This window comes from Dunckerocampus dactyliophorus, chromosome 17, assembly GCF_027744805.1.
Source record: "Dunckerocampus dactyliophorus isolate RoL2022-P2 chromosome 17, RoL_Ddac_1.1, whole genome shotgun sequence".
Taxonomy (NCBI): domain Eukaryota; kingdom Metazoa; phylum Chordata; class Actinopteri; order Syngnathiformes; family Syngnathidae; genus Dunckerocampus; species Dunckerocampus dactyliophorus.
Window position 1 is genome coordinate 19598682 of NC_072835.1, and position 266442 is coordinate 19865123.

At 41.0% G+C, this 266442-nt stretch overlaps 7 protein-coding genes and 1 long non-coding RNA gene across 11 annotated transcripts; 5 read left to right on the forward strand and 3 right to left on the reverse strand.

The window, feature by feature from the left end:
• The first annotated feature begins 7269 nt into the window (after positions 1–7269).
• Positions 7270–137336, forward strand: mmp17a (matrix metallopeptidase 17a). Of its 3 annotated transcripts, XM_054756879.1 has the most exons (14): positions 7270–7348; positions 14304–14392; positions 34787–34881; positions 38251–38344; positions 45020–45244; positions 96772–96904; positions 98100–98235; positions 111081–111367; positions 123830–124006; positions 125063–125165; positions 127861–127943; positions 129520–129672; positions 129772–130029; positions 131679–137335. In XM_054756879.1, the coding sequence occupies exons 5-14, from the start codon at positions 45140–45142 to the stop codon at positions 132002–132004; spliced, it is 1761 nt and encodes a 586-aa protein (XP_054612854.1). In that variant the 5' UTR covers positions 7270–7348; positions 14304–14392; positions 34787–34881; positions 38251–38344; positions 45020–45139; the 3' UTR covers positions 132005–137335. The 3 variants fall into 3 exon arrangements, with proteins under 3 accessions (XP_054612854.1, XP_054612853.1, XP_054612852.1); XM_054756878.1 differs by lacking the exon at positions 34787–34881; XM_054756877.1 differs by lacking the exons at positions 7270–7348; positions 14304–14392; positions 34787–34881; positions 38251–38344; positions 45020–45244 and adding an exon at positions 90872–91188 and having other exon boundaries at positions 131679–137336.
• LOC129169913 (uncharacterized) lies at positions 131625–142931 on the reverse strand. The gene is made up of 3 exons (XR_008566501.1): positions 142728–142931; positions 141937–142061; positions 131625–131998 (listed from the first exon to the last, which is right to left on the reverse strand). It is a non-coding gene; the product is annotated as an uncharacterized LOC129169913 (long non-coding RNA).
• A 70-nt stretch (positions 142932–143001) lies between these two features.
• Positions 143002–164868, forward strand: ulk1b (unc-51 like autophagy activating kinase 1). The gene is made up of 27 exons (XM_054757308.1): positions 143002–143670; positions 146241–146333; positions 146591–146632; positions 149429–149461; positions 150518–150554; positions 150623–150796; positions 151728–151801; positions 152063–152164; positions 152622–152680; positions 153289–153371; positions 155010–155063; positions 155224–155315; positions 155496–155661; positions 155776–155830; positions 155916–156002; positions 156422–156565; positions 156650–156792; positions 157818–158080; positions 158240–158445; positions 159634–159755; positions 159838–159954; positions 160152–160336; positions 160637–160821; positions 161570–161688; positions 161770–161927; positions 162531–162666; positions 162752–164868. Exons 1-27 carry the CDS (start codon positions 143581–143583, stop codon positions 162805–162807), a joined length of 3075 nt encoding a protein of 1024 aa, XP_054613283.1. The 5' UTR covers positions 143002–143580; the 3' UTR covers positions 162808–164868.
• Positions 164869–167020: 2152 nt separating this feature from the next.
• si:ch211-222n4.2 (uncharacterized protein LOC101885505 homolog) lies at positions 167021–173652 on the forward strand. Of its 2 annotated transcripts, none has more exons than XM_054757320.1 (7): positions 167021–167556; positions 167970–168017; positions 168450–168522; positions 169379–169547; positions 169627–169727; positions 169798–169851; positions 171187–173652. In XM_054757320.1, the coding sequence occupies exons 1-7, from the start codon at positions 167262–167264 to the stop codon at positions 171296–171298; spliced, it is 852 nt and encodes a 283-aa protein (XP_054613295.1). In that variant the 5' UTR covers positions 167021–167261; the 3' UTR covers positions 171299–173652. The 2 variants fall into 2 exon arrangements, with proteins under 2 accessions (XP_054613295.1, XP_054613296.1); XM_054757321.1 differs by having other exon boundaries at positions 169627–169720.
• A 199-nt stretch (positions 173653–173851) lies between these two features.
• Positions 173852–182176, forward strand: crkl (v-crk avian sarcoma virus CT10 oncogene homolog-like). Its single transcript, XM_054757319.1, has 3 exons — positions 173852–174953; positions 176872–177346; positions 180527–182176. Exons 1-3 carry the CDS (start codon positions 174643–174645, stop codon positions 180659–180661), a joined length of 921 nt encoding a protein of 306 aa, XP_054613294.1. The 5' UTR covers positions 173852–174642; the 3' UTR covers positions 180662–182176.
• Positions 182177–188692: 6516 nt separating this feature from the next.
• Positions 188693–195698, reverse strand: LOC129170109 (T-box-containing protein TBX6L-like). The gene is made up of 9 exons (XM_054757318.1): positions 193705–195698; positions 193489–193636; positions 193321–193423; positions 191345–191509; positions 191129–191275; positions 190986–191062; positions 190810–190871; positions 190480–190699; positions 188693–189263 (listed from the first exon to the last, which is right to left on the reverse strand). Exons 1-9 carry the CDS (start codon positions 193796–193798, stop codon positions 189098–189100), a joined length of 1182 nt encoding a protein of 393 aa, XP_054613293.1. The 5' UTR covers positions 193799–195698; the 3' UTR covers positions 188693–189097.
• Positions 195699–196893: 1195 nt separating this feature from the next.
• On the reverse strand, positions 196894–254681 carry LOC129170268 (matrix metalloproteinase-17-like). The gene is made up of 10 exons (XM_054757630.1): positions 254243–254681; positions 227457–227589; positions 225901–226036; positions 219397–219683; positions 209878–210054; positions 208236–208338; positions 206367–206449; positions 205743–205895; positions 204335–204592; positions 196894–202081 (listed from the first exon to the last, which is right to left on the reverse strand). The coding sequence occupies exons 1-10, from the start codon at positions 254396–254398 to the stop codon at positions 201756–201758; spliced, it is 1812 nt and encodes a 603-aa protein (XP_054613605.1). The 5' UTR covers positions 254399–254681; the 3' UTR covers positions 196894–201755.
• Positions 254682–256293: 1612 nt separating this feature from the next.
• LOC129170337 (centriole and centriolar satellite protein ofd1-like) lies at positions 256294–259190 on the forward strand. The gene is made up of 3 exons (XM_054757768.1): positions 256294–258138; positions 258848–258906; positions 259067–259190. The coding sequence occupies exons 1-3, from the start codon at positions 256294–256296 to the stop codon at positions 259188–259190; spliced, it is 2028 nt and encodes a 675-aa protein (XP_054613743.1).
• Positions 259191–266442: the final 7252 nt, after the last annotated feature.

Consider the following 266442-nt stretch of genomic DNA (forward strand, 5'->3'; position numbering starts at 1 on the left):
CAGTCGCACATCCTCTGGGTGTTTGCGCCTGAAACCTGTGACCCAGTGGGCAGTTAAACCGGGGTGCGGAAATCATTCCCAGACTTCTCCCCGACGACCGCAGGCAGAGTGCAAAGCTCATAAAAGATTAAATGTTCAGAAAGATAACCTGTTTAAGGCCCCCCAGAGCCATACTATGATCAGCAATAAATATTGTTATAGACAAGCTATAAAGAGACCCTAAAACAGATGTGCTGTTGTCTGTCCACCAGCACTGTTCCAAATACCATGGTTAGTTTACTGTTTTTACAACTCCCTAAACTGAGACATTTTATTAAATGAAATAATGAATACCGTATTATGCTGAGCACTCAGTTATAGCACAAGTGTTGAAACATTTAGGAAATTTACAGCTTTGTTCCACTGAGGAGAGCCACTGACTGTAATCCAGGCAGGGCAGTCCAGGACCACCTTTCCCAACAGCCATGCGTTTTTTTAGGTTTGCAGAATGGGGTTTTTAATTAATCAGTGTGAGCCACAAAAAAAACACTGATAGAAAAGATGCCCTACCAATAAAAAAAATACAATGTATTAATTTTTGATAGTTTTCAGTTCAGGTGTACAGATTGTGGGTCATATTATTCTTTTAAGTTATCTTATTTCACTAGTCATTCTAAAAGGTCAGACAAAAAACTAAATGTATGAAAACCGAAGCAATTTGTCCCATAGGAAATCATGTAAATCCAATGAATCCATTCCAGACAAGCGTGAATAGCAACAAAAAATGCAGCATTGCGTAGGGTGCTTTGTTTGGGCACTCGTTTTTAAGGATTGGTACAGTGCAGGGCAAATGGACTAGTTTCTTATGTGCAGTATTGTACGATAACCGAGTCTGTTCATGAAAAGCGGGGCAACAATTTGGCGAAAATGTTCCTCCAACCGAATCATACGAAAACTGTCGCGTTCGAAAACCGTCAAAGGGCATCAAACGGCAGATGGCTATGTGGAGATGGTGCAGGGGGCATCCCTCGTGACTGAAGGCCCTCGTCTGTGTGGAGTTTTTCAAAAGGACAATGCTGCAGTTCACAATGCCTGCCTGACAAAAGAGGAATAACGTCACTCTTTTGGACCATCCTGCGTGTTCCCCTGATCTAAATCCATGTGAGAACATTTGGGAATGGATGGCAAGGGAAGTTTACGGAAATGGACATCAGTTCTAGATAGAGGATGCCCTCCCATGAAGCCATCTTCACCACCTGGAGCAACATTCCTACTGGCCTCCTGGAAACACTGGCATCAAACATACACAAACCAATTTTGGAGTTGATTAACAAAAATGGTGCAACTGAGTCCTTTTTTTGAAAATGTTATCTCTATTTTAGGAGGGGTTGGGTTATTTATTTTTTAGCTATGGTCTTAAACTTTTGATCAGCTCATGAACAGCCAATTTCAGTTTAATGGTTGAGACAATAAAAATATTTGTCTGACTCCCATCTCTTTCTACGTCTGGAAGCTCTACTTAAGACTACCTCCTTAAGATCCAACAGTGCAAAATGGCAATTCTTGCAATTTTTCAACCCTTCTTAAAGTTTTCATCAGGAGTGTATAAGACTTTATTTTTGTAGGTTTATGACTTTATTCTCATTTCATCCTCCGCTGTTGATTTTTAATTTTTTTCTGGTATAAATCACCCTCAAGGTTAAATGTTTTTTTCTTTTTTTTGGTATTTATTTATCTAACTCAATTTATTTCCTGCAAAATGATGATTCACTGCTCTATCCTTCCATATTTGAATGTCCCCATGGTCTCAACGCAATGTCAAGCATGGATATTTAAGGAAATAAGTGACACACTGCAGCACTTCAGTACAGTGTTGATCTGTGAAAGATATCAAGAGAAAACTACTATATAGAAGGTTCACTTCAGTCTTCTGGATGGGAAATCTCTTGAATTCATTCATACTGCAAATTGAAAAGTGGTACTCAAATGGCAATGAAAGGCTTCTTTGTGTTTTAAGCCTACATGTGGCTGTATTTTGCAAGACTACTCCATGTTTTACACAGTTTTGGCCCTTACTTTTAAGCTTGTATTGCAGTGCCATTACAGTAAGAATGAATGAATACATTGCTAATGGACAGGTTGAGCAGCTTTGCAAATGAACTGAAATGAATGAATCTTTTGCATCTCCAACAACTCCAAACCTCTACACTACAATATCATCTAGAGCAGTTCAGAATCAATATTTGTCTAATAACATGACAAGCCATACAAAATTTCAATTGGGCAAAAAAAATCGAACATACACGTACTGGAAGTAGTGCAGCTAAGCGAAACACTGCTAAATGAAGATAATAGACTGTTGGTAATAAATTCAAACGCTTTCATGGAACAAATACTACAGTTTAAGTTGTAAATGTAGGCCAGTGTTTCTGATCGTGTTTAAGCCAACAGAGAAGGCCTTGCTGGTCCTGAAGGCACGTATTTGATTATTTATTCTGGCCTTTATCCCTCGTTACAGCTGCAATACCTTTGATAAGGTGAGCTTTACAGCAAATTGTGTGCCACCACTGAGGAATCACTACACAAACCGAGGCTTGTGAGGAAGGTTTAGATGTGGGATGAGTTCATAACCCTTTCTTACACATGCAAGTTCTCCTTTTAAGCATGCCTGACGTTTATGTAAAATTCAGTTGTACATATTTTGAATGTCAGAGCCAAGGGTAAATCTCACCTTTGACTTGAGCAACATTTAACATCATTAATGAGAAAATACATAATGAATAAATGAGCTGAATGACCGACAATATGTTGTGAAGATTGAGGCAATTTAAAAACAAACCTGAATCTTGCTCATTTTTGCATTTTAGCTCAATTTGAGGAATTAACATGCTTACTGGCAGGTGAGGACTTAGTCTGCCTTTTTCATGCATTTGTGAACACTCCAAATGAACTCTGACCCGCTCTAAAAAGATTAAGTGCTTTGCTTAACCTGTGCATTGCAAACAAAAAGATTCACTTTGGGTGAATAACAATCCAGAAAAAGTCCTGAGAGGCATAATGATTGGTTTGGTTCTGCAGTTTGTCTAAAACAAAAAAAATCCATGGGTGTTGCTGCGTATGTTTTAGATATTAAAGTTTGGAATCATTCTATGAAAATTAAAATTGAATTTCTCAACCAACCTCAATGCACCCCATCAACTAGCGATCCTAAACAAGCAGGAAACCTACGACATCCAACTCTGACGCCCTTCCAACTGACCTCCTTCCCTGCCAATCTAGGTAACCAACTCAATACCACTTCAACTAACCTACCTACCTACCTCATTACATACCTAACTAACTAGTGAACCCACCACAAACATCCCCAAAAGATATCAACAAGTCTGACCACCCTACCGTATTACATACTTTTCTAACTAACCAACCCAACCAACCTATCCTCTTCCCAAACCTAACTCAACCAACTATCCTACCCCATTGCCTGCCTGACCAACCAACCAGCACCTCAACCAACCCCAACAGACCTCACCAAGTTTAACTAACCTACCCCATCACATACAGTACCTATCTAACCAATCAACCCAAACTTACCTTACCCTACCCAACCAGCTAACTTACTTCAATGTCAGTCTAACCAATAAATGAACCCACCACAAGCCCCACAGAAATACATTTAAACTAAAAAGAAATAAAACATCCCCAAAACATCCCAGTCCAGCAGCACCAAACAAGTCCTGGGAATAGTCAGTTGCATCTTCCCTGCCATACTCCCATTATGTATAAGACTATGGGCCATATATTAAATAACCATTTGATTTCTAATGAAATCAAGCTCACTGCATCTGCATTGAGTGACTCTGGACTCAATTGTGCTTGACATTTGCAATTTCATTAACTCATACTGGCGTAGAGGAAGACTGTGTGCGGGTGAGTGAGTCACTGGTTGCAGGCTGGAGGAGAGATGAACATTTTGTTTATAGTGAAGACTCATTGCACTCCAGTGATTGGCTTTTGTTTTTCTAAACAGAAGCTGCATATCCAACTGCCCAACCCCTGAACCAACCTCATTAGCTCCCTGACCCACTGTTCAACCAATCACAACCGACCCTTATCTACTTCAGTCAGTCCAAAAAAATTCATCTATTTCCAACCAACGTATTTTCTTACATACTAATCTTAAGCAACAGCAACCTTCCTTTAAAAATCTCAACAGACCACACTAACGTTGACTAAACTAGCCAATTAACCTACTATCTACCCAAGTGACCCACTACTACAACCCTAAACTACCTCAGGCAACCCCAAAACACCCTTTCAATTATATATATTGTATCTACGTCATCTTTACCTATTAAGCTGGCCAACCCACTCTAACACCAACTCAACTAAGCCAACATACCTAACAACACATGTAGCTAAACAACCTTAATGTCTCATAACCAACACCAACAGTCCTTAGCAACTCCAAACTACCTAACTGACCTAACTCATTGCCTGTCTAACCAACCCCTGTCTAACCCAAACATTCTCAAATAACCAACAAGCCTCACCGATGCAACTAACCCAACCAACTGCCTAAGCAAGTCTATTTGATTACTTGCCGAACCTACCAATTCTAAACAACCAACCTTGACAAAACTCAGCAAGTCAAGTAATCCAACTGTCCTTACTAGGATTGCAGTGGGATGCTGGAGCCGATCCCAGCTGACTTTGGGCGATAGGCGAGGTACATCCTGGACTGGTCGCCAGCCGATCGACCCAAATGGAGATATAAACCCAAATCTTTCAGATCTCCTGACACAGCGGCCAATATGCTAACCACTCGGCCACCGTGCGGCCTGGTAGTAATTACTATTAACTAGTAGTTATTACTATTAACTCTTAAAAAGCTTACATTGATCGAAATGTAAAGCACCGTTCAGTTAATATTACTACAAATGATAATACCAAATAAGTTTCCCCAGTCTACCTCATTACCTAACTGGTCAACCCACCAACCAACCTTCACCTACTTCACCCACCACAGACTCTGGCAACTACAACTATCCTAACCAACCTACCATCTCATCAACCTTTTTACTTATCTAACTAACCACCCAACACAACTAACCCTAACAGATCAACTAATTCAGGGACTTACCTCATGAACTACCAATATAGTGACCAACCAAACGGATAATTCCAACTAACAATTAACCTACCTTCCAACTAGTCCACTGACAAACAAACCCCTAAACGCACCTCAAAACAACTCCAACTCCAACTAACACAACTCAGCTATCTATCCAACTAACCTATTTCAAAATTCTATCAACCCACCCAAAACAAATCAGACTCTACCACCTGCAACTCTAGAAGTCCTAAAAGAACAACTAATCCAGTGAACCAACTCATATGTCATTGACTAACCTTAACAACGAACACAACAAACAACCTCTCGACGACACGACGACAACCTATCCCAACAACACTAACTTCACTTCACTCGACCGAACAACCCTAACCAACCCTACTAACCCAAACAGACTGTGATCCATCTTCCTTCATGCTTCAGGGCCCTTGTCAAACCAGGTAATGTTGATTATTGCTATCGTTAACATTGTTGGATTGAATCATCTGTTGTAAGTTTTAAAATTGTATAATGTAGTTCTGTTTCTTTTTTTTTTTGGCATCTTAATGTGATTGGAGGTAAGTCGGACATTTCAAACGGTCCTCAATTAGATCCCCTGCTATGTGTTTGTATTAGGTTGTCATGAAGAATGAAGTAGAAATTCCAGTCTTCAGGTTTGATGCCATTTATACATGTTAATCGCCTTTGTTAATCGCCTGTGGATGCAAGACTCTTAAAACTGACAGCAAAATGCAACATGTGTGCCAAGTCTCCATTCTTATCTTTGCATAGGGGATTTGGACGGCTTTCATCATGCTGGATTGGAAAGGGTTTATTATTATAAGTTGACTTGTGTCCCAAATCCTGTTATCTAATCTTGGCTCCGTTGGGGCCCCACAGTTAGCAGCTATTGTCAAATGTGACAGCTCTTTTCCAACTCACTTGTCTGACTCATTGGTCGTCCTCAGCTGGGAGCCACTATTAAGGTTTTTACTTCTACCTCATTTGGACGTTGTCAGTAGGTCGGCTGTGTTAATGTAGCTTTTCAGTGGTCAAAATTGAGAATCCGATGTACTGTTGTGATGATGCCATACCATTGCCTCAAAACACTTGTCCAATCAGATTGCTCAAATGCGTACTGCCTAAACCTTAGCATGGTATCTGGCCATTATTTGCTACACTATCCTGAGATGCATTAAGTACTACAGTAATCCCCCATTTATCGCGGTTAATTGGTTCCAGACCCGACCGTGATAAGTGAATTTCCGCAAAGTAGGATTCAATATTAATAAATGGAATATTTTCATAGTAAGCCTGGTTATGACCTAAATACGGTACCCTCTAGATATGAAATAACACCCCCGTAGTCACCTTTACACTCATATTACCCAATACAGTAGACATAATACGAGAATTAAACCATTTAAGACATAAATAAAACTTATATTTTTATGTGTTGCTATAAATGTGTTCCCGAGGGGAGCAGAGTGAGTGGCGGACAGGAAGTGATGTTGGGGGTTCAGAGTTGAGTTTCATCTTGCCGTGGGTTACGGCAGCAACAGTAGCGCGTGTTTTATTAGGGATTATTGTGCCTGTTGTGAGATCATTCAAACCTGCTACTTGTATAAAAGCCTGTTGTTCCAGCGATCAATTACTGACACCCGATGACCGATGCAGAATACGACATTCACAATTTGAATGGGCCTTCTTAATGGCTTATGTTTCTATTTGAGTTCATATCATAATTTTTCTACTTGAACATGCTTAATTTATCCAGAAGATATGTACAATTTGCTTAAATATGCTTTTTTTTTTTACTGATAGCAGGCAGTATTCAACCAAAACAGCATGATTTATTAATTAATATGTTTGGGAAACCGTTAGAGTGAAGCCGTGAAATTCGAACCGCGATGTGGCGACTGGAGTTGTCACTTCAGTTGTTTCTGATGTTTTATTTTGGTGACAGGATGTGTGTTCACATAGAATTTCTGAGGCAATTGCAATTTCTATTTACCTTCACCTTCAATGACAACTAATATATATTAAAACACTAACCGCAGCGTTTAACTCACGGATGATTACCGCTCAATCGTTGGACACTGGGAGACACCCCTGCCTTAAAATTGTTGGGTTCCAAAGTCCAAAATGAAGATTCGATCTGTTTCCAAAACAGTAGTTGTTGTCCAAGTCCTTTTTATTCCAAAGGAGATGTCTATTTAGAGCACAGAGCCCACAAGAAGAAATCTTTTGTCTTGTGTGGTATGTATATATTGCTATTGTTATATTGCTTCGTCTATTTTAGAAATTCATCTCTTATTTTTTATCCTTTGGCATCATACCTTTTCAGATCCAAGTCAAACAACAAACAAATCGTAATTGTGCTGCATTTTTTTAGCCGATTGTGTGCAAAATTGGTGGACATTTAGCGGGTCGATAGCCACTTTAGTGATTACAGGGGATCGATCCTTTCCTTCTGTGGAAGCTCCTGAGGTCAAAATGTACTGGTAACAAGGTCAAAAATCAATTTGAAACAGAACACATTGACTCATACCTCTTATTAAAGCGACTGAAGAGAGCTTTCCAGATCTGCAGTCACTTCAGTCAGTATGTCATGCAGGTGGTGCTCCGTTTACGCTGTTTGGTGGTTCCGAACGCTCGCCCATGACTTAATTAAAAGCTTCATTTTGGTACGTAAACACGGGACTCGCTTGAGAACTACTTACAGTGTGCAGCCACGCTACTCTGTAGAATTAAATAAAACTCATTAAAAGAGAGAACAAAAATCCACTACACTGCCTAATTATTACTGTCGCTGTCATAGGAGCAGATCCTTTAACATGCAACTAACAACTTTGCTGATGTTGTTTTGGCGTGCTTGCAGCCGGCAGTAGCCTGTTGTTGCAATTAAGACATTGCTGATCGACAACCTTCTCTTCAGCCTCACAGCGTCCGGTTAGACATTACGATACGATCTTTATCCATCATGATTTTCACGACAGTTTAATGTTTTTATTACTGTATTTTCTGTGTTCTCTGTACAGTGTGAGTGACTTAAGTTTTAATTTAGGTGAGAGCTCCAGCTTGTACTAAAATTTGATGTACGATGCGCTAGGGGTGGCACGAGTACACCCAACTCTGGAGTCGAGACGATGCACGAGATTGGGTCTACGAGAATACGAGATTTGAACATTAACTAAGAAAAGTACAATGAAAAAGTATGACTGGACAAAAACGTTGATTTCACTGTGTCACACAACAATGCAGGTGCGTTTTAGAATATTTATTTTCCCACAAATTCACGCTAAACAATATTATTGTCAACATTTTTGGACCACTCATGTTCTAATAATGTATCACAAATGTGATAATGATGCAATATTTCCTTGAATATGTCATCTTTCACTGTTGTGAAGTTGTGGAATTGCCATTTGTGACATGTATTTTCTCAGACGCAATTTGTACTGTCTAACATTTGCAGCATTTTTTGAAACGCTGGCTTTTCAACAGTATTAAACAGCAGCATTTCTTATGCCGTGACTTTCTGTGAATGCACACAATTTTGGGCTGTTCCTTTTGTCGACCGAACGTCTCAGTGGGAGTTGACTGTTGGGCAAGTTCGTTTTCATTTATTAAATGATGATTAATATATGATACATTTGTTTATTTTGATTATCATGCCAGTTCGAGACAGTCAAGACAGTTTTTTCCTGAATGAGAAATCTTGTCACGTTTTCATCTCGCGAGAACTGGTGACACAAGATCATTTGACATCCCTACAATGCGAAATGTAGGGAAGGAACTAGTCCATAACCCAAGGACCACCTGTATATGACAGCCACTGTTAATGTCAAACAATTGTGTGTATAAGCGTAGAGCACTCGGAGCAAGAAGGGATCTTGCGAAAGAGCAATATTCTGGGGGGAGGTATGGGTAAATAACAGTGAGTGTTATTGGCTCTCTCCTCTGACCAAAGAGACCTATGACTCAAATCAAACATTCTCATATTTCACTGTTGGCCTCGTCCATAATAATGACACTCATGGTCCTGAGATGATGTGCTTGTCCTCGGGTCCCTCTGCTGAACTGTTCAATATCCTGGATGGTATTAGGCTTATATATATATATATATAAAAAAAAACTGCTTGCACCCCAGGCATTGTGCGAGTGTAATAGAGAACACAGAATAAGTCTTTTTAGAGAGGCGAATTGGAAAGGACTGAGTCGGGTAACAGCTTTTATTTTGGCCAAATATCCATTTAAATGGCTTTGACAGATGCCTCTTAGTAAACCACCCCCAAGGCATTCAAGGTTGTTATTGGAAGCTCACAGTAAAGAAAGTTTAAGCCACTTTCTTATTTCTTGGAATCATTGGCTGTTACTGCTGCACAGATGTTTAAAATACAAATATACATATCACATATTTTCCCTCTTTGAAAGCCACCATAAGGGCCGTCAGTGTGATTAGGATTCAGCACGCTCACCTTCCTTTTGAAGTGTGCACAGAATTGAGCAAGTCCTGTTTTGGATTGAATTTATTTCTAATGTGTGTTTAACTTTTTAAGGAAGCATTTCATTTGTATGGTATCTAAATTCTTTGATATTGAGGCGAAAAAAAACATCACCATATTGGCCAGCAGGTGTCAGGAAGGTTAAATTGATGAGAAATGCTAACATATGTGTCTATGGAATGTCTTATTTGTGTCTGAGACGTCTTATTTTCTATTATGTCAACTATATTGGGTAATACAAGTGTAACAGTGACTGTAGGCGTGTTATTTCTAATGATGCTAAAAACCAAAGAATGTCTTAAACAGGTTTTCTATGCTCTAACTACAAAAATATTCCATTTATAAATAAGGAATCCTACTTTGCGGAAATTCACGTCACTAATAATAGCCCGTATTCACCCACAAAACAGTCATCATTTATTAATTTATTATTTTTTGAAAAACTACGCTACAGTGTGGGCGGGATGTTCGAACCGTGATGTACCGAGGGACGACTTTATATTACTTACATTATGCTCCTGTCTCAATTAAAAACAAATAAAACAAACAAAACCGCATTTTCCTGGTATGCATCCCATGTCTTTTTTCCCCCCCTCATCTAAAAAAATGAAATCTAAAAAATAAAGTACATAAAATACAAAAACACCATTAAACCAGAGTCAGCTCCCCACAGGCTACATCTAAAAAGACATAAAGACAGAGTGAGCTCAAGATCCAATATGAGAGTATTTTATGTTATTCATATCGGGGAGGCTGAGGTTGGGCCAAAATTCCGGCAGCAAAACAGTATAAGATTTTGGTGTAGCTTCAGTGTGTCTTAGTAGCTACAGGCAAACATTATGAAATCAGCAGACAACTGCGGGGGAAGTTATCCCGTATATCTCCCAAAACAAAGTGCCGGTGATCTTTGCAAAATGCATCATGTAGAGATCGCACACCTGAAGAAATATGCCCGTGTGATCCCAGCGGGAAGGAAGATTCCTGCTTTGGTGCACACTAAAGGCATCAACAGTGCAGTGGATTGCCTCATGCCCGGCAAGGTGAGCAAAGCTGCTCTCCTAAGTTTGGGGGAATTGAAAAGCTCTGTGGGAGGGATGGATGGCAATCATCCACCCACACCCCATGAGGTCCTTTTTTTTTTGAACAGTCGTGAACTCCTCACCGCTGAGTGGCAATAATGCCGCCTTGCAGGAGACGCTTTGCAGGCTGGTTTGTGGACGGCGCCTGCAGGTTGGATTACATGGCTTTCACCCACGTTTGCTTGGAAAGAGCCGGCAACTTGAGCAACCTGCACATGTTGATGCTGGATAGGCGGAGGACAGAAACATTGCAACACGGGTCGGATGTTAACTAATAAATATATGGCCTATATTAGTAAAAAATATATGAATATTTAAGCTAATGTTACATATTTTTGACCTAGATTAAGCATTTTCAAGAATAAAAATGACCAAATGAACCAATACAAATATAAGGCATTCAAAAGATGCATTCAAAGATGTTGATGTAGTATTCTACACTGGTCACTAGGTGTCAGTACGGTTACTGTAATGTTTGGTGAGACACACAAGCACCTGACTACACCAGACGCCGGAACAACTGGCACAAAAATCCTGAATAAAAATGCTGTTGCGGCCGTAACCCACGGCAAGATGAAACCCAACTCTAAACCCCCGGCGTCAACTTCCTGTCCACCACTCACTCTGCTTCCCTATGGAACACATTTCTAGCAACACACACGAGCACCAGTCTTATTTATGTCTTAATTGGTTTATTTTCTTTTATTACATCTTCTATATTGGGTAATACAAGTACGCGTGTAAAGGTGACTATGGGAGAGTTGTTTCATGTCTCATGTTATGAACCGTATTTAGATGGTTGGAAACCGGTTTTCTGTGCTTTAACTACATAAATATTCCATTTATAGATAAGGAATCCTGCTTCGGGGCAATTCACAAATCACGGTCGGGTCTGCAACCAATTAACCGCGATAAATGAGGGATTACCGTATAATCGAATATCTGTAAGAATGCAAATATTGTGCATCTCCAGTTTGCACCAAAGGATGCCAGTGTGGAAGCACCAGTAGGTCCCATATTGCTGCAGAGTTCCCCAATTTTTTGTGTTGTAAGCAGTGTTTTATTCTGTTTAGTTACAAAGTAAAAGCCACTTTTCTTCGCCGTAAAACAAAAAAGGTTTTAGTCTTCCATTCAGCCATCGTAGAGCTTGTTATGAATGAATCTTTGTGTCTTATCATGCGCCATAGCTCCCCTGACTTTTGTCTCCTTTTTCTATTTGTTTCCCCCCCCCCTTCCTTTCAGATTGTTTGTTTCTGTGTGGAACTTTGACTTTCCTGTATCGTCGCATCATTCACTGCCGTAGTCTCACTCCCTTTGTATTCCAACACTAGACACGTTCCAGTCCCATCCGGCTGTGATTTATGGCTGCGGTGCTTCCTTTATCTTAAAGTTTCTTGTTACAGCCCCGGCCAGATACCAAGTTGCTGTGTATTCCATTTCTTCTTGTTGTTCTTCGTATCGCTTCTTCTTTCCCCAGACGAGATGGACAGTCAGACTGTGGGAGAGAACACAGCAGGAATGCTTTTTTTCCGAGGTGAGAAAGCAGGAGCAGCGGTGTTGTGGTTCTCCTGCTGTTGTCCGATTCTTTCTCTTGGCTTCTTCTCACACGCAGCTTCTCCACTCTCGGACGGACATCCATTGTTCCTCCTGCAGCGTAAACTCCTTCATATCCGTCCTCATTGGCTCTAAACTGTGGAACAGCGCACTCTAAACAAAAGCGCCTGAATAACCATGACACTGGAAAAGCCTCTAATGAGAGAGACTGAATAGCTGACCATGGGTCCGCATGCCTCACGCTTGGGAATCGCGATTGTCTTTCTCCTCCGGGGCCTTTGGATGAGAGCAGAGTGGCATAGTGTGCTAACGTGAGAATATTCTTTTGGGAGAGTGGGTATTCCCGCAGTGCCCATCCAATCCTTTGGTCTTTCCTGGTTTGTCTTCACACTAAATGCTGCGCTCACAGACAAATGACCTTTGTTGGAATACACACACTGCAAAAAACGAAATCTGAGATTCGTTTTTTGTCATTAATCCGTTCTGTAAGGTCAGACGACAACCGAAATGAGATGGAAGAGCCACGTGGACCCATTTTAACTCTTGTTCGTTACAAACGTAGCCCTTTAGACGGCAAAGTTGCAGAATTGTTGCATGCTTTCTCACTTGAAGTTTACTGTAAACTTCAGCAACACTCACTATCACTCTGTGTTACATGTCGCCATTAAACAGACTTACCACAGGTTATGAATAACTCAAAGACAAATGGATGGATCTGTTTTTCTAAGGCGCTTGCTAGGGCAGCTTTTTGTGAGCGCCCACATTGGGTGACGCATCCCAGAAAACATTTGGGAAGATTGACAGGTTGAATGGCCAGCCCTCTGCTCTTATCCTCCAAGCCTTTGTATGAGCTACATTACTTAGCTGTAATCTCCTGGAAATTATATGACGGCGTAATTGCATGAATATTCAGAATAATGAAAACAAACGATTCATTCCATCATTTCTTTCCATAATACTAGGGCTGCAACTAACGGTTCTTTTCTTACTCGATTAATCTGAAGCTTGTTGTTTCAATTAATCGAGTTATCAGGGCATTGAATCGATCCAACTGGACTGTTCAGGTTGTCTTAGAAGACGTTTCGCCTCTCATCCAAGCAGGCTTCATGCTCAAAGACTAGGTGGGACACTCTAGTTAGACTAGATAGGACAGCTCTAGTCTGAGAACTTGGTGCACGATCCAGTGTATTTGCACTGGACATCATAGACCAGATTGTTTTTCTGGCTCTGGGGTGTCCTGTCTTTGGGGTGTACCAAGCTCTGCCTTAAAGTGCTACCAGGTTTGAAGTGTACTGGTGTGTTGTGTTTGTTAAAAGTCCTTCCGAGTTTCTCAGACATACAGGATGACGGTGTTATTGTGTCTGCTACTCTTTTCTTCCTCATCCACCTGACTTTTGGGGCATTTTCCCCAAATGTGTTCCCATGTCCGCCTCTCTTTGTCAAAGAAACCATCCTTTTTACATTTTACCTACCTCTTTTTACAGGACAGTCCCAGTGATGAATGATAAGATGTTAAAATGTGACTCAAAAATGTCGCCTGTATTTTTAATGAAGTTTTAATAGCGGCAGCCATTTGCCTTTAAAACTGATTCATTACATTTTCAGAGTCTAAATCTTTTCAAACTGGAAGCCAAGCGCTATGTTTGACCTTAGAGATTTCCGTGGTTTGTCATGTCCACGTGTTTTATTGTACTTCCCGCGTCAAACGTGGTATGCTATCAATACAGTCGATTTTTACCATGCTAGCTTTTCCCTGTCAACCTGTCATTGGTGGATGCTAGACTAACTACTGTCCATTGATTGCTTGTACGAGGGAACAGGAAGGAGAAAATATATAATAGAGGAAGCACGGACGGCATTCCAGACCCTGCCGGCCACTTTTCCAGGGACATATTGAAGGTCGCGTGCTGCATGTATTCCATTCCAACAGTGTGGCCATTGCCTTCCTGCTGTGTTCCATTGAAAGACTCACATCGTTTCATGTTTGGTGGCCAAGCAGCAGCTTTGCCCGCCACCTACGAAGCAACAAGAGATCTTTGACACTGACCCCCACTGTGTGTGTTCGATGCACAGAAAGAAGATGTTCATTTTTTTCTTGGAAATCGGATGACAGCTGCAGAAGCGTCCCCCTGCTGGTTGCCCTGGGAGGCCACACAATCACGGTATGTGTACCCTTCAATTCAATTCAAGTGTGAGGCATGCTGTAAAAGCAGTGATTCCCAACCTTTTCTGTGCCCTGTGCCCCCATCATATGCCCTCACAGCCCTAACAGAAGGCAAATAGAGCTTACTCAAGCAAGACCTGATCCAAGCAGATACCAAGTCTACCACTAAAGTAGCTCTGCTATCAGTCAGTCAAGAAAGCGTTTATTCCCCTTTTGTCACTTTTACCTCCACGTTCTGCCTTTTCCAGACATGACTTTCTTCATGCATCCCATTGGCTGAAATGGCCGCACGGTTCAAGGAGTAACGCCACCAGCATGTTTGCTTTTCCTTTAGTTTTTGTCTTGTGTGGTGCCATCACACAAAGGCTTATCGCTAACGTTCTAAAATATAGACCAGCAGTCACCAGCGTTTTTTCTTGCGAGAGCTACTTTTAGAAAATGAAAATGGCCACGAGCTACTAATTTTTGTAGAAATGATTTTCATACCTTATTTCAACCCAAACAGATCAAATATGCTTGTTTTACCAGAACATTCACAAAATGCACATTTTATGTTTCACAATACTTTTCTTTCTCGTGTTCTCACATTATTAACGGAAAACCTGAATGAAAAGCAGGCCTGCGGGCGCCTCATGTGGTCGTGCGGGGCTACCTGGTGCCCGCGGGCACCGTGTTGGTGACCCCTGGTATACACAGTACGTATATTCCAAGCACAAACTGCATCTCAGCTCTGTGATACAGGTGAAAAACGATATTATTAGTATGAACTTCAATTTTTGCTCTCTTTTTTTATATTTTAAGTGTCTTCTTAAATGGTCTTAGTAAATTTTCTTTTCATAATATTATGACTTTATTCTATTATATTCTATTTATTCTATTCTAACGATATATTATAACTTTTTCCCCAACCTAATTTTCCGAAAATAAAAACTTTTTTTTTGTTTCTTATAACATTACAACTTAAAAAAAACAATATTTCAACTGTGTGCTACTATAAGGACGTTACTTTTCCTCATAAAGTTACGAGTCAATTCCCGTAAAATTGCAGCTTTTTTCCTGTAATATTTTGACTTTATTCTTGTAAAATCACAGCTGTTTTTTTTCATTTTTGCTCTTGTTTTTTTCCAACTATTTCAGCTTTCTTCTTGTACATTTTCTTCTCTTAATATTACGATTTTATACCCGTAATATTTTAACTTTATTCGAGTAATATAACTTTTCCCCAACCTAATTTTCCCCAAATTACTATTTTGTTTAGTCTTGTTTGCTTGTCATAATATTACAGCATAATTCACCTAAAATAACAACTTTTTCTTGTTAGGTTACAGTTTTTTTCCTTAATATTTTGACTTTATTGTTGTTGATTTTTTTTCAAAAGTCTTTTTGTTAAATTATATTTTTAGAATGTGCTGCGGACAAGAAAAACAAAAACAACCGTAGCCGCAAATGTGCCCTGGGCCGCACTTGGACACCCCTGCTTTATACTTATTTGTCATGTCTGCTCAGTAATAAATAATTAATACAGTAGTACAAAATAGAATATGCAGTTATATTGACATGAAAATCCAATCTATAAAAAATATATATATTATTAGATTCATTTTTTAATAATAAAAAGTGCTATAATAAATCCATCATATTGTGACAACAATAAAAGTTGTAATATTTTGCCATTTTTAAAATGAAAAATGGTAATATTAAGGCAGCGCTTCTCGAATAGTAGGGCGGGCCCCCCCTGCGGGGGGTACGGTGAGGTGTCAGGAGGTCAGGTCAACTTCAAGGTTGGCAGGTCTGTTAGTGTCTTTATTCATGCTTCCACTATCCTGGTGCCAGCAACTCATACAGTGGTTTGTACAGATAAATAAATAATACAGGTTCTCCCTAGTATTTGAAATTGGGGCGGGGGCTGAAACATTTCTGTCCCCAGTGGGGGGTATGACAACATAACTAACCACTGCTTTAAGACAATCCTGTTGGAATTTCAAGGTGAGAATTCCCCCACTAAAGTCTTGACAGCAGCCGCCCGTCTCTGTCTTACTTCTGCATCGCGTGATATCATCCAATATTTCTTAAAAACACTTATTTCACCAATGATTAGAAGTTTGCGACATTATTCTTGGCAAATTGGATTAGTCCCCTGAATTTAAGACTTTTTCCCCCGATCGTCTTCCACCTTTTCTTCCCAGCGTGTCTCTAATACATTGTTGTGTAAAATGATCCTCTTGAGAAATCCTCATATTGAGATGAGGAATTATCAGCCCCGCACAGCAGGGGAAGCGTTTTATACAACCCGAGACTGCCGAGACCTGAACGTGCGCCACGGCGGGCGCTTAATTAGAGCACCAGACAAAAAGAAAGCTCTCATGTTCCTTGTTAAACACGCTGAAGGCCACAGGTACACCACAGCGTAGTCTGGGGGTCGGCGGGTGGGTTCCTGACTGGAATGGTGAAGCTTCACTGACGAGGTACGCATTATTAGTCCGTTATGTCGTGTCTGCACTATGAGAAGACAAAACCATCAAAAGTCGCACCTAAAACACAATTTTTTCATGGACTGTTGCAGACGGGGCATATTTCAACATAATAACAAACATTTCCGTCAGGCACTTTTTATCCACAATGAGCCGTGTTAAGTTAAAGTGCCATTTTTGCCATAGGAAATTATGGAAATAGAAATAAAGTGTTCCATCATAACACCTTTATTAAACTGTACAGCTGACCGCTGTTTACTTACAGCAGGGGTGTCCAAAGTGCGGCTCGGGGGGGCCATTTGCGGCCTGCGGCAGTTTTTTTGTTGGCATGCAGCGCATTCTGAAATACAGTTTAACAAGAAAGCTAAACAACAACAACAACAAAAATGGAAAAATCAGCAGTAATTTTACAAGATGAATGCTAACATGTTAAGAGGAAAAAAAAGTTGTAATTAACAAGAAAAAGGCACAAGTCATTTCGTAGCATAGGGTTGGAACATTAAAGACAAACATATTTTTTTTAATTTAAAGTTGTAATATTATGAGAAATAAAGAAAACATTGAATAAAGTTTTAAAAAATTCAAGTTGAGGAAAAGTTCTAATGTTAAGACAATAAAGTCCAAATATTCTGGGAATAAAGCCATAGTAAGGAAAAGACAGTTTAATTAGTTAGAACATTTTAAAAAATGAAAAAAACAGCTGTAATTTTACGAGAGTAAAGTCAAAATATTAAGACAATATAATAATATACAGTATAATGTGAAATATTATGTAAGTTTAGTAGCGTTAAGATGAAATATTAAAGATAAAAAAATGTTGTTTTTTTTAAAGTTGCAATATTATGAGAAACGAACTCGGACAGTGCAGACACTCTTTTGAACGCAAATTGTTTTGAGAAGCCAAACTCTTGACTTAAACGTTCCTCATAACGGATCTCCGACCAGAACTGGGCTCCCGGGACCAATCGAGGGGGGGTAAGTCGCCGTTGATGCACTACACTGCTGATGGGGATGTCGTACAACTTCATGTCAAAAAATCCAAACTATCTCTTTCAAAGAATCCTTGAAAAAATTCCTGGATCCAGACGGTGATCCGGATCACCCCCAAAATTCTGATCTTCCATATCCCATTTCCGACAATTCCTGAAAATGTCGTCCAAATCCATTCAGAACTTTTCAAGTTATTTTGAACACAAACAAACCAACAGATAAAAAACCAAAAAGCCAAAACATAACCGTCGTGCTGCGCTTGCGCTTTTCGCTGTGCTTGGCGGAGGTAACAAATTCAAGTTATACTTTTGGGAAAATCCGGCTGGGGGAAAAAGTCCAAATCTTATGGGAATAAAGTCATGAAATCGCAAGAGGAAAATTCACTAGAAGAAAGTTGAAATATTTGGAAAATGCAAACAAACAAAAAAGAGCAGAGACAGAATTCCATGCTAATAATACGCTTTTTCACCAGCATCACAAAGATGAGATGCAGCCTATTTCTTGAAATAGATCAACCTTTTTAGCATATCTACTTGCGTCTTTTCATTTTTCGGTATGTTGCCCTTAGTGGAAAACGTTTGGACAAGCCTGACTTACGGCATCCCTGCCTAATCATTCAAGTGGAAGTGTATTTTAGCAATAATATATACTGTACATATATTTTGCAATAAAAACCAAGAATTATTCATCATCTAAGTCTTAAATCTTAACTGTGTCTGACTAACACCAATAGATTTGACTTTAACACGTTCTTTTGCAGCTGGGTATTTTTGTACGGGTCAAATATCAAAGCGGTGCTTCTCAAATGGTGGGGCGTGGGCCTGAGAGGCGGGGGGGGACGTTCAATATTATTGCAGACCTGCCAACATGTATGAATTTGTTGTACTCGGCATGCAGTTTGACTCTTAAATAAGCTTGTGTGCTTCGCTGCTCTCTGTTTTGTTGCATTTCTCTGGTTTCACTTTCGAGTTCAGTCTGTACAGCTGAGATAAATAAATAGATATGATCCGTTTCTCAATAGTATTCCAAATCGAGGGCCGCGCGATAACATTTCTGTCCCCCAGTGGGTGCGCGACAGAAAATAATTGAGAACCACAGCGAGTGTGCTTTTACGATTAGAGAGAAAAGGTTACGTCTCTATTGAGGAAGTGCGGGGCTCTGACTGATCACTTCATCACAGGCAGAGCAGAGCCAAGCGGCCAATCATAAATCGGTACGTGAGAGACTCCTATAGGCGGGATGATTGTGAATGCATGTCAGCAGCGCCGCTCTCAACTCCACACAAGAGGCCGGTGTGGAAGGTGCGTAGCAGGAGTGTCAGGAGTTGAAGTAAAACATTGGAGAGGATGTTCTCAAATTGCCTCAAGAGGCGGGGGAGGATTTGGGGGTGGCATCCCTCCCATGTCAGAATTTCATTTAATTGAGGGTATGGGGTGTCAAATTGGCAGGAACGGCTCTGGTTCAAAAAGAAAGGGGGGTAAGATGTAACACCATCTTGACAAAAAATAAAAATAAAATTGTAACTGTGTAAATTTCAGCTAATTTATGAGACAAGTGAAAAAGGGCACATATACTGTCGCCTTCAGTATATCACCATCCTGTCCGTTGGCACTACGTGGTACTTTCACCTCCTAATTTCGCTCATTTTGAGTAATATGCACGAAAATATGAGATTCCTTAAAATAATCTGCCGACAAAACAAGAACGTTTGACGAGATTTTAGCGTCATTTTACTTTTAGTTTTGGCAAGGCAAAATGTTCTCAGTTCCATTGACAGATGATTTCGATTATTTTAAGTAATGTATCTCAGATTGTAGTCCATAAATTTAAAATAAGCAGCTTGGGCTAACATGTGGAAGAAAAACTACCTTAATTACCTTAATTACCTTAATTTTACATGTTTGGAATCTTGCTCGATTCCAGTTTTTGCGGTCGGCACTGCAGCATGCGGGCCTGCAAATGCAGTACATGTACAGTCGTGGAAAAAATGATTAGACCGCCCTTGTTTCTCCAGTTTCTTGTTCAAGTCGCTTATCACAGTCAAGTCTGGAACCAATCAACCACAATAAACGAGGGATTAGTGTACACAGCAGGGGTGTGACGAGACACGCAGTTCATGAGACGAGACGATACGCACGTTTTTAAGAAAAGTACGATGAAAAAAAATCTATAAAAAAATACGTGACAATATATTGCAATCTACTAATTTCATTTCTACTATGTTACACTCTGTGTGTATGCTACCGGCCCCGCCTCCGCCCACTGAAACAAAGCAACAAAAAGGGCTCACTTGGTTCATGCCGTTGTTCTACGAAAGAAACGCGGCAAGGCAAAAGAGGAAAACGTGCACATGGCCGTGTACTGACTTCATTTTCATTTGTTGTGTGGTTGATTCATTCATTATCATCCAAGGCTCGGTGCCTTTTCTGAACGAGAAATCTTGTCCCATTTTAATCTTGTGCGATCTTGTGACACCCCTGGTATATACTGTAGTATAAAAAGTAGTATTATAAACGCATCTCGTACGTTACCTAAAATTCCTACAGCGGTGGTTGTTTTGTTTGTCTGCATCGCCGTGCACCCCCCACCACACACGACAAGGAGCTTACCAGATCGTCACGGGGCCGAACAATTCCAAAGACGGCCCCACCGCAGGGACCCGTGATTTGTTGAAGCATTGCAGCTGCCGTGTAGTCTTGAAGTCTGGACGGTCATCTCAGCGGAATAGCAAGCGCGGCGTCTGTGAGGAGGTTTCAGTCCTTTCCTTATCCTCGGAAGCCATCACCTTTGTTGAATACAAACACTTCCTGGTGGGGGTGTCAGAAGCTCTACAGTACAAAGGCATTGATGTAATGATGATGGAAAGTCTGAAATAATGATATTTAATCACGAAGGAAGTATTTAATTTGCCGTGTCAACTAACTGACCTTCGGCAGACTGGCGTTCGACAGATCGTCTTCACCTCTAAATCACAATACAAACGCTCAAGGTGAATCTGTGCCCGTGTTGAAACGGATTTATAAGCGTGCTTATGAAAAGAGGAAGCTCTGGGAACCGAGTGTTTATCGAAGCTGCTGCTTTCCTAAAGAGATATTTATTTGAGGATATTCCGTGTAAAGCCCAGGGCAGATGAGATGACTACATTGGTTTGAAAGCAGCTCTTTTCCAATCTGCCGTCCTTAGTGCGTCCTTGCAAATGAGAGCAGTTAATAGCCCGTATGACAATGGCTCTTATCTGCTCTGTGTCGCCGTGCTCGAGTCGGCTGCGACCAGAACCTCCCCGATGAACACGGCGAATAGAGAAGTGGAGGAGTGGCCCGATCCTTTATGCTCCCGATCCCATCAATGTCTGAGCTTTACTCTAATTGAGGATGTGCTCAATTGTCCCGATTGTCCCCTCCCCTCTTCTATTGCTCACTTAAGCAGCTCTCACTGAGCTGGAAATGATGCCTCTTACTCCCCGGTGTCTCACAGCCATCTTTTAAAGGATCACTTTAGGCCCAGTAACCCTCACTGGCTTCTTATGGATCCGTATAGAGTGGACTCACGGGAAAGGAAAGGACGGATCGATGCGGTTTAGAAAATGAAATAGGTTCGTGTTCTAATGTTTACTCCTGAGGTCAAAGGAAATACACATTTGATAATGTTGTTTTTATAACCATCTGAGTCATACGCAGTAATGCTTTGTTCATGGCGGTTAATTGCTTCCGGTCTCGACCAGGATAAGCGAATTTCCGCAAAGTAGGATTTGTTATTTCCAAAAGGAATATTTGTGTAGTTCGAGCATAGAAAACATGTTTACTGACCTCTAAAAATGTTTCTTTTTACCATTCTTAGAGCCCTCTAGACATGAAATAACACCCCTATAGTCACCTTTGTCACCTTTACACTCCTTGTCCCCAATATAGTAGACGTATTTACTCATTCAACACCAAAGTCATACGTTTTCATAAACCCGAACGCTCGATCCCAACAACGTGTTTGTACGTCTGTCACGTTTTTTTGCGCGAGGGGCAAAAAGAGGTGATGATGCAACTCCACGCTCATGGATTTCACTTCAGAACAATTTTAAGCCATAAAAATGGCCACAAGGTGGCAGCACTGCATTAGATAAGAGCTCGGCAGAGTGAAACTACATATCATTCACAACGTCTCTGAATGCATCTTTTGTATTCCTTATATTTGTATTTTAGTTCATCTAGCCGTTTTTATGCTTTAAAGTGCTTCATTTAGGCAAAAACGACATAAAATGTGCTTAAATATGCATGTTGTTTTTACTAATAGGCCGTATTCAGCCAAAAAGTGTTTTTGAAAAAGCGTGATAGAGTGGAGCCGCGATATTTGAAGCACGAAGTGGCGAGGGTCGACTGTATTGTCGACATAATAAGAACAAATAAGAAATATGAGATATAGATAAGACATAATAAAGACTTACACATTAGCATTGCCAGAGTTCCTTGTTTTTTTACGTCCTGTTCAGGGCCGTATTTCCCGCGGTGGCATAAATGCAACATTACTGACACCTAGTGACCAATGTGGAATACATGTACAATCATGCATCTTCTGAATGCCTTGTATTTATATTTTAGCTCATTTAGCCATTTTTTCTGCATAAAAATGCTGAATTTAGGCCAAAAATACATAAAATGTCCTTAAAGATGCATATTCTTTACCTAACAATAGGCCGTATTCCACCACAAAACAGCGATGATTCATTCATTCGTGAAATTTGAAGCGCAGAGCGGTGAGGGGTCACCGTTGAAGCAGTCACATGCTGCTCCTGAGCAGACGAGAACATCCAGTGTTGGGTCTACAGTTGGGTTGTCAGCAGGAATGCAGGTATTGTTGTAGAACTTCACCTCCAGCTGTGAGTTGTCAAGTGTTGCCTCCTTAAGGTCAGTTTAGCCTTGGAGCGCGGATGTGTGCAGGGGACTGACTGTGTTGTTGTGTTGCATGGTTGTCATGGTTTGGGCGATTCAATATGCTTTGAAAAATGAACTTCGGGGGCACAACTGCGACTAGTTTACATTAGTCATCCTTCAGGAATGCACCAGGTTTCCCTCTGGAGGAGAAACTGCCGTTGTTGCTGCTGTGCTGAGCAGAATGTCCTTCAAGCATTGGCCAGTCATTGGAATACTGCGTACAGGTAGGGATGGTGTATTAGTTATGTGTTGCATGCTAAATAAACACACACTTGCTAGCACACATATGCATTCGATAAAATGAATATATGGTTTATCAAAATCTATTCATGAATACATCATCTTGTTTTGTGGTTAAATACGCCCTATTATTAGTCCACATTTACCACTAAACTCTCCGGAACACACAAGAGCATATGAGTCATATTTATGTCTTAAATTGATTATTTTCTGTCTTTTATGTCTACTATGTTGGGTAATACAAGTGTAAGGGTAACTATAGGGGTGTTATTTCATGTCTAGAGGGCTCTAATAATGTTAAAAACCGTATTTAGAAGGTTGTAAACACGTTTCCTATGCTCTAACTATGAAAATATTCCATTTATAAATAAGGACTCCTACTTCACAGAAATTCATTTATCATGATCAGGTCTGGAACCAAGTAACAGCCATAAACGAGGGATTACTATATTGCTTATGCTCAGAAAATGTCCTGGTTGTCATTGTTTTTCATTCGGCCATTCAGTTGGGCGGCCTGAGGCCACTGTGCTGCATGTGACGTGATCCCTGAGAGGCGGCTGTGTGTTGCTTATTTTCAATCAGTGTTGCCACAAAGAAAAAGAAAAAGCAAAAGTCAAATGGCAGACGCCATGCACAACAGTGGTTCAAATTCCCAAGTTTGTGAGGGAACGTTTTTCCCGTAAATATCGTTGACATTTGTTTGCCAAGCCGAGTGTCCTGGTTTTTCTTCATCAAGATGCGGTCACCTCACTTTATGTGTTCTAGCAAGGTCACACACGTATGATTCATATGCTGCCACTCAACCAGGCCCACAATAAGGCAATGCAATCTGCATAGCTTCTCCTCTACTTGTTGTAAAACAAGCAAATCATTTTGACAAGAAGCAACAGTTAGGACGCTCTGCATGAATGCAACATGAAACATGCAGCTTCCCCCACGAGACACCAATTAGGGGTATTTATCTGTTTGGTGCATAAAGGCGCTACTAAGTGAATTGCACTGCACTGCTCGCAGCTGGAAGTCAAATTACTGTACTTCATCATCAATAGACCAATAGAGTAGTGCCGGGGTGTTCAAAGTGCGGCCCGGGGGCCATTTGCGGCCCGTGGCACAAAAAAACCCAAAACAACAACAGCAAAAATGGAAACATTTGCAGTAATTTTACAAGAATAAAGTCAAAATATTAAGAGAAAAAGGTTGTAATCTAAAGAGAAAAAGTCAGCATTTTATGAGAATATGAGGAAAAATAACATCATTTTAGTAGCATAAAGATGAAATACGAGAGAGGCTTTCTTTGAAAGTCGTAATATAATGAAAAACAAGCAAAACAATGAAAATGAAAGTTGCGGAAAATGTTAGAATATTACGAGAATAAAGTCAAAATATCATGGGAATATAATAAAATCATTCTGAGATGAAAATTTACAAGAAGAATGCTGAAATAGAAAAAAAAACCAAGAGCATAAATGGAAAAACAGCTGTAATTTTATGAGAATAAAGTAAAAATGTTAAGAGAAAAAAAAGTCTTATTCTGAAGAGGAAAAAAGTTGCCATTTTACTTGACTTGTAATATTATGAGGAAAAATAATGTCATTTTATTAGCAAGGAGTTGAAATGTTAAACAAAAAATGATTTACGTTGAAATATTTTGAAAATTAAAAATGTTATTTTATTTTTTTAAACTGGAAAAAAAGAGCAAAGACCGAAGTTCATACTAAAAATATGCTTTTTCACCGATATGACAAACCTGAGATGTAGTTTTTTTCTTGCAACATACAGTATATATATATATATATATATATATATATATATATATATAATATTATATATAATTTCACTTCTTAGCATATCTACTTTGCTTTACATCCTTTCATTTTTCACTACGAGGCCCTCGGCGGGAAAAGTTCGGGCACCCGTGGATTAGTGGAACACGGCGACTCCCACCGTTGCCAACACGGTGCGAAGTGGACGCCGTATTCTACACGGAGCTTCTGCGAGCAACCCATCCTTTCCAAGTGAGATGCAATCACGATCTGGCTTATTTGCGGGGCCGCGGTCAAAGTCGTGTGCTTTCCGAGCGCTCCAACACACCATTGACACATGCCGCAAATCAAGCAACTCGTCCAGGCTCGCAGGCTGCAACTCATCTCCGGATTAAAGGCTTAAGGGCTCAAAGGTTGTGTGTTTGCGCTTGATAGCATGTTTTTGGCGATGCGTTTTGGCATCGCTGCACGCTGCGAGCCCGCACTCCTCAGATCTGACTGTCACCTCCATATTTTATTGTCAAAGAACAGATAAGCGGAGGCGGTTGGAGTGTTCTTCTGCTTTAGCTGTTGTATGTCTGAGCCACTGCACCCTCAGCCAGTGAGGATACACTGGTGCTTAAACCCATATATTATTCACAAAACACGTACTGGCGCCTCTTTCCAAGCTTGTTATTCAGCATCACTCTGAGACGAATTAGCACTATTTTATCGTGATCCTTTCTTTGTGTCGGAAACAAAACACATGCATTGCTCCTCATTTTTATGAAAAGTCCATTTAACATTTTAACATCGCTGGAACACTGGGAGATTGCACTAAACAAGTTCACTGAACATTCAGTCCCCGCAATGAATGAGTTAATTTAGTCATCAAGATGTTTAACTGTGTGATTATAGGATGGCGCGCGTCAAGCTCAAATGCTAACACAGGGCGTGTACACGATTTGTTGAAATGTCGCCGTTTTTTTATTTGTTTTTGTGATTTAACCTAGTCGTTATGCGTCCTCATTTACCAGCCGTAGCTCAGAGATACTTTTAAAGCATTCTTTAAAAAAAAAATCATTTATTGGTTAGTATATGGAAAATACTTGGCCACTTACATGGGCTCTTCCAGTGTAGGAGATAACAAATTTGGGTGTATTTCACTATAAAATGAATTACATTCATAGCTTTTTATTAGGGTTGGGCCATATGGATCTTAGCATGTACCACGATATTTTTGGGAGGTATCACAATATAATTCAATTCAGCGGCGTCTTGGATGAAAAGCTGCAAACCTTAACTCCTATAGTTACAGTAAATACACTTGTCTCAAATTGTAAAGCACATTTATTGGTTTATAAACTGGATCAGTGCAAAGTATTCAGAGTTCAAGTATGCAGTTTAGTAGCAACTGCAAATTGCAAAACAGTAACACAGCTAAATATTGAGTATAAAGACATCATGTTTTTGGCTAAATAACATGACACCGCATCAGTCGCTTCATGCCATCGTTTACTGTGAAGGCCGTGAGCAAAAGCGTTTTGTTTTTTTGACCGGGTAAGTGTAGACATGCTTGCTTGCTGTCTCACGCTTCTCTTCGTACTCAACTCTGTGCTTGCGCTTGAGGTGGTAGGAGACATCTGTCATGTTCCTGCCTTTTTGCCGTCACCGCTGCTTTGCAAACTTTGCATGTTATGGTCTCTTGCTCCACATCTGCTCTATCGAAACCAAGCCATTTCCATATTACAGAGGTACCTCCCCGTTTAGCAATGCGTACGGACGCCAATGCGTCAATACAGTTTTCCATTTTAAATTCATATTTATAGACGTATAAGTCATTTTCTTATCACTGGAAGAATTTCTACCAGGATATAAAAATGATCGCCCAAGCCTATTTATACATACTCGCCAAATCGAAATTTTCAGGCCAGTTGAAAAATTGCAAGAATTTACATTTTGCACTGGTGGGTTTTTAAGGAGGTCTGGAACTGTTTGTAAACTTCCTTTGCCATCCATCCTCAAACGTTCTCAATTGGATTTAGATCAGGGTAACACACAGGTTGGTCCAAAAGAGTAAGCTTATTCCTCTGGAAGAAGTCTTTTGTCAGGCGGGCGTTGCGAACTGCAGCGTCATCCTGTTGAAAAAGCCAGTCATGACCACACAGACGAGGGCCTTCAGTCATGAGGGATTCCCTCTGTGACATCTCCACATAGCCAGTTGTCGTTTGACGCCCCTGCACAACCTGAAGCTCCGTTGTTCCACTGAAGGACAAAGCACCACAGATGGCGCCTCTTCCAAACATCTCAGGTGGGATCTCCTTGTCATGCCAATCACGTTGGAAGCCCTCAGGACCTGTTTGACCTGTACAACATTCGACTTTGACTTCAAGCAATCTTCCAATTCAAGACAACCCCTCCATGCCTTTGCAAAGCCACCCCTTTGGGGTATTTAACCTCATTTCCCATTCAGGGGCTATCATGTCATTGAGTGACTTTCCTTATCTACCGTCAGGTAGGGGAAGCTTGGATTACCTTTTGTGATTATCCAGTCACACGCTCACCAGTCCTACCGGGACTCCAGTTTGACCCCAATTACCTTAAAAATGTCAGCAGGGGGCAAGTGCATCGGTGCATACAAACGTGACAAAGAGTGACATCAAGAAGGTTAAAAAGACTAGCTCTTGTTAAAAGAAATATATATTTTTTTGTTTGCACTTGCTCTTTGACCCTTAGCACATGTAGCCAGAGGTCCTGTTTGGGAGTGCAATTAAGGAAAAAGCCCCACCGCCCCCTCCCCTTTGCTAGAGTCCCTTCTGGTAGTGGACTCCGCCTCCTCCACTTACTGGTAGCTACCTAAAGCATTACATAATCTAATCACTGCGCACATAAATCAAACACTTCCTCCTCCTTTGGGACGCTTCAGCCACGATAAATCATGTTCAGTGAGAGCATGTGACTGCTTACATTTGTTTACATATTTTCCTCCAAGCTACTGTTAGCGTGTGTGTGTGTGTGTGTGTGTAGCATGCATGTTTCCAGCTTGGTGCATGTTCATCTTTGGCACGCCTGCAGAGTCTAGGCCCATTAACCAGATTAATTCCGGAAATCGGACCAATGTGAAAGGATGGAGGGACACGGGAAGGAAGCGATACACAGTAGAACAGAGAAGCAACTTAACTAGAGAAGCGTCACGGTACGTGATATGATATATAATCACACAGATGGCCACTTCAGAATGAGTCCATGTGGTTTCTTCACTTTGGAGATGACATTTTCAAGAAAATAACTTTTGGTCTTTGTGTCAACATATGGAGACACGTTGACTAAATAAATTAGGGATGTCCCGATCTGATATTGATATCCGATATCAGGAAATAAAACGAGTATCGGCCTAACAGTGCAACCTCAGTTAGCGTCCACCTCGGTTAGCATGTTTTTCGGTTAACGTATAAAATTTACACCACAATATTGCCGCGGTTTGAATGCATTCTCCGGTTAGCGTACAATAAAGCGTGCGTCTTGTCGTGTTGTTAACGTGTGAGTGTGTTCTTAATGTATTCACAAAACATCATTCCTTGTTAGCATCCCATTAGCTAGCTTACAAATTGTCAACCAGATCCGTAATTGAGCGCACAGTGCTTAACTCATTCAATAGCAAAGACGTATTTGCACGTTTTTATAATCACAAACACCCGATCCCGACAACGTATTTATACGTCTTTTACGTTTTTTTGCGCGACAGGGAAAAAGAGGTGATGACGCAACTCTCAGCTCGTGGATTTCACATTAGCGCATACATCCAGCCATCCATTTTCTATACTGCTTATCCTCACCAGGGTCGCGGGTATGCTGGAGCCCATCCTAGCTGACGTCACGCGAGAGGCGGGGTACACCCTGGACTGGTCGCCAGCCAATCGCAGGGCACATATAGACAAACAACCATTCGCAAACCTGCAAATGGCCCCAATAAACGCTGACGGTCATTCTGCCTTTCGGTCTTTGTGCGACCACAGCAGGAGCCTGGTTCGCATCGCCAGTAGTATTTCCAGCCTGTTCCCGATGAACGTTGGCCTCCACCGAGGCTGCAATAACTTTCCCGAAAACGGAATCCTATGAAAACCGAGTGTGAGTGAACAGACAGCGTTATATGCTTTTTTTTTTGTTGTCTTTGGCAAGAAAAATGTCTCAGGTGAAGAAGGGAGTAGAAGCAGGTAGGTGGCTAAGGGAGATTAAAAAGTGGGTTGAGATATGGATATGGACCTTCTTATGCAGGAAGGCCATTGCCTCTATTGCTCACTGAAGGGTGCGTAGAGGATGTAAGTGTGAGTGTCTGTGGGCAAACGTGCTGCAGAGTGCAGGCTAAATAAGACGGTGATAATCCAGTTAAATTGAAAAATGGTAACGTCTGTGGAGCTCGCGTTCATCCTGTAATTAATCCTTTCTTACATTTGTTGCGGCCGCATAGTTTATGCGATTAGGATTGAGCGGGAGCAATACTTATTGGGAATGCTCCTTGATGGCCCGGGATGTATGTTCACATGTATTTCAAGCTCTGCTGTTTGTGTTGCAGGGCCTTTAAGTGCACTTCACCGCGAATTAATCACATTTGTGGGACGTGTGGTCTTAATGGAACACTCAGATAGGGAGTGGAAAGAGCGCACCTAAACTGGGATTAAAATAAGACGAGTGCGGCTAAAAAGCAAACTAACATGAAATACATCAGTGGGGGGGGAAAAAAGGTTCCTGTCTAATATTTTTCAATTGCTTCTTAGGCTGGCGTCCGTGAGTGAGTGGACCACATAATAGACGTTGTTCATGGTTCAGCATTTGGGAAAATGTGCTTATAGGAGCACTTGCTGCCTGGGAGACGTATAGATCAATATCACTCAAGCTAAAGGAACATTAGATGAGCTTGCCTTCAAAACTGGAAGTCGGCAGAAAGAAGTAGGATTTTTTTTGAAGACGAACATGACCTTTAACGCTGTAATTACATGGTGGGGTTAAATCACTGACACAGTCCGCTACATCCGCGTGTTCCCAGTCGCCCGTTACAGTTCTGAAGATTGTCATTTTTGTTGGTTCATCAATAGTCAATCATTTCTTCATAGAATTATTTTTCATTTGCATCTGTGTACGAATCAACAGTAGGAAATACAGATGGAATAAAATACAGTGGAACCTTGGTTAGCGTACACCCAGGTTATTGTGTTTCTTCGGTTAACTCTGAAAATGGACAGCAAATTTTTGCTCGGTTTGCCTGATTGAAAGCTATCGCAAACGCTTGATTGCAGTTGTTGCTGACAGGACAGTGATAGTAATCTGCCAGTGAAACCGTTCTTCTGTCGGGAGATGATGCCGTGCATTGAACGATGGACAACCAGCGTCATCCACTGAACAGCATCGTCTCCCGACAGAAGAGCGGTTTCACTGGCAGATTACTATCACTATCACTGCTCCACTGAAAGACTGATATATCTACAGTATCTGAAACATTGAAGTGTGACCAACATGCAAAAAAATAAGAAATCAGGAAGGGAGCAAACACTTTTTCACACCAGTGTATGCGCTGCTTTGAACTCGAAAAGTTTTGTGCGACTTCAGAAGCATATTTTTTCCCAAACGCTGGTAATAGCACAACCTTAAGGGTGCTCAACCTAAGCAGCTCCACTATGCACGTTTTTTTGTATCCCGAGGGCTGTTAGTTTACGTTTGAAATCTCCAAAATCTTTAGTCATGAGGCTTTCAGACGTGTCACTACGAATACACAGAAGGTGATGTCGACAGAAAGCGCTGCTGGAGGGGATGTAGTCTTTCTTAGCTTCATTTGCCCCAAAGAGAAGGGAGCATTTTGCCGATTTACGAGGAACAACAGAAGCTTCGAACAGAAGCTGCTTGGAGATTGCAGGTGGATTATGTTACACTAAATCCAAGAAGTGGCATTTTGAAGGTCCAGCCTTTCTGAGTGCAGCGTTTATCTTTTCAATGGCGTGTGTGTGTGGGGGGGGGGAAGATTTCTATTGTGCTCCGTGTCTCCTGTCAGTGTTTGGAGCTTCTGGAAATGGCAGCCAAAAGGCTACCCAGTACATAATGTAATATTATATGTAAAAAGAATGAAAAGGTATGTCTGAAATATCAGCTATATGAATAAATGTTACACATGTAAATAGAAATTCTGAATAAAATATGCAAAGAAAAAAGCCATCAATCCATTTAGACACTGTAATATCATTCATGTGTGATAAAACACGTTAATGTGGATTAATCTGCAACGTGGAAAAAATAAAGCAGCATTGCAGACAAAAGACACATTCAAGTGTTTAATGAAATATGAATATTCAAATCCCACAAAATAATCAGCTTAATTCCTGTGAGTACAGACAGTCACAGTTGGCGGAACACATCACCTCGAAAGCCTGAGACTGCATGGAGATGACGGCAAAGACATTGCATACATCACATTTTTGGGGGGGGGACAGCTCGTTATTTTAGAGAATGAAGTCTTTCATCTTTTTTTTACGTGTGCATGTATGTAATAATGCAACGTTTTTCTAATAATCTATTCAAATTCTGATTTCATGATAGTTTTATTGAAAATTACAGTTTTTTGGAGAATTACAACTACATTTTTGTAATATTACGAATTGAAATACTTACATTACATTTGCATAAAATACAGTAATCTAGTAAAATTACAACTTTTTTCCAATGTTAGCATTTTTTCTCGTAATATTTTAGTCTCATATTTCAACATTTTTTAAATACAACTTCATTCTCTTAAAATTCCCTAACTCATTCAATCCCAGCCATTTTTCGAAAGACAACCCCTTCAGTAGCGGCCTTTTTAGACCATTTTGACTGATCTTTCAAGGCACACAGAATATTGTGTTGTACGGCGATATAAACATGGAACCTACCAAAAGAACGATTAGACTCTCGTCTTTCAGCAGAAAAAAAAAGTTTGTTTCTACCTTTTCCCGTTCTTTAGTAATCAGCAGTAGAACATAGGTAAGTTTCAAGAAAATATCAGTTCCCAACTAAAAAAAGAGAGCCAAAACAGGCTTTTTGTGAAAAGATACATTTCAAGCATATGTTTCTCTTTGACACAAATGTTTGCTTTTGTGACAGCTCAAATATTTAGACAACTATACCAACATTAACAACACAAAATAACAATAACAATAAAAAAAATTTTTTGCAAAACTTAAAACTTTTTTCTTATGTTAAGAATTTTTTCTTGCAACAATACAACATTAATTTCCAATGTATTTTTTTTTATTATTTTTCTTGTAAAAGTGACATTTGTTGATGTACCATTACTATTTCATGCTCACAAAATAGCATCTTTGTGAAAAGTGTGACTTCTGAATTTTTTTAAATACTTTTTTTGATAATAATGCCACTTTACTCATTTTTCTTACATTAGAATTTTTTCACATTGTACAATTTTTTTTTCTCATTACAACTTCCTTCTCATAAAATTGAGGTTTGTATCATAAAATGTGACTTTTTTGCAGTATTAAAACCAGTAAAAATAAAAACTTTTAATGTATTTTTCTCGCAACAATGCAACTTTATTTTCGTAAAATTGCAGCGTTTTAGTTAGAGTTCCGATTTGTTCCCGCAACCTTACGACTTCATTCTCGCAAAATATTTATTTTCACGTTACAACTGTGTTCTTATGATATTGAGAACGGTGTTTTTTTTTCTTTTTCATTTCAATCATTTATCATACATTTTAACAAGGATACAAAAACGCTACAGTACAGCGGAACAGCAAAAGGCAAGGTCACAGGAGTGAAATGTGCGTGAGTGACTGAATCATTTGTGAGGGGTTTTTCAGCCTTTAATCATACAGAATAGAATAATTGTAAAAAAAAAACCAATTGAATTTGGCTACTTCGCGGATTTCACTTATTGCGGGCTATTTGGGAACCCATCCCCGCGATAAACGAGGGAACGGCGTACAGCGGAACATTTTCCAAGTGGGCAAATGCGTTGAACACACAAGACTGAGTCAGGGTTAGACGGGAAAGCTGGCATGAGACGAAGATGAGATGAGATGAATGAAACACGCCTCCACAAAGATACAGTAGATGCCGTCCGCGTTATTGAAGGCATAAAGCAAGCCTTCGGAGGATTTGTGCTGTGCAACAATTAACTGGGAGCGCCACATATATTATATTTCTGTGTGTTCCCCCAAGCGGCGCCCGAGCAGTCACATCCACTGAGCACAAACACATAAACAAGCAGAATTTATAAGATTGGACCAAACAGGAAGATTTATTTATCAGGCCAGATGGATTCAAGACACAACGGCTGCTCTCGGCTTCGACACGAGTCGGTGCACAGGAAGCAACAGGAAGGATACGTCCAGTAGCTACTGTCATCGTGTTTAGTGGCGTACAGGAGAACAGTCCCCATAAGACTTACAAGTGAATCACATTGATTTCATATAAATCAATCATGTTCTTGCTTTGATGTACAGTATAGGACCGTATAGGACACAGTAGAGGAGAGAATGGCACCGTGGCCGCATGAGACGTTGTGTGGAATATTGAATGAACGTGAATAAAATGCAAGCCCAGGCTGGCAGGCATTCGACAACAACGCACGAGCGTTGCAAGGTGGGCACAGAGTGAAAAATGAAAGGATGCAAAAGCCACTTTGATATTTTGATATCATAATGATACGCTAAGAAGTCCTATAGGATATTTCAAGAAAAGAAACTGCATCTCAGCTTCGTGATATTTTTGAAAATGCATTTTATTAGTAGCAACTTTGCTTTTTTTTTTTTTTTTTTTTCCAATTTTTGCTTTTATTTTCCAAATTTCAACTTTATTTTCAAATAATGGTCTTAAATTTCCTTTTGGTATTATGACTTTATTCCACAATATTATAACTTTTTTCTACCTTATTTCCCCAAAATTACAACTTTAGTTTGTTGTGTTTGTTTCTCATAATATTGCGGCTTAAATAAAAATAAAATTTGAATTTATTTTCTTTAAGATTTCGGCTCTATGCTACTAAAATGACATTATTTCTCCTCATGATATTATGAGTTTATTCTGGTATTGCTGTCTAAAAATGACATTTTTTTCTTCCAACGTCATAACTGAAATACAGTCACGCATGTGTGGCCGCTTGTTGCTAGGCAGGATTCATTGGGCACAATCATAACTGCCCCAGAGGCCATAGGGAAAACTGGGATATACTGGCAAATTAAAACTTGAGGTTGGGGTTAGGGTTTGGGTTAGGGTTAGGCTTTGGGGTTAGGTTTAGGGGTTAGGGTTAGGGTTTGGGGTTAGGTTTAGGGGTTTGGGTTTGGGGTAAGGCTTAGGGGTTAGGTTTTGGGTTAAGGGTTAGGTTTTGGGTTAGTGTTAGGGTTTGGGGTTTGGGGTTAGGCTTAGGGGTTAGGGGTTAGGGTTAGGGTTTGGGGTTAGGTTTAGGGGTTTGGGTTTGGGTTAGGGTTTGGGTTAGTGTTAGGGTTTGGGGTTGGGGTTAGGCTTAGGGGTTAGGGGTTAGGGTTAGGGTTTGGGGTTAGGTTTAGGGGTTTGGGTTAGGGTTAAGGGTTAGGGTTTGGGTTAGTGTTAGGGTTTGGGGTTGGGGTTAGGCTTAGGGGTTAGGGTTTGGATTTGGATTAGTGTTAGGGTTTGGGTTTGGGGTTAGGGGTTAGGGGTTTGCGGTTAGGCTTAGGGGTTAGGGTTAGGGTTTTGGTTAACCCTAACCATTGCTTCTAATAGGGTTTAGGCCTGCAGAGAAGGCTTTGCTGGCCCTGGCGGCACACCACTGGTGTGGTTCAGTGTTTGAAATAAAATGTGGAATGAGGGTTTAATACACTTGATGTTTAATACAGTCTGCGCTACAAAGAGACAATTCCAGCTTCTTTTTAGACAATCTGTCATCTTTAAGTACAGTACGCTGCTGTGGTGCTTCAGAGATGCCAGTCGTCCACATTTGGACACGCTGTAGCAGTTTTCAGACAATGTAATGCAGTCTCAACTTCTTTCTTTTTTCCCCCCATCAGCACTTGTGAGGTTGCCAAAAGACACATGAAGCATTTAACGGCAGCTTGCAAAAGTGTCAGAGTTGAAACATTTGGCATTGTAACCTCATCTCCAAGTAAGTAATTGGCAAGGCCGTAAGGTCACGCTCGAAAATGTTTTCCTCTCACGCTCCTTTCTCCCGCTTTTCTGGTCTTGTCGCATTGACGCCATCTTTTTCATTTTGTGGGCCTATATATATATATATATATATATATAAAGAGAAATATGTAAAAAAAACAAAATTAAAAATAAATAGAATAAAATAATATAAAAATATTAATTTAAAAAATGTAATTTTAAAATAAAATTGAATATAAAAATTACAAGATATTACATTTTATTATCTATATTCATATATTTACATATGGAATGATTATTATTATTATAATATGCTTCTATTTTATAAGACAAAAAGCTGCATTGTTACATCAATGAAGTTGTTATATTTGTGCATAAAAAATTTGAATAATGTGCTTCTGTTATGATCCTCGGTCGTAAAAAAAAAAAAAAGATGTATAACGAGGAAAAGCATTACAGCAGAAAAGCTGCACAGTTCTGAAAATAATGTAATATTGCGAGTAAATATAAAGTTAAAGATTCAAAAACAAGAACAAATTGGGTATGTGGCAAGAATACAGTCATAATCTTGAATCGTAGTTTCGGGAGGAGAAAGGATGGTAATGATTGACAATCAAGTCATATCTTTGCAGAAAAAAAGATAAGAATAGGAGAAGAATGATGTCATGTTCCAAAGATGCCTTCCTTCATAAGGTGTAGCTAGCTAGCTAGCTAGCAGTCGGAATAAGAGTGTCCTTGTAATATTAAATGAATAAAGTCGTAATGTTACAAGAAAAAGCTGCAATGTTCCAACAATAACATCTGAATAAACTGTTAAAAAAATCTTGCGTGTGGAAAAAATACATTTTGACTTTAATCTCATGAATACCACCTTTATTCTCGTCATTCTATTACTTTTTCATTTTTTCCCTCCACTACAGTGTTTAAGTGCTTGCTTCTTGGGGTGTTTCTGTGGCCCAGTTGTGTCTGCTTCACGTAGGGAGTTTTTCATGCAGCTTTGACATGTTGTCCATCGTTATCCAGCATTTGAACGACGCTTAGTTTACCTTTAGCAGTTAGCCTTAACTCCATTCAAAAGGAAGTGTATTTTTACTAAATGATTGTGTCTTTATGCTCTCATAGGCATGAAAGCATGTCACACAAACAATGGATGAGGAGCCTATGTGGAGAAAAGATGAACAGCAAATGTGTTAGCCTTTGCAACTTAGCTTAAATAATGTTAACAATGCTAACATGCTAATGTTAGTATGCTAACACCTACCATAATAGCGCTGTCTTTGTAGTGCCCCACCTCCGAAAATGCTAAAAATGTTAGTATAATTATGTCAGCATGCTAACATGCTAACATCAGCATGCTAACACCTAGCATGATAGCGCTAAGCATCTGCTTAAGTTCATATTCATGAAAATGGCCAAAAAATGCTAGTATGCTAATGCTAGCAATGCTAACATACCTACGTTAGCATGCTAACACCTAACATAATAGTGTCTACCTATGAAAATGCCTAAAGATGCTACTATGCTAATGTGTGCATGCTAGCAATGTTAACATGTTAATGTTAGCATGCTAACATTTAGCATGATAGTGCTAAATGTACATATAAGTTCTATTGTGTAATAGAAGTAAGCATGTAAGACACATTGCCTTACATTGCAGTTGAAGCCAACATTGATGCTCCATCTCTCAAGGAGCCAATGCTCAGATCCCCTCTGATGCAAACTATGAAAATAAGCCCAAACAGAAGGAGGTTAGCTGTCATTACCATTCTGCACAGTCCAACAAATGTCTAACTAATCCCCGCTATCGAAACACCAAATCCGTTTAATCGGGGCTTGTTAATTGAACTTCTCTCGGCGCCGTAACTCACAAAGAAGCTGAAAAAGATGGCATTCACCGCTGGAGAGGAGGCGCAGAGCAGTCACCTGTGCTGCCACTGTGGGAAATCGGAGGTGAATCGCAAATGTTGATGAATGATGGCGACTGCACACCTGCGGATTCCGCTAAAGCCGAACGGCGTTGATGTAAATCATTGATGGCTCTCACCGGTGACCTAAATTAAGGTCGCTGCGATGCCACCGGCGGAGCACGATTCCTATTAGCGGAGTGTCAACATGTCTTTTCACCTCTCACTGACAGTAGCAGACGCCATGTTTACACGGGACAGATGGAAGCACGCTACAAGGATGCTGATGTTGTCATCTCCAGCATCTCTCCGGCGATGATACATTCCAGGAAAACCTTGAAAGTCAAATACTTCAGTCCTACAATTTGCAATCCAATCCAAACTTGAGGGAACAAATAAGTCATAAGCAATAAGCAATAAGCATAAGCAATATCTGACAAACCTCAGCCTTCTAAAGTAAAACCGTTCGAAATTTGACCCATGCAGTTGTAAATAACGCGCTTCGAAAACCACGTTAGAGTAATCCCTCTCCACTTCATTAATAAACCTTGCTGTTTCGTGGTTGAATACGGCTTATTTTTAGTCAAAAAGTACGCAAATTTAAGCAATATTAAATACTTTTTTGCCTAAATTCATCATTTTCAAGCATGAAAATGGTTAAATGAACTGAAATACCTGCGACTGGCTGGTGTCCAGTTAAGGGTGTACCCCACCTCTTGCCCTAAGTCAGCTGGGATAGGCTCCAGCGGGTATGCTGGACCCTAGTCAGGACAAACGGCATAGAAAATGAATGAATAAATGAACTAAAATGCAAATATAAGGCATTCAGAAGACGCATTTAAAGATGCTGTGATGATACGTAGTATTCCACGCTGGTCACTAGGTGTCAGTAATGTTCCTGTAATGTTAGATGAGATGCACGAGCACCAGACTTGATCGCCAATCTATCAACACGGGCGACGGTCATCCCTCGTTTATCATGGTTAATAAGGGATAACTGAATTTCCGCAAATCTTTATTTATAAATCAAATATTTTTGCAGTAGAAAACTTGTTCATGACCCTCTAAATACGGTTTTTAACCTTATTTGAGCCCTCTAGACATGAAATAACACCCCTATAGTCACCCTTACGCTCTTATTACAAAATATAGCAGACATAATAAGAGAAAATAAGACATAATATGGACCCACACATGTTGGCATTGAGAGAGTTCCGTGTTGTTGTTTCTTTGTTTTACTTCTGGGACTTTTTGTGGTGGCTAACATTAGTGGCACCTACTACATTTCAACGTGTCTTTCTATGCATTTTCTGAATGTCTTATATTTGTATTTTAGTTCATTTAGTCATTTTTGTACTTAAAAATGCATACAATTGGCTTAAACGTGCATAACAACACATATTGTGAGTTTTATTTACCAAAAATACGGTTGCAAATTGAATCACCACTCTGTTTTACCACAGCGCCATCTTCTGTAGCTGATGGGGCAGTGCCCCGCATGGAAAATCTGCTTGGACGACTGCCGGGCTGCTGTGTGACAGTCAGGAAGCATCAACAGTAAGTTTGCATCACGTACAGTCCGTTCCATTTCCCCACACGTGATCTCCATTTCTCACTCCTGCGTTTATCTTTTGACTGAAAACAGCGAGCGTATTACCAGCGATGACCCTTTTGCTTAAGTGCACCTCAGAGAAAAAGCAACGCATAGAATAACGCAACTGACAAGAGCGACGCTGTTCTCCATAAAACACTAATCTGATTCTCTGTTGCGCATCAGTCCGAAGACAGGCTTTTGTTTTTCTGCTGGTTTGCATCGAAGCGAGCTGTGCCGAATGGAGGATTCGAGTCAAGTCGGCCACAGCATCAATATCAATAATCCCGCAGCCTGCTTTTTCTATTTATTAATTCACAGCGAAAACAACAGGGGATGCGAGGCGGAGGGGAAAAACACACCAAAGATTCATCTTTTATATTTATTTCATCGCATGGACTTCGGTGAATGTAAAGTTGGATCCTTTAGCAGACATTCAAGCTCAAGTTGTGTTCTTCTTCGGCTCATTTTAAAGCTCTCAATAAAACAACAAAGCGTGCGTCTCGTTCTTTCGGTATTTACATGCAATTTTCAACTGCAATTTATTGTGCATTATTGCTATTATTTGGGGAATGGAAAATCAACAATCGCTGCAATTTCGACTCTTATTCATCCTTTTTACTACTTCCAGACCCGACTAGAAAGAGAAAAGAAGAATCCCATCATTGATTCCTTTTAAACTTTTATGTGGACGTTGCTTTGTTCACGCAAGTCTGTGGCTCCTTTGGACCTATTTTGGCAGTTTTTCATCCCTTGAATGCCCATTTCATATGCAAAGAATATTTGTTAAAAGACAAAGAAACCATTATCATTCTATATAAAAGCAAACAATAATATAAAAACAACAAAAATGATTAATTAACCATATATTAATATTAGGACCGTCGATCAGTTCAAATTTTTAAATCCCGATTAATCACATTTTGTCCATAGTTAACTCATAGTTAATCACAATTAATCACAGATAGAAGTTTTGATCTATAATAAATAGGGATGTAAATCGCTTTGTGAACAAGATACGACTCAAAAACGATATATTTTACAAATAAGTGGACAAACGATACGATTCGATTTGATACGACTCAAGGATTCCATTTGCTGATGTGGACGTTCATCGAATAAAGAAGCCAGTTGGATAAAAGTGGCGCGCTCACAGTATTTTCAAAGCCCACCGGGCCGTGGGAAACGTTCAGGCGGAATGATTTCAAAAAACACACCCAAAATTTAAAAAAATGAAATCATTTGCAGATAACCACATCACATTTTATGTAAAGGAGTGTCCCAACGTGACAGGGGGTGTCTTTTGAGAAATGGCTGGGATTGAATTAGTGAAATAATCATGAAATAATGACATAATTGTTTTATTATTTTACAAATATTATAGATACATACAAAAATCTAAACAATTTAAGACAGCCTTTATGCTTTGTTTCCTTTTTTAATTCTAGGGTTCCCGTATGAGGTGAACGACGCTTTCAAACAGGCTGGCTTTCCACTGATTATTAAAAAGGTTTATTGACCTCGCAAAAATGACTTCGCTGAAGGCTGTAGGAGCCTGCTTGTTGCTAGGCACAGTATGGACCGCCAGAGCCCAATAAAAATGGTCTACAGGGGACAAGAAATGAGATGTTGGATGTTCCTGTGTCCACCTGTGGTGGGACACTGGGGCACGAGAGCAGCCTTTCAAATGGGTGCTAATGGAATGAGAAGTACGGCGGCCAACAAGGGCACGCCGCACTCCAACGGGGAGCGTGCATAATTCCATCTTCTTTATTTAAGACAAAACAAGAACAACTGAAGCACAAAGCAGTTTGCTCAGGCAGCCCGTCCATGCATGCACATGTATCCTTACATGTGTCATACATAATTGTCTCAGATAAAAACACTATTTGTTTATCGCACCGCAGCATTTCCAAGCTCAAAGGGGTTGGATTTGCATTTTTTTAACTGTATTAGGCTGTGTAATTTCTCCTGGGATGGACATATTTAATTATTTCCTGCTGCCCTGTGCTCCCGTCTGTGGAAGACACGCGGAAAACTGGATTTTGAAAACCCACAGCAGAGTGTTTTGTAAATGAAAAGCCTTTGTTTGGACTGGCACCGCACTGCACCACGGTGAAAATGAACAAAACCTTTTCACACCAGAGGAGAACTGTTGTGTTTTAATGAACGCGTCTCCCATCGCCTCTGCTCGGAATCTTGGATGGATCTTTTTTTTTTTTTTTGCTAGTTATTACTAATGCTGTTAGCCGTTAACATGTGCCAAAGCTGCGCTGTGCCAACCTGTTGCAGAAGCCTTTAATCTTTGCGACAGTTTGCGTTTCTTTGAGCCAAAATGTAACAAGCAACATTTAAATCTCCTAAAATCTTCCCTCTGGGTGCGTGATGCTTACGTGTGGGGAAACGTGGCGCAGTCGTCCCCTCGCCACATCGCGGTTGGAACTTCGCGGCTTCGCTCCGTCACAGTTTTTCAAACTGCAGCTCCTTGCTGCCAGAGTTTTTGGGCATTTTTGCTGAACTTTCAAGACGGCAGAATATTGACTACATAAACATTGAAACTATCTAAAGAAACTTTCGACTCGCTTCTTTCATCAGAAAAAAAAAGGTTGTTTCGAGCCTTTCTGGGTCTTTAGGTATTGGCGGGAGAACATTGGGTAGTTTCAGCAAAAACACCTGATTTTCACCAAAAAACAGAGAAAACGAGCTTTTTCTGCAGAGAAGCAAATGACGGTGGGGTCTGCTGGATGTGGGGATGAATCCCTGCTGCTGAGCGATCCAGAGATCAGCACCTGACATGACCACCAGAGCAAGATGGGTTTTTTTGAAGGTGTAAATGATCTCACAACAGTCCCAATAATACTGTAGTAGCATTTGTGTTTACCGACTAGCACCGGGAAGACGTTTACTGCGACACACATGAGCTCAAGTTTGATTTATTAAATGGCTTATTTTCCCTGATTATGTCTTCTATGTTGGGGAATCCGAATGTCAAGGTGACTCTACAGGGCTCTAATAATGTTAAAAACCGTATTTAGAAGATTGAAGACCGGGTTTCTATGCCGCAACTACGAAAATATTCCATTTAGAAATAAAGAATCCTACTTCTCAGAAATTCACTCATCACAGTCGGGTCCGGAACCAATTAACCGTGATGAACGAGGGATTGCCGTGCTTGGTGTGAGCATCAAACGCTTTTTATGTTATACACGCCACGTTTGCGCATCTACAGAACTGGACTTTTATCAAGAATGTTGTTTTAAATTCACATTTTCACCTTTTTTTAAAGCAGTGTTGACATAAAAGCACCACATGTGCGACACAATAATAGCTGCACAAATTGTGTAGGAGGTGACAAAGCAGTTTGTATTGGGTGATTAATTTTAATGTGTCTTAACAACAACAAAAAAGTTCATATTACAGTGTCAAACTTTCTGGAAGTCGTGGCAAGCCTTCCCACGCTTGCTTTGCTATGCAGATACTGAGGGGGCGGGGCGTTTGGCGCTACCTGCTATCTAATGTCATTTAATTGGTGCAAAAATGATTTTTTATTCACCACACATAATGTATCTATGTTTTGCTTTTTGGTGCGGTGCATTGTGACAGGAAGGACAATGAAGTGCCTTCCACAGGATAGCAGAAAGTACAGAATTATCTCGTGTATCCACCTGCTGACATTCAGGTGGATACAGCCCAGCCCAGAGAACCCCTCCGGACAATGAAGTAAGTTGTCTGGGCGGGTTCTCTGGGATGGGGGCGGGGGTCACGCACTGCGGCCTTACTGGTCTCCCATCAGGGCAGGAGTTGCGGAGGTGGTGCTCTGCCTCATCCGCTGGGGGAGGCCTGTGGAGGGGCCTCGGCCACCGGGGCACCAGGTGGTTTGCCCACGGGGGCTTTAGGGGTGTCGCTGGTTGTGGGGTCCCCCGCTCTGAGGGCCTGTTGGGTATGGCATTTGGTGGCTTCGGATGGGGAGCGACTTGGTTTCCGGTTGTCTCTGCCCCTGCCCTCCCTCTTCCTGGGGACTGCACCGCGGAGGGGGGTGTGGGGTTTCCGTGGGTCTCCAGTGCCCTTCGGGGCGTGGGGGTGGCACTGCACCCCCGGGGGGGGACCAGCACTGGATCCAAGCTACAAATTGTATCACACTTAATCACACACACTAGCATGCATGATCTGTTTTCAGCATCTTTCATTTGATACTTAATATGATAAATATTATTGTTATCACCTTGCTATTATATGATTATTATAGTAATGACAGCAATCATAGGGATAATAACAACCATACGGAATGATACTTTTATGATAGTTGTGTCTATCCATGTCCAGGTGATGAAGTGGATGCTCTCATCTGTGGCTGCATCTTCTTACCTTCTCTTGCCCTATCTTTCCCCAGGACCCCCTACTCAGACTCCAGTCACAGTCGGTGATGTGAGCTAACGCTGTCTTTTCTCTCTGCCTTCTTCATCTGTCATCGCTCTAACCGTGTCCCGTTTGCTAGTTTTAATGATGAATTTGCAATGCAACCGGAACAGGAGGCGTACACGAGGCTCACCCGTTTTGTTCTGGCGAAACCACACAGTTCACTCATACCGCATAACTAAGCTGCTGAGCAGGACAATTTCAAAGGTTAAGAGACTGTGCATGACATGCTGCTTGATTCAAGAGGAAGGCTGCTGTTGGCCTGATAGTAACAACCCGGAAAATCAACTTTATCATTTCATTGATCGTTTTATTGATGCTTTGAAGGGCGTTGGATCTCCTTTCGTTGTCGAATTTGTAGTTTGGAAATCCAGCTCCTAACAGAAGGGTACTAAAGAGTAGAAATATGCCAGCACTTGTCTTGGGGCTCCAGTACAACAAATGAGAAGACATAAAAGCTGAGGCGCTCCCCTGCGTGGCAGCCTTCAAGCTGTGTTCCTGCATCTCTGTGAAGATTCTCCATGACGCAAACAAGCAAATACAATTCTTCCAAAAATACCAAAAATGAGGACTTTTCCTTTTAGAATTCCTGCCACAAAGTGTTGTGTTTGTGCACGCCCTTCGCAGGGGGAGTGCGGTACCAGCAGTGCACGCTCGTCTTCAGGTCAGCACCACTGAAACTAATAAGGATTTTGAGTTTTGTGAGAGGATATTCTCGGGAAGGTGGCTAATTACCACGTTGGGGGCTTCAACTTCATTCTTCCGCTTGAGCGAGCTTGTTTGTCATTACGCTTCCACAATGGCTTTGCTTTCAAATAAGGAAATGAAATGCAAGTACTTCTAACAATAGATGTTTTTAATAGACGGTAAACTTTGTTTGTTGCAGAGGCACAAGTGCATGCTTGTTTGGGAGCCGCACCCACCGAAAAACTCCATTCTGCTCTACCAAGTTTCATGAAAACGAGTCCAGTAGTTCCTGTTTCCTTTTGCAAACAAATATAATTTGAATCTTAAATACCTTTTTTTAATTCCTAATGGATTTGGGGGGTAATTAAGCAGCAGTTAAATCCATTATGGACAACATCCTAACATCCTAAAATGCATTACATTAAATTGCATCACATTATCTTTGAGGAAATTTAAACTCATCTATTTTTTGTAACTCATAAAACCAAAAACGCTTTACTGAAGAGGAGGATGCCCTCAATTTTCAACTCTCTCGCAGCTGTTTAAATAAAGTAACAAACGTTCCGTCGGCGCCAACAGGAAATGGAACAAACTCACGTCAGAGTAAAAGCACAAGCTGTTTCTAGTTTCTATTTAACACGGGGCACTGATGAAAGACATACTGTACTGTTGCCGCAACTGATTTATTTTATTCTAATATTTGTTTTCATGTGACATCTTTTGGCATTTCTACTTACTACTGTTTAATTGTAATGCTGATTATACACATTTTTATATGTAAAAAAAAAAATCACAATTCACAGTTCATAAATTGCAAAATACAAAATGTCAAAAATGAAATAAAATATACAAACAAAAAAGAAAAAAATACATGTAAAAATAAACAAATATTTTAAAAAATATGCAAACATTAAGCATCATATTATTCTTGTTATTATTCTAGTAAAGTCGACATCAGCACCTTGGAGTGGTTGTGATATCTTATATGACTTTTAAATATACTTACATAAATATATATCTTTATATGAAATAAATAAAATTGGATTTAACCTAAAAAGTTTATATATTTCTTTACTAAGATAACCAACTGATTAAGAGTATTAACACTAATTTAAAATGCATAATACATGCAAAAGAATAACAAAAAAATCCGGTTCTTTTTAGATGAGGACGTTTACTTTTATATAAATAATCATTAAAAATGTTTACATGCATTGGCCAAAAAAAAGAGGCGGTAAGAGGGCGTGGCTTTATTTTGGCAGTCCATCCCGGAAGTAGGCTATGTTGACGCTCATAGTCGCTCTGTTCTGAGCCGCTCGTACGGCAGCTGACTTACTTTGAGCAGAGCTGGAGCCACTCCAGTCATGAGTGGAGCTCATTTGCGCTTCTTGTCGGATTTTGAAACAGCACACTTCCTTTTTTAAATTAAAAAAAAAATACCACCACTTACTTCGAAGCGCCTCGTCGACATAAACCGGTGTGATGCTTCCAACTAGCCGCGGCACCTGTTTTCATGTGTTTTATGTTGCGTTCAACAGTCAGCTGGACTATTGGGAATTTTGGATGCTACTGAAAGGGTCGTTGTTCCAGCCCTGCGGGTCCAGCCTGGTTTAAGGACGTGAAAATTGTTCCCGTTCTTTTTTCCACCCGCCAAGTGGATGAGGATTATATCTGCGGAGATGCTGGTCCTGGTGCCCATTCTGTGGCTGCTACCTCTGAGCGGAGCTGCTCCCTCTCCAACCGCGCAAGAGGACACTGGGGTGGTAAGTTTACTATCATGGAGATGAACTTTCTCTCCTATTTTTTTTTAAATTAGAACCTCTCAAAATCTCCATACTTGATCTGAATATTAACAGCCCACTGCAGTCCAACGGTCAGGGGCAGCCATGCAAAACGCAACCTCCAGCCCCTCTTACTCAAATAAATACACAAAGAGAAACAGTTGCATCTGATTAATATAAAATATATGCGAGGGGCATGTGTGTTGCCATGACTTGGAGCTTTTCCTACAGCATCCTGTGCTCACAACAGGAGGAGCTCACTGTCACAGCCTGGAACCCACCAGGCATGAGAGATTATTACATCAAGGCGTTTCTCACGCATGCAAATTGCAAGGGAACTTCCCATTGGACTGCTTGGGAAGCCAAATGTCAAGTTTGACTTATCCACTGGAAAAGCATTTTCATTGCCATCAAAACGCACATCATGCACGTGAGAAGGATTTCAAAAGCAGAAATCCTTGTCCTCGCTGTGGCAGCGTTTTCAGAAAAGATAACACTTGTCAAGGCCATCTTCAGCACGCTCAAACGCAGCATGACATGGTGTGGTATGGTATGGAGTAAGTTATTTCTTTCAGACGCGCTTAAAAAGGCATAATTCAACATGTCCAAAAAGGAGTAGGAAGAAGCGGCATGTATTTAATCCTATACCCCTTCGCCGTGTCTATTACTAATATTTCATTCGCATCATCACACCAATGACACAGAAAAAAAAAAACGTTCCTTTAGCTGCATCCATCATGCCTTGTATCTTTGCCTTATTCATATTCACTACCAGTGTGAAATACTGGCGGGTAAGGTGGAGGCAGGTGTCAACATTTTGGATATCAGGACATGGTCTGTTGCACCGTATCCCTGAACTTTTATACCTCTACCACGGAAAGCGCGGCAGAAACTCCAAAGCAGGGGTGTCTTTAGACGATACACGAGGTTGGGTCCACGAGAACCAGACGGAACGAGATTTTAACATTAATTTTAAGAAAAGTGCAATGAAAAAATATGGCAAACTTTTTTTGATTTAACCATGTCGCAAAACAAGTGCGTTTTGAAATGTTTATTGTCCCACAAATTGACGCCAAATGATATTTTCTGAGACCAAATAAACCGCTGTTATCAAATATCCTAATAATGCAGCATTTCCTTTAATATGTCATCTTTCACTCTGTAAAGTTGTGGAATTGGCATTTGTGACATGTATTTCCTCACAGGCAATTCAGTACTGGCTGTCAAATGTTTGCAGCATTCCCGGAAATGCTGGCTTTTCAACTGTATTGAAGAGCAGCATTTCTTTTGCGATTACGTTCTGTGATTGCACACCATCTTGCGCTGTTCCGTTTGTGTTTAGTCTGCCGACCAAGCGTCTCAGTGAGTGCTGCTTGATGGAACGAAGTCTCTGCATCTTGATGTGTACTTTTTGTTTTTTCCCCCATGTGGGAAAACTGGGTGGGGTGGATATGTTTGAGGTGTGCAAGTTTGTTTTGTTGCCTTCTATGTTGCTGCCACTGTCAAATAAATTCGGTACACAGGCTCGTCTGTGTTGATGGCCTCACTTTCCTGGTTAATATTCCCACATGTGGACTGTGGCATGTATTTTTTTCCCTCCTAATTTATACTACATTGCTTTGCATTGTTCCTCATGAGGCTCCACTCTGTTGCAGTGTGTGTATGCTAGCCTCCCCCACAGAGACAAAGTGACTGTATTGCCAACAAGGGGTCTCACTCTGTTCGCCGTTCTTCTATGAAGTGTCTAGATGCTGAACTAATGCACAGAGAGAACCCTCTTCCTGCCTGTTTGGAGGCGAGGGACGAGGAAAACAGACACGCATGCACATGGCAATATATGGAGGGCGGCAAAATTATTCAGTTCAGTTTCATTTATCGTGTGATGGATTGATTGATTGATTATCGCTTTGAGTTCACAAACTTGGAGTTTGACCTTGTCAGGTCAATAAGCATCAAAGGATTAACTTGTTTGTTTTGCTCTTTTTTTGCCAACGTTCATTCCAAACAAGTTTCCAGCATCGCCCTACGCATCCGCACTTGTTTTATTGTTGTTTTCGTAATCAGCCAGAGTGGCGATTGTGTCTGTGTGCGATCGGGTAAAAGCTTTTTGGTTTGGGTCGTAAGAAATGCACAACATGAACTCATGTTTTCAAACCTTATTGAACAACAAAACATGAAGTTATTGGCTGAACTAAAATACAAATGGAAGACATTCAGAAAACGCATCGAAAGACACGTTGATCTGTGCTAACATGTGTGTCTACATTACTTTTATTTTACTTTTATTACTATATTACTTATATTATTTTTAAGGATGCTCCGATCAGGGTTTTATGCTGCCGATTCCGATACCGATCAGTCATGAGTGAAATCGGTCGATACCGATCACAAAGATTAAGTGTACATTTTTCAATTTACTTATGATGAGTACTGTTGGCCAGGGGTGCCGTATCACGGGGAAAAGTTAGGGCAATTCCAAGGTCCCCTGACTGCCAGAGAGCCCAAAAAATTGGTAATTATTTAAAAAAAACACAATTATTTTTTCACTGGGCCTTGAATTCCCGGCTGCGCCCCTACTACTGGACATGAAAAATGGAACCAACTGAATTGTAACGACAAGTCACACGTACCATCATAATGTGTTCGCCAGCGAGGGAGAATAGGTAGCGGAAAATATATCTGTGGCAGTCTAAATGTATTCATGGGGGGCCGCTACACGTATGGACGTACGGGAAAATAACTGTTACCGTATTGAGCTAAATATAACATAGTATTACTTACTTACTTAGTTTTGTTTTTGTTCGGTTCTCCAGAAGGTCTATACATGAACTGAAACACGACGACATTTGGTCCTATTTTCCAATCCCAGCATAAAGCAAATTCAATTCAGGAGCTTTTGCCACTGCTTTCATGCCATTCCCATACCTAATCTTTCTTCTCAGTATCAAACTGAACTGAATTGCACCCTGTTGGCAACTTCTTCACAACAGAGTAGCGTTGAGGGTTTTGTTTTGTTTTGTTTTGTTTTCAAACAGTTGAAACAACACAAAAAAATGCCGTTCAACTTTTTAAACCGACTTCCCTCGTGTATGACATCATGCTGCTGATGTTTTGTTGCTGACAGCTACCCGCAGAAGATGTTACACTCTGGGGAGTCACCCTGAAAGTCTAACTGTTGAGACTACAAATTCAAAGACATGAAAGTGTCGCTCTCTATGCTCGTCCACTTCTTGTGGCTAGTTTTGTTGAAAGTCTCTGCAGGCTGTGCGGGGAAGGTCTCATATTTGTCTGTCAAACTGCAATAAATAAAGTAGAATTATAAGAGAGGGTGAAAGTTTCTGGATAAAGTTACTATGTGCAATGAGGTGGAAAAACATTTCTATGCATGGTTATCAGTTGTGAATGAAGGTGTACGTGAACCCTGAGAGACGACTGGTCAAACTTAAACTACTTTGTAAGTTTCATGAGTGGTATGTATTCTCTCGAAAAAGTAAGTCAAATACGTTATTCATGATTTCTATGGTCCAGTAGCAGGGCTGCAGCCAGGAATTCTGAGTCCCATGGGGAAAAAAATCACATTGGGCCCCCCTTTCTATTTTTTTTAACAATTACCTTTTTTTGGGGGGGGTCCTTGGCAGTCAGGGGACCTTGGAATTGTCCGAACTTTTCTCCACTACACGGCATCTCTGGCCCAAACGCACTCATCATAAATAAAATGAAAAATTTACGGTTACTTAATTCATGTGATTGGTATCGGTATTGGCCAATCTCATGCATGGATGATTGGTATCAGAATCGGCATCATAGAACCCTGATTGGGCCATCCTTATAAATAAGCTATTTAGAATATAAATAAGACTCATGCTCATTAGCTTGGCGTGGGTTACTGCAGTAACCGTTGTTTGTGTTTTAATTAACAGTAAACAGTCTGGAGTGAGCAGAAAATTTCGCAAGATGCTCCAGAAATTCTGTTTTTTGTGGTGTCGGAGAGCCCCCAACAGTTATGTGGCCCCCTGCCACACTTTGAGTAACACTGATTTAAAGCATGTGTAAGTATAAGTCGCATCAGTCAAAAAATCTTTTATGAAGAGGGGAAAAAAACAAAATTCGAGAATAAGAATTTGGAAAGGCACGTTCTTCAACTACACAACAGCACACAGAACAAGAGGTTGACAAGGTGTCCAGTACGTTCATGTAAGCAAGTTCACCAAGCTCCCGATCTCTGAATCCACTGAACGCTTCATTGCAAGGGTACAGGAGCAGCATATAAAGTAGTCGTCACAAGCCTACAATGCCCCTCGTGGCTGTTGACGGTAATGTAGGGATTTTTTTAGGGATTATTGTGTCTGTTGTGAGATCATTTAAACCTGCAATACAAGCCTGTTGTTCTGGCAATCAACTCCAGTGGTTGTGTGTTTGTTACAGTAACATTAGTGACACCGAGTGACCAGTGTAGAATACTTCATGTCATTCACAAGGTCTTTGAATGCATCTTCTGAATGCCTTATCTATGTATTTTAGCTCATTTAGCCATTTTTTTAGCTTGAAAATACTTTAGTAAAGGCTGTATTCAACCACAAACCAGCATGATTTATTAATTTATATATTTTTTAAAATACGCAATAGTGAAACTACGAAATTCGAAGCGACGAGAGACGACTTCATTCCAACTTTTCTACTCGTAACATCACGCGTGACGGCGATTAAAATTCCAAGGTTTACACCCACTTTAAAGGCTTGTTTTTTGATAAAGTTTTGGTAAAAATCCTATTTGTATGACCCAAAGGGCTTTTGCGGCTCTGCAGGTATCAGCCAGCGTTTCAGCCCTCCAGTTCATTTCTTTCCCTGGCATGTTTACTTGGCAACTGCATCTCTCAGCATTCGCCTGCAACTGCAATTTCAAGTTCATTAGTGATAGGGAACATAATTTAACAGAGACGGAAACAATCAGTGCGAGCAGCTCGGCTGATGATTAGTCGCTCACATGTTGTCATTGCGGTGCACGTGGGGGCCTTGAGGACAATGTCATGTTTCCCCCACAGGCTGATATGATCAGATCACAGTTGAGGGCGTCACGATTATACGTAACACCTAAGAATATGAAAACCACTTCATCACAAAAATAATGACATGCCCATTGGTATCGTTGCTTCTGATGTTTTCTTATGTTAGCACTCCCACGTTGTGATGCTGGGTACGCTGCGTGTCTCCACAACAACCTCCCGTTGGGCACTCCGGCACACGTCAGCTCTGTCGCTATCCGCTGTGATGTACTGCGTCGCTGTGCCGTGCCGATGTGCGGTTTCAGCACTTGAGTCATACCATCTAAAACACAATACGCTTTTTCTCTGTGCTCGTCGTGTTTTTTCAGAGTTTTTTTTTTTTTGGATACAGTAACTGACAAGCTTCCCCTAAGATCTGCAGACATCATTCACCTGATGGACATTATATCCAGTCACCATTGTTCATACACAACAGGAACGTGTGTGCCCAGACTTTTTTTGTGCAAATGACTTCTCGTCCATCTCTCGTCCAGAGCCTCATCTAAAAGCTCACCTCTTTGTTCAATTATTCCCTGTCATGTTTCAAGCTGTGTGTGTGTGTGTGTGTGGGGTGGGGGTGGGTGGGGGGTGTGACCCTATTTTCTGGCGCTAGTAGTCAGTCCTAAGCTCTGTCAGCCAACAACTTCCATTTCCTGTGGCAACTTCATAATGAAAGACAGTTGGCATTTCACTCGCGGAATGAATGTCAGGCTGCAGCAGAAGCAACATTTACTTTTGGACGGTGTAGTTCAAGTAAACAAAGTCTGATTTCCGAGGAAGTTAACTTGAAAGTTGATCAGTAAATAAATATGACTTAGCAGGATCATTCAAATAGTTACAAAGACTGCAATTGTGTGACTTGCAATAACAGTGGAACCTTGGTTTTCGTCTGTAATCCGTTCCAAAAGGTCAGATGAAAACCGAAGTCTCGAGTGAGCAGAAAATTTTACAAAATGTGCTCCAGAAATTCAGTTTTTTGAGGTGTATGGGAGCCCCCAACGGTTATACCCCCTGACACACTTTGAGTAACCCTGATTGAAATCATTTGTCCAATCTAGGATAACTTGAGTATCTTTAATTGGATGTCTTTTTAAATCTAGTTTTCATACTTCGCTAAGAAAAATAGTACCGTATCTTCCGGACTATAAATTGCGCCGGAGTATAATTTGCATCCGTCAAAAAATCTGTTGAATTTAAGACTAAGAACAGACATTTAATCTGGAAAGGCAAGTTCTTCTACTACACAACAGCACACAGAACAAGAGGTTGAATAGGTGAATAGGTTAATGTAAGCAAGTTCACCAAGCTCCCGATCTCTTTCCACATCACGGAATACACTGAATGCTTTATTTCAGGGGCACAGGAGCAGCATATACAGTAGTCGTCACAAGCCTACAGTGCCCCTTGTGGCTGTTGACGGCAATGTGCATTCCTTGGTTGATAACAGTCAGGGTGAATTAACATTTAAAAACATGTTGAATTATGTTGAACTATGTTTTGATATATATATACAGTATGTCGCACCTGACTATAATTTGCAGGACCAGCCAAACTATGAAAAAAAAGTGTGACATAGTCCAGAAAATACGTAGTTTTTCCGAAGATTGGTTGAAAGCTGTAACTGGTAGAGTACTGACAACAGGCTGTCTGTGTGTATTTTATAAGTTTAATTTGCTGATCTTAGAAAGTCTTACATTGGACTTCCTTAAACCTGTAGATACCCAGGAAAAGGAAAAAATATCCAACCCTTTGCGTGTGTTACCTCGGCCATGTAGTGTCTGATATCATTCAAAAGGAAAGGGTTTCTCACTTGGACTCTTTTGATGCCAGCAACCTCAACTTGGCATTCCATTTGGGTTATTTGGCAGCTGATTGTGTTTGTGGTGGAAAATTGGATGGAAATAAAATATCCCGCTCACTAATACCTCAGATATGTAATGCAGTCAAGTGAATTATTTAAACTCAAAACTGATTTCATAACCAATTACAAGCTGTGATTAATACTCTCCAAGTCATTTTTTTTTCAAGTAGCATTAGCCTTCCATCACCCAGCCAGCAATGGTTCAACTTTATGTATGGAGCTGGTGTGCAAGATGGAAGATGTTCTTTTTAATAATTCAGTTTTTGTACAGAAGGGAACAATAGGGTTTTTTTTTTTCATATTCCAGCCAGGCTCTCTACCACTGGTTTCATTGCCCTCACAGTGTTTGCCAGGAATTTTTTGAATATCACCAGTTTTATATGCAGTTTTTACACTCTCATTGTCTCTTCCTACATTTACCTCCTTCTCCCCACGTAGGAGGCTCTCTTACACCAGCCCATCATGGTCTGCCTGATTACACCCAAAGGCCAGAGGATAGGGGAGGTGGCTCAGTGAGAAAATTGGATGCAGTGAAAGTCCAGCAGACGTACGAATGAGGGATTGCTGTGCTGAAATAACGGAGGGTCAAGTAAAGATGGCATACTGTATGTAAAATGAAGAGGGAGAAAAAGAACCAACCAAGAAGCGCCAGGCAAGAAATAGAAAATATTCCCTTCTTTGGTTTAACAGACTTTGTGTGTTTTATCCGTCGGAGGGTTCGTATACAGAACTAATAACTCACATCAGATAAGCTTTCCTGGTTCTGTGCAAATCTGTTATTACATCCTCAGCCTGGATCATTAGGATACTTTTAGCTCTGCTGTCCCACTTCCAGCGAACGCTCTGACCTTGGGTCTGTTCTGCAGAAATGCACCAGGGGACGCATATTAAGGGCGAGGAGATAATTTGAGGAGTAAGACAACTTGAATGTTGGCAATTTCTCAGTAACGATCATCATATAGAGCAAAGTCACGTTTTCATCTTCTCAGAGAAATGGAAATCAGCTTTTTCTGATCGTTTTCTTTTCCTCGCTAGTTTGGCTAGATTTCTTCAAGTGTGATGTCCTCCAGAGACTTGTAAGGATCACTTAAGGGTGGTGATGATGCTATTAAATTCACTCAATAAGGGAAACTAGCATATGTTAGGTACTCGCAACACTGGACTTCATAGCACGATTTTAGAATGCCATCTATTCATGATACAATCATGATCACTAATCATGATACAACACGGTCAAGGGCTGAATCACTCTTCGCTTTCCACTTGATACTTCATAATCACATCAAAAGTGAGTCAGCTGATGTGGGCTTAGGCCCTGTCCGCCTATTTTTGCGGGCCGGGAAAAAAAATCGGATGTGTCTGATCAGCGTCGGATCAGTAAATAGTCACGGCCACAAGGGAACGGCTCACTGTGCGAAAACGACGTACAGTCATTCCTCGCTACTTTGCGGTTCAAATTCCGCGGCTTCACTCTATCATGGCTTTTCAAAATAAATTAATTATTGCTGTGTCGTGGTTGACTACAGCCTATTCTTCGTCAAAAACGTGCGTATTTAAGCACATTTTACCTACACCGGTTCTACACTGGTCACTAGTTGTCAGTAACGTTACACTGATGAGACAATGCCCACTGCAGGAAGTAGGCTATGCTGTCCAGAACAAAAAGGAACTACCCCAGTGCTACCGTGTAAGTCTATGTTATGTCTTATTTATGTCCAATATGTCTTATTTTCTCTGATTATATCTACTGTATTGGGTAATACCAATGTACTTCACGGAAAGTCATTTACCATGGTCAGGTCTGGAACAAATTGGCCGCGATAAACAAGGGATTACTGTAACATACAATACGATGTAAACAGACAGACAGAACCATGTGCCACAGCAAAACTATAGAAGAAGAAAGAACGCGTGTGCATAAGGTATGTAGTCTTCCGCTGGTCCGGCTTGTGGGGACTGGCTACGAAGTGGAATTACATCTGCGAGTCACACACAAAAATATCAGGAGCATGTCGACAAGGGGTCATGCCAGTCCAAATATTCCGATGTTGAACACTTCGGCCACATGTCGGAGACGGGGCGCCGACGTCAACATACTTGACCGTTTTGGCCTGAAAACCTTCCCGTGTGGACAGGCACTTAATTTGTACAGGCTGTGTCCATCTCTCAGGGAGTCCATCAGGACTTGTCGGGCGTTTATTGAATCCACAAAGGGTATTTTGAAAGCGGTGGCATCAAATGAAGAAAGCTTGTGTTTGTTGAGGACGATGCCGTCTCAGTATTAGAACAGAATGATGTTGTGCTTCAATAAAAGGCGAGTTAAAGTGAGTTCACAGGGAAATAATGGACAAAACAGGATAGAGCAGGAAGAACACCCCCACTTTTAGCTGTGTCTGATTTCCCTTTTTTCCCCATTCACCCTTTTCATGACTTATGGTAACTGTGGGTTGGAAACAAGCCGGCTCACTCGCCGCGTCCCTACGTAATAACCCCCAAATCAACTCCATGTGGCCTTCCTATTTTTAAGTGAGGCCCACCTCCTTCCAGTAATATGCAAGATGAAGAATGCCAATGCCATTCAAAGAACCTGAACTTGTAATTTCAGTCCTTCGTTGAGGTTTGCTCTGCTCTGCGCATTCATGTTCAAGTCAAACAGTCCAGCGGAAAGACTCCTCTGAAGTTTGCCTTTAGAGACGCACTGAATTGTAATAAATTCAAAGCGTGTTTGTTTGCTCGTTAGGATAAAGAAAAGCGTTGCCTGGAGCCTGGAGGAGCGTGCATAGCTGATTTCATCTCTGACATTGTTGTAGGAGTGATGGGCACCCAAGGCTTCCGGCTCGATTCTTAATTCAAATCAAAGGACAGACACCCTGCTTCCTCCAAGCCAAAGAAATGGAAAGAAAACGAAAACACATTTCGAGACTCTGTCTGAGAATTAACTTTCAACCATGGAATACACTCAGAACAAGGACATGTTTTTATTTCTCAGACTCAAAAGATGAAAGAGAAATATTTGACATTTGGGAGGCCTTTGGTGTTTTCCTCCATATTTGTGTTGTCCATGTCCACAACACGATTTGATATGTTTAAAGTAATTAGGGGTGGGCGATGGAATCTCATTTTACAAAATATCATGAGAACGATACTTCCTAAACTTCTACAGGGATTGCAGCTTGCGGGCAGAAGCAGTTTGGATTTATTTATTCGTTAACATTAAAACGTGTCTGAGTACACGTTCCGTAATAGTACAACGTCACACATCACGTAGTAAATAAGCACACATTTGATCATAGACGGAGCAATGCAAGCCGGGATTATGTAATGAGGAGCACAGTGGAACCTCATCAAAGCAGGATTCAGTTTTCGACACAAAATATTGCTAAAATATCTCAGTTTTTGTACGCTGTCTCTGTTATCGTACAGCCAAACAGTGCTCCTGACAAACTAGTCCGCACAATTGAGAGCCCAAACAAAGCATCCATGCGTTGGTGTCTCTGTGAAGAATGGATACTGGTCATTTTAGAGTTAGGACAGATTCCGGCCAGGGAGCCCTGTAATCATCCCAATTATGTACGTGTGGGTGGTTTATATGTTAATAGAAAGCACACAGAACAATGAACAGCTAGTATCTGTCTCCTTACGTCCCATTAATAAGCACCGTGTGTCCTGCGCTGATGAGGCGTTCAAGTGCGCTTCGTTTTTACAAAATAGCCCACGGTTGGGCCAAAGAAAGTTGCAGGTGCCAGCACTTTGATAAAGAAGGTGAGAAACGCCATTGAATTCAAGAAAGAAGAACTCGTTGCAAAGTAGGTTTATGTTGCAGATGCATTGTAATGTAAAGGTTCCTAGTTAACATTGGTTGCAGAGGGAGCCGTGTAAGGGAGACACACTAGGGAACGCGAGCCGGGCCAGTGTGTGTAACGGTGATTGTACCTGCTGCTGAAGTTGACAGTAAAGTTGAAGTGAGGAAGTATACAGCTCTAACTGTCCACTCTGTAACTCCCTCCACTCACTTCTGTCATCGCCACTCTTCAGTAAAGGGAAAAAGTATGTTAGATGCTCATTTATCAATTTAATGAGTCATTTATATGTATTTTGCTTTGTTTTCTGCGTGTAAAACTATAACTATTCTCTGTAAAATGTGTTTTGTGTCAATATTTGTGGGTGTGTGAAACAGATTAATTAGATTTACGTTCCTATGGACAAAATTGCTTCGTTTTGTTGTTTTGTTTGTTCAGTTTTTTATCTGACCTTTTTGGAATGGATTCATAACGAAAACCGTGGTAACACCGTATTGTCAATGCCGCAATATGCTATTTTTGTATCGTGTCAAAATGTATCGGATGCTGTGATATAGAACGGAGGTAATAAGAATTCCCATAAAAGCAAAATCAAGCAGAATCTTTTTGTAGCAGAACACAAATGACTGACTTTTATGCGCCTGTTCTTACTTATTGGCTAATTAGGTGATATTTTTCTTTCCTCCCCATTGGGAACAGTCAAAAAGAGTTATTTCACAGAATTACCTCTCTTCTACAAGACGATTTTAATGATCACACATCAACAGTGAATGGAAGAGCCCTTGAACAACCCAGAATTTAATGTCTCCTTTCATCCTGTCAGAGTTTCCTCTATGTTAGGAGGACATTCTTGCTGGAGGGGAACAGCCATGACTGACTTGTTGCTTGCCGTTTCTCTCGAGACCTTCACTTTGGCTTGAACCCGGCTAGCGTTACCTAAGCCGACCTCACGCCTTCAGTCGATCGGTATGGGCCGGAGCCCAACACTTCATGTCACCTGAAAATACTTGGATTACCCCACCAAACCCTAATGTGGGGACTTTGCAGATGACATCAAAATATCTTGCTTAACGTAACTTACATTTTGCTGTGGGTTGATTTGGACTTGCATTCTGAAGAACGTTGAGATTTTCCACCATGTTCTGTCATTTTAGCGGCCAATGGAAACCTGTTTCAGAGAGCACTTCACCATTCGTTTGGTTTGCATAAGGTGTCCCAAGTTTTTCCACCGAGGCCCGCATACAGAAAAGTTGAAGGATGTTTGGGGAAATGGAGATACATTTTGTACATCAATGGAACTAAAACAAAGGGCAACATATGCTAAAATATCTGAACAAAACATCAAGGTATTAGCTTTGTAGATGACAAAGCAAATACGTGCAATATCTAATGATATAGCTCACTAATAATTGGGGCTGCAGCAAATCAAATATTTTCCTAATTGAGTATTCTACTTTTTTCGATTGAGTAATCGGAAAAAAACATTTTGCTTGGGTAAAAAGCAATTATAAATACACAAGAGAAAATAAAACATTTCACTAAATAATGAACGACCAATTGGTTTCCTTTTGTAGATAATCGTTTTCTTTCTGAAATTCACATTGTGCATAGGAACAAACTCTTATTTTCTTGGGTCTGATGGACAACATGATTGCGCTTTTGTAGATGACTTGATCCATCCCAGGCTGTAACTATTTACTGGAAAAGGAGAGCAATAATAATTACTTTACTCACTAAGACAAAAGTACCTATTACATTATGTTGATGGCTGTGCATTTGTAATGCTAAACTTAGACAGGCTGGCTAGAAATAAGACATATTCTTTATAAGATTTTTTTGCTGTTTTTGCTGTTTTTGCTGTTTGCTGTTCAAAGTAAAATGGGCACACCTTCTGTAGGGGACCACATTACGCTCAACTAAGTGAGTGAGACACACACCTCATTGTTCCATTACACAGTATTGTCAGCTAGAAATGAGCAGCAACTGTTTAGTTAGCTAAAATGTTTTTATTTCCCATTTTTTAACTCAGCGCAGTGTTTTTGCAGATGAACTAAACCCTGTATGAAGTCACGTTACCGTCGTAATAAACTGCCACACATTCGACAGTGGTCATCATTAAGAGAAAGCTAGCCCTCCACACGGCTAACGTTATGTTAGAACCTTAATCTCACTGGTTTGCGCTACGTTAATTGGAGCTTGTCATAGGATCTTCTGCTCCATTCGGGAGGAGATGATGCAACGTATAAGATATGCTGTTGTGGTACGTAAGTGCCGCGTTACAACGGATACACGTCACAGTTGTTGAACTTAGCTGTTTTGTCTTTTTTACATTTTGTTTTCCTTCTCTTTCAATGCCTTGTTGCTTTCTCTCACCTCTTTGACGTTTTCGCGCCTTCAAACACCCACTTCCTTCTTCGCCCTCTTCATGGATCATGTAAGCGCATTGGTGACGTAAGCAATTCCTCCAGGCAGAAAAAAAATCCTCGATTATTTTTTGGAATCGAGGTGAGAGGAATCGTTGCTCCCCTCCTAATAATGAATTAATTAAAAAAATGTGTATCCCAAGGGCCAATAAAAACTGATCTGCAGACTTAAAATTGCCCCTAGCCCCCACTTTGGACACCACTGGGGAAGAGTGAAGACAAATTTGACTATATCTTCTTAGCAACCATAGAGAAAATTAATAATCCAGGAATTCATTAAGTGTGTTTTTTAAAATGCAGTCGAACCTCGGCTTTCCTACACCGTCTCGGTTTTTTGTACAGTATTGCACTTAAACTAGTCCGTTTTCCCTGTACTGTATCGTTCCGCGAAATTGAGTACCCACGCCAGCATGTATCAGAAGTGCGCATCAACCATAAGGTTTGTCCATTCGACATTTATAATAATTTTCCATTCTTTTCTGCATGTAGAACTGTAATTATTCCCTATAAAATGTATTTTAGGTGATCTTGTTGGGTTTGTTGAGATGGATTCATTCGATTTACATGATTTCCTATGGGAAAAATTGCTTTGGTTTTCATACGTTTTGGTTTTCATCAGACCTTTCGGAATGAATTAATGACGAAAATCGAAGTCCCACTGTTCCACAAGTTCCACTGTAAATAAAACAGGGAAGGCAGAATCTCTCTAAATGTTCTGAACTCTTGTTTCCGTGCCAGTGTTGTGTTTATGGATGGAACTGAGCTTCTCACAGCTTTAGACTAGTTGAGACTGAATCAACAGCGCCTCTACTGGTTGCAGCCAACGAGTACACTCAATCGCCTCAATTGCTTAACGAACGATCAGTTCCACACAATCAACAGAATTTTTAGCAATCAATTAAACGTCATAACACCTGTCTTGTTTGCCAACTTGCCATCTGCTAGTTTGCATTCATAAGTGAGCAGACCCCGAATATTAAAAATAAGACGACCTGCCTTTTCCAGACTTTTTTCAAGCGAAAACTACCATCGTATGTTTGTGTGAATATGGTAGTATGTCCATTTGTACTGACCTGGGAGCTGGAATGTATTATATTGAGGGCTCATTCACGCAGGTCAAAATCGGGTGGACGGATTTCAATGTAAGCTATAAATGTGATGTTTTGATAACAGCATGCACGTTACCTCGCAGCGTATCGCTACAAACTGAACGGAACGTATCCGTCCAGTGAATATTTGAATACGTAATCCAACACATAACAGACATGCAGTGTGTTACATTAAAAACTGGCATTTCAGGTTACAATTCCTGCTCATCATCTCTTTATCTTCAGCTCACTTGGGCCTGTTGTTGACATACAGTAGCATGCAGGGAATATCATCTGACGACTGACAGTTTTCATTTCTGCTTGCCCGATTTAATTATTTTCTGGATTGGAGGCAGCAGACCAAGACATTGTCCAAATAGCAAACATTTGTCCAGACATTTGAGAATTGTTAAAATGGAATATAATCTGGACCTGGCTGGATTTAGATCCATCAGAGTTTTGGGACACAAGAAATTGAAGTTTTTTGTTGTTTTTTTTTAAAAAGAAAAATAATCATTTGTGTGTTCGAGGGGGAGAAAAAAAGATTTCAGAAAACTCCCAAAGCACCGGCTGCCAGCAAACCCCAGACTATTCATCTGTGTGCAGGTTTATCTTAACAATGAAATGATGTTTAGATGGGGAAGGGGGGATGCGGGACGCGGTCATTAACTGGTGATTAACTGCCATTCTACTTCTTGTGAAATGTGGATCCACCACCGGCGCTTTAATGCCTTATGACCAAGACATAAATGAGTTCAACGACTGTGATGTCAGCTTTCTGATTTGTTTTAGCACTCCATCATGAATTCCTGTGTTGTCGTTTTGGATATATTTTGACAAAGGCAGCTCAGTGGACCACCGGGTAGCTTTCCTTAGTGCTTATGTGCGGGTGTACGCAACGGCAGTGAGCGACAGCCATAAACGCCAATTATTTTACTCTGGCCGCACGGAAATTTATGACAGTTTTTATGCAGTTTATGCATAAACATAATCTGTCTTACGCATTTTAATCGATCCATCCGTTTTCTAGCGCAGTGCGGGTGGCCAGAGCCAATGCCAGCTGTCCTTCCCACATTTCCCGGGTCAGACACCAATACTTGATCGGACTGGGGTCTTCTTTCCTTTAATCAAATAGTCAGCTAGCTAATTCTGCAGAGCAAACCCTTTTCAACGAAGAAGATGGCAAAAAGACAGAAAGATACTTGAGTACGGTGCAAAACCAGGCAGCACCAAAGGTTGCATTCATGGTAACAAGTAATTTATTTATTATTGGATAGCTTCAGTTATTAAAAGATAATATATTCAGAGACTTATTATATTCTAAAATTGTTGGTCTTGCTTAAATACACACATGTGGTTATATTCTGTGTTAAAAAATATTATACGGCTGTCACGGAAATACATTTTAAAAACATGTGGCTTTCGTGGCGCTCTTAGCCAGAAGGGTTCCAGAAGCCTGGTCTAGTTATAATATGATGGGAAAAAAAGTAAAGTCATCATTACGAGAAAAACGTTGACGTTGACATTTTGTAAGAATGAAGTCACAATATTCCAAGAAAGAAGTCGTATTCTAACAAAAAAAGTTGCAATTTTACAAAAAGTTATAATATTATGGGAAGAAAGCCAAAATATTATGACAATAAAGTCATAATATCCCAGTCCAGGGTGAACCCCGCCTGTCGCCCGAAGTCAGCTGGGATAGGCTCCAGCATACCCCCGTGACCCTAATGAGGAGAAGCGGCATAGAAAATGGATGGATGGAAGTCATAATATTATGGAAAGAAAATTTTCGGAGATTATATAAGAAGAAAGTTGAAATATTTGGAAAATAAAAAAATTAAAATAAAATCAACAGCAAAAATGGGGGGAAAAAGAGCAAAGTTCATACTAAAAATACGCTTTTTCAGCTGAGATACTTTTTTTTTTTGAAATATATATAATTTCTTAGCATACGTACATGTGTTGCTTTAGAAAATGGGCAAGTGTCGTGGCCCCTGCTTCCTTTCATTTTTCACTATGTGGCTCTCACTACGTGGACACCCCTGTCCTAACGCTAACCCTTTCCCTCCCACTGTTGGTAACATATGCTAGGCAGTGGTGGTGTTTTTTTGGTTTCAAAAAATGTACTTTGGAGTGGGTTGCATACAGTCGCTTTAAAAAAAAAAGAAAAAGAAAAAAAGCTGGATAGGAACCGTAGACGAACCATAGAGAAGTAAACTAGGTCATGGAAAGATCAAATATTTCTGCAGCACAGCTACTATCCACTTTACATATCCACCTGGAGTTGGAGGAGTTTGTTGACGCCAGGCAGAAAACCCTCGAGCAATTACAAAATCAGCACAGTTTTCGGTTAGATTTGTCACATTGTTGCAATATGCCTTTTCACACTCCGTCACTGTCTGATGACAACACACACGGCACCTTTCGGTTTTCTTCTCAGGTGGACAAAAAGACACGGCAAACAACTGTACACTGAAAGCTTAATCAGCTATGATGAACGGATAGTTATGAACCGGAACCTGTTTGCCACAAACATAACATTACAGCAATCCTTCGCCATTTTGCACTTTGAATTTTGCCCCCTCGCTCTATCAGTTTTTCAAAAATATATTAATTAGTACATCGGGGCTGTTTCGTGGTTGAATACGGCCTATTATTAGTTAATAATATGCATAGTTAAACAAAGTTTTACAAATCTTTTGCCCAAATTAAGCATTTTCAAGCTTATAAATGGCTAAATGAACTAAAATGCAAATATAAGGCATTCAGAGGATGCATTCAATGAGGCGATGATGTGTAGTATTCTACACTGCTCTCTAGGTGGCAGTAATGTTACATTGATGAGACAATCGCTGTGGCAGGAAGTACTGTCCAGAAGAAGTCAAAAAAGAACAACAAGGAACTCTCCCGATACTAATGTGTGAGTCTTTATTATGTCTTATTTATGTTTAATATGTCTTATATGTCTTCTTTTCTCTTAATAATACCAGTAATACGAGTGTAAAGGTGACTATAGGGGTGTTACGTCATGTCTAGAGGGCTCTAATAATGCTAAAAAACGTATTTAGAAGGTCGTGAACAAGTATTCTCTGTGATTGGCTGGCCACCAGTCCAGGGTGTATCCTGCCTCTCCCCCAGAGACAGCTGGGATAGGCTCCAGCTTACCCGCAACCCATGTTGAAGACATGCCGTGCAGAAAATGAATGGATGGATAAGCAGGTTTTCTATGCACTAACTATGAAAATATTAGATTTATAAATAAGGAATCCTACTTTGAGGAAATGCACTTAACCCAGGCGGGTCTGGAACCAATTAACTGCAATAAACGAGGGATTGCTGTACATTGACATTTGTCATTGGTAATTTTGTTTTTGTTCAATGAAAATATGCCTTTATTTTCAACCATGTACTCATTATAAGGCTGATTGATTTTTGTCTTGATCACTTACGAGTCTTCCCGTCTTTCGGAACGGGTGAGGAAAAGTGGGGGTAGGTGTTCCAAGGACAGTTCTTCAAACCACCGGAGTCCGGTCAAGGGCCGCACGGGGACCGAGGCGACGTTCACACTGCAGGGTACGATGCCCAATTCGGATTTTTTGCTTAAATTAAAAAGTGGTCTGGAAAGTGACATCACATGCATTTCCGTGTGTTTACAGAAGTAAACATTGCTGCAGTGAGCGCTCTAGTGATGTGCGATACCATTCATTTTATTTCTGATCCGATACTGGGTAAAATTCAGGCTGGTATCGGCGATACCGATCCAATATATGTGCAAATTCACCTACGTAGAATCGACTTGAGTGCATGAAGAGCTGGTATTGGAAGTATTGATATTTTTTTATCGATCACGAACGCGTTTGTGGCAATTTCAAGGATTTTGTGCAACAGGAGTCAATATTTTCTCAACCAAATGATTCCATGTAGGAGATTAAGAAGAAAGAGGGCAAGTATTTTGGCTATGGCGGTTTGTAAACAACTTGCTGCCGCGTCTGTTCCAAGGTGCGTGTGGGTGGATGTCTGAGGCAGGAGTGGTGAGACACTGACGAGAGCTGCTTTGCTAACGCCTTTTAAAAATAATTTTCGGATGAGAAGAACAACTTTTGCCTACATCGGTGAGTACCGTTTATCCAAGTCTTGCACGATAAACCACACCTTCCGATGACTGCCTACATCGAGTAAGCACGGCAATACACGCCTTCCGATGACGTCTAGGTCGGATAAATGCGACCTGGCCGTTCATACCGCAGTCGCATCGCATGCATATCGGATTTATATCCGCATACGAATGAGGCCTGAGTCGCATTTGAAGAAGGTGCTGTGCGTTTGCATGTTCTCCCTGTGTGTGCTTCCTCCCACGTTCCAAAAATAAGAAATGCAAAACATGCATGTTACGTTAATTGGAGACTCTAAATTGTCCACAGGTATGACTGTTAGTGCGAATGGTTGTTTGCCCACATGTGCCCTCTGATTGGCTGGCGACCAGTCCAAAATAAACTGGATAGTCATATGCAAATGTATCACGATGCTACAAGTAGGCTTTGACAGTACTCGGTATCACACATTCATTGAACTAAAGGGCTTGTTCAAGCTTTTTGTCTCGCTTTCTCTTTTGTATTTTTATAAAAATTGTCTTAGAATTTGTGATATTTGAAGGCGTCACCAGCAGAAAGTTTGATTTTGAGCAGACTATACTGGGGATGTCCGATAATATCCACCAATATTGGCAGAAAAATTAGATATTGGTTCATTTTGGTACAGTTTTTTCGACCGATAGTAATATTGGAGAACAGAAATATTGTGATTGATTGTGATTTTTATTTAAAGGCAATTTTAGCAACTTTTTTAAGTGCATTTTTTGCTAAAAGAGACCACAAGTCTATTTTATTTTCATTCATTCGTTATTTTCTTTCATACTGCATTCATATCGGATTAATATCCACATACGAATGAGGCCTGACGAGAAAAAATCATATACTGGTCACACATGAGCAAAAAAATCGGAATTGTGAACATGGCCTTCGTGTTTAGCATGTTGGCTTCACAGTCAGGCGATCGTGGGCTCGTATCTCTGCGTGGAGTTTGCATGTTCTCCCTGTGTGTGCATGCCCGGGGTGCCTCCTCCCACATTCCAAAAATAACTAATGCAAAGTATGCATTTAATGTTAATTGGAGACTCTAAATTGCCCGTAGGTGTGAATGTGAGTGTGAATGGTTGCTCGCCCATATGTGACCTGCCATTGGCTGGCGACCAGTCCAAAATAAAGTGGACGGTATGTAAATTTATCAAGATGCTACAAGTAGGCTTTGACAGTGTTCGATATCATATCAGATGTTCTCAAAATATATGCCTTTACGGAGAACACTCGGTAATCAACATGTCAGCTACTTGTCAGTATTTCTTCTGCTTTTATGAGGCGAGAGATTCTCGCAGATGAATGCTGAAAACGGCGGGAGGCTAGGACTACGTACTGATCTTATTTTCAATGCTGCATTTTTTTTTGTTTGGTTTTTTTTTTGCAAAACAAATCCACGGCTCTGACAGCCCATGTGTTATTGACAGCCGCTTTGACACTTACATTCATTATTAGGGGAACAGCGCTGACGCCGTCTTGAGCAGTACAGCGGGCTGTGTGCCGGAATGTGCTGGATGTGTTTGGGGAAAGAGCGTCTACAGGAGACGGCATGAAAATGACAAGACCAGCAGCTGTTAACATAAGTAGGAACAATGTAACATGAGAATTCTCGCTCTGGTTTTGTATGTGCAGCGTGTATTCCCTAGCCCCGAGTCTTGTGGGGGGGGGGGGGGGGGGGGGGGGGTTTGGTTAGCTATCAGTCCGTGACCTCATGGTTACTTTATCTCAAGACAGACAAAGATCAAATTCAAAGATAGCTCTGTCAGCAAATGTTATCGTTAATTAAATCTCTCTGTCATCCGTTGTCAAAGATCATTTCTAGTTTATGTTCCGTACAAATAGTAGAGAATGGCCGTAATGTTTGCTCCAAGCCGAGTGTGTGTTGTTTAAAAAGTTGATTTAACTCCCCGTTATCTTATAATTGCTCAATTGATATGATGTAACCTGGACCTCTGTATGAGCGCTGCAATCCTATAATTACACCGCATTTCACAAGCAAACAGGCATATTTTCCGTTTCTTTGCCAAATGTCTCTATTGTTGAAAGCGCTGCTGAGGTAAACAAAAAGCCTTGGGCTCCACACACTCTGTTTCTCCGTGTTAGTATCTAGCGGTATCGTTCGATCTTGTCAGTGTAATAACCAGCATATTCATTGAATTAAAGGGCTTCAAGCTTTTTGTCTCGCTTACTCTTTGTATTTCATGAAAATATTCTCTGAATTTGTGATATTTGAAGGCGTCACCAGCAGGAAGTTTGATTTTGATACTGGGGATGTCCGATAATATCCACCAATATTGGCATAAAAATGAGATATTGGTTCATTTTGGTACTGTTTTTTTCTACCGATAGTGATGTTGGTGCAAATAAATATTGTGATTTTTTTTTTAAAGTGCACTTTTTGTTAAAATAGACAGAGAGTCAATTTTAATATTCGTTCATTCATTTGTTGAATTTATTGTTGTTTGTTTAATTTATTTTATTTAAAAGCTCCCGACATTCCAATTACAATGTTAAACACCCTTGAGAAATTAAAGTTTATTGCTTTTGATAAAGTGTACCCGCATTATTATGCCATATATTATCATTACATTCATGAAAAAAATGGTCTCAAAATAATGTTGAAGATAATATCGTTTATCGGCAATAATTTGTAGGGCAATTATAGACCAGACCTGACATTAGTTGGAGGGAGCTAATGCCAACATCGGTATTGATAACGAAGTGCTGGACAATGTCGGTATACTGGATATCGGTAAGAAGGCCAATATCGAGCATCTGTTCTACACTATACATATTGTTAAAGGCTTAGTTTGATGTGCGACCTTTGAGCTATAAAAAATAGGAAGTTCACCGTAAATACTGCAATATCTGTAACACAGACTGGTGCAAAGTTAATGGAGTGGCGTTCCCTTGGCTGGGGAACATCTACCCCTTTTCATCTCTTATACTTTTGGAGTGGGGGTTTGTGTCGCTAGCGTCCTTTCACATGCTGACATGCTCATATATCATAGAGAACCAGTCGGATGGAGTTGCTTGATTTTGTGCAAGAACTTAGCTCAGAGCCTCAGGCTTCTCTGTCTTCTGTTTGACTGTCAAGTTGTGCAGAGAATTGGTGAACTCTCTGGAAATTCCATACACTATAAAAACTATTAGATAATACACCGGTCTGTGCATACGCACTGATAAATCAGCACAGAGGCGTTTTTATGAACTCACATCACCCGTTTCCTTCCGAGTCACAAAGTACCCGCTAAAGACTGAACTTTGACCCCAATTCCCAAGCTGCTGCCGTGTCGGATGGCAAGACAAGCAAACTCCCTTCTGCAGCTCATTTCATCCAATCTAACTCTCCATTCTTTACCCTTGAAGTCTGACTTTCTAGGGCTGTGAGGCTCACCGCTGCAGGTAGGAGTTGAAGACTGCGAGCGAATCCGTTGATCCACAGTCAGGCTGTCGTTTTGTTGCAGCCCTTTTTATTGCTCTAGGTCCAGTGAAGCTTTTTCCGCCTTCCCTCGCTAATGAAATAGCATATATCTCGACAGTTCATGTCTTCCTGCAGGTACCCTGTGCTCAACACTCCCTCTCTCTCTCTCGCCTAAATACACACAAACCACCTATTCCCTGTTGGTACTCCTCTTTTCTCAGATAACCCATTTCTGATGTCACGATGGCTGCTCGTCACCTCCCGGTTTGTTGTTGTTCTTTTAACAGCCTGGAGCTGTGGGGGATTCTAAATAAAACTTCTGTGTTTGTCTTGATTTGATGGCCTTTTTTTAGAGCAGGTGACAAAAGTTTTGGGTGCGCTGGAGGGTCAAACTGTGTGGGGAAACAGCGTAAATTTTGAATGCCTTGCAGGGATGATAATTACTTCTGGAGATGATGGACATTAGATGTTAGGTGGCAATGTCTGCGTTGCTGTCAGGTTTGTGCTGAGATGCAGTATCATAGCTCGTCAGGGCATGATCGCTACCGTAATTAGGCACTGAAATTACAATCATCCCTCGCCACTTCGCGGTTCAAACTTCAGAAGAAGACTACTTTTGTTAGTACCGCCGTCTGTTGCCACTAAGCTGTTGAATGTGACTCTTGCTGAGCCATAGAAAGTGTTTGACTATCAGTATCCTATGCTTATTACGCACCAGCTGTAGAATGTTAGTTATCCATTTCATTGTCATATTTGGAAGTGTTTGACATCGCCATGTGAAATTGCCAATGCTAATTGCTAGCATTTCGTTTAAGTGATATGTCACAGAGATTTCTTTGCGTATCTTATGTAATTCACATGCTTTATTTGTGTATGTTCAGTTGTACGCTGCTTCAAAGTAAAGGCTCTGTAACGGAACTCAGCTGAGTGTTTATTGAGAACTCTTGCCCGACTGCTGAGCTAGCAAGTAGAGACCAAACGTCAGCGGGAGCCGAATAGAAAACCTTTACACTACGCTTGGTGTTAAAACAATTTTGAGTTTGTGGATAAAAACTTATTGTCCGTGAAATGTTCATTAAACGTGTTTTACGATGGCACACTGTGTTATTTGGACCACCTCATTAAACTGCATTACTGTCTTTTCATGAAACGTTGAAAGGGTTCTGCAGTTCTGCTCGCCCCTTGTTATTAAGTGATGAGGGAGTCAGAGCTTTTCTTCCAGTCGGTCACACACACCAGTATCTCAAAGGCAAGTTGGGCAAGTCACGGAGGTGTTATGATGCCAATTTTAAGATCACATCGATCACTCAAGTAGAGTCATCAAGCAACCGGGCAGCATTAATCTGTTAAATGCAACGCTGGAATAGAAACAGGAGTTGAGAACATTCCAAGATATCCCGTCCATCTTAAAACGATGGGAAATTAAGTCACACGGTCTTTCTACCCCACATGCACACCGGGATTGAGTGGCGCGGCTTAAGCTAGTGCTCAGGATCGATGAGATGACCGACCAGAGAGAAGAGACGAGTCAAAAAAAATATCAGGAGGCCAGGCATCACATTTTTTGAGGAGGGCTTTCATCATTTTGAGAAGAGTAATATTGATTGTTGAAGCTTTAGATTTGTAGCACACAAGATTTTATTACCCACTGGGGATTGATTGGTGTAGACTGAAACCTGCTGCCAGACAGCTCAACTTCACCAATCACCATATCTTTTTCCGCCATCGCCGACAGACTCTCTTGCGCCTTCTCCTGCCAAGTGACTGATGGTTTCCTGTTCGCCTGCTGTGCTGCTCAAACACTGGGGACGCGGCAACACGGCTCGACACATGCAGCTTCTCACCAAACATTCAGAACATGCAGAATTGCATGATGCCCCAAGTCACTCTCGAACCACTACATCTGTTTCCACAAAATTGAATTGAGCCACCCCACTAAGCTTCTGCTGCACTTGCAAACACGTCTTATGAATAAATATGGGTGGGAAACCAGCAATGCTTTGTTCTGCTCAGTTTAGGCTGCATGGGATCCAAACCCCCCTTGTAAGCACAGAGAAAGGGTTTGTACAGTAAAATCAGGAAACAGTCTAATAATACAGGAGCTTAGTCACAACAGCTGAGTGGCAGTAGACTCCAGTACTAGCAAACATCGCTGGTCTTCTTCTACACTACTGAGTGCTGTCGCCACCTGTAGGAGTATTAATTGACGACACACCGCTGGATTAAAAAAATCCCGTCCAGTTGAGAACACGAGTCTTTAGACATTCAGTCTTAAGCCTCTTTCAGCCTGAAAGTTGCCACATCAGAAAAAAATTAACAAAAACCCCAAAAAGCCAATTGGTCAGTTCCATTTTGTAGAGAATAATTACAGTTTTACATGCAGAAAATAATGCACAATAAATATAAAGGTCACACTTTACAATAAGGTACACAAAAATACAGTGGTTACTGAGGAACTAATGAAGAACTAAAGACTAAGGCACATAAATTTTGACTAGTTACGAGGAGCTAATGAAGAACTAATGAGTACAGTAGTTACTGAGGAATTAAGGCCCATACATTTAGAGTAGTTACTGAGGAACTAATGAAGAACTAATGAGGAACTAGTGACTAAGGCACATACATTTAGAGTAGTTACTGAGGAACTAATGAAGAACTAATGACTAATGCACATAAATTTTGACTAGTTACGAGGAACTAATGAAGAACTAATGAGTACAGTAGTTACTGAGGAATTAAGGCACATACATTTAGAGTAGTTACTGAGGAACTAATGACTAAGGCACACACATTTAGAGTAGTTACTGAGGAACTAATGAGGAACTAATGAGGAACTAATGACTAAGGCACACACATTTAGAGTAGTTACTGAGGAACTAATGAGGAGCTAATGACTAAGGCACACACATTTAGAGTAGTTACTGAGGAACTAATGAGGAACTAATGACTAAGGCACATAAATTTTGACTAGTTACTGAGGAACTAATGAAGAACTGAGGAACTAATGAGTACAGTAGTTACTGAGGAACTAAGGCACATAAATTTAAAGTAGTTACTGAGGAACTAATGAAGAACTAATGAGTAGTGGTTAGGGTTAGGTAGGTTTGTAAGTACTGTAATTTTGTGTGCATGATTGTAAAGTGTTACCATTGTAAATGATGAATTAAATGGATAAATGAACATTCAGGAACTGCAGATGGAAAGTAACAGCAATCACAAAACCTGGTGTAAACCATCTCTTCTTTTGGTAAAGATGAATGTGTTTGCACATTGTCCCTGTTAAAGAAATAATAAGCGAAACCAAACTAAACTTACCTTTTTTGAGAGAGGTAAAAGTTTTTTGAGAGAGTGTTGTAGATCACCAACAGTGTATTTGAAAACCAAGGTCTGACTGTACTTCCTGTGGATTCAAACAAGTCACAGGTGGACCAGCGTCCCTGAAGGGACGGTGTTGAAAATGGGAGATTCCACTGTACAACTAGAAGACGCAGGGGCTGAGTGCAATTAATATTTCAACGTGAACAGCAGGATAAGGCTGTGACTCTGCCTTGGCAGGGATTATGTTGGTCTGACATGAAGGAGACGAGACACCGCAGGTTCTGACGTGGGATGGAGCTTAAGGTACAAATGTCAGTTATCTGCCGTTCTTGGTGGTGGAAGAGCGGAGGTGGTACTGCGATTGTTATAAGGCTGAATGACGGCTGAATTGGAGGGAATTTCAACACTTCATAGTGCTTTATGCGTTGCGTTTTTTTACGTTATCTCCCGTCATACATGCAACCTCCTATGAACTAACTTAAAACCACGTTAAACACAAGTAAGCTTCCATAAACTCATAGTTGCCTTCGAGTTGATGGTTTAATTTCTGTCAGTCTCCGACTTTCATTTCCACTCAGGATGTAGCCTTAGTAGGGTGCGCATCATTCAAACCAGCGGTGAGCTCTTTTCAGTATGTGTTGTCACGTTGAACCAAGCCCCTTTGCCCGACCCTGTGTTCCTATAAATAACACGTCTAACCCGTAAGTACCCATGCACAACGTATATTCCTGCAGAACGTTTGAAGCTGAAGCTGTGAAAGCGATATCCTTTCTCATAAGGTCATGCAAAAGAAATACGAGCCAATTAACCTCCAGACAAAATGTGATAGGAAAGAAACACATCAAATGATTTATGTGGACGCTCACATATATAAACTATTGGTATTCTGCAACCTCAACTAAAAAAAAAAAAAGTCCTCTCGGACATATACTTAAGAGATAAGGATTATTTCTGGCAGAGGATCGCATATGTGATAGCTGTGCGAATCTGTCACGCAGCACTGCTAGTGTGTGTGTGTGTCTTTGTGTGGCTTATGGGATGAATGCAGCAGCAGGGACGCTGGGCAGGCGTTACTCAATCCATGTGTTTGTGGCGTTGGCCTGCTGCCCTGCCACATTCCCACCCACGGAGGCAAGGAACTTCAAAGAACATTTAGAGGCTTATTCCCTCGGAGGAGCCACTGAATCTTCTGCATTTAAAATGAACTCCAGTTACGCCGACACGGCCTAATTGAATCAACAAGCCCTCAAGTTTGTTTATCTTTAAATACTGGATGACTTCTTTTTTACTGTCTGCATTGAATTCCCTTTGAAGCAAGAATAAAATCAGGCTTTTCGGTGGATGATAATGATGTCACCCGCTATGACTGACACCTTTGTAGTCTTGGAGTTGGTCTTTATATCATGCTCGGGCTGTTTTAACAATGCATGAACACCACCCTGCAAATAAAACTCTCTCTTTTATTCCAGTCATGCATTGGGCGTTGGCAAGTAATATGGGAAAATACACTATTACCGGAATTTCCTTTGTATAAGACGCACCCACTATATTTGGAGAAAAATACATATTTGCACATATTTAAGAAGCACATATCCACATCATAAAATGGTATATTGTGGCATGCAAGAGTCCGTGAGGACCAGGGAGCTCTTTATTTGACAGGAGCCAATCATGAGCTTTGAGAAAACTCACACGGAGATTATCAACCCATCAGTAATCACAGGAGATCATTACTCAGCATAATAGTCTGACTCACGGTGTTATCTTAAATAGAAGGCTAAAATCATCACACAGCAACTTGACACTCAAAAGGTAGCTACAAAGTATACAAGACAACTACCGATATGAGTTTAAGATAAGATCCAACAACTGTTTTTATTTCTTCCCATGATGCATTTCCTCCCAGCAGTTCATTGGCCATGGCTGCCAGGGCGCTGCAATCATTCATTCAACTGCCTTTGTCCACCAGAGGGAGCTCACGAGCTCTGGCAGCCATGGCCGACAAACTGCTCTGCTTGGAAGAAATTCCGTTCCTAAACTGCCATGCAAGTCAGGTTTTGATATAAGTCCGATCTTATACCTAAACCTGACATATATAATAAACAAAAAAGCATATCCTGTAAATGAAAATTCATGCACTGTAAATGAAAAAACATATCCTGTAAGCGAAAAAATATATAATTAACAAAAAAAAACATACTATAAAAAACGGGAAAAAAATCAACTTCTACTACACGGATTTCACTTAACACTGGTATGTTTTTGGAACCTAACGCCCACGTTAAACGAGGGAACACTGTATTTTATTTATCCATTTTTGTCCCTTAGTTATTACTGTCGCTTTCATAGGAGCAGATCCTTTAACATGCTCAAGATTACGATCTTAACCCTTACTGACGGTCGAACTGCTGAAGGAAAAACCCAAAGTGCTGCCAATATTGGTGGGTGTTTCTCCTCTCTCGGGACTTGATGTTCCTTTTCACTTCCATGGTGATGACTTTTCCTTCCCTTGGCACGCTTCCGCCTGCCTTGCGCTTGGGAGACATATTGAAGCGCAAAATGTGAATTAATAAGATCAAATCTGATGAATAAAACATGATTGAACATGATACTTTGCCTTAAAAACAGGTCTTCGTCCATAATGTATAATAATATGGCAAAGTATACTATGGTAAATGTACTTTTTGTGTCCTTGTCATTACTCTCCAGAAGTACATATTAACCCATTAAACGGGTGGGGACATGCAGCGACATCTTACTGTGGTTTTACAGTTTCAAAATAGCACTTAATTGGCAAGGGCTTGTTTAACTGAAATGGAAAAAAGAGGAAAAACAAGTATTCAGCTGAATATGACCGAGTACAAACCACCGCCTTGTGGAAACATGTTATGACTCCTCCTGTCCTGCTGTGCTAAAATGATACAGTTCTCACTTACACAGTCATAATTAAATCCTTGCTTTTATAGCTTGTCGTTGTCATCTAGATAGCGGCCATTGTGGTTGCAGTCACCTGCATCTTTGTGGACGACTACATATTGATTTTTGGACAGGCACACGATACCATCTTCCCACTTGACTTGTAGGATAACTCTCCTCTTGTGGAGCCTTTCACTGAAGCATCAGTAAGGGCTAAAAATGAGCAGGGGGTGACAAGGGTGAGCTGCTGTGGGCAGCTGAGGCTTAGGTTTAAGGTCAAAGTGTCCTTCACTTAGCAACTTGTATCGGCAACCGTGTGTGTGCTCGTGACTGCCTGTGGCTAGAAGAACATCAGGTGGTTGAAGTACTCTACAGCATATTTGTGGAACGTCTAAAGGCAAAAGACCTAGAGGTCGTACTGTTTGGCGTCCAACCAAAATTTTCTAGGAATAAAGTCACGTAAAATTTTGCCTTTTGAACAACTGTTGCGGATTACACCACAGCTGATCGTGCCCTACCTCACAAGGGTTCAACAAGCGCCAAAAGGAAGGATTAACTCTAATGCAAATTTGTTTTGCTCATTCTTAGGGCTGTTTATGGACACTAACTGGACTAATACTGTAAGTGCCCAACGCTGATTTAGTGCCTGTATCCGATTTGATTAACCGTCTACGCTACATTATCTTCAAGGGACTCATAGTCGACATCACGGTGTTATTTACTGAACACTTGTCCGTTTGATTGGCCATGGGTGTTCTTTTTATTTACGGCGGGTGTGTCGCTTGGGTGGACGTGTGTTTGTATCCGTCATTGACTGGTGTCTATTTATGCTGCAGTCGATTCATAGCTGATTTCTGTCCTCATTTGAAAAAAGGCCTGACTCGGATCGGAGGGTCTCTGATTACATGCGTTTTTTTTTTCTTCTTTGTGCTTTTTTTCCCAAAGTGCGCCACATGGGATGAAGAAGAAGTTGTCTCACTCGAACCATATAGCGGAACGCCAGCCTTAGTCCCTACAGCGGTTTACTTTTCAACTGTAAAAAGCGTTATAAAATGAGCGTTTCCACTGTCTTAAACTGATTCTTCCCTTGACATTTTGGCGAGAAAGCAAGCAAGGATGTTTTAAGGGGCCAAACTTTCCCCCCAAAAAACCCCTAAAGAATTAAAAAACTGTCAAAATAGAATGGTCTATGTCAGTGCTTCTCAAACAGTGGGGGTGGTACGAGGCAGGAGGGGCTTTTAGTGTCAGTGCAGACTTGACAGCATGTGCACATTTTGACCCCTGAATGCGCTTGTGTGCTTTGCTGCGCTCCAGGTGCGCATTTTGTTGCATTTTACTGGTTTCGGTTTCAAGTTCAGTACCCAGAGCATTTCATCAAGGTTGGCAGGTCTGTTGGTGTCTTTAGTCATGCTTGAATGATGCTGGTACCAGCAACTCATACAGTGGTTTGTACAGATAAATAAATATCTTTTCAATAGTATTTAAAATCGGGGGTGGGCGTGAAAAAAATCCTGTCCCCTTAGGGGGGGCATGCCAGGAAATAATTGAGAACCACTGGTCTATGTTATCACACACTCACCTAGTGGCTTTCCCTCTATTATGTCACATTGCTGTGAGTCTCTTTCAATTACGTCTGTTCCCTCCATGAGGAACCCCACCTCCAAGCCTCCATCCTTGGCTCTGGATGTAAAAGGATTGAGCAATCGGCAGGCTCCATTAAGAAGACACTTCCAGGTCACACGGGGTTGAAGATCAAGGAGAAGAGAAGCCTTCCTTTCTCATTTCCTCCTTCCTCCGCTGTCTGTCTGATTCTTGTTGTCTCCCCCAGCGCCACAGTCAACAGACAGGAGTTGTGTCTCAGCTCTCGGTAGAACCAGCTGTCTCTAAGCCGGGGATTAAATGATTCATTTACCAGCCGCATTTTAATCCTCTCTGTCACACACTTGCTCTGAAACACTGAGACGCACACTCAGCGCGCACTTTACTGCTTTACGTGGCGTCCCCTCCCCCGCCAAAAAAATTACGGAGAATGCATGTGTAATTAAACGATGACATAGCGCCGCAAGTGCAATCGAGGTGTGAAAGTGAGCACGTCCAGTAACATTCAGGCAGTTGCGTGTTCCATTGTAGGCTTATTTCATGAAAGTGCTTGAGTAATGAGGTGATTGAGTGCTGCAGGAGGCGGGGGTGTCCCATCTGCTTGCAGAATAGTGGCTTTCAAATCCATCCATCTATTATTGCATACGAGGGGTGGAGAATAAAATATTTCTTTTCAGCTATTTATAATTACGTGTCACTTTCAAGAGCGTACTTGCAGCAAAGATTGAAGGGGAATCTGTTGTGCTGCAAGTCAGCTCGTACCCATTCCGCATCATGTGTACTGTCTACACGCTCCTGATCAACATTTTAAGCCCGGTTGAAAAATTGCAAGAATTGACATTTTGCACTGTTGCATCTTAAGGAGGTTCTAAGTTGAGCTTCAGAATGCTAACGGAAGAAATGGGAGTGACACAAAAAAAAAATTTGAGCAAGCAATTGGATTTAGATCAGGGGAACACGGAAGTCCAAATTCCTCTGGAAGAAGTCCTTTGTCAGGCAGGCATTATCAGCTGCAGTGTTGTCCTGTTGAAAAAGCCAGTCGTTACCACACGGACGAGGGCCTTGAGTTGTGAGGGGTGCTCCCTTCAACATCTCCACATAGCCAGCTGTCGTTTGACGCCCCTGCACAACCTGAAGCTCCATCGTTCCATTGAAGGAAAATCAGCTCAGATCATAACAGCGCCCCCACCACTCTTCCAGGTGGAAAACATCTCCTTTTTCTCATCAGAGAATAAAACTTTCTTCCACCTTTCAATGTGCCATGTTTAATGCTCCCCTGCAAATTTCAGGCAATTTTGAGGCCTTTGAAGACGTTTTTTGTTCTTAAAGCCCTTCTCTCGCAGATGCCGTCTGATGGTCTTTAGAGTGCACTCGGCATCAGTAACAACCTTCATTTGAATTTTTCATGTGAATTTTTTTGGGGTCTTCCACTTGAATTTTTTGTTCCATTGCCCGTAGGATCTTTGAAGAAGTTTGTTTTAAGTTACATTGTACGTTTTCCTGTACTTTTTTTGTGCAACTACTGTAAGGCAGTGTCGGGAATACATAGCGTGGATCCGTACATTCTAAAAGACGGCAGAACTTTACATTCTCCTCAACGGAGATGAGCTGGTTGTCCGAAGCAGTAAATTCAACTTTCAATCTTTTCAGTGATCGGCTTTGCCTTTTCACTCTCTTTTTGGATACTTGTCTTTCCTCCGAGAGTCCAGTTTGTTGCTTTGGCGTAGCAGCCTTTTCGTCGGTGGCTAAACAGTTCATACTCCGTTTTGTGTGTTTGTGGTACTGAATGCAGCTTTGCTAATACCACCCCTGGAAATGGTCATTTTGCGGACATTGCAAGCGGCTGTAGGACTATTTTTATTTACAATGCAGGAGTACTTCTACACGGCTGTCATGGCTTTGCTTGCTTTCCTGCCTGCTGATCGGGTGGGTGTGTTCGTCAAACTTGCCACTCAGTACCACCTTGTGTTGTTGTACGACTTTGGAGGTTCTACCAAACTGGGTCCTGTCAATTTTGCAGTGAGACACCCACTTCCCGACTTCAAAAACCAAATTTCACGCCACGGGAGAAAAAGCCTCAAAGCCCTTCCTGTACAAAAACATGATTATATGAGTTCCGGTGCTTTTCATTGAACAGAGCACTCAGTCATAACCGGCTTTTCCAGATTTCGGCTCCAACATTGGACACAGACCAGAAGAGACAATTTGCTGACTTAAGTTGATGAAGTCGTAGCCACCACCATATCATAAAACAACCCTCGTAAATGTCACATTCCCTCCTCATTCACTTTGCAAAACAAGGTTGAAATGTGCACTTGTGAAGTCTGCTCCTGCATGATGAATGAGATGATGGGTGTTTACACAGCAAAAGCACTTCACACTTTTTTTACATGCCGTTAAGCCCAAAATGCTCCACAACCTGGCCCAAGTTGAGGTTTGAGATATACTGTAAGTGAAAAATGTATCTGCTATTTGACTTGTTTGTCATATCTGGAAAGACTTCCTGAAACACAAACACCGTTCGAAGGAATTCCACCAACAAGTAAGAAAAAAAGTTTGAATCATTTTCAACATGGAAACTCTTGTCGATAATTAAAAAGAAATAATGAAAATAGCGTTTTTTTCTGTTAACACCACACCGTTTTAATGTCTTTTGCCAATCATATTCATCACTTTATGTATTTATTTTTATAATTTCATATTTATTTACTTTTAATTGTTATATTTTTTTACATGAATGAATTAGCTAAATGTATATGAGATATAAACCAGTGACAGTTTTGTTTGTTTTGGGGGTTTTGGGACCCCCAAGAGGGGGTAATTGTACTGAAGAATGAATCCTTCTGTGAACTCCAGTTGCACTAAAGAAGAGGTCAGCTTGACCTGACAGCAGCCCCCTCAAAACATGTTTTGCAAATTCCTTTTGTTTGTCGTGTGTCCCTGACTCCTGCCAAGAAGCTCTGCTTCCCGTAAAAAGAAGGATGTCCAGATCAGGAGAAAGTTCTATGTAATAGTAGTACTAGTAGTAATGTACATCATAGTTATTGTTTAGAACCCTATTTAACTGTGGCTCAATAAAGGAGTGGAGCCCCCCTCGCCCTCAAACCGCAGATGTGTCTTTTTTGTACTTCTGACATTCCATGACAGTTTTAATTAAGTCCTTTTTTATTACTGAGTGATTACACGGAGCCCCCGTGTGCATAATAACACTACAGTATAATAATCTACATATTTTGTGACATACAAGTTGAACAGAATAGTAATTTAAATACTTCAATAACATACATAAAGTGATAACTAAGTGATAAATACATTCACCAGTATGAAATAAAATACACAACAAATTGTGCAAAACCAGCTAGTGTCAAAGTGTCCTTGGGCAAGATACCGAACCCCCAGCTGCTCCTGATGCTGCGTCATCAGTAGTAGGTAAATGTGCTAACAGTGTCAAAGCGCTTTGAGTGCCTTGCAGGTGAAAAAACGCTGTACAAGTGAAAGACCATTTACCATTTACGTGCTACGACAAAATGTGAGCGCGGTCTTCAGGTCTGTAATAAAAGTTAAAAACAGCGTCAGACTGTACGCATCTGACAGGATGCTACATTACTTACAAGACGTTACATGCACAATATCACCATCATCATTCAGTCCGCATTCATTTAGTACCCAAATAAGGAGGTGATGTCATGTAATGGATTTGATTTCAGAGCAATTTTAAGCCATAAAAACGACCACTAGGTGGCAGAAGTGCATTTGATAAGAGCTCGGCAGTGATCATGTGGACGGAAAAAACACCCTTGACAGGAAGGAGGAAGCGAGAGAACGTGGAGGAGTGTAGCGTGCGGAAGGTTACGCGTTGTAGGGAAGTTTTAACGCACACTCACACACGCGAGCACGCACATGCACACGCATAGTTGTGAAAATTGTAAATAGTTCACGGTGTTATATTTGTATATAAATACTTATTTTGATGTAAAACAGCATTGAATGAATTAATATAGAAGCAAGAACTCCAAAGTTGAAATCTATGGCTGAAGATGAAGATCACCCTCACACCCGACTCATATTGACAGAGTTCTACCGCCTGCCTTGGCTTCGAGTTTCATCTCGCCTAACTCATTCATGGCCTCTTTCTGTTTGTTTAAACTCTCTGCCATGTACTTTTCTTTTCTCCTTCAAAATGATCCTTCCAGTGTGCCAGCCTGTGTGGCTCTCCACAATCCCAAGGCCAAGGATTTTTTATGGCTTAACCTCTCGTTTGAAGAGGGAAAAAAAGATAATATATAGAACAAAGGAAAAAAAAAATTCTGGCTCTTTTCACCGCAGGAGGAAAGCAAGCTTTCATGTGGCCTTCATGGCCACATGCTCGCGAGCACATATAACAAGCAGCAGCCAGCCTTGCTCTACCACAGCGCAATTATCCTGTACAGTATATTAAGTCTGGTATATGTCGTAACATGAAAGACGGGATGGAAGGCGTTGTGGTGCAATGCAAAAAGGTTACAGCACACTTAAAACACTTCACAAAACACCAACAACTCTCATTTCATCTTTCGCTCTTAATCAACTGCACTGCTTTAAATATGGCCCTGAACTGACAGCTGTGGCCTAAAATCATGCTCCATCATGTCATTACTCAGTAATTACTGACGTTGTGGATCATTTTCTCTGGCTTTATTTCATAAAAAGGTGTGATGTGTTTTATTAGTTTGAGACAATTTACACGAAGCAGCATCGTGTGGTTGCATTTGCACAATTCAACATACCTGAGAAGGAGTAGGAAGAAGCCCTTTGACGTATTTACGACTGATAATTCATTCACGCCATAACTTTTGCATGTCGACACTTGCAGTATGGTGTTTGCTTGCATTTTGTCATTTACATTTTGTTCATTTCCTGTGTGGAAAGAAAGGAAGGTGCTGAAAGCAAAAATGAGTGAAAGTAATGAGACCAGATCGCTTATGCAGCGTTAAGGTAAAGGAAGAAATACCAAATGTGAAAAATACAAATGTTAAAAATACAACTAAAATGTATTAAAAGGGATAGAATGGGAATACAATGTGAATGATTAATAGAAATCCCTCACTACATCACTGTTCGAACATTCTTAGAGTCACTCTAAGAAGCAGGGCCTGGGAAGTAATGTGTGTTATCAGCTAGCTAGAGTTGACTGTTAGCTGAGTGCTAGCAGCAGGTTAGCAGTGTAGAGCGTGGCTGACAGCAGCTCCTGTGTGAATGTTCACTGCATGTGTTCTCTGCTTGTTAATGAAGCGATTGAAGTGCATCGTGAGTCTCTCCTTAACCACAAACAGCGGCAGTAAAGTTACATTGAGGAGACAATAGCCAACAGGAAGTACGCTGTCAATGCTAACGTGTGAGTCTATCTTATCTTATTTATGTCTAAGATGGCTTATTTTCTATTTTTATGTCTACTGTATTTCGTAACACAAGTGTAAAGGTGACTACGGGGGTGTTATTTCAGGGTCTACAGGGCTCTAATAATGCTAAAAACAAAACATATTTAAAAGGTCATAAACAGGTTTTCTATGCTCTAACTACAAAAATATTCAGTTTATTAATATTGAATCCTACTTAGCAGAAAGTCACTTATCGCTGTTGGGACTGCAAATAACTTACAATAACTTTCATTCGTCAGTTAAATTGTTTTCTGCGTGTAAAACTATAAAAACGTGTTGTGTGTTAACATGTTTGAGACTTAATTGTGTTAATTGTATTAGTTAGCAAAGATCTACAGCATCAACCGTTGATGACATCATGGGGGGGGCGACAGCTGACTTGCGGCTCCTGTTTCCACGTATTAGCAAGCCTGCTAACAAGGACGTTTTGTGATAAAAATACCGATGAACTCATTCAGTGTATTAATAACAAGACAAGATGCACGCCATATTGTACGCTAACCGGAAAATGGACCAAATTTTGGAGTAAATTTTCTACGTTAACCAAAAAAACACGCTAACTGGGACATGTGGTAACTGAGGTTCCATTGCAAAATAAGTGGCTAATTGAAGACAACGGCATAAGCGGAAAAGTTGGGCTTTTGGGTGACAGAGTGAAAAACACAGCACCACATTTAGCATAAAATCTACACGTATTGTTGGATATTTTCCCACAGCTGTCCTACCATTCGTTTCAGGTTGTGTTTGCAGCCATGAGATGAATGTTAATCACTAAATCAATCAGTCTGCTATATTTCTTTCTAAACTAATTGCTGTTACCATCTCCTGACAAATAACTTTCATTCATTTTTGTCGGGAGCATTTTCAGCCTTGTTGCTGGTTCTTTGCTTGCTTGGCGCTGTAGCTGAGTGGGATGAGAGGGTGATACAATCTCAGTAGGATAATATGAAAAACACAAGTTATGAATGTTACCAATAATATTTGGATATTTTCACAGGAATGATTATAAGTTATGATAATACTGACTGCCGTAGTTTTGTAGTTACTGCGATTCTCCTGAAAGGGGTACCAGACAAGGTGCGGTCACTTTGAGGGGCATGGCGCACAGACTGCAGTGATTTGAAGCTATAACCAGATAAAAATACACTGCGTGATCCAAAATGGCTGCGTAAACAAACCAAGCAAGAAACAGTTTGTTACATGTGCCATACTGCAAGCTAACCAGCTGGGTGAGCACAAACCAAGGCAAAATTGTATCATACATTTTGGATGTTAACCAAAAAACTTGCTAACCAGGGCGGACGTTAACCGAGGCACCACTGCAAAGACGAGCTGAACAACCATCACGGCTCATTGAAAACTTGTTCCAATAGTTAAAATATCACTTCATACTGGGGATGTCCGATAATATCGGCCCACCAATATTATCAGCCCGATATTAGCATAAGAATCGGTTGATACCGGTATCAGGTTTTTCCCTATGATGAAAGCCGATAATAAAAAACTGCTGTATATATAGACCTATGGGCTCCCGTACTTGCCGTCATCAAGGCATCCAGCGGCGCCAACACGTGGACATACTTGGTCACGTCCCGTGTTATTCCTCGCAGTCGGTACTGGGCTTGATATGATGTTAAAACGGGCGTGGGTGTGCCGCAGATAGCACCGACGTTAGCTAACTTGTCACCTAACGCCACAGTCTCGTTGTCACTGTTGTCAGTCCACATTTTTACCCACGACGAGGCTCACCAAATGTGGAGTCGAGGCAGGTGGCACCAATCAGTTGACTCTACACTCAACTCAACAGGAAGCAACAATTCTTTAGCAATAGCTAAGTGGCTACAACAACCTCATGACCCAGAAATGGAAGTAAGTACACTTGGTAGAGTGACAGATAGTGTGATATCTTCATATATCAACAAAAAAAGTGACTTATCTCTTGTTTTGTGGCTTTATTGCAGACAGGGTGACAACATATTTCCTCTAGCATAGCGACAGCACAACTGACAACTCCTATATCCAACAGGCATACTCCAAAGATGCCTAACATATTGGTGCCATCTACGACATTCCGTGGTTACAAACACAAATACTCTACAATTGTGCACTCAGGGGTGAGAAATGTCCAAGATAGAAATGAAATTATGCATTTCCAACCGATTTTCACGATGCGGATGCAAGCTATTACCGCAAATGTATCATGTCACAGCGAGTCATGCAATCATTACAATACATCGCTAGAAATGTAATACTGTTTTAGATCTTTGACAGGCAATGTTAACGAGTACCGAATGAGAGGGATATTGCTCGCAAAAGTTATTGTGTTATCTTGCAAAAATGTCTTCTTTTTTTTTAACCATCAAAATCATTTTCCTCATGTTTTTTTATGTAAATGATACAATTTTAGATGTCAGTGAGCAGTGCCCTGCTGCCATGAACTATACCAAAATGTGATATTGTCTTGCAAGTTTTTCTTCATAAACTGACACAGAACAAGTGATTTTTTTAGATATTTTTTTCGAAAATAACAAATAGAATTTTTGCTTGCTGTGTCACGCTTTTGGTTCCCCGTTTCAGGAGAACGACCCTTAGCCTTTCAAAGCACTCACACCTTTTGCACTTGAATCCTCCAAAGTGCTAAACCTCAATTTGATTACAAATGTGTGTTCTCTCTCCGTTCCCACCCACACTCATCATACTTGCAAGTGTGATTGTTTCTCTCTCTCTCCCCCTCTCCCTCTCTCTCACGCACACACACACACACACACGCACACACACGCACACACACACACACACACAGAGTGAAGGAACATCTCTGATTAAGCATGACCTCAGGAGTCAACATATGCTGTTGGTGTCGTGCACAGAGAGAAGCAGTGTTTAATTTCACACAGATTTAACACGAAGCAGCTATATGTGGGATCTGGGCCAAAACAACATGTTTCTTGTACATTTACTTCCGGTATTTTGTTTAGAATGAAGATGTTTTGACTTAAAAAGTGCCTTTAGCACATCCCAAGGTGTTGGCACCATGTACGCACTAAATGACTCCAAAGATCATAACTCTTTCCATGAACTACACCAATACTAAGTGCACAAAACACGCCTCTGAAAGTTGTTGACATTTACTGTTTTTGGCCTTGAAGCAAAAATGGAGTTTAAGGTTCAGGTTTAAGTCACCTCATTATAAGTACAGCTGATAAAGTTGGAAGATGTTTTGTAAAGTGCAGCACAGCAGTTATATATTTGTGGGGAAATAACACAGGCGGTCCTCGTGTTACGACGTCCAGTGGTTACAAACGCGCTCCAGTAAATTATTAATACCGTACAAGAAGAAAAAGAGACATAGGCGGAATAATATGTTCCAAAAGATCCATAAAAAAACTAATCATACCAAAACTGACACCGTTTTTTCCATAGGAAACAATGTAAATCCAATGAATCTGTTTCCGACACCCCAAATGGACGCAAACCAAAACAAATTTTCCCATAAGAAATCATGTAAACCCAATTCATCCGTTCCAGAAAGCCAAAAACGTTAACACAAAACACATTTTTATTATTTTACAATTATAGTTTTACATGCATAAATCAATTAAAAATGCATATAAATGATGAATGAAAGGAATAAATCGACATCCTTGACGACGTGATTCTTGACTGGACGATAATTGGAAGACTATAAAAACGTATTTGAGAGTCAAACCACTGTTGACATCACAGATGTAACGTCCAGGTCCCGTTGCCATTTTGTAAGCTAGCTAATAGCATGCTAAGAAGGACGGACATTTTGTGATAAAAACTACATTAGGAACAATGTTGGACTCTCCGTGTATTAACAACATGACGAGACACGCCCCGTACAGTATTGTAGGCTAACCGGAGAATACACGCAAACCGAGGCAAAATTGTGGCATAAATTTTCGACATTAATCAAAAAACACGCTAACCGGGGAAGACGCTAACTGAGGTTCCACTGTACAGAAGAAATATAGTTTTATTTTTTGTAATACGTGAGAAAACTGAGACATCAAGTCAGGCAAGGGAAGGATAATAAATACAATGGCCGCAAATGTGTTAATAATGTTTTGCTCTCTGGCTTCTTCCTTCATCTTGTTGCAATCACATCCTCACTTTGCACAGGTGAGCCCAAATGCTCCATTTCCTCAGGAAATTGCATATTTTCCGACCGGTCTTTTTGCTTTCATTTTTATTTATATGGTGCTCTTGATTTGATCACACAAGCTGTCGTTGGTATATCACCATAGTGGAATACTTTGAAGTAAACAATTCCTCGCAGTCAGGAAAGCTTTGCAACTGCTTCAAAGACCGCTGCCATTGCATATGTTTCCAGTCATGTCCATTATTGTATAAAAGTGTGTATTTAGTATGTCTCAGAGCAATAAACAGGCTAAGTCCGCCCTCGCAAACACTGCTTTCCTTGCTCACCCCTATCTTCCTCTCCCGCCACGGACACGACCCACGTGTTTCTGGGTCAGCCTGGGTTGCACGTTTTGGCTTGCAGTCAGATTTCATGTCAAACAGGGGACCCCCAGTTCATGTCAGAGCTCTGGTCAGCATTGGCGAAGTCTTTGGGTGTGCAGGTGCACCGCACTACGGCCTACCACCTTCAAGTGGTGTGAACTCTTTCATGGGTCGTTTAAAGTGGCGTTGCATGTTTTGCACTCAGATGGTTACTGGTTTGACGGTTGGCCTCGGGTCATGCTTTGGGTTGCACTCGGCTTCTCTTGAAGGCCCATTTCGGGCGTTCGAGTGGAGTCCTATGGATTTGTGCTAAATATGGCCGAGCGTAGGGAGCGCGTTATCTTGGATAGGCCTAAGCCAGCACATATGCCGGCAGGCGAGGTGCTGTTGCCATTCCAAGTCCACTGCCGTAATCGCCCTCCAAAATCCACAGCTGTGACTTCACGGGTCAGGTTTGAGTGTTTTTCCCCTTCTCGTCACTCACGTGGGCACCCTGTCTGACGGTTTCAGAAGGACAACACAGCCGTTACGGCAGGCTGACTTCCTTCTGGCATATCTGTGACGGACACCAGGGGGCATCACTCTCACCTAGTAGGCCGGAAGGTTTGAGAGTGTTAAAGCACAGTGTTTTGGCACGCAACAAGGTTTCCTGATTCATTCCATTGCGTTGGCAGTTGACACAGCTTAGTGTTATTGTTAGTTATTGGCTGTCGGTGTCAGCAGTTCGGATTTTTCTCATTGTGACTCTATTTTTACCATTTTTGCTGTGTTTTTTTGGTAAATTTTGTTTCTGTCAATGAGAAATGAGCCCCTGGCCCACACTTTGGACACCCTTATTTGGCTTGATAGCTTACTGTCGCAGGTGAGCAATAGTGGTTGAGGCAAAGGCTAGGCGAGCTGATGTGGCCTTCTCTGGCACCCCTGGACCTGGGGACTGGGCTCAGGGCTGGCGGGATGCGAGCCTGGAGAGCGACGAGGCATACGGGTGTGTTCCTCTCTGGCAGAGGAGGGCACTGATGTGATAATGGATTTATTTTTCCCAATATTTTCGTGATCGACCAGCAAAGTCCCAATAAATGACTGGTCGATCACGATCGACGGAATGGTGACCTCTCCCCTAAAGCAGTAAAAGGTCAATGTAAATACTAATGTAGACGCCGCTACGTGTTGGAGAGGGGAGTTGGACGTGTGCATTCATGAGTTGGGGATGGGTGTCATGGTGCACTTTGGCTTCGATGTCCCTCGCTCTACGCCAATCATGTATATTGAATACAGGAAGTGAACAAATGCATTAGTGATTGCTGTCCTATGGAAAGTGGGTAGGCTGCCGTCTATTCAGTGGCAGCCCGCAGAGTTCCAAGACTCAGCAACTCCGAGCGGACAAATCACAGGGCGTGAGTGCGCGTGCGGAGCAGCAGTGAACGCTTATTCAAACACAGCGAATGCGAGGAGGGTGGTCTTTATGGGCGCTGATTATGGTTTTTACGCGCCCAAATTTTGGCACGAATGTGACGCCACACTTTTCAGACACGTTGAATTGCGGAACTGTAAATATAAGCTGTACTCCAATGCAACCCTGTATGCATGCTTGAAATGAACCAAACTAAACTAACTATGCCATGAGGTTGCGGGGTTGACCGTATCCCGGTGACTGGTTGTCACGTCAATCAGAGCAAATTTAAAGGCTCTTGGAAGCTGCTCATTGAGGAAAACAGAGATGCTTTGTTGCATGGAAGAGCTCACCAACAGGAAGGACAAAACAAGTTCAGCTTTATCAGGACACTGTGGGAAGTCAGGGGGCAACCTTTGCGGGAAAGAGAATTCTTCCCATCTGACGGGATGTGTTCCATGATGTCGGGTCGCTAGCAAGGAGGATGAGCTTTTGCGATAAATACAGAATGCTGTTTGTCGCTGGCCTTGCCGAGGTTCTCTTTCACTCTTTCTCACTTTTTTGCACTAAGTTATAAGGCCTTCACTGTTGCCAGCTGGAACACAAGGATCTATTCTCTTGGACGAGTCAGCAGTGAGAAATACACAAATTTGAGGATGGGGCTGGTGAAGACAGAATGCTAGAAGATAGTGAAACCATGCGGAAAATATGCACTAATATCAATCAAATAAAAATAAAAAAGGTTTATTGATGCATTGTCACTGAACAATGGGATCACATTTCTGAGACAACTCATTTTATTCGTAAGATAATGTGGCATGAAATAGAATATATATAATTCATTGGACTATTTCATTCCCATGCACGTGAATGAGAGCGAGGCCTAAGAAGCATGGAGAATGTGTCTGATAGATGCTGATTTTCAGCAATTACATTTTAATAACGTTGCAACACATTTTTAGTTTTGGAACTGCAGCTTGAACACAGTTTTTATACAGTCATGCCCTCAACTAGGGGACAGAATTTTTAGTTGAAACAAAACACAGTTCAAACAAAACAGGTAAGCTAAATAGAAATTGTTTTAAAAACAATAATAATCGCAGTAGATTATTATTATTGTTGTTTTTATTATCCAAAGTCTTTGTAATATAAGAAATTAGCTACAATGTAGCAAGCTTTGTCATTTTTACTCTCCTTGGTGTAGCGTTTGTGTCTTTTGATGTATTTTTTAATAAGTAGCTAGTATGTATTATGTTATATGACGATAATAATCAACTCTGTTTTATGTATTTTATATTTAGTGCTTATGACTTGTAAGGACTCCAAAATTCCAAGTCTATGACTTCGGATTTGACTTGGACCTGTCTTGTCCTGACTTGAGACTTGGGATTAAAGCAAAACATTGACTGCTATTGAGAACCTGATCATATTTATTATCTGTACAAACCACTGTATGAGTTGCTGGCAGCAGCAACGTTCAAGCAGACCTGCCAACCTGAGACATTTTATGAGTAGTCCCCACTGCCTCTCACGCCCCCCCGACACCTCACAGGCGGGCTATTTGGGTGTAGCTGTTTGATTGAATTACTGTAAGGTGACATTGTCATGGCATGGACTTGTGCAATGTACTGTATATGAATGAATAAGAGAAATGGGCATGCTGAAAAATGTTGATTTTCTTTGGCATATTTATTTTTTGACAGCAATATTTCAAAATAAAACCTAACAGAAAGACTGTAGAGTCCTCTGTGGCCTTAGCTAGTTGAGGTATTTGTTATTGTCTGCCCACAGACTTTTAAAAGTGATGAATTTGTTCACATTTGGAGGACACCCAGTACCTGTTCCTACTCGCTGCAAGGTTATTTGTGTATAACTTTGGTTTCATGTTTGAATGTGTGTAGTCAACCTTTGTGGGGTGTCACTGTATAAATATGCCAACGTATCATGGACAGGTTAATCAATTCTGGCGGCTCGCTTATGTCAGTGATTTTTATTTTCAGCGAAAAGAGGGAAAGTATTCTGTTTGTGTTGAAATTGAAGAATTGAAGAACCTTCTGTGCAATTTTTGTGTTCAATCCCAGAGAAATATTCAAAGTGTGGGCATCAATGTCAATGCCTTTGCCTTAAAGAAGGAAGAATTAAAGCTCAAACCAGTCAAGCATCCAATCAGAAACAAGTTTCCTTCAGTGGAGTAAATAAGTAATTACATGCAACACAGCCATGACTTCAGGGCCTTTTGCTTTTGTGCCTGATGCAGCTGGTTGCCATTGAGCCCATTGCAGGTTGGAGCACAACAGCGCAGACGACGCCTTGGTTAGAATTTTGTAGCACTGCTTTACAGCCACACCGAAAAGAGCGTCACCTTCGGAAAGTGACTTCCCCGACATGTCAAGAGATAGGCTGTGTTACATCACCCACTCGTGTCGGTGGAATACGTCGATCCGACATCTCCCAGTCTCTCGTTAGCTTTAAATTAAACAGATGCAAATGCAATACACAAGGCAGCACGCCGCTGAGGGCAACTGTGCTTGTACAATTCAGAGTTCAGTCAGTTTTTAATTGAAATGTGCCTCAAAAAACTCTAGAGTTTGAATGTCACGGGTGCGCCCCACTCCCCCAAGAAGATAAAGTTAATGTATTTTATTTAAATGTTATTTTCTGTGCCTCGCCTGATCACACAGAAGTTATTTGAGGACAGGTTTCACCTTGTCTTTTTATTAAAAGAAGTAACCTTATCATCTCTATCGTATTTACACGACAGCATGTGATTTCTGGCTCTGCCATTTTATCCACCAGCGGGTGAGCCTCCATGTTTACACGTTTTCCAGCGAGGGCCACATAGTGAAAAATGAAAGGACGCAAGAGCCGCTTTGATATTTTTTAAGGCAACACATGTAGATATGCTAAGGAGCAGTATATACTGTAGTTCAAGACGAAATTGCATAGTACAACTTTAAAAAACCCAACATCTTTTTTCTTTAATATTTAAACATTATGCTATGAAAATTGTTCAATTCCTCAACATTATTGTTGTAAAATTAGGACTTTTCTTCTTGTTGTTGTTACATTAGAACTTTTTTTCTCTTCATATTCTGAATTTTTTTTAACTTTTCTTGTTAAATTATATTTTTAGAACGTGCCACGGGTCAATAATACAACAGCCACGGGCTACAAATGGCCCCCGGGCTGCACTTTGGACACCTCTGCTATACATCAGTTATATTTGATACCCCCGTACCATGCAGTGCTCATTCCATCTTATTGGATCTTCATACAGACTTTTTCTATTCCTTTGCCTAAAGGTGTCTTGGTATCGTCTGAAGGTTTGCTATTATTTTAGACAGCAGCATACAGTGTGAAATCATTGTCTCTGCTTCTCATTTACGGGGTTATTCAACAGAGGTATCTTGAAAAGAAACTCAAAAAGCCTCTCACAGTCGAGCAGGGGTGTCAGACTCGTTGTCATTGAGGGCCGTGTTGCAGAGGGCCACTTGTTACTGTCAATATGTATGAATTTAAATATGAATAGATCTTATTACACAATCGCCCATTCATTTGATGATTATATTTTGACTAACAAACGGATGGATAACATGCTTTAAAACGAGAAGTCAAACAAAAAAAAGAAATGAGAAGTCAAGGTGACAAGCAGACTTTCAAGTACTTATTTTTGATAACAAAAAATGCTGGAATAACTTGTTGCATAATCAGACAAACTGAACGCAGTACATTTTTTCTGTCAAAATGAAGGAATAGATACATTTAGAAGGAAAAAGGTGAAGTGCATGATTGACACACATTATTCCCAGGCTTTACACCGGCCCTCGGCCTTGAGTTTGACACCTGAGCTTTCCACTTTGATCTTTTCTCCACAGGGAACTCGTAAAGATTTTGGATAATGAGGGGTATACCTGTAAAGGATTTCACTGTTTCACTCTGTCCCTACGAACCACAGCACACAGAAAAACAACCAACAGTAGCCACTTTTTAGCAACCGATTTATTCATCCATCCATTTTCTGTGCCGCTTGTCCTCATTAGGGTCGCGGGGGTATGCTGGAACCCATCCCAGCTGACTTTTGGGCGAGAGACGGGGTACACCCTGGATTGGTCGCCAGCCAATCGCAGAACACGGACCCATTTCATTCTTTGTGCATCTGGGGTGTAGTGGCGGCTAGGCATAATATAGCGAGGTTCAAGGTGCTGAATTAAGCATTTAAATGCGACTTTACCACCGACAGGGGCTGGTCATCTTTTCTGTTACAGCGAATGACTTCTTGTCATCCCGTGGGACTTTCCCGTGTAACGCTGCTTCAAATGCACGATGTGGTCGTATTAAACGTCCCCGGTTCTGCGCCACTACAGGAAACTTGTGCATGACAAGTGTTGTGCTCAGCTGCAACGTCTTTCTCGGACTTTAACAAAAAAATACACACGTCCGACACCACTCCTGCTCCATGCTGAACACGCTAGCACGCGCTATTGTTATGATCACATGGGCTCTATCCGGACAGACGTGCTGGGGCGCAGTCTGGAATGGACTTCTTGTACCGGAGTGCCAATATCGGAGATTTTAGATGCAGGCCGATATTAGTTTCAGATCGGGACACCCCTGGTATGTATTCCAGTGGCATTTTGTATTTTGGCATCCCTGGGTCCTTTATTTAATTTGATGTCGACTTTGCAGTTGGCAAACCAACTGCCTCGAATTTCTCCCTGCTTCCTTAAGTTTTCTCGGCAATGTCAGCATTGCGTGTTGTCAGATGTAGACATTTGTTCCTTTCAGCTTGCTTTTCTGCCTCAGCAATGCCACCTTTGTTTTTTTGTTGGTGAACTTTATGATGATGACAGGTGTGGTATTGTTCTTCCTGCTAGACATTGGCATGCATGTATTCATGTTATCCACATCCACCCCCTTTCATTGCAGAAAGTTGGCCACCTGTAGCAACGTCTTGTTCTCCTCCTATGATCAGCTGCCCTGCCGTAACACCTGCGTGTAATGTGGAGCCCAGTCACAATCACATTGTTCATGTGAGTGGACTGTTCGAAAACATGAATTCTGCAGATCATTTGCAATGTACTGGAAAATTCATAGAACCTCTCAAATAACATTTAGAATTCACTCAAGACTCTTTGTTAGTTGACTCCTTTTTGGTTTTGCCCTCTGACTCTCGGATAATAAACTGATCTAAAGTACTCACTTCCTTGCCAAGCACAACACAGCAAACGCACCAACATGGTTGTTAAGCCATGGCAGGCTCAACTGGGAGCGTTTCCTCAACCAACAAAAGCAAAGTGTTCGACATCATTTTGAGCTCTTGTGTTTCTGCGTCTGTACATCTAAATAATGCATGATTAAAGAAGACTAGAAGCCTCAGCCATCTGCGTGGGCCCACTCGTGCCACACTTAATCACAGATTAAAACAGTAAACTTACACAGGCAGCTGGAGCTCCTTCATTACAGTGGACAACATTTTCTGTTTCAGCAGGCGAGTGAACGCTCGCTTCACACAAGCCTTTTCGTTTGCATTCTGTCATCAAAGACAGTCAAATATCTGCGATATTTATACAGCATGCATTTCTACTTGCAAAGCATCCTTTGCTTCGGTCGTGCTTAGATGATGGAATTAATCACAGTTTGACACTGTAAGTGTGAGTCATGATCAAATGATTTGGAGTCACACTTGGGTAACATTAATTAAGGATGGGTGTTTGACTACATTTCCTTAATGAAGGTCGGGGAGAATTAATGTTCAATTAAGCACATATGGTTTTGAATATAAATCTTTTTCAAGACCCGTTTTTTGAAAAATATTGTAATTAATTATTTAATTCTTGTTAAAAAGTAAAATAGCTGATCGTGGGTTGCTGTGGAAAAGGATATTGTGTTAATTATCTGCTCTGTGAGCAACAGGAAGAAAAGCTTGGGGAGAAAGTGTGTGGTTTGCATGTGTAAATGCCCGAGCCCTAATATAAGATCAGGTTTCCTTTCAGACTTTTTCCTTGGGCAAAAAAAAAAAAATACTGTCATCTTCGGGTCAATGCAGTAACTCTTAGTTGAGACTGAATCAACAGTGCCTCCAGTGGTTGAGGCCAAGTAGTGCACTCCCATTTTGCCCGGTTTGCTTTGAGATGTTATCAATCAACAGCGACTGAATTGTTAGCGATCAATTCATCTGTCATTAGTAACATGGATCATGGAGCAGAGCTGAGAGCAAAAGCAGCAGTGTGATGCAAAGAGAACCAGCAAGAAGGGGTCGGCTCATCAGTGCCAGTGGTAATTGACAAAAAACAAACAATTGTAAATTAATATACTGTAACAACCATGAATATACACTGACTGAAAGAAAGCAATTTGCTAAATGTACTCATTTGAAAAAATACAAAGAGTGAGTATCACAGTTCGATGAATGGGCCTTTTTTGCTGGATACGTCTTCCACGTCACAGGACCAGGATGTGGTGCGTCCACTAAAATGGATGATGACAGAATGAGCTGCTTTTGTCTTTTGTCTCACGCTCTTCTCGTGCATACCGGCTGCCGTGGCAAACTGAGACCCACGGACAGACAATCATTAATGGTACTCATGACCCCGAGTGCTTTGCCTTCATCGACAAGTGAAGATATCTGGCTCCACTCAAGTCGATGAAGAAGACTACTTCTCAGAATTCCATCAACCGGCCAGTCAGGATAATTAAGGTTGCATGCGCATCCTTGGTGTGGAAATCTATTTCTATTTGTCTTCGTCTTCTCCACTTTCGGGCTTCCGCATCGGAGCTTGCCACAGCAGGTCATGTTTGTAATTCAACCTGATAGGTATGAATGTGAGTGTGATTGCGCCCTGCGATTGGTTGGAGACCAGTCCAGGGTATACCCTGCCTCTCGCCAAAAGTCAGCTGGGATAGACTCCAGCGTACCCCTGCGACCCTAGTGAGGATAAGCAGCATAGAAAATGGGTGAATGGATAGAAGCCAAAGCACTAGCAACATTTCCATGTCAATATTGATACCACTACACTGCTTGATTATTACTATCACGTTAAGAGGATCAGCGACCTGGCAGTTAGGTGTACCGGAGTATTAGAGAGTTGCTAGATTTCATTATTAGACCTATAGATTCAGTCTAAAAGCTTCAGTCTAGCTTCTCATAGAAAGCATTCATGGCGCACACACTCACATAGCACAATCAGTTGCGCAACAATAGCTTCTTCTGTTTTTGCAATAAAGAGATTGTTGATCAACCACATCCGGGTAGTCACTACAACACAATCTTTATCCATAATGATGGTAAGGATTTTGACATAGTGTATTCTTCTGTGTCGCACCTCGCTGTAACTAATTCTCAAGCCAACAGACCAAAATTAAGTTTTTAATTAATTTATGGGAGTGCACACAAAACCAAGGAACGCCATAGACCGAGGACCACCTGCAGTGCATTCCAATAGACAGACAGTAATGTAATCATAGAGTAATAACACTTAGCACAACTACTGAACCACTCAATGTGTTGCAAACCGTGTTCTATGAAGTTGAAGGGAGCAGCGATTCATGCAGACGCAAGCAAAGGCTTGGGCTGAAGCCTGAAAGCGAGAGGCACCTGAAGGTTAAAACGGCTAATACACTAAACTCTGGATATTAATTCCAGATTAGAAATATGCTGTCAGTGTCAGAATAAACAGGAAGTTGATTTATTGGCACCACAACAGCTGGCATACTGAACCTGCAGTAGATGAAAAATATTTGCATAAATGAAAGAGGCCAAGCATAACTAGGAAGATGATTTGTCATTTTGGGGATGTCTTCGCATGTATGCTTCTACCCACAAAAAAAACAAGTAAATTGCCCAGTGATGAATTGCGATAAGAAAAGGCTTGGGCAGGTTTTAACACAAATGCAATTTCATGGCAAAATGAGTACAGAAATATCACTGCGACGACTCATCAGCATAAACACAGCCTCAGCTGCATCTCTCTTCCCAGTGTGGCGCAAACATGTGCATTTAAAACCAGGGGAATAACCAACTAAGTGCAAAAAATATGCAACAATAAATTGCAGTCTCCACTGGCTTTGCATTGCTGCTGAATGTCAGTCAATGGAGACGCCAGTCGCCTCCATCTTCAACTTCTTATATTCACCTTGAAGGCTTTGTTGTTTGTTTGTTAGTGAGCAGGATAATTGATTCCCACCCACCTTTTTGGATAGGAAGAGCCTAAAACCCATATTATTGCTGTTTAGTTTGCTGTCTCATGAAGGACAACATGATATCAGCTATAGGAAGTTGAGCTACATCCATGCAGACTATACAGTAACTATGCAACAACTGCAAATAGTATTATTGTGCTCAGTATGGCACAGGAATGGAAACAGGAGTTTAGAACATTAAATTCAATTAAAACCTCACCAGGGAGGTGTCCAGGAGGCGTCCGGACGAGATGCCAGAGCCACCTCAACTGGCTCCTCTTGATCTGAATGAGCATGGCTCTACTCTGAGCTCATCCCGGACGACCGAGCTCTTCACCCAAGATCTTAGGGTGCGTCCAGCCACCCTACAGAGGAAATTCATTTCGGTCGCTTATATCTGCGATCCCGTTCTTTCGGTCACAACCCAAAACTCATGACTGTAAGTGAAGGTGGGAACATTGATGGACTGGTAAATTGAGAGCATTGTCTTCTGGCTCAGCTCTCTCTTTGCCACGACGGTCCGGTATTGCGACCGTTTAACTGCAGGTGCTGCGCCGATTCCCTTGTCGAGCTCACGCTCCGGCCTTCCCTCACTCGTGAACAAAACCCTGAGGTACCTGAACTTCTCCATCAGGGGCAAGACCTCACTCCCAACCGAAAGAGTGCAACCCAACCATTTCTGGCTGAGAACTACGGCCCTAGATTTGGAGGTACTGAGTCTCATCGCAGAAGCTTCACACTCCAACTGCCCCAGTAAACGCTCACATGGTCACAGCTCGATGAGTCCATCAGGACCACATCATCTGCGAATAGCATAGATGAGATCCTAGGGCCACCAAACTGAACCCCTCAATGCCTTGACTGTGTTCACCCATTAATTACCCATTATTTTTCAGTATGTTCAATTAACGGGTGATACCCTTTACACATTTTTATTACATGCCACGGCAATATAGGATACAGTCCACTGCATCTCACTAGTCAGCATACTTATATCTACTGTATAGATAGAATCAGCACGGAGTTACTTATTAACTAGAAAACAGTCATAGTAATATTTGAGTTGGGGAAAAATTCCACGGTCCAAACAGGAGTTCAGAACATTCCACTAATTCAGTATATAATACAATATGATTTTGCCTCATATAATCAAAGTTTGTGTAACATATACACTAGTAACACGTATACTGTATGAAACAATCTTTCTTTTCCAAGACCTATTTTTGAATATAGGTCAAAAAAAGACAAAACTGCTGACTCTGCATCGGCCCGTTGTGGTGAAGACCGAGCTGAGACGAAAGGCAAAGCTCTCAATTTAGCGTTCGATCTACGTTCCTACCCTCACCTATGGTCATGAGCTTTGGGGGGGTGACAAAAAGGGCAAGATCGCGGGTACAAGCAGCCGAAATGAGTTTTCTCGTAGGGTGGCTGTGCTCTCCCTTAGAATTAGGGTGAGAAGCACTGTCATCCGGGCTGCTCATTGAGAGGAGCTAGATGAGGTGGCTCGGGCATCTGTTCAGGATGCCTCACAGACGCCTCCCTGGGGTGGTGTTCAGGGCACGTCCGACCAGTAGGAGGCCCCGGGGAAGACCCAGGACACGGTGGACACTATGTCTCTCAACTGACCTGGGAACGCCTCAGGATCCACCGGGAGGAGCTGGACGAAGTAGCTGGGGAGATGGAAGTCTGGGCTTCCCTGCCTAGGCTGCTGCCCCCGCCACCCAATTTCAGATAAGCGGACGCAGATGGATGGAGGGAAAAGACAAAACTAACATTAAAAACAAATGATCTTTTCAAAGTCAAACTTTGCTCACACGAACACGGATATTTTCAAAAACGCACATTTCCCCCACTGCAGTGTTAAAAAATGTCAACACTTTCCCTGGCAGTCATGTGCTTTTTGGCCAACTCAGAAGCCCTGAAAAAGCAATCACAGCTTGCATAGTTGCGAATTGTAATCTGTTCATCGCTGAACAAAAACCTTTTGTTTGCGTGTGAATGAGAAGCCGGAACATATAGAAAAATATGCATTTTTAAAATATGGGTATTCTAGTGGACATGGTCAATTGGTAGAGGATTACAATAAAAAAAAATCTCATATTTCTTAGGCTAACTACTCCTCCGTGGTTTGCCAACTTGCCCAACCATTGAGGCACAACGGTTTTCTGTCACATTCAGGAGAAGTCATTTGGCGCCACATGCTGTTTTGTATATAAAGCGCTAGATCTCGAATAACGAATGATCTTATTCAGTATTCTATTCAGTTGCTGTTATGTTGTGATCGACTCATACATGTTGCTTGTATGTTTCTCACCATATGTGAATAGAAGCACATTATGTCAGACAGTAAACGTGATCAGGTGTCCGATCTTTTCAACAGCTACAGGATTGAGAGCCGAGAAAGATAGTTCATCTCAAGCATTTTCTCTCCCCAGGACTGGCTGAGCAAGTTTGGTTACCTCCCGCCCCCCGACCCTGTGACAGGGCAGCTTCAGACCAAGGAGGCCCTGACCAAGGCCATCAAAGCCATGCAGAAGTTTGGAGGGCTCAAGGAGACCGGAGTCTTTGGTATGCGGCTACATTGTGTGTTTGTGTGCGCGTGCTTACCGCATGGCTACAGCATGTGTCAACGAGAGTTAGATCTGAATGCAAATTTATAATCTCTCTTGAGATTACACTGAGGTGAATAAAACATTGTGACAGTCTAAGCATGATAAGTGCACATCCTGCTCTCTCGCGCAAACATTACGCCGTAAATCCTCATACTCCCCTCCAACAATCAGTTCCTGCTTCCATACAATTCTTTTCCACACCTACTGCTTGCCCAGCTCACACGCATGACTGGAGGGGGTGCAGAGAGCCCGCGATACAATCTGGGAGATATTCACTTAAAGGCAGCACGTGTGATAGCAAGTTTAATGTATGGTCGTCTGGGAAAAATTACCTGATTGCTCGAACGATAAAGCTGTATCAGATACGTGAACAATTGTTTTTTAGGAAAAGGAATGAAAAGAATTATAAGAAAATCTAAGGAGATCCACCAAGGCCACCAAGGCCAATCGGTCCTGAATGTGATGGGTAAATCGCAACTTAGTTGGCAAACACTGAGGAAGAAACCCTCTGACTCTCAGTCGATTGGCACCATCTGTTACTTTTGATGTCTTGATGAATATAAGACAGCCCGTCTTTTTCAGACTTTTTATTCAATATGGTAGGCAGTCATCCCTCGTTTATCGTGGTTAGTTGGTTGCAGACTCGACCGTGAATTTCCATGAAGTAGGATTCCTATTTATAAGTCTAATATTCCGTAGTTAGAGCACAGAGAACCTGTTTACGGCATTCTCAATACGGTTTTTAACATCATTAGAGCCGCCTAGACATGAAATAACACCCCTATAGTGACCTTTACAATCGTATTACCCAATATACAGTAGTAGAAGTAAAAGACAGAAAATAAGCCATTTAAGACAGAAATAAGACATAATATAGACTCACACATCAATGTAAGATGTATTTTAATGCGTCTTCTGAATGCCTTATATTTGTATTTTAGTTCATTTAGCCATTTTTGTGCTTGAAAATGCTTAATTTAGGCCAGAAATATGTCCAATTTACTTAAATATGCTTCTTTGCCGTAGTCAACCGTGAAACAACGCTGATTTATTAATTTGAAAAGCCGTGAAAGTGGCGAGGGATGACTGTATACATTTGGTTCGTGCAGACCATTCCCATTTTAGCCAACAATCTTTTTGTCTTCCCACAGATCAAGCCACATTGGGACTAATGAAAACCCCCAGGTGCTCCCTGCCAGATGTGCCTGTGGCTGAAGGGGCAATGGGCCGCAGGAAACGGAGCCTGAACACTCAGAACAAATGGACAAAGAGGCACCTATCTTGGAGGTACAGAACACTCAATGATCAATGTGTCCAGGTCACGTTATAGTCCAGCTTCACTTCCTTCCTGCGTATGAATCATGTTGATTTCAGGATGAATGTTGGCCATACAAGCTAGAGGCCTTTGGATTAACTCTTATTTCTCCTGTATATGAAAGGGAGAATGAATCGTAATGAATCGTTCTAGCTTCTTTTTTGTCCCACAGAAAGCGATTAGAGCTCCAGGTGCGGGCCTCCTCACAGAATCAATAAAGAGTTTATACACCACATGATCAAATAATACTGTATGATCACGCTAACCATGCATCAGCAGTTTGATTATGTGGAAAACAGCCGAGTAATAGGTTGCAAGAGAAGAGGGCTTTACAACTTTGTTGGCCAATGCCGATTCGCACATGCTGTCGGGGCGGTGTGTGTGTGTGTACCAATGGCAGCAACTTACTTCATATCTGAAGAGATGGGAACACAATCGCCGAAGATAGTATGTGCAGTGCAATTGTCAGTTGACAACAGCAATGGAATGCGAGTACAATCAAACCTTGGTTTTCAAACGCCCCAGTTTTCGTGTCATGCAGTTTTCGAGCAAAATTTTGCCTTGGTTTTAGTACGCTGTCTTGGTTTTTATACAATATAGACTCAATATTGTCAACATTGAGTCTATATTGTACAACATAGTTAACTCATAATTTATAGCATTTAATCGCAGATACGAATACGTTTTTATCTATAATAAGTAGAGATGTAAAACACTTCAAACGTTAATAAAAAAACATTTTAAAACCTGATAGAGATATTGACCAATTTACATTTTTACGCCAATATTGGGCCGATAATATCAGCTTTTACGTAAATTCTACTGAACGTAAAGAATTTCTGTAAAATTTTTGCATCGTATTACGTAAGAAATTCCATATAACGTAAAGCGTCAAGTCGGTGCAAGTTCAGAAATTCAATTTGAATAGCACGCGCGCGGCAGAGAGAGGGAACAATTTTCCATGACTAACAGAGTACACTTGGTGACGCCTTCTGATGCTTCACGCTCTCATTGGCTGATTATCGGGGCACCACCTACGCTCTCTTGAAGTTAGATTTTAAATATATGTTATATGTTTTATAGTAAGAAATCGATCCTGTCGACTTGTAACTTACATGCTGAATAAGTGTGTGCATTTGTGACAATGGTGACACGGGGGTTCGTGACAGGCCCGACACGTGATTCAGTCAAATTAACAGAGAGAGAAAGACATCACTGCCAAAAAAACAACAAAACTGTGTAAATACAGTATGTTGACAAATGGGAGGCTCATCATACATACCTAAAGAAGAGCACGGTTGGGCACTGCTTTTTGGAAGATTTGGAACCCTTTGTAGCAAACAGTTTCAGGGGAAATTTCCTGTATTTTAAAATGCAAATTTGGCCGGTCAGACGTAGCCAAATAAATACCCAGACAAGATGATCATGTTGACACGATAGCACAAGGTTGACGGTGTTTCCAAAATATCTTTATAGCCATTGCAATGATTGCTTTAAAATTTGGTAGCAACATCCCAGTGCCTGAGGGGATAAATGCTAATGACTCTGGCAAGCCACCGCCTTGATGGCTGCTTAGTTAGCTCCCTCTGTTCATTTGATCTACCAGAAGGCACATTTTATTGAGTGCTGATTGCTCAGTTTATTCACACTTGTCGCTCTTCCTTCATTGTGCACTGACTGTTGTTGCCGTATTTTTATTTATTTCTTTATTTATTGCATTATGTGGTTTTGGCACAGATCAGATGAGGGGAAGGCAGCGTATCAGCGCTTTGTTCCCGTCCCTCGGAATAGCCTGCGAAAGCGCTGAAGGGCTGTGGTTTGTTTGCCGTGCTGTTTTGTTGTCTGCAGCATTTCATCCTTCCTGTCTCAAAAGAAAAAGAGCTAATAGATTTCACTGGAACTGGAACAATAATAGCTATTTTTATTTGTTAGTGCTTTAGTTGCTTTAGTTTTGGTGCGCAGCTGATGGTTGCCAAATGACAGGTCAGCGTCTCGGTTCAGCAGAGTGCAGCTTTGCCTCGGGCTGCAGTCTGTACCTGACTGTGGAAAACAAGTAGGGTGTGAAAATGTGTGCAATGCAAACAAGGTTTTATGCTTCGATTTATATCCTTATATTCTCACTTACAAAGGTTATGTTTGGATGGGGGAGGAAATCACAGTGAGCGTGCATTAAATATAAATGTATTTTATTTCTGGGCAGTAAAGCTGCTCTTGAGGTTAAAGTTGGTATATGTTTAAAATAATTTCCTGAATATAACATGAAGATGTTCGAAGTCGGACGCGTGAGGAAGAGAAATGGGTTTCTGGTAATTCATGTCCTGTATTGTTCGTGCTGTTGCAAAAAGTTTGAATGCCTTTTCTGCTCACGAAATGTGGTGCGCTCACCCTTTGTTACATAAACCATCTGTGGTACCAGAACTGCAACATTCACAAGCATTAAGGGCGAGCACACCGTCTCCACACTCGATGCTGTCAATTTGTCATTTGAGTCGTCAAATTTCACTTCGTAATGAAGGGTGTGAGAAATGCAAAATGTGCTGGACAGAAAAAGACGAGCAGTACTTTGACAGGAACAGAATGCATGAGGGAGCAATGGAAAAAGCTAAAAGCAGCATGTATTGGATAGAGCACTTTACTTTAAGAAAGGAGACTCTTTTGGGAAGTTGGCCTACTGTGGGCACACAGCCCAGAGGGGCCAAACCAATCTCCTGGGGGAGGATAAAGATAGAAGGCCTATATATCACCTGTATGTTAGGACAAGAAGGACCAAATGAATCAAGAAGTGTATGCCATCACGTCTTTCAAAGACTACAGTCACATGGGCATGGAGGTTACAAAGGAACACTTTGACCAATAAGTTTGAGTACAAGCAATGCGCATTTTTAAGTATATTTTGTAAATTCCATAATGACGATGGTGTTAGTTGAATACTTTGCATGAGGACGCATTTAACGTGACACATTCACTGAAAATCTCAACTATTTTCAAGTCATCCGACTAGAGTCAAAGTCACTGATGTCAAAGCCCAGGTCGAGCTGCTAGTCATTGATGCCATTGGCAAGTCAAGTACAAAGTCATCGAGAAGTCACGTGACTCGGGTCCATACCTCTGCTATGTTTATTCGTAACAGTATTTGCATTGTCGTGGTTATCGCCACGCTGTTGCAGACCACAGCAAAAGAGCATAAAGGTCACAGTTGAGCACATCGTACCACAGCCTGTCACCACTTGTTCTAAATAGATCCACAACACAGAAGACAAACCTTCTGTGTTCTTTAACTTGGACACTTGCCTGCTCTAAACCAGTCAATCCCAGGAGACGTGTCACCCCTCCGAGACCCACTCCGTTTTTGACTAGTATATGTGCATTTGAAAAATAAGACACAGGATTTTTTAAAGCAAAGATTAAGGCCAGAAAAACTTCATCAAGCACTGTTTCTTGGCATACTAATGACATGGCGGTGCTACTACAGTGCATGCGAGCGCTGTTCTACAGGCTGTACCGCCCCATTCCGCCCGTTACATGGACAAGAGAAGACTCTTGACAAAATCAGTTATTGTTATTTTGTTTTTATAAACCAAGGACCAGCAACTGATCTACACCAGCAGATGATCTACACCGAGTCTTTCATGTGGCCGTATTACGTACCGGTGTCCAGCTATACTATTTATTGCAGGCCATTTGAGTAAATAGACAGCCAGAAGACGGATTTGCCAGCTAACTACCGAGTCTTCCCTAACAAAGATTGCTGCTTCCCGCCGGCTCAAAAAAGCGAGAGTAATGCATAGCGGACGCGGGACTCACTTGTAGCTGTGAGCGAGTTGGTTATGGCTTATTGATTACAAACTACCTTGAGCCTTTGCCTTGCCAGCGTACAGTAATTCCTCACATCAACAGATCATTTTAAGAGGTCAGGCGACATTGCTCTCCGGTGCATTTGCAGCGATGTCTCAGTCAAGCATGTGGGCGACGATCCAGCATCACAATACGAAGAAACTGCTGTGCAGGATTAGCATGCACACCCATTACACCCATTACACCCATTACACCCATTACACCCATTACAGGGACAGTAATGATGAAGCAATTAGCGCAGTGATTTAAGTGATATAAGACGACAGGAAGGCTGACCCCACATACAGGACCCACAAATAAAAAAGGGACAACGTCCTCTCAAATTGGAGAAGTGGAAACAATTTATTGTCCAACGGGAATGAAGCACTGTGTCCTATAATGGTGACTCATCGAAAAGCCACCGAAGAACTTTATGATTTTGTTTTCTGTCTTACGGAACATGCAACCAAGAATTGTAGAGGATTTCCAATCATTATCCAAACACACCTCAAAATGTTTTGCCATGCATGCTTTGTACTTTCTCCAACAACAAAACGACGAAGTAAGAGGCAGCTTTCAGTATCGGTGTCTTCATGCGTTGCTTGCATTAATGCTTGAAAGATACACACGCCTCCAGCTAGGTGGCAGCAGTGCTCAACCTAATCAACAGGCTGCCTGTGCAACCCTGTAGAAGAGGACCACAAGTGTCCAGAGCTAATGGAGGACGGAGGAACGACGGGGGCGTTTCTGACAGAAATGAAAGGAAAAACAAAAGAGGAAAACAAGTGGCGATAACGGGAAACAAAGCAGCGTACGTGTTTACCGTGAACACGCTAGAAAATGAGGAAAGACTCCTGTGTGAATCATTTTCACATTTTTCTCTGTTTTGAGAACCACACAGACCGAGCAGTCTCCTTTAAATGTTGCGAGTTAATAAACTTGGAAATTGTTGGAAATTGAAAGTTGTTGCAGCTCATTTTACTCACCTAATAAGATAATAAGAGAATGACCTACGTTATTTTAGCGGCTAAGATTTTTTTCATGTACATCTTGCATAAAGCTTTAAAATTTCCCAAAAGATCCTCATGTGAAGTATTTATTTGAATTAAAACAATCGGACACGCATATTTGGCTTTGATTATGTCTTTGTGGAAAAAACATGGGTATATACTGTATATTGTATATTGATATTCAACCTAAATATAGCGGGATATGAGTTTTGGTCCATATCGCCCAGTCCGAGAGTCGCCTTTACACTCGTATGACCCAATACAGTAGACATAAGAAGAGAAAATAAGCCATAAGGCATAAATAAGACTCGTATTTGTGTGGGTTGCTGTTAATGTGTTCTGTACATATTATCAGCTTCTCAATAGTATTTTGGAGGGCGTGAAAAAAAAATCACCTGGGGGGGACATGACAGAAAATAATTGAGAGCCACTGCAATAAAGGAATGTTTATCACCAGTTCTTATGTCTGTGTTGATGCTGTTTTGATATATTTTATTACATTTAAGTCCCAGGGAGGAACACAATTTGCTTTTGTGGTTTATAACTGCAGCATTCACGTGAAATTGATGCACAGTCGTGTGCTGTCACCGAGTTTCACACTGGCTATTATTACCTTGGCTACACTGCATTTGAATGTACAAACACAGAAAGGTGAACAAAACAGCAAAGGGCAAAGAAAGTCTATTTTCTACTTTAAATAGTATTAGCGGTTCCAGCCTATTAGTCTCGGGACTGTTTTCTGGGGCGCAGGGGAGAAGCAAATTATCGCTGCAGGGTTAATTGCCAAGTTAATTGTGTCTAACTGGAAGAGGGCGAGAGCCTTTCTTTACTTCAGGTTCAGGCTGCGAGCTGACAAAGGGTCCGGCTGGATTTTGAAGCTGTTGTCTTTTATATGTGCACAATTATAAGCCTCGGCTTCTCCTTTCTCTGACAGCAGCTAGCCTGCTCTATCCACTCACGTGAAGACGACGCACACACACACACACACACACACACATGCACGCGACTGCCTTTTTAATAAGGCTGAGATATTTTTCCTCTTTGACTTAACTTCTAGTTGAATGACTTACAAAGTTGAATGCCACAAATGCTGGATACTTGGGAGTTGAATCAAATTTCAAGAGTGTTTCTCACCTTCTTGATGAAAATGCCGGCACTCGCAACTTTCTGTGGCTCCGTTTTGGGTTATTTTGCAGGCATGATCAAACAAAAAGCAGAGACGAGTAGTGAGAAACGCTACTGAATTCGAGAAATAACTCATGGCAAAACACGAAAGTGGTGTCTGTATGGATCACTGCCACATCCTGTATTCAATGAAGGTAAAAGTAACCTTGAATGTTAATTTATCCCTTTCATTCATCATTTATTCATCATAAATAAATTATCACTGTTTCGTGGATGACTATGGTCCATTATTGTCAAAAAATACTGAAAGACAAGTTATATGTCGTATTCTGGTCACTAGGCGTCAGTAATGCTACAGTGATGAGACATTACCTGAGATTACATGATGTCCGACATGACATAGTGAAAAAAAGTTCTCTCATTCCGTGTGGAAGTGGTACGTTTTGGGCCTTTTACTTTGTCCTTCTTCCCCGCGCCGTTTGAAACACTTTCTTAAGTTTAGAGCAAGTAAATTGGAGGCCAGTTAGCTCGGTATCTTCCTATAAGAGAGGAGCGGCGGCCATCTGTTATGTCCCTGCATTAGAGTTGTGCAATGTGTTGTAAACAGAGTGTGTAGTCAGAGTCTATAGGAGTGTTATTTCATGTCTACAGGGCTCTAATAATGGTAAAAATCGTATTTAGAACGTCATAAACAAGTTTTCTGTGCTCTAACTATGGAAAATATTCCACTTATTAAATTGAATCCGAACCAATTAACCGTGATAAATGAGGGACTGTACTTTGGAGTTGGAGTTTTCTCACCTTCTTTATGAAAATGCTGGCACTTGCAGCTTTCTGTAGCTCGATTTTGCAGCTGTGATCTGTGATCAAAAGAAAAGCAGAGTCTTGTAGTGAGAAACACGAAGGTGGTGTCCATGTTCATCCCGCTGACACATTGTGTCTTTGACAACAATCATGTCCTTAATGAAGGTAAAAGTAACCTTGAATATCCCTTCCATTCATCATTTATATGTATTTATAGGCATTTCAAGTTGTTTTGTAAAACTATAATTGTCAATCTATATAACCGTGTTTTGTTATTTTGCTATTTCTTGTGGGAACAATTGATTCGGTTAGAGTACGTTTCAGTTAGAGCCAAACCTTCTGGAATGGGCTGATGACGCTAACCAAGGTTCCACTGTGTTTTTCTTTGTCCATTGTACGACAGTTAGGAAAACGTTACTTAAACGTCTAATACGTTAAAAAAGATTTCGATGATAACAGTTGGAGCCTGGAACACATGAATTCGCTTATGATTATAATGCAACGGAAATGGATTGTTTTCAAATTAGAACAACTTGGAAGTCAACCAATAGATACCAGAGGACAAATGGACAGCCAACGTTGTACTATGGCGAACTTGTTTGGGGGTTACGTTCTCTGAATTTGTCAGGAACATCCTCTTTCACAGAAATGTCCTTTTTGATGGTAAAAGTTCAAGGTCATTGTACCATCAATTCCATCCTGTTGATGAACCACAGCAACGAATGGAGGGAATTTCATGAAATCTCGACCAAGCACCCTCTCGAAATGAATAGAATTTGGTGGTGAAACACTGATCTGTTTTGACTCTTCCGCCAACATGAACACTGCATCTCCGTCACGACCGCATTTACAAATGGTTAAGTTCATTCTTGTTTAAAGTCGACTTGCGTGCGGCCAGAATGAATGTTGTGACATTAAAACCACGCTCCTCCGTTTCTTTCTCATCAGTTTGTAACAATGCATGTCTCATTTCTTCCCCTGTCAAAGCAGAAGATGCACGGCCTGTGGTGGCCCGCCTGCTCAATAGTGCGCGTGGGGGGTTTGTTGATGTAAGCGCTATCTTTATGTCTGTATTATACTTGATTGATGTGAACTAGTCTGACAGCACACTCTGTTCTCAGGTATTTATTTGTGAGTCAATGATGCACTCTCATGAGGTGTGTTGCTGTTTAACAGCCACTGGGCTTTTACGCAGCGGCGCTAAAATCTTACACATGCCCTTCCTCTGCTGGATTATCCATTTCCAGCTGCTTGTCGGTCACGGTCGTGAAAATTCCAGAAAGTAAACATTTATGTTGGGATCACGCAGCCAACAGCTTAATCACGCGCCGGAATCTGGTAGTGGCTTTCTTTCTGCCGGGTATTTTAAACTGTAATTAAAGTTTGATCTTGAAGTTAGGGCTCCTTTTAAAGGTTCTGTTTATTTTATCTCTTTTTCTGTTTCAGCAGTTGATCATATTGATTTGTTTTATTATACAGCGGAACCTTGGTTAGCGTACGGCTTTAGTATTGAATGAGTTAATACACTGTGTAATTCTATCTATGTTGTTAATGTATTTTTATCACAAAATGTTCTTGTTAGCAGCTAATTAGCTTACTAATACATGAAAAGAGGAGCCAGAAGTCGGCACCGTCGCCCATCTATGATGTCATTATCGTTTGACTGTTGTTCTTTGCTCACTAACACAGTTACGCTACAAGTCTCTGCTTTTTTTTTTTTTGATCACGGCTGCAAAATAACCCATAGTGGAGCCAAAGAACGTTGCAAGAGTCAGCATTTTGATAAAGAAAATGAGGAACACTTTTGAATTGAAGAAATACACCATAGCAAAACACGAAGGTGGTATCGAAGTGGGTCCTGCTGGCACATTGCCGTCTGTGTCAACAATCACCTGTCCTCGATCTACGGAAAAGTGACGTTAAATGTTCATTGATCCCTTTTGGTCATCATTTATATGCGTTTGTATGCATTGTGTATTGTTTTGTGCATGGAAAACTATCATTGTAAAACTATAAAAATGTGTTTTGCGTTTTTTGGGCTTTCTGGAACAGATTTATTGGGTTTACGTTATTTCTTATTGGGAAAAAAAACCCTTCTGGAACAGATTAATGACGCTAACCAAGGTTGCACTGTTCAGTGTAACTAAGGGTGACCAAAATTAATCCTGGTGCTCTGCACAGTCTGTTTTTTGTGACAGGAGGAGCCACCTTAAAGAATAAGGACATTTTGCTGTTTGCTATACCCGTCACTGGTCTAGAGGATAACCAGCCTGACTTCCGTTGCAGGCAGTGTGGCTTCCGTGTGAATGTGAATGTGAATGGCTGTCTGTCTCTCTACAGTGGACGCCCCAGTTTTTGTATGATTTTGCTTTCTGTGAAATTTATTGCCACAATTTTGCCTCAGTTCTCGTACACTGTCTTGGTTATCGGACATGTATTTTTACCCTTTGGTTTGTTGAATCTTGTATTAATAAAGATATGGACGGACATTACTTAGTTTGCACAGTACTACCGTATCCTCTGAGGCACATTCATTTGGAAAGCTCAAAGGAGAATGTCACACAAGCTAGTCCGTTTGCCTGTGCATCATTCCGCGGACTCAAGTGCCCAAACAAAGATGCCACACGTTGGTGAGTCAGTCTTGTCCAGCTGTGTTTGTAAGCTGTCTTTATTACAAAATGTGCCCGATAGCGTGCTCTCAACTAGAAACCAGAACTGGAAGACTCCATAGTTCTCTCTATTAAAAGTGTTTTGTATTAACATTTTTGGTATCTGGAACAGATTAAGTGGATTTACATTGTTTCCTATGGGGACAATTATTTCAGTTTTCATTCGTTTCGGTTTTAAACGGGCGCCTAGGAAGGGCTTTTCAGCTGCATGTGCCCTGTGATTGACTGGTGACCAGTCCGGGGTGTAATTTAGCCTTTCTACCAAAGTCAGCTGCGCTGCAGCGTCCCGTGACCCTGAACAGGATAACCGGTAGAAAATGGATGCATCGATGCTGGCTGCCTAAAAAAAACAACATGAAATCTGCAGTGGCCTTGCGCGATTAAAAGGTAAATGAAAATGTAAAATTTGCACACTGATAAGATCCCTGCCACAGTGCATCGAGTTCAATCTAATGTCTACAAGACACCGCAGGGAAATAACACCTGGCTCATTTTTCATGCACCTACAGTCTCCTAATGTAAACAAGCATTTCCCTTGGATGCCGCACATCATCCTGGATGCAGGACAGCAGGGCTCTGACCTTGTGACGGACGTCACCGCAATTGCCCGAGCGCACTCCCGAGCCAGCTAACACAATTTGGATACACATATCTTTATATTTACACACAGAACCCAATCACCCACACTCGTTCATCTGAATTAGGTTTAATAAGCAGGTGAATTGTCTGCGGAGGTTGAGCAATTTGCAACGACCTTGGAAAACTGTGGAGCGGCAGTCAGAGGGCGAATCTGCTAGCGGTGTGAATAAAGTCGCTGTGTGGGCACATCTGTGTATGGAAATCAGCGCAAGAAAAGTTTCACCACCGAGTACGTGATGTGATCCTGTTTGGATGTGGCTTTTTGCACGCATACCAATGAGGTGCAACTCATTGTCAAACCTCACTTAGTGCTTTCAGGAACAGTGCCGTCAGGGCCAACAAGGCCTTCTCTGCTGGCCTAAACACTCAGCAGCACTGACCTACATTTACAACTTAAATCTTAGTATTTGTTCCATAAGATTGTATTCATTTATCCCCAACAGTCTATTATCTTCATCCGCTATCTTATTTATTTATTTTTTTGTTCAATCAGATTTCAGCTTTTATGTGTCTATCAAATTTTCCCCAGGGCCTTCAGAATCAGGAGTGCTGGCCCATGTCATTAAAAAACTATCAGCAATCAGACTGTTTATTTAACCAGAGTTCAGTTTCTCCTCACAGCTATCTGACTCACACTAATGTCAGCATTTTTCATTTGGTTGACCAAAACTGTTTGTACTGCTCCGGATGATTTTGTAGTGTAGCGGTCTGGAGTTGTCTGACGCGGGTTACATTTGGCCGAGCGCCAAATTGTTACATAAAGCTCCTAGCTACTAGCAGATATGCAACTCAGGGGTATTGGCGATGAGGTATTCGAAGATAAAGGTTTAACTGTTTTCCGTGCTTTTGCAATAATGGCATTGATGAAATGCATCACTCTATAATGCCACGCCTTCTTATACTGCCTTTTTGGATTTTATTGATGGTTTGTATGTCGCCATGCGCTTTCTGACTTGTTGGCACATTTGCTAATTGAGCTTATTGATTATGTGAGCTAATCAACTCATTTGCATCACTGGGTGTGAGGAAAACACGTTAACCGCCAAGTAAATATCAGTTAATGATAGATGAGTTAGGAAAGATGTGATATGACGTTAATGAAGAAAAACGACGGCGCTGACACAGTGGAAGCTCCAAAGTCAAATGAGTTCAAAGCTGTCGAGCTTTTTGGCAATAGTTGAATGTGTTCGATATACAGTAATTATTACACTTTTAGATTCAGCCTATTCGCTCGGTGCATTTTCAGTCTCATTGCTTCTCATAGAAGGCGTTCTTGACACACACACTCACATAGCACAATCAGGAGTTGTAGGTATGACGCTTAGGTATGACTCACGGAAAAATACAGGGACAAAAGGCAAGCACACAACAAGTGCACTGCTCTCTCTCACACACACACAAGCTTAACTTTCACGTTCACTTTCTCGAGGCTTTATATGCTCTGTACGTTCATCATTCTGGGCTCTTTGTCCATCTTCCCTGTCGTTGTAGAGCCCAGCACTCTAACCGAATTAGGGCTGCAACGATTAATTGATGGTTACTCGATCACACAATTAATCGACAACTATTTTGGTAATCGATTAATCGTTTCTTGATTTAAATATGTAGCTATCCTCTGATTTCAGCCTCTCAAATGTGAATATTTTTAAATTTCCCTTCGTCATCCATGACAGCAAACCTATTATCTTTGTGTTTTAGCCAAAACAAAATATTCACATATTTCAGCTCTGACTTTGGAAAACAGTGATGGGCATTTTTGCCTCTTTTCTGATATGTTGCGGACCCAACCACTAACTGTAGGTGTTTGCGTCATATTAATTTGGTCCATCTATGGCCTAACCGATGACTCTGTTAATTGAAACAACAAGCTTCAGATTAATGGACTCAGAAAATGATCACGATTGTGTTTTTGTGTACATTTTTTGTTTTACTGAAGCTATTTCACAAACATTTAAGATTTCTTTTAATTATTTAACCATTATTTCAACAGAATATTCAAGCGGCAACCCGGTCTTTGTGCACTTATTCAGTTCAAATCTATTTTTGAAGAACGAGGCGGAAATTAAAAATGTGTTTTTTTAATCCAATTCATTGATTAATCAAAAAAATAATCGACTGATTAATCGGTTGTTAAAATAATCCTTAGTTGCGGCCCTAAACCGAATAAATTGCTCTCATTTTTTAATACGATTTGAATTATTGATTTAAATTGTGTGATCACTGACTCCTTCTCCGACAGCAACGTGGTCCAAAGAACCAGGAAGGAAGGCTAAATGGAAGAAATATCCTTTACAGATGGATGGCCGTCACGGACGTTGTCATTGTACCTCACAAAAGCTCAGTTCTGCGAGCGTGACTACTGATCAGTTCATACCTCAGCCATAACTGAGCATTATTATCTCTGTTTAGAGCACACTTTTGACACAGCGCTTGAACTGCATCTCATTAGGTTTTGCCACACGTCGGCAGTACATTTCTGTAATAAGAGAAGTCCACAAGCAGCACAAAACGCAATTTAAAACAGTTGGGATATCTTAAGCCCGTGTGGCAGGTGCTCAGAATTGTGACTTTGACAGAAAAGGTCACCTTCCCCAGTGGTCTCAGACCTGGGAACAGCTGCAAAGTCTCACACAAGATGAAAGGTTTGCCCGTGACTCTCAGACTGCGTGTAACATATTGCTTTTATTCCCTTTCTTTCACCCCAATATTCTCTTTCTCTCACCCAATCTCTCTCAGAGTGAGGACCTTCCCGAAGGATTCGGCCTTACTGGGCAGAGACACCGTTCGAGCCCTCATGTATTACGCCCTGAAGGTGTGGAGTGACATCGCGCCACTGAACTTCCACGAGGTGGCAGGGAGCGACGCCGACATTCAGATCGACTTCACGAAAGCCGACCACAATGATGGATACCCCTTTGACGGGCCAGGGGGCACTGTGGCTCATGCCTTTTTCCCGGGAGAGAGGTTCACCGCTGGGGATACGCACTTTGACGACGACGAGGCTTGGACCTTCAGATCACCAGGTAGGAAACGCATCCGTACTGTAATTCCAGAGTTCTTGTGACTTAGAACTGCTCTGTCCAAAACTAGTACACTGGCCTCATTAAGAATTCAAGCAGTCCTGTTTCATGTTCCATTCTCTTTCGTTAATATTTATTTAGCATTATGATCTGACTTTAAAAGTTTCATTTGTCCTCAAACTAAGAAGAGAATAAATGACTGAAATAGTGGTGACTTAGAGCATCCCTATTTGACACACAATGTGAACTTCAGAGTATTTCCGGGTTATTTCTCCATTTTTTGCCAATACTCGGACAACAAGAAAGTCGTACTGATTCAAAATCATAAAATATTGTGATTGATTGTCATTTTTATTTAAGTGCAATTTTTGCTAAAAGAGACTGAGAGTCCATTTTGTTTTCATTGTTTTGTTTGTTTAATTTATTTTATTTAAAGTCTCTTGATATTCCAATGTTAAATACTCTTGAGAAATTCAAGTCTCTTGCTTTTGGAAGGGTGTACTGGCATTATTATGCCACACATTATCATTACATTCATGAAAAAATGGGCTCAAAATAATGTTGACAATAATATCGTTTATCAGCTATAATTTCTAGGACAATTCGTCCAGCAAAATTTGTTATCGTCACAGGCCGAGTCATGATTTTTAATCATAACTTTGATCGCACTTTGTGGTGGACGATATCGATGTATGGGATATAGGTAAAAAGCCAGCACGGAGCATCTCTGTATATAACCAGTGATGATTTTTCTCCCATGGTTAAAAATGAATGAGAAATAGACGAAATGCTTTCAGGTTCATTGCCTGATAAAGAGTGTTGTTTACCGTGAGGCTGTCTGAACGCTGCGGCTAAACACAATCAATAAGAGTTCTTTGGTCACAATGACACATTGATGACATTTCAGCACTTGAATGCAGATGCAGGCGAGCACTTTTGAAGCGCTGAGTCTCCTCTTTTTGTTGTGCCATTTGTGACTTGATATTTAAAATTGCAGCGGAACGTCCAAAGTTGAACACCATCTGTTTCGCGACACGAGTTAACTAACTTAACTCTTTTTCCCAAAGAAATCAATTATAACTGAAGAGATACAATCAGGCCTTCACAAAAGGTTATCACTTTTGTGCTCGGGCCCTAATAATGTGTCACTTTTATTCTGTCTTTTGTCCACACTCATTTTATGATGAGGTTACTGAAAACACACAAACCCTCTATTGTTGATTTTGAGTTTTTTTTAATGGTTGTTTTTAACATAGTGTCACATGAGTTGTGACTTAACACTCAAAAGGCATACCTAAGAAATATATAAACATGCACTAATGCGGTTTAAAATGAAAAATAAACACTATATTCAAGTTTTCCCATAATGCATTGCATCTGAGCAAAGCATTTCATTGGAGGACAAGCAGCATAGAAAATGGATGGATGGATGGCGGTGTAATGCTGCCTCTGTCCACCAGAGGGAGCCAGAGGAGCCCAGAGGGAGGCTGACGTCATTGCAGCGCCCCGGCCGGTACCAAAGAATGCTTTGCTCAGACGCAGTGCATTATGGGAAAACTTTAAAAGAGTTGTTTTTTATCATATTAAACTTGTATTGGTACATGTTTGTATATTTTTAGGTAAAGCTGTTGAGGTTTAATTTGCTGTGTGAGTTTAGTGTTCTTTGAAGATGCCAAAGAAAGAGGTACCGTTTCATCGCGGACTTGCAAGCGGTACAGTATTCAAATGATCAACAGTAGTTCTGAAGTAAAGGAGATGTCATGAGATTAGAACTTAGCCATAAATTAGCAATATTTAAGGAGAAAGTTGAAGTAATAAAAAAAAAAGCAACAATGGAAAAAAGGAGCAAAGAGCGAAGTTCATCCTAATAATCGGCTTTTTTTTTCGGTATATCACAAGGCTGAGATGCAGTTTTTTCTTGAAATATATATAACTTCTTAGCATATCTACATGAGTTGCATTACAAAATAGCAAAGTGGCCCTTGCATCCTTTCATTTTCCACTAAGTGGCCATCGCTGGAAAAAGGTTGGACACCCCTGCTGTAGGCTTTGCTTCCGCTGCCCCCTGCGGAGCACTGGCAGTGCAGCATGTTGCCAACTAGCAGCAATATTAGCTTACAATCCCCAAATCTCACTTTTTAATGCCAACTTCATTCTGTTATTCATTGAATTGAATCCACACTCTTGACATTATTTATGGGTTTATATTTAATTTCTTCAACTTACCGGATATTTGCTTTTAAGGTTGTCTTATTCATTCACTTTCAATAATACAGCATGTAGGATCTTCTCAATTGATGTTTTCTCTCCAAAGGATTTGTTTGTAAGTTTCCAGGTTACACAAAACCTGCTGGCCGGATTTAAGAGCTGTGTTATGGAGGTGGAGCTTCTGAAGAATCCATAAAGTTTTAGAGCAGATTCGGGTAAAGGTCGGCTGCCATTCTAGTTTTCAACCTGCCGACGCCTCGGGCCACATTTTAAAGAAGAGCACGACGGCTGTGTCGGAGTATGTTGTTGTGTCCTGCCTCCCAGACCATTTTATTAGACCCTTTACGGGGCGAGGGATAGGAACAGCTCCTGATGTCACCATGGAAGAGTGAAATAGGATTCCAGTCACAACCTGTGCAGCTCTGGTGCATTCCATGTCCGTGAGGGTTAAGGCAGTGTTAGATAGTCACACTAATATTGACACTTTGGACACAAGTGGGACAACAGTTAATCAATGATGAATCAATTATCCAATTAATCAGGTAATATATTGGTATTTGATTCATCATTTTTTAAATTTAAACATCTAAATGTGCTCTGATTTCAGCCTCTCAAACGTGATTTAAAAAAAAAAAAAATGTCCTTAGTCATCATCATCATCATCATCATCAAGCAGTCCTGTTATCTTTTTTTTTAATTCGATTTCAGTTTTGACTTTGGAAAACAGGATTGACATTTTTGCCTTTTTTCTGCTATGTTGCGGACAAAACCACTAACTGTTTGTGTGGTTTCTATAGACTTGGTCCGTGTAGATGGGGGGGGTCCAAACCTTTTCCAGCGAGGGCCACATAGTGAAAAATGAAAGGATGCGAGGGCCACTTTAATATTTTGCAAAGCAACTCATGTCGATATGCTGAGAAGTTATATGACGAAAAAGTTAGCATTATTAGTAGGATTTTATTTTTTCAATCATTTTTGCTGTTGTTTTTTAATTTTCCAAATGTTTATTTTTCTTCTTAAATAATCTTCATAGATTTACTTTTCATATTATGACTTTATTCCCGTAATATTTAGAGTTTATTCTCATCAAAAATTTCAAAAAATTACAAACTTTATTTGGTTTTGTTTGCTTCTCATATTATGACATTTAAAAAATAATTCATTTTTTATTTAATATTCCAACTCTATGCTATTAAAATGACGTTATTTTTTTGTCATAATATGACCAGTTTATGCTTGTAAAATCTTTTTTCTTGTTGGAATACAACTTTTTATTCTGTAAATGTTTTGACTTTAATTCTTCTTTTTTTTCTACTGTTGATGGGGTTTTTTTTGTTTATGTTTTGTACATTTTGTTGTTTATATTTTTCTACATATTCTTCTCGGAATTATGACTTTATTCCCATAATACTTTGACTTTAATTCTTTTTTCTCTTAATATTTAATTATTTTTTTCTCTTAATATTTTGACTTTATTTTTGTAGAATTGCTTCAATTGTTTCCATTTTTGCTGAGTTTTTGTTAGTTTTCTTGTTAAATAATATTTTTACAATGTGCTGCGGGTCAATGAAAAAACAGCCCCCCCGCCCCCCCAAGCTGCACTTTGGCTGCACGTGATGAAAATAATCATTAGTTGCAGCCCTGCTGTGAGGTGTACAGAAGCCATCTATGCCAAACTCCAAAGGCCAGAGGGGGTTGGCGCCACCCCCTATCGTCTGCTTACAGCAATTTCCTAACATCTCGCCCCCCAAAGATTGTGTCATTCCACGGGAAGAGTGGCCACGACGGAGTTATTTTGCCACCAGGCAGGCAAATGACCTGGTTGAAGAACCCTACTGTGACATAAACAGGTAGACGCCACATCAGAACCTGAGAACTAAAGAAGCCTTTTAAGTCCAGTTGCTCCGAATCAGACTTTGCGGATTACCATGACCTGGATGACTGAGAAACCACACCAGACAACTACACGCTTTACCACTCTTGTAGTTGCATGCTCACCGCACCATATGCCCCCGATGCAAGCGGACTGTCACAGCAAAACGTGAAAGAGATCAAAACAGTGCCTCTTTTCCTTGGTGGAGGTAATAAACTGACCCCTTGGATGTGTTCCTCACACTTGTACATCTCCTTCTTACACGCACTAAATAAATGTGCTATTTACAGGTGCAAAGTAATTTGGCGTGTTATTGCATAATGATTATATATCAGGATAATGAACACCTTCTTATTTGCCAGTCCGTATTTGCGTTGCAGGCCTTTATCTATCTCATTACGCTCACTGTATCCCCTCGCGAGTGGCTAACTTATCTGTTTACCTTCATGTGTTAAGAGGGATTTATTTCATGCAAACAGCGAATGATGCAGATAAGAGCAGCCAGAGCAAATGTAAACTGCAAAGGTGTGGGTCGTAGTCCCACAAGCGTGATGGCAAGTACACTAAAAAGCCTGACAGACTTGCAAATGACCTTTCTTACACCTTTGCCTAAAAGAAGTACAGCCTTGCTCTTGCACATGAAGCTGTTCTATGGAAATGACATACTGTCTTTGTCGTTCTTGCAAACTAAGCACAATTTGCTGAAACAACACCCGGGTGTTTCCAGCGCCTCCTGTTTTGCACTGCAGCCACGTTATCTGTTCTTTAAATGAAAGCATGCTGCCAACTCGCCTGATTGAAGATGCTCTGAAAGACCAAAGGACGGCTGGTTTACTTTAGCAACTTTTCCTTCCACATGTTCAAATAACACTCACTGACAAAAACATGAAATAGCATTTTCGATTGTAGACACTCCTGTGTGGGAAGATGGAGAAGAAAACTGCTTAGTCTGACAATGTGTTGTTTGTAAAAAAGCATCACAAATGCCTTGTTCAGCAACTTTGGTCACAGTTTTTGGTTTGCAAAGAGAATATTCCTTAACGTTATTCTCAGTAAATATGTCCTACTATGCTTCCCCCACGCCCGCAATTTCACAGGAAGTAATGGTCCAAAAACATAAGAGGGCCACACTGAAAAGAAAGATGGAACATAAATAAGGTACTTCTGTGAATGTAATAATAATAATAATAATAATAATATATAAGTTGTAATGCTATCCAAAAAACAATTTTAAATGACAAAGAAGTTTGTATTATTTGGATAATCAAGTTGTAATATGATGAAAAAAATTCACTTAGAATAATTTTTCCCCAAATTAAGTTAAAATTTCACAAAAAAAAAAAATCGGAATATTACAAGAACAAAATGTGAATAAATGTCTGATACTACTAGGGATGTCTGATAATATCGGCCCAGTGATATTATCAAAGTTGGCATAACAATGTAATATCAGTATCGCGATTTTTCCCTAAAATGAAAGCCGATAATAACCGTAATGCTTTTTATAGGCCTATGGGCTCCCATATTTTCTGGCACACTTATAATGATCAACCGTGTAAACAACCGTGGTGGCTAATAGCAAGCTAGCTCGCACGAATGTTACAATTCCCCCAAGTAAACGACGGTAAATCGGACAGCGCGTGTGCGCGCTCAATTAGGAGAGTCCGTGGGGACGTCTGTCTTCTTCCTGTCATGTGTGACACTCATTTTATGTTGAGGTTACTGAAAACACACAAACCCTCTCTTGTTGATTTTGAAGTATTTGTGAGAGTCTAATGTTTCTTTTGGTACGTTCCATGTTTACTGTATATCGCCATACAACACAATATTCTGTGTGCCTTGAAAGATCAGTCAAAATCGTCTAAAATGGCCGAATATTAGGGGCAAAAAGGTGCTTTTTACAATAATAAAACAAGAATACAGTCATGATGTTATCACCAAAAATACATGTATGTATGCAAAAGTACTGGAAAATAAGTTGTAAATGTGCAAGACAAAAGTGTATTAAGAGAATAAAGTTACTATGGTACATTTATAATAAAGTCCTAATTTCACAAGAAAAGATTCCTAATACTAAGAGGAAAAAAGTCAAATAAATTTGCAACATTCGGACAAAACAATGTTTTAATATTATGCAATCCACCAGCAGGGTTTGTTAGTCATAATTGGTTAGGAGAACATTGAATACTATTTTTAAAAACCACCCTCCAGTAGATAACACTGATAGAATTATTCACCATTATCACGTTGCCATGAAGAATGTGGCAGCCCAATTGTAAATGTTATTTATTTGTTCGATCTCAAAGAATTAAAAGTTTGCTGTGGAGTTAATGGATTCTATTATATGAACTGACAGAGCTCCATTCCAGGCTGCCAAATCATGTTACTGTGAAATGAGAACTTCACAACACTTTCCCCTTGGATAATTGTGTTTGCCGGCAGTCATGCTCGTGCTTCTGTTTAGTTTCATCCCGTCAATATAGTCCCTCCTCACCTTTCCTCGTGTTAACCAGATTGATGCTGATGGAAGCGCTGTGACCTGATCCTCCATGTTTGGATTCCATTTTCTTGAATCAACAACATGCTGATAAACAAGTCAGGTATACGTGTCATTTTAAACTTATTTCTTTTTGAACGGCACCGTCCTTGAATTAATGACGGTGCAATATGAACGTTGAGTTGAGTTGAAGACCAGTGGAAAAATTGCAAGAATTTACATTTTGCACTATTGGATCTTAAGGGGGTTCTATGTAGAGCTTCAAAATGCAAAAAGAAGAAATGGGAGTGAAACAAAACAATTTTTGGAGTAAGCAATTTATTGCACACAAGAATTAACGTGAAATAGGCTGATCAGCTGATCAAAACTTTAAGACCACAGCCTTTAAAAGCCAAAATCTTAGCAAAAATGTGGCTTTTCTGTCAGGTATTCAGACTGTCATGATGGCTTGATGGCAAAGGCAAAACAAGCTTTCTCTCTTTGAAACTCGGACGAATTGTTGAGCTGCATGAGCAAGGCCTCTCGCAGCGCGCCATTCCTGCTGAGGTTGGACGCAGTAAGACAGTCATTTGGAACTTCAAAGATCCGCAGGGTTATGGAACAAAAGAGTCAAGTGGTAGACCAAAAAAAATGTCACCGGCCCTGAGGCGGAGGTTCCGTCAAGATATGGGACGATCCTCGGCCCAAATGAAGGTTGTTACTGGTGCCAAGAGCACAAGAGCGACTCTTGTGCAAGTGCAACTCTCCACTAATGCATTTCACTTCAGAGCACTTTTGAGCCATAAAAACGGCCACAAGGTGGCAGAAGTGCATTTGATAAGGCCTCAGCAGGGATCGTGTTAACCGACAAATCACACATGACAGGAAGGGGGAAGTGATAGCGCGCGGAGTGTCGCGTGCAGAAGGTTACGCATTGTAGAGAAATTTTAACGTGTGCAGAGTTCAGTTCCAAATGTGAAAGTTGTAAATAGTTCACGGTGTTATATTTGTAAATACATTGTTATTTTCATGTAAAACCCCTTTTTTGTGTTTCTGACAAGAGTCCACTCTTTCTTTTGGTACTGTGGCTTCCATGTTTATATCGCCATAGAACACAATATTCTGTGTGCCTTGAAAGATCAGTCAAAATCATCTAAAAAGGCCGGTACTGAAGAGGTTGTCTTGTGAAAAATGGCTGGGATTGAATGAGTTCAGGAAACTATGTATGTAGCGTTACCTTCAATTTAGTGGTCGAATGGTTTTTTTGGCGACAAGTGGGTTTTAATTTGGTGGAAATGGACCCAGATGGCTCTCTTCATGCTAAAGGCTGCCGACCCCTGGTCTAGGAGGAGTTGCGCCTTGTGTTTTTACATTTTTAACATTCATTATCCACCATGCAAGTGTAAGAAGAAGTTAACCACTGTTGTTACACTCTCAGTGTGCTTACATCACGTCCCTTCTGGCGTACTTTCTTCTTTTCTTGTCATGTTTTCTGCTGGACGAAGCCGGATCAGAAGAAAAAGCTAACTTTTTTGATTTGTATTCTCCCAGAAAAAGTTGGTAAAATTCCAAATTGTACGACCTCAGAAGGGTTTCACTCGCGGAAAGTGTTGGACTGTGACAGTGTTACAAATGAAAATCCTGTCCAAGAGGATAGCCCTCAGCTAGCTGGCGGCCTTCTTATTTCCATCCAGTGCTTTTCTACTCCACAACCTCATTAAATGCGCCATCTGGGCTGCAGGCTATGTTTTATAGCATTCTGTGCTAAATCCAAAAGTTTACACTGTGTGTTTATTGTGTGTCGCTATAATTACATTTCTCCATAACATAACTCGCCTTCAAAGGCTTCATTAGCTCGCTTGCTCGGATAAATACGCTCTGTGATTCAGTCATATTGTTTGGCTTGTAGGAGCCAATGTGTTTGTATGTGCTGTTTGGACATTAGATGGTGCTATTTCGCAGTTTTCCAAAAATATATTAATTTAAAAAATCATGCTGCTTTGTGGCTGAATAGTCAGCCCTCATTTATGGCGGTTAACTGGTTCCAGACCAGACCGTGATAAGTGGATTTCTGCAATTTGCAGGATGCGATGTTAACAAATAGAATACTTTTGTAGTTAGAGCAAAGAAAACCTGTTTATGACATTATTAGAGCCCCATAGACATGAAATAACACCCCTACAGTCACCTTTACACTCCTATTATTCATTGTTTACACAACATTGCAATTCTTGTGCTGCAGGCACTCGCGACGGCCCCTAGCTAGCAAGCTAACCAGTTAGCCACGAATTTATTTCTTCTAAACTTAAGAAGCCAAAAACTTACCACTTCCACACGGAATGGGAGGGGAACTTTGTTTTCACTCTATCATGTCGGACATGCCATGGCTGACTTGATGACTTCATGCAGTAATGTAGGGTAATGTAATGTAAGGTAATGACTCAATGTTTTGTGTCATTACTGCCGCCTAGTGACCAGAATACTACATGTCACTTGTATTTCAATATGTTTTGACTAATAATAGGCCCTAGTCTACCACGAAACAGTGATCATGTATTAATTCATTAATTTTTGAAAAACAGGACTATAGTAAGGGAGTGATAATTGGACTGCCATATTGCGAGGGATGACTGTATATATATATATATATATATATATATATATATATTGCCTAAATTAAGCATTTTCAAGCATAAAAATGGCTAAATGAACTAAAATACAAATATAAGGCATTAAGAAGATGCACTCAAAGATGTTTTTGATGATGTGTAGTTTATACACTGGTCAGCAGGTGTCAGTAATGTTACTGTAATGTTCGGTGAGCCACACAAGGTGGAAAAATAGGCTTTTATAGCAGGTTTGAATGATCTTAAAACAGGCACAATAATCCCTAACATGGGCTACTGTTGCGGCTGTAAACCACGCCGAGCTGAAACTCCACTCTGAACCCCCGACATCACTTCCTGTCCAACCCCCGACTCAGCTCCCCTAGCACCGGAGCACATTTATTGCAACACACACGAGCACAAGTATTATTTATGGCTTAGATTCTCTTATTATGTCTACCATATTGGGAAACACAGGTTCTAATCATGCTAAAAAATCACATTTACAAGGTTGTAAACTTGTTTTTTATGCTCTAACTATGAAAATATTCCTTTTATGAACAAGGACTCCTACTTCGCGTAAGTTCACTTATCACAGAACCGCGACAAAGGGGGCATTACTGTAATTTGTTCACTTCTTGTGTTGAAATGTTACTATTTTCTAATAGGGAGGACAAATATATACAGTATATAGGACGTATAACAATAGATCCATGAGGTGTGTGGTGAAAATGAAAGAAATAAATACAAAAGAAAAATAACTAACAAAAGAAAATAAATAAATAAGGGATGATAACATGAGTCCCATTTTGCCCCAAATCCCCGTTCTTTTCCTTTCCACCCATTTTCTCCTCCTACGTCTGTGCTCCGCGTACCCTCATGAATGTGATTTGGCATCTTTCGATCACAGGTGTTGTCGGCACAACTTCATGTTTCACGATTGTCTTTCAGCAGAGAGCAGCACACACACGCACGCACACGCACACACACTCATGCTCCCATTTCTTCCGATCTACACCTTTAGACCGTGCCATTAATGAAGGTGGAGCCTGACAAGGAGGTTTTCAAAGACCTTCTCTTTTCCTATATACACACACATATTTGAACATTATGGGGAAATGCACTTCAATTGCCTACAGCCTTTTTACGTGTCTCTCCTGCACTTTGCTTGTGATTGGCAGCCCGAGGGCTCGGGCGGTATTACCATAGTTATCTCTCTCCGCCACATGGCCGACAGCACTAACAGCTACCAAAAGCTGTCTTCTGTGCCTTTTAAAATACAACCTATAGGCTTCACTTGTAAAAGGGCATAAACACGCAAACAAACCTCACAAAAGTAACAAAGTTAAAGCAGCTAGCAGATAAGAGGAAATCCTCTTATCGACATTTTTTTTTTTTGCTGTACACGTCTCCCTTCTCAATATGCCACGTTTCGGACATTGTCTCAAAATATGCGCCCATGGAAGGTTAGTTTTGTGCTCTGATGTTTACCACCAGGAACCTTTCTATTGACCGTACTATACCGTGGATCCCTGCAAACATTTATCGTTCAGTAAATGAATTTGTTCCATATAAAATAAGTTTTGACGACGACTAAAAAAAGGTGTTTGCGGAATAATAGTGTCACCTAGTGGTGTTTTATAGGAATTAGCTGCATATACGTAGGTACTCATCTTCAGCTTTGTGATATGCAGTCAAACCTCGTTTTCGCATGCCCCAGTTTTATTATGATTTGGTTTTCGGCAAAAAGTTTTGACAAAAATCTGCCTCGGTTTTCGTACAATATTGCACCTAACAAACCAGTTCAACGCCCTGTACTGACTGTGTCATTCCGCAACCGCTAAAAAATCGGTCATGGGGCCAAAGAAAGTTGGGAGTGCCAGAAATTTGATTAGGAAGGTGAGAAATACTCTTACATTCCATCTCGACAGGATGTACGGGAAGTCCGCAAGAGGGGCAAACCCCACCCACTCACTCCATCGGACACTAGAGGGGCAGCGGAGCTCATTCTCCAACAGACTCCTCCAGTTCCCTTCCCACAGTGAACGCTACAGTACTTCATTCATTCCACACACCATCCAGCTCTGCAGTACCTCACCTCACAACATAACTCACAACATGATTGTGCTGTACTGTCTGTCTTCCCTTGTGTAAAGTGTACATTTACTTGTATTTACTTTTATTTTGACACACTATTTGTGACTATGCAAATCTTGTTTAATCTTTTTTTTTATGTTTTATTCATATTGCAGTGTTTTTCTTACTACTGTAACCAAGCAATTTCCCTTGTGGGTCAATAAAGTCTGTCTAAGGCTGGAGTGGATTAATTGGATTTACATTATTTCCTATGGGAAAAGTGCCTTCGGTCTTCCTACGTTTTAGTTTTTGTCGGACCTTTTGGAATAAATAACGAAAACCAGGGTACCACCGTGTATCGTATTGACCCGAACGTAAGACCACCCTGAAGAAAAAAATGATAGATACTTTTTAGATACTTTTTTCGAGCGAGTGTCTGTGTTTCGGCTGCAGCTCTCCAGGTCATTGGTGTGTGTGAGTGAGAGGAAGAAAAGCTCTGGCATGCTTGGAAAGAAATTGCTTGCCGCCACCTGTGGGTTTCCGTGTACTGTATTAATCTGTAGGCTTCCAAATATTTTTTCTAAAAGGCACAGCAAAAATGCTTGCTGGCGAGCTTCACTGGTCATCCTCATGTTATTCATTAGCCATTATTCTTTTGGCCGCAGGCTATTCAGATGAACGTCTGCTGAGTAAAATGTACTGTAATTGCTCAGTTATCGGCAAAAAAAAAACAGTTCTTTTTGTCACATCCTCAGAGTTCTTTGCCATGAGGTGCCACGTTGAACTTCCGGTGACCAGTAGAGGGTGCGAGAGCGGTATCACCAAATGTAACATACCTGCTCCCCATTTACACCTGAGACCTTGTAAAACTAAGAGTCACATGATCCCGGAGAGAAAAAACATTGGGCCCAATTTGTATAATTGAACATCAGGGTGCCAATTTCCACTGTCGTCCAAGCTGTACACTGACTACTTGACATTGTGTCGTTGCATATACAGAAATGTGAGTTGTGGGACATCCTGTATGTGAAAACCTAACCTCTTCATTTACTGTCCAGGGAAAAATAAGTCCTCCTCAGTAGTGCTTTTTTGTTTCTGGTATATCCGCTTATACAGTATATTAATAAAAGCGTATACGGTATGTTGTGGTCATTGCTGCTGTGCCATTTTAACCTCCCTCACAGGATCAACAAATCTACTGATCTCTTCACCCCCTTCTTGTTCAGACTCTCACGGGATGGACTTGTACGCGGTGGCCGTCCATGAGTTTGGTCACGCCATTGGCTTGGTCCATACGTCAGCTATGGAGTCCATCATGAGACCGTACTACCAGGGTCCTGTTGGAGACCCTCTGAAGTATGACTTACCCTATGAGGACAAGGTTCGCGTCTGGCAGCTCTATGGTAAGACGAGCAGTGCAAACGTATTGATTAACAAAAGCATGGATAAAGTTAATTGGGTGTCTTTCGGCCGTTTGACCTTATCGTAGCGTTTGTTGATGGAGGCGGCACGCAGGGGAGAGAATAATGGGCATGAAGGTGGGAATGAAATGCAGAGGGAAGCGTTGTGAGGGAGGACAGTGAAAATAAGTGAATTTTAAAAGAATCAGGGGGATTCACAGGTCCACTTAGAACAATAGGCGACGAGAGGAAATAACTTATCTGCTTTGTATTCCCATTGTCGCCAAAATTCAATTGTTTCCTGCTGTGCAAATGTACCATCTGTCCCAAAAGTTCATGGGAATCTGTGCAGCAGTTTTTGCGTTAACAAACTCAGGTGTGGTCTTGCCACTCATAGCCAGGTGTCTTGATACTTTTGTCGTTTTAGTGTATATAGCAGGGTTGACCAAATTGGGGCCCATGTGCCATTTTCGGCCCGCGGATGTTTTAAAAAAAAAAAAAAAACACCAGTAAAAATGGAAAATTTTACAAGATTTTTTTCATTTTATTAATTTTTTTTATTTAACAAGAATAAAGTCCAAATATTAAGAAAAATGTTATAATCGAATAGGAAAAAGTCATAATTTTTTTCAAGAATCACATGACAAATTAGTCATTTTAAAATTACGTGAATAAAGTCAAAGTATTAAGAGAAAAACAGTTGGATGCTACGAAGAAAATTTGAATTTTTGGAAAATTTGGTTGCAGAAAAAGTTCTGTTACAAGAATAAAGTAAAAATGTGGTGGAAATAAAAACATAATTATGAGAAAAAAAATTCACAAGTAAGAAAATAATTTAAAAAAAACAGCAGAAACTGAAAAAATAGCTATAATCTTACAAGAATCAAGTCAAAATGTAATGTTATGAGGAAAAATATCATTTTAGTGGCACACAGCTGAACTATTAAATCATTTTTTTAAAGTGATATTATTAGAAATATTATTAGAGTGAAAAAAGTTTGGACATCCGTGGTATAAAGCGATGGATGTTGCTTTAAATGAATTGTTCACCCTTCTTAGGTGTCAGAGACGCCGTGTCCCATACCACACAACCAGGCAACCCATCCCAGACGGCAGACCCTCCAGTCCTACTGGACCTTCCGGAAAACAGATCGTCTGTCCTGTAAGTAGATGATCGGTCTGGCATTTAATGCGACTCTCACAACTTAAGCACCGCTTGGATGTCAAAGGCATAAAATGCAGCTCGCGACCTTTTCAGTGATAATCTTCTTTTTTTTTTTCTTTACTTTTGTGACCTTCTGAAACACGCAAGCACACACGCCTGATCCATTACCCTCCAAGCACCCTCACGTCACTAGTATACATCTTTTGTAAAAGTATCAGGAACATCACATGTTTACACTTGCACAATTCAACACTGATAGTCCGTTCCCTTCCTGTGTTTAAATGATACTATTTTGTAATAGGGAGAGGAAAGAGTAGATCATGTGTGATACAGCAGAACCTCGGTTTTCGTCATTCATTCGTTCCAAAAGGTCGAGATCACGAGAACCGAAATGGACACAAACCAATTGCGAGGCAGTTTTCCCATAGGAAATCATGTAAATCCAATGAATCTGTTCTAGACACATTATAGAGAATAATTATCGTTTTGCATGCAGAAAACAATGCAAAATACTGAATCGACACAATGCGAGATGGAATTCCATGGTGTTTCTCACCTTCTTTATCAAATTGCTAGCAGTTTGGCCCCAGCACGGGTTGTTTAGCAGTCGCAGTCAATAAAAAATGCAGAGACAAGGAGTCAGCAATGTAAAGGATGCTGATGTTTGGGCACTTGTTTTTGCGGAATGATACAGGTGCAGGGCAAACAGGCTAGTTTGTTCAGTTCAATATTGTGTGAAAACTGAGCTAAAATTAAATGTTGGCAAATTTTTTTGACATAAAATGAATGATATGAAAACTGGGGCGTACGAAAACCGAGGTTTGACGATAATTGATGTCTAGCTTACACAGTGATGAAAGAAAAGGAAAACAATTAGTGTTGAAAAGATTAAAAATAAAATTAAAAATAAAAAAAAAATAAATTCATTTACTGATGAACTCATTCAATCCCAACCATTTTTCAAAAGACAACCCCTTCAGTATCGGCCATTTTAGAGGATTCTGACTGATCTTTCAAGGCACACAGAATATTGTGTTCTATGGCTATATAAACATGGAACCTACCAAAAAAAAGATTAGACTCCCGTCTTTCATCAGAAAAAAAAGTTTGTTTCTATATTTTTCTATTTTGACAAATCAGCAGTAGAACATAGGTAAGTTTCAGGAAAATATCAGTTTCCGACAAGAATAGACACATTTCAAGCATAACTTTCACTTTGACACAAATATTTTTTGCTTTTGTGACAGCTCAAATATCTAAACAGCTATACCAACATAAACAACACAAAAAATTGGTTGTTTTACAACAAAATAACAATTTATTTACAAATATAACACCATTTTTTTTTACAATTTTCACATTTGGAACTGAACTATGCGTGTGCATGGGTTAAAATGTCCCTACAATGTGCCACCTTCTGCACGCTACACTCCTCCACGCTCTCTCACTTCCTCCTTCCTGTCAGGTGTGATTTGTCCGCTAACATGATCCCTGGTCTTAGCAAGTGCACTTCTGCCACTTTGTGGCCGTTTTTATGGCTTGAATCTGCTCTAAAAGTGACATCCATTAGTGTGCAGTTGCATCATCACCTCTTTTTGCCTCTCGTGCAAAAAAACGTAAAAGACGTGTACAGTAAATACGTCTTTGGGATCGGGCGTTCGGGTTTATAAAAACATATAAATACGTGTTTGGTATTGAATGAGTTATATGGAAAATGAAATACATCAAAAATAACCTAAAGAGATTAAAGATACAGTGGAACCTTGGTTAGCGTCCGCTCCGGTTAGCGTGTTTTTTGGTTAATGTTGAAAGTTTACACCACAATATTGCCTAGCTTTACGCTGCATGAGTCCATCTGTGTTCTTAATATATATTTTTTTTAAATCAGGATGGTAAAATTGTTCTGGAATCTTATCAACTCAGAGGTCAACCAGCATCCCAGATCTGTTCCACTGTCCAACATGGTTGACCGTGGGGTAGTAATAGTACAGTACATTGTCAGTATAAAATACCATGAGTGAGTTTGGAGCAAGTAGGGCAAGATAAAGTAATTGTAGGCTATTCAGCACGCTAACAATGACGCCTTGGGGTTGCTGTCAAGCAGCCACGATGCATACTGTGTACCTTTTGTTCTGTTAATTACCGGCCTAAACAAGCTGAACCAGGTGCCTGTGCTACTAATTGAACTGTTTTCAAGTGTTTTTTTGTTGAATTAAAGGGCTCAATGTACATGAAAATCCTGTTCCCTCCTCATTACTAGTCTTTCACCCTTCTGCCCTGGGGCAGGAAATACTGGATCTAGCTTGACCGAGGTCCCGACAGCTGACCACTAGGCAGCAGTGTTGTGTCAACAGGCGCTGTGAAAGGACATGTTTGTTTACAATAGGATCGGCTGACCGCCTCCCACTCACAGTGACAGTCCTGTGGGGTTAATGGCTTCATCATTGGCAGGCCAACCACGTCACTACTTGACATCACTTATTATCCCTGTGGGTGAATGCACTTGAGGGGTGGGAGGGGTTGAAAGCTTGTCAAAGCAAGAGAGCATCTCAGCCTCATCTAATTGAAGCAAACTCATCCGCTGGCATGCGAGCGTTTCTCACTTGGCAATTATTTCATTTCACATCAAAACCTTCTATTTATCCTGTGGTTCCTTTTAACATTTCCTTCCTTCACTGTCCTTCTCACGCAGGCTGGTACAAGATGCCCCAGACAGATGCGGCGGCCACTTTGATGCCGTCGCCCAGATACGAGGGGAGGCCTTTTTTTTCAAAGGTATTTAAAAAAAAAACCCTCAACGCATTGAGTGTGTAGAAGAGAAGCAGACAGACACGGCTGATTGTGAGAGAGAGAGGAGGTGAACGAAGATCAATTGTGAGGAAGAGACAGGGTTGTGGGCACAGAGTGGGCGCTCCAGCGATCAATAGAAAGCCAAGTGATTTGTTGCTCCCAGGGCTCTCCTCACACCATCACCAAATTTTATGCTCCAAACAAAACGCTCCAGTAGGCCCGAGCCTGCCTTGCTTTAGATGTCTTATCTCTTTAACATGGAGTTTATCTTTTCATGCTCATTAGCAAGTGTGGCTAATACATCTGCAAATACATTTGCAAATAGGGATTGATATTTCAACTGCATGGATGTACCGTATTTTCCAGGACTACAGTATATATAAGTGACACCCGTCTGTTTTTGCCATTATTAGAGCCCTGCAGACATGAAATAACACCCCTATAGTCACCTTTACACTTGTATAACCCAACATAGTGGACATAATTATAGAAAATAAGACATCTTAGACATCAATAAGGTAGACAGCGTACTGTACTTCCTGAGGTGGCTATTGTCTCATAAATTTAACGTTACTAATATCTAGAGATCAGTGTAGAAACGCACGATACACTTCAGTCGCTTTATTAACAAGCAGAGAACAAATATGCAGTGAACATTCACACAGGAGCTGCTGTCGCCCACTCTCTACACTGCTGACCTGCTGCTAGCACTCAGCTACAGTCAGCTCTTGCTAGCTGGTATCACACACCTCACTTCCCAGGCCCCGCTTCTTAAAGGCGCACACAAGTCCATTACACATCATATCATGTCTTCTGGATGCCTAATATTTTTATTTTCATTCATTTAGCCATTTTTATGTTTGAGAATGCTTAATTTAGGCCATTTATGCATAATTTACACACAATCTGTGTAAATATGCATCCTTTACTAATAATAGGCCATATTCAATCATGAACAGTGAAGATCATTTATTACATAATTGTTGAAAAACTGTGATAGAGTGAGGGATCTATGTTAGAACCGCGATGTAGCAAGGGACGAGTGTATTTGGAAATATATTTCACAAAACTCAAGCTCAAGAACAGACATTTAACCTGGAAAAGCAAGTTATTCAGCTACACACTAGCATAAGGAACATACCTGGGGGGCTGAACAGGCTAAATGAACATAACAAGCCAGCGAGTCCAACAAGCAAGTGACCAGTAAACAAGTTCACCAAGCTCCAGATCTCATCGATCTCATTCTCCATCACATAAATGGCAGGAGCAGCATATAGTTGTCACAAACCTCGAGCGCCCTCGAGCGTCGATGGTAATGTTCACTGCTTGGTTGACATCAGTCAGTATGAATGAACATTTTAAATTACATACACTATATACTGTATGTTGATATATAAGTCACACCTGTCTATGATCACCCAAATTATGACTAAAAGTGTGACGACCGATAGCAGGTGTCATGTATTATTATGCCCATTCCATATTGTATTCTGATTTTGCAAGTAAAATCTTACAAAAATAATCACAGAGCGCTAACTAATCCTGTTCCTTTCCATCAAAGGCAAGTATTTTTGGCGACTAACGCGCGAGAAGAACCTGGTGTCGCTGCGTCCAGCTCAGATTCATCGATTCTGGAGAGGCCTTCCACCCAGTGTGAACAGCGTGGACGCCGTGTACGAGAGGCCCGGAGACCACAAAATTGTCTTTTTTAAAGGTACGATTTGGAAATATTGCCACTGCAGGATCATCCTAATACCAGATCGCCTTTTCTTCGTTTGAGCAAACAGCCCTGATGTTTGTCCACGCTCTTCAGGTCTCAAGTACTGGGTGTTCAAAGACAACATCGTGGAGGAGGGTTACCCCCGTCCAATCAGCGACTTCGGCCTGCCTTTGGAGGGAGTGGACGCCGCGTTCGTGTGGCTTCACAATGAAAAAACGTACTTCTTCAAGGACAACCGCTACTGGCGCTACGACGACCACCTGAGACGCATGGATCTGGGCTACCCTAAAGACAGCACGCTGTGGAAGGGGCTGCCGCCACAGCTGGATGACGCTATCCGGTGGTCTGACGGTGAGTAGCCATAGATAGTGTCCATATAGGTAGCTAGATAGATTTTCTAGGGAGTGCATACAAGCACGAGGAGGCCATACACTATAAGCATCGAGTATTATGAGGAACACAAAGCTACAGGGTAACTTTGGAGTTGTATCAAAGTTAGCATTTAGCCAACAAACTTTCCGTTCTGTTTACACGATTGATTCTTGCTCTCGACTGTTGAGCTTAACCTTTGATAAAGCACTTGTTGGTATTCAGAAGGGGGAGGAAAACAACTAATTAGCAGAAGGGGGTCTTGGGCTCTTTAGCTTCCCTTGGAAGGAGCTGTGGCTGAGTATACGGAGTGTCAGTTTGTGAGCGCTGGTGGTTTTGCAGGGACGGTGCTCTTTTTTGACATTTCATCCGGTAAGCAAGTAAGCATTAGCTAGCTTCAGTCGATGCTCACAATTGACTGATTGTCTCTACTGATAAATTCTCTTCCAGGTTGGCAGGTCTGTCTTTATTTATGCTTGAACGATGCTGGTGCCAGCAACTCATACAGTGGTTTGTACAGATAAATAGTCGTCCCTTCTTCGCGGTACCAACATGGCACCCTCACTCTATCGCAGTTTTTCACAAATTAATTAATGACTGCAGTTTCGTGGTTGACGATGGCCTATTATTAGTCAAAAATATTGCAAGACAAGCTGACTGCAGTACTCTACACTGGTCACTAGGCATCAGTCATGCCACATTGATTGACATTACCTTACTTTACATTACCCTAACTTGCACTGGAGTCAGTTAACTTCATGGAGTCAGCCATGGATGCAGAGTTAGGAGAAAAAAAGTTCTCCTCCCATTCCATGTGGAAGTGGTATGTTTTTTGCTTCTTACTTTTAGCTTCTTTGCCACTCAGTTTCAAGTGCTTTCTTAAAGGAAAACTGTACTCCAACAAGGTTTTATGGTTTTATATACATGCTGTACCCGTGCAGTAACAGGTACGTTCATGATAACATGCAATACTTATAGTATTTTATAGGTAGTCATAGTGAGGATGGATGATACAACAAGGAACTTTCCCAATGCTAACACGAGTTATTACGTCTTATGATCGTTTATCATGTCTACTATATTAGGTAATACGAGTGTAAAGGTGACTATAGGGGTGTTATTTCATGTCTACAGGGCTCTAATTAAAAACAACTGATTTAGAAGGTCATAAACAGGTTTTCTATGCAATATTGAATCCTACCCTGCAGAAATTCACTTATCACGGTCAGCTCTTGAACCAATTAACCGCAGTAAACGAGGGACGACTGTAAATAAATATCAGGTTGTCATAGTGTTTCAAATTGGCGGAGGTTGCGTGGGTGAAGAGGTTTCTGTCCCCTAGCGGGGCAAGACAGAAAATAATTGAACCAGGTTGCTCAAAGTGCCGTTTTGAATCATTTTTCTGCAAAGAATGCATGCAGCCTTTTGGCTGAGAGAATTCGAGGCACCATTCATCTACTTGAGGAGAGCAGGTGAAAGAGATTACTAAGACAAAGGATGACAACATGCACATGTGTAACTGTTGTTTGTCTCTGATGATGACATTTGTTTACTGCCTTTTATTAGTCACTTGCATCTTTTGTGTCTCGTTTGCCCGAAGGCTCCAATCAAATCCCATGTTCCTGTTCCAGGTTCGTCCTACTTCTTCAAGGGGAAAGAGTACTGGCGTGTGCCGAGCAGCGACATGGAGGTGGAGGCGGGCTACCCCCGCCTCATCTCCAAAGACTGGCTGCTGTGCACCGAGATGCAGTCGGACTCTCCGGGCGCGGAGCCCAAAAGCACCGAGACCAGAGTCAACGTGCGCCAACACCCGGACCACGCAGAGAACGGCTACGAGGTGTGCTCGTGCACATCGGACACGGCGTCGCCTTTAGGTGCCCGTCTCTCCCCGTCCCCCTTGTGGCTGCTGCCGACTCTCTGGACGCTCCGGCAAGCCCTCTGCTCTCAACCGCTATGATGCCAAAACACAGGAAGTACTTAAGACTCACTGGTAGACACCCAGCTTACATTCAAACTGGAACATTCTCTTCATATGGAGTCCTGATTTTTGCTCTTATTTATTTCTCAAGCCATCTGACGTTCATCTAAAGGCCTTGCGGTATACTTAGTACATACTGTACAGTTAACACACAGGTGGGCTGCAGTCCACTTCTAATGGGAAAGGTAGACGATGCTTTAAAAGAGAAGTTACACAGAAAGATGAGGTGAAACTTTGAGCAGCTACACTTGACAAGAAAAGCTAAGCAATGTCATGAGTTACACGGAACAAGCGCACACCAATGAGGGACATTTAGAATGTAGACATGTGAACAGGTAAAAGGAATAGTTTGACCTTTTTTCAGACACTTTATGATATTGCTATATCCAATTAATGGAAGGCTATCGGGCTGCAGAGAGGAAATTATATTTGACTTTTGGCATTTAAGCACCCAGACAAGTTTTACTTAAGCTCACTAATTAAAATGTTACACATTTACTGATGACATCACTTGGTGCAGCCAATTCAACAGGGCTGCAAAATCCAATTCATAATCCTTCTGATATCCAATTCATAATCCTTCTGATATTTCTGGCGGTGGACCAAAATATACAGTGTAGTCCAATTTAATGGCACTGCAAAGGATGTGTCCACATGTGTGCAAGAATAGAATTGACATCAGGACAATGGGCCTCATTCACTTATTATATGGTCTTAGTTTTATGTTCTCTTATGTTTTTAAGCACACCTAAGTGAAATGTCTAATGGATTTTCCCCTTGCCATATAAGCTGCCCGTTGTCCAATAGGGCATACAAGGCCCTTTGTTTACCATATAAGGGCATTCAGGACCCACCATTTGCATGCATAATGGATTTAAAAGCCTTCATTTTCTCATCTAAGAAACATATTTTCCAATCCAAGGATTAAAGGCTGTCATTTTACCGGATAAAGTTGCGAAAAGCCGTCAGTTCTCAATCTGTGGACATCAAAAAGGCTCCACTTTGCCATACACTGTGCAAGTTATTTAGGGCCCAATGAAAACTGTTTTATTTTTTCCCATATTCATAATTTTTTTCACCATTTTTACCAGCGTGGAGTGTTTTGCGATAGTGAATAAAATGTCCGCTAATTAAATGCAAAAATCCTTACATTTATTGGGGTGTCCAAACTTTTTCCGCCGAGGGCCGCATACTGGAAAATCAAACGATGCGGCGGCCACGTTTACGTTTTCTAAATAGACAATAATAATGGTTTAATAATAATAGATCTGCAGGCACATGTTTTTATTTAAAAAAAAAAACAGTCTGCATCTCAGCTTGGTGTTCTCAGTAAAAAAGCATATTTTGAGAATGATTTTTTCTCCTTACGTGAAACTGACTTGTTTTTCCATATTTGCCGTGTTTATTTGTTTTACAAATTTTTCTACTTTGTTCTTGTACATTTTTTCTTTGATTATTATGTCTTTATTCCCTGAATAATTTGACTTTGTTATCGTAATATTACAAATTTTCCTAAAATTGCAACTTGTTTTTTGTTGTGTGTGTTTCTCATATCTACAATTTTTTTCCTTTAATTTTTCAAATTTACGCTATTTTGTGTTAATGTTAAGACTTTACCTCTTAATATTTTGTCTTTATTCTTGTAAAATTACTGCTCCTTTTGTTGTTGTTGTTGTCTTGTTTAACCGTATTTTTAGAATGTGCCAAGCGGCAATAAAAAAAAAAGAGTGGCGGACTGTAAATGGCCCCCGGGTTGCACTTTGGACACCCCTGCATTGCATCAATTTTGCCCAGTATTTCATACTTTTCTAATGCACACATTGCTACACAATCCTCAACAAACTGTAATGCCTGTGCTTGTGGTTCAGGAAGATGCGATTAAGACAAGCTGGGAAGAAGAATAAACGTGCCTCTCGTCCTTATTTCACTCAGGACTTGCACGACGTCAGCGGGCATCGTAAAACGCTCGCTCACATTAACAACCGGTAAAACACAACATGATGGAAACGCACTCATGCAGGCTGAGTCGCATGCACGCAGCCGCACGAGCATGCTCTGCTAAGCTAAGCTAACCCAACTGGTTTCCATTCACGCCCTGCGAGAGAGGAGTTTTTCTGCAAACGTTCGCCAGTGTCTCGAGTCACCGTTTCGACAGGTTTCGTTCGGGAGCGGGCGGCGTAGTGTTTGTGATGAGATTCCGCCACGATTGAGCGGCCTGCCGGGGAAATTCTTCCCCACACATTCCTTCTCCTCATGATGACAGCAATTCATTCACATTATGTCAACTCCGCGTTTAACAGTAGATTACGTTTTAATTCTGCGATTCCATCCGCAGATCCGTTAACGTGGAAATCATAGGGTCCTAGATATTAAAGGACATTAGAGACCCCCACTTTCCATACAAGGACTCACAAGTCACAGTTCTCAGTTCCCATATGAGGACATTTGATTTAGCCCCTTCCCAAGAAATGAAACAAAAATCTCCCATATAAGTGAAAGTATGATGGAGTATCAGGGCCACATTGAAAAAACAATTGGAGCTTTCCAGAAGAAAGTAGTAAATTGTTGTAATATTATGAGAATAAAGTCGGAAATTTACAAGAATAAAGTTGTGAATTAACGGAGAAAAAAAGTTGTAATATTACGACAATAAAGTCATACATTTACGAGAAAAAAGTCGTAGACTTACGAGAAAAAAAGTGGTAATATTATGAGAATAAAGTCGTAAATTTACGAGAATAAAGTTGTGAATTTACGGAGAAAAAAAGTTGTAATATTACGACAATAAAGTCATAAATTTACGCGAATAAAGTCGTAATATTACGTGTCGTACGTGTCAGAGGGAAAATAGAGCCTAGGTCTTCAGGAAGGAAGGAAACTTTCCTCCTGCTTCAGGCAAGCTTTTATTTATAACGTGGCGGCACAGCACAGCAGAGCAGATCATTTAGCATTTAGATTAGCATGGCTAGCCCTTCTCACTTCCGCATTCCTTACCCCGCCCCCTCCACATGCCCAAGAGAGATCCAGCAAGATGGCGGTCCGGGCAGGCAACTTCATATCTGCCTCAGGCAATGCCTGTAACATAAAGTTACAAGTTTTTTCTCGTAAATTTCCGACTTTATTCTCAAAATCTCATTTTAATACTCCGTCGTAACAGGCATTGCCCAAGACAGCTACGAAAAGGGGGGACTTATGTGACCTTTGGCCTTGGGTAAAGGTAATATTACGACTTTTTTTCTCGTAAGTTTACGACTTTATTCTCGTAAATTACTTTATTCTTGAAATCCACAATTTTTTTTTCTCCAATGTGGCCCTAATACTCCGTCGTAGGAAAGAAAGTAAATGGTAAACCCTCAATTAGCCATATACGGACACAAAGACCTTCTTTTTGTTATATAAGGAGATGAGAAGCCCTCAGTAGTCCATCTAAATACATTAAAGCCCTTCCCTTGCATATGAGGACACAGAAAGCCTTTTTGTCCATACCAGGACATTGAAGACTCTTACATGTTGCCATCAAACTGTGAGGTCTTCTTAGCCAAAGAGGAAGAAAACCTGGGTTAGACTGATTTCTTAACAATTAAACATACATTTGTTCCTAAGAACTGTGGGTGAATGAGGCCCGATGGATTGACATTAGTCCAGTTTTAAGGTCATTCTAAAGGTCTAACCACGTCGGCACCGTGCCACTTCCCCAGATTTTCTCTCATTTAACTTACAAACTACGAGAACGTGGTAGCTACGGGTTGGGAATTCAGTTTTATTGTGCCTGGCAGCAAAAGCTTGTAAAAAGAGGTAACCTGGACAGATGGTGCCTGACACGCGTCTGACGGGTGAATGCGACCCTGGCATGTTCGGCTGACATTGTTAGCTTTACAGATGTCACTAGGAAGAGACGCAAACAGCATGCTGGGTGGACGGCATCTCAAGACGGGAGACATTTAAGCAAGAGAAAGATGTCGGAGTTACAAATTTCTTTTCATTCTGAAAGATGGCGTCCAGGACTATCTGTGTTGTCGTGATCAGAACTTTTTGCTCACAGATTCTTGTCATTTTCAGACACAGAAGCATCAGCTTGGTTGTATTTTTGTAATGCTTATGGATACTTGCTCTCTTTCCCCACCCCGGACTATTTTCGACGTTGCAAGCGAGCAACTGGATTATTTTTATTCTCTCTCTGTCATACGTTGAACTGCAGTTTGAAAGGTAAAAATATATTTGAGTTGTTCCGAGTCGAGTGTATATTTCAAGCTGTGTTTTCTAATGTAAAATATTTTTATAAGAAAATAAATTGTCACACTGTTTGAGAGTACTTGGTTTCCAGCAGTAAGGACGACGACTTGGGCCGTGTTTCTAGTTTAGCTCGCACTTCACGGATGATTTGGATCGGTAAGTTTACACTGCCTGCGAATGCCAGCCAAGGAAGGACGAAGTCAACCTGGCAATTTTCCCAACTTTGGATCTGGTATCAGAGCTGGAACACCAGCGGGCCTGTGTGTAAGCGTACTCTGCAAAACCTAAGGCTGGGGCGTCCACAGTGCGGGCTGGGGGCCATTTGCCACCCGCGGCACATTTTAAAAATAATTTTACAAGAAAACGGAAAAAAAAAAGAAAAATGGAAAAATGTGTAGTAATTTGACAATAAAGTGAAAATCTTAAGACAAAAAAGTTTAACAAAGAAAACGAGAGAAAGTCGTAATTTTATGAGAATAACATAATATTATATGGAAAAATAACCTCATTTGAGTAGCATAAAGATGAAATATTAAAGAAAAAATACTTTTTAAAATGAGAGTAAAGCCCAAATATTATAGCAAGTATGAGAAGAAAATGTATAAGAAGAAATGAAACCGTTTTGAAAACAGAACAGGAAAAAGAAAAAAAAAAATACTTTACAAGAATAAAGTTCTTGTATTCACGTTTTCCCTGTGCATGGGTTTTCTCCGGGTATTCCGGCTTCCTCCCACATTCCAATTCCAAAAAGAAACATGCATGTTAGCTTAATTGGCAACTCTGAATTGTCTGTAGGTGTGAGTGTGAATGGTTGTTTGTGTGTATGTGCCCTGCGATTGGCTGGCGACCAGTTCAGGGTGTACCCCGCCTCTCGCCCAAAGTCAGCTGGGATCGGCTCCACACACCCCCACGACCTATTGGAAATTGCCTCGGTTTTCGTGCATTTTGGTGTTCGCCTGACCTTTTGAAAGGAATGAATTAGGGCTGCAACTAATGATGACTCTGGCGCTTGTCGTTTCAATTAATGGAGTAATCGGTTAGGCCCTGGACGGACCAAATCAATATGAACCAAACACAAACACTGCATGGTTTGGTCTGCAACATATCAGAAAAGAGGCTTAAATGTTGATGACTGTTTTCCAAACACAAAGATAATAGGTCTGCTCTCGTGGATGTCTAAACAAAATATGCACATTTGAGAGGCTGGAAACAGAGGATATTGCCACTTTTTTGTACCAAATACCAAAATAGTTGCCGAAGTGCCACAGTACATACTGTGGTCATGTAAAGTGTTTCCGGTCACATGAGAGGGGGCCTCATTTGACAGTCATGTCATGTTAGTGTGGCTCATTGACTTTGTGCTCTGGCAGTCATCAGCAGCCACATTCCACGAAATGCAACTTGCCAACACAATCTGCAGAGAAAGGAAAGGCGCACCCTTTCATTTCCTGTCAGACCAGACGAGTTTGAACCCAAATATGACCCCCACTTCTTTAGGTCTGTTGTGGTGTCAAATATCAAGCGAGTAGTTTTAAAATGTTTCATTATGATTTTGTTGTAGTCACACTCAAGTGAAGGCAGTTGATGGGGTGGCAATGGTGACGCTCTGTTAGGATCACCACCAGATGGTGCTGTTTCCTTTTACCTGTAGATATTATCAATCATCGAGGTCTTTGTATTCTCAGGGCATTTAATTGATCGCAACTGGACTGTTCAGGTTGTCGTAGAAGACATTTCGCCTCTCATCCGAGCAGGCTTCGTCAGTTCATGCTCAAAGACTAGGTGGGACACACACCAGTCAGACTAGATAGGACAGTTCTCGAGAGCCTGGTGCAAGATCCAATCTATTTATCCTCTAAAGGAGGAGGCAGATCCAGACAGGAATGGTTGGCCCTTCAGTGGTGTCAGATGACACATTTTGGACAGAGAAGAAGGATGGTTTGAAAGAGGAGTGAGGGAAGCCATCTACATCAGGGGCCACCGACCCGTCGATCATGAATCATGAGCTGCTGGTCGATCTTTGGGACTTTGCCTGTCGATCGCGAGAATATTAGAAAAAAAATGTATTATTACATCAGTGCCCTCCCCTCCCGGAGGCACGCATTTTGACCACGAAACACGCTTGTGCGCCTTTCCGCTCTCCAGACACGCAACCCGCAAGCTTCAGCCAGGAGCCCAATCCCCCAAACCTGAGCGCGCACATGTACACCGGCTCGCCTCGCGCTCACAGGTTGAGTGACGAGGTGAGAGAGAGCGATGTGCTTGCTCACGCAACTGTAATTATTGCACGTTGTGGCTCAGAATCAGCCTTTGCTATCTCAAGATAAAGTAACTTCATACTGTAGATGTGCACCTCCAAAAAACGCTGCTCATTAGGACTAACTTGTAACGGTGACTGGTGTGTGTCCCACCTAGTCTTTGAGCAGAAACTGTTTTTCTATCGTTCTAGCAATATACTGATTACAGAGCAGAAATTACGGATAGGGTGTATGAAGTAATTGAGACAAAACAGAGTACACTACTAGGCTGCAGCCAGCAGAGGCACTGTTGAGTCAGTGTCTACCAGTTAGCTGTCATCACGTGTTGAGTGACAAACTTGCAGGGGCTGCAGTATCTCTGCTCCTTGGTCAGTTGAGGTTCCAAGCATGCAGAACCCTCAGTCAGAAGCTCTCTGCTATCGAGTTTCCTTCCACAGATTCTCACTTTAATTACCTGTCGTTGACCTTATTGGCCGAGACGTTACACTGGAGCCCGGCAATGCAAGACGGCAGACTAAACTATTATGCTGATCAAGTTCATTTCGGTGCCCAGATGGGTCTGCAGAAGCGGTGACCTTCACGGTGGCGGCAGGCACACTATCTGTTGACGACCAACTCATCAAAAAGGATGATAGAGCAAAGAGGTGAGGAGAGGATGAACTGCGGGCCTCCATCAAGGTCGACTTTTTTTATCATTCATAATGGTCCATGCTAATACCAAATGATGCCGAAATTGTAATTCATTATAGCTGTAACAATAATGAATGAGATGTTGCAGATATGCTAATGCGGTGTGACATTTTCTTCATATTTTCATTTTTTTACAGTCAGTAAGTAAATCGCAACGTTTCGGACCGGTCTGGGTGTCATCCGATCTCAGACCATCTGATCAAGCCTGCCATGCTAGGACAATATAAAAAAATAATTACATGGAAATTAATACAATTACAACTACAGATATAAATAAATAATAACAAATACTGATGGCAACACCAACAGATAACCAGCGTTAGGGTCAGTAAATGCAACACATGAAGTGACGTGCCATGGTGGGATTGAAATGTAGGCGTGACTTCGATTTTGTTTTTTTTTAAATGATTTACACTACAAAATGCAGTTATTGTTCATGTAAAGATCAAAAAATGAAAATATTTTGTAATTTAGGTAAGAATTTTTTCAAATAATAAAAACAATAATAATAGTAACAACAGTAAAAATAATAATAATAGTAATCAGAAAATTTGGCAATACCTGCTTTACGCTTCACTTTAACCTTGGAAAATTGGAGTACATTTTTTCACATTGCACCACTATTATTGTACAATTATCTGTTATCTCTTGGAATGTGTGGACTTTATTCAAGTAAAATAACTAGTTTTTTTTTCCACATATGACGGGTTTATTCTCTGAAAATTTTCCTCAGAGTATTACAAGGCTATCCTCGCAACAAGTTGCCTTTTATTATTATTATTTATTTTTTTTTTTTTTTACAAAAATACAATTAAATCCTTGTTTTCATCTCATAATGTTTGTGATAATAAAATAATAATAACAATGAACTACAGCTCCCCAGTGCTGACAGGACTCATGCCGCCCTACACCATGACACGACCAGCACCGTGCTTTAGACACTTATCTACAATTAATGGCCTTGTGTTGTCTCATTTTCAGTGGATAGTAAATATATACGGCTATACAAGCTGTACACAGACTGCTCTAAAGTGTATCCTCATGTCTATAGTATATTATATTGTCCCTTGCAAAGATACACTGTGATAAAATCGGTTGCTGAAATGTGAGGGGTGCACTCATTAGATGCTATATGAAGACGTCCATATGAGAGAAGCGTAAAAGACGTCAAATATTTAAAACTGCTGCCTTGCAAAGGAGACACAGTGATAAGGAGGACAATACAGCTGCTTCCGGACAGTTTAACACATTACACTGTTGTTGTGGATGCATTTTGAATGCATCACGGCACCAGTCTGATAGTACAATACGCCACACTGGGAATGTGAGTCTGCAAGTCCCAGTGTTGATTGGCTGCTATCTCATATTTCCTGTCAGCTGAGCTAAGATAGCTTCTTGATGTCAGATTAGGTTAGCTGCGAGAAGTCGTCCTCCTGCTGCTGCGTGCAGTGTTTCCGGAACAATCTAACGTTCCTGAAGATGTTCTGCCGCAGTGCTTGTTGTCACATATTCCGTTAGCAGGAGAGAATGGTGGCAATGACCCACGTGATTGGTTTTTACGAAGGATTTCACAGCGCCCTTTTGAAATATTAGTGACATCCATTCAAATGATTAAATAATAAAACATCATATAATACATATAAAAAAATACAGTGTTACTCCTGTGCACTTGTTGCTAGGCAGAATTCATAGGGCTCCATCACAGCAGCCCCACGAGGCTGTTTGAATGACAAATAAGGGGCAGCACTAAGGATAGACCGTATTTTCCGGACTACAAGTCACACTTATTTTCATGTTTTGGCTGGTCCTGCGACTTATACTCCGGAGCGACTTATATATGTTTTTTTTTTCACACTGACAGCCGCCAGAGGACGCTCTAGGCTCTGGGGGCGGCATGGCTCAGGTGGTAGAGTGGTTGTCCCCCAACATGAAGGGTGCGTGTTCGAGTGCAGTCAGTGAACGCAACACATGAGGTGACATGCCATGGTGGGACTGAAATGTAGGCCTGACTTTGATTCGATTTTTTAAATGATTTACACTACAAAATGCAGGAAGTGTTCATGTGAAGATGATAAAAAAAAATGCACCTCCAAACATAGTTAATGAAAAAAAAGTTTACATTGTGCATCTTTTCTGAATGAGAGCTACACTGAAAATACAAAAATTGGATATCATAAAATTACCTGAAAAAAGTATAAATGTTAAGAGAATAAAGTCGTCATATACTGTATTCTGAGAAGAAATTTGTTTAAAAAAAAAAAAAGACTGCTGAAGCCATATTTTATTTGAGATTTTCCACAGTCCTCATTTTAATGTATTTATGGATTTGTGCTCATAATTACTTTTTCAATCTCATAAAATACAATAAAACAGTACTGGAATATTTTGTTTTTGAGATGTCTAAACTTAACTACACTTTTATATAAAATTTAATCAAATTGTTTTGTCTAGTATTACTGCTATTGTATAAAAATTATATTATTGTTTTTTCATATTGTGATTTTTTTCCTTTTAAAATTACAAATTTTTGTCAAAATAGTATCCATTTATTTTTTATGTAAAATTAGTATTTATTTCCCAAGTTTATGTCTTTATTCCCATTATATTATGCCTTTATTCTTGGGGGGGGGGTCTGTTCAGTCAAATTACGATCAATTTGTCTCTACAACAAGTCTCTGTTCTCTTGAAAGCGCTCGTCAGAGATTTCCGATATCATTTACTGCCATTTACCATTTGTCCTCAATCTGCAGGTTCTCCTCCCTCCCCCGGTCTTTCACTTTCAGGATCTGCCGCACAGCCACTGTAGTTTGCATCTTCCGTTCCACTGTGGCGCCACTTGTTTGCCAGCGAGAAAACTGCATGGTAATCAAAAAGATGCAACAAAACACGGCTGAATTACTCTCGCTTGATTAAAATGCTAGATATCGCCTCCGTGAGAGAATAAATGCAGAGTTAAATGTGTTTTCTGGCGACTGAAGTCATCCGCACAGTGCTGATCTTGGTATACAATTAGATCAATGGTTTTTGAAAGTGGGAGGCGGGCCAAAAGACTTCACAAAAGAAAAAGAAAAGAAAAACGCGAACTTCAGTTATGTTAAAAGCACAATGGACTGAGTGGGAGAGCGTAAATGGAGTCTGGGGTGAACAGAAAAACAGGTCTATTTTACAGGCACAATAATAATAACATAATAATATAATACTATTTCGACCATAACCCATGACAAGCTACAACTCAACTCTGAACTTCTGACGTCACTTCCTGTCCTCCACACATCTGTCCGCTCGCCACTAAGGTTCCCGAGGGAACACACTTACTGTGACACACATGAGCATTATTTATGTCTAATATGTCTTATTTTCTCTGTATTGGGTAATGCAAATGTAAAGGTGACTATATACTGTAGGTGTTATTTCATGTCTAGAGGGCTCTAAGAATATTAAAACCTGTATTGATAAGACCGTAAACAAGTTTTCGATGCCGCAAGTACAAAAATATTCAATTTATTTATACTAAATCTTACCTCAAAATTGACTTATCACGGTCGGAGAGCTAGCTGGCTTCAAGTCGATAGCTTCAATTAGCTTGCTAATGAGCTAGCAAGTGGGATGGATAGAAAGCACCAAGAAATATTGTTTAATTCTTGAATAAAGGCACATTAAAACGAATTGTGTCAATAATATCAAGAAACCTGCTATAATCGGTTAGGTCTTATTACATGTACTTGCCATGATTGCCCCATAATGACAGTTGACTACTGAGCACCCCTCTGACGTCAAAGCTACAGCTGTGATGGCTCTGCGCCTGCGCGTTACAGCCCCGACAACACCGTCTGCTTTGTTGGGACCATCGATGCTACTGTGACTTGGCTCGACTACGTTTTGATCCAAAAGAGATTAGGGGTTGCATTTATCCTTAGTCACTCATGTGAGATTATAATTAGGTTTTGAGTTGACAGTCAGACCTTGTTTTGTCGTTTTGACGCTGGAGACGACAGAGGCGAGGAGCTCCTGTATATAAACAAAACGCAGCGCGAGCTGCTTTTAAGGTGGCACGTCATTAGCGACAGCTGGAACAACAAGAGCCCCCTCCGAGGCCGCTTGGTCCACTCGGTGAAGAGGAGCTCGGTGTCCGGAAAATGGAAGTCTTCGCTCGGCCTCGTCGGGAGTGAACCTCCGTAACTAGCGAACATGAGAAAAGAGGGCCGCTTGTTGTCTGGACGGCAGCTCCTGGCAAGTGAAAGAGGGGGTGACCGTCCCTACTGCTGCCCCCGCTTGACGGAGGAGAAAGGCGAGCTTGCTAGCAAAAAGGGCGACCGAAGACGCCCTGGTTTTCTGCCCCGGTCCAAGTAGAGCTAAAGCGGACTGAGGCGCATCATGGAGACGGTGGGGAGATTCGAGTTCAGTCGGAAGGACCTGATAGGACATGGCGCATTTGCGGTCGTCTTTAAAGGAAGACACCGAGAGGTAGGTGTTATATGTCCGTCCTATAAACCACGACACAGCCCTGTTAGTATCGTTTAATAAAGTTGAATAGCACATATGTGTGAAATGTAAAGCTAAACTAATGCTAGGGCTGCTCGGTGTTAGCCATTTGTTGTTGTTTTCACGGTACGACCTTAAGAGGCCTAGCAGCCTGAACAGGATGTTATTTAAAATGATAATATTGTCTATTAAAAGATAAACTTGAACATTTTACATTAATGTCACACACCTGCTGACACACCTGATCACACTTAACCGATTCGAACAGACGGTTGGTTATGTTAATGCGAGGCGGTTGTTAAACATGTTGTGACATGTTACTCAACTGGCAAGAAAGATTATTATTATTTTTATTATTACGACACAAACTGGTATCATAAAAGAGAACTTGCGGAGATATGTGCAACACCAGTACAGTTATAAGAGGCCTGTGGTATAGCACTTGTTAAAGTACATAGGCAAAGCTGCGATAGCAACACAACAGCGGTGCATCCGTTTTTTTTTTTTAAGGAGCACATGTCTTGGACCTGGTACCCTTACAGCAACATTGCATCAGGGCATAGGAAGTGTTGTAAAGATGAACTGGTAAACACCCTCACACTGCACACCACTTCGGGTTTGTTCCACTGGGCAGGTGATTATGTAATCGGTTCCAGATGGCACGTGTAGCCCCCCCTCCCCTTCTCTCCCTCAGTAGAGGGAGGAGCCAAAATGCGTGCATCATGTATGTTCTGTTTTTATGTCACATGTTAATGGCCAACGTCACTGCACAATATGACTGGGCTGCAAAGGGATTGTGTAATTAGCAAGGTCATGTTTAGTGCAGTACACACCCCTCATGTTTCTGGAACATGAATACCAGGTCAAGCAACACAAAATGTTAAATGTGAAAAAAAGGGAATAGGGTGTTACATGGTCTTAATTAGGAGTGCATTTTTCAAGTGGAAAGGAAAACCTAGCTCTTTTTGACCACATGATTATTTAATAACAGCAACTACATTTCACAACACCGCTGCAGAATAATAGAACCAGTGTTGTAAACCTGCTCAGCCAGCATAAATACAGGTGGGGAGTTTATTGTAAACAGTTGTACAACAAGTGTAACACGTATGAGTTTTCTGCCCACACTAACATTAACGGTTACCGTCAAACTTCGTTTTTTTGTGTGCACCAGTTTTTGTGTGATTCAGTTTTCCTGGAAAATTTTTGGAAAAATGTTGCCTTGGTTTTTGTACAATATTGCACCTAACAAACTATTGCATTTGCCGTGTATCCTTCCACGAAACCTGAGTGCCTATATGAAACGCCCTATGCGTTGCTGTCTAACGATCCGTGCATTTTTTTTTTAATTTTTTTATCTGTCCGACTACTAACTAACACACCACATGGCCAAAAAAGTTGCATGTGCCAGCATTTTGCTGAAGTAAGCGAGGAACACTATTGAATTTAATCTCGCCAGGATGTATGGGAAGTCCGCATCAACCATAGGGTCTATCCATTTGTCGTAAAACTATGATTTTTCTCTAAGAAATGTATTTTTTGTAAATATTTTTGGTCTCTGGAACGGATTCATTGCATTGACATTATTTTCTATGTGAAAATGGCCTCAGTTTTTGTACGTTTCTGTTTTTGTCTGGAGTTTTTGGAACAAATGAATTGTGAAAACCAAGGTACCAGTGTATTTGCTTTTAGACCACATACCTGGAAACTGCAGGGGACTGCAGTTCATAGGTAATTTGAGCATTTACCGTATTACAAGACAATACGGTATGAGAGGAGCCAGGTGAAATGGCTTGGTCATCTGGTCAGAATGCCTCACGGACACCTCCCTGGGGAGGTGTTCAGGGCACGTCCGACTGGTAGGAGGCCTTGGGAAAGACCCAGGACATGTTGGAGAGACTGTCTCTCAACTGGCCTGGGAATGCCTCAGGATCCGCCGGGAGGAGCTGGACAAGTGGCCGGGGAGAGGGAAGTCTGGACTTCCTGGCTTAGGCTGCTGCCCCTGCGACCCGACCTCGGATATGCGGTAGAAGATGCACAGGTGGATGGATAGACAAGACGATACTACCATACAATTTCAGTGACGTTATTCTATTGTGTATTACGGCCTCAGACACTCGCTGATGGGTAGTTTGTATCTATATGTGTTTGCCCCACGTATAATAATTCCACTATCAGTCCAACTAACTCATGTAAAATGTTTAGTAGCTTTTGTTTTTGTTTATACTGTTAAATGCCACTGTAGCCTTTAGCATTACAGACGCCATGTCTGGCATGTATGTTGGGGTAATAATATCTACCTTCATGACAGTAACAGTCAGACAGTAATGACAGTGTGACGCGTATATGAGGTGTGGCGCTTCTCTTGTTCAGTGTATGACACACCTGGCAATTGTGTCATGGCCTCTATTTGAGCGGAGGCCACTATGTGACAGACTGTGACGTTTGCAGTTCTCCATGATAATTCCCTACACTTGGGTATACTTTGGTCTCAGTATTACTGTGCAATTTCTGCTGGAATTTCTACTCAGGCATGCATTTTGTTTTTGCAGAAACATGACTGGGAGGTGGCAGTGAAATGCATCAACAAGAAGAACCTAGCCAAATCCCAGACACTGCTGGGGAAGGAGATCAAAATACTCAAGGTGAGATGAGGCTGTCTGGACACCCTTTTAGTAGTTGAAGCCCTGTTATAAAAATGTCATAATACTCTTGAGTTTCCTACACAAGCGTGACTAATGTGTCTTCCAGAATTTTGCTGCCCTTTATACTTTATTTATATCCTCTTTCTTCAGAAATGTAGATAACTTATAACTTATTGAAGATGGACCGTACATGTCCAGTAGAACATCAATTTCGAAGGTAACCTTCAAATAAAACATTGCCCTTGTCTTTTTTGCAGGAACTGAAGCATGAAAACATTGTAGCATTACTGGACTTTCAGGTATGTAGTAATACGCTTCTAGATTCAACTGCTGATTCCACGTGCAATTATCTCACCTCCCGCTGTCCCGGTTTGCCGCCAGTCTGTGCTCGCCACGCTAAGCAGATGGGCTGTTGGCCGTGTCGGTACCGCCTGACCCACTTCTGTCTCATGCAACGCGGGTAGTTTGGTTTTCTGTGTTGTTTTGAACTGAGACGCTGCAGTGTTTTCTTTTCCTAAAAACATGCTTGAGGCCGACTTTTGTATAAAAGTCTCACTTCCAGATTTGTGTCCTGTTGAACCCAGACATTGTTTACACAGCGTCTGTTGGTGCGCTTCATCAGTGCTTTGTATTTCTGACCATGTTGTAGGCCCGAATGTGCTCCCTAGTGCTCCGATATAGCCAGTTAATGTGCCCATTTAAATACCAGTATTAGCGTCTTAGCGCTGCAGAGAAGTAGTCCTCAGGAATCAACAGTCACGGATGCTTGCAACTTAGAAACCCACATTGACACACACATACACACGATGCACAGTCAACTCATGCAGGAGTTTCTGCCTGATATTTGGAACTTACGAGGGTGGGGCTTTAACTGTCATATGACGAGACATGCACCGTTCAAACCGGACTGAGGAATCTTATCAGATATGAGATCTGATAGGAGGACCTTTTTAGGGGGAAAAAAAAAGTAGAAGGCTTCCTTTTTTCATGTTTACCCTTTTCAGCATTAGAATGATGCACGTTGAGCAGGAATGGCGGCGCTCTTTTACACTGCATTACAGTGTCGAAGCAGACAAACATACAAAGGTGCTCTTGTGTGCTCATTGGCTGTTTACATGTTTTAAGTGCACATTTAGTTATGTGAAATATTCAGATGCGAGCAGTAGCTCAAGATTTATCTATTTGTTATCGATTTTTCTTAACCTTTAGCCCTTTTTTTGGCCAGTTGTTATCAAAAGAAGAACTAAGGCCTCAGGTCATGACCGCTGATACACGGGTTCATTTGTCAAACTTCCCAAAAGATGTGTATAGACTAAAAATAGATATTTACTTTTGTTATATTTTTAAAGGTCCCATTCTAAACTATTTTTCACCCATTTTAAATAAGTCTCAGTGGTCCCACACTAGAATAGTCCCAGTATATTGCCCAAAATGGAGCCTTGATGCTGGAATTTTGACAGTTTGAGTGTTTTTAGTCAGCCCTGCTGGGAACACACTGTCTTCTTTGTCTGGAGTTTTTGCAGTGTTTGTTCACACCTGTCTTCCGACGGAGGCCTTATACCTGGACTATTGTGCACATTATCCACTTCTTTTCTGTTCTCGTTTGTCCTCAATCAATAAGGTTACTCAGCATGCTTTGCGGGTTATAGATGTGGAGATAGTTTTGCATGTATGTTAGGGTGTAAGAGTTATTTTGATGCCCACGTAGTCCGTGTGGTCCAGTTGCGTTGGGTGTTACATATTGTGTTGGTTTTGTTTGCGCCGTGAGTTATATTATGCTGTATTGAGAGTAGGGATGGGCCGGTTGCCGGTTTCAAGGTATAAGTAACGGGTTGCAAAACCACTGACATTGTTCGTCATACCGTTTTTACGGTATGAGATAAAGTTGACGTCCAGCGTGGCCACTACGTGGAAATAGTTTGGTACGTCCTGTGTTGTTTCTCGTAGTCGGAACTGGGCTTCAATGTGTTGAAACCAAAGGTGTGTTCTGTTTTGCCAAAAGTCGGGCATAGATGGCACCGATGTTATCTGCCTCGCTAGCATCGAGCGCCGCCGGTACGGCCACGCTGTTGTCGCTGTTGTCGGTTGACTTATTACTCTTGTCGAGGGTCACCAAATGTGGAGATGTGATTCAGAACAAGACAGGAGTTGAGGATAAGTGGTATTAAAAATGACTGTTTTGACGAGAATATTTTTCTCTTATCAATAAATAGCACATTTTAGAGCGAGTTCATTAGCGTTAAACTGTGATTTTTATTTGCCCATGCCTTCTTGATTGTTCAAATAAGGAACACTTTGTCAAAGCAAGTTGAAGACGCCTCTGACCATTTCCTGTGCGACTCAAGCTCGCCGAAGTTTTGTCGGGTTTCTTCTATGAAATCAGTTTTAAAATGGCAACACAATTAGCAATACAAAGTTATTTAGATTTTGCATACAACATTATTTGGAGAAAAAAACAAGTAGTAAGGAAACCGAAACGGGTTTTTATTTGAGATACACAAAGGGACCGTGCGCAGTCCCCAGGGAACAGCTCAGAAGCGATGATTCAGCTGAGCTATATATATATATATTTTTTTTTTTTTAAGGAAAAAAAAAGTCGCTGGCTTCAGCATGACACTTCCAGACCACAGTCATCTGTTGCCATGTGATAAGGGTTTGTTTTTACCGAGGCCCACGTTTGCCTCACAGAAAAAAGGTACCCTTTATGATGCCGTGAGAGCTGCAGTCATTAACAGTTGTGCAAATGAGGCATATTGTAAAGATTCAGTTGTTTGGTAATGTTTGCGTCGGTTGATGTCTAGCTGTCTCTCGCTCAGCGACCTGCTGAGTTTTTGCTTCATTATTAATGTTGCAGAGCACTCAACAATGTTTTCAGTGCACAAACGGCGTCTTTTGGTTCAATTAGAATTGTACACATCAGTATTGCATGTCTCTATGGTTTGTTTTTCTATCTCAAGGTTTCTCATCCAGTAGAATGGTCTGACTCACTTGGCTGTTTACACAATCTGCCAGCTTAAGAACCACCTGTTCCTGTCTTTGTCTGTCACTGACATGTCTCCCCCCCTTCCCCCCTACTCTTATCTCCCACTTTTTAGGAAACTGCCAGCTCAGTATACCTTGTGATGGAGGTAAGCCCCCGCCATGGCCTTTGGCCTTTGTTTGCTCAGCGCTGTGTTGTTGTTTCAGCATTTTGTGGGTGGCTCTGAAAGGGACGCAAACTAAAATTAGCCCCGTTCCCGGGCATCCAGGGGGACAGCATCCGCACGCTGCTGTGTCCTTATACAATCTAGCTGATTGTGTTTGTCTCTTGTGCTGGCTGTGCGAGGACACAAGAGAATGGTGTAATCATACGAAGCCTCGTGAAGAACACACACAGAATAGAAAATCAAAGATTGCAGTACTTTCATACCCATCCACACATCCTAATTTTATAGATTTTCCTGAAATTCCTTCTTTTTTTCACGTGCAAAACAACTTGCTGAGTCACAAGGACGAGGCAGGGACATTTGATCCTAACATTCAGGTTATTTTTGGGTCGTAGAACTATTAATGCTGCATGTAACTGTAAGGCTCCTCATCTTGAATTGCAGAAAATCAATGTCCTGATTTGCTGATGCTCCCTAAATCACCATGGTTACACACCAGTCCTCATTTCCACCAAGAACATAAGTATAGTTCATGTCGCCACTGTACAGTTTGGAACAGTAAGACCTAATCTGGCTCCTAATCACTGGGTTTGTAGGCGGGAGTTTAATACGTGAATATTAAGCACAGTGTAGCCTGCCAATCGATGCAACGAAGGCGGTTGTGTAAACAAGACAACAATGCAAGACGCCCAGCATTTTCTGTTTCCTCCTTCTTGTTATCTGCTTGTTTGTCACAAGAGAGCTGAGAAAATACACATTATGTATTCCCATTGTTGTATGAAATGATAATTCACTGTCATCCAATCACTACAGCGTGTATGGCTTCATGATAATTCACTGTCATCCAATCACTACAGCGTGTATGGCTTCAGCCATAAAGTAGCGCAACGCCACAGCTAGGATCCCAACGGGGGGTTGCCAAAAAGCGGTATAACTCTGGGATATAGTAGGGGATTACTGTGGATTACTTCAACCAAACAGAAGTGTACTACTTGGTACCTGTGTTTCTTAATCTTTTCCTTTCTCTTGGCATTGCAGTACTGTAACGGCGGTGACCTTGCCGACTACTTACATTGTAAGTGAACACATTCGGGAGGTTTTTCGTCGTGCGAGATATAATGACGCTGTTTTGTCGTTGCGCAGCAAAAGGCACGCTGAGCGAGGACACGATTCGTGTTTTCCTGCAGCAGATTGCGGGCGCCATGAGGGTCCTGCAAGCGAAAGGCATAATCCACAGGGACCTCAAACCCCAGAACATTCTGCTCTCCTACCAGCCAGGACGCAAATCCCACTCAAACAACACCTGCATCAAAATTGGTAGGTTGCGATTGCTTGAGTGCACGAATTAAATTTCATGGTCAGAAATGTCACGATTAATATCATTGTATAACAATTGTGTTGTCTAAAACAGTTGGTGCAGCTCTTTACGACACCCTAAAGTTACCTAACTAGAAGAGGGGGCATGATATTACCTAAGTGACATGCAAATCATGTGCAAAATTTACAATCCCAAACTAAAATTAAGTAAAAAAACAGGTGGTCCTCATCTTAAATCAGGATCTTATACCGAAATTAACTCCTACGCCACTCCTACTGTACACAGAGACTTGAAGTACACATAAAATACAGTAATAAAACACTAAATACAAGAATTAAATGAGAGTAATAAAATGTAAAAGCCAAAGCACTATCAACCTTTCCAGGTCAATAATAAGACCACCACACTGCCTAGTTATTACTGTCACTTTCAGAGGATCAACGACCTGGCAGTTATGTGTACTGTAGTGTTAAAGGTTTTTGTGAATTCCTACCGCCTGTGAAGGTGACATGAGTCCTGACTGTGTGTGTGGATGCATGCAGAGAGGACAGTTGAGTTTGCTGATGTTCTTTTGGCGCGGTTCGGCCGACAGTAGCCTGTTTGTTTTTGCAATAAAAAGGTTGCTGATCGACCCCCTCGAAAAATGGATTGTAACATCTTTTCCACCAAGGAAAAGATGTTACAATCCGTTTTTCGTTTTGTTTTTGTATTGTACTTCTGGTTGCAGCAGTCCAGTGCTGCAAGTAGTGAGGCTGCGCCTGAGCTGCATATTGTGTATTCAGCGAGTGTCTTTTACGCTACATTTTTAATGAATTTATGGATGTGTACGTGACCACAAAACTGGGACCACCTGTACAGGTTTTTACATTAAAGAGAAACACTATTCTTATTTAAACGCATTGTGTCTCATCCCCTCAACTCTCTCCACAGCTGACTTTGGTTTTGCCAGGTACCTCCAGAACAACATGATGGCCGCCACACTCTGCGGGTCTCCTATGTACATGGTAAGCATCCAAGTATAGGATGGAGGTTTTCAAAAAAGTCACATCAGCACTCCTCTAAATAAAAATATCTACGTCTAAATCCTGATTATTATAGATTTTGATATTGTTTGTGCTGTGACCCTGTTAGGATGAAGCAGAGACAAGTCTCTAAAGCAGTGCTTTATATTAAAATGCATGCTTAATCACTTCATTAGTCATCTATTGGAGTCCAATGAAAGTATCGATCTTACTTTTTTTTCCCCTCTCCGGTCTCCTTCCAAGGCACCTGAGGTCATTATGTCTCAAAACTATGACGCCAAGGCTGACTTGTGGAGCATCGGGACGATTGTGTTCCAGTGCCTGACTGGGAAGGCTCCCTTCCAGGTACTCCGAAACGCTACACGAGAGACATAATAAACATTGTAAGAACGCTGAAGTGCCTGATGTACTAATGAACACAATGGGGCATGTCTTAATAAAATAAGTACTCCTCTAGATAGTTAATAGAGCCAAAAAGCAGAGTTAAAAGAGAGCAAATATTGGACGTCACCTGGGAGAACATGCACTACTACACATGAATGTTAATGTTGGTACCCCACAGCTCCATTGTGACACGTCGGCTTCAAAGTTTAATGAAATGTCACTTCGCTAAGTGGTGAAACACTCTGGATGCAGGTTTGGTCGTCTATTGAGAATCATATCTTAGAAACTCAGTTCAAGCATTTACCTAGAAACTTTTTTCCCGCCTTGTCCTCTCTGACACCACACTGCCGTTTATTTAAAAATCGTAACATTCATTCAAAAGAGAAGACATCTATTTTATTTTTTTTTCACCTTTTAGGCAAGCAGCCCACAGGATCTTAGGATGTTCTATGAGAAAAACAAGAACCTCAGCCCCAAGTGAGTAACAAAGATTGAAAATGTCTGCTAATCTGAGTATGTCTGTTTTAAATTCCCCAAAAGCACACACCAGGGGTTTCCAAAGTGTGGCCCTGGGGCCATTTGCTGCCCACGGCTGTTTTTTTTATTGGCCCGAGGCATGACAATTTAACAAGAAAAGAAAAAAAAAAAAAAAGGAAAAATCAGCAGTAATTTTACAAGAATAAAGTCAAAATTTTAAGAGAAAAGAACTGGGATATAACAAGAAACTTATTTTTATTAGATTTATGTTTTAAAATGGGGGGGGGTCAAAATATTATGGGAATAAAGTCATAATATTACAAAATTAACATTTGCTAAGATTATTTAAGAAGAAAGTTGAAATATTTGAAAAAAAACAACAGCAAAAATAGTGGGGGGAGAGCAACGACTTTAAGTTCATACTAATATACACTTTTTCACCAATATTACAAAGCTGAGATGCAGTTTCTTTCTTTCTTTCTTTCTTGTTTTGCTTTACTGAATATCAAAATGGCCCTTGCGTCCTTTCATTTTTCAGTATTTCACCCTCAGTGAAAAATGTTTGAGCACCCCTGGCACAGAGTGATTATTGTCCTGTCTTCTTTCAGCATTCCCAGAGAGACTTCCAGCCATTTGAGGCATCTCTTACGGGGCCTGCTGCAGCGCAATCACAAGGACCGCATGGACTTTGGTTAGCAAATGCTCTGTAAATGTAGTGAAGTTTTGACGCAGACCTGCACAGATACGGCCGATAACTAGTGGAAGGAATAACTCTACATGGATGGCATAGCAAGCATAGAAGGCTTGTTTGTGTGCTTTTATCACAAGGGATGTGCGTGATAAATCCATTTTTGATCATGTGGAATTTGATCAATCTATTATTGTTTTTATCAGTGACGTGGTGGTGTGTAGTCGCTGCATCTTAAAATGTATTTCAGTAGTTGGCTCATCTGCTGCCTAAACGGGCTGCCATAGTCGTGATTTTATTTATTTAAAATACTTTCTAGGACAACAGATTTGACACGTATGGTGTAGAACAAACGTGTCAAACCCGGGGGCCAAATCTGGCCCACGCTGCAGTTTCACCTCACGGACCTTATCAAACAAAGTGCTTAGAACAATATGCGTAATTAAGCAATTCCTCTGATATACACTACTCTTCTGGAATTTTTATTTTAAAAGTGTAAATAATATTGTGTATATAGCATGATATTTACAACCATTCTTAATAGGGTTGCCAGACTCTGACCAAAAGTCTAAATAGTTTAATTATACACGACTAAAAACAGCAGCACTCCTGTCTGTACAAAGTAACACCTTTTAAAGAGACAATCATTTTCGCCATAGCAAAGCATGCTGTGAAATGTGCAATCTGCCCGTTCCACAGCTGCAAATCTTCCGGGTTACACGTCTCGCAGATTGTGATGTTTTGGCGTTGCTAGAAAATACTGTAGCTTTTGCCCCGACATTGAGAGGTAGTCAATCAACAGTCACTTTATTGAAACAAACAACCACGCCAAAACAACCCTAGTCGCATATCCTCAGACTATCGGAAGGTAGAAATGTCAAGTGGGAATGAACGGACACGAAAAAATGCGCATTTTCCCGACTCTGATGTAAAAAATAAAAAAAAAAATGTAATTCACACGTGTGAAGTTTTAAATAAATGTATGTCCACATAAAGACACATTACATCACCAGCTGTCATACGCATTTTGTCCCAAACTGAAAACACAACCACATCGGGTGCATTATATTGGTATTTTCCAATCCCGGAATTGCTTTGCGCAGGGAACCGGGATAAAAGGTGTGTAGGCTGCTTGCTTATCTATTTGTCAGTGCTAATGAGACATTTTCTCAAAATCTGACCTAATAGGTACTATTTTTGGGGCATGTGCTGTCACAACTTCAAAAGAGCATCTGTGTGTGATGATATGAGAGTGTGGCTTTGCTCACCAATTACGTTGGTTAAAAGGACAAGAAGGTTTTGAATAGGTTCAATATGCAGAAATATACACGTGTTGAAAAGTTCAGGATAAATAATAAGAGAGGTAGACTTTGAGTTTTGGCCCCTTATGCGATTGAGTTTGACACCTCTGGTGGTGGTGGTTTAGCTCTGAGCTGCCTTATTTCTTGTATTTAAAAAAAGTCAGCTAATTGATATTTTTGTTGGTGGTTTGCAGGAAATGACTTTGTATCCTGTGTAAAATTAATCTCGAGGTTACAGTACTTTATAAATAATGTTGTCATAATTGCTCTTTCTCTGATCATCGATCAAGGCAGTGTAGACACAACCTCCCACTCAGGTCATATCTTGTGTTTTCTACAGATGAGTTTTTTTCACACCCATTCTTGGAGGCCGCCAGCTCATCCATCAAAAAGAGTAAGTTACAATTTTCCTAAAAAACTATTTTGATTGTTATTTTGAATGCTTTGAATACATACTGTAATGTCATTCTGGGTTACAGCAGTTATAGATTGAACCTTGTTTGTTCCTCCCCCCCCCCCCCCCCCCCCCCCCCCCCCCCCCCCCCCCCCCACAGCAACTCCGACTGTGACCATGACCTGCTTCCCAAGTTCTGCTTCAGCCAGCTCTTGCAGCAGCTCCTCCACCTCCCACCTGGCCTCTCCTCCGGTTTGTCTCCTATCATCTCTGCAGTGTGTAAATGATGAACATAAAAGTCTTTGTGGCCCCAAGGGGCCACCCAGGTCAACACCTCATTAGCACCCCCACCCCACTTTGCATATGCACTTTCACACTATTGTCTTGTCCTTCTTTGACTGTTCACGCTCCTTTCTTTCCTGGCCTCTGCAGCAGTCCCTTGCTGAGGTTCAGCATTTGCGTGCCAAAGCACTGGCCTCTCCCACGCAGGAGGCCACTGGGTTTCTTCTCAAGGATTCTTCTGGGGGAGGCGGCAGCAGCAAGAACTCCTCCTCCTGTGACACGGATGACTTTGTCATAGTGCCTGCTCATTTCAACCGTAAGAAGAGATTTCTTTCTCCTTTGGACGTCCCCCTTGATGTGAAACCGAGCACCTGACTTGTCCTAATAACAGATCATAAAAAATATAAGATAATGTGGTTATCTCCTGCAGCGGCAGAGCTTACGAGTGAGAGCAAAGTGCTGCAGGACAGTCTAATGAATAGCGGGTAAGAAGCATCTGACTTCTCTCCTTCCTCAACAAATGCATCTAATCATCTCTCCCATATTAAATCCTTCTTACCCCCCATCTAGCTCCCTGCTGACTTCTGCTGGTTTGTGTGTCCAAGCCAAAACACCACCACACTCACCTTCCTATAGTGGCTCCCCAAGTCGTGTCAGGTAACACCACAGAGAGGAATGCAGTGACTTAAGCATATATTCGTTTGATTATTTAGAACTCAATAATACGCCTTCAAAATGTCTCAGAAATATTAGCGGTTGAAGGCAATCATGATCAAATGCTACATTCAATAAAGTAATTTTATTGTTCGGAAAGTTTGCAGCTTCATATTTTTGACTAATAACAGACCATATTCAACCACGGAACAGCGATCGTTATACATTACGGTGTTTTTAGTCATTTTTGTAGATTGCATTTACATAACAGGACTTGAGCTCTCAACCTGCGCCAAAAATTGCATTGTATCTCTTGAATTTTTCTCTTGCAAAACAAGCATTTCCAGTCGTGTGTGCTGTTCTGTCTTCTCTAATTGGGTCTTTGGGGGAATTTTATTGTTTCGTTTGACTGTTCCTGGCAGGCCTGGCGAGTCTTCGGGGAGTAACTACGCTGGTCACAGCGGAAGCCACGGTCACTCCCTGCCGATCCCAGTTCCCACTCAGGTCCACAACTACCAGCGATTGGAACAGCATCTTTATACTACCAAACAAGAAGGCTCGCCAAGGTACTTGTCCACCAAAATAAGCGCTGATCTGTTGATTTTCATCCACAAGTTTTTGACTGACATGGACTCACGTGACGTTGTTAGGCTATCTACACCGGTGCATCGCTGCAGCAGCGGAAGCCCGGTGGGCTTTGCCCGAACTGGGCCTTCTCCACCGTACGGAACAGTAACCACCACCCGAAGGCTTTCTTTGGGAGGGGCAAGACCGTTTCAGCTCTCCCCTCAAGGTAGCTTGAGAAGCTTTTTAACTTTACTTTAATACATCATCTTACTTCGCTGTAACTCTGGCCTGATTTTCCGATTATATCATGATTTATTACAGGCTAAGAAGCACCTGATTGTCTTTATGAGAGTCTTAACTGCAGATCAATGTTGCCCTGCTTTATTTTTTTTTTAAAGGGATAATGAGGAGCTCAGTCAAATATGTTATGTAAGGAGCCTAATAGAGACAAAGCATTCACACAGCAAATCATCAAAAGCATTAAATTTCAAGAAGCCTGAAATACTGTGTTAATAATTGTGTGAGGATTAAAGGAGGTTTTTCATATCTCTCCTGGATTAGTTGCTAAGAAAATAGATTTTTACATTTTTTATCAGTAGACTCTAATCCCATCATCGCCTCTTATGTAAGAATCGTGCTCTGTTTTAATTATAAATTGATTGCCTTTGTATTGATGACTTTGGATGGTTAAAAACAAGGTATTGGAAAATCTTTTTGAGCTAAATCAGCGGGGTTATGCTGGAGCCTATCCCAGCTGACTTCGGGCGAGAGGCGCGGTAGAAATAATTGAATTTAATTTTAGAAATAAATGTATTTATTTTACTTTTAATTTGTATTATTTGTATATATTATAGATATATATGAGAGATTTTTAAAAATATATATTAATATTTTCATTATATTACAAATATTTGTAATTATTAAATATATTTAATATTGTAAATAAAATAATTTGTTTTCATCCATCACTAAATCGTGTTTGTATGTGACATAATATAAATTAAAAGTAATGATTGGTATCTGCTAGGATTCACTGCGGACGTCCCACCATGTGATTTAAGATGTAGTTAGTCGTACAGTACCCTCGCATACATAAGCACTAGTTCTCGCTCACTTCTCGTCGCAGTCTGCACACGCTCTCCAGGGGTTGCCAGGGTCGTTTATTTGTCCTGCATAATATTTCACAATGTTATACTGTCTGCTGTCCAATACTAAGATCTCCTAACCTTCCTTTTAACCCCCCTCTTGCAGCTGCTCAGCATGCTGAATCCAGGCCCGCTGCTCAAAAGCACCCCCATGCCGCCACAGGCCTGGGCACACGGCTCCACAGCGCCCCCTGTCTCTTGGAGTGCACCACCGGTAGCGGGAGGCAAAAAATCCGAAAGCAGCACTCAGACCCGGTGGTGGTCCCCACGGCAGGCCTGATGACAGTTCGTCCCCTACACTCTTCCCCACGCCTCAGTGAGCTAATGCAGCGAAGCCCCCTTCCCACTATTCTGGGCTCACCCTCCAGGGTAATCATTTGTGTGTATTGTGTGTTCATTTAAGGTGCACACAACAGTCAGCGGCTGTTAAAACAAAGCTCATGCTCTTGTCTTCTCTTTTGCCTTTATTTCCAGCGGCTGTTAAAACAAAGCTCATGCTCTTGTCTTCTCTTTTGCCTTTATTTCCAGACCATGCCTCCCTTTGAATTCCCCAGACCCCCCAGCTCTCCAAACCTCGTCAACTTCCTGACACAGCAGTGTTTGGTCATGGGTTCTCCCAGCAGCAGGACTGCACCAGTCGAGCCCAGAGACGCAGGACAGCCGGCACCCACGCAGGGCCTACAGCCTTCACACTGCGTCCACAGGATGAATGATGATACCAGGGGATTTGGAAGGTGAGTGTTGAAATGGCAGTCGCTGCCCTCAATTATAAACCCTGTTGTTCCTATTAGGGAGTCGTGAACAGTGCAGCAATAGCTGTCGTTTTTCATTCTTACACTTATTGACAAAATTAAAGCATAGTGGGACTAAAGTTGAATGCCTTTTAAGTTGGATACGTTTGTTTTTGTTTTGGGGGGGGGGGGTTCCTGTACAAAACTACTATGATTTAAATACTGTTGCACAGTAACTCGTCTTTTAGCCTGAGCATTAAGTTAGAAAAGTAACTGATGTTTAAGGTAAATGATCTGCCGAAAAAAGTGCATGTGCGTGCATTGTGATTAACCCTTTAGGCGCCAGAGGGTTTTTTCAGTTTTGACATTACTATTTCCAAAGGTTGTAGCTTGAAAATGGTGGGAGATAAAGGCATACTGTAAACCAGAAAAATCATCAGTATGGCCCAAAGTTTGTGACGGGCGTGAATGTACTCATCTAATTTGCATATTATGACGTCACCAGGCTCAGAATTTGTCAGATCCCTGTCGCCACGATACCCGCTCTTCAACAGGCTCATCAAAGTGTCTGATCCACTTGTGATACTCTTTCTTATCTCTCAAGCAAACCCAGTCATCATCATCGTCATTTACAGCAGGATCTTGAACACCACTGCTGCCTCCACCGCTCATTATCACTGCTATTATTCCATAGATAGATATAAAGTGTCTATCTATTATTATGCCTGTGAATATTGTCATTCATCCAGGTTATTGTATTCGCAGGTCTTATCTACTAGCAGTGTATTTTACCGAGGAGTTTCCCATGGATAGTACCGCGCATGCCACTATTTGCATGTTTTTTTTTTGTTTTTTTTTTTTACATTCCTGCTAGCCCACTCACCATTAGCGGTGTTTTGACGACCCACCACGTCCCCTCCTTCCACCCCGAACACGGTTTAGCAAAGCATTGGCTCAAGGATGCTGCGTGTGGACTGTCATGGCAGAAATGCCTTGTTAAATTCAGCAATGTTGCTTGTCACAATTTTTGCGACTTTGGCTCTTAAAAGGTTAATATGGCTTGAAAAAACGTGTACGTTTATGGCAGTCTATAAGGTCAAAGTGCTACTCATTACTCAAAATGTTTGACCGTACTTTGTAGAAACTGGACACCAGTGGTATTTTTGCTTAGACTGGTGGTGTGCATTACAGATCTCAAAGCGCTGGCCTGCTGTCCGACATGCTGCTGATGGCGGCCTTTGGGCCGGGTGGACCGGTGAGTGACCGAGGAAGCACGGAGAACCTAGCGTGTGAAAAGGCTATCGACATAGCAGGTATGGGTGTCACTCGAGTCTTTGGAGGAAAACTCCCACCACTTAAATAAACGGTCCCCTTTTTCTTCTCTGGTGCCCTCAGGTGGTGGAGGATGTCCTGGACCGAGCTCCTGCAGCCCAGCACAGGTGGTTTTCACCATCGGCTCCCCTCCCAGTGGCAGCACCCCGCCTCAGGCATCCAGACAGAGGAAATACTCAGGTAGGATTCTTTCTAGATTTTTAAATCCAACATTGGTATACTCGGTATAGCTAAGAGCTGTTGTCATTCTCTGTAATGTAAATGTGTGGTTTAAATATTTGACTTGACGTGAGTTCATTGAAAAGGGTTCAATTTTTATCGCAGTCCAACATGTTAGAGAGTAACATTTCAGCCACCTGTATTTCTTCACACTTCAGGCTCGTTTGCTTCAGTCAGCCCTGCAGGCTCCTTCACCAGCCGCTACCCGCAGACAGCCGCCTACGGGGACGGCTTTGACGCCTCTTCCAGCCCTCGTTACAATTTTTTTGATCCCATCACGGCCAACATGGGCGGTCGAGTTACCTTTGAGGCCCCGGAGCTGCCTGAGGAGACCCTGATGGAGGTGAGATGAAGGCTTTCCTCCACAACTCATCAAAGTGGGAGAAAAATGGAGTCTGCTCCATATGAAAAGGAAAGTGCGGAGTAAGAGGGATGCCGTGAGGGCCCAGTTCCACAAAGCACAAGGATGGGGGGTGGTCAGTGAATACTGAGCGTGAACTTGATGTCAAACACGCTGTGGCCCCGCACAGTTAACAGATAGTGGACACGTTGTTGACACACGGCTTAAATGGCACCCTGGCATGCTCTGTTCAAAATGCTCACGTCCTTTATGTGTGTCTCCTGTCTCTGTGGGGGAGTGCAGCAAGAGCACACCGACACCGTACAGAGCCTGCGCTTCACATTGGATTTCGCTTACTGTCTGATGGAGGTGGCCGGGGCCCGCGGCATCACGTTGATGGGGGTGCCAGGTGACGCTTCTCACCCCGTCTTCCTGCAGCAGCAGAGCCTGGTGGCAGATCAGATTAGCTCATTGAGCCGGGAGTGGAGGTGAGGACACATCATTCACACTCACTACTTCTTTTGTATGAAGCTGTTGGCTTGATGCCTTTAAAAAAAAAAAAAAAAAACAATAACTGAAATTTGGAGACAAAAATCCTCCCATTCGGGGAAAATTGAAAATATGGCAACAAAACACCTTTTATTCATTTTATTTACACTAATTGCTGCTTATTGAGAAACAGATCTACCATTGCTGGACGGATGCCATTGAGGTTGTACAATTCAGAGTTTTTCCAGTGTGCGTGTGTCTGTCCTGGCTGCTCAGCACAATATGTCAGTAACAAGTTGACAGTTTTAATAATAGAAGACCAGACAGTACACCGGAAAGTAGTGAGGGGGGTAGTTGTGAAGGCAACATCTCAAACAGAACCCTGCAGAAATTAAGAAAAGGAGCACACAGTTGCAAATTACGCACACACTAGGTCTCTAGTACACGTGTCCTGGCTGCTCAGTACAATATGACAAAATCAACAGGGAGCTGGACGTGCCTTGCATCCTCTTTTTCCATGTTCAGTGCAGCTTACTTTTACACCTTGTTTAGGTTCCATAATGGCGACAGTTTGAATCTGGAACAGATTATTTCTATCTCGAGTGCTTCCAATGGATGAAAAAAATAAAATGAAACGGCTAGTCGTCAACGTCAGATCATAATTTCTGTACTATCATTTAAAATGAATGCATGTTTAGTTTGCCTATTAACATGATACTGTGCAATTGTGTGTTCTTGTCTCATCAGTCATGCGGAGCAGTTGGTTCTGTACCTTAAAACTGCAGAGCTGTTGTCCACTGCCATCCACACAGCCATGGAGAGAGTGAAACAGGGCAAACTTTATCCCTCAGCCACAGTCAAACAAGGTATGAGATGTCCAGTGTGATTATGGGTCTAAATTAGCAGCTCCACAAATCAAGTTAACATCTTTTAAATTCGGTTCACAGTCGTGAGGAGGCTGAATGACCTGTACAAGTCCAGCGTGGCATCGTGCCGCTCTCTCAGCACACGTCTGGAGCGCTTTTTCTCCAGGAAGCAGCGTCTAATGGACCAAATCACCTCCATCACAGCTGAGAGGCTGCTCTTCAGCCACACTGTGCAGATGGTAAGCCAGATGAGCAATTGAAATAAGCTCTGTTTTTTTGTTTAGCATTTGTGACGGATTGTGTGTGTTTTTTTTTTTTTTTTAACCACACCGTTCTCACACCAGATTTCCTTTGAACCAAATCAAACCTGGCGTATTGGAAAACGCCCTGAAGGCTTGTCATGCATCCCATCAGCTTTATAGTATTTTAATAGAGACTATTTTAATCCTTTAGTCCTTTAAATATCCTCACTTATTTGTGCCTAACGGCAAAACATGTCGGCTTTCCAAAATCCTGACCCATTTTTTTCCCCACTCTAAACGAGTCAATCTTCTACAACCTCTCCAGTCTGAAATTTACATATCAAACACAAATTGTATTTTGGGAATTTGGGACATCCTTGCCTTCAAAGGAGTGCCCCTTCTTTTTGAGACGCAAATGCACTGCTCTGGGCCCAAAGAATCTGCACCTCTCTGTTGTGCCATGCGTTTGTATAAGGGTCTCTCCAAAGTAGGGGTCATTGCACTCCTCTAAACACAACATCGATGACCTTGATCCGGGTGACCGAGAAGCTCAAGAAATTGCTTGATTTTGTTTGAAATGTCGTTGTGATGACTTTGCAGGTTCAGTCTGCTGCTCTGGATGAGATGTTCCACCAGGGGGAGGCATCCATCCAGCGCTACCACAAAGCCCTCCTGCTGATGGAGGGACTGTCTCTGCTGCTCACTCAACAGGAAGACATCCTCAGTGTTAGCAAATGTAAGCCCATGTCAAATCAGCAGTGTCACCCAGTCCCGTTGCGGCACAGCCGACCGACCCCCTTCCCTCTTCTTTCCCTGCGCAGGTAAAGAGTGTATCGAGCGTCGCCTCACAGCCCTGCAGTCTGGGCTCTGTGTGTGAGAACTCTGCACACGATGTCACCCGTCAGCACATTATTGACGAACGTCAACATCTCATCACGGCTTTCACAAAAGTGAGATCCCGAGCTTCAGCCATCCATCAAAGCCCTATGTGAGAGATCATGACCTTTGTATCGACTGTTGAAGATTCCTCCTCCCACTATGAGGCACACACAAGATGGACCGGGGTACATGTACAAGTGGGCGACTTGATGAGTCTTCACGATTCATCAGTATGGAGGTATCATTCGCACATGTACGTCTACATGATACCACTTCTTGTGTTTTATGTCTTCAACTAGTTAGGACTTGCTTGCGACAGTGTACATTGCTTCAACCGGAGGCGCATACAATCGCTTATTAGACCAACTGCTGCCAAAACGACGAAAAAGCAAGTACTTTTTATAATACGTTTGATTTTAGATTTACACTTTACGGACTTTTGCTTTTAATGAATAGAGACTGGCGCAGGAGGAGGTGGGGAAAAAGTGGGTCCAAAAACACAGAGGCTGTTTTCTTGTGTCCAGTACTTAGTCACCCCCCCCCGCCACCTCCCGCCCTCCAATTGTTCCATGTCGTCATTGCATCATTGTATCTATCAATCATGTCAGCATAAAAGCACGTATAATCAAAAACGCGAATGTATAGGACAGGAGATAAGCCGCGTCAACATCAGTCTGAATGTTCGCTTGCTAGGATTTCGGCTGCTGTTCGGCGGCTCACGCCTGAATGTTTTTGCACTGTTGAAGTACTGTACAGAGTGGAACATGCTACACATGTCAAGTATTGTTTGCTTTGCTTTATTGGAATATACTTTGACTGATTTCTGTATCTACTGCCATACATGGAGTGCAGTTGTATCATAGTTACTGTGTGTTAGGTGCGAGAGTGTCCATTAACAAGAGGGATGCTGTGAGCGTTTTCTTAAGAAAATATGGAGGAAAAAAAAGCTTTATGGTGAGGAGGGTTAAAAAAATAATAATAAGTGTGTGTTTTGCTGCAGAGTAGTCAGTAGGTGACGATTCTGTCTAGATTTTTTTTTTTTTTTTAAGTTTTGATTTGGAGTGCTGATGTTAAATATTTTATCTGGATTCTTTCTGTTGAATCCCAAACAGATTCCTATAACTCTCCTCAGTTGTGGGCCGGTGGAAATGGTCAATGTTAACGTAATGTTGCCTGCGTTCAAAAGTGTATTGTGTGCATGTGAGCATGTGTGGGTGGGGGTGTTGGTTGAGATTTTGACTGCTGGCCACAGTGCAACGAATGTTGCTGCTGTGGAGAAAACATACATGAATGAATATGACCTAATTTTGACTCCATGGGTAGGATCAACACACAACACGATGGCCAAAGTGGCCACTGAAAGCAATTCTTCTGGTTACGAAGGAGTAGGAGGGCCACACTGGAGGAACAAACGAAAACGACAATGACGAAATTTATTTATACTCTGTAGACTTACATTTTTTGTCGTAATATTACAAGAATAAAGGTGCGCTATTATGTGGAAAGAAAAATCAACCCGATATGGTGTATAATTATTTACCGATGGCTGCTGGTCTGATTGCTGCGTTTGTGTGGAATTTTTTTTAATTTACTGGGTAAAATTACCACTTTATTCTCCTCTTAACATGACGTTTTTCTCGTAATATCACTAATTTATTCTCTTAATATTACAACTTTTTGTCAGAATATTACAGCTTTTTTCTTGTAATGCTAAGACTTACTTCTTGTAATACTATGACTTTTATAACATTACAATTTTACACGTGCAGGGTTGACTTTTCTTGTAATATTACAACTTTAGTCTCGTATTACAAGAAAAAGTTGTGCTCTTTTTGACAATAAAATGATCGCAGGCATTTTTAAAATTTTTTTACGGGTGGCCTTTTTACATTTTCTTTATTCTCTTCTCTTCTAATATTATGAATTTATTCTCGTAACATCACAGCTTTTTCTCTTATCGTATGTCCTGATTATTGCTGCAATATTATGGCGTTTTTCTCATATTCCGAGGAAAAAAATTCTGCTATTAAAAATTATCACAAGAATTATATATATATATATATATATATATATATATATATATATATATATATATATATATATATATATATATATATATATATATATATATATACATACATATATCATCAACTAGCTAAAATTGGGTAAAATTACAACTTTATTCTCCTCCTAACATGACAACTTTTTACTCAGAATATTGCACATTTATTCTCGTAACATTATGGCTTTTTTTCCCTCTTAATATTACACTCGTATAAATACAGTACAAATATTTTTTTGTTGTAATAGTGACTTTTTTCTCCTAATATTCTGATTTAATTCTTGAGTATCACGACTTTATTCTCTCAACATTGCATCATTTTACTCAAATGATTGAGTAAAATGACAAATTTTACTGTTACGTTTTTTTTATTTTTTTATTTCCAGTGTGGCCCTAATTCTCCTTCATACTCTCCTTCTACCGCGAGGCCCAATACTACTTTCTTTACTGTGTTTCCCTTTTTTTCTTTTAATTTATTAAGCTGTTCCTGTTTTTAAAAGGCTAAAGATAGTTTACACAGAGATCCAGTATAGTAGCACTGTTAGTAGAGCAGAATGCAAGAAAGCTTTTTTCCCCCCTCTTTAATTGTACTTTCGGTATTTGCTTTGAGGCCTTTCTATCATTAAAAAAAATTTAAAAAATACAAAAAAAAACATCAGATATATGCTACCTTCTCAGCTGTGAGCATGTGTCTAATGGTTGTTTGAATTGTACATTCCTAAAATCATGTCGTTCGGGCCCCACCTCTCTTCCTGCTCAGTCAGTGTCCAGTGGCGATGACCTCCTCTTTACTAAATAAAACCCATGCATGTGTCACTTTTTATAGTTCCCTACAGTGATTACTACTGGCCATCCCAATTATTACCGTCTCAGCTATGGGTCACCATGAAGAAAATGTGTGCAGGCACTGAGATAACTGAGGAGGAGGTAGAGGTTGGGGCACGTGTTGTTTTCTGCTGTATGTCCTTGAGCAGGATGCTGACTTTTCTGTCATGGTCATGGCTGCTGCTCAAAGCATCCCATGACGATAAAGATGAAGTGTAACCATCGTGAAGGTTCGCACTCTCCCACGAGGTGTACGGAGATATGACTTTGTGACTGTTGTCATTTTCATGTGTGCTATCGCCTCTAGAAAATGTAAATTAAGTTATTGCTGTCGTTATATTTATGGATCTGCAGATGTTGAGGGAACAGTACCATACCATCTCTCCTTTTTTTTTTCCAAAGAAAAAGACTTCATGTTGTCATCTGTATGACAAGACACTATCTCAATGTCCCCTGTGTGTAATATAACCCTTATTGTTAGTTGCAACACGAATAAAGTTAAAGGAATGGTCATTTGTTGCAGTGATGATGTATTTTTCTGTCCTTAAGTCTCTTGGAGACATGCTCTGCGCAAGCATTTTGTAAATATTAAAGAGACTGACAGGCCTTCCTCTTGGGAACCAATTAAAACTGCTAGGACTGTTTAAATAACATAAAAATGACTTTTAAAGGTACATTTTGTCATAACAAATACTGAGGTGTTTTTTTTTGACAGAATTTGAATATATTGAATGTAAAGTACATTGTAAATATATAAGAAAACAATTAAAATGTGAAATAATAAATTGCCCATCAACGAAAATGACATAATTTAATAGATGTGTGTGTATATATAAGCTTACTTACATTATTAAATTTTCTTTATATGTTCTGGCCCAAGTGCAGTGCAATTTAGTTGGTAATGTATCATTACTTTCATAAACTTTAGTACCGCCCCTGACAATCTGTACCAATCAAAAACCTTTGATACGCATCACCTTTTTTTGATTGGTAGTTGTACCTGTCAGGTCACGCAGGGTAATGCTACGTTGTCGTTGCATCAAGAACTAGGAATTTCCTTATTGTATTGGAAAAAGCAGCACCCCCTGGACTGAAATTCTGACCTAGATATACCGCAACCAGTACGGGTCTCATGATTGCTCATGGTTGCACACAAGAGCTGGCCAACATATCAGTATGGACGTGGTACTGACGTTTTTATGTATAAATACCGTGAACTCTTACATATTTATTTCATATCTGTGTCGTTAACAATACGTGTGTTCTTTAAATACGAAACAAGGAGTGTCATTGTGAATCCGAGGTCAATTGAACGCCTCATGAATCCAAGAGCACTGTCGCTATAGTAACTTGGCGTCCGAACGTAGGGCAGTTTTATGGAGCACTGTAGCAGTTTATAAACGACTGACAAGTGGTGTAATTAAGTGTAATAACAATGCCGGCTTGTTTGTCCACACCACTAAAACAAAAAAATGTTGCTAATTTGATTTAGCTTACAAAGTTGTCGCTACTTTGCTATCAACAACAAGGGGCTAATGCCAATGCTAGCTGGATGAAGCAAGGCTATGTCCGGCAATAACCTCCCGCCGGTGCGACACCTGCCACAGTGGAGCCGAGTCGGGCGTCTCGGAATTCCGTGCCCGCCGCGACGATTACCGCTGAACCGCCTGCAGCCACTGAATGTGCCCGCCCTGAGGGACAGAGAGGGGCCGAAGACAGCGACAGGAGGGTCCGGCCACGGCGACGCAAACCCCCGTGTCGCATCACTGCAGAGGAATATTGAGTTCTTACAGCAACAGCACAAACAAACTCTGGAGAAACTTCATGAAGAAGTTGAGTATCTTAGACGGGAGAACAAAGGTGAGCAGTTACTTTACTTTTTTGGCATTTTGCTAGCTTTCTATACACTTGGGCCCGTGAACTCAGTGACTTCCTGCCAGTGTAAAGTAAGCTCCAAAATAAAAGCATAAGCAAAGGCCCTACTATAAGTTCCTATAGTATTTTCATATTAGAAGATCATTAGCATTGAATGTTTCACTATCAAATTGTGAGTTAATGCCAGCAATTTTAATGTTTACCCACATTAACATTCAATCAGTCCATCCTGACACATAAATGACTACAAATCTCTCCTGATAATTGAATGCAAAAAGGTATTTAATCAGGGTATGCAGGTTACATGGCAGCACTGGTTTTAAGTTCAATGTAAGGTAAGTTTGCTTGTTTTTCCATAATGAACCCCTGCTGTCCCTCTTTTCATGTGGATGTTGCAGAGTTGAAGTATAAGCTGATCATGGAGGATCCCAAGTCAAGTAGAAAAGGTGAGATGGAGATTTAATTACAGAGGATTCACAAAAATACGACACTTACAGAGTACCTTCTTTTCAAAGGGCCCAATACTGCATTGACCTGAAAAATAAGGCGACCCCTCTTTTTTTGTGACTTATTACATGGCAAAACTCAAAACATTTTAAACCAAAACGATCGTACAGTTGCATCGTCAATAAAGCATTACTAGCTATACATATCCATACAACACTGCCTCCACCATGTTTGACACTTCGATGTGGTATGCTTTGGATCATGAGCTGCCCCATGAATGTGATACACGTTGAGCCTATCCATGCGTATAATTTCATGAACATTTTTAGATGTTTTCTAGCAAAGTCCAATCTGACTTATCCTTTTCCTGTCAACTTGGGAACTTTAGGGAATCCATCACTTAATGATAACATGTGCTCTTCTTCCTATAGGTCAGAAAAACAGTCAGGTGGGTTTTGCTCCAGCAACTCAGGCAAAAGGACCCTCACAGCCCCATTTGCTAAGGTGAATGCCCAACACACTTCAGTCAGACAAACTGCATTTGTCACAAACTATGCTCGAAGTGGTATTAAATAATGTAAATAACCCTCAAACAATTTTTGTCAAATATGGAATATTCCATAATACTACTGAGTATCTCTCACTGATTGGTCAAGAGAGATGATGCTACTGTAGAACAACTTTAAATAAACCCTCAGAGGTCCCACAATCCGCATGTTGGCCACAAAGTCACAGTCTGGAGATCGGGAAGACCTGGTTTTGAATCTCCGTTGGGCATTTCTGTGTGGAGTTGGCATGTTCTCCCCGTGCGTGTGTGGGTTTTCTCCGGGTACTCTGGTTTCCTCCCACATTCCATTCGTTAGGTTAATTGACCATAGGTATGAATGTGAGTGTGAATGGTTGTTTGTCTATATGTGCCCTGCGATGACCTGGACCAGTCCAGGGTGCACCCCGCCCGTTGACTCTAATGAGGAGAATGACTCCACGGGTCTTCAATTAAAATTGAGTAAGGTCCTCTTTGAAAATGATAAAACTAAGTTTTGTGTTTGGGGTTTTTTGTCCTCTGTGAAGCGCTGGGCATATACGGGGCGGTCTTCATGATGCTATGAAAACACAGAATTTCAAAAGTGACCGTTTGAGCACCTTGTCTCTTAAAAGTGGAGCAAACAAGTGATGGAGATTATCAAGTTTTCTCTCATTTGGTGGTCATGAAAAGGCTCTAGGGATGCATGTTACTGTTATAACATCACTAAAAAGTCAGTTGTATAATAGGGGATCTTTTAAGTGTGTCAGTGAGGTAAATAACATACATTCAAGTTATGCTAAATGTACTAATACTATCTAATGTGGGACACTGCAGAGAGATTATTGGACCCTCCAGACCTAACCGTGGCTCAGAGACGCCAGGAGCACAGCCTCGACAAGTTCAAAACAATCCATCATCCCATCCGCCACGTGCTTCCACCCTGCGGGAGTGTGAGCTCCTCATCCGGCAGCTCTACAACACCAACAGTTTACAGTCTCAAGAAGTACGTGTTGAGAGTCAAGAAGCTTCTTGCTTTCTAGTGATGAAATAAATCTTATGCCCTACCTCACTGTGCCTTCCAGATTGTACGCTACAAGGCTTTGCTGACAGACATTATGCTCAACAAGAAAATCACTCCAGAAAACTACAATTTGACAAAAGCATACCTCATTGATGGTAGCGGGTAAAGTATCAGAGAGCGTCAAAATCTCTGGAATCCCTGACTTTTCTTATAATAGCTTGATTTTTTACAGCAAATTCTCAGACATCAACATGTTCCCTAGACTGGGTCTGCAAACGGCAAAAACGTATGTAAATATAAATAGATCTCCCTCATTTGCTTTCTGTTTTTGAATAAAATGTGCAAAGGCATTAGATCTACCAATTAGACCTTTAAGGGTGATGTTTATGACAGATTAATTGAATTGATGGCGCTTTTCAGGGTACTTGAGCAGGAAATAAAAAGGCCATTAAAGAAAAAAAAATGCCAATAAATGTCATTAAATAATTTAAAAACTCATGGAATACATAAATTGGTCATGAAATAAACAATTATTTTTTTTCATGAATAGTTTCTGTATAATTCTGTTATATACTGTTTCACAAATGTCATAATTAATGAAATTGTGAAATAGTATATAATAAAATTATGTACAAACTACATCATTTATCAAATATATTAATTCATGGATCATTTATTAACATTGTATTTTACCTAATTAATTTAATTTGTTAACATTTGAATGAATGAATTTGTGAAATAGTATATAATAAAATAATATAAAACTATTATTTATTTGTATTATTTCATGGTCCATTTATCTATTATATAACTGTTTTAATTGTTTTTAATTTAATCATTTGACTGTTTAATTAATGGGCAATTTTATTAAACAATTTCACATTTAAATTAATTAAATTGTAAAATAGTATTAATGATTTATTTATTTCATGACCAATTTATATATTCCCTAATGTTTTGTATTATTTACATTTCATAGTATTTGGCAATGAATTAATTGATGATTTATTAAATAATTCCACATTTTAATTAAAGTGTGAAATAGTATGCAATATTATACAGAAACTATTCATTAATTATTTATTTCATGACCAAATTATATGTTCCATAACTTTTTCAATTGTTTAATGACATTTATTGGAAAGTGTAGTGCTCTGAATAAATGCATGCGTTTGCTCCACAATGTTTTGCTTCATGCAGCAGCAGTTTCTCCGTAAACTCTACCATAAACTTTACATAAGCCTTACAGGTGCGACGTCTGCTCTGCAGGCTGTGTGTTGCAGTAACGATGACGTTTACAGTATGGTAGAGTGTAAAGAGAAAGTGCTGCTGTATGAAGGCCAACATTGCGGAGGAAAAGCTGATAAACATTTCAGCACTGATCTGAAAACATGCCAAAAAAAAAAATCAGAAGAACAACAAGACTGTGAGGCAAACGCGACCACATTCAGCGAATACTTACCGTGCCTTTCTTTGCTGATTAGTTTGGCCCTTTTGGCCATGGTTCCTTACCCTTAAGCGCTAATAGTTGTGATGCTATTTAAAGAAGGAAAACAAAGCAGCTGGAAATAATGGAAATGCACAACAAACAACCTACAAAACAGCCTCTTGTCTCTCCCAGGACGGGTGTGACCCTGCCAGCGCTCACACAAAGCATTAGCTCCACCGTGGCGGAGCGCCAGAAGAGGACTCGTGCTGTGCACAGAGGCCATGTCAAGGCTACAGTGCGTTGAGAAGATAACAGCTCATCATCACCTCGCTCACCACCAACCACCTTCAGGATGGCTCAGGTCCATTTTTTTATTCCCCTCCACTGAATGCAATCTGGAATGTATTTCCAGTAGCAGACTGTTTCAGGTATTTATTTTTTTTTTACCCAAAAGACAGGCCATACTTCTGTTAAACAAGTCCATATGTGCACTTCCTGTGGATATAATGGCCAGACGACAAAAGAAAAAGACACAAAAGGAAGCTAGTGTATCAAATTAAACTTTATCGTATTTTTTTATTAAAAGTTGGCCTGCTGTTGGACGTACTGGTTGCTTATTTTCACCAAACGTACTTGAATGTTGTGTGAACGTTCTTATTATCATACAAAGATTGTTATGATATGCCACCAGGTATTCATAGTCCTCAGTTCAGTCTGTATCTGGCATTTGAATTTTACAGGCAACTTTGCATGAAAGGGGAATTACTACACCTCTAACACATCTCATTATGATGAGGTGTTTCTGAAGAACATCCTCCTCTTCACCTGGACAGGGAACACAAGCAAGCATAATGGCCGCTTGTGCTTGTTTATGTCCATTATAAACAAATATGTCTTATGTTTTTGCCTGTTTTTCGTATCGGTGTCTGGAACTAGCAAGCACTACAGCCACTGATGCTCAATAGGCTCAGCTCTATTAACATGCACACAGTGTTGCAGTGGTCTGTTGAGGCAGCTGCAGCCACAAGGGAGATGGTGACCGAAACCTCAAAAGCAGAGGAACGGCGCTACCCTTTTCTTTTTTTTTTTTTCAAAATCTATTCTAAACTGGTGGCAACCTCATTGGACCACTTTTCACGCTTAGTCACTGTTACCTAACACCTTTTTTTTTAAAATTCTAATTTCCATTTATTGAGACACTGCGTTTAAATGCACCTGCTCCCTTTCAGCATATTATGTTGAGCTTCATGCCTGATGTCAACAGCTTTTTGTTAAGTAAATATCAATTATGATTATGCTAACTGTTGCCAGTGGAATAAGTCCCTGTTGGCAGTAGTAGAAGTAGAATGGAAATTCTACAAATTGCAGTTTGTTTGTGAGAAATTGCATGAATTGGTTATTACGTACATCAGAGTATCCTAATTTATTTATTGTTTGAGTTTGAATTTGAGTTACTACGCACAGATAGAACATGTACAGTGTTTACCATACATTCATTTATTTGTGGCATCTCTCTTGGTCACTGGTGTGCATGAGTGACGGGAAGAAAAGCTGTCAAGTTATTTGCCACCACCTTCTGGTTTGCATATTTAAATCTCTAGCCCACAAATATTTTCGACTTTTTCCTAGGGAAAAAATACTATCTTTTTTAGCAGGGGTGTCCAAAGTGCAGCCCGCGGGTCATTTGTGGCCCGCTGTTATTTTCTTATTGGCCCAGGGCACATTCTAAAACATAATTTAACAAGAAAAGTAGGGAAAAACAGCAAAAAAAAAAAGTTTTAAATTAGTAGTAATTTTACAGGAATAAAGTCAAAATAGTCAGAAAAAAAATGTAATCAAATGAGAAAAAAAACTTAGTTTTATTAGAAGAACTTTGTAATATTATGAGGAAAAATAACATCATTTTAGTAGCATAAAGTTGGTTGGTTGGTTTAATTTATTTCGAACACGCATATGTCCGAAAAGGAGTAGGAAGAAGCAGAACTTATTTAATCCTACCCCCTCTTCGTAGCACATCAATTGCTAATACATGTGTGTACATACAAACACGTGCATACATATATATACACCTACATCTGCACCTACACAAGTACGCACATTTTTACATATACAGTATACAGGTACACAAATGATAAAAAAAAAAGGTTTTATTTTTTTTTTCCCTTTCTCCATTTTTTCCTCCTTCTCCTTTCCTTTTCCCTTTCTATTTATCCTGTCCTTTCTCTCCTGAGTTGAAATATTAATAAAGTTGAAATATTAAAAGATTTTTTTTTAAGTCATGATATTATGAGAAACAAAACTAAAATAAAGAAAAATAAAGTTGTCATTTTCGGGAAATTGGGTTGCGGAAAAAGGTAGAATCTTAACTATAATAAAGTCAAAATATTATAGGAATAAAGTCATAATTACAAGAAGAAAACGTACACGTTGAAATAGTTGGAAAATAAATGTAAAAAATAACAGCAGAAAAGGGGAAAAAAAAGAAAAGAATAAAGTCAAAATATTAAGCGAAAAAAGTCATATTCTAATGGAAATGTGTGGACTTTGTGTGGATATTATGAGGAAAAATGATGTCATTTTAGTAGCATCGTGATATGCCATGTAAACATACAGACAAACATGCGTGTTTGGACTTATAACCATAGATTATTTTAGAAATGGCACTTATTAGAATACAGGGCCTGTAGCACATCAGTGCTGTGTCATGGCAACATGATTGACAGCTGGGGGTGGGGGGCTGGTCCAGCTTGTCACCCGCCTACCCCGCTCTCCCTCCCTCCCTCGCTCTCTTCCTTCTACCACCTCCCCCTCCGGGCGTCAGTGACGTACACACTTCAAGAGCGGGACCTGCCCTCCCGTCGCCATTTTTTAGCCTCGTACTCTTCGCTCCTCGGCGGCTCGGTAGAGAAGGGCAGACAAGGAGGAATAAGACAAAGTATTTGGGAAATACTTCAAAGGGACTGAGCGGAGAGGAACGCGCGCGGCCGCTCCTGTGTAACGTGACATGCACGCGCACGAGACGAGCCGCTGTTTTGCAATCTTCTCTCGGGTAAAGAAGACGTGTGGCGGGCCGCCATTTTTCTCCTTCGGCGCCTCCAAAGTCCGCTCCGACTCGAGAAGCGGGATTCAAGGAGGCCTTTCCCCGACGCGTGCCTTACCATAAGACCCCGAGAAGGTTGTGCTAGATAATTTTCCAGCGACGACGTTGAGCAGACATGAGGAATTATCAGACGAAGTGAGGACACAGCTCCCTCCTCTTCGTCGTCTTCTCAGAACAGACACTGACCGGAGAAGATAACTTACCAGACGAGAATCTTATCGGAAGGAGGAAGTAAAAGGGGAAGCTTCATTGATCGTTTGTTGCTTGGACGGGCGTCCATGTTTATTTGTCGTAAGTTTTTTGTGTATCTTTCTCGACCCTGCTGACCACAGGAAACACATTATGGTCCAAAGTTGGATCCGAGCCTGCTGTTTGTGAGCGCGTCAGGTAGTTTGGTTGAGGGGAGCTCCACAACCTGCAAGGTGGGGCGGCCGAATGAGCTGCCCTGCAACCCCCGCTTTGCAGTGACGTCAACACTCCCAGACCAGAGTGCAGGTTGTCGTTTTCCTCACCTGTAGGCTGACTTTTTAAGTTATTTTTGAACAGAGATGTCCACTGCTCGCTTTGACTCATCTGATCGCTCGGCCTGGTATTTCGGACCCGTATCACGCCAAGAGGCACAGAATAGGTTACAAGGACAGAGACATGGCATGTTTCTGGTTCGAGATTCGTCCACCTGCCCCGGCGACTATGTGCTTTCAGTGTCTGAGAACTCCAAAGTATCTCACTATATCATCAACTCTTTGCCCAGTAAGAGGTTTAAGATCGGGGACCAGGAGTTTGAACACCTCCCTGCCCTTTTGGAGTTCTACAAAATCCACTACCTGGACACGACCACGCTGATAGAACCAGCTCCCAGGTAGGAAGGATTAAAGTACACACGCTGTCTCCTTCTCAGATTGCCTGCAGATCAACTTTATCTAGGTTGGCTATTTTTATCAGAAGTAACCTACTTTCAGTCAGACTGCAGACTGTTATGTCATGAAGGATCAAGACAAATGTGAAATTGGTGCACATGGCTCCTCTACAACCACTCATGCAGCCTGGAGTCCTCCAAAACCAATAGAAACATGTGCAATTCTACTTTTTTTGATAAAGTAAAATCCTTCTTAGAAGGGTTTTGTGGATCCATGGAATTGAACACCACTTTCAGTCTTTGATTTGTTCAGGTTTCTCATACATTTTCCCCATGAGAATGAATGGAAATTCAATTACAGCAGTCAGTTTCACCAGTTGAACTTTCTTATGAAGAACATCTATTTATAATTACCCTATTTTGCGATACATAGGATTTATAGCGCAGTGGAGTTTTGGAACGCGATATGAAACAATATGAACCTTTTCATATAAGGATTTTTGGGAACGAAAGCATCACAATGGTCAAATTTACTGAAACTATCAACCTTTGTTGTCTTTCTATGCACAAATATATCTCAGTCGCCATGATTTGATTTGCTGTGTGCCATGTTTTGTGACTGAAAAATTAGAGATGCGGCACCGTAATACACATGCACATCTGAAATCTTAAATGATTACCTTTGCCAACTTTTGTTTAAACCCTGATGAAATGCCTCGTTTATCACGTTTAATTGGTTCCAGATCTGGCTGTGAGAAGTAAAACTCCGCACAGTAGGGTTCCTTTTTTTAATAAATTAAACATTTTCGTAGTTGGAGCACAGAAAACCTGCTTACGACCTTCTAAATCTGTTTTTTAACATCATAGCCCTCTAGACATGAAATAACACCCCTATAATCACCTTTACACTTGTAATACCAATTTAGTTGACAAAATAAGAGCAAATAAACCATTTATGACATAAATAAGACTCGGGCTTGTGTTTGTTACAATAAATGTGTTTTCGTAGGGGACATGAAAGAGGCGGACAGGAAGTTTTGTTGAGTTGAGTTTCAACTTTGCGTGGCTAACGGCCGTAGTAGTAACCCGTGTTTTTATTCGGAATTTTTTGTTGAGAGATAATTCAAACCTGGAATAAAATACTGTTCTGGCGATCAAGTTTGATCATTACAGTAACACTTAACATAACTTGCAGAAGTAATTCCACTTTGTCGTCAGTCTAGACAATCCGGACAAGCACACCCTACATGTATGATTTCGTCCTCTTCCTATAGTTGGGTGTGTCACATGGTTCTGTCTGTGCGTCTGATTACAGCGCCACCTTTTAGGTGTGCCTTATGTACTACATTGTTGTCACCCAGTGATCCGTTCTAGTGTGTATTAACCTGTCATCATCCTAGTACTATTTAAATACTGTACAGTAAAGTTTGAAGTAACTTTTTAGCATAATTATTTGTCATGGAAGTAGAAGTAGTTGTAAAAGCCAACTGCTAATAGTAAAAGTGTAAAACAATAAAATTTATAGCAAATGCACGTGATTCCAGCTTTCGATGTTAAGTTCCTGTTTTTTGCTATTGTCGTTGCAATTCTTCTCTTTAACTTATCACTGATAACATTGTGAGAAGGTACACACAAAACCCAAACACAAATAGAGGCCCTGTTTGTTTTTCTTGCTGTTTGCTTGATTTTTGTTTCCATATTTTCTCTGAAGAATTGGCTAGGTTGCTCAACAATTCTGAGGGTCCTCACCCATGGACTAAAAATGGTTTCTCCTTCCACCTTGACTAAAGTAAACCATTTTGTCAAAGTGTTGATGGAAACTACATTGTTGAGTAATTACTTGCGTGGGGAAAATCCAAATGTTGCATGGGTAGTCTACATTACTTGTTATGTCTCCCTCCTGTGTTTCATAATCTCCAAGGTACCCAAGCACAGTCAGTGGTCCCATCCAGCCCATGGTTGGCCAAGAAGAGAACCTGGAGTATGTTCGGACTCTGTATGACTTCACTGGCAGCGACGCAGAGGACCTCCCCTTCAAGAAGGGCGAGATCCTAATCATCTTGGAGAAGCCGGAGGAGCAGTGGTGGAGCGCCAAGAGCAAAGAAGGCCGTGTCGGCATGATCCCTGTGCCCTACGTTGAGAAATTGGTACGACCTTCGCCCCACCCAGGCCAGCCCACCCTCGGATCCCGCAACTCCAACAGCTACGGCATCCCCGAGCCTTCGCACGCCCTTATCCATGCCTACGCCCAGCCGCAGACCCCTTCGCCACTTCCTCCTGGCACTCCCGGAGCCGTCATCACTCCGCTCCCTTCGTTGCAGAATGGACCCGTCATTGCAAAGGCCATCCAGAAACGAGTGCCCTGCGCCTATGACAAAACAGCTCTTGCTTTGGAGGTAAACACCATTTGCCTTATTTCCAGTGAATGTTTTGTCCTTTACATTGAACCAGAAATACAGAGCATGCAGCAATCACAATATCAGAACTGACAAGTCATCAATAAGCACATCTAGCTCGTGTCTACTCGTGCATTAAGAGCTAAATGCATTGTTGCACCAAGTGCTTTTTGGAGCAATCACTTATTGGCATTTGTATTAGACTCTTGTGTTTTGAAAGGCAGCAGACTATTAAGAGCTCTTAGTAGAGTGCAGCCAGATTTAATTTGGATCAGCCAAATTCTGCTTTGTCCCATTTGAGCTATACATTAAATTTCACAAAAGTCCACACACAGATGTTACAGGTGAAAATGTTCCATCCCATGTCAACTGAAGAGACTATATAATTGATGTGTATGGCTGTAAGATGGGAGTTGGGAAGAGATTGTGTGATTGTGCAGTTTAGTGGCAAATGAGGAAGTAGCCTAGCTTGATTTTCCATTGAACTGTTATCATTAGTGATGTTGCACGGCACACGGGACGATATCTCATTCAGATCTTCCTTCTCTCCTGCTAACATGTTGAAACATGTAATGGGGTTGCAAGGTGCTCCACTCTTAAAGCAGACCCCTATGTCTACTGCAGCTACTGTAGCATACTCACTATTATCCTCATCAACATTATTAGTCCTATGTCTGACCTGTTGTCGATTATAGGGAACGTATAATAACATCTAACCCAGCTAGACACGATTACTTAAGTGCAGTTACTGGAAAAAAATAGTCTACCCTGCCACCTAGATGGGATCTTTCATTTAATAGTAATGATGCAATCGCACGGTCAATTAACCAGATCTGCAAATAGAAGGTAATGGGGGAAAATACTTGTTGGAGAATGTGTCATCATTTTGTGTAGCATTGAAGTGTAAGAAGCCACAGTTGAAACAAGCAATGAATGCACCCCTCTACTTCATCATAGGTGTATATTTAGTAGTGACATGTGTGATCGTCTTGTCCAAATAACGTAAAAAAGATGAACAGTTGTGAAAAGAGAGCTGGGTCCCGTGTTAACAACCTGTGGAAATTTATAACTTGCTTCATGCTGGCCTGCTTTACTGCAGCTTATGTCATTCCACGATGGTGGTACGGTGATTGATTGTGTCGAATAAATCTACACGTTAGCATGCGTCCTCTGTGGAGCAATGTTGCAAATGTAGAATATCTTGTTAGCTTCTAGTTGGTCTTTTTTGAAGCTCTGTGACTGAAACTAAACTGCTGAGTGACAAGAAGGCGATTAATTGAATGTTAAATGTGGTAAAATGTGTGAATTAAACGTATTTTGAAGCTTTTGATGCAAAATGGAGTGTACTACTAGCAACCAGTATGGGCACTGTTGTGTCGTTCTCAACCAGTTTTCAAGTCGAAAGCACAATCGTAAAGGATCGATCAAGACTGATCGGGGTGAGTGACTTTTGCGAAGTAGGAGTCCTTCTTTATAAATGGAATATTTTTGTAGTTGGTGCAAAGAAAACTGTTTACGACCTTTTAAATCCAGTTTTTAACATTATTAGAGCCCTTTAGGCATGAAATAACACTTTACATTTGTTTTATCCAATATAGTAGACATAATAACAAAAAATAAGACATATTAGACATAAATAAGACGTTACATGGACTCAAGTGAGAGTTGCTTGTTTTTTTACTGGACCGCGTACTTCCTGCTGTGGCTGTTATCACATTTTAAATGTGTCTTCTGAATTCCTTATATTTGTATCATTCATGAAGCCATTTTATGTTTGAAATCATGACAATATTTCAGTGCTAAAACTTGGAGCTACTGTCTTATTTTTGCAAGTCACATGTTCATATTTTGTGTGTAACTCCCAGCCTGACCCAAAAAAACAAATAAAAATTTGGTATTGTTGTATATAAGGAGCATTAACATAGTTTCAGTATGCCATGGTTCTTTGACGGATTGATTCAGCTGACCTTTTTTTTAATAGTTGTCAGTCAGACATTCCACTCAAGCTTTGGGCTGCTGCATTCTTGGCATTCCAGAGTGCCGTAAAAGATTATTGTGACAGACAATGTGACCTGATGTCCTTTAAAGTACAAATAGCGTGCCTTCACATGCGCTTCGGTGTGGCTTTGCTTCTCTAATCCAGATAAAGACCATATGGTGTAAAACAGAATGAGGTATCGTTCGTGTCACAAACCCATCTCAACGTCAGCCCTCGTCTTCTCAGTCATCTGCTTTTTAAAAAAATGTATTAAGTCAGTTTTTATTGGTTTGAACTCACACATGCACTGTTGGCTACGGTCGGGACGCTGGTATCATAGTGGGGCTATTCAGAGAGAAACAAGGATGGCTTTGAATGAACGGTTTGACAATGCTTATTGTGCTTTTGTATGAGGTAGAAAGGTTGTTGTTATTGTAATAAGACTTTGAACTTATTTGACGTGATGGTTTTGATCACTTCAACCTTACCTCTTAAGAAGTGCAGCCCCCCCTCATGATTTGTGGGTCTTTTTTGAGATTGTTGCTGCCTTAAATGCCATTGGAACGTCTGCTGGCATTAAACATACTTTTATATTTAATACACAAGCTCAAATTTCATCTCAGGCAATTACACTGCATTAGATATTTTTAAGAATTCACACAAATGTGTGCGTAGTTTGTAGACCAAGTGGTTGAAGGTTGGATTTTAGGACACAAATGTGAAAAAGTTGACTCTGTGTGAACGATCCTCCATTTATTGTTTGCTCTAGGCTCTTTTATTCACAAGTTGCCATTCCCCGTGTACGTTTTGAGGTTGAAAAGTGCTTGTCAATTTTTAAATGTATTTAATATGGCATTTTTTTTTGTTCAGATGCTGAGATCTTGTGGGCTGTCATGTGTTATGCTCATGTAGAATCGTAGGAGCTCTCTGGGCATCTGTTCACAGCGCTACAGATAGGTGTACCTTATTTATTACATCATTTTCACCCGCTGATACGGTCCCGTTTAGAGGCGAGTGTTTACTAATACGCAATTATTATTTTTTCCGACCCACCCCCCAAAAAAATACCAGGAGCGTTCCCGTGTGAAAGGGAGATCATCCAGATATGTTATTGCCTTATGTGAGACGCTCATATTATAGACTATCACTCTGTGTCTATGCTGGTCCTCTTGTAACTCTGCCCCCCATCCTCTTCCCCTCAGGTGGGCGACATAGTCAAGGTGACGCGCATGAACATCAATGGTCAGTGGGAGGGTGAGGTGAACGGACGTAGGGGTCTCTTCCCTTTCACCCACGTGAAAATTGTAGACCCCCAGAACCCAGATGAGAGTGACTGAACGACCCGAGCAGAATGACTGGAACCTTCTTGCCTGGACTGAGCTGTACGTGAGTCTTTTGGGCGGCCCTCCCAGCCCCCTGCCCAACCTTCTGTCTTTCTCTCTCTCTCTCCCCCAAAGTGTCACTTTGTGCTTTTCCTGCTGAGAGGTGGTACCATGACAACGCCCACCCCCTTTCTTCCTATCTTTTTGCCACTGCTGGAAGAGGCTTTGACTGTTTACATCCTAGGATCGAACTAAAAACCTGACTCCCCTGACAGTGTTCTTACACCGGGGTCCATTACATTTCCACATTTGTGTTCGCAGTGTATATTTACCACACAGCTTGACAATTTTCAGGCGTGTATGTCTCGTTTGTGAGTGATTATTTGTACAAAGTGGGCAAAGAACGGACTAAAGCAAAGTGGAGCTAACAAGAAGCTAGTCTAATATTCTAAGCACACGCTATGTGATTTTTGTGTGATGGACAAATCTTTTTTGTTGTTGTTGAATTTGTGCCACCTGATCAACACTTTAGCAATGGACGGGGATGTATGTAGGAGGGGTGTCATTGCATGGCTTGGAGCACAACAACGCTGTACCTAAAGATTAGCTTGTGTTTGCAGTGCAAGCGACACCCAAGCACTACAGCACTTCCCACTATAGCACATCGTGTGGATCCCCACTCTGCAGGTGAGAAACGCCCCCAAAAAGTCTGTCAGTCAATGACAACCCAACAAATGCCTTTTTAAAAAATAAAATAAAATAAATAAGAGAGTAGGATAAATGCGTCTTTTCCGCATTCATTCCCCTCTCAATGTTTTTAATGTACTCCTTGTCTATTTAGGATTTTTAACTAGCTTTATTTAAATGCTCTCATTATGCAAATGGCCTCATGTCAGTGATGGAAATGTTGCCATCATTTCTTTTCTTTTTTTTTTTTTTTTTTTACCATAGGAGTGCCCACCCCTTATCTGCTGTAAAAAAAAAAAAAAAATTTATATATAATAAAAAAAAAAAAAAAAAAAAGATCTGCCTCTTTCTCACCTCTTAATGCTTTGGGTTGAAATGGTTTTTACTTGCTCCTTTTTTCTTTGCTGGGAAGTGTTCCTTCAACAAAAGGGAAACAGGCCTGCTGGTTGCCTGTGTGCAAGGAGATACTTGTGGCCAAATGCTGCTTTATGTCATGTATTTCCTCATGGTTATGATTTCATAGCCTCCTGGTCTGTCACCAGTGTGGCGTCATGAGACATGCTCAAACCCCACTACTTAAGCAATACACACCCTGACTGTCCATTAGCCCTCCTTGAGGTGAACTTCTTGTGCTTCTGAGTTGTTTAGTAATGGCATTAACAGTATTACTGTGTTCCCAACTTCTAGGAAAGCCTGTCTTGGACTTCAGAGTTAAAAGAATTGTGCCTTTTTATTTTCTTATACCATTGACACGTGTTAATATTTCCCATGGTTAACACTTGTGCTGGTATTGACCCTTTATGTACAGAACAAGTAAATAAAATTTACATCTGCTACTTTGAAGCGCATGTGTGTTGTCCTTTTGAGCGTAACTGGAGCTCCTCGTGTTCCAATACGTGACAGTTCCACTTCTTTTAATTCTGCTTCTGCCCAGGAGAAAGGAAGCAATTAATGAATTTTAATGAAGCGCTAATAAAAGACAGTCAGCTGACCCAGACATGGCAGATGGAAAACTTTTCAAGGGCAGTGTGTAGGAGAACATGTTTGCTGTTTTCTACAACGCCTTGCACCAACAAAATGGTTTCTCAGGTCCTTTTATAAAACCTGGATAAGTGTTCTGGAACATTTGTCTTTTGGGATATAATAAACATCTCATGCTCTCATTCTGAACAATAATGGCAGAACACATGTACATTACTCTCCCACTGGAGAAACAGTACTACCAGAACTCAAATTCTCAATCCAAATACATGTTACTAGTGCATTAACACAATTTTGGATACGTTTTCAAGCATTTTCAGCTCTGTGTAAAATGGAATAATTATGAGAATGTGTGCAGTATAGTGTACCATATTGATCCAGATAGAAAGCAGTCTGGAAAAAGAACAAATAAACAGGCCTAGACATTTAAACATGAGCTGAGCAGAGATGCATTTTTGCTTATATACAGTGGTACAAATTTGTTACAAATCAGTTCCAAACGGCCCGGCAAGAACTGAAACGTGCAAAAACCGAAGCACTTTTCCATATAAGAAATAATGTAAATCCAGTTAGACTCCCAAAAATGAACAAAAAATACATCTTGGAAAATTAGTATACTAATCCCCCGTTTGTCGGGATTGATCGGATCCAGACCCGACTGTGATAAGTGAATTTCCGCAAAGTAGGATTCAATATTAATAAACAGAATATTTTCATTCAAGATAATATGATCGTACATTTTTACTGGAATGACAGCAGGCAAGTGGTGTGGACAAAACGCCTTCTCCGACAGCGAGCCGGGACTCGTACTACCTAGCAGCTCTCACAACAGCAAAGCCGCATACCACTGATCGGCACTTCACAGGAGATGGAGGCGGCCCCTCAACAGACACAAGCGTCGTTGTGATTCATACTATACCATCTGTCATTCTTTTGTGGTGAGTACCTATATATTTTATAATTGAAATGCGTGTAATAAAAAAGGCATATTTAGGGATGAAGCCTGTATTGTGCATTTAGCTTGTTAGCTTCTGCTGCTAGTGAACAATGGCAATTGAAGAGAGAGGGTTCTGGAGCTGAATTGAATGTAACCATTAGAACAGTCAATTCAATTCAATTCAATTCAAGAGTTTTATTGTCATGTGCATAGTACAACAGCAGTTATACCATGCAATGAAAATCTTATTCTGTTCATTCTCCCAAGAAAAGAAAGAAAACAAATGAAAGAATCAGAACATAAGAAACATAAACACATAAACATATATACCAATAAATTAAGCAACAACAACAGACGAGACATTAATACAAGTAAATAATACAAATAAATAAATAAATAAAGTGCTATGAGTGTGTGCGTGTGTTGCGTGCGGCGTGTGCGAGTGCTTCGTTGAGGAGCCTGATGGCCTGTGGGTAAAAGCTGTTTGCCAGCCTTGTGGTCCTGGACTTCAAACTCCTGTAGCGTCTGCCTGACGGTAGGAGTGTGAATAATGAGTGTTGTGGATGTGTGCTGTCCTTGATGAGGTTGTGTGTTCTGCGTAGGACTCTAGATTTATAAATGTCTTGCAGTGAGGGGAGGGCTGCCCCAACAATGTTCTGTGAGGTCTTGATTACCCGCTGGAGTGCCTTCCTATCACGTGTTGTACAGTTACCGTACCAAACAGTGATGGAGGCGGTAAGGACACTTTCCATAGTGCATCTGTAGAAGCAACTCAGGATTGTGGTGGACATGCCAAATTTCCTCAGTCTTCTCAGGAAGTACAGTCTCCTTTGGGACTTCTTCAGAATTTGTTGGGTGTTGTGAGACCAGGTGAGGTCCTCGCTGATGTGTGTGCCAAGGAACTTGAAGGTTTTCACCCTCTCCACCTCGGTCTCATCAATAAACAGGGGTCTATGCGGCTCCTTTTCCCTTGTTCTTGGGTCGATGATCATCTCTTTAGTCTTATCTGTATTGAGAAGGAGATTGTTATCACGACACCAAGCTATGAGGTCCGCCACCTCTCTTCTGTATGTATGATGTTTCAACACCACCAGTGATCAGTCCGATGACTGTAGTGTCATCTGCAAATTTAATGATGCTGGTGTTGTTCTGGGAGGCCACGCAATCGTAGGTGAAGAGCGTGTAGAGGAGTGGACGCAGCACACACCCCTGTGGGGTCCCAGTGCTCACAATTCTTGAGCTGGATGTGCGGTTGTGGACTCTGACTGACTGGGGCCTGCCTGTGAGAAAGTTAAACACCCAGTTACAGAGGGAGGGAGACAGGCCAAGTGTGAGGAGCTTATTTGTGAGTTTGTGGGGGCAGACTGTATTAAAAGCAGAGCTATAGTCTATAAATAGCATTCTGACGTATGTGTCCTGGCCCTGTAGGTGAGAAAGGGCTGTGTGGATGGCAGTGTTGACTGCATCATCCGTGGACCGGTTCTGGCGATATGCAAACTGTAGAGGGTCCACGGTTGCCGCCGGGATGCTCTTTTTGATGTGGGTCATGACTAATCTTTCAAAGCACTTCATAACAATAGGAGTGAGTGCTATAGGGCGATAGTCATTCAAGCAGGTCACGTTGCTCTTCTTGGGTACGGGCACTATGGTGGTGGACTTAAAGCAGGTCGGTACAGATGCTTGTGCAAGCGACAGGTTAAATATGTCAGCAAGCACATCAGCTAGCTCTGATGAGCAAACCCGAAGTGCACGTCCTGAGATGTTGTCTGGCCCTGCTGCTTTTCGTGGGTTTGTTTTGTTTAGAACCCTGCGCACATCAGCTGATGTCACCATGAGAGGTGAGTCCTGTGTGCTCCCCAGGTTCAGCCACCCTCTCTGCTCATCAGGAGTTTGGGTGTCAAAGCGGGCATAGAAGCCCCCACGTGCTTGTACGCATGCCTGACAGCGTCGGGGCATGCTCCTAATGAGACTACGGATGGTGTCTGGGGGATCTCCTTCCAGATCTGGACCAGGGCATCAATGAGCTCCTGGACAGTCTGAGGAGCAACCTGGCGGCGCCGCATGGACCTAAACATAATGTCCCAGAGGTGTTCTATTGGGTTTAGGTCAGGTGACCGTGGGGGCCAGTCAATGGTATCAATTCCTTCATCCTCCAGGAACTACCTGCATACACTAGCCACATGAGGTCGGGCATTGTCGTGGACCAGGAGGAACCCAGGTCCCACTGCACCAGCGTAGGTTCTGACAATGGGTCCAAGGATTTCATCCCGGTACCTAATAGCAGTCAGGGTGCCGTTATCTAACCTGTAGAGGTCTGTGCGTCCTTCCAGGGATATGCCTCCCCAGACCATCACTGACCCACCACCAAAGCGGTCATGCTGAATGATGTTGCAGGCAGCATAACGTTCTCCACGGCATCTCCAGACCCTTTCACGTCTGTCGCATGTGCTCAGGTTGAACTTGCTCTCATCAGTGAAGAGCACAGGGCACCAGTGGTGTAGTTGCCAATTCTGGTGGTCTTTGGCAAATGCCAATCAAGCTCTACGGTGCTGGGCAGTGAGCACAGGGCCCACTACAGGACGTCGGGCCCTCAGGCCACCCTCATGGAGCCTGTTTCTGATTGTTTGGTCAGAAACATTCACACCAGTGGCCTGCTGGAGGTCATTTTGTAGGGCTCTGGCAGTGCTCATCCTGTTCCTCCTTGCACAAAGGAGCAGATACCGATCCTGCTGAGGGTTGAAGGACCTTCTATGGCCCTGTCCAGCTCTCCTGGAGTAACTACCTGTCTCCTGGAATCTCCTCCATGCGTCCAGGTACCGCAGTGATGCCTTGGTCCAGATCTGGGAGGAGATCCCCCAGACACCATCCGTAGTCTCATTAGGAGCAAGACCCGACGCTGTCAGGCATGCGTACAAGCACGTGGGGGCCACACAAACTACTGACAATCATTTTGAGTTGCTACAATGACATTTTAGCAAAATGGACCAGTGTGCTGCATCATTGTTTCACTTTCATTTTTGGGATGTCTTTGACTTCCCCCCTCTATAGGGTGATCATTTTCATTTCTATCAAATGATGTGGCATCATTTTGTTACTAATACATCACCCACTTATTATCAGGAAAGATCTTCAAGATCATTTTTCCCCCAGTTTAGATCTGATGTGTTTTCCAAGTGTTCCTTTAATTTTTTTGAGCAGTATATGTGTATATATATATATATATATATATATATATATATATATATATATATATATATATATATATATATATATATATATATAGTGTGTGTGTGTGTGTGTGTGTGTGTGTGTGTATAAAACAATAGGTTCAATATTCAAAATGCCATGTTCTAAATTTATAGGTGAGAATGGTGCCTCAAAATTCCTGTAAATGAAAATCGTTAACATTTGAATACAGTAGTAGTACAGTAGTATTTGTGTCAACTTTTTTCTTTGGTCTTTTCCTGCTAAAAGATGCAACACGTACTGTAAAAAGTCCAATTAGCATCTCTACTCAAGTAACCGCTGTGTCTCGTATAGCTGCTGGGTTTGTGGTCTACAAAGGCAAAGAACCGCTGGCGTCTGTAATTAGCACCGGGTGGTAACAGCTGTGTCCGTGGGCAACCTCCTGATGTAGTTTTTATAAACTCCACAGATGGCAGAAGCTGCATTTGAAGTATCGTGAGTGGTCAGCATGCAGCAGCTTTATCTAGTTCTGCATACGCTGTAAAAATGTCGGTGGTGCTACTCAGCTGTTGGTGTGAAAGTCGTGTGTGTTTTTACACTTGCTGTTCTGTTTGTGTTCACAATGAATTCTTCGGCAGTATTAATGCTGGTTTGAGCAGTCTGCGTCTTACTACTATGACAACATTGGTTCTCTTTCTGCAATATACATGTTATAAACTTCCTGGCCGTAGTGTTGGGTTTACTGCTAATTTGCTTATCTCTTTTTAGGTTCAGTTTGCATCATAACAATATCAAACGTGTGCTTTCTCAGCTTGTCATTTAAAAGCATGTTCACTTGTGCCCAATAGGCAATGGCTGAAAACAAAATAACACTTACTGTGGCTTTAATGCGGACCCCTTTTAAGGTAACAAGTCTGCTTAGTAAAACAGTCAGGTGCGTGCATCTTGTAGACTGTTAAAATGCATAACGGAGAAACATGTCACTTGTCGTTTCTTCTCCCTACATGTTGATAAATATCCCAGATACATTTGCTTCAGTGTGTGTGTGGTAAAATATTTACAGCCCAGACGTTTGTGCCTTCTGCCAGGGTAAATTTGCCAGGCCATGTTGGAAATTCCACAGTCGGTGCTGGAAGACTGTCTGTCACCTCGCTGTCCTCCTCGATTGCTTTTATGTTTCAGCTGCAAAGATTTTTACAACACATTATTATTATTATTATTATTATTATTATTATGAGGGTGGTTTATGAATCAGAATTGTAAATTATTTTGCGTGACTGTGTTCCTGCCAACATTCCCTGTCTTTTAAACACTGGGGGGCAGCAAATGTTCTGCCCCAAGTTACAAAGTAAACTGCAATAAAGGCCTTTTTTTAACAGACACTTTAATTGCTTTTATCGCTTACTGCCACCTCTCCCAGTCAGTTCTCCCCTGTGTGGGGCAGCAAAGCCCTCTGCCCCAAGTTACCAAGGAAACATCATGAATCGCCTATTTTTTTTTTTTCAACATTTCAATTGCATTTGTCCAAATTTATTCCTGCCAACTCTCCCTGTTCTTTCTCTACAGTTGGGCAGTGAATGCTTCAGCCCCAAGCTGCCCATTTTACTCCAAAAGAAACGGCACACATGGCGTTTTCTAAAATCATTCACTTTGTTTGCCTTTCTACTGTACGGGTGCAATTCCTGAGCTTTCAGCGTAGTCCAGAAATTGTCACTGATAATTATTGCTGAAGTTTAGAAAAATAATGACAAGAAAAATCCCAGCGGTAATCTTAAATTGGCCTGTTCCTGTTCCCACGTGTTTGAAACAGACGTGGCTTTTGGGCTTTGCCTTTTAAGCCATTTTAATCTGACACCACAACGGAAATGCTAACAATGCTAACCGCTAACAACCTGCGTGTATACATTGTGATAACATCTCTTGCTTCAACAGACTTATCCCAAAATTAAAATAGGTAGCAGTTTTGTCTTAATGTATGAAGTACCTATCTTGCTAGGTACTGGCTTTAGCATTTAGCATTTTACTCATCATATTGACATTTAGCACTTTAGCAACAATCTATTGAAGCAAGACACGTTCTGATGTTATCACAAGGTATCCAAGCACATTGTTAGCATGCTAGATGTTAGCACACGAACACTGTTTCCACTTGCAAATGACCTAAGAAAGTGAACTTGGTTACAAATACTGTTGAACATAATTAGCATCAATCGAAACAGACATGTAGAAGTTAAAAAAATGTTTTATTTACGTACTCTAGTAGCAAATCTTGCCTTAAGAAATAATTTCATCAGTAGCAAGAATTATGTCATCACGTCTCTTGGGTGCTTACAATAATATTTTTGTGTTTTCAAGGCAGAACCATTATTTTTGCTACTATGATACTTTCTTCTCTTTAAGCAACACCTGACGCAAAAGCAATGAACGTTAATATAATGGCACATCGTTCTACTGGTTTTGGTTTTCCCAGATGACAGGAAAAAGACCTGCTTTCCAGTAAAAAAACAAAACAATACTTTTCAAATGCAAAGCAAAAATGTTCATTTGCAAGCCAAAATAAACCTGCAGGTAAAAGGGCAACACTCCTGGTGAGACGGTAAACATGGTATACATTTATACACTTCTGTACATCTCCTCTGTCTGCTCCTCTCAGCCAGGGTTCACCAGGAGGAGTAGGAGAAGAGCGGGTACTGGCTCCAGTCGGCTGTGTTGCTGGGGTGGTGGTGGGAGGAGCCTTGCTGCCGGGTGTCCCGTTGAGCTGGGGCGAGGGCATGGGGCGTGTCTGCCTCACTGGAGGGGAACCCAAATCTGGTGTATTCTACAGACCTGGAGGAAAGTATGTAATATTCACATTTAGCATAATGTCATTTGGTAGTGGTTGAAAAGACTACTCGAAACACAGACTGTGAATGAAAACACATTTTTAGGGGTCATAAAAGATGACTATATGAGCTGCAAATCTAAAAATGCCTAAAGTGTCCCTTCAATATAGATTCTGAAACACAAATGTTGGAATTCACTGATCCAGTATCAAATGTTAATAATTTTCTTTTTAACAAGAAATAAGAAATACAGCTTTTGGGAGTGAATGGATTGAAAACATCTGTACTGTACACAAACACCAACAGATACAGTAAAACCACACATTATGGAGTGGCCTTTTATTGTGGCCAGCCTCAGGCGGGTGTGAGGTGGATGGATTATCTGGGCGAAGGAGAAGTGCTCACTCCCGCGGATTTGTGGAGAACATTTGAGAGAAATATGCCTTTTGTGTTCATAGAAAAGGCTTACACCAAACAACACAATGTTTCTGTCAACTTTTACTCCCTCATTTATTCATTTCTTTCTATTTTTTTGTATGTCATGGCGCGGGGAGGAGGGATTAAATGAGATGTGCTTCTTCCTACTCCTTTTCGGACAAGTTAAATTGTGCAAGTGTCAATGTGATGTACTTCAATGTATTTTTTTTTTAGGCATATGCAAAATAAACTAAACCCTTACCATTACATACATAAAAATAACATTATATATAGACAATTGTACATTAGACTGCAATATGTATACACACAATCATTAAAAGGAGATCAAATATTGATAATGAAGATGTACCACTATACTGTAATGCAATTTTATTTGAATATTTTTGGTTAGTATGTCGTCATTATTATCATAACCTTACTTTACGAACTGGTAAGCGAAATCATGTGTAAAGGCAGTTTTGCACACGTGTACCAAAAAAAAGTGGTCATTGATGGTCTATTGCAGTGATGTCCACAGTGCGGCCCGAGGGCCATTTGCTCCACACAACTGCTTTATTACTGGCCCACGGCACCATGTAGAAATACATTTAACCACTAAACAGCAAAAACTGATAAAAAAAAAAAAATAGGGCAAAAAGGCACAATGTAAAGAGAAAAATCTGAAATTAAATGAAAAAGGTTTTTCGAGTTTTGTCACAAAATATCAAAGTGGCCCGCCAAATCCTTTGATTTGTCTGTATGCGGCCACTGGTCTATTCCAACATTGGTACATGACGTCCCACCTTAAATCCGACCTGTGGTGTTGATAGGTCACTGACGCCGGCACCATCTGCTCCTCACAGCTGTAGTCGTACTCATGCAGCTCCAGAGGCTCCCCATGTAGACTCTCAGAGGCGTCCTGCTCCTTAGACCAGCTGGGATGTGGACCCCGCTTCATGGTCTGTGCAACCTGACTCTTGTCTGTCTCTTCCGACTGAGTGGAAGAAGGTGTCCCCCGCAGGCCTGAGAAGGGACATGCCCGCGTTTCAAAGCAGAGCACGCGCTGTCTTCAATCAGTCGTATTTACCGTATAATGGGAGGATGTTTACCCTCTAGGACATGACTGATTTTACCTGAAGAACTTTTGCATACAACTTTCCTGTCCGCTGAGGACATTTTCTCTGAAGGACGACACCTACAAAAACAGCAGAGGTCCTTTAGGTGAAAATAAAAGCTTGAATCCGGACAAACTTGTACTGTAAATGCTTATGCCCGTTGATATTTTCCCTTCCTGGAATTTTGCGCCTACCTTTTCCCTTGTGCGTGTGTGCCTCCCTCCCGGAATGCTTTAGCAAATGGGTTGTGGTCAATCTTCAACTTTGTGATCTTGCAGAAAAGCAGCGATTGTTGTTAGTGTGACGGCAGCGTGCATATTTAAATGCACCTTCGTACCTTTGGGTTCTGGTAGGCGGTGACTGCAGTGAAGGTCATCTCCAGGAAGGAGAAAGACCGAAAGGGGGCCCAGCGGACCAGGTATGGACTGTCTGTCTGGATGACGTGAAACCTGGGGTAGTAGCGATGCATGGAGTGGAGGATGATCTGATAAAAAAACAGATACAACTGAACAACGTGAAGTCACATGACCCATCATGTGTGCAAGGGCCTTACATGGCCGTGCTGGTCCAAGGTGTTGTTGGTGAGCTTCATCTTCAGAAAGGACAAAGACTGCTTCATCCAGTGACTTCCTAGTGCGGGGGAGTCTGGGTGCATGTATGACCTACGTGGGGGCTGAGGCTCCGCCTTCCCTGCCAACTCCCACTGCTCATTTTTCCACTAAAGACAAGAAGAAATACTCATCATTCACATTCTTATTTCCTGCAATGGCGATTTTGGCATTTGGGGCAAGTGAGCCAGTGCCCCACCAGATCCGGGAGACGGTGCAGTCCTGCAAATAGCAGCCATATCTTCTTGTCCTTTTACTACTCCACGGGGCAGCAGGAACGTATGAGGGCCCAAATGACCAAGAAAACAACATTACGGCGTTTATTCCATTTGTGACTGTTGCTGCCAAATCTTCCTATCCTTTGTCGACTGTGTGTGGCAGTGAAGCTTTCCACAAAAAAAAAAAAAACAGTATGAATTGGATTTTTTCTATTTAAAAGAAAATGCAATTGCCTTTGTTTGACTGTGTTCCTGCCAACTCGCCGTGTCGGATCTACTCCTACGTGGGGCAGCAAAGCCTTCTGCCCCAAATTCCCTCGGAAGCATGAATGAGTTTTGCATGCAGGAAAATGAAAGGATGCATTGGACACATTTTGTGCATTATAGATGCTAAAAACAATCCAATGTTGTTGGTACGTGCTGTTAGCTTTGTGTCATAGGTGACAAATTTGTGGCCTGCGGCACGTCCTAAAAATACAATTTAACAATAAAACTAAAAAAAACAACAGCAAAAATGGAAAAAGCTGCAGTAATTTTGCAAAAATAAAGTAAAAATTTTAAGAGAACATTTTTTTAATCTAACGAGAAAAAGACGTAATTTTAGGAGAATAACATTGATTATCAGGAAAAATAACGTCATTTTAGGAGCATACAGTTGAAATATGAAAGACCTTATTTATTTAAAAGTCGGAATATTATGAAAAACCACAAATAGAATTAGGTTGCGAAAAGGTTGTCATTTTTGGAAAATTAGGTGGGTGGGAAAAAGTTGGAATATGGAAATAAAGTCATAATACGACTAGAAGAAAATGTACAAAGATTATTTAAGGAAAAACTTGAAACATTTTGAAGGAAAAAATTAGAAAAAAAAAGATTAATAATGCAGTTATTTTATTTTTAGAATATGCAAAGGGCCAATAATGAGCTACGTGCCGAAAATGGCCTACGGGCCGCACTTTGGACACTCCTGATGTAGGATATTTATTGTCTTTTTAGTACCGGTATGTTGTTCTTGGAAGATAAAGTACAAGTAACAGCAACACTAAATAATATGGTAGTCCACCATTTTTTAATGTAAAGTGTTTTTTTTAAGCTGATAAATGATAAATATTTTTGTCCATTTTATTTATTTATATATATATATATATATATATATATATGTGTGTGTGTGTATATATATTTGTAAATGATTTTTTTAAAACAAGAAAAGCTGATGATAAATATTTTTTGGTTTACTATTATTCAATATAAAAAAAAAGAAGAAAGCTGATAAATGTTTTTTGGTCCATTCTTTTTTTTTATATATATAAAAATTATTTTTAAAAAACAAGAAAAGGTGATAAAAAAATAGAAATTATATATATATATATATAAATAAGTAATTATTTGGTTTACTATTTTTTCATATAAAAATGACGATAAATAACAAAATAATTGATCATTTTTAGAAAATGTGTTCCCTTTGCTTTTGTGTGCCAAAGCCATCCAGTCTCACGTGTGACCAAATGGGGCCATAAACTGCTGAGAGAAGGAGCCACTGGTCGTATGGACGACCTCACTGAGCGGGATGCTAATTAACTGGGCTTCCAGCTGAGAGTACACAAACAGGAAGCAGTGAAGGCTTTGAAATGGAAGGATGTGTCTGGGTGCAGACGGCGAGGCTCTTCTTTTTTTCCTTACAGTGAGCAACAAATGTGCCGTACCTTGTATTTGAAACGGTCTGCTGGAATCATGTCCATCATGACGATGTACTTGGCAAAAGGCTGGAGGCCTGTTACGCTGACGCTGCAGTGTGGGAACATCCTCCTGAAATACGTTTCACACGCATCAGCTTGTAAAACATCACACCGAAGGCTAAAACCAGCATTTACCTTCCATGTTTCGTGATAATCATCTCTGTTCCTTTGCTGTGAAAGGACTTCCAGAGATGAGCGTTCTCCAAGGTCATCCTGATGCCTCCCTGCGGGACGGAGTCGGCGGCCCGGGGCAGCCTGGGCACGCTCGTATTGGGTTTGGAGTCTGCACAGGCGTGTTCTTTATATCAAAGGAGTCAAAAGTGATATTGTAGATATGAGGTGATTCCTTACCATGAATGTGTCGCATGTTTCCTCCTCTGGAGCTTGGAGAGAAAGTGCTGCTTTGAGGAGATGTTTTGACCACTGAGATATCTTTGGAATCCATCTTTAGGGGCCTGACCCTTGAGCTTGATTGGTCATCACAGAGAGGGCGGGGTTACAGCAGCAGGGAGACGGGGTGTGGCCGAGGCACGCCGACTTCCTGATTTGTTTCGACGCAATACTGTTAAAGAGCGTATGCAGATACCGGGTCATTCCAACACCAGGCTGGTGCCATGTTGAACCATCATGCCATTCGTTTTGGTTGGTTTCGTACTGAAAGAGGTCGTTGAATGCAGAAATAATCACTTCCTGTTGCCGTCTTTATCAAACATAACTGTCGAACGACAACCATGCAGCTTCAATTTTTTTTTTAAGCTGCACATTTGAAACAGTTGTTGTTTTTTAATAAAAAAAAAAAAAGAAACTCCAAACAAATTTGGAAAATTGTAGTTTCAAACTGTTGCCGTCATGAAACCTTTGTTAACTGTCCAGGCAATGTAGGAATGTTACATGCTAACATTGTTAAAGGGACGCTAACTTTCAAGCACTTCCTACTCCGAGCATGTGAGCGGCGCCTCGCATAACGCACACACATTTGTTGACAGCTAATGATAGCAATTTGGCCAAGTTTAACTCCTAACGATAGCTATCATTGACTGTATAACCCAGGGGTGGCCAAACGTTTTTTATAGTTAAAGAAAAATAATCTGTATCTGTAACTAAGTGAATTGTTAATGTGGACTTTTTCTCCTTGCATGAGACCTTTTTGCAACTTTAACAAATTTTTTTTCTAAATATTTCAACTTTCTTTTTGGACATTTTAACTTTTTAATTTAATTTTTCAGTTTTATATTTTATATTTATATTTTTTTCTTTAATTTTTTTTCTTTATTCTTGTAAATTTACTATTATTTTTTGTCAATTTTTACTGTTTAAAAAAAAAATAATTAGTGTTTTTGTTCAATCAAGGTCCACGGGCCGTAAATAGCCCTTGTGACGCACTTCGGACACCCCCCATATAGCCGTAACAATCACCATCCAGCGAACGAGTTACTCGTATATTGAAAAAGTGCAACTTTGAGCCATTTGCAAACGGCCCCTTCAAGTGTCGTAAGCGTACAAATAAGCTAACCTCTGTTCACTGCGAAACAACTAATTTGATAACATGACATGTGCTTTAAATGCTGCATCTTCTCACTTCGGCTGTGCCTTCTTTGGCACAAATGTCGCAAAAAAAGGCCCCAGAAAGCCAAAGAAGTGAAACGCAAGAGGGAGTCTTGCTTTTGAAGTTTCTGTTATTTTTGTGATTAAAATTAGTTGACGCTGGATTGCTTTTAGCGTCTTTAATGAACAAAACGGTGAAAAACGTGACGGTGGTCCCTGCATTGAGAGAGACTGTTGTGTACGCAGCTTGCCAGCAACATGCAAGGAATATTCTCTCCACTTCCAGAAGACAAGGTGAAGGGCAGAATTTCAAAGTGGGCGTCGATGGGAGGGGGAGGGGGGCAGACGAACAGGTCCCGTCCTGACTGCCTCACTTGTGTATTGAGAAGCAGTCTCCGGATTAGAGCGGTGGCCTCCAACCTCCACCGGAGTGAACAATGCGGCAAATCCCACCAGGCCATTTGGCCCTCTTATGCCCCCCCTTCCCGACCCTCCCCACTTGTACCTTAAGTAGTAGAAGAAAAAGGGGGCTTCTCCTGGATGGAGCCAGCAGTTGTCAGCTCGTTGACATGAAAGAGCGAGTGAATGCTTGGAAAGTTGTCAAGTGAAAGCTTCATTTCAAAACGCTTCATCCACAAACGAGCCTCATGATCTCCAAAATAAAAGCGGCCCGTCTCCGGACCAGAGCCTCGTGATGCGAAACGCTTCAGCGTGAGTAGAGGCTGTGACTCAGCTCCCCGGAGGTCTGCAGACATGCCGAAACTTCCCTGCTTGAATCAACTTGACGCTTGAAGGTGGAATCCAGAACGTTCCAGCCTGCGGCGCTTCTGCAACCCGACGGTAGCCTGTGAGGTTCAGCTTTGGGAGCATTTCACAATAAAACTTGTCCAGTTTTTGTCTCGTGTGCTCTGCTGCAGTGAGTATAAACTATAAAAACACAAGTATTGCACCATCTTCCATACCAATCACTCGTAAATCTACCGGCGTTGATATGAAACAGTTTAGTCCTTGAAAAGGTGTACAAATGGCCCGCCACAGTTACATTTGAGTCGCCACAGAAAGATTTTTTGGACGTTATAGATCAAACATTCTTGCGTTCCTAGACACAGATGGGGGTTCTTTGTTGGCCACAAATGAGGTTGAGGTCGCAAAAACGAAAGGTAATTATCATTTCATAGTTTCCCAGCACCGAAATTAAACACATCCATTATAAACTCCTACATTTCTATCACATTTCATCTGTAAAACTGAGGACCTGTTTGATTTTAATGAGGGTGATTACACACTGTCTACCAAAAATAATGATGATGTTGCCACTGATTTGTCGCTCTACATGTATTAAAATGAAATGATACATCATTTTTAATAATTGTATGTATGTATGTGTCTATGGATTGTTATATATATGTATTTTTAAATTACATAATTTTGAAGTATTAGTAATCTAAAAATAGTACATGTATTAAAATGAAATTATACATAATTTTATGATAATTATATATAAAATATAATTAGTATAAAAATATTATAAAATAATTATATAATAATATTACTTAATAATATAAATACATTTTATTTACATTTTATTTATATTTTTATTTCAAAAACTCAGATGCTTTACAAGGTGAAAATAAATAAATACGAGTGTATAAAAGTACCAAAATAACAGTTAAAAACGCCATATCAATAATATTATTAATGACATATTGAAAACGTAAGGGTACTAAAAACTACTAGTGTTTAACTAATAGTAAACACTGAGCGGTGCAATTATATTACGACCAGCAGAGGGCGGTAAAGCACATCAAATCTACACTTACAGGTTTTTGTTTCTACAGTACATCACTACAGTACATTAGTGACAGCTTTTACCTGTTGTATGTATTCATGCTTGATGTAAAAATAAACCTTACCTTATTCTTTTCGCCTGTCATCTAAAAATATGACGAAGTAAATCACCGCAGTTATTATTAGACAACTGCAGTAGAAAAACTAAGCAATACATAAAGCATGTGTTTTAATTGAGGCTTACATGCTAAACGCGACTGGCTCAAACAATAATGATAATAATAAAAAAAGAGAATAAAAACAGTTTGCTTACAATTTAAATAATACAATAAAGGATTTTTTGCAATTATTGATCGTACAGAAAGTGAAGTTATCACCCAAAATAGTAATGTTTTTCTACGACGGTCGTAAAGCAACGTTCTTCATCGCGTCCTCTCGCCAACACTGCCATCCACTGGCGAAAAAGAGTATTGCTTCACTTACGGCTTCAAGTGGACATCCAAAGCCCTCAAGGGAAACAAACACATCATTACTAGCAAAAATTACAGTGTGGGGTTTTAGAAAAGTAGCCAGTCATACAGTGGAGCAATAAGGCTTGTTGTTTTCACACTAATAAACGTATTAACTTGTAAGCTAGCAACTTCATTTGCTTAAACACTTCGTTGTTGTACGCGTGTGCCAACACGTCTGTTGTGTGTGTGTGTGTGTGTGTGTGTGTGTGTGTGTGTGTGTGCAAGTGTATGTGTGAGCTGACTGACAAGATGAAGCGCAACGAGACAAGACATAAGAAAAGAAGACAGCGGTGCCTCAATAGAGATCCGTCACTCACATACATTTTTATTTTTTTCTATAAAAATATTTTACAATACAAAATCCAACTTAAAATATACACTAGATTTTGCAGGAAGTGCACAACCCCTCCGGTCCAACATAGCGGGTCTAATAGAGAAATAGAAACTCTACAGCAAACGACTCAATCAGGCCTCAACGACTTGATCAACACAATCTAAAAGATGCGGCAGCGGGAGCGAGCGACGCCGCCGAAGCAGATGGGAAATTGATAAAGTGTTGCAAAAGGCAAAACGAGAGCGGCCGCTCGCCTCCTCGGGGGAGCAGTTAAGGGATTTTCTTTTTTTTTTTTGTGCGAGGAAAACATCACTTTGAAAGTTGGCAACTTTGGCTCCAAAAGTGGAAGCCAGATGTTCTCCTGGCAGCTATTAGCTTGTACAAGTTTAGACTGTGGATGTCTGTGGCTTCAGCTCAACCGGTCGTGCTAAACATGAGATTAAACAAAAAAAAAAGGAAACAAACAACCATGTAAGAAAGCATCTGTTGTTGCTGACACAACCTGGAAACAAAAACTTTCTGTGGCGGGCAAAGCAATTTTTCACAGAGCCACAACAGAGGCGGGACGCTGCCTGTGTGAAAGTAATCCCTCGTTTATCGCAGTTAATTGGTTCCAGACCCGACTGTGGTAAGTGAACCTTTGCAGAGTAGAACTTCTTATTTATGAAAGGAATATTTTTCTAGTTAGAGCGTAGAAAACCTGTTTACAACCTTCTAATTACGGTTTTTAACATCATTAGAGCCCTCTAGACATGACATAACACCCCTATAGTCACCTTTATACTCCTATTACCCAATATAGTAAACATAAAAAGAGTAAATAAAATGATGATGGGAACCATAATAATAAAAAGGCACATGACATTGAAACAGCGTTGACAAAGTGTTGATTTAGGTCATGACGTTGAGCAACACAATCACAATGTTGAAACAAAATACATTTGCGGACATTTATATTCACTGACTGTTGACTGTTCGATTTTGGTCACTCCAAATTTGAACACTTAATTAAACTTTTTTTTGGACATTTGGATTCTCTACATTTGAGAAAACAGAATTAGTAATAATAATAATAATAATAATAGTAAATACAACTATTTTGCAACGTTGTTTCAACCTTGCGGTACAACATTGCTTCAATGTTACAATTCAATGTCAACTATTTTGCAACGTCATTTCAACTTTAAACGTTCAACGTCATGAATGTTTAGTCAACGTCGTGTCAACGTCCCGTGCCTGATGGGATGGGCCATGTTCACATTCACTAATGCATTCCTTACATTTGTTGAAAAAATACGTCATCTTCCCCAACAGTTCTTCAATGGTGAGTCATCCCAATTATCGTACTGTAGCGTCACTGTCCAATGAAAAGCAGGCACAGCAGAATCTTCCAACAAATACGATTTGGAGCTCTCTGTTTTCAGTGGCCATCGCTCTTGGCGGAGGCGGGACAACTACACGCCCATGCTGCTGATTGGCTGTCTGGCTACGTGACAGCCATTGTTTGTAGTTGGGAGACACCGGTTCTTTCGTCTGTGCTCCGATCTGTAAAATAAATGTTTTTGTCTTAATATTTTGAGTTTATTCTTGTTTTTTTCCGTCTTGTAAATTTTCTTCTCGTAATTATGATTTTCTTCTCGTAACATTAGAACTTTGTACTAATTTTCCAAGCCTTACAAATGTATTTGTTGTTTTGTTTCTTTCTCAAAATATTATGTTTAAAACAGAAAATCTTTCTTCTTTAATATTTCAACTTTATGCTACTAAAATGACTAAAATTACAGCTGTTTTTTCGTTAATTTTTTTCGCTAGTTTCCTGTTGTAAATTTTCTTCTCGCAATTAGGATTTTAATCTTGTAACATTATAACTTTGTACACAACCTAATTTTCCAAAACTTACAAATTTATTTGTTGTTTTGTTTCCTTCTCATAATATTACGACTTTGTCTCACAATTTCTTTCTTCTTTAATATTTCAACTTTATGCTACTAAAATGACGTTATTTTTCCTCATAATATTACACGTTTAGTCCCATGAAACTGTGACTTTTTTTCACGTTCAAATAAATGTTTTTCTCTTAATATTTTGACTTTGTTCTTATAAAATTACAGCTGTTTTTTGATTACGTTTTTTTCCCTAGTTTCCTCTTGTAAATTTTCTTCTCATAATTAGGATTTTATTCTCGTAACATTATAACTTTGACCACAACCTAATTTTCCGAAACTTACAAATTTATTTGATGTTTTGTTTCTTTTTCATAATATTATGACTTTTTCTAACAATTTCTTTCTTCTTTAATATTTCAACTTTATGCTACTAAAATGACGTTATTTTTCCTCATAATATTACACGTTTAGTCCCATGAAACTGTGACTTTTTTTCACGTTCAAATAAATGTTTTTCTCTTAATATTTTGACTTTGTTCTTATAAAATTACAGCTGTTTTTTGATTAAGTTTTTTTCTCTAGTTTCCTCTTGTAAATTTTCTTCTCGTAATTCTGATTTTATTCTCATAACATTATAACTTTGTACACGACCTAATTTTCCAAAACTTACAAATTTATTTGTTGTTTTGTTTCTTTCTTATAATATTACGACTTAAAAAAAATTCTTTCTTCTTTAATATTTCAACTTTATGCTATTAAAATGACGTTATTTTTCCCCATAATATTACACATTTATTCTCATGAAACTGTGACTTTTTTTTACGTTCAAAGAATTTTTTTTCTCCTAATATTTCGACTTTATTCTTATAAAATTCCACCTGTTTTTTTTTGTTAATTACATTTTTTTTCCAAGTTTCCTCTTGTAAATTTTCTTCTCATAATTAGGATTTTATTCTTGTAACATAACTTTGTACACAACCTAATTTTTCAAAACTTACAAATTTGTTTGATGTTTTGTTTCTTTTTCATAATTTTATGACTTTTTCTAACAATTTCTTTCTTCTTTAATATTTCAACTTTATGCTACTAAAATGACGTTATTTTTCCTCATAATATTACACGTTTAGTCCCATGAAACTGTGACTTTTTTTCACGTTCAAATAAATGTTTTTCTCTTAATATTTTGACTTTGTTCTTATAAAATTACAGCTGTTTTTTTATTACGTTTTTTTCCCTAGTTTCCTCTTGTAAATTTTCTTCTCGTAATTCTGATTTTATTCTCATAACATTATAACTTTGTACACGACCTAATTTTCCAAAACTTACAAATTTATTTGTTGTTTTGTTTCTTTCTTATAATATTACGACTTAAAAAAAATTCTTTCTTCTTTAATATTTCAACTTTATGCTATTAAAATGACGTTATTTTTCCCCATAATATTACACATTTATTCTCATGAAACTGTGACTTTTTTTTACGTTCAAAGAATTTTTTTTCTCCTAATATTTCGACTTTATTCTTATAAAATTCCACCTGTTTTTTTTTGTTAATTACTTTTTTTTTTCCAAGTTTCCTCTTGTAAATTTTTTTCTCATAATTATGATTTTATTCTTGTAACATAACTTTGTACACAACCTAATTTTTCAAAACTTGCAAATTTATTTGATGTTTTGTTTCTTTTTCATAATATTACGACTTTTTCTAACAATTTCTTTTTTCTTTAATATTTCAACTTTATGCTACTAAAATGACGTCATTTTTCCTCATAGTATTACACTACGTTCTTGTGAAATAAAAATTTTTTGCTTGTTGTAGTACAGCTTTTTTTTTTTTGGTTTTCTTTTTGACAATTAGAAACAACGGGCCTCAAATGGCCCCCGGGCCGCACTTTGCACACCTCTGGTTTAGAGTATCAAAACTAGGCTTTTTTTTTGTGTGTGTTTTTTTGCCATTCGCGGGCGAGTTTTTGAATGTAACCGTCTTGAATATCAGGTATCCGCTGCGCCCGGTTGTTATTGGACAGTGACAATAAGTAACGCTTGTGTTTTCTTGTTTCGCTGTCATACGCAAACACACATGATGGGTTCTTGGAAAGTACAAAAAATGTATGTTTATGTACCGTAAGTAACAGTTTGTTTTTGAGCCCCCATGTTTCCTGCTTCCTGGATGCAACACAAGAATATTTCTGTTGTTGATTTTGTAAACAAAACAGCTTCAGTGTCCCAGAAGAAGCTGCCAGAAGGATTGTGAAATAAATAATTCCAAAAGTAATCATCTGATCGAAATGTTCCTGTTTCTGCTGAGTGCTCGCTCACGTTGTGTGATGACTTTTGGCATCATAGCGGTTGAGAGCAGAGGGCTTGCCGGAGCGTCCAGAGAGGCGGCAGCAGCCACAAGGGGGACGGGGAGAGACGGGCACCTAAAGGCGACGCCGTGTCCGATGTGCACGAGCACACCTCGTAGCCGTTCTCGGCGTGGTCCGGGTGTTGGCGCACGTTGACTCTGGTGTCGGTGCTTTTGGGCTCCGCGCCCGGAGAGTCCGACTGCATTTCGGTGCACAGCAGCCAGTCTTTGGCGATGAGGCGAGGGTAGCCCGCCTCCGCCTCCATGTCGCTGCTCGGCACACGCCAGTACTCTTTCCCCTTGAAGAAGTAGGACGAACCTGCACAGGAGAGGAGAGTCGACAACTTTAGCGGGATGTTGTGAAGCCTGTTTCACATGATCCTTACCCTGTCAATCCCAGAATTAGCATTTGTTGACTTGTTCATAGTAAAGTATGAAACTACTGCAGTAATTTGTATTTCAGTACTCGCACAGAATGCTGCGGTCTCATTAAGAGAACAAGACAAGAACACGTATCATCAAGGGCTTCATTTCATGAATCAGTGATCCGGCTTTGAAATTGTTTATGTTTTCCCCCTCAGTACCCCACCCCACGCAGCGCGCCTTATGTTGCACGCACAGCTGGAAGAATATGGAACATGGACAGTGTGCGTAATGTACACAGGACGCGCACGTGCACGCGCATACGTTGCACTTCTACAGAGAACACAACTAAAAATGTCCAAGTCGTTCACAATGATATTTCATTCCACGGCGCACGACTACTGTTTTTATTTTTTGCAGACGTTTCTATATCAGCTTTCATAGCAGCTTCGGCACATGCATGTTTTAAAGTACTCCAGTCCCTCGCCGCCTCGCGCTTCCAGTTGCACAGCTTCACTCTATCACGGCTTTTCCACAACATCATAATAAAGAAATCATGCTGTTTTCGTGGTTGAAGACAGCCTATTGTTAATAAAAAAATATTAAAACGTTATGTAATATTTTTAAACCTAAATTGACTTTATTTTGCAAAACAGAGCAATAAGAATAATCAGCAGAAAACCATACACCGAGCCAACAAATCCATTATTCCTTCAGACAGCTCAAATTTCTAAACAACTATACCAACATAAACGACACAAAAAAAAGGGGTTGTTTTACGCCAAAATAACAATTTATTTCCAAATATAACACCATGTTTACAATTTTCACATTTGGAACTGAACTGTGTGTGCGCGTGTGAAAGCGTTAAAATTTCCCTTCAATGCGTAACCTTCTGCACGCTACGCCCCTCCACGCTCTCTCGCTTCCTCCTTCCTGTCATGTGTGATTGTTCATTTGCAATGATCCCTGCCGAGCTTTTATCAAATGCACTTCTGCCGTTTTTATGGCTTAAGAGTGCTCTGAAATGCTAATGCATTAGAGGAGAGTTGCATCACTACCACTGTTTGCCTCTCGCGCAAAAAATATGTTGTTGGGATTATAAAAACGTACAAATATGTCTTTGGTAATGAATGAGTTAAGCATTTTCAAGCATAAAAACGGCTAAATGATCTAAAATACAAATATAAGGCATTCAAAAAATGCAGTCAAAGACGTTGTGATGATGTGTAGTATCCTACATTGGTCACTAGGTGTCAGTAATGTTCCGTGAGACAAGCACCAGAGCATTTTTGCATTTTTTGAGTAAAATAACCCACCGTGGGCTAAGAAAGTTGCGAACGTCGGCAACTTGATGAAGAAGGTGAGAAACACTATTCAATTCAAGGAAGAAGTCATCGCAAAGTACGAAGATGTTTCAGTAAAGGTAAAGGTGATGTTAAAAGTTCATCATCCATTTCACTCGTTATTTATAATTATTTCATAGTGTTTTCTGCCTGTAAAACTATAATTATTTTCTATAAAATGCATTTCTGTTAATATGCATGGGTGTCTAGAATGGATTCATTGGATTTTCATGATTTTCTATGGAAAAAATTGCTTTGGTTTCCCATTGGAATCTTCTGGAACAAATTAATACTAAAAACCAAGGTACAAGAATTATGTCAATTTAATTAAAAAAAATGTAAAAATAAATAATTAAAAAAATAAATAAATGGAATAAAAATGCAATAAATAAAACCTGTACACACTTTTGTGAGGTAGCGTAACAACCACGTAGAGTCGATGCTATTCTGCTAACCCCTGACCATTGTTCCATTAATATGAGTTTGAACAGTTACTTGACATACGTATAACATGCATCACACCCCATAAAACGTCAATAACAGAAGAAGAGAAGAAAGTCCACGCCATGCATGGTGGGCGCGGTTGGTGAAGCAATATGACAACTGGCAGCTCCGTTCTTGTGAGACACGTACTTTTCTATCTTTCCTCCATCTGAGTGCACTTTTATCAGTCTGACTCCAACACGTCTCTTCTCCTCCCTTGCCAGCCGAACGCCACTACTCATGCTTCCAGTTCTTCCTGTGTTTCCTCAGAGGCTCCTTATGAGGCGTAAAAGACGTGTAATATCTGCTGGTGGCGTCTAAGATCTTAAATGACAGTCTTTCCTCACATTCTTTGACTCAGCACCAACGACCACGCTTACCGTCAGACCACCTCATGGCGTCATCCAGGTGCGGCGGCAGCCCCTTCCACAGCGTGCTGTCTTTAGGGTAGCCCACATCCATGCGCCTCAGGTGGTCGTCGTAGCGCCAGTAGCGGTTGTCCTTGAAGAAGTAGGTTTTCTCGTTGTGCGGCCACACGAACGCCACGTCCACTCCCTCCAAAGGCAGGCCGAAGTCGCTGATCGGGCGGGGGTAACCCTCCTCCATGATGTTGTCTTTGAACAGCCAGTACTTGAGACCTGAAAGGCCGAGCGCACGTGTGTGAGAGAGAAAATCCACGTCCTGACCTTTCTTCATGCAACTCCTCCTCCGTTCATCCTCGCAGCGCCTGTGGCATCGTCTTAAAGGGAGGTGAGAGTGAGGCTGCGTGAACAAAATGACGAACTCCGTTATTTCATAACATTTTTTATTTCAATAACATTAGGAATTAGAACTTGAACATGAGATTTGATCTTTGAACGGATGGTAATTATTTATATTGTACCATCAAAATCAGTCAAGTCATATTTCACCATGAAGCTGACGAGGGCGTCCCATTTAAGGAGGTGGGGGCCGCTTTGATATTATTCACTTTTCTTTATTTTTATTTATTTTTTAAATACTATATTTTGTATTAGATTATATATATCTTTTAAATTACATTTATTGTGTTTTATTATTTATTTATTTTTCATGAAACACATTAAAAGCACTTCAACGTTGGACAAAATATGCTATGCCATTAAATATGTTTCAATAATTATTCTTCGTGTTTTTTTTAATTGTGAGTATTATTGTTATTTATTTTTTTTATTCGATTCTCTTATATTATATTTTAATTTCATTTATTATATATTATGTATTCATTATTTTTATTATTATTATTATTATTTATTATTATTTGTACTTAGTATTATTTTATTACATTTTATTTTTTATTAGATTACATTTGATATTTTTTGTATTACATGTTAAGGTTGTGCTGTTCAATACATTGGAATAATTATTGTTAGTGATGTTTATTGTTAGTATTACTGTTATTTAATTTGTGTTTATGTTATTTATATTTTTTATTATTTTTATAACATTTTTATATTATTTTTTTAATATATTATTTTATTTATTGTGTTTTTTTAAATTTATTTTTAAACAGGTTAAAACCACTCCAATGTAGCTGAAGCTATGCTCAGCTGTGAAATATATTTCAATAATTACTACTGTCAAGTGTTTTTTCTTGCTAGTGTTTATTTTATTTTGTATTAGATGATACTTTATGTTATATTTTCTATCATACATATTTATTTTGTGACTAAACATGTTAAAACCACTCCAGTGTCGGTCCGGACCTGCTATGCTGGGCAATAAAACTCAAGGTGCACTCTGGTTTGGACTGTGGTTTAGGAAGCGTACCTTTAAAAAAGACTATTTTGTGGTCTCCGGGTCTCTCGTACACGGCGTCCACACTGTCCAGATTGGCGGGCAGGCCCCTCCAGAACCAGTGGATCTGAGCGGGACGCAGTGACACCAGGTGCTTCTCTCGAGTGAGACGCCAAAAGTATTTTCCTACGAGGTCAAAGCCAAAAGTTGTGTAAGGCAGTCGTTTGCAACGAACAGGTAGGAAAGAAAATCCCTCCGATCGTATGAAAACACTGAAACGGAAACGGTGACTTTCTAATAGAGATTAGGCAGGTTATTATTAATGTCAGTTCAAGTAAACAGCTTTGATAGTAAACGTACAAAAGCCTTTTTCCTGTTGCTGTTGTCAGCGGGAGGCCACCCCTTCAGACGGCGCACATGAAAGTCTGATGCAATTTCGGAAGTGCCGACTCTCAGCGGGGCTCAGCTGGCTCAGTCGGGCGTCTCCAGCAAACCCTCTCTCATCCATCTCCCTCCCGTTCCCCCCGCCTTTTTCATCATGTACCCTTCCTCTCACAACTTTTCAGCTCATTCTTTTAAAAAAAAAGGAAAAAATCCACCCACCAACCCCCGCGCGGCTTTTGCTTCCGTCACTCTCGCGTTTGTGCTCGGCTTTACCTTTGAAAAAAAAGGCCTCGCCGCGTATCTGGGCCACTGCATCAAAGTAGCTGGTGCATCTGTCTGGAGTGTCTCGTGCAAGCCTGAGAAAGAGAGACTGCTTTAAAAAAAAAAGAGTAAAACAACAGCTAAAAGTGGACATTATCTCTTTAATGTTTCAACAGCACACTTGTTTGTGCAGCCTACTGATCCCCCCCCACGTCCACGTTTATCCATATTTAAGTGTGACCTGCACATGAATGAATGGCATCAGACTACACAGATGAGCGGGCGCCATCAGGCCGACGAGGTTCAATTTATTCTGAGCGATTGAAAGCGCAGACGTGGCCTGTATGTTAACCGTGACTCCGTCAGACCCCCCCGGCGGAGTGTAGGAGGGTCTACACCAGGCGAGGGCCACATACTGACAAATGAAAGGATGCGAGGGCCACTTGGATTTTTGGTAAAGCAACACGTGTACAGGTAGATAGGCTGAGAAGCTACGGCATTTCACCTTTGTAATACAGGTGAAATGCTACTAAAAATGATGTTTTTTTCCATCATAATACCAGTTCTTTCTTGGAAAATTGCGACTTTTGTCCTTCATCCGATTATGACTTGTTTCCTTAATATTTTAACTTTGTTCCCGTAAAATTACAGCTGTTTTTTTCCATTTCTAGTGTTTTTTTTTAAATTTTCCAACTATTTCATTCTCAAGAAATTGTAACTTTTTTTCTCATTAGAAAACTTTTTTTTTTCTCTTAATATTTTGACTTTTCTCTGGTAAAATTTCTGCCGTTGATTTTTACAAATAATTTTCCAAATATTTGAACTTTCTTGTATACTTTCTCTCATGCAAACTCCATACAGAGATTGGAACCCAGGTCTCCTGACTGTGTGGCCGACATGCTAAGCACTCGGCCACCGTGCGGCCCCACATACTGGACACCTAATAATCGTTTATTAAGTTTTATGTAGCAAAATCTGAACAAATCAACCAGTCAGGCAGCATCCTGAAACTGATTGTTTGACTTTAAAACATTTGCAAATAAAAACATAAATAAAAACCTGAAAAAGTAAATGAAATAAGAGCGTGGTTGACTTATTTTTACACTTTTATGATGGTTTAAAAAGCTCCTTATAATAGCATGACAATATACCCTCAGCCAAAGGATCATTTTCCTCAGACATGCTTCCTGCTGAGCGTTAAATCCGTGTTATAAATATTTTTGCCTGCGGTCGGACCCGGAGGGGAGCCCTCTTTTTACGTTAGGGCTCACACATGCACATGATTCATAAATGGACAAACTTAAGTCTAATTATCCTTGATAATGGAAGAAGATACAAGCTGACAGGAGCTGCAGTTGCTTCGGGGAACCACTTAATTAGCTGGGCTGGCTCCCGAGCGCACTCTCACCGATGCACCACGCTGATACGGCACCTCATATCATTATTTCATATTAAGCCGCAAACACCGGTTGTGCGGGCCGTGTTGAGTATTCCTGCATGGCTTCATTACGTCTGCTACTCAGCATGAGCGGGAAAACATTACAGCAAATTAGAAGAAAAGCATTGCACATTCCAAAGTACAGAAAAACCATAAAAATGTGAAATCTGCCCATAATGAAGTCTAACTTTGCAGCCTTATGAGAAACACATTAAGGGTACAATGTTTATAAATGACTGGATTCATCTCTTTCATGCACAATTTTACGCTTCCGCACCCTTGCATGCAATTTAAATCAACTTACAGTAATCTGCGTAAGTATGAAGTACACTAAAAACCATTCTCCTAATTGGATGTGTCAGGACTTGTATTGAATCTTCTCTGCTGCAGTCTTAAATGCAACGTTCCATTTTTCCTGCAAAATAATAGCAGTGTTTACTTACTGCAGGATGGATTTGTTTTGCGGAATGTCCAACAGGATGGGAGGTTCAGATGTTTGGGAAGGGGTGCCTGGGTGGTTTGTGTGGGACACAGAGTCACGAACACCTGCCATGAGGGGAAAGGTCAAATGGAATGAATAGCTCCGCCCCCAGCCACAACGCTAGGTACGCCTGCACAATCTAATGTGATCTAATGCGAGATAATAATGCTCACTTTGTTGTTTGTAGTGGTACTAATGTCCTCTGCTACTAATTGCCACCATCTGTTCTCCCCTTGTACAATGAGGTCACGTAACAGCCCATTCATTTCAATAAGGCTGCACAGAGCTTATCAATACCAGGTAGCAAACCACTGACACCAGTGGCTCTCAACTGGTTTGGCCGCAGAGCCCATCACCCCTCAATGACACGCGGCGACACAAAATGCAGAATTTTTTCCAACTCAATCGCTCTCTCTGCAACGGATACACAGCTGCCCAGGCACGCAGGCGAAAAGGGCAAAGTGCATTCACAGACAGCGGGTCATTATCACCGATTTAGACTGTAAAAAGTGAGTTGCAGTGTAGAAACTATGCCAGTTTGTGTCAGTTTGAAAAAACTAGCCATGTACTCGATTGGACTGTTTAAAGTTCAAACTACTTTTGTATCACTGCATGATGACACTTTTCCACATCATGGATTAGTTTTTATAGAGCACTTTTCAGAGCACCCAAAGCGCTTCACAACGAAGTAAACCCATTATTGATTCACTCCTCAGTCACACACTGGTGGTGGTAAACTGGATCTGCAGTCATAGCTGCCCTGAGGCAGTCTGACAGAAATGTGGCTGCCAATTCGCGACTACGGCCTCTCCGACCACCACCGAACATTCATACACCGGTGTGGGCAGCACTGGAGGCAAGGCGGGTGAAGCGTCTTGCCCAGGGACACGACAACAGTGACTGGGTGGAGGGAGCGAGGATGAAACCGCCAACCTTCCGGTTTCTGGACAACCTGCTCCAACCTCCTGAGCCACTGTTGCCCAAACGTATCACAGCTTGGCTCGGTTTTGGGTGGTCAGTTTTCTACGTCAAGGTAGTGTGACTCATTGAATGCAACAGTCAAAATGCCATGTGCAGTAGAACCTCAGGTTTAGTTCTCCACGAAATTCATATGTTTCAGTTATCGTACGGCCAAACAGCGCGCGCAACAAACTAGTCCGTATGCCCACGTATCGCCGTGATACGCAGTTCAACTGTTAAGACTGTAATCCTTAATGATCTCCAGTACTCATAACCTTTCTGGGTGTCTAGAACAGATTAATTGGGTTGACCAAAAAAATTGCTTCGGTTTTCACATGTTGTGATTTTCGTCTGAGCTTTTAGAACAGATTCATGATGAAAACCAAGCTTCCACTGTATTAACTTCATGGCTTCTTAGAGCCAAGGCATAGCAACAGGGTGCGCTAATGTTAGCATGCATGTTCACTAGCCATTTCGATCCTGGAAAGTTAAAATCTGCGGCAATGACGAATCTGTTTGACGAACAAGACACGAGTAGTGGTTTACGATATGGTATCGGCGCTGCATCCTTTGAACAACAAACAGTACCTGGTGTTGCCAATGGACATTGTGTAGGAAAAGGGACTTGGGTTGCGCTGTCGTACCATAGAGCTGCCAGACTCGGACCTTGTCTTCATAGGGTAAGTCATACTTCAGAGGGTCTCCCACAGGACCCTGGTAATACGGTCTCATGATGGACTCCATGGCTGAGGTGTGGACCAGGCCGATGGCATGACCGAACTCATGGACGGCCACCGCAAACAGGTCCATCCCGTGAGAGTCTGAGGAAGACATAGAGAAGAACACAAATGGGTTTTATCTGTGGCAAATGTGCTGACTACAGATTTGTTTACATTGGTAACCTCGGATCGGTCTGTCGGTTGCTCAGGCGATAGCTACATAAATAGTGACGTCATCGTGCTGCAAAACAAGGGCAATGTTGTAAAACGACAATTCTCGGTCGACTGGCGAATCGCTACACAATTCGCAATGAAGGGGTAATGTAAAATGGCACCTCTTACAGCTTTTAAATGCAAATACTATCATGCCAAACTGAACCAAACCATCCTGTCTGGCGGAAAGAGGGCTTTTCGCTGACCTACCGCTTGTGCCCGAGAATAAACCTGTTTAAAAACCTAATTCAGATGTTAGATCCGGGCTTACAGAACAAATTAAAAGGCATGACGGGCTAAACCAAGAGGATTCCCGCACTGTTGCGTGTGCTACAGGGAGATAACTTTGGTAATCCTGCCCAAGTCTCAGGGTTGCCAGTTAGAAGCAGAGAGCAGCAAGACATCTCGGGAGGTTTCAGGCTATTCCACCCAAGCGTTTGGTTAAAAAAAAGGGAAACAAAAAGGCCTTCTAAATTCCGTGTACAACCCTACACTTTGATACAGGGGCTGAGGCTTTTGAAAAATATGGAGCTAAGCCAACGCAGAGCCCCTTTGCACCTGGAGACTGAAGCCTACATTTCACTAGCCTTAGTTTGACACCCGCTAGGGACACACTGTCGTCCTACCAGGTCCCACCAAGACAAATGGCACGTGTAATCTACAGGAGCACCCGGCGGAGAGAGGAAAGGTGAACAAAAGGAGGGATTGAGAGAGAGCAAGCATGGTGTTTACGACCCATGTGAGGCTGAAACAATAGAGATCATGCCCACGGACAAAGTGGAAGTGTAGAGAATTGGGCGGATAAAGGCAGAGCGCGATAGAGACGGAGGAGCTTTGTGAAGCTCTACAGGCGATGAAAATGCTTTTATGTTCCGCCGTCTCGGCTTTGCTCCGACGGATTCACAAGTGAGTCATTAAGAAGGTTTTATATCGACCCAAATGCTTTCGCTGCGTGATGTTGAAGGGTGGGGACAAAAAGCACAGCCAAACTTTATTTAGGTCAGGAATACAGTATCTTTTCAATCATTACCTGTATAGCCATTTTTTTCTGGACACATTCATTATTTATTCATTCTTTAAATGTATACAGCTTTTTCTGTACCACTTCTCAAATAGCAGGTGACAAAGGCTGGAAGTGGAGTAACTCTCGAAAAGCAGTCCCTCGTTTATTGCGGTTAATGGGTACCGGTTCCAACCGTGATAAGTCAGTTTTCGCAAAGTAGGAGTCCTCATTTATCAACCTAATATTTTCATAGTTAGAGCATAGAAAACCTGTTTACAACCTCCAAATATGGTTTTAGAGCCCTCGATGAACTACCGCCCCGATAGTCACCACTACACTCCTGTTACCCAAAGTAACAAAAAACAAAACATTTCAGACTCGTGCTCGCGTGTGTTGCTGTAAATGTGTTCCGGTGCTAGGAGAGCTGAGTGCGGGGCACGGACAGGAAGTGACATCGGGGGTTCGAAGTTGAGTTTTAGCTTAGCGTGGGTTACGGACATAACAGTAGCCCGTGTTAGGGATTATTGTGCCTGTTGTGAGATATAGTCGTCCCTCGCAATATCGCGGCTTGATTATCGCTCCCTCGCTATATCGCGTTTTTTCAGCAATTAATAAATGAGAGCTGTTTCGTGGTAGACTACGGTATTTTATTATTCAAAACATCATGAAATACAAGCGATATGTAGTATTCTGGTCACTAGGCGGCAGTAATGACACAAAACATTGATGAGACATTACCTTACATTACATTACCTTAACACTGCATGAAGTCAGTCATGGCATGAGTAACAAAAAGTTCTCCTCCCATTCCATGTGGAAGTGGTATGTTTTTGGCTTCTTAAGTTCAGAAACAACAACACTAGGTTGCTAGTGAGTGGGCATCCCGGACTCGTGCACCATAAGACTTCCACAATGTGTTGTAAACAATGAATAATAGCAGTGTGAAGGTGGCTATAGGGGTGTTATTTCATGTCTAAAGGGCTCTAATAATGTTAAAAAACGAATTTACAAAGTCCTAAACAAGTTTTCTATGATCTAATTCTGAAAAAATTCCATTTATTAACATTTGACTCCTATATCGTGGAAATTCGTGTATTGCGGTCGGGTCTTGAACCAATTAACCGATATGACTTAGGGACGACTGCAGTTCAAATCTGCAATAAAAGCCTCCGGCGATCAAGTCTGGCGCTTGTGTGTCTCCCCGAACATTACAGTGACATTACTGACACCTAGTGACCAGTGTGGAATACAACATATCATCACAAGGTCTTAGAATGCGTCTTCGGAACGCCTTGTATTTGTATTATAGTTCATTTAGCCATTTTTATGCTTGATTTAGGCAACAAATATGGGAAATTTGCTTAAATATGCATATTATATACAATATACAAAACGGCATAATTTATTAATTGATATATTTTTGAAAAAACGTGAAATTTGAAGCACAAAGTGGCGAGGGATTACTGTGCAAATCGTTTTTCAAAGTTTCTAACATTTCCATAAGAGTTTTTTTTTTAAGTTTTTTATTTTTTTGGACTATATGCAGGTACAGCACAGTGGAAGAAAACCTGCGTGATGAAGCTTTTGTTACACGGGAGCTAATAAGTTGTCAGCAGCAGATTTGCTGGAAGGGTGATAATTAATGTAAGCCATTCGATGCCTATCGGAGGAAAAAAGACCACTTTTTGGACCTCCACTTATTTGATATTACCCTTCTCGCGACTCTTAATGGACGTCAAGACACAGCAAGGGCCAACGGGTCCAGTTAATGTGCTGCTTAATATTCCACTATTCAGCATCATCACACACATTAGGCCTTAGCGGACCAAGATTTAATGTCCCGCTGAGAACAATGCAATGGGAGGATGTGGAAGGGAATTAGCGAAGGCAATTACTCAGCTTTGGATTTGATCCGATAAGGTCCATTTCTCAACAGATGATTACAGAGCTGTAGCGCTAACATTCATATGACCTAAGAAGTTCCTGAAGGTATCAGCGCGCCTTGTATGGAAGTTGGACATTTGTGGATCAGATGCAGAGGCTGAGCTTAATAGCCGTTACAGTAATAAGCAGTAAATCAATTACATTTGCTTTATTGGGTTTAATTAATTGTTGATGAATTGCAGTTGGAGAAACAAAACGGAGCATAATACTCAGCTGCAACCAGCACAGGCGCTGTTGATTCCTACATCCACAAATACACCACTGATCAAGACCTTAAGACCAGTTGAAAAATTGCAAGCGTTTACATTTTGCACTGTTGGATCTTAAGGAGGTTCTAAGTAAAGCTTCAAAATGCAAAAAGAAGAACTGGGAGTGACACAAAAACATTTTTGAGTGAGCAATTTATTGCAAACAACCATTAAACGGAAATAGGCTGTTCATCAGCTGGTCTAAAGTTGAAGAGCATAGCTCAAAAACATCCCCAACCCCCCTAAAATAGAAATCAAATGTAATGAGTACCTGCGCCATTCTTCTTAATCACCTCAAAATTAGTTTGGGCATGCCAGTGTTTCCAGGAGGCTAGTGGGCTCTCCAGGTGGTGAAGATAGCTTCACAGAGGGCATCCACTGTCTGCAACTGATGTCCATTTTTGTAAACTTCCCTTGCCATCAATCCCCAAATGATCTCACTTGGATTTGGATCAGAGGAACACGCAGGTTGGTCTAAAAGGGTGAGGTTATTCCTCTGGAAGAAGTCCTTTGTCAGGTGGCCAATGTGAACTGCAGCGTTGTTCTGTTGAAAAAGCCATCATTACCACACAGACATTACCACTTCAGTCATGAGGGATGCCTTCTGTACCATCTCCACATAGCCAGATGCAATTTGACGCCCCTGCACAACCTGAAGCTCCATTGTTCCTTTGAAGGCTCATGATTCGTTCCTTGTCACGGATCTACGCCCAGAAGTGGGCTCACGGGACCAACTGGGGGTGTAAGTCACTGTTGATGCACTACGCTGCTGATGGGGATGTGATACAGCTTCATGTCAAAAAACCACCATTGGAAAATGTGGGCACCGGGTTGAGGGCCGAGCCGCTGCTACGCAGGATACCATGCTTACTGAGGCGCCTCCGAAGGCTGTGTCGACTCTGGGTAAAAGGGACATTTCCTGGTGGTTTTCTCCCAAGCATCTAGCAGTCGGACATAAAGGTATGCGTTTGCTTTTTGGATTAAAAGGTCTGATGCACTCGGAAGCAAATTTCACCCTTGAGGGGGTTCATCACTGCGGGGGTTAGGCTTGAAAGCAGGAATGACTTGCAAAGTTTGATGAGTCATAGAACCCTTTCAGACACATACACACACACACACACACACACACACACACACACACACACTGAAGGTCACTTTAATGCACTAACAAAGCAACGCCGACTCTCACTAAATAGTTAAAGGCTGCAAATTGCATTACACGGGCTCAGTTGAAGTGCATTTCATTTCATGACGCGCGTCATTTCATGACGCGCGTTACCTGCGTTCCCCCTTTTGATTTTTTGTCAGGGACACTCACGATTAAAATATAAAACCTGCCACTTCAGCTGAAACACTTTTGAGTTGGTTTTTGAAGCATGTTGTCTCATTCAACTTGTATTAGTCTGTGCTCCAGCAAATTTGTAGGAGGCTGTGGGGAACGTGCTGTGACAAATAATGAATACAGTCATCTGGACGCTTCTGACCCCTTTCCTCTTCACTTCATTGCGCTCATTAACTTAACCCGCATTTGTGCAGCTGTTGCGGATGCCCCCCTCCATCGCTACTTGCACACATCCAGCGACACTCCGCTTGTCCCGCCGCTAATGCAGACTGGTGAGAGATGTAATGGGGCCAGACCGAGGCGCGGCCCTGTAACATATGGCTTATAGCCATGACAGAGAAAGCTGAGGAAGGACATTTCAGAAATGTCAAGGTTGATTTTTTGCCAGAAAGACATTTAATTCAATAGTTTCCAAGGAAAACAATGAATTTATCAAGGCACCAGAACCGAACTTTTGGTTCAGTTTGGTACACATTTGATTGCATTTCCAGTGTAAAGGGTCCCAAAATAACCTACCTGAAACATCCCACTATCTGCTTCGTTTCGCTTGTGGGGGGGTTACACCAAATGACCTCCAGTTATCAACAGGGAATTGTCAAAAATAATGAATATAATATCGCAGTGTAATACAAGGAAATACATGAATGTGATATTGATTTAATTAAAGATGAGGCATTATTTGAGTCTAATCACATGAAACTAAGCTTTGACTGAGATTTTTCAACATCAATCCATCCATGCAGTTTGTCCAAAAGGTTTTGAAAATGAAAAATGAGGATCCAGGGAGGAAAGCATAGATTTCTTCCAACTCCTGAGTGATTAATCAATTAAGAATCTGGCTCTGTGTAGGTTGTACAGGGTTACAATGGACAAGTCTATTCCTTTTTTCTACTAAATGCCTCTTATCTAGCGGTGTCCAGAGCCGATATTGATATCGGATATTGGTCTGATATCAGCGCTCTGATGCAAGTAGTCCATTCCAGACTCCGCTCCAGCTCTTCTATCCGGCAGCGCCCGGCGAGAGCCCACTTCATCTGTGAACAGTGTGTGTTAAGTCCAAAAAAAAACCCCATTGAGTACAAAACCTACACATTCTACTACACTGGCCACTAGGTGTCAGGAGTTGAGGAGAACACATTGAGGAGACAATAGCCACCAACTATGCTGTCAAGGCTAAGGTGTGAGTCTATGTAATGTGTTATTTATGTCTAAGACGTCTCATTTCTATTATTATGTCAACTATATTGCGAAATACAAGTGTAAAAGTGACTATAGGGGTGTTATTTCATATCTAGAGGCCTCTAAAAATACGAAATACCATATTTAGAAGGTTAGAAGGAACAGGTTTTGGGCAAAAAATGTTGCAAAACAAGGGTAAACCACTCCTTATCACCCAGTCCAAAGGGTTGTGGGATCAATTCCCAATAAACGAGTCACATAATTAATACAATCACTCCTCCTGCCGGTTATTCATGAAAACCACCCCCTTGCACAATCGAAAAATAAGCCTCAGAATGGCGTCAGTATGGTTGAAATGTGCGCCCTAAAGTCACCCACGTTGCACCCTTAATAGGGTATGTGGTAGAAAATGAATGGCTGGGTTCATTATCACCTCTTACAAAGCCTCCAAGAAGATGAGGTAGTCCTGTTTGGTTTTGTTATGAACTGAAATGGAGCATCATTCATCCACTCGTCTGTTCAGACTACATGGAGATAATGTGAGAAGAAATAGGTGCAGATTGTAAGGTTTTGCTCGAGGGAGAAAAAAAAAAAGTTGTGCTCCAAATGAAAAGGAGGGAGTAAGAAATAACGTAAAAGGAATCATGACAAACTCATCTCTCAGCTATGGGCACTTTTTAAGAGCATACACGGCGCAGAAGATGCAATCGTTTTTGCACTTTGCAACCCTTCACAGGAATAAATGGATGGAGCCTTGACACAGACAGATCTGTGATTGAGACTGAACTTTCCAACTACAAAATTGGATTCTCTCAGCCATGTTGGTGACCACAACAGTCACACATTCCTTAAATAACCTTGTAGCATGTACACTTTGTCTTCTGGAAAAGCTCAATGCTTCAAATTCACTTGACGACCAAACTAGAGGCTTCAATGTTATTTTCAACTAAATCATGTATGAATACAACACTATATTTTTCCCTGGAAAAAAGTCTGAAAAACTTCCCCCCCAAGCAAGTCAGAGCTTTTCTTCCAGTCACTCACACACACCTGACCTGTATGCGTTGAAAGTACTGCAAAATCTTACAACTTTTTGCGCATTCCCTGTGTTTTATACTGCTGCTGGATCTTGCTGGGATAATTATGACAATTTATTGTGGACTTTATTTGAATTTATTACCTAGTTGTCATTGTATTTATATTGTTAAAGTATTTCAATTACCCCACCCCGCATCAGTCAAAAAATGCGTCACGAAGACTGAAAAAAGATATAAAAATCGCATTTACCGCTATTTATGGTGCCGCTGCGAACAACATTAACTTCACAAAAGGAGACAAAGCCAGAGGGAGGGGGCAATGTTTACACCAACAAGCAGACAAACTAAAGCTGCAGAGGCTGAAATAGGTACATTTGTTGAAGTATAAGGATACAATAAAAACATACTTACAAAAACATACTCGAAGAAGACACTTTTAATACATGACATACAGTAAGGCCTGGATGCATCCCGGTGTGCATAAACGTATCAAACGGCCGGATTTTAACACCAAAACTTCATTTTTGTGCTCACACAAGAATCGAAATACACTGAAAATCCCGCATGTATTTAGTTAGTGGCTGACAGTGGCTACAATCTCCAAGCTAGATGTAATTAGTGTCCTAATTAAACAACACTGCTGTCTAAAATACCACATTTCTCAGGTATCATATAATTGGAGTTGCACATTACTTACAGACACATGCAGATGCATATCAGATAGTATTCCCTAACGAAAAGCAACCAGCATGCTCTGTATCGTTCAATTTGTGTGCCTAACTGCTTCACAAGCTCAAGTCAGTGAATTATCGTGTCCACTAGGTGTCACCAAAAAAAACGCCACCTCCTCACTTTAACTTAAAGGCAGCACGTATTAAATTATGTACAGTATGTACTATCATTTCCAGACTATAAGACGCTAAATTTTTCACATGCTTTAAACCATGCAGATTAAACAATGATGCAGCTAATTTATGGCTAAAAGAAGTACAGTTCCCATGATGCCGAAATAGAAAGTAGCGCATTTCCGCAATAGAAGCTAATATCACAAGTTTTGAAGTCTTACGATGATCTGACAAATCTTAAGTAAGTTTGATCAAGTAGAATTACTACAGTTTGCTTGAGCTCTTTGGGCTGCAGCAGCTGTTGAACACCAATGAAAAAAAGCGTTGCACGTTTCACCGTAGCTAACAAGGATAGGTAGGATTGCAAGGTTCATAGTGTGTCTTTCTGTGTAAATATCCCATGTTCCAACGTGGACACCTGCGGCTTACAGACAAGTGCGGCCTGTATATGTACTTTTGTTTTCTCTTTAAATTTGGTGGGTGCGGCTTATATTCAGGTACGCTATCTTGATATATAAGTTGCACGACCAGCCAAACTACGACAAAATGTGCGACTTTCGTAAAAATAAATAGGCATTGTTTTTAGACAACATTTTTATGTTTTGTACCTTTTAAAGTACTGTTTAAGCACCAGAACCATTTCCGGTATTGGATAATATGTAAACAATAGCCAATCTATATCCAAATTCACAAACTCAACATTAGTATTGGACTATTGATCCAAATTGCTGGTGTGAGATCAACAAGTCAATTTTTATACCCTGCAATCCGACGTTTCTGTTATCTCTTTCCCGCCCATACGTTATTCAGAAAAAAGTGACTGGTGGATGGGGATGGCGAAGTTCACTCATTCAGATGAAAGGGACACTAAAGACACCACGTAAGAAAAAAACAGAGTTGATGCCGAAACTATAAGTTGTCTGACGGTAAAGACACATCCACCGCCTACAAAATCACTCCATCGGCTCATTCCACTTGAATGAGTGGGCTTATAATTTTGCCTCCTGTTAGAAATGCCTCTCACTCACTTTTGTTTTTCTCCTTTTAAGCCACAGTTGCTGAAATGAGCAAAGTTGACTGACAAGACGTTTGTTTTCCAGAAGTCCTCTCCGCCACCGACAATATCATTCACAAGGGTTCATCTGAGACCTACAGCAAAGCCCCTTTAATTCTGTCACTGTGCTGGAAAAATGAGTAAAGCAAAGAGGAGATTCCAAAAGAAGACATATTGTGTGCTGTGACAATTTGACAGAGTGACGAGCAAACACTCCAAACTCCAAGCATCCGAACAGCATGCTGTGTTTTCCCAGATCTGACCACAAATAGGCAGGCTGGCTTCCATTTACAGACACTTAGCATCATGTCCTCACTTCAAACCAGCACATCTCTCATGGGCAAGCTTGGATGAAAACAAGTTGGCTTGATCAATCAAGATAAGACCAGAAACACGCAGACTGAATTTGTTATCACTGAAATGAGCCAACATAATCTGGTTCTTAAAATAACATACATTCTGGAATAACAACCACCCTTCGGATCCCAGAACCCCATAATTGAGAGTTGTTCGTGTCCGTACAAACACATTGTTACATTTGAAATGTACTGCACCAGAAATACTCTTCCTCTCCCTTACCTGGTGATCTGAAGGTCCAAGCCTCATCGTCATCAAAGTGCGTATCCCCAGCGGTGAACCTCTCTCCGGGAAAAAAAGCATGGGCCACGGCGCCCCCTGGCCCGTCAAAGGGGTATCCATCATTGTGGTCGGCTTTAGTGAAGTCGATCTGAATGTCTGCGTTGCTTCCTGCCACCTCGTGGAAGTTCAGCGGTGCGATGTCGCTCCACACCTTCAGGGCGTAATACATGAGGGCTCGAATGGTGTCTCTGCCCAGTAAGGCCGAATCCTTTGGGAAGGTCCTCACTCTGAGACAAGAAAGGAGGAAGAAGCAAATTTAAAGTAGTTTACATGGGATGGAATGAAATGCAGTCAAACAAAACCCATCGTCATCCGTGACGTCACACGAGGTGTCGGCAAATCTAGTGACACTTCAGCTCAGTGAGCATCGAAAGGATAAACCCCAAGTGTGTTTTGATTTTCCTTTGGCTTTACAATCAAACTTTGGTTTTCGTACTTCCCAGTTTTCATCAAAACGTTTCGCTCAAATTTTGCCTTGGTTTTCCTACACTGTCTCAGTGTAGGTCTGTACTGTGTCGTTCTGCGAAATCAAGCGCCCAAACAAAGCGGCATACGCGGCGGTGGCTCACTGTCTGTGCATTTTTCATAGAGTGCGATTGCTAAATAACCTGCCATGGGGCCAGACAAAGTTGCAAGTGCCAGCAACTTGCTACAGAAGGTGAGAAACACTTTTGAATTCGATCTTGCCAGGATGTACAAGAGATGTGCATCAACAATAAGTTCCATTGGTCATTTATTATTATTTCGCATTGTTTTCTGTATGTAAAATTTGAATCACGGTCTATAAAATGTATTTTAAAAAATATTTTTGGGTGTCTGGAACGGATTCATTGGATGGGAAAAATTGCTTCGGTTTTCGTACGTTTCTGTTTTCGTCTGACCTTTTGGAACTACTGTAATCTCTCGGCACTTTGCGGCTTCACTCTATCGCGGTTTTTCAAAAATATATGAACTAATAAATCATGCTGTTTTGTGGTTTAGTCATATCAATATTTAAGCAATTTTTACATATTTTTTGCCTAAATTAAGCATTTTCAAGCAACAAAGTAACTAAATGAACTAAAATACAAATATAAGGCATTCACAGGACGCATTCAAAGATGTTGTGACGATATGTAGCATTCTACACTAGTCTCTAGGTGTCAGTAATGTTACTGCATTGTTTGCTGCGACACACAAGCACCAGACTTGACTGCCGGAACCACAGGCTTTTATTGCAGGTTTTGAATCATCTCACACCGGAACATATTTGCAGCAACACACATGAGCACGAGTCTTTATGTCTTGACTGGCTTATTTTCTGTTATCATGTCTGCTATATTGTATAATGAGTGTAAAGATGACTATAGGGGTGTTATTTCATGTCTCGAAGGCTCTAATAGTTATAAGAACTGCATTTAGAAGGTCGTAAACAGGTTTTCTATGCCCTAACTGCAGAAATAGTTCATTTATAAATAAGGAATCCAATTAACTACAATAAAGTCCACTCTGTTTGGCTACAATTAACCATTAATTTGATGAAATGCAATTGTTGTAAATAGGCTGAATAGTGAAAAGTTGACTCGAATGTAAATAAATCCAAAACATTTGGCCTCAGTCAAATGTGTGTTGAGCAGGTCTACACACCATTTTTCTCTCTTCAGACACTGGCAAAGACATTGCGCACTCGGAAACCAGTTGGACAGAGCGGCAACCGACAAACGCCTGATTTAATTTTCTCAACCTCGTTAATTCCTTCGCACAATTTCCACCCCCATTTGTCCACCGGGTAAGGGAGCGAGCATCAACGCGCATCGATAGTTCGCACACACATCTAATAGAACTTTCTATTTGTGGCGTTTCAATTGAAGAGCGGTTTGAGAGGCAGAGGAGACGACTGCCGAGCGGCAAACACAGAGAGGGACGCATGAGAGGAAAAGTCCACAAATTACCTGCCGTCCATTGCCTACAGCTTTTCAGCATGCTTTTACCTCCTGTGGCTGTGCAGCCCCACAGAGACGTGGCGGTGCTCAGTACATGCAAATGACATCCCACGCACACATAAACACACAACATTGACCTCCTGTGCACCGCTACACTACGTAGACATGCACTAATTAGCCCCCTGATTGAAATGAAGCATCTCCCACTCTTGACACTCATGGACCCACTCGCGCATTCCAAGCTATTTCGCTGACAAGACACACAACCCCACGCTGTGTATTACCAAAGACTCAGCACATTGATTTGACACACTCGCCCAAGTCTCGTCATTCAGGCTGAGGATGAAGGGCCCAAAATTAAAAGGCGCTGCGTGGATCTTCACTCTTCTCACATTTCTCTTGTTTTTTTCTCTCCGCTTCTTGGCGTTTCACTCTTTCCTGTTTCCTCGCCCATCGTGACTATTAAAGTCACCAACTTAGACTGTCATACGAGATCTGAATAAGGCGCTATGGGCTTTTTGTGTGTGTGTGTGTGTGTGTGTGTGTGTGTGTGGTTCCGCCAGGCAAGTTGTCAGGATGTCACCCACCGAGAGCAGCTGGCAGATGAATGTTTCTTGGTACCTTTGAGTAAAAGAGCATTAGTAAACGATGTGTTGGTTTGTGGAAACTGCTCAATGAAGTCAATAATGTCACCAAAAACATAAATAATACATCTCAAACCGTCATACTTAGATAATACTGATCTACTTTGGTTTGATGGGGTTGAGGTCAGGGCTCTCAAGGGTTAATTCGTTTTTACAAGCACGTTTTAAACCAATACTAAACAAATGTATTCAGTAATCCCTCGTTTATTGCGTTTATCACGGCTAATGCAATCACAACCGTTTCCTGCGTGTCCACTGCCGTCACGTGCGTTAATGAGTCGGGGTGTCAAGAGACAATCAACTCACGAGACAAGACGATGCACAACATTGGGTCCACAAGAACGAGATGAGACGTGACGAGATTTTAACATTGATTTTAAGAATGGGCATTTGGTCAGGATGCCTCCCGGACCTCGCCCTTGGGAGGTGTTCAGCGCACGTCCGACCGGTGGGAGGTGGGAAGACCCAGGACACATTGGAGAAACCATGTCTCTCAACTGGCCTGGGAACGCCTCGGGATCCGCCGGGAGGAGCTGGACGAAGTGGCCGGGGAGAGGGAAGGCTGGGCTTCCCTGCTTAGGCTGCTGCCCTCGCGACCCGACCTCGGATAAGCGGTAGGAGATGAGTGGACGGACTTTAATACCTTGGTTCCCAAAGTGGGGTACGCAGATTGCCATGCGGGGTACGTGAATTCAAATTTGAAACAGCTTGACTACATATTTACCTCATGCGCGTGAACGCCTCATGTGAAGCAGTACAGTGCAGAAGAAAGGTAACAGCATGAAGCTGTTCATTGCTCTGTGTGCGTTAGATGAAAAAATAACTACGTTTGACGTTGATGTTGTGCATTGGCAAGATCATTTATAATGCGTGCTAAATGAGAGCTGGTCTCCTGAAATCATCTTGACGAACCTGCAGGGAACTGCTGCGTGGTAATATGCACTTAAATTCAACACTCACATGTCTCAGTGGGTGCTGCTGCTGGGAGTAGCAAAGACCGCAGTTAACTTTCTCATTATTCGTCTTGAGTGGATAATGCACCTGGCAATTACCTGGGGCACGGCTTGTCTTAGAGGGCCGGCCGTAAAAAAAAGCAAATATGTATGCAAAATATAAAGCGCAGAATGAATACTCTTGCTCTTGAATTGTAATTCATGTTATTTCTGTTATATATGCAAGAAACAGAGTTTGTTCTTTTGCTGAGCACTCTGGGGAACAAACACACAAACCACACCAAGTGAAGAACATTCATTAAGACCGAGAGCTCCAATTAGTTTGAATGAATTTAAAGTTGACCAGGATAAGCCAGGGCTTCTCAAATAGTGGGTCGTGAGATGTCAAGGGGGCCGTGCTGGTGCCAGCAACTCACACAGTGATTTGTTAATATTATCAGGCCCATCAATTAAATGACAAACGATATAAAACATATTTATTAATCACAGTGTGGTTTACGCTCACCTAAAAGACAAAAGAATGCGCTTTAGAATGTGCCAGCAAGGTGATAGCAGGCAGCGCTGCTGACAGCTGATATCGTTAAGGCAATATGCAATTCAGTGACTCAGGCAGAGGTTGATATTATTGTTCCCAATTATGCACATGGCCACATGTCTTCTGAGATGAAATTGCGGCATGTCTGGAGGATGCAGTGACCTCCAAAAGAGAAGTGTACTCTCTTGGTGTGCAAGAGAACTGACAACAGTGCCAGATAATGAACACATGAATGTGCCATAATATGTATGGAAGTATTGCAGAGGTTTAAAGCAAAGAAAATGATGTGCCCATGCTTTGGTGTGCTTGGTCATTAGTGCAAGCAGTTTCACCTTATGAGCTCAAATAGTCACACCGCGACATAGACAACGTCGCAGCCCCTCTGGATACAGCTGTGGCGGTTCTTGACAGTCACTAACAGCTGTGAGCTATGACTATAATTAGCACTATGACGGACCCCCGCTGCTGACTTATGACTGTGGTTACCCTTCCCTCATTAGCAACCACTTTTGACTTTCAATCAGGTCTCACTTCTTTTAAATACGCTGCGTTTGCTTGCCTTTGCCGTGTCGGCTTAAAGCGGTATTAATGATGTAAACAGAGTGATATCACAATGGACTTGCAGTACGTCTGTGTACTCTCACACTCTCAAAACTAATGTTCTTTGCACACTTCTCATTTGCCGCATTAGGGAGATAAATGGAGGACTAAAAGAGATAGACCGACACGTGTATGCGGATTTGTGCTCGGAATTGTGGTCCAGGTGCACGTGGGTGGGCTGGCCCACTGTCCTGCATGTTCCAGACGTCTGGCTAAACCCACACATCTGATTCAAATGAATGGGCCATCATTAAGCGCCGCAGAAGCTGATAATGAAATAGAATTTGCGGTGTTGACGTGCAAATGCAACGTACTTCCTTTCGTACAACTGTACTTCCTCTCGGTCAGCTCACCGAGTCTCAGATGAAACGCAACCAACCATTAGGGAAACACACGTTACACCAGGTTTGGCAGCTAAATAGGTTCATGCAGAGGTTTTACTCGGGATAGACTGAATTTCCTTGATCGAATGTTGCTTTTTCAATAGCAGTGTTGTTCTGAGCGTAATAATGCTGCCAGGTGTAGAAATGCCATAGAAGAGGTCTCTGTGGATGTACTTCCACTTCCTATAGTCATGATGTTCTTATTTAGAGCAGGGCTTTTCAAAGTTTGCCACACTGAGCCTCCCCTCTGAGAACATAAAAGTGCTCGGGCCTCCTCTGCTCACTGAAAAGGATTTCCTGGGGTCTATTTTGCATTTTCTGCTCAGCCTAGGCTCTGTCCTTTCACCCTAAAAATAACACCTACTGTATAGTTAGCTTCAAAAATGGAAAGCCAAGCCAAGTAGTGCACTCCATGTTGCCTCATTTGCTTCAAGACACAATTAATCAACCATCAGTTCAACACAATTGACAGAATGCTTAACGATCCATCAACAATCCATTCCAATCGCTGGTTGTGTTGTGTTGCAGACATACGCATATATCCTCCTCCACTAATGATGTCAGCAACAAACCACGACTCCGGTGACATCAGAAACAAAAATCTCACTGGGAATTCCTAACTCGTAAGTTGGGTATGACGTACATCTGGAGAACCAGTGCAGTTCAACACTGGTCCAATTTCGCAGCTTCACTCTACCACGGGTTTTCAAAATGATATGAATTAATAAATCATACTGTTCTGTGGTGAGACGCACGGTGGCCTAGTGGTTAGCATGTTGGCCAAACAGTAAGGAGACTGGGAAGATCTGGGTTCCAATCTCTGTGTGGAGTTTGCGTGTTCACCCCGTGCGTGTGTGGGCTTTCTCCGGGTACTCCAGTTTTCTCCCACATTCCAAAATGTTAGGTTAATTTGCGACGCTAAATTGTCCACAGGTGTGGATGATTGTTTGTCTCGCCAAAGTCAGCTGGGATGTGCTCTGGCATAACCCCGCGACCCGAATGAGGACAAGCGGCATAGAAAACAGATGGATGGATACTTTCGTGGTTTAACACGGCCTATTATTAGTGAAAAATATGCATATTTAAGCTAATTTTATGGGGTTTTTTTGGCCTAAATTAAGTATTTTCAAGCACATAAATGCTACATGAACCTCAAACAGTGGTGTGAGTCAAATTTCTGTCCTCTGTGGGAGGGCATGACTGAAAATAATTGAGAGCCACTGCTCTGTAGCCACATTTCCACCAAAGCATCATTACGCTGAAAATCCTCCTTCAGATGAGGCCAGTTTTACCACCCACTGCTACAGCACCGGTCATACTAAGAGCTGCTGGAGAGAACACCGAACAGCTCTGACAGCAGGTGCAGAACTGTTTCTACAGACACTTATTTCATCAATTGCTTCCTACCTCCATGACAAATGCCTCTTTTTCCATTTGTTGGGAGGAGTCAGACTTCGTTTTCTGCGGCCCGCCGTCACTTCAGTCTCAGAGACATCTGGCAGAGAACATCTGGGTGTTTTCATTAGACCCAGCGTAGCTTGATCTGTAAAGAAAAGTTGACTGTGTGAGAAATGCCAGCATAATTGAGGTTAGTTTTGACAGGTACTTTTTAGCATAGGGAAGGCACTTTAAAAATAATTATTAAATATTGACCACTTTGTAATAGTTGGCTATGGTCTATTATAGTAAAAAAAAAAATACATTACATTACATTATCTTAACACTGCATGGAGTCAGCCATGGCATGTTCAAAGTTCTCCTCCCATGTTGTGTGGAAGTGGTACGTTTTTGTCGCCTTACTTTGTTCTTTGTCCCCACTACTTTCTTAAATTTAGAGCATATAAATTGGAGGCTCATAGTTCGGTAGCTTGCTATATGCTATGAGCGGCGGCCGTCTCTTATGTCCCTGCAGTGATCCCGTAGCCTGCGCATTAGTATTGAGCAATGTGGTGTAAACAAAGAATAACAAGAGCGTAAAGGTGACTATAGGGGTGTTATTTCATGTCTACAGGGCTCTAATAATGGCACAACTCGTATTCAGAAAGTCATAAACAGGTTTTCTATGTTTTAACTACAAAAATATTTGGTTTATTCGTATTGAATCCTATTTTGGCGGTTACTTACCACGGTCAGGTCTGGAACCAGTCAACAGTGATAAATAAGGGACGACTGTACAAAATGTCTGACTTTCAAGGTCAGAGTAATTCCATGTGTTACACGTCATTTTTGTCTCGAAAGTGGTCGTGTTTACATTTCTCAGCTGCTCTCTGCATTCCGTGCAGAGAAGTGATAGCATTCACTAAATGACACGTGTTTCTATTGACTCTGTGTATTATTTTGTTGCTTTCTATTATGAAAGGCGGTGAAAGGAGGAGCAATCGCACAGGTGCGTGTGAAACTATCATATATTTTCGAGTAGTAAGAGTGCAGCTATCAGTATAGATTTAATGTCCACTGAAAATGAGTCACCCCACAGCCATAATTGTCTAAACAGCTGGCAAGGCAAGTGAGTAGGAAGGTAATTGTGTCTTGCCAACAGTTAGGCATGGTGCAGGTAGCATGAGTGCTTCCGGTGCCTGGGAACCGCTGCAGTTCATTGAGGGAAACATGAGTTCCAGCATGTGTGACATTCTGAAGCAAGAATATGATCCCTCCTTTGGGAAACCGGGCAGGATGACAGTTTTCAACATGATAAGGAACCCAAACACACCTCCAAGATGACAAGTGCCTTGCTGAGGAAGCTGAAAGTGAAGGTGATGGAGTATATCTCGAGACCTGAACTCAACAGAGCACCTGTGAAGCTGGCCGAGTGCAAGGTGTCTCACACCCTATTTTCCAAGGACAGTTCATCTACCGTCTACTGCTATACAACCCGTGCAATGACTACTCTCAAGTACATCCAAGTTGTAGTTTAGTAAGAAATGTGAGGGGTGTACAAATTTGGCAAATTTGACTCAACTTACCAAAGACTCCAGTCTCCGTGAGGCCTCCGAATTTCTGCATGGCCTTGATGGCCTTGGTGAGGGCCTCCTTGGTCTGAAGTTGGCCAGTCACAGGGTCGGCGGGCGGCAGGTAACCAAACTTGCTCAGCCAGTCCTGAAGGGGATTTGATAGATTTTGTCATGTTTGGATTCTTTCATGGGCATATTGAACTGTGCAGTTCATTATAGAGCCACCAGAGATCAGATGGCTTCACGTAAAAACCTGCCACTCTCAATCAGCTCTTAATTGATCCCAATACCCATATTTAAATATACGTATTGGCGGTTACCAATACGATTCCAATACCAGAGTTCTGTTTGCTTTAATATCATTTGATCTGCGATCGCTTTATTGAACAAAACTTATTGTCAGTCGCAATCATGCCAAAGAATATCAGCAAATGTATCTAGAAGAACATCAAGCAAATGTAGCTGTCTCCACACGCACAGCGCCGCGCAAACACACGAGCGCTCAGCCTAACATGTTCAGGGCTTCTCAAACAGTCACATTATCATTATTGCTGAATCAACAGGCATTCATGATGTTGTACCCACCCGGAAGTCATGTGTAGTGTTAAGAGTTTGTGATGTCCGACTGTTTTGTGTGGGCGTGATCCCTTCAGGTGGAGTTCTTGTGTGTGACGAGGACACAGCTAGGTTCGCTGCTACTCTTTTGGCTATGTTTGCTGATATGATCTGAAGGTATTATTGCAGGACCCTATGACTTCCACGTTAAATGGAATAGTGGACAGAATCGCGGAATTGGCCAATAAAAACGGAATCTAGCAGAAATTGACATAAATGAGTGAAATGCTGTCATCGTGAGAAGACGCAGCATTTGTGATCCCTTTGCTATGAATGTGACATATTCAATGACAAAATGTCTAAAACCATGGCTGCTGTACTTCAGTAAGTAAACAAACCTAAATTAAAGAATTGGATCTCAAACAAGGCTGGTGAACGGCACAGATGAGTTCAAGTTTAATCAGTCACAAATGCGCACCCCCTCCCGGGTGACACGGAATGACACACTGGTAATAGATTATCAATCTGCTTCCAAATAAAGGGGAATGTCACATGTTGAAATGCCAATTAAAGGACACAGATAGTGTTCCTTCTGCTGGGTTGCTGCCCTCCACTTCTCCGGGTCTACTGCCCTGTCTGCTGGTATCTCTTCCACACTCACACGCTGACAATTTGGGATCTGGGATACACAGCTAACTTTGGCGTATTGATGTGCCATCCTTGAGGATTTGCGCTACCTAAGCGACTTCTGTGGACTGCAGATAACGCCTCATGCTACCACGAGTGGTATGCAAAGTCAGCCAGGAATCAGTCAGAACGGACAGGGAGAGGGAAATAGTGAGTGGCTGCCACCTACAAAAGCATTCCCTGGGGGGGGGGGTCTCTTGCTAATTTGCCTCTCCGTTCATTCCTTTCCTGAAGTGGTTGCCAGTCAACCACAGGACACATGTCCAACATTCTGTTCACAAATTATTTTTATACGCTGGTGATATGAAACATACAAACAAATGCAGGTGAAAACAGATCCTCTTCCAATGGTGGAGGTAAAGTTACTCCACTATGTTCTGTGTAATTATATTTGCACCAAACAGTAACACTTTGATGCATGCTTACTTTTTGGGTCAGGCGCTTGAGATAATGAAGGTATGACACAAAAAAATCCCCCTTTGAACATAAAGAAGGCAAATTTCATCCCTTTCCAATTAGTATAAAGGTCAAATAAGTGTGGATGATACAGCGGACGCCCTATTAAATATGGTTTTGGTGCACTTAAGTGGGTGCAAACACTTTTGAGCCACTAATCTTTATTGATTTTTTTCCTCAGCCTTTAATTGTATTAAGCGTCCACAAGATTGATCTTAGCCTCATCTGCTGGTCGGTGAATTCCTTCAATGGAAGGTCACAATGTGTGAAGGTGAGTGGTGCTTTATCTCATGCTATTCTCTCCTCTGCTGGTGCGCTTCAGGGAGGGTCATCTGGTCATTTTTAAACTAACACTTTAGATTTAGCTATATTTGTTGAGCCATACCGGGGAAAATTAATCAGCTCACACATTCTCTACCGGTACAAGGTGCTGTCAAGGTCACAAGGTACAACCTCGAATGATGTAGCTAATTTGTACTGGGTCTGGACTTGAACAAGATCTCGACAGTCCTGACTGATAATGGCACGATGTTCAGGGAGGTCAGCTTTCTGCTATCCACATATGAGTTTCAGACCTTCATCCTTTCCATTATTGGTCTTTTAAATGACCCAACATAAATTTAATGCTGGCTTCCAGGAGACCCATTTAATGCTATCATTTTGTTGCCATGATCTTGTACTGTAAGACCTCTAAAGTCTCACGCCTTGGCAGCGGTATCATTTGGAGTTCATCCACAAGGGAATAATACGTCTCTACAGTCACACAAAAATACATTTCACATCGACATCATAGATGATTTCATAAAAGACTTCAGCACATCTCAACGCACTTCACTTCAACAGCATATCTTGCAAGAGTTCCGGTGGGAGGAAGAGTGAGCATCTGAAGGATTAATTCAGTTTGTTAATTATGTAGTTTGCAGGATTATGCAAAAACTATGCAACCAGAGTTGGCACGTGCCAAGCAGGAACCCCATTAAATTTCGGCGCAACCAAAATGGTCACGTTTGCTCAGAAAGATAACACCAGATAACACCCTAAGACTGGTCACCAGCCAAATGCAGGGCACATATTGACAACCAAGAAAAACCTGGAACCAGCGAAGTTGAATACAGTCATCCCTTGTTTGTCACTGCTAATTGGTAAGTTCATTGATGACGGAATTTCTGAAAAGTAGGATTTATACTTTATAAATGGAATATTTCCATAAACCACTGTTTACAATCTTCTAAATACACTTTTCAACATTATTAGAGCCATCTAGACATGAAATAACACCCACATAGTCACTTTCACATTCATATTACCCAACATAGTAGACATAATCAGAGAAAAGAAGCCATTTAAGACAGTTTACTTTGTAGTTGAGCAGAATCGGTGGCAGACAGGAAGTGACGTTGGGGGTTCAGAGTTTTAGCTTGTTGTCGGCTATGGCTGCAACAGTAACCCGCATCATCATTATTACGTTATTATTATTGTGCCTGTTGTGGGATCATTTAAATGCAATGAAAGCCTGTTGTTCCGGCAGCCAAGTCTGGTGCTTGTCTCGCTGAACAATTACTCACAGCTAGTGACCAATGTAGATCAAGCCTTTTCTAACATTCCACACTACAAAATACTAAGTAATAATAGTATGATTCATGCTGATATTGGACTGATATTGGTATCGGCAGATATTCAAGGCTGAAAAAGTTGTATCAGGACCCCCCACGCCGAGCTCTTATCAAATGCACTTCTGCCACCTTGGGGCCATTTTTATGGCTTAAAACTGCAGTGACCGTGACTTCTATTAGTGTGCAGTTGCGTCATCACCTCTTTTTGCCTCTCGTGCAAAAAAACGTAAGAGACGTATAAATACGTCTTGGGGATTGGGCGTTCGGATTTATAAAAACGTATAAACACGTCTTTGGTATTGAATGAGTCAATGAGCAAACCCAGCACCCTCGTGGACATTGCGCTATGAAACCAGCAGGTGCAGGTTCTGCTTTGATGCTCCCATTCTGTGCTACCGTACAGTATTTGGTTGTGAAGATGTTTGCTACCCGGTAATCCTGAACACAGGTCTGTGTAATCCTTTAATACAGAAAGGTTTGGCATCAGAGAGAAACTACAAGAGCTGTAACATATTCAGAAATTGAGAGTGAAATACTGAATCGCATAGCGAGCAGGCTATAAATAGATTCGCAAAGCATTTAGCATTGAAATCCTGGATCTTCTTACACCTCATTAGAGTCAATTGTATTTATAGTATGGTATCTACAGTATATTACAACTGTGGCATGCAGCAGTATATAGTAAAAGGGTAATTGAAGAATGGTATGATTTAAAGGCATTTCCATATGTATAGAGCTTTATATCCAAGAGGCAGCAGCGTCTGACATCGCCCACACTAAACCTAATTAAATCATCTTTTACATTACATGATTATTGATGTAGCTGAAGTTGAATCGCAGCACTGGCATTTCCTCCACGAGACATCTACTTGTGCAATGTGGTGAAAAAATAGAGCTGGAGAAGAAATCATAGCTTTGTGCGAGAGAGACACTGATTAATGTGAGTGCTGATGCATCAGTGCAATATTTGAAACGGGCGACAGAGAAGCGCAGCGTGGGGGTGACATAGCAGAAAGGCCTGCAAAGATACAGTATTTATATCTTTGACTGAATGCCATGTTGTCATTTTTGCTTGCTTTTAATCGGGTAGTTGCTGAGGAAATACATCTTAACTTTGGTTTACTTTGGTTTATCCTCCTTAAGACTCCTCAGATGGGTGGAACGATGGTGATGGTGTTGAGGTAAAACAACTACGGTTCCCATGATGCTTTGAGTGCAGCATCAGGAAGTATTTAGATTGGACGCGTGAAGTCAACGCCAATATCACGTTTTGACGTCTTATGCGGCGATCGTGTTTTGATCTGACAAATCCTAAGTAAGTTACATCAAGGGTAAAATTACTACATCTTCTGCTCTGACTGCTTGGCCCACGGCAGATGTTGAACACCGATGAAAAATGCATCTCCCGTTGGAGCTAACGAGTGACACTGAGAACATCAAGTAGGGGCAATGTATATAATGTGTCTTTCTTTATAGTGTGTCCAAAAAATCACCAGCGGGTTTCAAAAGGCTAAACTACTGCGTGATGAAGAGCTAAAGGGCTAATTTGCCTCGAGACATCGTGAGTGACAACAAAAGAGAGAGAGACTGACAAAGTTTGTGACGAAACAATTTTGAGGCTGTTCAATTCTGATGCTGAAGAGGACGACTTTAGTGGTTTTACATCCAGGTGGAGGATGAAGACAGCGACGAATGACTTTTCTGGTAAGCTACTGTTTAACTAGCCGTATTACACACACTGTTTGCTGTTGTTTGGGAAAAAGCAACAAACATTAAGAAAATCTTTCTGTGTACTAAATATCCCTTGTGACGACGTGGACACCTGTGGCTTAGAGACCGGTGTATTTATGTACAAATCTTTTTTTCTCTTTAAATTTAGTGGGCGCAGTTTATTTTCCAGTGCGCTCTATAGTTTGAAAATCACGGTACTCTTTCATTTAATTCTTGTATTTAGTGTTTTATTTCTCTATTTTCTATCTTTCACATGTTCTGTGTACAGTGTGAGTGACTTAGGAGTTCAATTACATATAAGATCCAACTTACACCAAAACCTGACTTACATCACAGTCTAGGAAAAGAATTCCTATGTAACCTGAGAACAACCTGTAATGGCTTCTCACTGTAAAGCCCTTTGAGGTGCCTACAAATCCAATCCAATTAGAATTCACTGACAAGCCCGTCTGATCCTCCGGCTTTGTGCGGGTGACATTTTTTCTGGGTCTATTTGACTTTTTGTCCGTTTTGTCTTTTTCGCAAGAGGCCTTCCTTGTGCAATCTTTCCATCTTCAAAGACAGAAAGGCCTTTTGCCTTTGCCATCGGGAGGTCGTGATAGTAGTATGAGTATCTGACGGAAAATCTTTTGATCAGCTGATAAACAGAATACACAGATAATTTGCAGACTGTATTTTGTGTCTCTCGCTCCTCTTTTTGCTGTTTTTTTGCATTTTGATGCTCTACTTTCAATGTGAAATGTGAACGCTTGTAATGAGGAACGCCTGTGTTCCAATGTGTCTGGGATGGATTATTAACTTGCGACTTTAAACTGAAAGTGTGAGACATTTATGGGGCGCTTCAAAGACAGAAATAACAATTTGTGACTATTTTTGCTTGTTTTGTGGTGTGCCCGCTGTTGTTTGCAATTGTAGATGGTGTCTTTCATCTTCATCCTCGGGTAATTTCTGCCAGTCCCATGATAGACATGACACCACCAACCCCCTCACCCGCTATGAATTCCCTGGATAATGACCTCTCTCTTCACAGCAGCTAAATTAGACCACACACACATTCCATCTGCCTTACCTTTGTTTGTGCGCCTGACATCACACTCTTTAATGAATGACCGTCACAGACACACACATACACAAGTTGTGTGGCCGTGGTATCATCACCATGGCAACGTCTCTCGCGCATGTGACCTCCTCTGTCCCACAATCCCCCCCTGTTTAAGACTGATACACAGCTGCCGGGCCCCTTCACGTTCATCCTCACTGACAGGAAATGACCCAGTCAGAGACATTTAACCTTGCGACCTTGATGACTCTCAGAGGGTCATGGAGCCACACAGTCTATTATAGTGTTTCCATTGTTCCAAGCTACCCCAGGCACATTTGAAAGGTTACTAAGATGCACCAGAATACAATAAAACAGGCTAAAAGGGGATTTTGTGCTACCTCTGTTGGATGAGTTTGGTGTGGAAGAGCCTGACCTGAAACATTGATCTCAACAATCACCAACACCTACAAGAGGGATGGGCATAACAATCAATTTGTGCATTACTTCGGGATTGAGGCAAACCAGCAGAGGCGCTGTTGATTCAGTCTCAAATAGTCTATGAAAAACAACATGAGGCCCACTGTGGGTGTCATGTTCGCTAATAATATAGGATTGTTCTTGAATTCTAAGGTCAAAAAATGGACATTTAATAAATCAACAATTTTTTGCTACTCAACAGTTTGATGACTGAGCAAATCAGCATCATAACTCCTCTGTTGTTTGCAAACTTTGCCCAACCTTTGAGGCACTGACTGGTGTGTGCGTGAGTGACAGGAAGAAAAGCTCTGAGTTGGGGAGAAGTTGCTTGGCACCACCTGCTGCTTTGCAATTATGACTCTCTGAACCGAAAAATGCCATCTTATATTCAGGTCCATACAGTCAAGGAATGTTGTTAAATTCCCATCCCTGCTGTGGTGTGGTGTGTTTGTCCAAACAGAAAAAAAAATAAAGAATAAGTTAGAGTAACAATTTAATTTAAATGAAAATAAATGCTCTATGGTGAGCACTCTGGAACACTTGCTGTAAACACACAGAGCACCACTTTTTTAACAAGAAAACTATAAAAAAAAAAAAAGAAAATCAGCAATGATTTTACAAAAAAATATTAACAGAAAAAACATGTAATGAAATGAAAAAAATGTCATAATTTTACAAGAATAAAATAACATTATTATGAAGAAAAAAATCATTTTACTAGCATAAAGATGACATTTTAAAGAACAAAATACTTTTTAAAAAGACGTAACATTATGAGAAACAAACAAAAACAAAGAATGAAGTTGTCATTTTGGGGTAAATTAGGTTGGGGAAAAAGTTATAATATTAAGAGAATAAAGTCAAAATATTATGGGGATAAAGTCATAATTACAAGAAGAACATTTACAAAAGTGTTGTAATTTTCAAAATATTAAGATTAAAAAGTAATGAGGAAAAAAGTCACAATTTCATGAGAAGTACGAGTACGGATAATGACGAGCTGTACTCGTTTCATGCTCGTACTCGGCAAAAATGCATTATCCGTAACGGATCCTTGTCGAAAATGTCGAAAACCCCGCTCAGTCCTAATTATATATAACTTCTTGGCATGTCTACATGGTTTGGTTTACAAGATATCAAAGTGGGCTTTTTATCCTTTGATTTTTCAGTATGTGGCCCTTGGTAGAAAAAAGGCCATTACCGATTACTCGATTAGTCGAAACAATAAGCTTCAGATTAATCAACTAAGAAGATAATTGTTAGTTGCAGCCCTACTGATATGTAATATGTAAAGCAGTATGGGAAAAATATCACCAGACCTGACATTACATCACTAGCTATCGATACACAGCATAAGAGTTACACATCTTTAGCATTTGTCGATCTCTGACATAATGATATACCAAAATATACCTCACTCAAGTTAATCTAGACCAAGCCTTTATTAGTAATGAAGATCAATTACAAGTAATTGGAAGAGGCTGGACTCCAAACAGAGTCCATTAGATTTCAGCACACTGCATGTTGTGTCCAGAATGCACCTCCCCATCTTTGCTCGAGTGCTCAGTCGATTCACTCCAGGAAGTATTTGGCGCTGCTGGAGTAACAGAGCGCATATAATGAGACACCAGTCTGACTTTCGTGAAAGGATATGGAAGGTTCGGATAGATGTGCTTATTCCGACAGCCAGTGTGGAAGGCATCTGGGAGGTATGAATGTCATTTCCTCAACATTTTATAGGGACAAAAATAAGCGATTTTTGGCGCTTGCACATGTGTGCATATGTGGCAGAAAGGATTAGTATGGGATCGTTTATGGAAGCCATTTCTATCCTGCCTCTGTTATCAACATCTTTTTATACAGTCGTTAATGGGGAGTACTTTATTTCAAGTGTCTTCAATTAAACCGACATACACATTTCCATCAGTTGTTGGTGGTTCCATTTCCTTTGCCCTATTTTTGAAACCATCGCCTTTCATTTTCATTCAGTTTAATATAAAAGGAAAGGGAATAAACATGTATTTGTGGTAACAGTTTATGTAGGGAATAAAATGTTGTATCTGACGCTGATTAAAGGATCGGCCTCTCATAGTCACAAGTTTTCCGAACATTCTCCTTGCTCCACTTCACTTCATTTTTTCCAGTCAAGACTGGTATGTTCATAGAACAAAAACAGCCTGTGAACTACAAACTGCAACCTGGTGTCATGCCTGGTGTCACACAAGACGTCAGCATAGCCCATGACACACCCGACTAACTGTCAGAAAACAAATTGTTTTGCTTCTTCTTTGGATTTGTGCCGCTTTTTGTGGCACTTATGTCGAAAGAGAGCCACCTCTCCGAGGGTTAAGAGAAGAAAAAGAAGAACATGCACTGGAATTTATGTGCAAAGGTCTCACATTCAAAGCGCCACACATTGTTACAGCGTCAAATCTTTTCATGCTTACTTTATCACCTTACAGGTTTCACACACACACAGTCGGAAATCATCTTAAACGACACATAACTGCCAGGTCACTTCAGTATCCTTGAGCATGTTAAATAATCTGAACCTATGAAAGCGACAGTAATAACTAAGGAGAGTGGTGAATTTTTGTTCTCTCTTTTTTTTTTTATTACTGTTTCATTTAATTTTTGTAGTATTTACAAGGAAAACTCCAAAGTTTTTGGAATTTTGCCCATCATTCACAATCCTTATGCGAGACATGCACACACGTCTTTCCCTTTTCTGTGCGCTCTAAAGAGAGAAAAACAGCTAGCACGAGGCAGCTAACAATGCACGTAATGGGAAGCACCTATTCTGCCTATAAAGCCCTCGAAAAAAACGCAAACAATGTTCCCTTTACGTGACCTGCACATTAACCAAGCTACAGCAACACTGGTATTGTAGGAGCTAACACCAAACTACTTTTCTGGCGTAGCGACACAGCGCCTCACGCCACTACCGAGAGGTAACGTAAGCTACTGGAGTTGTTGCTTCGCCTGTGAGTTTGAACTGAATTTACCAGCTCCACGGGGAGCACAAGGCTTGTGCTGAAAGACACAGTCATCCCATCAGTCGCCATCCCAGTGAGAGCGGACATTGTAAGTGACTGTTTTACTATGGTTTTGTTTTGTCAGTGACATGTTTGTACATGCTAACGCTACGAGAATGGCTTAGTGTTTCACTATAGCTGGATCTACCTAGCGCCCAGCAACATTATTCTCTGCCTGGGGGGGGGTGTAAAAGTAAAAAGTAGCTGGCGGTAGCAGCTTTCACAAAGTCTGCTATGATTAGTGGTAGCTGACGTTCTCTCTATGCTGCTGCTGTTGCCGGAAGTAGCGTTCGTTGCTATGGGCTCTGTGAAATCAATGCACCCATGAAGGAAGCTCCCGTAATGCTTAAAATGACCAAAATACTCTAAGTATTACATGTTATCGTGAATGTGCCTGTTACTACATGGTCACAGCATGTATATAAAAATGCTAAAACGTTTTTGGAGAGTTTTTAGAGGTATTTCAGTAGAGGGCTTTAAAGGCGGAATAGGTGAATCCTATTACAGTGCATTATTAGCTGCCTCGTGCAAGCAGTTTTTCAATATTTAGAACGCACAGAAAAGAGAAAGACGTGTGTGTTCATGTCTCAGAAAAATTGTGGATGATGGGCAAAAACTTTTTTTTTAAAAATGCAGTTTTCTTCTGAGTGGTCATTTAAGTATGAGCTTTGAAAAAATTGTAAAATTGGACTTACAACCCATTGTAGGAATGGAACAACAAAACAACAGCAAAAATGGGCAAAACAAGCAAAAGGTTATAATGTAAGGAGAAAAAATTGAAATGGTGATGCCAATAACACAAAGCTGACATGTTTAAATCTTATTACCTCCGCCAAGCGCAGAGCAAAGCGCAAGCGCAGCACGGAGGTTATGTTTTTACCGGCTTTTTTTGGTTTGTTTGTTTGTTTGTGTTCAAAATAACTTGAAAAGTTCTGAATGGATATGGATGAAATTTTCAGGAATTGTCGGAAATGGGATACGGAAGAACTGGTTACATTTTGGGGGTGATCCAGATCTGGATCCAGGAAGTTTTTTTTAAAGGATTTTTTAACATTGCGAGAATGGACCATTTTCGGCATTTGTGCATATAACTCCACAAAAAATGGTCAGAACACCTGGAAAAGAAACAGGACAAGTTTCCAACAGGTTCTACAAAATATCCAAGACTGATCCAAAAAATGTAGGATTATTATTTTGGTAGCATATTAGATTGGTGTTTTTTTGTGTAAAGGCCCCTGAAGCGAATGTTGCAAAAGTGTCTGTTTTATCAGAACTGTACAAGATTTCTTCATTAAAAGAAAAGAAACCAACAGTACTGGAGGCTTTTCTTTATTAAGCCTGCGTATGCAAAGTTGCCAAATTAGTCCACGGGTTATGCACTGCAGTCTTGCAATTTGTTTAAATTATTTTCCCCTCAAAAGTCTGCCCTCAAAAAATCCATATTTAATTCCTCTAAAATAAGGAATGCATTTAGACTTTTTTGAGCTCTTGTCCTGGAGTATTTTAATGAATGGGTTACATAGATCGGCTGGTAGAGTTTACTGCTTCCACCTCCTCAGACCTGGCAAGGTAATCCTGAATCCACAGTTGTTTTTTCACAGAAACTGTAAGAAACGATTATCGTTTACCAATTTATAATATCCATCCATCCATTTTCTATACCGCTTCATCGTCATTAGGGTCGCGGGGGCATGCTGGAGCCTATCCCAGCTGACTTCGGGCGACAGGTGGGGTACACCCTGGACTGGTCGCCAGCCAATCGCAGGGCACATATAGACAAACAACCATTCACACTCACATTCATACCTATGGACAATTTAGAGTCACCAATTAACCTCACCTGCATGTTTTTGGGAATGTGGGAGGAAGCCGGAGTACCCGGAGAAAACCCACGCGCACACGGGGAGAACATGCAAACTCCTCACAGAAATGCCCAGGGGAGAATCGAACCCAGGTCTTCCTGTATTGGCCAACGTGCTAACCACTAGACCACCGTGCGGCCCCAATTTATAATATGTTTCCTAAAACAATGATCATTTACTCAACATTGGAAGTCTGGTTTTTCCATCCGTGTCCTTCGCTAACTCTGAGGATATGGACAAATAATCAAAATAAGAAGCAAAAACTGTAATTTCAATGCATACTTTCCACATAAATCAACATTTTCAATACAGCGGTCCTCACAGTCACGCTTCGACTTTCGCTTCACACTATCACAGTTCCTTGTTGTTTCACAGTTGACTATTCTTAGTCAAAAATATGCACAGATGAGCAATTTTGATGTGTTTTTGGCCTAAAGTGTTTTCAAGCATTAAAAACGGCTAAAATAAATGGCTAATGGCTAATAAAATACAAATATAAGACATTCAAAAGACATACTGTACTCATGCACTCAAAGACAAAGACCTGAGTACGCATAAGTTGCTGTACTTTCACAGGCTAGTGGCTGTGTGCAAGAACTGTGTGTGTGTAATTATAATGTACAAGTGTGTGAGTATTATTACTATATATATATACGCGTGTAGTAAGCAAATACCAAATAAAACAACCTGTAGTCTAGGGGTATGTGTTTCAATGTTGCCAGGTCTCACGAGAGAAACAAGCGACTCGTTCACTGAAAACAAGCCCAAAGCAAAAGGGAACCTGGGACTTTCCAAGCAACTTTACAAAAAAAACAAGCCTAAAGTCACTTGTAATATACTTATTTATGTCTTATACGTTGTATTTTCTCTTATAATGTCTACTATATTGGGTTATAGGAGTGTAAAGGTGAATATAGGGGTGTTATTTCATGTCTAGAGGGATCTAATAATGTGAAAAATCATATTTGGAAGGTCTATGCTAACTCCAAAAACATAGGGACAACTGCACAGTATATAGTTTTCTATAAGAGGAACCTTGCTTAAGCCTGAGATAACGGTGTGTCCTTGCGCACTGCTCATAAAGGCCACACAATGTGTCACCAGCACAATCCTCGGCGTGTACAAAACATCCCTCTGGTGTCATCTCAGGAATTCTGGCAGCTGTCACACAGGGTTTGACGATGCATGTGCAAAAATACATACATGTCATTTATTTTTAGTACGATCCTTTTGTTGAGTCTTGCCATTCAACCACAACGGGACACGTAGGAGCGTCAACACATATGCTACATGAGGAGTGTCCAAACTCTCTCCAACAAGGGCCACATACTGAAAAATAAAAGGATGCAAGGGCCACTTTGATGCTTTGTAAATATATTTCAAGAAAAAACTGCGTCTCAGCCTCGTGGTTTATGTTGAAAAGTGCACCATTATTACAAACTTTAGTCTCTGCTGGGCTTTTTTCCAAATATTTAACCTTTCTCCTTAAATAATCTTCGTAAATTTTCTTTTCGGAATATTACAACTTTAATCCCATACTATTAGAACTTTTTCACCAACCCAATTTTCCAAAAATTACAAATTTATCTTGTTTTGTTTGCTTCTCATAATGCTACAACGTTTAAAAAATAACATATTTTTTCTTTAATATTTCAACTGTATGCTACAAAAATGACTTAATTTTTTATCTTAATATAAGAAGTTCTTCTCGTAAAATTGAGACCTTTTTTCTCGTTAGAATACAACTTTTTTCTCTTCATATTTTGACTTTATTCTCGTAAAATTACAGCTGTGTTTTTCCATTTCTGCTGGGTTTTTGTTTCTTCTTGCGCATTTTCTTCTCACAATTATCACTTTATTCCCATAATATTTGGACGTTATTCTCACCACAACTTTTTCCTGAAACGTAATTTTCCAAAAATGTCAACCTTATTCATTGTTTTGCTTGTTTCTCATATTACGACTATAAAAAAACATTATTATCTCATATCACACTTTTTTCTCATAATATTTTGACTTTATTCTTGTAAAATTACTGCTGAGATTTTCCATTTTTTATGGTTTTTTTTTTATAGCTTTCTTGTTAAATTATATTTTTAGAATGTGCCACGGGCCAATAAAAAAAACAGCCACGAGTGTGTTGGACACACCTGTGATTCACGAATGTATAGGAAATTGGTGTGGAAAAACTTGCGAACCCTGACCTCAACACCATCATCCGTCGTCGGGATGAACTTAAAACAGTGACAGTGGCTTTTGACTCACAAATCCTCCAACATTCCCACAGGCGCACTTCAAAATCTTGCAGCAAGCTGCTATATTTTCCTCTATTCTAACTTCCTGTAGGTATACCAGCAAGGTGCCCCAAAACAGTGGCTCACATCAGAAGGACTAAAGCAAGCAGGCCTCGTGGCCATGGACGCTTATCTCTGCCACCCACTCAGTCTCTTATGATGCTCCTCCTGCCCCTTTACTTAACATTTCCGTGAAAGGGGATAGCAAAGAGTCCGCGAATCCATTCATCCTCATCATTTCTGCTGCTTGTCCTGGAACGACAATCTGCGATCACGTGGCAGTGCTCGCTCAAACACATCAAACTGAAACACACGCATGCACAAAAACAAATGCTGCACACACTCAAACCACTTTTATTATAACGCTGCCAATTTCTGCAAGCAATTTGAGAGTAGCGCTGCCATCCCTTTTGGGGTTTTCTTGATCATGTTATTAAAGCAGACTACTGGCAGCTCGGATGGCAGAGCTATAGATTATTCTGAGCGTCCTCATGCAAGCTAGCACAAACACCACAAACCGCTGTAATTATACGATCTGGTCAATCGTTTGAAAAGCAGCAGCAAACCCAAACTTTGATCTGGTCAAAGTTGAGCTGAAGGGGCGGGGCTTGGTGTGGCTAAAATAGAACTGTCCACATGGAGTTGATTTGAGGTTTCCCCTTATAGGCGGCTCTATAGAGGGCATGTCATAAAACACGCATGGAAAAGCTTTTGCATGCACCTCCGGAAAGAAATGCTTCGGTCGTAATATGTTAAAATGTGACAGAATTGTAAAATATAACAAAAATATTCAGGGGTCAACCATGATGTGACTAAATCTGGCTTTTCTTTTGAAGCACAAAAATAGGTTGATTTGGGAACAACAGTGTTATTCCATGAATGGCTCCAATCACAACAACCAAGAGTAAATGGCACGCCCTTGAATGATAAATGTATCAAGCATCCATTCACGTCGTGTCATTAGGGTCGCGGGGGTATGCTGGAGCCTATGCCAGCTGACATTGAGCAAGAGGCAGGGTACACCTTGGACTGGTCGCCAGCTAATCACAGGGCACATATAGACAAACAACCATTCACACTCACATTCATACCTATGGACAATTTAGATTGAATGAACCTAACATGCATGTTTTTGGAATGTGGGAGGAAACCGGATTACCCGGAGAAAACCCACGCACGCACGTGGAGAACATGCAAGCTCCACACAGAGATGCCCAACGAAGATTCAAACCCAGATCTTCCAGATCTCCTAACTGTGCTAACCAGTGGGCCACCGTGTGGCCCCTGGTTGTGCTATTTGCAGTATTATTAAACATAACAACAAGGAACATTAACCTTTTAAAACCTGGAGGCAGCGTGGTTGAATATGTGTTGCTAGGGTAGCTAGACAGATTTGTATCTGTCGCATTTGAATCGATACGGTACGGGTACCGATTATCGGTACTTTTATGTTGATGTGGTAATAAATGTTAATTTACTATTTTAAGAGACATTCATCTCTTGATATATAAACTTTAACACATATAAAAACATCATCCAACTGTAGAAGAAAACTTACATGAAGAAAGTGGAAATAGTTCGAAAAAAAATAGCTGTCGTTTTACAAGAATAACGTCACAATATTAGAAAAGTCGCAATCTTAAGAGCATAAACCCATGATACTATGAAGAAAATAATAATTCAACTGGTATAGAGTTGAAATATTGAAGAAAAAATATGTTATTGTTAAGTCATAATATTATGAGAAACACAGAAAATAAAATAAAGTTGTAATTTTTGGAAAATTATTTTTGGGGAAAAGGTTATAATATGATGGGAATAAAGTCATAATGTTACAAAAAGAAAATTTACAAAGATTATCTAAGAAGAAAGCGGAAATATTTGGAAAATGTAAAAAAACAACAGCAAAGACGAAAGACGAAAGCGAGTGTTGTCTTGAAATATATATCTTCTTAGCATAGCTTGCAAAATTTACATTTACAAAATTACAGAAAAGTGGCCCTTGCATTCAGAATGTGGCCCTCGGAGGAAAAAAGTTTGGACACCCCTGTACGAATGCTCGCAAACTAACTAAACTTAGCCCTTCCAACAGTACAAGTACTGTACGTCTGCCACTAAAAGCTGCAGCTGTATTTACTCTTATCCAACAGCAAAGATATGTAAATTGACATGTACAGTAACCATCAAAGTCTTCTCTTTACTTTGACACCACAATCATTCATGCACATGTCCTTGCAGAGGCAGAAAAAAAACGTACTACCATTGGTTGTGTAGAAATAAACAGATCCCTCACTAAGTCCTATTCTAAAATGCATGAGCTGATACCTGAACGAACAATCCAAGCCAAAAAAGTCATCAATATTCATCTCAGTGTTGGAAATGTAGCAGTGGCCACGCTACGTTGGCAGCCAGTTAAGTGTCAGGTCCTTGTCGAATTATCCTCCATGATACAATAAACCCCGCCAACCTTGTGAGAAAGTCCCTGCAGTACTTTCACACTTAACAAAGCTGTGGCAAGAGAATTGGACGGCAGCGTGTCGTCGGAGGGACTGCTTGGCTTTCGCTGCTTCTCCCTCTTCACGGGGAAATGCGGATTTTTATGCATGTTAGACACTGAACTGTCAGTCATGACTGTCAATCAGCACGCAATGAGAAACTGATGAGTTTTTAAACAAAGCCGCGCTTATTAACCCCTGCGGCACGAGGCCACACGCGGAAAGGTCACACTGCTTGGCTGAAAGCGTGACTGCAGAGTGAAAAGTCTCCTAACTGTTCAAATTGACGCATGCTAACTCGTAATTTATGTGTCTTGATTATCCACAGACGGTCTTCATCCTGTAGGCGAAGAACACTGAGTTAGGTTCCCTGAAGGCCCTTAATTGCCAGGTTGGGGTGGTCGGTTTTCTATTTCCGAATAGTACCACGGGGCACTATAAAACCCATGCCACATCAATCAGAACAAGACACACTAAAAAACAACAATGGTAGAGAAATAGTTACTTTGCTATGTGGCTGTTAATAAGAAGACATATTTTGTGCAAGTGGAGACTGGAGTATAATAAAGTAATCCCTCCTTTATTGCAGTTAATTGGTTCTAGACCCGACCATGATAAGTGAATTTCCACAACGTTTCATTTATAAATGGAATATATTTGTAGTTAGAGCATATAAAATGTTTTCAACCTTCCAAAATAGGGTTTTTAAGATTATTAGAGACCACCAGACATGAAATAACACCCCTAAAATCACCTTTACACTCATATTGCCCAATATAGTCAGCATAATAAGAGAAACTAAGCTATTTAAGTCATAAATGAGACTCATGCTCATGTATGCTGTGATAAATGTGCTCTGGATGCGTGGAGGACAGGAAGTGACGTCGGGGGTTCAGAATTTAGTTTGGTGTCACAGTGGACAGTAGCCTGTGTTGTTATTATGATTACTACTATCATGGTTATGTTATTATTATTGTGCCTGTTGTAAGGTAAACCAAATCTGCAATAACAGCCTGATGCTTGTGTGTCTCACCGAACATGACAGTAACATTGCTGACACCTAGTGGCCAGTGTAGATACTACATGGCATCGCTTCTGAATGCCTTGTATTTGTATTTTAGTTCATTTAGCTATATTTATGCTTGAAAATGCTTCATTCGGGCAAAAAATATGTAAAACCTTTTTTAAATATGCTTCTTTTTTTTTTACTAAAAGTAGGTCGTATTCAACCACAAAACAGCATGATTTCTTTATTACCGAAAAACCGTGTGAAGCCGCAAAATTTGAACCTGATATGGCGAGAAACGACTTAAGCAAAAAAAAATTAAAATGTCTTTCAATATGCATATTTTTGACTAATGCTAGGCCGTATTTATTAGTTGATTTTTTTATAGCATTGAGCCAAAAAATAAGAAGTGGTGAGGGATTGCTGTAATGCAGCGTCCAAAGCACAGAAACAGCTAACATTAGCATGTGTTCACTTTTGTCATTTCTCGTCATGTATCCTAAAAATGACACCACAATGACAAATTTGCTAGACCAATGAACAACCAGCAGTGGTTTATGCCAATATGGTGTCGGTTTGGCTAGTCCAAATAGTACCTAGTAGTACCTGCTTTGGCATATGGAAACGTGTCTGTTGCGAGCTGAGGAGGCACTGTGCAGTGGGATGATGGCTTAAATATTCTGGGATAGGCTCCTGCGGTTTAGAAAATGGGCTGATTACCAGAAGCGTCAAACAACAGTTGCGTAGCCGTTTATTTCAAGAATCAAAAATGTGTGAAAAAGTTGGTGCTACAGTGGACTGGACCTTCAGAACTCATATCCTGGGAAAAAATTAAATCTGCATTTGCCCCAACAGCAAGTTTACCACCTCAATGTTACAGTATATATAATAGTTACGGTTAAGCAGTGTTTTCATCACAATTATTAATAATAGCTACAACCTCATTCGCATTCCAACACAATTAATTATGATTTTGTTGATTCATGTTCAGTGCAAAGGTTCCTCCATCCTATTATTACTTGTGTGCTAATGTTTTTCCTAAAGCTTGTTCCATTCCTCAGCTTCTGGGTGCAATCAGAAGACAGACAATGTGTTGGAAGAAGGAAACCACAAATGGAAGAACTAACCTCATGGACAAAAAGCAAAAACAAAAAGGGGGGGAAGCTGGGGTTTTGCAGAATGTGATACTATTGAAATACATGATCATGAATAGCAAAGCTAATGAGGCACTAAGCTAGTTCTGGGAAGACTTGTTACATGAGACTCGTGGGAGGGACCAGCAGTGGATGCAACACGTTCCTCTAAGTCAGTTAACATGAGACCAGATGGAAAGACCAGGAATTTGCATGGTGAAGCAAACCGGGAAGGGTTTCCCCATCAGGGACACCTTCCTGTACAAGCTGCAGAACCACACAGACGTAATTAAGTGTGCGTTCAATGCAGAATCAAATGACCCCGAAGGTACGTTTTTGTGTCTGATGCTGATACCTTCACAGACAGAACTCAGAAACAGCCATCAAAAAGAAACATCTAAATAGATAAGATGAACATGGAACATAGTTATGATCATATTTTGGCTTTTATGTTGAAATCACCTCCCAAGCATAATGATTGTGAACAGTGATGGAGTGCGCTAGATAAGAGCAGAGCATGCATGCCTCAGAGCTGTGCTCAAAGTTTGTGGTTCAGTTAATTAGTTTCAAAGAGAGTGACGCAGCGCATAAGCGCCACTAAGACTAAAGTGATGCAGCATAATGGCGGGGGTGTTGTGGGACTGTGGGAGGGGGAGCAGGAGAGGTGGAGGAGGACACGCTTCTGTGGGCGGGTAGTTGTTTTGTGGACCGTGTCCCAAATGTACAGCAGTTATGAACACAACTGGGCCACGATAAAGAAGCTCACTTAAAACGCTGGATGAGAAAAAATAATACATCCACCTGCTCCCAACAGCTGAGTCCAGCTCGATCTGTGGGGAGCAGGCCTATTTTAAAATCAATCAATCACAGCGGTCACTGGTGGGAGGCATGTGGGGTGTCTGTGGCCCATCTGGCCCTCCGAATCCCCTGGTCATTCTATTGTTATTTGAAAATTGGCTTTGGTGAAACAATCAGATGTAAAACTCCACTAACATCTACAGTGTACCACCACTAAACTCGAACACAGTCCATTCGAAGAGGCTGTACAACAGGGGTCACCAACGTGGTGCCCGCGGGCACCAGGTAGCCCCCCACGACCACATGAGGTGCCCGCAAGCCTGCTTTTCATTCAGGTTTTCAGTTAATAATGAAAGAACAGTAGAAAGAAATGCATTCTGAAATACAAAATGTGAGTTGTGGACACCAGCATTTTGTTCATGTTCTGGTAAAACAAGCATATTCGCTTTGTTTGTGTTTAAAATAAGCTCTGAAAATAAATGTTACAAAAATGAGTAGCTCTTGGCCATTTTCATTTTGTAAAAGTAGCTCTCACAAGGAAAAACGTTGGTGACCGCTGCTGTACATCTTTTGAATTGTTGGGATTTTCATTTCATAAATGAAGGAAGCTTAGTGTTAACTATTGTAATAGTAATGCTTTAAGTTTGTACTATGTTGAAGTATGAGCAGTTCCAAAATAGGTGGCAGGGGACCAAATTTCTAGTTTGGTTCTCAAAAAACGATTCGGAAACCATGCGAGTAATTTGTGGAAACGAATTATGCAATTACCTATTGCTAAGAGTAACTTAAAAAATCAAGAATAAAATTAACTTTTGCTCCGTCTTTGCTCAGGTTTGAATTTTTTATTTGACTTTTGTGGCTCAGGAGGTACAGCAGGTCGTCCAGAAATCGGAAGGTTGGCGGTTGGATCCTTGCTTCCTCCATCCTGTTGAACATACACACTGGTGTATCAATGTGAATGAATGTTTGGTGGCGGCCGGAGAGGCGATAGGCGCGAATTGGCAGCCATGTTTCCGTCAGTCTACCCCAGTGCAGCTGTGTCTACAGATGTAGATTTCCACCACTAGCGTGTGACTGAGGAGTGAATGAATAATGGGTTCATTTGTAAAAAATGTGCTACATAAAATCAATCCATTAGGTAATGAAAAACATCGTCAAACCTTGGTATTCAGATGGCCCAGTTTCTGTTGAGTCGCTTTTCGTTGCAGATTTTTGACAAAATTTTGCCTCAGTTTTCGTACAGTGTCTCAGTTTCCGTACAGTATTGCATGTAACAAACTAGTCCGTTTGCCTGTACTGTGCTGTTTGGCAAAATCAAGCACCGTATGACTCACTGTCCGTGCATTTAGTAGAAACACAATTCAATTTGATCGGCATGGATGCACGGGAAGTCCGCATCAGCAATAACTTCCATCCGTTCATCATTTAAAATTATTTTGCATTGTTTTCTGCATGTAAAACTGTACTTATTCTCAACAACATGCACTTTTTATTCATATTTTTGGGTGTCTGGAACAGATTAATTAGATTTACATTATTTCCCATGGGTAAAATTACCTTGGTTTTCATATGCTTTGGCTTTCTTTGATCGTTTGGAAGGAATTAATAACGAGGTACCAGCGTACGATACAGTAAATCCCATGCTTCATGATTTCAATAATACTTAGACATGACATCAAACATAATTGGGATGGTGCGCTGGCTTGTAACAAGGAGAACAATGTCTCAATTATAGCCTCAGCGACCCTCGATCACCTACTTTAGTGGTCTAGAATATTGATGGACCAGCCTATGACACTTCCTATTTCATTTCACATTATCCATTTACAAGAAAAGAGCACTGATATTAGCCTGAAATTGGCAAGCGCTCGGCTAGTAAAACCAGCACCTGATGAGAAAAGTTTCATTATTCCCCGCTAATCTGGATGGTCTGCTTGCGCTGCTGTTTCTGACAGAGAATGTGGATTCAGCTCATTGTTTTGGTCTGTAAGCTCACAAAACACAACAACTTGACTCAGTCGTGAAGTAAAAAAAAAAAAAACAAGAAAACACATCTGATGAGGAGAGTTGAACATCGAACCAAATGGCTCTTTCAGGAGTTAAACCAGGAATAAAACAGCTTGACTCACACGGAATGCTTGGTGAGTAAATAAGTTAATGTTGGGAAATTTAGTCCAAATTAGAGAAAATACGCCTCAAATACAGAGAAGACAGACAGTTTGACGGAGGACTGAGGGAGGCCATCTAGGTACGATCTCCTAGCAGAGGAGGAGGTCTGCGACACCACCTTTCTCCCACACGCAATGCTGTCCTTTCATTCCTTCCTAAAAGAGTCAATCATTTAGCCTCTAACAAATAAACAAGCCAACTTGGTTTTAGGCGGGTCCATGAGCATCATTACATCTGAATGGAATGCTAACAAAGGTGACACCACCCCAACGACCATCGTTGGCAGGCAGAGGCCGCACTCCATTGCATCCCAACGACCGTTGACATCACAAAAGAGCAAAACCATTTCCTGTGTGGATATGCCTCCTCCTTCAGAGGATAAATACACTGGATCTTGCACCCAGTTCTCAGACTCGAGCTGTCCTATCAAGTCTGACTGGTGTTTGCCCCACCTAGTCTTTGAGCTGATGAAGCTTGCTCGGATGAGAGGCGAAACGTCTTCTAAGGCAACCTGAACAGTCCAGTTGCGATCCATTCAGTGCCTTGACAATTTAGATAACTCAAGTTGGACAAAAACGAAAATACATTTTAGTAAAAAAAAATCATGACTAAAATGAAATTAAAAACGGTTGTTAAAATTAACACTCATTCTGACTAATTTAATGCAAATGGGTTTTTGTCGTTAACATTATGGTGTGAAACCAACTGCCCCCAAACTGCAGAGTCAGGACGGGACGGTACAGGGGCAAAGCAGCATAATAAGGCTTTGATAGTCAGCAGATTGAGGACTGAGGGGTTGAATAAGGCATACAATCTATAGTACAGGAGCAGTGCAGTTTTCTGCGTGACTCATAAAATGATAAAATTCAGGGTGAATGTATTCACATCATAGCCACTGATTCACTCTCTCAATCTAGCCACATAACTGTCCTCAATGTATGTATGGAAGGACATATCTCACAGCAGCTAAGCATATATAAGGAGATGGGTTTGCAGCCATCAGGAAGCACACTTCCACATGCATAATGTTCATAGCAAATTTCCTGGTCCGGTGAACTTGATGCCCTGCTTTGATACACCTGAATTGAACATTCCACAGCACAGGTTCTCTGGCATTAGGAAACAATGCATGAGAGCTGAAACAATGGCCATCAATAAATTTGGTTTGAGGCTAAACAAAAGATGGAGACAGGAGGGACACTTTAGACCCAGATGCTGAACAGCATCATGTTCTCGTGGTTTGCAAGGAGAATTTGCTTTGGGAGACAAAAAAATCTTGTCATTGCTACAGTATGAACACATATGATGTCAGCAGCAATTCAGCCTGTAATATTTTCTCCGCTAATTCGACTCATCACCTGAAGCCAATGAGAAATGGCAATTACCTTGGAAATTGCATGAGTGATGAGGGAGGCCCTCGCTGAGCATTTCAGCTTATCATGATAAAATTGGATATTTAGCATAAAGCAGAGCATACTCTGTATGAATTACACCACATGTTGAGTTGGTTAACTGCCTTTTGACTGGTCAGCTTCTGACCTAACAATGAAATGAAATGTTGTTGTGTAAGAAACGGTCTCAGGAGCAACAATGATGTCGCACAGGGGGTTCAAAGCCACGATTACATTTTTCAAACTCGGAGATAGGACTATGCAATATAGCCTAAAAGTAAAATCAGATTTTTTCCGGTATATAAGCCATACCCACTAAATTTAGAGGAAAAAACTGATTTGTACATATAAAAGACGCACCAGACTATAAGCCACACATGTCCATGTCATAAAATGGATTATTGTGGTGCGCAAGTAGCTCTCTATTTGACAGGAGCCAATCATGAGCTATGAAAAAACTCACTATGAGCTAGTCAAACCAATGGAAATTGCAGGAGGTCATTACTCAATGTAACAGTCTGACCCACGGTGTCATCATACAAAGAACACTAAACTTATCACACAGCAACTTAACACTCAAAAGATATACATAAAGCTCAAGATTCAAGAGTTTTATTGTCATATGCACAGTTAAACAGGTAGTTCTGCTATGCAATGAAATTCTTGTTCTGTTCATTCTCCCAGAAAAAGAAAGAAAGAAAAACACAAGAAAAAGAATAAGAACATCAGAAACATTAATCCCAATAAATTAAGCAACAACAACAGAAGAGACATTAATACAAATAAATAAATCAGTAAATAAATAAGTAAAGTGCTATGAGTGTGTGCGTGTGTTGCGTGTGGCGTGTGTGAGTGCTTTGTTGAGAAGCCTGATGGCCTGTGGGTAAAAGCTGTTTGCCAGCCTTGTGGTCCTGGACTTCAAACTCCTGTAGCGTCTGCCTGACGGTAGGAGTGTGAATAATGAGTGTTGTGGATGTGTGCTGTCCTTGATGAGGTTGTGTGTTCTTCGTAGGACTCTAGATTTATAAATGTCTTGCAGTGAGGGGAGGGCTGCCCCAACAATGTTCTGTGAGGTCTTGATCACCCGCTGGAGTGCTTTCCTATCACGTGTTGTACAGTACAGTTACCGTACCAAACAGTGATGGAGGCAGTAAGAACACTTTCGATAGTGAAAGTTTTCCCATAATGCATTTCGTCTGAGAAAAGCATTTCATTGGATGACAGGAAGCATAGAAAATGGATGGATGGCGCTGCAATAGTGCCTCTCCCCACCAGGGGATGATGTCATTGCAGCGTCCAATTAATGTGTTGCTCAGATGCAATGCATCATGGGTAAACTTTAAGAGTTGTTTCTCATTTTAAACTCATATGGGTACATGTTTGTCTATTTCTGAGGTAATACTGTTATATATAATGACCTCCTGCTTAATTAGTCGCATCAGTGTATAAGCCGCAGGGTTCAAAGTCTAAGAAAAAAGTAGCGGCGTATACACAAACTGGATATACAGTATATCGCACAGGTCTACTCTGAGACTATTTCCCCTTACTGCAAAAGTTCAAAGTGCATGAACAGAATGCTAAAGTTAAGTTTACCTGTGTCTGTTTTTCTTTCCCTTTATTAGCACAAAACAAGGTACAACCAAAAGATATGCTGCTTTATTGTTGTTTTTTGTTTGAAATATGCATGCAGACACCCAAAGGACTTAGTTGGGATGGCAAAGCAAACGATGCTTAGTCGGTCCATACAGTGGAAGCACTTAAGCTAATAATAACTTGCCATCAATTCGTTCAGGGTGAGTTACAATTTAAAAATAACACTTTTAAAATTGCCCAGCTTAAGTGTTATAATCCTCTGACGCTGTTGGTACATAATTGCTTTTCTGTCCATGAATTCACCTTGCAGGAAAAGTGCATTATTTTGTTTCTGATAAGTGCTCTAGGTAGGGAGGGGCACAGATATTGATTCATTGTGTAGAACTGATAACAAATAACCTTATCCTTAAGAAATTGATGCAAAATGGAATGCACTATTTGGCTGCAACCAGTAGAGGCGCTGTTGATTCAGTCTCAACCAGAGCGACACACATCCTATGAAAACTCCTCGGGATACGTCATTGGCATCAAAACAGTCCAGAACGAGCTGGAACTAGCCGATACAACTTTTTCACTACCGATACGGTACCGATATTCCATAATCCAATATCAGCACAAATCATACATACATTTAAGACTTAATTTGTACTATGGATGGTTAGAAAAGACTTGATCAAGTTCTCACAGAGAACAATAGTCAGTTACAGTAGGTATGAGACAAAGTGACCCATTTACCTCTCTTTTCTGTTCTATGGCTTTTTGCCATCCCGTGGGAATTTCTCGCGCTTTGCTAGTGTTTCAGCCGTGGCCTCAAGCCGTTTTCTGTAATGCTGCTTCAAATGCGCAGTGAGGTTGGTCGTATTAAACTTCCGCGGTTCTGTGCCACCACTGGAAACTTGTGCATGACAGGTTTTGCACTCAGCTGCAATGAAAAATAGTGCCACGCGGCCAACATCACACGTACTCCTTGCTACTTTTTTAGCACAGACTGTTTGGATCACGTGGACTTCAACTGGCCCTGTTGGATAGAAGTACTGTAGCGGAGTCTGGAATGTACTGCTTGTATCGGAGCGCTTATATCGGAGATTGTAGATGCAGGCCAATATAATATGATATCAATATCGGATCGGGACAGAGGGAGTCAACAGGGAAGTAGCCAGTCCTTGTCTTCAAGTCTTGAATGAGCAATGATTAAAACACACGAGCCATATGCTGAAATATTCTCTTTTATCTCAGATTATGTCAGTTACTCTCAACTGGTGGGTCGGAAATCAAAAGTGGGTCGCGGACAGCTAGTGAAACATAAAATAAAAATATCTAAAATGCTTCCAATTTTAAAGAGCAGTACTTAAGTGCGTGCGTGGGTTTTGCGTGGGTGTGCAGCTTCCCCCCACATTCCAAAAACATTCATTTTAGGTTAATTGGTGACTCTAAATTGTCCATAGGTATGAATGTGAGTGTGAATGGTTGTCTATATGTGCCTTGCGATTGACTGGTGACCGGTCCAGGGTGTACCCCACTAGTCAGCTGGGATAGGCTCCAGCATACCCGCGACCCTAGTGAGGATAAACGGCATAGAAGATGGATGGTATTGAAGTGCCCAGGATATTACCCTAGGTTTGAGTGGTGGTAGCATTTTTAATGCACAAAATGTATCAAAGCGGACACCCGCATCCTTCAAATTTACTTTATGCTGTATCCATATTTTTATTCCAGATTTGATCGTTTTCTTTTTTATGTTTGAGTTTAAAAATCATTAAAGCTGTTTACACAAAGCTAAGCATTTTTGCATTATGCTCCCTTACTGTACCGTGTACTGTGACTTTGTCGTACCTTTACACTCCTACTAAATGCTAAGATTTTGATATTTACTTCTACTTTATTCACCTTTTTTATGCATGTTCCTCCTCATTGTAATGTGATGTGTGTATTTACGTTTAAAAAGATGACATGCCTAATTAATGAATATATATTTAAAAAAAATTTAAGGCTGAGAAGCCCTTGTTTACACCACATTTACCGAACTAAATAAGGTCTATTGCTTAGTTCCTTGTAGAAAATATGCATCTTTTTGCAAACACTGACAAAAAGTGTGTGTCATGACAGATTTCAGAAGCATGACGGGGAAGATGACATATCCAATAAGGTCTGCTAGTCTCGGTCTGTCACCATGCTGGAAGTGAACCTCATTCTCTATTCGGCAGAGGATGCACGGCATGTCAGCAGGCAAGGCAAGAATACACTCTTTGTGTATTTATTGCAAGCCTATCTTTTTTATTGCACAGCCTATATCACTGCTCTCCATCACTGCTTTGGAGTTGAGCTTCGATTTCCCCTTCATCAGACCTCAGCTGCTTAACATTCAGAGCAACATTTGCATCCAACACCCCCCAACATAAAAGCAATGTTAATCCACTTGTGGTTTGATGTCAAAACTTCTTAACAAATAGAGACAACTTACCACCCCTCTGTCCTCTTGCTCGGTTGGAGCAGCTCCGCTCAGAGGTAGAAGCCACAGAATGAGCAGCATCTCCGCAGATTTAATCCTCATCCGTTTGGAAAGAACAGGAACCGGGCTGGTCCCACTGGACTCGAACAACGACCCCGGCGGTAACATCCACGGGACAGTGGAACGTCGGTGGACAAGAACAAAAACAAAAACACTCTACCTCACAGTGGAGCGCAAAGACATAAAACACATTAAAACAGGTGGCTAAGGAAGTTAGTTAAGATGGGACGCGCATAATGAGAGAGTAGTGCCAGTATGGAGTCCATGAGATGTCGGTATATCCTCGCAGCAAGTGGCGCGGGCTTCCCTCCGCCTCCCGAGTGAGCAATGGTAGCAGCTGCGTGGGCTTTTGTCCCCACCAGCACGCGCCTCGCTCACCCGAGTGGACTGGAGCGTCTGGATACCGCGAGATAGAGGGGGTGGGGAGTGGGTCTGGTGTTATTTGAGATTGTCAGGAGAAAAAAGAGAGAAAAAAGTGTGTAAACCAGTGACGTGCGGTGAGGTTCATGGCTGGTGAGGCACTAACTCTTATGGAGTTTATTTAAGTGAATACAAGTTGCGCATTATGAAGAAAACAAGAAAAGAAGAGAATACAGTCATCAGTTTCAGTATGTCGCTTTTTTTCAGAAAACAATTCATAAATGATTGCTGTTTCCTGGTAGATTATGGTCTATTATTATTACTATTATTGTTACATTGTCTTATATTGTTGTATTTATATATTGAATTTCGCACAAATACGTTTTTTTGTGTGCCTAAAATCTTTGTCCTCGGTTTGATTATAATCATGATCATCAAATTCAATAAAAATTTGCTCTAATGCAGGGCTCCGAACCGGGCTGCGGAAAACAAATAAAACGGATTTCATAGAATGGAAATAATAATTCAAAAAAGGGCAACTTGCATTCAGAAACAGTGATGGGTGCCACACACGGGAGGCAACATCGCCTCCACTTCATACATTTTCAATTTCGATAGGACGATTTTTTGCGAGTTATCCTCCAGCCAAGCGACACGCAAAATTCGTGCGCGTGAGAGTCCGTGCTCGTGCATGTCATCTTGCACACGCTGGCTGCCGATGCGATCCCAGAAAGTTGAAAAATGTTCAAATTTTCATCGCTGTCACCCAGACGAGGGCCAATCAGCGGGAGTTTCATTGATTGACCAGTGAGCGGACAGGATCCTAATCAGTACGCTCTCGCAGGTAAACATGAGGGGAAGCTATTTGACATTTCTAAAAAAGAATAAAGAGATCTAAAGAAAAAAGCAGCGGCAACTAACTTAGACTAACACAACTGTAAAAATAACACACTAAATGACTGTAATTAATGATTAATGCACACATTTTGACATCCCTAATTATTTTATTGAAAAAATAACATTTATTTTACCCTGACATCACATGAGGGTCAAAGTTGGCCGCAGGCAATTACTGTATGTCACTCGTGCTTGTTGCTTCTATGCTAATGAAGAAAACCACTTGTGTGTTCATTGTGTACGAGGAGAGGTTGGTTGTTTGTCTTTTTGGATTACTGTAAGTGCAAAGTAACTACCCAGAACATTCCACAATGGCACTGAAGACTGTTGCCATTCCCATACGATCCAGTGGAGACGCCCTGTGCCTGTCACACACACACATCAAACCACGGTATTATCATACCGAGAGAGAGTCGGTATTCATTTTGTGGGTGTAATTTGAGGCTGTGCTTTCCTTCGTGTTATGCATCAGTTAATGGCAGCAGCATCAGATTACTATAACACCTTACCAAGACCCTCACCCTGCCTCAAATAATTCAGAGAATGTTCTGCAGTCACCATGGGAACAACAAGCAAGTGTACAAAACTTTATGATGCACCTCACATTCAATGTCTTTGAATCCTATGAGGTCATATAAGAAAGGAACTGCAAGCTTCTTCTCATTCCATCGTTTTAATCAAAATCAGGCTGACATTTTAAAATATAAAAGCCACACCTTGAGGACCAATCAGACAGGACACTAATGATGTTCTCAGCCAATGCGGATGCTTTGTCTAGCAGTGAGCTGAGGGAGAGGCTCCACAAAAGATTTAAGGATAAGGGAGTGCAAGAAACACTCAAAACCCAACTGCGCACTGAACTAATCAGGGAGTTAAAACCTCCGGCGTTCACTGGAGACCCATCTTCCAGGCCAGCTCCTGTGAAAGCAGACTCTCATTTGCTCTCAGTTTGTAACTGCATAGTCGCTGATTATCTTCACAGCTCAGGGTACAAGTACACCTTTTCTGTATTCCGTCCTGAAAGTAACCTGGACACAGGGAAGATTTTTAGGAAAGAAGACCTTCTTCAAGTTCTTGAAATGAGCCCTCAGTCATCACTTTACAAATCTCTTCTCATGAATGAAAAGAACGATCAAGGTGTTTTAATCAACCTTCTGACACATGCGACACGCTGTCACACACCTCATCTTTACCGTAATGCTGCCACTCAGACAACCGGCGCAAGTGGTGACAGGTCACTTATTGAGAGGATGGAAACGATTGAAAGGGAATGTGCAGACAGCAGAGAGGACGACCAAGTTTTATTACATTCCAAGCTGGATGCATACAAAAGGCAAACTGAAATGCAGATGCAGATGCAAGTTGATGTTAAAATGCAATATTTCAAAGACATTGAACTTGCCAAGATGAGGATGGAAGTACAAGTTACATTTCAGAAGGAATTTGATAGACTGAGACAAGAACTGGAAATGACCTATGAAACGAAGGTGAAGAAATTAAACGCTAAGGAAAACAACATGATGAACCGATTCAAAAAACAACAACAAATTGAAGAAAACGATGTCTTCATCAAGAGACAAACCTTGCTGAAAGAAAGGGAAGCAGTGCAACGTCGAGGAAATGAGCTGAGGAGGCAAATGGAGGCTTTAGAAGGCACTTGTAAAATACATGACGAAAAGGTCAAGACCACCGAGGAGTTGCTGAGGAGGAGAGAGCTGCTGACGAAAATAATAGAGGACACACATAACCACAGGCTGCAGAATGAACTCTTCAAGTATGAGCTTGAGTTCAGGGAAGAATACATCCAAAGAAGCGAGAAACTCACTGAAAGTGAGCAAAGAAATGTCCTGGAAACTGTGGACTTCCAAAAAGAGTTAGCTGCAATTAATGCCAAAGTAGAGGAGCACAGCACAATCCTTTCAGAGGTGAGACGGCTGCAGGATGAACTGAACGCTGCACAGCAGAAGACCTCTGTGCTCAATCAACAGAAAGAGCAACTGAAGGAAAAACTGGGGAGCATGAGTGACTATCCCAGATTAAAAAGTGAGAAAGCACAGCTGGAGGAACGGGAGCAGCTTCTCGCGACACAGTTGGAGGATTTACGCCAAGAGAACCAGCAGCTTTGCGCAGACTTGGAGAAACCTTCAAAAGAGCATCTGGCCCTGCAGATGGAGCTACAGAGGCTCCAAAGTGAACGCAGAGCGGAAAAAGAGACATTCAACAACGAGAGGCAGTTTCTGCAATCACAAATCTGGCTTGAGGTAAAGCGGTGTGGTCAGGTCAAGGTCCAGCTCACAGAATGCGAAGAGAACTTACAGTGGCTGACTGGTCACGTTGAAAACCTGAAGAAACGTCTTGATCAAAATCAAGAATTCAAAAGACGTCTCCAAGCCATATTCAAGTCCTCTTGCTTGGGGTCGAATTTAAATGATAACCAAACCTTGCCGAGATCCACAACATGTGATGCTGTGCAAAGGGATTCATGTGGGAGTAACACTCCCAACATGGCGCTAGGAACTGAACCCAGTGCTTGGATTGTTCAACTGCAGGAAGAGGCAGAGGCCTTCCAAGACGCCTACAGAAAGATCCTGGTGGGTTGTCCGTCACATCATCGAGAGACACACGTTTCTGATCTCCCACACCCATACCTGACCAGTCAATCTAAGATCTCTTCTGACACTACCAGAGACATCAGAAAGATCTTACAAGCTGCTCAGCTGAAAGATCATAAGCAGCAGCACTGTGGAATGGTCCCAGACTATTCTCCTTGACTAAACTAAACTTTCAAGATGAACCTTCATTCAAAGATCTGTCCTTCACTCAATGGTCTACACAAAAGAACAACACAAGACACACCAAATGCAGAACATCTTCATGTAAAAGTTGAGGATGTCAGCGCAATTCTGCAAGAACTAAGTGACATCCCTGAGCCTCTCCAGGGCACTGGTATCTTTTCTGAGGAACCCCTTGTGATCCAAACACAGACGTTCCCCTGTCTGAATGCAAACCTCTTATTGGCTGAATCGCTGACTATCAGAGATGAACATTTTTTGGATCACCATTCATCGTCATTCAGACAGGTAGGCCCCACTTCAAATTCTCCCATCGGGAAAAAGCATCAGGTACAGATGGCAAAAGAAGTGGTTTTGCCATCTGACAGGCAACTCCCCTCTGCACCCAATCACAGTGTATTCAATCTATCTAAACTTATGACTGTCCCGCCTAGTGCCCTAAATCTACATCCTGAGCTTTCCCCAGAGACTGGTGTTGAGATTTTCCCTGAATCCCAACACATTGCAGGTCATCTCCTGGATGCCCTCTGTTCTGAGGAGGCACCTGGGAGTCTTTCTGTTCCCAAAGTACGGGCTTCTCTGGGTCCCCCAGAGAGCCTAGTAGACTCACAGGACCAAACAGTGGTGGCACAATTCCCAAGGGAGTTTGTCTTGTAAGAAGACAAAGAAGCTGAGGAGCATACTTGGCAGAGAGAGAGAGAATAGAAAGTCAAGAATGTAGGCAAAGAGAGAGAGGGGAAGTCATACAGAGAGAGCGAGAAGAAATGGAAAGACTTGAGAAAGAGGAAGAGGTGGTGGGAGCAGTGCATGAAGATTATTTTGAAAGGACAAGAGAACCAGGATGGCCATGAGCAGAAAACTAAGAGGACAAAAGCAGAGGTTGAGAAGAAATAGGTCAAGAGTTTGTGTGAGGAGATTAGCAATAGCATTGAAGGAGATTGTCCTGGCGGTGAAGTATACAGTATTGACATTCTTACATAAATTACTGCAATAGACAACATCTCATTGCACACAAAATTAATAAATCATAACTGAAATGTAGCTAAAACAAGCAGTTGAACTGACTCCCTCAATGGATTATTGTCCAATTGAATCATCGACTGTACCGCAATCCAATGGGTGGAATTAGTATAAATGAAATGGATATGTTTGGGTCTTAGCCCAGTGTTTTCTGGTGTTTTCTTAGTGATGCTTTTACTGCTGCAGCTTTTCTAATGAGTGTTTTGTCGCTTTTTTTCTGGAACACCAACACGGTTGTTACAAGAATAAGCATCAGCATCACAAAACAATAATCCATAATCGTGCAATTTGTATTCAAGTCACTAGATTTTGTCCCCTTCAGAATGTTCACGAAGCAGAACATCACAAACGTGTACCAGATGATTGCAATTAATTTTAATGATACTATCACAAACGCGTAGTGCGGTTATAACGCTGACTAATTAAAATGTGAGGCACCCAAAAGTTAAATAACATCAAATGGGTACACATATCACAAATAGAACAACTGTAGGCTATATGTATGTATAATACAAAGGCCTTTTATGTGTGCCCCTCATTACTTTTCTATTTCCAGCATTACTACAATGCCGTAAAATAATTTGCTGTATTGCAGATCATAAGCACACTCATCAGGTACAGTCCTGATCAAAATTTTAAGACCAGTTGAAAGATTGCAAGAATTTACATTTTGCGCTGTTGGATCTTAAAGGGACAGTTCGGATTTTTTGACATGAAGTTCTATAACATCCCCATTGCATTGTAGTCCAATAACAGCGACTTACCCCCCCACTTGTCCAGTTCTGGTCAGATTTCTGTCCCTTTAAGGAGGTAAAATACTGTCGGCTGAAACGGGCTGTTCATCAGCTGATCAAAAGTTTTAAGACCATAGCTCAAAAAAACCCCAAACCTCCCTGCCAATACGGCAGTATAAAGTATTAATGCATTTTGTGTTCATTACGGCTATGAGTAATGTGTCCGTGCATGCTTTTGTTTAACCATTAAACTGAAATAGGCTGTTTATAAGCTGATACTGTAGCTAAAAAAAAATCCCTAAAATAGAAATAATATGTTAAAAAATGGACTGAGTAATGGGTAGCTGCACCATTCTTGTTAATCACCTAAAAAATTGGTTTGGGCATGCTTGATTCCAGTGTTTCCAGAAGGCTAGTGGGAATGTTGCTGCAGGTGGTGAAGATGACTTCACAGGAGGCATCCACTGTCTTTTTAAACTTCCTTTGGCATCCATCCCCAAATGTCCTCAGTTGGATTTAGATCAGGAGAACATGCAGGATGGTCCAAAAGAGTGAGATTATTCCTGTGGAGGAAGTCCTTTGTCAGAAGGGCATTGTGAACTCTGTGACAGACGAGGGCTTTCAGTCATGAGGGATGCCCCCTGCAACATCTCCATATAGCCATCCGCCATTTGACGCCCCTGCACAACCTGAAGCTCCATTGTTCCACTGAATTTTTGCCAAGATTTTGGCTTTTAAAGGCTGTGGTCTAAACCTTTGGTCAGCTGATGAACAGCCTATTTCACTCTAATGCTGGTTTGCAATAAATTGCTTACTCCAAAAATGTTTTTGTCCTTTTGCATTTTGAAGCTCTACTTACAACTTCCTGAAGATCCAACAGTGAAAAATGTATACCTGCACAATCCAATAGAAGAACCATGTTATGAATAATTACTTTACAATTTCAATAACACACAGTTTTGACTAAGAAACTATTTGAAAGGAATTCATTTAACAGTGTTTTTTATTACGGTTATTTTCTGTCTGTGTGAGTGAGGCACAGAAAGGGGTATTGCCGCCATATTGACACCAATAAAAGAAGCAGGTATGAAATATGATATCCTTTTTATTGCAATCTACCAGTTATTTCACTGATATCGAAAACATGATTTAAAAATCAGCTCTCAAAGAAGAAGGTTTGTCTTTTATTCAGGATCATCTTATATTCAGGCCAATACGGCAGTATAAAGTATTACTGCATTTTGTGTGCAGGACGGCTATGAATAGTGTAGTATTTAACCTCAGCTTTGGCTTAACTAATTAATAAAGGATGCTGCCTTTAAGTAATAGATCATTGTTATCTCTTTCCAATATTTGATGTAAAATCTTTGGTAAAAAAAAGCCATCCGTTGTATCAGATTAATTCGACTCCTGGAAAACAGGCTCATTGTCAGTGTGGCAGTTATTAATTTGGTGCATGTATCACTTACAATAGATACAAAAATAATAATTTTGGTGATTAAGTAGCAGCAAGTAAAATATTTGATGTGTTTATTCAAAAGCATCTGTTTTTTTACTCCCTCTTTTCGATATGACCTTGACAGTTCTCGGGTGGTACACAAAGACACTCCCACAGACTTACTAATTTTATAAACACCTTGCTGGAGGAAGTGATCCATTATAGTGATGACTGTGCCTTCTTAAAATAACAGAAGAAGCCCGTATGTGTCCGAAATGAAACACAACAGATGTCGTTTTTGGTTTCGACACTGGCAATGTAAAACATGGTAGGCCAAAGCTGAGGTACTAATGGAAAAAGTAGCACTGCAGCACTAAATGTTAGTTTTTAGTGCACATATTCTAATAATAATGGTCCGCACGGTGGTCTAGTTGTTAGCACGTTGGCTAACACAGTAACAGCCTGGAGATTGGGAAGACCTGGGTTCGATTCTCCCTTGGGCATTTCTGTGTGGAGTTTGCATGTTCTCCCCGTGTGCGCGTGGGTTTTCTCCGGGTACTCCGGCTTCCTCCCACATTCCAAAAACATGCATGTTAAGTTAAGTGGTGTGTGTGTGTGTGTGTGTGTGTGTCTGTGTGTGAATGCTTGTTTCTCTAAATGTGCCCTGCGATTGGCTGGCAACCAGTCCAGGGTGTACCCCGCCTGTCGCCCGAAGTCAGCTGGGATAGGCTCCAGCATGCCCCCGCGACCCTAATGAGGAAGAAGCGGTATAGAAAATGGATGGATGGATATTCTAATAATTACAGCATATTCTTCTTTTTGTCAAGTCGAGGACCGAAATGAGCCTTGCATGGCTTTGTGTTTAATTGTAATTACCAAAAATCTGCACGTTAGCGCAGCAAATAAGGAGAGCATCTGCTCTACATTATACTGAATGAACATCAGCATGTTTAACATTGTCATCCAGTGACTGAGTAGACTTTCAAGGTCATTAGCATAGCAGCAGACACATTTTCACACAGAAATACAATAGGGCCTCTAAGATTGAACAACATTAAACAAATTCTGGGTCAGCCTTCAAATTGTTTAAGTTGCTCAGAGAAAATAAAGGAAATTTAAATAATCAGCTTCAGAGTCAAGTTATCTGCATCATACGACCCTAACATTACTACTGCCTACCAGTGTAAAAATAAGTGACATGCAGGTGTAAATGAAACGTTTAACACCTATGTATAAAAACCTATGAACAACATTATATTGCATTATTACCCTTAACTTTGATCAGGCTTCAGAACATGCAGAGCAAGATGACTGCTTGTGCTTGTGAGTCATCACATAAAGACTTAACACTTTGTTCTTTGATTAATATCACTGTTACTACGATTATTACTGTACACAATTCAGCATGTAACAGCCACGCAAATTCACAGAGTTGTATTTATTTTTACTTTAAAAATACTCAGTTTTTTCCCTCAGAAAACAGATCTCGTTCACCAGAAGTCAGTACCGTAAATTCCGGTGTACAAAGCGCATTGGTGTATAAGCAGCACCCACTAAATTTCGAGGAAAAAACAGATTTCTACATATATAAGCCGTACCGTCCACCTCATAAAATGGCATAATGTGGATTAGCACGAACCCGTGAGGACCAGACAGCTGTCTATTTGACAGAAGCCAATCATGACCTACCAAAAAACTCATGACGAGCCTGTCAACCCATTGGAAATTGCAGGAGGTCATTACTCAATATAACAGTCTGATTCACGGTGTCATCTTACAAAGAACATTAAACTCATCACATAGCAAGAGCATTTTGTCTGATCAAAGCATTTCATTGGAGGACAAGCAGCATAGAAAATGGACGGATGGTGCTGCAATGCTGCCTCTGTCCACCAGAGGAGCCCAGAGCCCAGAGGGAGGCTGATGTCATTGCAGCTCCCCAATGCATTGTGTGAAAACTTTAAAAGAGTAGTTTTTTTCATTTTAAGCTCGTATTGGTACATGTTTGTATATTTCTCAGGTATACCTTTTGAGTGTGAAGTTGCTGTGTGATAGTTTAGTGTTCTTCATAAGATGACACTGTGAATCAGATTGTTATATTGTTATACTGTTATATATAATGACCTGCTGTGATTTCCAATGGGTTGACAAGCTTGTTGTGGGTGCACTGATAGTTCGTGATTGGCTCCTGCCAAAGAAAGAGCTACCGTTTCCTCACTGACTCGCGAGCAGCACAGTATTTCAACAATTAGTAGTAGTTCTGAAGTAAAGGGGATGTCACGAGATTAGAATTGAGCCATAAATTAGCCACGCCGCTGTATAAGCCACAGGGTTCAATGTTTAAGAAAAAAATAGCGGCTTATACACCGCAGTTTGCGGTAATAATTTATAAAGATGTGATAAACAGGTAAAATGTACAGCATACACGTACCCCTCAGAGAAAGACTGCAGTTTTTACATGTTTATGTCGTTATGCTTCACTGATAATGTTTTTTAATCAAGCAGTGAGATTTCACACATTCTTCTTCCTTTAATGTGTCACGGATGCCAGCTCGTGTGGAGGGGGGTCCGAAAACCAGTACAGTACAGCCGTGGTCCCCGACCCCCGGCTGTGAAAGAAAAAATAATTTCCATTATTTCAGTTTTTTTAATGTTTTATTTTGAAAAGATGCTGGATTCTCTCTGTTACATCCGTCTCACTTGACAGATGTCCATTGTGCGTGTGCTAACTTTCTCTCATATGCCACACAGGTAGACTACTACTGTTTTTTTTGGCCATTTTTCTTTCACCTCCTATTTGGTGTCAAATGCTGATACTATGTGGGAATGCATAAAGGTAAGTTTTGATGACTTATTGAGTGCTAATGTGCACATTTGTCTCAAGTCAATTGATGCTAGTGCACTGCCTTTTATCACACACGCCAAACAGCGATGTAATAATCTCTCTGGAAAAACGTGGCTGGAACTGTTGGATGGCAGGTCGGCATTCATTTTGTGCTTTTATTTTGATGTTACTCATGTCTAAGTTTTACACAATACATAATAAATAAGAGAAATTAGATCGCTATAGAGAAAAAAGAGAAAAAGAGAAAAAACAGCATTAGGTCACACCATCGACTGTGATTGGAGTCTGAGTAGGAGATATTGGGGAAGGGTTAGGGGAACAGAAGGGACCAAGATGCAGCCACAGATGGTGATCCACTTCATCGCCTGTTTCTGTAGTGCTGGGTGGGCCAGATAGTCAGCGGGAACAGGAATTGCAGGGGTTTAGTTGTGAGAACCGATTTGAGAACTTTGGGACTGATTGCAGAGGGCGAGAGAGGGCGAGACACAGCAATAACTATAGTAAAAGTATTGTTCTGTCTTTCTGTATGGTTGTTATTACCCCTACGATTACTATAATAATAATATAATAGCAAGGACAGAAATTCTTAGAGGCATATTTTTCCTCACTTGTTTTGTCAACAGCAAAGTTCTTAACTTACTGTACACATCCCGTCTTGATTTCTTATTTTTTTGCATGTTTGTAAGACTTAAATGTTTCAGATCATCAAACAAATTTACATATTAGTCACTGACAACACAACTGAACAAAGTTCAGAAGTTTTTAAAAGAAACTTTTTATTATTAAGGGGGAAAAAATGCAAACCTACATGCTCCTGTGTGAAAAAGTGATTGGCCCCCACATTAAAACAATTTAACTGTGGTTTATCACACCTGAGTTCAAGTGGAAAAGGTTATAAAGACATTTCTAAAGCTTTGGGACTCCAGAGAACCACAGTGAGAGCCATTATCCACAAATGGCGAAAACATGGAACAGTGGTGAACCTTCCCAGGAGTGGCCGGCCAACCAAAATGGCCCCGAAAAGCGCAGCAACGACCCATCCAAGAGGTCACAAAAGACACCACAACAACATCCAAAGAACTGCAGGCCTCGCTTGCCTGAGTTAAGGTCAACGTCCATGACGCCACCATAAAAAAGAGACTGGGCAAAAACGGCCTGCATGGCAGAGTTCCATAGCGAAAAACACTGCTGAACAAAAAGAACATTAGGCTTGCTTCAAATCTGCCAGAAAACATCTTGATGATCCCAAATACCTTTGGGAAAATACTCTAATAACTTTTTGGAAGGTGTGTGGGAGTGTTCGGGGTGGCTTAGTCAGAGTCCTGACCTGATTCCTATTGAGATGCTGTGGCATGACCTTAAAAAGGCAGTTTATGCTCGAGAACTCTCCAATGTGGCTGAATTACAACAATTCTGCAAAGATGAGTGGGCCAAAATTCCTCCACAGCGCTGTAAGAGACTCATTGCAAGTTACCACAAATGCTTGATTGCAGTTGTTGCTGCTGAGGGCGGCCCGACCGGTTATTAGGTTTAGGGGGTAATCACTTTTTCACACAGGGCCATGGAGGGTTTGGATTTTTTTTCCCCTTAATAATAAAAAGCTTCATTTAAAAACTGCATTTAGTGTTCAGTTGTGTTGTCAATGACTAATATTTTAATTAGTTTGACGATTTGAAAGATTTAAGTGTGACAAACATGCAAAAAAAAAAAGAAATCAGGAAGAGGGCAAACGCTTTTTCACACCATTGTAAAGCATATGTCAGTCCAAGATGCTGATGTATTTTGATTACCCTTGCTGATGCACATGGTGGAAGAGATTTGTATTCCTCCTGAAGCGATGCATCATAATTGCATGCTGGATCATAAACATCTAAAATCGTAAATCTAATTTCTGCGTGTTGATCCATGACGTCAATGACATTACAAGTAATGTAAATGGTGACGGGTGGCCCCGCTGAGCACAAGTCCTATAAGTAAATAAGCCGTTTCACAGCCTAAATTGGATTCATTGGGTTATAATGAATGATTCATTAAAGGTTCCAAATGGTACTGCTAGCATAGTCATG

What these genes read in the sequence shown, in the direction of transcription:
- si:ch211-222n4.2 (XM_054757320.1), top strand. Translation starts at nt 167,262, where the DNA reads ATGTCCGGCAATAACCTCCCGCCGGTGCGACACCTGCCACAGTGGAGC. An exon ending in TCCCAAGTCAAGTAGAAAAG is followed by an intron (nt 168,018 to 168,449) that starts GTGAGATGGAGA and finishes TTCTTCCTATAG; the next exon opens with GTCAGAAAAACAGTCAGGTG. An exon ending in GGTCTGCAAACGGCAAAAAC is followed by an intron (nt 169,852 to 171,186) that starts GTATGTAAATAT and finishes TGTCTCTCCCAG; the next exon opens with GACGGGTGTGACCCTGCCAG.
- ulk1b (XM_054757308.1), top strand. Translation starts at nt 143,581, where the DNA reads ATGGAGACGGTGGGGAGATTCGAGTTCAGTCGGAAGGACCTGATAGGA. An exon ending in CCCACCTGGCCTCTCCTCCG is followed by an intron (nt 155,316 to 155,495) that starts GTTTGTCTCCTA and finishes TGGCCTCTGCAG; the next exon opens with CAGTCCCTTGCTGAGGTTCA. An exon ending in AGTGCCTGCTCATTTCAACC is followed by an intron (nt 155,662 to 155,775) that starts GTAAGAAGAGAT and finishes TATCTCCTGCAG; the next exon opens with CGGCAGAGCTTACGAGTGAG.
- crkl (XM_054757319.1), top strand. Translation starts at nt 174,643, where the DNA reads ATGTCCACTGCTCGCTTTGACTCATCTGATCGCTCGGCCTGGTATTTC. An exon ending in CTGATAGAACCAGCTCCCAG is followed by an intron (nt 174,954 to 176,871) that starts GTAGGAAGGATT and finishes ATAATCTCCAAG; the next exon opens with GTACCCAAGCACAGTCAGTG. An exon ending in AAACAGCTCTTGCTTTGGAG is followed by an intron (nt 177,347 to 180,526) that starts GTAAACACCATT and finishes TCTTCCCCTCAG; the next exon opens with GTGGGCGACATAGTCAAGGT.
- LOC129170337 (XM_054757768.1), top strand. Translation starts at nt 256,294, where the DNA reads ATGTTCTCAGCCAATGCGGATGCTTTGTCTAGCAGTGAGCTGAGGGAG. An exon ending in ACGCCTACAGAAAGATCCTG is followed by an intron (nt 258,139 to 258,847) that starts GTGGGTTGTCCG and finishes AACACATTGCAG; the next exon opens with GTCATCTCCTGGATGCCCTC. An exon ending in GGAGTCTTTCTGTTCCCAAA is followed by an intron (nt 258,907 to 259,066) that starts GTACGGGCTTCT and finishes ATGTAGGCAAAG; the next exon opens with AGAGAGAGGGGAAGTCATAC.
- LOC129170109 (XM_054757318.1), bottom strand. Translation starts at nt 193,798, where the DNA reads ATGGATTCCAAAGATATCTCAGTGGTCAAAACATCTCCTCAAAGCAGC. An exon ending in CAGACCGTTTCAAATACAAG is followed by an intron (nt 191,510 to 193,320) that starts GTACGGCACATT and finishes TCTTGTCTTTAG; the next exon opens with TGGAAAAATGAGCAGTGGGA. An exon ending in CACCACAGGTCGGATTTAAG is followed by an intron (nt 189,264 to 190,479) that starts GTGGGACGTCAT and finishes ACTTTCCTCCAG; the next exon opens with GTCTGTAGAATACACCAGAT.
- LOC129170268 (XM_054757630.1), bottom strand. Translation starts at nt 254,398, where the DNA reads ATGTTACCGCCGGGGTCGTTGTTCGAGTCCAGTGGGACCAGCCCGGTT. An exon ending in AGCAAGAGGACAGAGGGGTG is followed by an intron (nt 227,590 to 254,242) that starts GTAAGTTGTCTC and finishes AATCCCCTTCAG; the next exon opens with GACTGGCTGAGCAAGTTTGG. An exon ending in CGAGGCCTTTTTTTTCAAAG is followed by an intron (nt 205,896 to 206,366) that starts GTAAAGCCGAGC and finishes TTGACCTCGTAG; the next exon opens with GAAAATACTTTTGGCGTCTC.
- mmp17a (XM_054756877.1), top strand. Translation starts at nt 91,045, where the DNA reads ATGTATTCATGTTATCCACATCCACCCCCTTTCATTGCAGAAAGTTGG. An exon ending in GAAAACAGATCGTCTGTCCT is followed by an intron (nt 125,166 to 127,860) that starts GTAAGTAGATGA and finishes CTTCTCACGCAG; the next exon opens with GCTGGTACAAGATGCCCCAG. An exon ending in CAAAATTGTCTTTTTTAAAG is followed by an intron (nt 129,673 to 129,771) that starts GTACGATTTGGA and finishes CACGCTCTTCAG; the next exon opens with GTCTCAAGTACTGGGTGTTC.